General features: G+C 42.2%; 9 protein-coding genes, 2 long non-coding RNA genes and 1 pseudogene across 48 annotated transcripts in view; 5 read left to right on the forward strand and 7 right to left on the reverse strand.

Moving 5' to 3' along the window:
- The first annotated feature begins 8,484 nt into the window (after nucleotides 1-8,484).
- On the forward strand, nucleotides 8,485-16,075 carry ZNF835 (zinc finger protein 835). The gene is given in 4 exon segments (XM_059904452.1): nucleotides 8,485-8,702; nucleotides 9,792-9,883; nucleotides 11,850-13,368; nucleotides 13,371-16,075. Coding segments are annotated over 2 exon segments (1,566 nt in total). The 5' UTR covers nucleotides 8,485-8,702; nucleotides 9,792-9,883; nucleotides 11,850-11,883; the 3' UTR covers nucleotides 13,452-16,075.
- A 3,983-nt stretch (nucleotides 16,076-20,058) lies between these two features.
- LOC132353319 (zinc finger protein 470) lies at nucleotides 20,059-101,768 on the forward strand. Of its 16 annotated transcripts, XR_009498996.1 has the most exons (10): nucleotides 43,947-44,338; nucleotides 46,278-46,369; nucleotides 51,279-51,405; nucleotides 51,582-51,677; nucleotides 54,062-54,225; nucleotides 69,976-70,044; nucleotides 75,869-75,995; nucleotides 82,701-84,165; nucleotides 88,018-88,165; nucleotides 88,407-89,145. XR_009498996.1 is itself a non-coding variant. In XM_059904431.1 (9 exons), exons 2-8 carry the CDS (start codon nucleotides 46,337-46,339, stop codon nucleotides 84,134-84,136), a joined length of 2,052 nt encoding a protein of 683 aa, XP_059760414.1. In that variant the 5' UTR covers nucleotides 43,947-44,338; nucleotides 46,278-46,336; the 3' UTR covers nucleotides 84,137-84,165; nucleotides 101,710-101,768. The 16 variants fall into 16 exon arrangements, 12 of the variants coding, with proteins under 12 accessions (XP_059760404.1, XP_059760405.1, XP_059760409.1 ...); XM_059904431.1 differs by lacking the exons at nucleotides 88,018-88,165; nucleotides 88,407-89,145 and adding an exon at nucleotides 101,710-101,768; XM_059904430.1 differs by having other exon boundaries at nucleotides 88,018-89,145.
- Nucleotides 88,839-95,976, reverse strand: LOC132353331 (zinc finger protein 189-like). Of its 2 annotated transcripts, none has more exons than XM_059904460.1 (4): nucleotides 95,715-95,976; nucleotides 92,257-92,346; nucleotides 91,719-91,842; nucleotides 88,839-91,351 (listed from the first exon to the last, which is right to left on the reverse strand). In XM_059904460.1, exons 2-4 carry the CDS (start codon nucleotides 92,287-92,289, stop codon nucleotides 91,116-91,118), a joined length of 393 nt encoding a protein of 130 aa, XP_059760443.1. In that variant the 5' UTR covers nucleotides 92,290-92,346; nucleotides 95,715-95,976; the 3' UTR covers nucleotides 88,839-91,115. The 2 variants fall into 2 exon arrangements, with proteins under 2 accessions (XP_059760443.1, XP_059760442.1); XM_059904459.1 differs by having other exon boundaries at nucleotides 95,369-95,976.
- LOC132353893 (zinc finger protein 329-like) lies at nucleotides 89,751-90,557 on the reverse strand. Its single transcript, XM_059905385.1, has 4 exons — nucleotides 90,549-90,557; nucleotides 90,383-90,504; nucleotides 90,095-90,333; nucleotides 89,751-90,040 (listed from the first exon to the last, which is right to left on the reverse strand). Exons 1-4 carry the CDS (start codon nucleotides 90,555-90,557, stop codon nucleotides 89,751-89,753), a joined length of 660 nt encoding a protein of 219 aa, XP_059761368.1.
- An 11,699-nt stretch (nucleotides 101,769-113,467) lies between the features above and the next one.
- On the forward strand, nucleotides 113,468-170,927 carry SMIM17 (small integral membrane protein 17). 5 transcript variants are annotated; one of them, XM_059904465.1, is made up of 3 exons: nucleotides 113,468-113,621; nucleotides 116,073-116,149; nucleotides 170,820-170,927. In XM_059904465.1, exons 1-3 carry the CDS (start codon nucleotides 113,486-113,488, stop codon nucleotides 170,838-170,840), a joined length of 234 nt encoding a protein of 77 aa, XP_059760448.1. In that variant the 5' UTR covers nucleotides 113,468-113,485; the 3' UTR covers nucleotides 170,841-170,927. The 5 variants fall into 5 exon arrangements, with proteins under 5 accessions (XP_059760448.1, XP_059760447.1, XP_059760444.1 ...); XM_059904464.1 differs by lacking the exon at nucleotides 170,820-170,927 and adding an exon at nucleotides 153,680-153,750; XM_059904461.1 differs by lacking the exon at nucleotides 170,820-170,927 and adding an exon at nucleotides 127,621-127,822.
- ZNF471 (zinc finger protein 471) lies at nucleotides 140,798-159,747 on the reverse strand. 5 transcript variants are annotated; one of them, XM_059904434.1, is made up of 5 exons: nucleotides 159,722-159,747; nucleotides 157,673-157,764; nucleotides 149,908-150,034; nucleotides 147,712-147,807; nucleotides 140,798-144,802 (listed from the first exon to the last, which is right to left on the reverse strand). In XM_059904434.1, the coding sequence occupies exons 2-5, from the start codon at nucleotides 157,703-157,705 to the stop codon at nucleotides 142,782-142,784; spliced, it is 2,277 nt and encodes a 758-aa protein (XP_059760417.1). In that variant the 5' UTR covers nucleotides 157,706-157,764; nucleotides 159,722-159,747; the 3' UTR covers nucleotides 140,798-142,781. The 5 variants fall into 5 exon arrangements, with proteins under 5 accessions (XP_059760417.1, XP_059760418.1, XP_059760420.1 ...); XM_059904435.1 differs by lacking the exon at nucleotides 159,722-159,747 and adding an exon at nucleotides 158,360-158,376; XM_059904437.1 differs by lacking the exons at nucleotides 149,908-150,034; nucleotides 159,722-159,747 and having other exon boundaries at nucleotides 157,673-157,759.
- LOC132353894 (zinc finger protein 420-like) lies at nucleotides 170,862-223,537 on the reverse strand. The gene is given in 10 exon segments (XM_059905386.1): nucleotides 170,862-171,151; nucleotides 171,153-171,686; nucleotides 185,886-186,135; nucleotides 199,556-199,591; nucleotides 199,593-200,430; nucleotides 210,510-211,697; nucleotides 219,652-219,747; nucleotides 219,999-220,125; nucleotides 221,791-221,879; nucleotides 223,173-223,537. Coding segments are annotated over 10 exon segments (3,411 nt in total). The 5' UTR covers nucleotides 223,186-223,537; the 3' UTR covers nucleotides 170,862-170,911.
- On the reverse strand, nucleotides 180,459-185,738 carry LOC132353335 (uncharacterized). Its single transcript, XR_009499004.1, has 3 exons — nucleotides 185,593-185,738; nucleotides 183,457-183,539; nucleotides 180,459-182,698 (listed from the first exon to the last, which is right to left on the reverse strand). It is a non-coding gene; the product is annotated as an uncharacterized LOC132353335 (long non-coding RNA).
- Nucleotides 211,870-213,180, forward strand: LOC132353836 (solute carrier family 25 member 36-like; annotated as a pseudogene).
- Nucleotides 223,538-235,001: 11,464 nt separating the features above from the next.
- On the forward strand, nucleotides 235,002-258,211 carry ZNF583 (zinc finger protein 583). Of its 5 annotated transcripts, XM_059904451.1 has the most exons (6): nucleotides 235,002-235,365; nucleotides 237,259-237,351; nucleotides 237,542-237,690; nucleotides 248,262-248,388; nucleotides 248,683-248,781; nucleotides 254,920-258,211. In XM_059904451.1, the coding sequence occupies exons 4-6, from the start codon at nucleotides 248,355-248,357 to the stop codon at nucleotides 256,395-256,397; spliced, it is 1,611 nt and encodes a 536-aa protein (XP_059760434.1). In that variant the 5' UTR covers nucleotides 235,002-235,365; nucleotides 237,259-237,351; nucleotides 237,542-237,690; nucleotides 248,262-248,354; the 3' UTR covers nucleotides 256,398-258,211. The 5 variants fall into 5 exon arrangements, with proteins under 5 accessions (XP_059760434.1, XP_059760431.1, XP_059760430.1 ...); XM_059904448.1 differs by lacking the exon at nucleotides 237,542-237,690 and having other exon boundaries at nucleotides 235,002-235,379; XM_059904447.1 differs by lacking the exon at nucleotides 237,542-237,690.
- On the reverse strand, nucleotides 241,688-272,613 carry LOC132353334 (uncharacterized). Of its 4 annotated transcripts, XR_009499002.1 has the most exons (8): nucleotides 272,493-272,613; nucleotides 270,755-271,032; nucleotides 270,557-270,604; nucleotides 265,011-265,243; nucleotides 258,762-258,857; nucleotides 257,414-257,500; nucleotides 254,720-254,873; nucleotides 241,688-247,247 (listed from the first exon to the last, which is right to left on the reverse strand). It is a non-coding gene; the product is annotated as an uncharacterized LOC132353334 (long non-coding RNA). The 4 variants fall into 4 exon arrangements; XR_009499000.1 differs by lacking the exon at nucleotides 270,755-271,032; XR_009499001.1 differs by lacking the exons at nucleotides 254,720-254,873; nucleotides 270,755-271,032.
- Nucleotides 272,614-274,910: 2,297 nt separating this feature from the next.
- Nucleotides 274,911-288,358, reverse strand: part of ZNF667 (zinc finger protein 667) — a 24,433-nt gene continuing 10,985 nt past the window's right edge. For all 7 annotated transcript variants that reach the window (XM_059904444.1, XM_059904445.1, XM_059904442.1 and 4 more), the window contains 4 exons: nucleotides 287,836-287,927; nucleotides 286,191-286,317; nucleotides 284,793-284,885; nucleotides 274,911-277,145 (listed from right to left, as the gene is read on the reverse strand). In XM_059904444.1, the coding sequence (XP_059760427.1) occupies nucleotides 275,566-277,145; nucleotides 284,793-284,885; nucleotides 286,191-286,317; nucleotides 287,836-287,868 (1,833 nt within the window). In that variant the 5' untranslated portion in view covers nucleotides 287,869-287,927 and the 3' untranslated portion in view covers nucleotides 274,911-275,565. The remainder of the gene's footprint in view (nucleotides 277,146-284,792; nucleotides 284,886-286,190; nucleotides 286,318-287,835; nucleotides 287,928-288,358) is intronic.

A 288,358-nucleotide genomic window follows, 5' to 3' on the forward strand; every position in this document is an offset into this window, starting at 1 on the left:
TATCTCCTCCCACTTGCGTCTCCTTCCCACCCTCCCTATCCCACCCCTCTAGGTGGTCACAAAGCACCGAGCTGATCTCCCTGTGCTATGCAGCTGCTTCCCACTAGCTATCTATTTTACATTTGATAGTGTATATATGTCCATGCCACTCTCTCACTTCGTCCCAGCTTACCCTTCCCCCTCCCCGTGTCCTCAAGTCCATTCTCTATGCCTGCGTCTTTATTCCTGTCCTGCCCCTAGGTTCTTCATAACCATTTTTTTCTTTTTAGATTCCATATATATATGTTAGCATACAGTATTTGTTTTTCTCTTTCTGACTTACTTCACTATGCATGACAGACTCTAGGTCCATCCACCTCACTACAAAGAAACTCAATTTCATTTCTTTTTATGGCTTAGTAATATTCCATTGTATATATGTGCCACATCTTCTTTATCCATTCATCTGTCGATGGACACTTGGGTTGCTTCCATGTCCTGGCTATTGTAAATAGAGCTGCAATGAACATTGTGGTATATGACTCTTTTTGAATTACGGTTTTCTCATGGTATATGCCCAGTAGTGGGATTGCTGGGTCGTATGGTAGTTCTATTTTTAGTTTTTTAAGGAACCTCCATACTGTTCTCCATAGTGGCTGTATCAATTTACATTCCCACCAACAGTGCAAGAGGATTCCCTTTTCTCCACACCCTCTCCAGCATTTATTGTTTGTAGATTTTTTGATGATGGCCATTCTGACCGGTGTGAGGTGACACCTCATTTTAGTTTTGATTTGCATTTCTCTAATGATTAGTGATGTTGCACATCCTTTCATGTATTTGTTGGCAATCTTTATATCTTCTTTGGAGAAATGTCTATTTAGGTCTTCTGCCCATTTTTGTATTGAGTTGTTTGTTTTTTTGATATTGAGCTGCATGAGCTGCTTGTATATTTTGGAGGTTAATCCTTTGTCAGTTGCTTCATTTACAAATATTTTCTACCATTCTGAGGGTTGTCTTTTCATCTTGTTAATGGTTTCCTTTGCTGTGCAAAAGCTTTTAAGTTTCATTAGGTCCCATTTGTTTATTTTTGTTTTTATTTCCATTTCTCTAGGAGGTGGGTCAAAAAGGATGTTGCTGTGATTTATGTCATAGAGTGTTCTGCCTATGTTTTCCTCTAAGAGTTTGATAGTGTCTGGCCTTACATTTAGGTCTTTAAACCATTTTGAGTTTACTTTTGTGTATGGTGTTAGGGAGTGTTCTAATTTCATTCTTTTACATGTAGCTGTCCAGTTTTCCCAGCACCACTTATTGAAGAGGCTGTCTTTTCTCCATTGTATATTCTTGCCTCCTTTATCAAAAATAAGGTGACATATGTGCATAGGTTTATCTCTGGGCTTTCTATCCTGTTCCATTGATCTCTGTTTCTGTTTTTGTGCCAGTACCATACTTTCTTGATTACTGTAGCTTTGTAGTATAGTCTGAAGTCCAGGAGCCTTATTCCTCCAGCTCCATTTTTCGTTCTCAAGATTGCTTTGGCTATTCGGGGTCTTTTGTGTTTCCATACAAATTGTGAAATTTTTTGTTCTAGTTCTGTGAAAAATGCCAGTGGTTGTTTGATAGGGATTGCACTGAATCTGTAGATTGCTTTGGGTAGTATAGTCATTTTCACAATGTTGATTCTTCCAGTCCAAGAACATGGTAAAACTCTCCATCTGTTTATATCATCTTTAATTTCTTTCATCAGTGTCTTATAGTTTTCTGCATACAGGTCTTTTGTCTCCTTAGGTAGGTTTATTCCTAGGTATTTTATTCTTTTTGTTACAGTGGTAAATGAGAGTGTTTCCTTTATTTCTCTTTCAGATTTTTCATCATTAGTGTATAGGAATGCAAGAGATTTCTGTGAATTAATTTTGTATCGTGCTACTTTACCAAATTCGTTGTTTAGCTCTAGTAGTTTTCTGGTAGCATCTTTAGGATTCTCTATGTATAGTATCATGTCATCTGCAAACAGTGACATCTTTACTTCTTCCTTTCCAATTTGGATTCCTTTTATTTCTTTTTCTTCTCTGATTGCTGTGGCTAAAACTTCCAAAACTATGTTGGATAATAGTGGTGAGAGTGGACAACCTTGTCTTGTTCCTGATCTTAGTGGAAATGGTTTCAGTTTTTCACCATTGAGAACAATGTTGGCTGTGGGTTTGTCATATATGGCCTTTATTATGCTGAGGTAACTTCCCTCTATGCCTACTTTCTAGAGGGTTTTTTATCATAAATGGGTGTTGAATTTTGTTGAAAGCTTTTTCTGCATCTATTGAGATGATCATATGGTTTTTATTCCTTAATTTGTTAATATGGTGTATCACATTGATTTGCATATATTGAAGAATTCTTGCATTCCTGGGATAAACTCCACTTGATCATGGTGTATGATCCTTTTAATGTGCTCTTGGATTCTGTTTGCTAGTATTTTGTTGAGGATTTTTGTATCTATGTTCATCAGTGATATTAGCCTGTAATATTCTTTCTTTGTGATATCTTTTTCTGGTTTTGGTATCAGGGTGATAGTGGCCTTGTAGAATGAGTTTGGGAGTGTTCCTCCCTCTGCTATATTTTGGAAGAGTTTGAGAAGGATAGGTGTTAGCTCTTCTCTAAATGTTTGATAGAATTCGCCTGTGAAGCCATCTAGTCCTGGGCTTTTTTTGCTGGAAGATTTTTAATGACAGTCTCAATTTCAGTGCTTGTGATTGATCTGTTTATATTTTTTATTTCTTCCTGGTTGAGTCTCGGAAGGTTGTGCTTTTCTAAGAATTTGTCCATTTCTTCCAGGTTGTCCATTTTATTGGCTTATAGTTGCTTGTAGTAATCTCTCATGATCCTTTGTATTTCTGCAGTGTCAGTTGTTACTTCTCCTTTTTCAGTTCTAATTCTGTTGATTTGAGTCTTCTCCCTTTTCTCTTGATGAATCTGGCTAATGGTTTATCAATTTTGTTTATCTTCTCAAAGAACCAGCCTTTAGTTTTATTGATCTTTACTATTGTTTTCTTCATTTCTTATTCATTTATTTCTGATCTGATCTTTATGATTTCTTTCCTTCTGCTAACTTTGGGGGTTTTTTGTTCTTCTTTCTCTAATTGCTTTAGGTGTAAGGTTAGGTTGTTTATTTGAGATGTTTCTTGTTTCTTGAGGTAGGATTATATTGCTATAAACTTCCCTATTAGAACTGCTTTTGCTGCATCCCATAGTATCACCTATTTTTAAAACTGAGAAAAACCAGATGTTGACAGCAACATCCTTCATCCCAGAGAGAATGTGGAAATCACATAAATGGTCTTCAGTTGAGGATTCGCTAAATAAATGTAAGGTGTAATTTAGGTACTTGCCAACTTTGGACTTCTTTAACCAATAAGGGATAGAGAGTTTCAAGCCATACCTGGGAATACATTTTAGCATGGTAATAATTATGCGTGAACGGGGTTGACCCTGAAAGAAGAGGTCTGGAAACAACGTCACTTGAGGAGTAGTTGAAAGATCTTTGCATCTATTTTTTATAGAGGAGGTGTGTGTGCAATTCCACTAGTGTGTGTGACCCCAGACTATATCCGATTCCTTATATTTATGTGTGTGTGTAATAGATTACCCAAAAAGTGAAGCTAATTTTCCACCCTTTCTTGCATCCACCTGTCTTGCAACATTTCCATTTTCCCACTCCTTGAATCTGGACTGTACCTGTAGTTTGCTTTGGCCAATAGAACGCTGTGAACATGGAAATGCATCCACGTGGAGCCTGGGACTCAAGTGGTTTTGCAGATTCTGCTCACACTCTTGGAACCCCACCCAGCTGCCATGTGGACAGGCTTGGGCTAGCCTGTTGGAGCAGAAACGAGCTGTCGCAGGTGAGGCCACCTCAAATGAGCCAGTCCCCAGTCAGCCCGCGGCTGACCAGTGATGCATGAGTGGGCCCAGAAAGACCAGAAGAACTGCTCAGCTGAACCCAGCCCATGGCTAACGAACTAAACCACAGCTGTTGTTTATAGCCTCTGTATTAGTTGCTAGGGCTGCCGTAACAAAGTACCATGGACCAGGGGGGCTTAGGAAAGAGAAATGTATTGCCTCAGAGTTTTGGAGGCTGGAATTCTGAAACCAAGATATCAGCAATGTTGGTTCTTTCTGAGGGTCTTGAAGGAAGATCAGTTCCAGGCTTCTCTCCTTCCCTTGTGGATGGCCTGTGTCGCTTTACATCATCTTCCTTCTATGCCTGCCTGGCTCTGTATCCAAATTTCACCTTTTTATAAGGACACCAGTCCTATGGGATTAGGACCCACCCTAATGACCTAATTTTAACTTGATTTCCTCTGTAAAGCCCCTACCCCCAAATAACATTCTGAGATACTGAGGGTTAGGACTTCAAAATATCATTGGCGGTAGGGGATGGGAGGGAGACACAATTCAGCTCATAACAGGTAAATATAACTTTATAAAGAAAACTATTTTAAAACTCACATTTATCACTTATATGTGGAATCTTTAAAAAAAAAAAATGACACAAATGGGAATTTCCCAGCGGTCCAGTGGTTAGGACTCAGCACTTTCACTGCTGGGGCCCAGGTTCAATCCCTGGTCGGGGGACTAAGATCCCACAAGCCGCATGGTGGCACGGCCAAAAAAACCCCAAAAAACAAAAACCACAAATGAACTTATTTACAAAACAGAAACAGACTCACAGACATAGAAAACAAACTTATGGTTACCAAAGGGGAAAGGGGAGGAAGGGATAAATTAGGAATTTGGGATTAGCAGATACAAACTACTATGTATAAAATAGACATACAATAAGGTCCTACTGTATGGCACAGGGAACTATATTCAATACATTGTAATAAACTATAATGGAAAAGAATCTGAAAAAGAATATATATATTCAGTTTTATATATACATATGCAAATATATTTATATATAAATATATGTATATATAACTGAATCACACCAGAGACTAACACAAACTTGTAAATCAACTATACTTCAATAAAAAATAAAAACAAAAATATTTAAAGGAAAAGAACTTTGAGCTGTTTCCATTGTCCATTCTTTGAGAAGAATGTCCCCTCTCATGATTTCAGCAAAGGGCGGACAAGTATCCATAAACCCTTAAGAGTGAAGATGATATTGGGTTGGCCAAAAAGTTGGTTCGGTTTTAAGTATAAATAAGACACATTTTTCATTTTTCCCAGGAACTTTACTGAAAAAAATATTCATTAACTGAACAAACTTTTTGGCCAACCCAATTTATATCACTGTAGTAAAATCACCACTATTTTTCATTCAAGAAAAAATATTTTTTCTTGGTATAAATTGAACTATTTCTGCTTTTCTTTGGCAAAATCATACTTGGTGTTGTTGTCTCTCCAAAATGAGGCTAATTTTAGTTAAAAACCACCATGGACTTCTGCTTCTGGCCAAGTTGGAGTAACAGGGACCAGATTTTCCCTCCCTTATGAAACAACCATAAAAGGGGCAAAACATAGAACATAGTGCTTTTTAGGACAGTGCACATCAGGCTACGAAGGACAGTGGGACATGGGAAATGAATGAAGGGAGCCCTACAATTTCCCTGGCTTACTGTCTTAAGAGCATTTCTAGGTCACGGTGCAGGGGGAGGAATCCAGGCAGAGCCCTGGGGACCCCCTGAGTTGAAGAGATGGAGCTGAGAATCCAGGAAAACCAACATGGCCTGGGTTCCTAGGAAAGGGTACTGAAGCGAATAGGGCCGCCCAGAGAACCCAGAGATCTGCAGAGGGTCCCCCTTGAGCGCTTAGCAGAACCATGGTCCAAGGCCAGGGAAAGAACTTCCCAAAAGGGTTAAGGAAACAGTGTTCAGTACTCACACCAGGCAGGCACACGTAGTATCATAAATGCAGACTATTCCAGCTTTCTTTTTTTTTTTTGCCGCGCTGCATGGCATGCGGGATCTTAGTCCCACCACCAAGGATCAAACCCCGGGGCCCCAGCAGTGAAAGCGCTGAGTCCTAACCACTGGACCACCGGAAATTCCCTCTTCCAGCTTTAAAAGATAAAAAGTGCAGCAGTGATTGCCTCGCATATTCAGGAAGTGTTCTTAGCACGGCCCACAAGAACCTGAATTACCCGGCCTACACTTCAGCCTCATATCTGGACCCTGCCTCTGTCTCAGTCAGTTTATTGCCAATAAACTGCTATGTAACAAATCGCCCCTCCACTCAGTGGCTTGCTCCTGGCTTACTCCTGTTGAAGCTTGGAACCACTGTATGAGAAGTTCTACTACTCTGGGTCCACTGTGCTGTGAGGAGGCCCAAGCGAGCCACATGGAGGTGTCTGGCCAGTCCCAACACCCACTGCATGGAGAAGAGCCAGGCCCCAGATGTATGGACCAACTGAGCCATCCCAGCCATCCCCAGCTCGTCACGCCACCCCGATAAAGTCCCACTGTGGGGCAGAGATGGAGCCCTCCCTCTGTGCCCTGCTTGAACTGCTACTAATAGAACGTTTTTTCCTAATAACCACAGAATAATGAAATGAGCATAATAAAATGTTTTTCTTCATAATACTTCCATATCATATACTTGAATAGAAAGGTCCTTTCCTGTATTTGAGTAATCCCTGCCTTTTTTTTAACAGGGGGAAAAAAAAAAAAGCTTTTTAGTAAAAAAAAAAAAAAAAAAAAAAAAAAACCTTCAGCCTTCTGAGCTCCCTACATGGTTTATGAGGAAAGTGTAAGAGGTGTTTTTTATTTTTATTTATTTTAATTAATTAATTAATTAATTAAGTTTTGGCTGCGCTGGGTCTTCGTTGCTGTGCGCAGGCTTTCTCTAGTTGTGGTGAGTGGGGACTGCTCTTCATTGCAGTGCATGGGCTTCATTGCGGTGGCTTCTCTTGTTGCACAGCCTGGACTCTAGGCGTGTGGGCTTCAGTAGTTATGGCACGTGGGCTCAGTAGTTGTGGCTCACGGGCTCTAGAGCACAGGCTCAGTAGTTGTGACGCATGGGCTTAGTTGCTCCATGGCATGTGGGATCTTCCCAGACCAGGGCTTGAACCTGTGTCCACTGCATTGGCAGGCGGATTCTTAACCACTGCGCCACCAGGGAAGTTCCCTGATGTTTTTTAGATATTCAAATGTAAAACTAAACCAGAAAAAAAATTAAAAACCTTGGTGGCTTAAAACAACAATCCTTTCTTCTCATGCTTACAGGTCTGTGGATTGGCTGGGAGGCTCTGCTCCATGAGTCCCAGGCTTGGAGGGGCAATGGGCGTGTTCTTACCATGCAAGGCCAGAAGCTTCCAGAAGGATGAGGGGAAACCCACAATGCCTCTGGACATCTACACATAAAACAAAAACTTGAAAGGTAAAGAAAGCATGTGTCCAGTGGAGTGAGGGAAAGGGGGAGGGGTAAAATAGGGGTATAGGATTAAGAGATACAAGTTACTATGTATAAAATAAATAAGCTACAAAGACATATTTTACAACATAGGGAATATAACCAGTATTTTATAATAACTATAAATGGAGTATAACCTTTAAAAATTTGAATCACTATGCTGTACACCTGAAACTCATATAATATTGTACATCAACTATACCTCAATTAGAAACAATAGCTGGGTGAGGGGCGGGAAAAAAAAAAAACAATAAAAAGCAGGTGTCATGGTTTAACGGGCAGCCTTGGGAGTACATAAAATAATATGGTGTCTCACAATCTGTAGCATGTTGATTCTGGTGACATACATACCTCTTCCGATTGTATATTCATTCACACGTTTCTCTGCTTTCCCAACTGTCTAAAAATGAGCTTGTGCCCATTTCTCTAATGGCCGAAGGAATGATTTATGAAGGCTAATCCTATGAAGGGAATAATTTAGGAAGCCTAACTCTATGCAGAAGCACTTTACAAAAACATAAGGCCAGTAGTGACTCTTATGTCGAGTTCTGTACTATAATCATTTGCCCACATCAATGGATTTGTCACCTTTTTTGCTCTGGTCTAGAATTACAACACATCTCTGAGACAAATGACTTCCATGGCTTAAGGGTGAACTGTGGGTTGCAAACTCCAGCTCAAGCCCTTTCTGTGCTGTGTGGCCTGGGGTGACTCACTTAGCCTCTCTGATCCTAAGGGTCTTTTTTACCCTCACTTGTGGACTCCGCCCCCTCCTTGAGGAAGAAGAGTCCCGCCCCCAAATTACTGACCCCGCCCACCAGGGCGCTGAGGTCGTGGTGAGCGGAGCTCGGGTAGACACGCCCAAGCCCCGCCCCCAGCCGCCCTGCCCTCCTCGGGCTCCCGGAGCCGCTGAGATTCGTTGTCCCACTGTGTGCCGACGCACGGCCTTCTGGGAGTTGTAGTTTCCGTGACACCGGCGCTGCGGGCCCGAGTCGCTGTGCAGGCGCAGCGCGGCGCCTTCCGGGAGTTGTAGTTCTTGAGGGACCCGAGCGAGCCGCAACTCTCCCAGTGCGCACGCGCAGTCCGGGCCGGCCTGGAGCTTGGGCCAGTTTGTGGCGGCTGCTACCTTGACCTGTGTGGCGCGCACGTCCGCGCCACCGCGGGACGAGGGGGTCACCGGGGCTCCGCGTGGGCCGTATAGGGCCAGAGACCGTGAAGAAACTGACCCAAACCCGCCAGACTCGGCGGGAGCCGCCCAAGGCCTTCAGAGCTGGTCCCAGAGGCGAGGGCGCCGCGGTGCGCATGCTCGAGTGCGTGTACGCTTGTTCCCTGAGTGTCTGTGGGTGCCGGTACGATCCCGACTCCAGCGGCGTGTTCCTGTGCGTGTGAGGCCTGCCCTGCGTGCCACTCCAGAACTTTGTGCCGGTGCGGGCGTGTAGCTGTGTGTGTCACTGTGCGTGTAGGCCCGCCTGTCCCATCTGTGCATGAGACTTCATGTGAGTCCGTCCCGAAGTGTCACCATATGTTTGCACGTGCCTGACCCTAGCGGCCTGTGCCCGTGAATTTGAGCATTTCGGGACCTCTGCCTATCTGTGAGTTTGGGCATGTGTGGAACTTGTTCTCCTAGGTGGGTGTGAGGTGTATAATTCCACAATTCCTGGCTGTGCAACTGCGTAGGGTGGCTGGGTGGGTGTGCCTGCCAGCATGGAGCTGGATGGTCAGGGTGTGCCTGAGTGGAGGGCTGTGCACAGGATGTTGATGAGAGACACTGCAAGGGTGGGGGTGCTGCGTGTGTGTGTGTGTGTGTGTGCGCGCGTGTGCATCTGCGCGTGGGGGAGACCCTGCAAACCTGCGGCTCTGGACACGTGCGGAGCTCTGACCACCGCATGACTCTGCGTGTGACTAGGGGTGCCACTGTGGGTGGTGTCCCAGGCCAGGCCTGCCCGTTGAGCAGGGCGGCATGTGTGACTTTGTTGTGTGTGTACCCACGTGTGCATGGACAGGCGTGACCGCAGACGCGCTTGGAGTTGTGTGGGTGTGTGAGACTGCCTGCCTCCTTGTGTATGGGAAGGACTGTGCCACAGCATACGGGTGACTGTGTAAGGGCATCTGAGGGCCAAGGCAAGGGGTGGTATAACTGCCCCCCCCAAGTGTGGTTGCATGCAATTCCGTGTGTGTGTCTGTGTGTGATGTGACACGTGTGTCTGCTTCTGAGCATGTCTCTGTCTCCCTTTTGGTTGCTTGCTTGTGTACCTGACTGGCCCAGGTGTACCCCGCCCTGAATCCACTTACCTTCCCCACGTGCACACAGAGGAAACACCCTGCGTTCTTGCTCCACCCACCCACCTGCGCCTGCCCCAGCATCTTCCTTCAGGGGTCCTTGTTTCTTTCTCTCACAGATGCCGACTGGACCCACTGAGGCATGTGTGGCCACGGCAGGGGCCACAGCCTGAGTGACATGGACAGGACCCGATGCTCCCAAACCTACGAGGTGGGTACCACTGCCTGCTCTGGGGATCCAGTCAGGCCCCACTCAAGCCTGAGGGCTGCCTGTGGGGGTGGCACCAGAACTGAGACTGGCCCCATTTGGCTCCCACCGGCAAAGTTCTCACCTCTGTACAAAGACCCTGCATGATCTGGCCCTCACCCTGCCATATCTAATCTCCCCTGCTCTCCGCCTAAGTCACTCTTCTCCAGCACCCCCCAACCCTGCCCAGCCACTTAACTGTTCCTCCATCATCTCCATCATGGTCCTGCCTTAGGACCTTTGCACTTGCTGGGCTCATGGCCCGGAATGCTCGTTCTGTAACTTCCTCCAAGTCTCGGCTCGTTGATCCCTGCACTGGGGGACAAGCCTTCCAGGCAGATGGAACGGCCAGTGCAAAGGCCCTGTGGCAGGAGCATGCCTGGAGTGTTTGTGGAACAGGGAGGACGCCTCTGGCTGGAGCAGGGCAAGCCCAGAGCAGGTAGAGGGTGTTGTAGAGGCTGAGGTGTGGGAGATGCTGTGCAGGCCATGGAGAGGAGTGTGGCATTGACGGAGCCATTAGTGATTTTTTAAAAAGTATTTATTTATTTGGCTGCACAGGGTCTTAGTTGCGACGTGCGGGATCTTTAGTTGCGGCATGTGGGATCTTAGTTCCCCAACCAGGGATCGAACCCGGGCCCCCTGCATTGGGATCTCGGTGTCTTAACCACTGGACCACCAGGGACGTCCTGCCATTAGTGATTTTAATTGGGAGAGAGAGGAAGAGGAAAAGCTCTGGAGCTGGGCAGCCCAGGTGTGGGTCCTGCCTGGTATTGCCACTTCTGGGAGCCTCACTGAAGAATAAAAGAGCTTAAAGGGTGCTGGGCATATAAGTCTGTGTTCAACGGGTGCTGGTTATTTTGGCCACTATAATAATACACCCGAGTTGGCTTCAGAGTGGCCGGGACCAGCGCCTCTTAGATGTTCCTGTGCCCACAAACCACCCGCGGCTCTTATCAGACGGCAGATTCCAAGTTACCAGGCCTTGTGGGGGGCGGCCTGAGCTCTGCGCTTGTCCTGGGCAATGCTGATGCTGCTGGGCCTTGGGCCAGGGTGGAGCAGTGTTGATTTCAGAGTGGAAATCAGGATCTCTGTGTTGACGTCTGTCGCACTCTGTGTGCTAGTTAAGATGAAATGTCTCCTCCTGGTCCGGACGTGCGGCCCGCCCGCCCGTGAAAACTTTCACTGGCTTCCTGTACCTGCTGTGCGTGTTCCGTGCGCCACACATACCTGCGCGTCGCCACCTCCAGCTCGTCTCTGCTGGGGTTGGGGTGGGGAGTACCAGGGGGATGAGGGGAGCTCAGAGCTGAGAGAGGCTCAGGCTCAGCCTGCGAGTGTGACTTTGCACACAGCAGGGAGCAAGCTGGAAGCTGGTTGCTGCCGGTGGGAGACAGACACAGGGCCTTCTGGACCCACGTGAGCAGGGTCTTTCAGGGAGGGGTGTGCTGCTGGTGATACCAGGAGAAACTCATCACCCCTAGGATGGCCCCCACTTGGCCCACCCACCCCAGGGGGCTGGACCCAAAGCAAGTCACTGACTGCTCTCCACACGTGCACATGGTCACAGGCACCAGGGATTAGGACTTCAGTACATCTTTTGCATGGACGCAACTGAACCCATAACAGCAGGGTTTAGAAACATTTTTGGTTGTCACACCTGGGGGCATCTGGTGAGCAGAGGCCAGGGACGCTGCTCAACATCCTGCAATGCACAGGATGGTCCCGCAACAAAGCATGATCTGACCCAGACTGTCGGTAGAAAGACGCTGCTCTGATCCTTTTCCAGCCCGGGACAGGGGCCAAACCTGTTTGGCTTTTTGTTGTCTTTCTTTCTTTTTTTCTTTCTTTCCTTCTTTCCTCCTCTTCCTTCCCTCCCTTCCCTCCTTCCCTCTTTCCCTCCCTCCCTCTCTTTCTTTCTCATCCGGTAACGAAGATGTGAAATCAAGGCAGCAGCTCGCAAAGCCGGGATGGAAGGACTCTTGACGGTTGCCGTCCAGCAAGACTCTGAGTTGGGAGAAACCCCGAAACATGAAGGTCATTTCAAGGATGGCCGGAAGAACCAGGAAAGTTGTTTGAAGCAGGAGGTCCACAAGGAAGACCCCACTGAGGACTGCGTCCCCGAGCATGATGAATGCACCAGAATCCCCAGGACCAGATCGAGTCCCCTAACTACCCAGGCTGACCGCAGGCCCCAGAGGCGCGGCGCACCAAGAAAGAGCCCGAACCAGAAGAACACAGACGCCAGCGTGGAGGAGGAGGAGGAACGAGGTGGTGGCACCAGAAAGCCGTGGAAGTGTCAGGACTGCGGAAAGGCCTTCAGCTACTGCTCGGCCTTCAGCCTGCACCAAAGAACCCACACGGGGGAGAAGCCATTCTCCTGCCCCGACTGCGGCAAGGCCTTCAGCCAGAGCGTGCATCTGATGCTGCACCGGCGGATGCACACGGGCGAGCGGCCCTACGCGTGCGGCGAGTGCGGCAAGGCCTTCAGCCAGGGCTCCTACCTGGCGGCGCACCGGCGCACGCACATGGGCCAGCGGCCACACAGCTGTGTGGACTGCGGCAAGGCTTTCGTGCGCCCCACGCACCTGGCGCAGCACCGGCGTGTGCACACGGGTGAGCGGCCCTTCACGTGTGGCCAGTGCACCAAGGCCTTTCGCAACCGCTCCTCCCTGCTGGAGCACCAGCGCATCCACACGGGTGAGAAGCCGTTCGTGTGTGCACAGTGCAACAAGGCCTTCCGCTTCTCCTCGGCACTCATCCGCCACCAGCGCACGCACACTGCCGAGCGGCCCTACACCTGTGGCCAGTGCGCCAAGACCTTCACGCAGATCACACACCTGGCGCAGCACCGTCGCGTGCACACGGGCGAGAAGCCCTACACGTGCCCCGAGTGTGGCGCGCTCTTCAGCCAGAGCGCCTCGCTGGCCGAGCACCGGCGCATCCACACGGGCGAGAAGCCGTACGCATGCACGCAGTGCGGCAAGGCCTTCACGCAGGTGTCTCACCTGAGCCAGCACCGGCGCGTGCACACTGGCGAGCGGCCCTACACCTGCCGGGACTGTGGCCGCGCCTTCAGCAATCGCTCGCACCTGGTGCAGCACCACCTCGTGCACACGGGGGCGCGGCCCTACAAGTGCCTGGAGTGCGGCACCGCCTTCAGCCACGTGTCCTCCCTAATCGAGCACCAGAAGGTCCACACCAGAGAGAAGCCCTACCGGTGCGGGGACTGTGGCCGCGCCTTCAGCCAGGGCTCGTCGCTGACGCTGCACCGGCGCACGCATACCGGCGAGCGGCCCTACGCATGCCCCGAGTGCGGCAAGGCCTTCAGCAACCGCTCCTACCTGATCCAGCACCACATCGTGCACACCGGGGAGAAGCCGTACGAGTGCAGTGGCTGCGGCAAGGCCTTCGGCTTCTCCTCCGCCCTCATTCGACACCAGAGGATGCACGCCAACGAGAAGGTGGGGGACACCTTTGCCCAGCTGCTGCACCTGACTCAACACCTGAGCTCCGACCGGGAGAAGGAGCCTGTTGACGGTGGTCCTGCAGAAACCGTGGTGGACCAGCCCAAGAATGAGGGCTGAGGGCTGCCAGGGCCTCCTATAGGCAGACACCCCGCTGAGCCTTTTATACCTCATGCTCGGGCTCTCAGCACTAGTGGGTAGATACCGTACCATCCCCATGTTGCCAATGAGGAAACCAAGGCTCTGGGAGGCTCCCTGGGGTGCCCGAGATCACACAGGAAGGATGTCACAGGGTCAGGACTGGACCGCGCATCTACCAGACTCACCTCCACCACCTCCCTGGTTCAAAATTATAATTGTGACCCATGGAAGTAGACCCGAAGATATATCTGTGGGTCTCTGGCTGGCCTTTTGATTGTTCATTTTATGACTGAGTAGACATTTGGTCCACACATTTAAATAAATAAAAGGTTCAGTTCCTTTGGTGCAGTTGGCATGGTAACATGGAGCAGGGTCTTAAGAATAAATGTGGGGACTTCCCTGGTGGTGCAGTGGTTAAGAATCCGCCTGCCAATGTAGGGGACATGGGTTCGAGCCCTGGTCCAGGAAGACCCCACATGCCGCAGAGCAACTAAGCCCATGCACCACAGCTACTAAGCCTGCGCTCTAGAGCCCGCGTGCCACAACTACTGAAGCCTGTGCACCTAGAGCCTGTGCTCCGCAACAAGAGAAGCCACCCCAACGAGAAGCCCGTGCACCACAACGAAGAGTAGCCCCTGCTCGCCACAACTAGAGAAAGCCCGCACACAGCAATGAAGACCCCACACAGCCATAGGTAAATAAATAAATAAATTTATAAAAGAATAAATGTGGATCCCTAGGACTGAAACAGTGCTTCCAAATTAGAGAAAAATGAGCAGAGAACTCCAGGGCAGGGAAAGTTGTTTTAGAAGGAAGCACCTCTCCCATGACAGACCTGTGGAGGGTAAATTTTAGAGTGGACCCCAGTCTTTTTTTCAGTACGAGGAAACACCTCCCCTTTACAGATGTTTTCCCCCAACTCAAAGTCCTGACTTTCATGGTTGTGTCTGTTAGCTCTTGCCAAGTAACAAATCACCCAGAATGTCCGTTTAGTGTTTCCCATGCAGGGTGGTTCTGGAGGTCTGGACCAGGTTCATTCGATGTTGGGAAGGGGAGGGCCTGCCATACCAGCCTCTTTCTCGGACCTCTGGGAGTGTGGGAGCGCGTAAGCACCAGCGATTGGCCACAGAGTGGAGGCGGGACTGAAATCAGAGCTGATCCCCAGCGGCTGTCCACTCCTTGGATTTACGTTACTGCCACCGCCTTTGTAAACTCAGTGCCTGCAGGACAGCCAAGTGGACTGCAGGTATTTCCACAGTTGGGATAGTCTGGCCTTAGCAGCTGTGTGGCTGGCCTGGAGTCTGGGCTGCTTCCACTGCAGTCCTGATACCTGACTTTAGTGGATCAGTGGCTACAAATCTGTGCTTGTAGTTTTGTGAACACAGCACCTGAGGGACATCTGGGCTGATATCTTGCCTTCCCACAGTGGAGGTAGGGCCGAGGGCAGTGCCAACAACAGTGTACTTTGTGAGCCCACATGACAGGTGACAAGTGACACCACCGCGCGCTGCCTGATGGGCAGCTCCAATTGAGGAATACTCACGGACTCCTCTCCCATCCCACCCACCTCACACCACAGCTTAGAAATGGGTCTGGGGGCCTCTACTCCAACAACTAGGGAGCATGCCCTTAACCCCAACAGGGCAGTGAAAACCACAGAGCAAAGAGGAGGCCCCACTCACTATCCAGGGCAGGCTCTGGTCACCGCAACATCAGTCACACCCCCTATCAAGCAGATAATGGCCAGCACACACTGAGGAAAGACGCAGTAGGCATCCATACTAAAAGCAGCCCTCGCACCAAAAGTGTTAAAACCAAGCAGGCTAAACAGGGACATTCCATATAAAAATAGCCCTCAGGAGTTCCCTGGTGGTCTAGTGGTTAGGATTTGGTGCTTTCATTGCCATGGCCCAGGTTCAGTCCCTGGTCAGAGAACTGAAATCCCACAAGACACACAGCGTGTTTAGCCAACATAAAAAAAGCCCTCTAAGACCACAGTAGATAACTGTTTCTCCTAAACCCATAGGGTAAGAGAAATATAAGTAAAATGAAGAAGCAGAGGCATCACTCCCAAATAAAAGATCAAGAGAATTCCCCTGAAAGAACAAACAATGAAACAGACCTCCTCAGTCTAATAGACACTGAATTTAAAAAAGGAGATAATGAAAATACTGAAGGAATTAAGAAGAGCTATTGATAGAAATGCAGATTACTGTAAAAAGAAACTAGAAGCTATAAAAGGAACCAAGAAAAATTTTAAAACTCATTTGGTGAGATGAAAGCTGAGCTAAAGACAATAAATAGCAGATTGAATATGTAAAAGAATAAGTGATCTGGAAGATAGAATAATGGAAATCTCCCAATCCGAACAGCAGACAGAAAGCCAAATGAAGAAAAAAAAGAAGAAAGCTATATGAGACCTATGGGATAATATAAAGCATGCCAATATATGTAAAATAGGGATACTGGAAGGAGAAGAAAGAGAAAAGGGGATTGAAAATGTATTTGAAGAAATTATGGCTGAAATTTTCCCAAACCTAAAGAAGGAAACAGATATCCAGGTACAGGAAGCACAGAGGGTCCCAAACAAGATGAACCCAAACAGACCTACACCAAGACATATTATAATTAAAATGGCAAAAGTTAAAGAGGGGATTCTAAAGGCAGCAACAGAAAAACAAAGTTAATTACAAGGGAACCCCCATAAGGCTATCAGGTAATTTCTCTACAGAAATGTTGCAGGTTAGAAGGGGTTGGCAAGATACATTCAAAGTTCTGAAAGGGAAAAATCTGCAACCTAGGATACTCTACCCAGCAAGATTATTTAGAAGAAGAATAGAATAGAAGAAGAGATAAAGAAATTCTCAGACAAGCAAAATGTAAAAGAATACAGCAATACTAAGCCCAAAGGAAATATTGAAAGGCCTTCTCTAAATAGAAAAGCAGCAAGACTCTATAGGAAAGAGAAAATCACAACTGGAAAGTAAATCACTTAAATAAGCCAGTGCACAGATTTTTTAAAAATCAAAAAAACTTCTGCAAAATTTTCTGTGAAAGCGCTGATAACCACAATGAATGGCAGAAGGATAAACATGAAGATGTAAAAGAGGACATCAAAATCATAAAATGCGGGGGAGGAGAGTAAGAAAATGTAGTGGGGTTTTTTTTCAGAATGTGTTTCAGCTTATATGACTACCATTCCAAGCAAGTAGATAAAGGAAGGGGTTAACATACTTGACAAACAGGGTGACCACAAATCAAAAAACATACAATAGATTCACAAAAACCAAAAAGAAGAGAACACAAGCATAATACAAAAGAAAATCATCAAACCACAAAAGGGAAAACAAAAATAAAGGAACAAGAAGAAATACAAAATCAATGGGAAAACAAGGTTTAAAATGGCAATAAGTACATGTGTATCAATAATTACCTTAAATGGCAGTGGACTAAATGCTCCAATCAAAATACATGGAGTGGCAGGTTGGATTAAAAAAAAAAAAGCCTACAATATACTGCCTACAAGAGACCCACTTTGGGGCAAAGGACACACATAGACTGAAAGTGAGGGGATGGAAAAAGATATTTCATGCAAATGGAAATGACAAGAAAGCAGGGGTCACAATACTCATATCAAACAAAACAGAGGCTATAAACAGAGGAAAGATAAAGAAGGACACTATATAATGATAAAAGAAGAGGATATCACACTCGTCAACGTATATGCACCGATATAGGAGCACCCAAATGCATAAAATAAATACTAACAGACATAAAGGGGGAAATCAGTCGGACTACAACACCCCACTCACATCAATGGACAGATCTTCCAGACAGAAAATCAGTAAGGCAACAGAGATCCTAAATGATACAATAGAAGAGTTAGACTTAATTGATATTTTCAGGACATTACATCCCCCCCCAAAAAAACCAGATTACACATTCTTTTCAAGTGCACATGGAAAATTCTCTATGATTGATTACATACTAGGGCATAAAACAAGCCTCAACAAATTTAAGAGTATAGAAATTATTTCAAGCATCTTTTCTGACCACAAGAGCATGAAACTAGAAATCAACCAAAGGAAAAAAAAAATGAGAAAAAAAACAATTACGTGGAGAATAAACAACATGCTACTAAAAAACCAATGGGTCAAGGAGGAGATCAAAGAGGAAATTAAAAAACACCTTGAGACAAATGACAATGAAAACACAATCATACAAAATCTATGGGAAGCGGCAAAAGCAGTTCTTAGAGGGAAGTTCATAGCGATACAGGCCTTCTTCAAGAAATGAGAAAAATCTCAAACAACCTAACCTACCACCTAACAGAATTAGAAAAAGAAGAATAAACAAAATCTAAAGTCAGCAGAAGGAATGAAATAATAAAGATCAGAGAGGAAATAAAATAGAGATTTTTAAAAGCAATAGAAAAAAATCAATAAAACAAAGAGCTGGTTCTTTGAAAGGGTAAACAAAATTGACAAACCTTTGGCCAGGCTCACCAAGAAGAAAAGAGAGAGGACCCAAATAAACAAAACAAGAAATGAAAGAGGAGAAATAGCAACTGATAACACAGAAATGCAATTTAAAAAATGAGAATACTATGAACAATTATATGCCAACAAATTGGACAACCTAGAAGAAATGGACAAGTTTTTAGAAACATACAGTGCACCAAAACTGAATCAAAAAGAAATAGATAATTTGAACAGACCAATCACTAGAAATAAAATAGAATCTGTAATTAAAAAAAAAAAAAGACTTCCTACAAACAAAAGTTCAGGACCAGATGGCTTCACAGGTGAATTCTACCAAACATACAAAGAAGAACTTATATACCAATCCTTCTCAAACTCTTCCAAAAGATTGAAGAGGAGGGAACACTCCCAAAGACATTCTATGAAGCCACGATCACCCTGATACCAAAACCAGACAAAGACACCACCAAAAAAGAAAATTACAGTCCAATATCTTTGATGAATGTAGATGGGAAAATTCTCAACAAAATATTAGCAAACCAAATCCAACAACACATAAAAAAGACTGTACACCACAACCAAGTTGGATTCATCCCAGGTTCACAAGGATGGTTCAACATACACAAATCAATGTGATACACCACATCAACAAAAGAAAAGAAAAAAACCACATGATCATCTCGATAGATGCAGAAAAGGTATTTGATAAAATTCAACATCCAGTCATGATAAAAACTCTTATGAAAGTGGGTATAGAGGGAACATATCTCAACGTAATAAAAGCTGTTTATGACAAACCCACAGGCAAGATAATCTCAATGATGAAAAGCTGAAAGCCTTCCTACTAAAATCTGGAATCTAACACAACATTGTAAATCAAGTATACTTCAATAAAATAAATTAAAAAAAAAAAAAAAAAAAAGCTCTGAACGACTCTGATAAGACCAGCCCTAAACATGTAAATGAATAAAAGCATCAGCTAACTCAGATAATGATGAACGTTATGGAGGGGATTTTAAAAGGTATGGGGAAGTCATTCTGCATTTTACATGAGTTAATTTGAATTTTATGCTAACTAAAATAGCTTGTTTGTGGCCTGTCAAACATGCATTGTACATCTGCTTTAATTATTAAAGAAAAGGGCACACTGACCAGAAGTAAAGAACGTCTGTGTTAAAAAGAAAGGTTAAATGCCTCCCTTCCTGGGATGCCAATGCTGGTCCTCCCTCAGTAAGACTCCCTTCCCAGGTGCCAAGGCCATACTGACTCTGTATACTCGCTGTATATGTGCTAGTCTGTTTTTGTTTGGTTTGGTTTTGGTTTTGAAACCTTGAAGAAATGTACCTCTGACTTATTTAATGTTCTTTGTTCTGACAGTATATAACACTGTGCTGAAAACCATGCTTCTCTGGAGAAATTTCTCAGAATAATCTGGGAGGCTGTCTTCTGGACTGTAGTCCTCAGTTGGCTCAAATAAAACTCTTTCCTATTTTTATTATATATTTATTGATTATTTTCATTGACAAGGGGTTGGTGGCACTTGTGGGGCTGGGCAGCTCTCTCCCAGGAGATGAGAGGCTAATGACAAAACGGAGCCAGCCCAGGGGAAAGTTTGGGGGAAGACTGCTCATTCCTGCTGGTCCCTGAAGCCTGGCATTTGGAGGATGGGTGTGGGAGGTGGGGGAGGCCCCTGTATCAGCAGAGGGGACCCACCTGAGGTGAAAGGTGGGATGCAGACCGGACACACGAAGGCACGCTGTGCTCACACATACCCCATCACAATCACATTCTGGACCCTGCCCTTTCCCCACCGCACATCCCCCAGTTCTGTTGGCTGACACCCGGGAGAAACGAACTCCAAGGACCACACTACCTGCCCCGCCCAGAGACATCATCAACATCCCCCGCGGTCCCGCCCCTCGCCATAAGCCCCGCCCCGGCTTGCAACTGCTCCTGCGCGCTCCAAGCCGGGAGCGACTCCCAGAAGCCCTTGGGGCGCTGTTCTGTCTAGCGGCGCGGCCTGTACTTCCGGCCAGACTCGGTTCCTGTGTGGACAACCACCTGGGCAGCCGCGGTCCGGAAGGGCCAGGAGCCGCTGACTTGGGGCCGAGTCGACGGACGCTGTGTAGGCCCAAACGGGCCCTCTCCTCCCCGCCCGCGCTCCTCTTGGCGCCGCCGGGACGCCGGCCGGGACTCCGTTTCCCAGAGGGCGCCGCGGCTGACGGACACGCCCACTTCCGGCGGCGGCCCGCCACCTGGGTTCCAGCTGGCCAGGCAGGGTGGCGGGCTCGGCGGCCGGCCGGGCGGGGCCCGCTGGGTGCCCGGCGTGCCCGGGCGGGCTGGGTGTGTTTGCGCGACCCCGGGGGCGTGTGCGCGCACGGTGGTGACATGCGGGGGGCGGCGAGCGCGCGGGCCCGCGGCCTGGGATCGCCGCCGCGGCAAGGCGTCCCCCGCACAAAGCCCGGAGCGGGCCGCGGCCGGAGCGCGGGGACCCCGGTCGCTTTCCCTTGCCCTGTCCGGGGAAGGCCGCGCGCAAGGAGTGGCCTCACATCCAGGGGCCAGCGGGGAGCGGCGACCACGGGGCCTGAGAACAGAGGTGAGTGTGACAGGTGGCCCGGCGGGTGGACGGGGACGAATTCATCCTCTCAGGGTGAGGGGAGGGTGGGGTCTGGGACAGGAGGCCTCTCGGGGCCCAAGTGCTGGTGAATGGCGTCCCTGGGCTCCGGGGCTGTCGGACAGGGGCATCCAAAGGCTTGGAAATTCACCGCGAGAGCATCAGTCCGCGGTACAGGATCACTGTAACCGGACACCTCCCTGTTTCAGGGCTCCCAGAGGGAAGAAACGCCCCCTCCCTATCCGTGACAGCCTCTAGTAGAGTAGCGACCACATCCCAGGTGACCCTTCAAAACTGGTCCCATCCTACACATGCTCGAGCATTTGACGCTCCACTTGTTGAATCCGTTTCTGATTTACAGCTGTCGTTTAAGACTCAGTAGGAAGGGAGCGCGGTGTAGATCTGGCCTGTAGCTACTTCTCTCTCTTCCCCCAGCTCTGCCTTCCGGGGACACGGCCTTCGTGCAGGTGAGGAGACACAAGCAGGAGGCGGCAGGGACAGGAATTGAACGGCAAGCCACCTCCCAGGTGAGTTGGCATTTCCTCTCTCCTCTCTGAAATACAAGCTTGCTTTTCAGGACTTAATGTTTCTTTTAAAAGTTTTCAATCTAAGAGACCTGTCAGGGGAGCTGGTTCCCATTTCCTCACATTCTGGTGAGTGAGGGGCGACAGGGACAGCCCAGGGCCTCCCTCCCTGCTTCCTCTTCATCCCACTCAGAGTTCGTTCTTCACTGAAGAAACGATTCAGCCCCTCCTTGTGCAGCTTTTCTCAGAGGAACTCTGACGGAGCAGAAAGGTACTCTTTAGCGCAAACAGGACAGCCCCTTGTGTTGTACCTGGTGTGTTTGGTATTCTCTTTGTGCCAGCCCCTGGAGAGACAGATGGCTAAGCCCCAGGCCCTGCTCCCAAGGAGCTCACAGCCTGTGGGTGGAAAGTCATGGAAGCATACAAGGTTCTGAGTGTGAGTTTTAGGACCAGGTACTGTGAGAGCAGGCGGGAGGAACTCTTGGCTCGTAGCTGCCTGTCGGGGAAGAGTAAGGAGGTGATTTCTGAGCCCCATGTTTTGAAGGGAGAGGAGAGGTTTGGCAGACAGAAGAGGAAAGGGCAGCCCTGGTGCAATATGGAAGGCTGTCTTTTCCTCACTTGATTGCGTTGCTTCTTAGAATGCTAATAAATTTTTTGTTTCTGTCAGCTGTGTCTCCTAAATATGTGATCGCCAGCTCATAAACGTATGAGCTGGATTTCAGTTGCCCAGACTGCATAGATTACCAGTGATCTCCATCCGCATTACCAAAGGCAGTGCTCAGTTCTTCGTCCTCCTTGATTATCTTTGGCACTTGATGACCGTTGGCATTTGAAATAGTTCAGGGGTTGACAGGCTTTCACTGTAAAGGGCCAGGTAGTAAATATTTTAGGCTTTGCAGGCTGTGAGGTCTCTGCTGCAGCTACTTCCCTCTGCCTTCTAGAGCTAAAGCAGCCACAGACAATATGTGATTGGGTGGGGTTGCGTTCCAATAAAATTTTACTTACAAAAACAGGTAACTGCCACCCCCTGAAAGAGCTCGCCCTGGCCCGCCCACCTTCCTGACTTATCAGCTTTCACTGCTGGTTCCTCCTCATCCTCCTGACCTACAGCTGTCGCTGTGCCTCTGGGCTCTGTACTTGGCTCTCTCCTCTTGTCTGTCTGCAGCACTTCCCTTGGGGAGGTCAGCCCGTTGTTGTCTGCACAGACCAGCCAAGCACTGGCTTCTCCCAATCCGCCTTTCCAGCCCAAAGCTCTCCTCTGAGCTCCAGGCCTCTGTGTCCAACTGGACTCCTCTGCGTGAATGTCGAATAGGTAACGCAAACCTAACACGTCCAGACCCAGGTTCCTGGGGTTCCTCCCGACAGTTGTCTCTGTCTCTGTGGCAGTTTCATGCTCTGAGTTACTCAGGCCAAAAGCTCTGCTGTCATTCTTGTCTCCTCTCTTGCCCTAACCTCCCACGTTTGGTCCATTTGCAAATCCTGTCAGCACTGTTTTCATGTTGTGCCCAGAATCTGACGGTTATCACCACTGCCGCCACCGCCTCAGTCCTCGTTATCTTACCATTGGCCCCTTCTACTCATGCTCCCCGTGGTCGCTTCCCAGGGCAGCAGCCAGAGGAGTCTCTTCTGTCACTGTCTGCTCAGACGCCCCGACGGCTTTCCCAAGTGAAGGCCAGATCCTTAATGTGACTGACAGGGCCCCGGGTGACCCGGCCCCCGGACCTCTGACACGTGCTACCACACTCCCCCATCACTCACTCTGCTTTCTCAGAAGTTGCCTTCTCGTTTTCCTGATCACTGTGTCTAAAATTCCAGAGCCTCCCACCCAAATTCCTCACACCCCTCTTCCTTGCTTTACTTTTTAAGACTCTTAGCACTTTTCAACATACTATATACTTAGTTTATCTGGTTTTCTCTTGTCTGATTCTCTTGTACCACAAAGTACATTTGACACAGGCAGGGATTTTGGATACTTTTGCCCCAACGCCTGATACGGAAAATATGGGGTGGATGAATGTGTGAATGTAGTCTTAAAGTTCTCTTGGAGCCAATGTTTCACTATTTCATATAGCATTACAATGATACTTTTTATACCTGAAAATGTGCATTATCTCTGATTACTTTCTATGAGTATATTCCCAGAAGTTTTTCTTTCCTTGTGGATTAAAGTTTACCAAACTTACATGAAAACAAAATACTTTAAAAATTATATGTGGATGGAACAGCAGTAGGGCCTCAAAAGCTAGAATTCTAGATTTTACTTTTTTACTTTAAAAAAAAGTAAACTTTACCCCCCTCAAAAAAAATTATTACAGACTTTTCATTTGTGTATTTTAAAAATTAACTGAATTGAATTGAACCAAAAAAAACCCCTTTGATGCATTTTTTTTTTTGAACTGTAGTTTGTTTGTTTTAATTTTTATTCATTTGTTTGACTGCACCGGGTCTTAGTTGCAGTGTGTGTGATCTTTAGTTGCGGCACGTGGGATCTAGTTCTCCAACCAGGGATCGAACCCAGGCCCCCTGCTTTGGGAGCATGGAGTCCTAACCGCTGGACCACCAGAGAAGTCCCTCCTGTAAAATACTTTTTACTCGTTTTTTCCTGTAAAATGTTAACACAAAGTATTTTTCTGTAAGGATAAGGTTGCTTTTTGGTTTTTATTTGTTTTTAAAGTTTATCTCGTCTTTATTATGATTGAGAGTTAAAGCACCAGATCAATTTCATATTATCAGTACAGATTCTGTACCTGTATGTTTCCTCTGTGGTGTAGTATGACCCTGTGAAACCCACTTGAAAGTCTACACGCCTGAATGATGGCAACAGGAATAAGACCAGGACCTGCACATTCTCGCTGTGTCCTCACATGGTGGAAGGGGCTGGGGAGGTCTCTGGGGCCTCATCTGTAAGGACACTAATCCCATTCATGAGGGTGGGCCTCCCAGAGGCCCCCACCTCCAAATACCATCGCACAGGGCATTAGGATGTCAACATAGGAAGTTTAGGGGGACACAAACATTCAGACAAAGAGCTAACAAAAGTCATTGATTCTGTATATAAGGAGCAATCTGTATAAACTGGGAAAATGTCTTAAAAGGATATGCACATACTGTTACTTTGGGGTCCCTCTGGAACATGGGATTGGAGAGATGGGGAAGGGGATGTTTCTTATTAAGAAGAAAAATCAAACCCAAGAAAACCCAGTTGCCAAGTATAAGAAAATATTTGAACTTGTATTCTTCTCTTTAAGGGCCCCCAAATTCCAGTTTTACCAATAACAAAGTAGTAACAAATGCTAGAAATATAGGCAACATTTTCTCTGACTCCAACAGACTTATAAAGTTACTGTAAAGATCCTGTGAAGATATTTTAAAAGATAGTGTAATTTGTATACAATTTATATACTACATGTACTGTATATATTTTGTTTCATTTAGTAAGGAATATCTGAAAGCTATTTAAATATCTGAAAAAAATAAGTGCAAGACTTCCCAGCCAAGGAGCAGGCAGTTAGAATTATAAGATTGGAATCTGCAAAAACCCATCATTCATTCATTCATTCATTCATGCTGTGCCAGGTCTCAGTTGTCGCACGTGGGATCTTTGTTGCGGCATGCGAACTCTTAGTTGTGGCATGCATGTGGAATTGAACCCGGGCCCCTGTGTTGGGAGCACGGAGTCTTACCCACTGGATCACCAGGGAAGTCCCCAAAACCCATCTTTTAGAATTGGGTCAGAAAAGTAGCCTCTGTCTCAGCACCTATGTCTTTGAATGCAATTGAGAATGTTTGCCAAAAAAAAAAAAAAAATCTGCATTGAAATGTTTTGTTTGTTTTTAAACCACTTTGTTGAGGCAAGATTGACACATAGAAAGCTGCACATTTTTAATATGTACAACTCGCTGAGTTTGAGGATAAATATATACTCATGAAACCAGCACCCCCATCAAGACCATAGACTTATCTATCAGTCCCCAAAGTTTCCTCCCTTCCCTCTTTAGTATTCTTACTTTTTTGGCAGTGAAAGCACTTAGCATAAGACCTACCTTCTTGTCCGACTTTAAGAATGCAGTGCAGGGAATTCCCTGCCGGTCCAGTGGTTAGGACTCCGCGCTTTCACTGCTGAGGGCCTGGGTTCAATCCCTGGTTGGGGAAGTAAGATCCCACAAGCCATGGGGTGTGGCCAAAAAAGAAAAGAATACAGTGCAGTTTTTTTAGCTATAGGCACCGTGCTGTACATTAGAACTCCAGAACTTACTCATCCTGCATTACTGAAACTTTGTACTCTTTGATCATCACCTCCCCATTTCCCCCTCCACTGGCCCCTGGAAGCCACCATTCTACTCTCTATTTCTAAGAGTTGGGACTATTTTAGATTCCACATATAGGTGAGATGGATCATGCAGTGTTTGTCCTTCTCTCCGGCTTATGTCACTTAGCATATGCTTCGAAATGTTTGGGTTTTCATATACCTGAAGATTTCCACTGCTGAGTCTTGCGCAATTTTCAAAACTTGAAGGCATTTAAGGAACCGCTGGTGCAAAATGCAGGTCAATAACAGATCAGGGTGAACAACCTAGGGAACAAGAGCCGAGCCTGCTTAGCGAGGTAAGCGCCCCTGCCAGTCACTCAGCCAGCAAATCCGTTCCTCTGCCTTCGAGGCTGGGTGCGCTCACTTGAGGACTTGCTGCTGCGAGCCGGCCTGCATTTGAGTCTTTGCTCAAGGCTGACTAAGCAGTTCCCGGCTGTTTCCCGCAAGTATTACCAGGTGTTTTCCGTGTTTTATGGGGCCTTGGCGTCTCCCGCTTAGGAGAGCCCTGCGTCGGGACTTCACCATCTCCACACAAAGCAAAATACCACTCACAGAACCCTTTACACAGTTCAGTTAAAAATCTTCAAGGTTGGTGCAAGTTTAAAGAACGTGTGATAGTATTATATATTATTCAACAGATACCAAATCTCCAAGGGGCTTTTGTTGCTGGTAGAATTTAAATGGAAAGGTTGAGCCGTGGGTCAGCGTCAGCACAGCGAACGTTCATTTGGCGTTTACAAGGCACCTCACATTCTGAGCGCCGTCCTTGTGCCATCCTTTTTAACCCACGTCACGGTCTGTGAGGTTGGTTTTGTTGATGTTTCCCTTTTAAACATGGGCAACTGAGACATAGAGGGGTTAAGTAACTAGCCGAGGTTTCAGAGCCGGTGAGTGGACGGAGTCCTGAATTCAGCCTTCGGGGTAGTTGGACTTTTTTGCTTCCTGATTTGAGTCTATGCTTTGAAAATCCCAAGGCTGCCAGATATTTAAATATACCTTCTGTTAGCCTCAGATTCTGGGGGTCAGAGTTTGAATTGAATAAATGTTCAAAATACATTAGGTTGTATCAGCATTGTACACTGAAATCCTAAAAATATGCTACATAAAATTCCACCAGCAGTGCATGAGCAGCAGACCCAGTCGTAAGCGGGCTTGCAACGCCTCCTCGATATTTGCCCGCTTCTCTGAGATGGCACCTTGATTCTCTTTTTGTAATTGTGGTGTAGTTGACAACATAGTGATTCACAATTTTTAAAGGTTATACTCTACTTATAACTATTGTAAAATGTTGGCTGTATTCCCTGTGGTGTACAATACACCTTGATTCTCAAAGGCATCTTATTAATGAAAAGCCTTATCATAGTTTTCATTCGAATTATACACTCATCTTCATTTCAGAAAAAAAGAATTCGGTTAGTTTGTTTTAAGTGAACATTCAACATGTAGTGAACACTAAAAGCAAATAGAAATCCTTAGAACACACTTTGGGGTTTAGTCATGTGATGTTCACCTCCAGGTTTATTTCCCCATTCTTTTTGTTTTTTTTTCCCTGGGAGAAAGAAGGATTTATCATGACTTGCAGGAAGTGATGCGAACACTGGGGATCCTTCCCAAAGCAGTGTCTCCTATTTCCCCATTCTTGTGCTGAGCCAGGGCACTTGACTATCCTCGTGGTAAAAAATGCTCTGGTACCTATTGTGCGTGGAACAGTTTAGCCTCCGTTATTTATTGTTTCTAATTGATGTCACATATTTCTCTTGTGTGTACCTCCTGTCACCGGCACAAAATTGCCAGTTCTCCAAGGGTAGAGGCTCTCTATTTTTCTCTTTTCTCTGAAGTTTACGATGTAATGAGGCCCGCTGTCCAGTAATTAACTAGATTTCCACATCACTGGGTATTTTCCCTTACATATAATCTCCTACCTAAAATGAAGAGGGGGTAACCCTTAGACCCCTATATTAACTTGCAAGGACTGCCATAAGGAGAACACCACAGGCTGGGCAGCTAAAACAACAAACAGTATACCGTTCTGGAGGACAGAAGTTTAAGACCAAGGGGTGAGTGGAGTTGGTTTCCCCTGAGGCCTCTCTCGTTGACTTGCAGACAGTCGCCCTCTCGCTCTGTTGTCACATGGTCCTCCCTCTGCGCTCACCCATCCCTGATTTCTTCCTCCTCTTACAGGAATACCAGTCAGATCGGATCAGGGCCCAACCGTGTGACTTCATTGAACTTTTAGTCACCTCTTTGAAGGCCCCGTCTCCAAAAACATTCACCTTCTGGGTACGGGGGGTTAGGACTTCGACGTGTGCATTTGGGGGGCAGGGCCTGAGCACTGGTCCAGCAAGAATGTGGTTTTGTCGTTGCAGAGCTTGGTGACATTTGGGGATGTGGCTGTAGAGTTCTCCCCGGAAGAGTGGGCGTGGCTGGACTCTGCTCAGAGGAGTCTGTACCGGAGTGTGATGCTGGAAAACTACAGGAGCCTGGTCTCGCTGGGTAAAGGCCCCTCCCTCCCTCCTCATCACCACGCCCTGCGCCGTCCTCTTCCTTCAAGCCAAGGACAGACCCACAGCATGACCACGTCCCGTTTCTTCTTACATATTTAGGACTTTGTGTTTCTAAGCCCAAAATGATCTCCTCATTGGAACAGAGGAAGGAGCCCTGGGCGGCGAAGAGAACGTTGACAAGAGGTGGGTGTCCAGGTGAGCGTGGGAGACCCAGGTGGGGTGAGGCCGTGGCGGTCGCAGCTCCGCGCCCTCAGACACCTGGGATCATCAGTGGACTTGAGCCTCTGGCCTGGAGGGAAAATCAAGGCCTGGGCTTTGCAAATTCTCCTTCTCTCCATCTCTTCTCTCCACCTCTGCTTCCCCCCCACCAAGTGTAACTTTTTTGTTTGTTTGTTTGTTTTTATGGCCACGCCACGCAGCCTCTGGGATCTTAGTTCCCCAACCAGGGATCGAACCCGCGCCCCCCTGCAGTGGAAGGCAGGGTCCTAACCCCTGGACCACCAGGGAAGTCGTGTTACAACTCTTGTAACTCTTGTCCTCTCCTCTGGATCTCATGTTTTCCCAGCACCCGTCTTACCCTTTTGCCTTTCACACTTACACAGTCGTCCCTTTCTTTAAAAATCTTCGGCTGATTCTGATGTAGTTTTTACTATTTTATTTCTCTTTGATGAAATGACTTTCATTTATAGACTTCTTTTAACTGATTGTTACTGCGCATCAGCTTTCAGTGAGCCCACCAGGTGGTGGCTGGGAAGATGAGCCTAAGCCATTAGAAAACTAACCATCCCGTAGGGACGATAAGACATTTCTTTACACATAAGTGCAGTAGAAAGTGCTGTCCTACATATGATTAGTGTAAATAGGTACCTAAGAGGAAGAAAAAAGTCATTCCCGGTTTCAAGCCAGGGAAACAAGGCACAAGAGTAGAGCCTTGAGCAGAAAGGTGAGAACAAGAAGAAAGAGATTGGTAGTTCAGGAGAGGATTTGTTTTGGGCCGTGATCTGCCTGGGGTCCAGGCGGACTTCCCCCGTGCAAACAGGCTGCACACAGGTGGACGATTGGCTCTCAGAAGGAAAGGACGCTGATTCTGATTTGATGGAATGTTCTTGCAGATGTTGTGATGCAGATATCATCATATTTATACCACTTGGGCGTACAGAGATTTCAACCACAACACTATTTCTGGAATAGCAAGTTAACCAAGTAAGACAAAGAATCAGAATTACAGATTTCTTTTGGAGGTTCCTGTAATAGGAAATGACTACCGTTTCTAAAGAATTGAGAATCTTGTAAGACCTCTTTGTTCAAACCGTACTTCGGCAGAAAAGTTTGTGTCAACAGGACAGTTTACAAACTGTGACAACTCACGTGGGTCATCGTATGACCCAGGAGAACTGGAATGGCGTTCTGGGGGAAAGTTTGCCATTTATCATGGTACTAAATCACATTCTCTGAGCTAGTTTTCTGAGACAGAACTGTTTTTTCCCCTTCTGTTGACCCTTCCTCTCTTGCTGAGACTGTAGTTGATTTTGAAGACTTGTACTTTTAAGGCCAGGATCTGAACATTGGTTAGTTAGCATTGTAATCAAAAAAAAAAAAAAAAAAAGAGCTAGAGAAGAAATTTTTGCTAAATAAAATGGAGAAAGAGTCAAAGTGAGACTTCCATAATAGCACTGAGATAAGGATCACATAGCGTTTCCTTCAATAGGCTCTGCGCCCTCTTTGTCTAGTTTGGCCACATTTTATCTTAGATTTAAATCTCTATGAGCTCTCTCACCTCCTGCACTTCGATCTCTTTCTCCAGTCTCCTGCTAAAACTATAACATGCACTACTTGGTCAACATTTAGGTGTGAAAACTCACATTGTGTCCTTTAGGATTAAAGCTACGCAAATTTGTGAATGGAATGCCAATTGGTCATATAAAACAGCTTTCGAAACAGTATACTTTTTTGAGGATTTTTTCCTGTCTGATTACATTTTGGAAGATTTCTTCATACTAGTATGTAATCGAAGAGATATTTACCTTCTTAAAAATATCTTTTAGACTCACGGGCTCTGCCAGAGACCAAGGAGTTATCTTCAAAGAAGAACTTCTGTGAAGAAAAGTCATCCCAGGCGGTGCTAATGGAGAGGCCCACAACCTGCAGTCTGGAGTGCTCCGTTCTAGGGGAAGACTGGGGTTACAGTGCTGTGTTGGAGAGGCATCTGGTGAGTCAGGGTGTAAATGGAGGGGGAGACATGCTTACAGATAAGTTGCACGAGGTAGACTTGGCGAGATTCCTAGTAAGGCACTTACAGAGGCAACGCTGATGACTCCCAGGAGCTTCCTTGTGTCCTTCACAAAGAAACCCTTCCTTAGGAAAGCGATCTTGTCTGCAGGAAGTGTGGGAGAAGTTTCCATTGGAATCCAGGGCTGCTTACCGACAGTGTCCCCCCAGAAGAGAGAGTACCTGCAGTCTTGATACACACAAGGGGGGACACTGGGTCACAGCAAGTCGTAAACAAGTCTGTTTAAATCAGAAATGTTCGACTTGTAATGGATGTGAGAAAACTTTGAATAGGATCTCAACCCTTCCTTTTCATCAGAGATTTCGTACGAGAGAAAAACCCTCTGCAGACTTAATTGAACAACGTGTGTTGAATGTCAGGAAGCCTCCAGTGAACTTGAGAAAATCCATACCCTCTGTACCTTCATTCTCCTCCAAGAAATTATAGATTCTCCATGGCACAGTTTCCCCTATTTTTCTTTTCTTTCCCCCTAAATATATACGACATAACTAACTCAGTCAGCATGTGACCGGGATCACTCAGAACCTAGTGAGAATTCTTGGTACACAGTGCCTCTCACAGCATGTGGATGCAGCCCACCCCGCAGAGCCATCGTGGGTTCACAAGCACGGTTTGATGAAAAACGTGTTTGTACCATTTCAGGGCTTGGTGACCATCACGAACATGGCTGTAGACGTCTCCCAGCAGCCAGGCCCAACTCGGAAGAGTTTCCGTAAGAACGTCGTGTGGGAGGACCACAGTATGGGGGCAGTAGGTAAGGACGTTCCTCTCCCAAGTCTGAATCTTCAGGAGCCCCCATTTTCGTTCCTCAGTTTTGAATTGTGTGTGTGTTTGGGAGGGAGTGGTGTGGCGGGGTTGTCTTCCAAAGCATTGGGTTGAATTTTTACTCGCAATTCTTAAGAGTGTGACGTTTGTAGAGTTGAAAGTTAATATCTTTGTCATACTTGAAGCATCATCTTCAATATCCTTAAAATACTCTTCACTTTTTTCCTGGTCCTTCCTGTAATTAAGCACTCTTCTTCAAAGCCAAGGAATTGGTTGTCCATTTAAGAATGCCAAGGGTGTGACCGAAACCCCTGTCTTTTCCCATGTGCAGGACGTTGTGTGTCTGAGCCAGACTTGGTCTCTTTGCTGGACCTTGGGAAGGAACCCTGGGTGGTGAAAGGAGAGCTGGCAAGAGGCCCGTCCCCAGGTGAGCGCGGGAGGCCTGAGGTGGAAACGCCACTGCAGGCCAGAGTGTGGTTCTCACCAAAGAGGCCAGGTGCTCCCTAACATACAGAGAAAACCCACCACGTCCTCGGGTCTGGAAAGAAGATTGAGATCCGAGCTTTCAAAATTACACTGTTCTCTCCTCCTCCTCCCCTCCCCCTCCTCCCCCTCTTCTCCCCCTCCTCCGCCTTCCTCCCCTCCTCCTTGCCCCCCACCCCACCTTCTCTTGGTGGATAACTCCTCCCTGTAGCTCTGCTCCTGTCCTTGGCCACTCAGACATGGATCAACCACTTGGTTCCTTAAATGATCTCTTCCAGACCCCGAGGGTTTCTGGAGCTGTCTTCCAAAGGTCTGATGTTCGTGGTCAGATGGCCACTCACTTCGTGATGCATCCATTCCTGTAAGAACCACAAATTGAAGGAGGGAGCCACTCGGCTTGACATTGGCAGGCGATTGGAGAACGAGGGAATTTACACCTCTGTCCTCAGCCATCAAATATTTACTCCCATGGAGGGGATGACATGTGCATGGATGACTTGCATAAACCAGAGCTTGTGAAGTTCCCATCATGGCCTTACAGAGGCAAAGGAGAGGGTTCCCCCCAGAGAATCCTTGTCTGGGTTGGAGAGGGTGGGCAGACGGATTGCAAGAAGACGTGGGCGGAGGGCCATTTCTTCGATACACAAGGAAGGAAAAGAAACTTCTTTTGAAAATAATGGTTTTCAGAAAGTGTAATCCTGTCACCTGTCTGGGAAAGGAATAGAAAATCATAACCCTTAATCACAATATGTTAACAAGACAACTTTAGGCCCTTCAAGCCCTGATGAACACATATGTTGTTTTACGTGGTAGAAATAGAGTTTGCATTCCGTCCTGCGTACTGATGTTTTCACGTGAGTTCCATGTTCTGTGTGCCACTGCTCAATTAGGTTGCATCACATTTCTTGGTGTTAAAAATATACTTATAATAGGCACCTTTATGTTAGTGAAGGCTGTACATTTTGGGGATGCCTGTATCCCTGGAAGTGAAAATCTGCTGGGCTCTGAGAATTTTCTGTTCTAGTGACTAGCAATGAACAGATGACTAGATGTATGGGTTTAATTGCATCATCATAGCATTGGGTAGTTTGGTGAAAATGTTTAGCTTATTATTTGGTGAAAGATTATAGCCTAAAGTTATTTTTATATTATGAAAATGAGTTGAATACTTTCCCCAAATTTTGTTATTGTCTTTATCCTTTTGTAAAATGTCCCTCATTTATATCCATTTCTCTATTTGTGTCTTAAATTTTTTTTGTTTTTGATTTTTTTTTTTTTAATATTTGGCTGTGTCCGGTCTTAGTTGTGGCATGCAGGATCTTTCATTGCGGCGTGCAGGCTTCTCTCTAGTTGTGGCGTCTGGGTTTTCTCTCTCTAACTGTGGTGCACGGGCTCCAGAGCGTGTGGGCTCTGCAGTTTGCAGCACACAGGCTCTCTAGTTGAGGTGCACAGGCCCAGTAGTTACGACCATGCAGCATGTGGGATCTTAGTTCCCTGACCAGGGTTCAAACCCACATGCCCTGCATTGGAAGGCAGATTCTTTACTACTGGACCACCAGGGAAGTCCCTATTTTTTTGTTTTTCGGGTTTTTTTTTTTTTTTTTTTTTTTTTTTGGCTGTGCTGCACAGCATGTGGCATCTTAGTTCCCAAACCAGGGATCAAACCTGTGCCCCCTGCAGTGGAAGTGCAGAGTGTTAACCACTGCACTGCCAGTCCAGTCCCAGTGGGTTTTTTCTTAATGTAAACATTAATTTTTTAATGTATTATCTCAAACTATCTTTCACATATGGTAATTATTTTTCTTTTCACTAGAATTTTTTAAATTGTACATAAAATTTAAAAAAGAATTTTATAGTCTAATATATTACTACTTTTATGATTTCTGCTTCTATTTGTATCCTTAGAAAGTAGACAGAAACTTCATCTAAGTGGCTGTCTAGTATTACAATATATGGAAATACCATAATTTACTTAACTAATTTACTGTTGAGGATATTTGAACCTTTAGGTTTTTTCCGGTTTTCCCCTGTAATAAACGGTGGTCCAGTTTGTTCATATCTCTTTGCATGATCAAAGTATACATGTTTTTTAAGTTTCATGAACATAATAACAGGCTATAATACCATTGGTAAACAATATATGAGAATACCTGTTTCCATACATCTTCACTAATAGTATTTCAGGTTTTTTTTTATATTTTCCAAGCTGTGGGGTGAAAATTGAGTTTTGTTTAATTTTTATTTTGCAGACTACTTGTGAAGTTGGGAATACATGTGTTTAAATCCATTCAGGGTTTATACTCTGTTAGTGATGTCTTCATGCCCATTGCCCACATTTCTGCTGGGTCATATTTCCTTGCCTGTATATAGCATGAATGTAAATCCTGTTTTATAAATGTGATATTTTTTCCCCCAATTTCCTGTGGCTTGAAAGGTTGCATGTGGTGTTTCTTGCTATCCAGTATTTTAGATTGTGTGGTAGCTTCATTTATAGAAGCTTTAGCTTTGATTTTTGTTTCATTCATGGTTTTTTGTTTTTGTTAATAGATATATTACTCCCATTTGTACTGTATGACAAATTTGGTCTCGTTTCTGTTGCTTATTTAATTCTTCCTTGTTTCTCTCCATGAATACATTATTAAGTCTTCCTGTCCATGAACACAGGATGTCTTTCCATTTATCTAGCTCTTAATTTTATTAAGCAATGTTTGTAGTTTTCAGTGTACAGTCTTGCACCCTTTAAGGTAACCTTATTCCTCAATAATTTATTCCTTCACTGCTATTTTTCATGGAATTATTTTCATAATTTCCTTTTTAGATTGTTCATTCCTAGTGTATGGAAATACAGCTGATTTTTGTGTGTTGATCTTGTATACTGCAGTTTTGATGACTTGATGTATTAGCTCTAATACCTTTCTTGTGGATTGTTTAGGGTTTTCTATATATGGGATGATATCATCAGCAAGTACAGTTTTTTTGTTCCTTTCTAATTTGGATGCCTTTTATTTCTATTTCTAATTGCTCTGGCTGGAACTTCCCAGGTATCTTTGTCTTGTTATTGACCTAAGAAGGAAAGCTTTCAGTGTTTAGATGCCATTTAAAAAAAAATACTTTATTTTCCTTTTTTAAAGATCATCTTTTCCCAAACATCTGACTCTCTGCATCATCTCTCTCCCCAACACCACTTTCATCTCTGTACATTTATTGTGATATAGCTCTACTTGCACAAGTTTTTGGTACATGCTAAGTGATTTAGCAAAGGGATTTCAGACGTAATCATTCCTCCCTGCAAGCTTGTAGTCTGAGGTAAGCTATACACCTGATCAGTGGTTGTATGATGTAATTAAATATAATATCAGCACTCACTATTTTTACAAAAACAGTCTCTCCAGAATGAGAAATTCCATTACTAAATGGCCAGAGAAGAAGTGAGGATTTTGTCAGGCTTGCAGAAGCAAGCAGGTCAGTGTAAAAATGATTTCTATGTGACCGCTGAACTTTAGCCATCAGTTGGCGCCATAGGTTCTGTTGAAATCAGTCAAATAAGATACGGTTGACAGAAACACCGTTTCTGGTTGTAGGGGAGTGATTGGGCTTTCAGGCCTCTTAATGAACGTTATAGAATACACTGTCCTTTTGTGTTTGGTGTGCTTCTTGGAACAACTTTGGTGACATGATGACTGCCCTGGCATCAAAGCTGCATAGCCAGGGGTGAGAAAGGGTGAAGAGAATGAGTGTCATAGACTGTATTTTTAGGTGATGTGATTGCAGAACATTTTTCCGACTCCTGACGCTTCTGATGAGTGACTGATTCCACATACATTTAACTTTTTTTCTATTCACCTCTCTTGGGTTCCCATATGAACCCAGTCTGGGGTCGTCTTACATACATTGTAGACTGCATTTTCACATGTTTTAGAGGTGCACAATTTATGTGGTTTAATTAGGGTTTAATTCACCAATTAGTGAGTTTCTTCACAGTTTTCCTTTTAGTAGATTCCTTTTTTCCCAGCCTATAATAAAAGAAATGTTTGTTTCTTGTTTATTTTCTTGATATCTTTCAGGCCAGCAGTCTATACATGAAACCCAGGAGTTATTTCCAAAGCAGGATTCATTTGCTGAAGTGGTAATGGACAGAACTTCAAACAGTAACCTAGAGAGTTCCACTTTCAGAGGAAGCTGGGATTCTGAGGGTCTGTTTGAAAGGAAGCTGGCAGGTCAGAAAACACAATTCAGGCAGGAGGCAGTCACTCACAACAAAACCCTCTCTAAGGAAAGAGAGTGTCCATGTAACAAATCTGGAAGATGGTTCCACTTGGACATTTCAGAAGAGAGAGTTCACCGCTGTGATTCAGTTAAGAAAACTTTCCCCCCAAGTTCAGTGGTAATAAAACATGCAGGAATCTATGCAGGAAAAAAACGTTTCAAATGTAATGAATGTAAGAAAACCTTTACCCAGAGCTCATCCCTCACTGTGCATCAGAGAATTCATACTGGAGAGAAGCCCTATAAATGTAGGGAATGTGGAAAGGCCTTCAGTGACGGCTCATCCTTTGCCCGACATCAGAGATGTCACACCGGCAAGAAGCCCTACGAATGTATGGAATGTGGGAAAGCCTTCATACAGAACACATCCCTTATCCGTCACTGGAGGTATTATCACACTGGGGAGAAACCCTTTGACTGCATCGACTGTGGGAAAGCCTTCAGTGATCACATCGGACTCAATCAGCACAGGAGAATTCATACTGGAGAGAAGCCCTACAAATGTGATGTGTGTGACAAAGCCTTTAGGTACGGCTCATCCCTGACTGTCCATCAGAGAATTCACACAGGAGAGAAACCATACGAATGTGACGTGTGTAGAAAAGCCTTTAGCCATCATGCCTCGCTCACTCAGCACCAAAGGGTGCATTCTGGAGAGAAGCCTTTTAAATGTAAAGAATGTGGGAAAGCCTTTAGGCAGAATATACACCTTGCTAGCCATCTGAGGATTCATACTGGCGAGAAGCCCTTCGAATGTGGGGAATGTGGTAAGTCCTTCAGCATCAGTTCCCAGCTGGCCACCCATCAGAGGATTCATACCGGAGAGAAGCCATACGCTTGTAAGGTCTGCAGCAAAGCTTTCACCCAGAAGGCTCACCTGGCGCAGCATCAGAAAACTCACACAGGAGAGAAACCCTACGAGTGTAAGGAATGTGGGAAGGCCTTCAGCCAGACTACACACCTTATTCAACACCAGCGAGTTCACACAGGAGAGAAACCCTATAAGTGCATGGAATGTGGGAAGGCCTTTGGCGACAACTCCTCCTGCACTCAGCACCAGAGGCTTCACACTGGCCAAAGGCCCTATGAATGTATTGAATGTGGGAAGGCCTTCAAGACAAAGTCGTCCCTCATCTGTCATCGCAGAAGTCACACTGGGGAGAAACCTTATGAATGTAGCGCGTGTGGCAAAGCCTTCAGCCATCGGCAGTCCCTTAGTGTCCATCAGAGGATTCACTCTGGAAAGAAACCGTATGAATGCAAGGAATGCAGGAAAACCTTCATCCAAATCGGACACCTCAATCAGCACAAAAGAGTGCACACGGGAGAGAGACCCCACAACCATAAGAGAAGCAGAAAGGTCTTCAGGCAGAGCACACACTTTGCACATCAGAGAATCCACACTGGAGAGTCACCTGCACGCCCCTCTTTACCTGCTACATCAAATCCTGTGGATCTGTTACCCAAGTTTCTCTGGAATCCATCCTCACTCCCATCACTCTAGTCCGGAGACATTGTGACTCAGATAGACCTCTCCAGCAGTTTAAAACCTGTTCTCTCTCTTCTTTCTGTCTATTCTGTTCTTGTCCTGTACACGTTTGTTTTTCATGTTGTTGCAGTTAGAACGTGAAGATTTTTGTTTTAAGTGAAAATAGAATTCATTTACTCCTCATGTAAACACTTATGTTGAGATCCTTCATATTGGTTAATGCATAAGATGTGTGTAGCACAATGGCTGGTCCATACTAAGCGTTCAGTAATGTTAGCTCTTTTAAAAACATTGTTTTCAGACATTGAAAAGTTACCATAGGCAACTCTGACTGAAAATGATGCATAGAGTGAAGCTAAGAGAAGCCGGATATTAGATCAGGAACAGGCGTTTCAAGATAATCAGTGAGGCTTTGCCTGTTCTGGTGTAAAACTTGATTCCATAATGTTGAGTTAGTATTATGGCTTCTCATTTATCTGCATAAAGTGTAAGGTGCTGTGACCTTGGTGAGAAAATTACATCTGACAACAGTCTTAGAAAGTGTGTAGAGAACATGGGTGAGGAGGCCACCTGGAAGGAAAGAACTGAAACAATCAGAGGAAAAGACAAGGTTCACCTGCATACAGTTAAACCTTCTGACATGTTACTCAAGAATTAGAAAATTTGGCAAGATTTGATCATTTAAAGTCACCTGGGCTTATGCGTGAATTCCATTAAACTTTCAAAGAACCACTAACCTTGAGGCAGACTGAACTTGACTATGACTCATGGCCAGAGCCTCACTGACTGTTTTGTATGGCCCATGATCTGATTTTTAAAAATTAATTTAGGGCTTCCCTTGTGGCGCAGTGGTTGAGAGTCAGCCTGCCAATGCAGGGGACACGGGTTCGAGCCCTGGTCTGGGAAGATCCCACATGCCGCGGAGCAACTAGGCCCGTGAGCCACAATTACTGAGCCTGCGCGTCTGGAGCCTGTGCTCCACAGCAAGAGAGGCTGCGATAGTGAGAGGCCCGCGCACGCGATGAAGAGTGGCCCCCACTTGCCGCAACTAGAGAAAGCCCTCGCACAGAAACGAAGACCCAACACAGCCATAAATAAATAAATTCATTAAAATAAAATTATTTTAATGGAGGAACAAGTGAAAAGAGTAATAGCTTAAGACAACATGAAAACTATATGAAATTTAAATTTCGGTGTCCATAAATAAAGTCTTATTGGCTCACAGCCATGCTCATTTGTTTACATACTGCCTAGGGCTGCTTTCACTCTACAATAGCAGACCTGAGTAGCTGCAGCAGAGACAGTATTGCCTGCAAAACTTCAAATATTTACTATCTCTCCTTGTGCAGAGAAAGCTTGCTGACTCCTGCTCCAGTGCAGAGAAAAATACATAAAAGTTTCTAATTATTTCTATGAGGATAATACAACTCTTCCATCAAAAACAAGAAAAACTATAAAGCAACTTATGAATAGAAGTGAAAGAATGTTATTAAACTGTTGAACAATAGGAAATGTCAATAAAAAGAGAAATACTATGTTTTTCTAGATGAAGTAATACTGTTAAAATGTTTGTAAATTGTCACTCCCAACAGAGTCCCCAGTAGGATGTGTTTGCTCTGACAGTTTTAGTTGAAAACCACACAAGGAAGGATGATTTGTCAAACATAGCAGGACATTTAAAAAATGTTTTGGTGGGACTTTCCTGGCGGTCCAGTGGTTAGGATTCTGTGCTTCCACTGCAGGGGGTGTGGGTTCGATCCCTGGTGGGGGAGCTAACATCCCCCATGCTGCGTGGTGAGGCGAAAAAAAAAAAAAAAGAATCGTTGAAAAAATGTTTTGGTATGTAATAAGATTAGTGTTTCATTATTGGGGAAATGATGTTGTAACAATTGATTATCCACTCTCCAAAAAGCGAAGCATACCTAGACCTTACAGAGAAATATAATACAGTTGTATTTATTGGCTCTAATTATGAAATAATATGTTAGAGGCAAACACAGAAAGGAGGAAGGCTTTACTGAGTAGGACATGGAGCCCTGGAAGACATGAAGAGAGTAAGCTGGCCTGTACAAAGATTTAAATAAACTTCGATATGGTGAAAGGTGTCAAAAAAGATGTAAGAGACAACTGGCAGAAAATACACAACACATATGAAAAAATATGTCGTTTAAGAACAGAGTGCAATGACACAAAGCAGTCGGGGAACTAGGCAGTGCTTACCAACAGGGGTGTCACAGTGGAAGAACTCGAATAAAGAAAATTTGTTAGGTTCTTAACCTCGTTGCTCAGAAAATTACAGATTTAAAACGACTCTTCTTGACTCGCAGATGGATTAAAATCTAAACTGCAGTTAATTTCCCATACTAGTTATCATTGTGGGAAAACAGGAGGTTGTTCATCATTACCAGTGTAGATTTGTCTCCTCCTGTTTGGGGTGGCAATATGGCATGACCTCTCCACACTATAAATATGCATTCCTTTTGAAACAGTAATTCTAGATCTAGGAGTTTCATCCCAATGGAATAAATATATAGATATAAATAATGTTTATTGCAAAGTCTTTTTAATTACAACAAATAGGATTTCAGTATCCTGCCAAGCAGATTGATTAAATTGTGATTATTCAATACAGTATTGTTCAGTTAGCAGAGATTAAGTTCTACATATGCTCCTATGGAGTATTGTCTGTCCACAATATATTAAATGCAATATGTGATTTGCAGAACTTTATGTGTAAAATAATCTTGTAGTCATAGAGTCAAAATTAATATTGAATATATATGTGTGCGTGTATATGTGTGTGTGTATATATATATTTTTTTCAGTATATATGTTGAAATCTGTTTTTGTCTTTAACACAGGCGTTTCCTAGCTCTTTGTTGGCACTTTGCCTTCATTCTGTATTGTTCTGTTGGACTGCCAGTCACACATGGCACTAATTAAGCCAGTCACGTTTTTCATTCTTTGTATTTTGACCGGAGACACGGGGCAAATATTAGGCTTTATATATGGGCCATAAGGGATGTTTTCTTTTAGTCAGTATTCATTTTGATTGGTTGGGCCACTTGTTGTAACAGCTATTATAAAGATACGGAACATCACTCCTGGACCGCAAATAGGTGGAATTGAGTCAACCTTTGGCAGCAACCTAAAGATTTCTGCATCTCTACCTGTTTGATCCATTAAAATGATTCCTGCATCCTCACATCCTAGTTTTGTTTGGTTCTTTAAATCTTCAAGGTATCTGGTATCCTTTCAATATTTAACTTCTAAGTTGGAGTCATCTTTTATTCTCATATAGAAATTGGTACTAGAGGATGATTCTCAGACTACAGAGAAGCAGAATATTAAGGGCTGATTGAAAGAGATAGGTTAAAAGAGAAACTTGTAATCCTGTGTTGTGTTAGGAAAGGATACTCATGATGCAGCAGGGTCCAGCCCACTGCACACGAGGGGCTGGATAGCTCTTACCAAAAACTAAAGGCAGCAATGCTAGCTCCAAAAGTAAGTGTGATGCTTGTTTACAATGAAATTAGATAATTAAAAGTGAAAGGCCACTTGAAATTCTGACCTTAAGAAAGGCATTGAAGTCAGATCTTTCTATGATTGTGTTGGGATTCTACTTAGCTGCTTCTAACCGCGGGGCTGGCAAATCCTGAAAGCCAAGTGCAACAGTAGATCCAGGTGTTTGCTGAGCTACGATACTTACTGAATTCCCAACCTCGCCACTTCTCTTAAATGAAAGTGAAGTGTTGGGAAAGATTTGAATCCATGTAACTGGAATGTGGCTATCACGAAGGATTCAAGCATCTTAGAAAACTTTGACTTTCTCAAACCTTAAGAAACCTCCCTGCTCATTCTCTTTGCCATAAATCTGTGACAAAACTCTTGAGTCTGCTTTTCTAGTCCCACCATTATTGCTTTCTTGGATTTAAAATGACCTATAGTTTGAAATGCAGACAGGGAGGAGATTCACGTCATCCAGAAATATTTAATATCCTTTATTATACTATCAAAAATCTAGGACACATTTTTGGAAATGTCATTTTGAGGGTTAGAATTTACATTGCATAATATGTAAGGACTTGAAAGAATTCAAGAGTTTATAGTGCTGGAGTGGATCATTTATGTCCCTACCCCCGACTTATCTTTTGCAAGTTCCCCTGTCAGAGTCCAGTAGCTTTTCTATGTTCTTTTGACATGAAGTACCAGCATATTAAAAATCTGTCTCCTTTAGGTACTGGGATTTCTCATGACAGTGATTACATTTGGAAAGTGTACTGAACTAGGGCATGTGCAGTAGCTGGAGTATAGGGCAACGGTTAATCATGAGAATAAAATGAAATGGTCACAACACAGAAATCCTAAGAATGTTCTGATATCTGATACTTTTACCTTATTTCATCATTGATCCCAAGGGTTGAAACTGCACTAGGGTTTTATTTTAGTTAGAAGCACTCCATGGCATGGCATCCAAGTCCCACATCGACTTGAGTCAACAGAAAGGAGACTGAGTACCCTTGAAAGATTGTAATCTAAGTCTCTATGAATATTTCCACTGGAATTCCTGAATGACGTATTTGTGCAGAGTGAGGGCTCCTGGGGGGATTCTTATCTAGTGTAGCTTGTAGCAGGTACAATGACCACAAACCCATATGGTTATTTTCCAAGGTCCTGGGTATGTAGCATTTGTTAATGATACCTATGATATGATTAGACAACTGCCCAAAGTTTGTGCTTCCCTTTCTGTTGCCTGAAAATGGATTCCAGAATGTGACTGCCGAGGCACATCCTGCATTACTCAGCCACTATTGCTTCCAGTTCTGGCTGTGGTTTGAATAGGAAAAATGTGTGTCACTCAGGGCTCGGTTATTAAGAAGAGGATGTACCACCCAGCTGGAAGAAGAAGAATCTCAATTGTATGGAATGGCAAAACTGCAAGATGGAAGAACTCTGGGCCCCTAAACCGCTATTTGGAAGAAAGCCATCAGTCACTCAGGAGCAACAGCAGTGGATTATTATGTTGAGTGAAAAACAAACATATGTGCAGGTAATGACACTTGGGTTTTAATTGTGATAGCAGCTGCTGTAGTTCTATCAATGTGGTATCTTTGACTACTGATAGAATCCCTATTTTAACTCACTGAATCACAGAGTAAGGGCTGTGATAGTATGTTCATTAGCTGTTGTGTAACAAACTACGCTAAAGCTTAGTGGCTTAAAACAAACATACATTTGTCATCTTACAACCTCTTTGGGTAAGGAATCCAGGCATGGCTCAGCTGGGTGCCTCTGGCTCCTGGGGTCTTTCAACAAGACAGCAGTCATCTGAAGGCTTTATGGGAGGAGAATCATCTTCCAAACTCACTCATTAAAACTGTTGGCTGGCCTCGGGTCCTTGCTGGCCTTTGGCTGGACACATCAATTCCTTTCCACATGGGCAGCTCACAACATGGCAGCTGGCTTCCTTGTAAGTGAGCAGGCAAGAGAAGGGTACCCAAGGTGGAAGCCGAAGCCTTTATGTAACCTAATATTACAAGTGGCATCCTCTCACCTTTGTACTTGGTTAATTAAAAGTGGGTCACTAGGTCCAGCTCACTTCCAAGGGGAGAGGATTACATGAGGTTATGAATAGCAGGAGGCGGGGATCATTTGGGAGCCACCTTAATGGATGCCTACCACAGTCTGCCCTCCGGCCCCTGGTGATTCATTTCCCTTCGGCATACAAAACAATCACCGACTTCCAAGGCCCCCTCCCCAAATCGCATCTCATTATAGCATCAGCTCAAAGTCAAGAATCTTGTCATGTAAATTAAGTCCAGATGCTGATGAGGCTCATAAGACGTCGTTTCTTAAGTACAGTTCCTCTTGATCTGTAGACCTTTGGAAATAAATTATCTACCTCCCCTAGACCCCAGCGCGCGCGCGCGCACACACACACACACACACACACACACACACACACACACCCGCAACTGCACAAAGCACCAGGCAAAATCCAAATCTCCGCTCTTCTATCCCGAAGGCTCCGCCCCTAGACCCGCCTCTCCTAAGCTCCGCTCACTTCCCTGGCTTTTCCCCTTGCTCAAGGCGCCTGCGCGCTCCACGTTCTTGCGACCCCGCCCACCTTCGGCGGAGGCGCGGGTGAGCGGCTACTCGGGTCTCGGCTTTCAGTGCCTGACAGCTGCGCCTGCGTACTCCGAGCCCGGCGAAGGCTCCCAGAAGTCCCCGGGACTCGGCTCATTTCATGGAGGCCGCCAATACTTCTCGGACCCAGAAGCTAAAAGGCTTCTAGGTAGCTCTATTCCGGACCAGGAGGCACCAATAGGGGACAGAGGGCAGTGATCACCAGGCCGGGGAGAGGAACCCTGCCTAGCAGCCTAGTCCTCAGATTTTAGAAAGCCGCCGCCACCCCTGTCTGCACTACGTTTCCCAAAGGCCCTTGCGCTGGGAGGACACGCCCACTTCCGACGAGGACTTGAAACCCGGACGTGAGCGAGTCTGGCCGGTTCTGAGGAGAAAGTCTGAGTGGGGTGGCGGCGGCGGCAGCGGCTGAGCCGGGCGCGGGGAGGCGCCGAGAGGGCAGCGTCCCGGCCTGCATGCGGGGGCGGGGGGGTCGTGAGCGTGCGCGCGTGACTTGGCTACTGTGACCGTCAGCGCGTGGTGTGTGTGTGTGACCGGGAGGAGGAGGCAGGTACGTGTGTGAATGGGGGGGAGAGTGTGTGCGGGTGTGAGATGTGACTGGTGGGGCGCAGAGGAGGCAAGTGTGTGACTGGGGCCCGTGTTTCTGCGCGTGTCTTTTGTGCACCTGGCACGTCCCAGCAGCATGTGAGCGACGGCGTGTATTGGGACGAATGAAGGATTTTACGTGGCTGAGAGCTGGAAACGCCTACGGAGGAGACCACCCCCCGACACACACCCCAGCCCCCCACACACCCTGACTCCACCACCAAAAACCCAGTGTGGCCCAAAGCCCTGGAGGCCTGGGAAGGCGCCTGGTTGGGCCGGTGCGGCTGAAGCATTTCTTGCCTGCCCCTCCTGGAGGGTGTGGAAATCGGGACACTACACACGTCCACGGGACTAAGTATGGAGGTAAGAGTGGCAGACGGCCTCGGTACGGCTGCAAGAGTGAAAATTAAGGTTTGGGGTGCTGTTCCTGGGCCCAAGTGCTGGAAGAGGATGTCCCTGGCCGCAGAGTCTGGTGGACCCAGAAGTCCAAAGACTTGGACGGTCACCTCGGGCCGGAGGGTGGAGCTGAATTCAGGGAGGGGTCTTGACTTGCCCAGAGTCTCCTAATCAGACACTCCCCTTCCAGGTCTGTCTGCGTATCTCCAAGGACCCAGGGGAGAGAGCATTCCCCATTAGAACATTACCTCTGAGTGCTGTGCTGCTCTTCAAGGAGGACCTCAGTATTTAACATTTTTATTTTTTAATCTGTTAAGAGTCCTGTCCCATATTATCACTGTGGGATGCGACTTGGGAGGAAGGCGAGATTCACAGCTTCATCTGGAAGTGCTGAGGGATCCCAGCCTTTCCATGGCTTAGTCACCTTTTAGTAGATGAACAGAAATACTCCCCCATTTCTATCTCACACTTCTCTGTCTCCCGCTACCCCCCCGCCCCGCCCCTAGCCAGAGTGAGTAAAGAGAGAGAGAGAGGGGAAAGAAGCACTGCTCATAGCCTTATTGTTCTTTGCTTGTTTTACTGCGTGCAGTAACAATAGGTAATGTTTACTGAGCGCTTACTGTGGCCCAGACATGGTTCTAAGATCTTTTGGGGATGGTAACACCAAACCTCACAACATTATGAGGTGGAAACTATCTTATCTCCTTTTTATAGATGAGGACACTGACGCGTAGAGAGGACAAGTAATCACTAGTAAGTGGAGGAGCCAGGATTCACATCCAGGACAGGCTGACTCCAGAGTCCCCTTCTGTACTGGCCCTCATGTAATCCCCTCAACAACTGCTTGAGGTGGGTATTCTTAACCACTTTTGACAGTTGAAGAAGCTGACCCTAAGAGTTCAGATCCCAAGACCTCAACTGAGCAAGTTTTTTTTCTTAAACTTTCTGACCCAGTTTCTGTTATGTAAAATGAAGATGATATTCTGTACCTCATAGGACTGTTACGAGGATTAAGTGAGCTCATACCTGTAAAGCACTTCGTGTAGTCTCTGTCACATAGTAACTAGTGCTCCGTAAGCGTTCATTCTTACATTCATCATTATAATAATGCTTTGAAAAAGCAGTGGAGTTTAGTGGAAAGAAACCAGAATTAAGTCAGATATTTTTATCCTCTTCCTGATTGAATAAGCTTGGCTGGAGGCCTGGGGGTGGGGTGAGGTGGCCAGGGACTTCTTCAGAACTATAGTTTGTCAGAAAGCAAAAGGAGAACTTGGGTCTCCTGACAGTTTTTTGGTCCAGCTATTTGTAAGCCACATGGACTCTATTGTAACAAAGGTAATACCTCTTTCTGGGGAAGATGGCTTTTTTCAAGTCTCGTAGACTATAAGTCCTGAGTAGTTAGTTGCACATGGGGTGTTTTTTTTTGTTATATTCTGGCGTCTGCTTGAGCATATAGCTTGGGTGGTAGAGTCACGCAGACCTAGGTTGATGAGTGGGCTCCATTATTTACAGGCTGTGTGACTTGTGCAAAAGACTTCACCTCCCAGAGCTTTCACATGTGAAACAGTGACAGTATTCCCTATTTTCATTGAAGGTCGTGAAGGTCACATCAGAGTGTGAATATATGCAGCACGCCTAATACATCTCTGTTGTTAATGAATGGGTGGCTTTGAGCAAGAGAGAGATTGTCCTCAGCCTGAAAATCCAGAGCAGAGCAGAACCCCAGCTGTAAATTATAGGTTTCCCAGGGAGTGCCTGGGCTGTGAGAGGAGGGTGGAGTAGGAATAGGGGAGTGAGAACAGAGGGAGCTGAAGGGAAAAGTTTCTAGGTTTTGATTATTTGAGCTACTCACCGTTCTTAGAGTCTCTCACTAGAGTCTGTCACCGTTCTTTTCTCTTCCTCCCAGCTGTGCCCTCTCAGGGTGAAGCCCTTCTCCATGTGAGGAGCCAGGAAAAGGAGAAGGTGATGGGAATTGAACTTCTTAAAGCCATGTCCCTGGTTAGTATTCCCTTGCTTTTCAGGATTTGGTATTGTTTGTTTCCTTCTGAAAATTTTCCCACTTTGAGGCCTGGCTCCTATTTCCTCTCTTTCTGACGAGTAATGGGGCTATAGGTAGCTTCAAACAGCCCAATACACTCTTACAGAGCTTCCACTTTTTCCTGTTCAGTGTTTATTCTTCACTCAAGAAATGACCCACTGTGAGCCCTTCCCTTGTACTCATTTTTTTCATAAGTATCTGACAATACAGAAATACAGTCCTTAGAGGAGATTCGAGAGCCACGATCTGCCTAGTCCCTAAATCCCTATCCTTGCTCTCAGAGAGCTTACTATCTGTTGGAGAAATGAAAAGGTAACAAACATTTATTTTTACAGTGTGATCAGTGCTGCAGGTGGAGAGTGGACTTCCTGTGGAGTGGAGGGGAAGGGCCATTAATAGCCCGAATGAGTGCCTTTGGGTGAATTACAAGAAGGTGCCCCTTCATCTGTACTGATGAAGCTCTGTGATAGGCCACAATCTGGCAGGAGGAAATCTGCTTATTTTAGCTCCTTTTTGCCACCTTGGTGAGAAATCCTGCACAATCTTACTCACTGTTGGAAGGAGGAGGCATTGGGAGGGCTTGAGTCACAGAGGAAGGGATTTCTGAGTTGCATATTGAAGGAAGTGGAGGAGATCTGCAGGCGCAGGTGAGATGGGTGACGTTTTTGCCACAGTAAACAAAGATTTCCCCTCCCTACTTGACTGGAGCCATAAGTGTCTTAAAATGCCAGGGAATGTACTACATCCTTTTTTCTTTCTAGGATGAATACCATAATCTATTTAATCAGCCCTTTGTTGTTCCATAGTTAAATTGTTGCCAATATTTTACTATTTAATAGAGAGCGTTGCAGTTATCATCTTTGTATTTGAATTTTTGCCCTCATCTCTGATTTCTTTGGACTAAATTCCTAATTTTTCATTTCTTGCAGATGAGAGTTTCTCACACTTACTCTACTCCAGAATGTTTTTAATATTAATACCTTATTGACCAATAATAGAACCTTAAGAACTATAACTCATGTTCTGATTAAACTGCTGAACAAGTGTCACCAGCAAATTAATTATTATAAAACTATAAAAATTGGTACATAAATTTTAAAATCTAATCAAATCAAAACAACTTAGAATATTAAAAGTGTTTTATTTTACATCAAAGACACAATAAGCAACTTAAAGCAAAATACCTTTTTTAAAAAAAAAAAAACAGATTTAATGCCACAGAACATGTACTACCAATGGAACTTGTTTCTTAGAGCATATATACATTTTAAACAAAAGCATTATTGTTATTTGTCAGAAGAAAATATTTTAAGAGTGCCAGAGTATGGTATAAAGGTTAGTAACAAGGACTCTGGAACCAAACTGCCTGGGTACAAATTCTAGCTCCACCATATACTAGATATATCACCTTAATTTCAGTTCCCTCAACCGTAAAATGGGAATAATAATAGTACCTAATTTATAGGACTGTTGTGAGTATTAATGAGTCAATATATTTTAAGTGTTTAGAAAAGTACTTGGCACATAATAAACACTAGCTATATGTGCTACTGAAGAACTACAATATGATGTTTAATGCACAAGAAGCCCTGAACATCTGGAGTGTTTATATTTCCAATGGAATATTAGTTTTAAAAATAATAACATTTTGCACTGAATTTGGGAGAGTCCTGGTTCTGGGTAATGGACTAAGCAAGCTCCACCTGTCTTTCCCACTGAAAGCTGGGATGCATGCATGCATGAAGCATGCATGCTCCAGAATGCATGAAGAAGCAATTTGAAGTCTCTAAAAAGTACATAACAGGCAGATTGGGAAAGAAGCCCAAAATGTGAAGTCCCACCAAACCTGCAGTGTGATTACCTTTTTTTTTTCCTCCCAATATCTCTTAACATGGATTCAACAAGCACAGAACTCAGAAGTAGGCATTGGCATGGATAGAAAGAACTGCAGGAGAAACTTTCTAGTTTAGACTCAAGAAGTGGCAAAGGGATCTAATGCTCAGAATGAGGGGGAGGGGAGCAGAAATCCCCCTTTTAAAGTGGTAAGTGCACAATGGAATGGAATAAATAAGGCCCAGTTATCTGGCCAGAGAACGAAAAAGGGGAGCCCCCTGGGAAACAAAGTACTGGAGAGATCCCAGAGAGGGAGAAAGTCACCCACATCAAGTTGTTTATGATCTCATCAGCAGCTCACTCTGAGCTGCTCATGTATGTATCTGACCCTGAAGAGCATACCATAGTCTATGAGCATGAACTAAGGTCTCAGGCTGGCCTTAGACCAGGCTGACCACTGACTGGTGCATAAGTAGGACAAAGGTGAATATCACTGCACAGAGTTGAAAATGGAACTGCTGTTGAAACCACCACCCACAGAAAGCTGGTTAGAACTTGCAGCCTGAACAAAATATCAGCCAACATTCTCCATAGAATTTAAACAAGACGTAGAGTCTCATAATATCCAGAATGTCAGGAATATAATCCAAAATTACTCAGCTAATGAAAAGCTAGGAAAATTTCAATTCGTAGGGAAAAAGGCCACCACTGGATACTAATGTTGATGTGACACCGATGTTGGAATTATCTGATAAAGACTTTAAAGCAGCTGTTATAAAAGTGCTCCAACAAGTAAAGTTGAACATTCTTGAAATGAGTGGAAAGATAGCCTCAGCAAAGAAATAGAAAATATGAACAAGAAATGAAAAATACAGTAACCAAAATAAGCTCCCTGGATGGACTAGTGGCACAATGGAGATGACAGAGGAGAGAGTTAGTGAACTTGAGGATAAACAGAAACTATCTAATCTGAATAACAGCGAGAAAAAAGATTGAACAAAGCCTCAGGGTCCTATAAGACAATACCAAAATGTTTAACATTTCTATCATTGAAGTCCCCCAAAAAGGAGGAGAAAGTGAAGTGTAGAAAAATTTGAAGAAATAATGGCTGAAAAATTACCAACTTTAGTGAAAGACATAAACATGTGCATCTGTAAAGCTCATCAAACTCCAATATGATGAACCCAGAGAAATCCCTACCCAGAAATGTCATAATCAGACTGCTGAAACTAAAGACAAGGGGAAAAAAACTTCAAAAGCAGCCAGAGAAAAACTGTGCTTAACATACAGGACAACAGTGATATGGATAACTGTGGGTTTCTCATCAGAAACCATGGAAGTCAGAAAAGTAGAACAACTTTTTTAAAGTGCTCGAAGAAAAGAATTGTCAACCCAGAATTCTATGTCCAGTAAAAATAGCCTTCAAGAAGGTGAAATAGTTTCTCATGTGAATGAACATTAAGAAAATTCATAGACAGATTTTTAAAAGAATTGTAAAAGGAAGTTCTTCCAGTAGATATTATATCAGAAGGGAATTTGGAACATTAGGAATGAAGGAAGTGCAACAAAAATGGTGAATATTTTTATGTAAATGCAATAGACTGTTCTTTTGAAGTATTTAAAATATCTTCAACAGTTGAAACCAAAACTAATAGCTTAGGTTTGCTGAGCAGGACAGGATTTGAACATAGGTGATCTGGCTTCAGAGACCATGTTCTTAACTACTATAGCATACTGAAATTACTAAAATAAAATATAGGTAAAACGTTTATTGAAATACTAAACCAAATGTTTCACCTCTTCCTGGCCTCCTGCTCTTCTTTCTTTCCCATCTCTCCTTCATAATTATCATAGGTAAAAATTCTTGAGTACTTAGCCAGGTACTGTGCCTGTTACTTCATTTAATTCTCACAGTGCTGCCATGAGGTAGGTACTAAAATTATTACCATTTTTTTAGGAAGGAAATCTTGAAGCACACAGAAGTTAATTGGCTTGGCAAAGATCACCCAGCTAGAAAGTGACAGAGTCTGAATTCTTTGGAATAATAATCTAACCTTTTTCTCTGATTTTATTTAAAACTCATTCTTAGATGTTGGTATAAGTGAAATCACAAAAAAAAAAAAAAGAAAGAAATGAAAAATCTGCCATCAACCATAGAACTGGCCTCACTTCCTGGTTGGTTAGAAATTCAGCCCATGTAACAAAACACAGGTTACCTGTCATGTGCTTACCTCATATCATCTCTTGATACTTCTCTGCAGATTATCAAAAAATAACTTGCCAAATGAGTTCTTTCCTAATCTAAATATATTTGTTTTTCAAAACAAAATAATAGTGCTGGGCATTTTTTTCTTTCATTCTTTTTAGGCATACCCCTTAGTATCTCGAGAACACTAAGATTTCTTAGAATATATTGTGGAGATTGAAGTCATACTGATCAGGTCAGCATCATTCCTTGAAACTTTCTGTTGCAGTCCCAGAGCTCTTTAGTTTTTCCATGTAGAAAGTGAGCTAACTCCTAACATAGATAAAATAATTTAGTGCTTGATGCTCTTCTGTTTTGAATGCAGTCAACACTTTTTTATTTGAGAATGTCTTCTCACACCATAAAATGCTTCAAGAACAGAGAGTTATCACTCATATTTTTTCTTTTTCTTAATATATATAAATATAGCTCTTTAGTTTTTCCATGTAGAAAGTGAGCTAACTCCTAACATAGATAAAATAATTTAGTGCTTGATGCTTTTCTGTTTTGAATGCAGTCAACACTTTTTTATTTGAGAACGTCTTCTCACACCATAAAATGCTTCAAGAACAGAGAGTTATCGCTCATATTTTTTCTTTTTCTTAATATATATAAATATAGGCAGAAAAGTTTTTCAGTAAATAACTACATGACCTTGATCATTTAGATCCCCCCAGGGCAGTTACTCACAGTTTTTTTTTCCCAAATGTGAACAACATAACTTTACCCTAAGGCCAGCTAAGTCAGGGCATGAACACTGATTGAGCAAGATTATATTTGTGTTGTTTCAGGATTCAGTGTCTTTCACGGATATAGCCATAGACTTCTCCCAAGATGAGTGGGAATGGCTGAATCTTGCTCAAAGGACTTTGTATAAGAAGGTGATGTTAGAGAACTATAGGAACCTGGCTTCATTGGGTAAGAGTATATTCCTCCTTCCACCTCCCCCTAGGAGTCTTTCCACTTCAGTAGTCTTTCATGACTTTATCAGCATTTTCCTACAATGTTTCTCTTCTCTCAGTACCATTTAGACTGTGTCATAGCTCTGGAATATCCACAGCATAGCTAATTTTCTTATTTCCTCTTATATGCAGGTCTTTGCATTTCTAAACCAGATGTGATCTCCTTATTGGAGCAGGATAAAGAGCCCTGGATGATGAAAGGAGAGATAACAAGAGGCCTGCACCCAGGTAAATGCAGGATAACTAGAGCTGGGAAAACTATCCCAAAGGTGTTTCTTCCCTCTGATATTTGCTGGAAAATACCTCTCAAAGTCCCTCCCAAATTGAAACTTCTTGTTCTAACACTATTTTTTTTAAAGATTTTATTTATCATTTATTTATTTATTTATTTAGGGCTGCATCAGGTCTTAGTTGCAGCACGCAGGATCTTTGTTGAGGCATGCAGGATATTTCCTCGTGGCTCACGGGCTTCTGTCTAGTTGTGGCGTGCGGGTTTTCTCTCTCTAGTTGTAGCACGCAGGCTCCAGGGCACGTGGGCTCTGCAGTTTGCGGCACGCAGGCTCTTCTAGCACGTGGGATCTTCGTTGAGGCATGCAGGATCTTTTGTTTTGGCATGCGGGCTTCTCTCTAGTTGTGTGTGGGTTTTCTCTCTCTAGTTGTGGCGCGCAGGCTCCAGGGTGCGTGGCCTCTGTAGTTGTGGCGCACAGGCTCCAGAGCATATGGGCTCTGTAGTTTGTGGCACGCAGGCTCTCTAGTTGAGGTGCATGAGCTCAGTAGTTGTGGCGTGTGGGCTTCGTTGCCCTGTGGCATGTGGGATCTTAGTTCCCTGACCAGGGATCGAACCCGCGTCCCCTGCATTGTAAGGCGGATTCTTTAACACTGGACCACGACGGAAGTCCCTCTAACACTATTTTTTAAGTGTATCTTTTCTTCCCCACTGGTGTGACATACACCTTTACCTTTAGTGATTTCCTATAAATACCACAGTCTGTTTCTGAACTCTGTTATGTTCCATTGCTGTTTACCTAGTTCTGCTCAAGTACTGTATTGTTGTAATCATCCCTGACTTTCAACATTTCTGGGTTCTTCAGACAGATTTGTGTTTAGTTTTTCAAACTTGTTTAAGTATTTTCCTTTCTTTAAAATGTGACTTATCAAGTTAACAAGTATTATAGCTATGTTCTTCTCTCTGCTTTTAATTATTTTTCTCTTTGGTGTTTCTTTTTTATTGTTGTTGTTTCTTTTTGTTTTGTTGTTTATGTCTTTTTTCCCCCTTCAGTTGGAAAGGTTTTAGTTCTACAGTTTGTTAACTTTATGACTTCATCTATTTTTAAATTTGTACTTTAAAATTCATCCACTTGAGATTCAAAACATTGTCTTTTGATACCGATATGAAAGATGAAGAAATTAGCCCACTAATGTTACCTCCTCTCTCTTTGTCCATCATCTTCCCACTTTTACTGTACCTATTGGGATTTTTGACTCAGGTTATTTTCTTCAGTTTATTAATTTTTTTCCCTGTCATGCTTGAAAGCTGTTTTTCTGGTTTAGAAAGCCAGATAATAGCCTATAGACATATATTGCAGGGAAATGATCTTCAAGTGAGGAGGTTAGTTTATTCTGTGGCCTGTAGTGTGGCCTTTTACTGCTTTCAGTTCTCAAAGTTTTAAGAAGTGGATGTTGGTATGTCACTTATAGCCCTAATGATGTACATTAATAAATAATAAAAAAAATGAATTAAGCATCCAATTCAAGATATTAGAAAAAGAACAAAATGAATCTCAGGGAGACTGAAATAAGTTATATATAGTGATTTATATTGCTAGAGATAAAAATAGGTATAAATGAATCAGAAAACAGTAGATCTAATGAAAATAAATCCAACATAGGCTTCTTTAGAAAACCAATAAAATATATAAAGTATCCAGACAAATGAAAGAAAATACAAGAAAAGAAATAATGGTAAATGACCACTGATGCCTGAGTACGTAAGAGAATTATATGGATCTATTTTTGGAATGCAAGTCTCTGCAAATAATTTGAAAACCTGGATGAAATGGATGATACTTTACGAAAATATAATAACCACAACTGACACCAGAGATAGAAAATTTAAACAGACTGGTTACCATTGAAGAAATGTTGAAAGTCATCTAAGAACTGCCTCCCCCAAGAAAATAAGCCACAACCCCAAATTGTTTTACAAATAAATTCTATAAAGCCTGTAAGGAACACTATCAACATTGTTTTAAGTGTTCTATGACAGAGAATAAAAAGGAGAACTATAAAAAATGTGTTTATGAAGACAGCATAACATTTGCTACCAAAATATTACCAAAACAGCACCCAAAAAAAGGAAATTACAGACAAAATCAATTATGAATATTGGTGCAATATCTTAAATAAAAAGTCATGTTGAAATAATATACCAGAGCCAAGGAGGGTTTATTTGAGAAACGCAAGGGTGGTCACAGTGCCTAACTTTAAGAACTGTCAAAAACGTTTACCTTTGTGGGCTTCAGCAACTGTTTTGATTCACATGGTTTCATTTGGAAGTTTCCGTTGTTTTGGCATTAAATAAAGGAGACGTTTGCTTTCTTAATATCTTTCAGACTTGGAGTTTGTGTGGATGAGAAAGGAATTATCTCCAAACCAGGACATCTATGAGGAAAAATTGTCCCAGGCAATGATAATGGAAAGACTTACAAGCTGTGACCTCGAATGTTCCACATTAAGGGAAAACTGGAAATGTGAAGACCTGTTTGAGAGGGAGCTGGTAAGTCAGAAGACACATTTTAGGCAAGGGACAATCAGTCATATAGGTACCCTTATTGAGAAAGGAGACCACTCTAACAAATCTGGGACAGTTTTTTATCTGAATACATTATCTTATATAAAACAGGTATTTCCTATCGAAGAGAGAATATATAATTTTGACACAGATAAGAAAAGCTTAAAAGCACATTCCTTTGTGAAAAAACGCAAGCAAGTCTATGGAGAAAAGAAACTTTTGCAATGTAATGACTGTGAGAAAACTTTCAGCAAAATCTCAACTCTTACTCTTCATCAAAGAATTCATACTGGAGAGAAACCCTATGAATGTATCGAATGTGGAAAGGCCTTTAGCCAGAGTGCCCACCTTGCTCAACATCAGAGAATCCACACAGGAGAAAAACCCTTTGAATGTACTGAATGTGGGAAAGCCTTCAGCCAGAATGCTCATCTCATTCAACATCAGAGAGTTCATACTGGAGAGAAACCTTATCAATGTAAGCAGTGTCATAAAGCCTTCAGCCAGCTTGCACATCTTGCTCAACACCAGAGGGTTCATACTGGAGAGAAACCCTATGAATGTATCGAATGTGGGAAAGCTTTTAGTGATTGTTCATCTCTAGCTCATCATCGAAGGATTCACACTGGGAAAAGACCCTATGAATGCATTGACTGTGGGAAAGCTTTCAGGCAGAACGCTTCTCTTATACGTCATCGGAGGTATTGTCACACTGGAGAGAAACCCTTTGATTGTATTGATTGTGGGAAGGCTTTCACTGATCATATAGGACTTATTCAGCATAAGAGAATTCATACTGGAGAGAGACCTTACAAATGTAACGTGTGTGGGAAGGCTTTTAGCCATGGCTCATCCCTGACTGTCCATCAGAGAATTCACACAGGAGAGAAACCCTATGAATGTAATATCTGTGAGAAAGCCTTTAGCCATCGTGGCTCACTCACTCTTCATCAAAGAGTTCATACTGGAGAGAAACCCTATGAATGTAAGGAATGTGGGAAAGCTTTTCGGCAGAGCACCCACCTCGCCCATCATCAGAGAATTCATACTGGGGAGAAACCTTATGAATGTAAGGAGTGCAGCAAAGCCTTCAGCCAGAATGCACACCTTGCACAACATCAGAAAGTACATACTGGAGAGAAACCATACGAATGTAAGGAATGCGGGAAGGCCTTCAGTCAAATTGCACACCTTATTCAACACCAGCGAGTTCATACTGGCGAGAAGCCTTATGAATGTATTGAATGTGGGAAGGCCTTTAGTGATGGCTCCTATCTTGTTCAACATCAGAGGCTCCATTCTGGCAAAAGACCGTATGCATGTCTTGAATGTGGGAAGGCATTCAGACAGAGGGCATCCCTGATCTGTCACCAAAGGTGTCATACAGGTGAGAAACCTTACGAATGTAACGTCTGTGGGAAAGCCTTTAGCCATCGTAAATCCCTTACTCTGCATCAGAGAATTCACACAGGAGAGAAACCGTATGAGTGTAAGGAATGCAGCAAAGCCTTCAGCCAGATTGCCCATCTGACGCTGCATAGGAGAATTCATACTGGAGAAAGGCCCTATGAATGTAAAGAATGTGGAAAAGCCTTTAGGCAGAGTGTACACCTTGCTCACCATCAGCGAATTCATACCGGAGAGTCATCCTCAATTATTCCCTCGTCTTCACCTGCATACCACCAGGTCCTCTAGCTTCAATATTCTAAATCTATCTATCCACTTCTTTCCAACTCATGCCATTATCATGGTCAAAGATGCAACCATCTCGTTTGGATTTCTGCATAGCGTTGCAACCATTTTCCTTCTTGCTTCCCTCAAGTGCATTTTTAGCATTGTAGCCAGCTTAATCTTTTAAAAATAAAGAACTATATTCATGTTACTTTTCCATTTGAAACACTTGTTTTGAATAATATGTTAGATAATCCACTTAAAGGGTTTACCATGCCTTCCTGGGCTTATAATTAATGCCATTAAGGTAGAGTTTTCCTTACAGTTATGTTTAGCTGCAAGTGTAATGAACCAGTAGGTCAAGACTAAGAAGCCTACAAATTTTAGAGTAGGCGGAGAACTCTTTACTCTCCTAGTAGGTAGGAAAAATGAACACATTCAGAATTGAAAGATTGTATGATATACAGGGTAACATGGTGGCTTGCACCCCCCTCTATGAATAAATATAATGACGTCTAGCATTGTTGATGAGAGAGTCTCACCTCACCTGGCACTTACAAGTGATAATAGGCCAATTAGAACAAAAGGTAGAATGTAGGACTAACTAGGGGGTAGTATTAAAAATGAACTAAAATGAACAAGCTAGAAAACTTGAATAGGTTAATAGCCATGAAATAAACTACAAAAGGTAGTTCAACACTTTCACCTGTGGAAAAGCATCACAAACAAGCCCTGTGATGTTTAATTGTTCTAGAGCATAAAATAAATACAGTAAAGCTTCCCATCTTGTTCTGTGAGACTGACAAGACTAATACCAAAACAGGAAAACATATATATTGCAGTTGGCTTGTGAATGTGAATGTTAAAAGTTAAATATTTTTAAATATTAAAAAACAGAGTAAATGAAAAGCTAGACATGTCTCTGTATAGACAGACTCAGTCTGGCAAAGATATTTCTCCCCAAGTTAAATACGTAAATTCATTGATAGTCCAAAAAAAGTCCCTATGTGTTTTTAAGTTGACAAGCTCATTTTGACCATCTAGAGAGTACTGTGATATAGCAAAGAGTGTAGTACTGTAGTAATCATTAAATTAACATTAATGGAGCATTTACTAATGTTCCAGGCATTGTTTTAGGTGCTGGGGATACAGCGAGGTGCAAAATGTGCAAAAACGTTTTTCTTCACAGATCTGGTGGGAGAAGACAAACTAAAAATTGAAATACTATATAGTAAGTATGTGACATGTACATACTTGTACATGATGAGAAATGATCTAAAAAGGGAGCCAGGGAGTGCTGGGAGGGGGTGCTTTATTCCCCCAGAACATATGGGCATTAGAACCAAGGGACTAGGGAAGAACTAGAAAAAACTCAGCCCCAAAGGGCATGATGAGAATAATCATGACAGTCTCAAAGCAGATAATTATGATGCTGTGAGTATTGCAGGAAGGGAGAATTGATGGCTTAACAAGGTTCATGAGAGTTCTGTTCACTCTTTGTCAATCGTGATTTAGAGGCTGGTAGAGGGTTTTGTTTTGGGTTTTGTTTTGTTTTGGTAGCGGTCTTATTGAGATATAATTCACGTACCATACAATTTGCCCACTTAAAGTATATGATTCAGGGAATTCCCTGGTGGTCCAGTGGTTAGGACTCGGCACTTTCATTGCCATGGCCTGGGTTCAGTCCCTGGTCAGGGAACTAAGATCCCGCAAGCCGTGTGGCACAGCCAAAAAAAAAAAAAAATGTATATGATTCAATGACTTTAGTATGTTCAGAGTTGTGCAACCATCACCACAGTTAATTTTAGAACATTTTCATCACCCAAAACGAGATCCCCTGCCCTTTAGTAGATACTCTTACACCTAGAGGAGAATACTTACCTGGAGCACCTCCTACACCTGAAGGTACCTGGAGTACCCAGAGCTCTCGGGTTTCCTCTTGGTTGCTGCCTGTGGCCATGTGAGGGGAGCTCTTATCCAGAGGACACTGGAAAATGGAGCTTTGGGGCTTCCTCTTTACTTCGGCATCAAGGCTAGGAGATGGACGGTCTTATCCAGAGCATGTAGAGGGTTTTGAGTGCCCTTATATATGATAAAAAGGATTTTTCATTTCAGTGGGGCAAAGACGGATTGATCAGATGGCCTTGGGACAGTTAGCTCTCTGGAAAGACATAGATCTATACTTTGCACACTGACTGATGAAGTCCTGATGGATTAGAGATCTAAAGGTACAATATTAAAGTACAAGAAAAATTTAGAATATTTCTATAACCTTGGCTTGAGGCAGACCTTCTTAAGCATTACACATAACCCAGGAACTGACATTAAACTGAGTAACACTTCTGTGTGGAAAACATCAAAGTTAACAGATAAATGAGAGACTGAAAGAAAATGTTTGCAACAAATATGATAAAGGGAAATAATCCCTGATATTTAAAGCACTCTTACAAATCAGTAATAGTAACATCTGCAACTCAGAAAAATGGACAGAGCTAACAGCTTCTTTAAAGAAGATGAAATAAAAACAGCTAAGGAAAATTACCCACTATCATTAGTAATCAAGGCAATGCAAAGTAAAGTGATGATATATTGACTTTTTCCCCCAATAGATTGAGTTTAAATCACAGAAGAGTGATAATATCCAGTTTTGGTGAATGTGTGAAAAACAAGACAGTTCCATTGTTTGTTATATAAATTGCTGTATGTATAGACCATTCGAATCAATATTCCTCAGAAACCAAAGTGTACACAGGTAGGTAAATGTATAATGGGAAACATTTTTAATGATAAACTCTTAGTAACTTAGGGTAAGGGGAAAATGGGTAAGTTAATTATGTTGTATTCTTTCAACAGAATTATATGCAGCTGTTGAAAAACTGTAAATGTGTATATAGCCATAGAAGATAGTTGTGCTATATTAAATGAAAAGAATTTTTTCAGACCTGTATTCTAGTATAAATTCATAATCATAATATCAAAAATAAAACCAAAAATACATGTTTTTCTGTTTTCCTCTGCCCAGATTTCCTTGCCTTCTTCTTCTTTTTTTTTTTTTTTTTTTTCCTTCTTTTTTTAAAAATTTTATTTATTTCTGGCTGTTTTGGGTCTTAGTTGCTGCGCTCGGGCTTTCTCTAGTTGCGGCGAATGGGGGCAACTCATTGTGGTGCCCGGGCTTCTCATTGCGGTGGCTTCTCTTGGTGCGGAGCGTGGGCTCTCGGTGCGCGAGCTTCAGTAGTTGTAGCATGCAAGCTCAGTAGTTGTGGCTTGTAGGCTTTAGAGCACAGGCTCAGTAGTTGTGGCGCACGGGCTTAGTTGCTCCGCGGCACGTGGGATCTTCCCGGACCAGGGCTCGAACGCGTGTCCCCTGCATTGGCAGGTGGATTCTTAACCACTGTGTCACCAGAGAAGCCCTTGCCTCCTTCTTTTGACTACACTCTCTCTTTTCCTTTGAGTAACTGGCCATACGCTGTCTTACAGTTCCGAGGGACCTAGTCAATCAGATTCTCTCTGGAGCTTGAAAGGGAGAAGGATCTGTTCCCTAAAGGGATGATGCTGGTGTCCTTGTGGTTGTGATCTTTGGAGCCGCCCTAGTTTTTGTGCTTTCCAAGGCTGCAATTCCTTAAACGACTCACCATCCTCTCAATACTTCATTTTCTGCTTGTTTGCTTGCAATTAAAGAAACTTAACCAAGTCAGGGTTTGGTATGAAGATTATGTAATAGACAATAGAATCTTTGGAATATTGGAGGTGTTAGGGATTGGTGTTTGGGTGAGATGGGGCAAGTGAGACTCCTGTTTCTTTCCTAGCCTAGGAAAGTAACAACTCGTGGTGTGCACTGGGCAAACACCCAAGTGAATTATTATTAGTTGTAGTCGCCTGAGGTGAATAGAGGTCTAGAGTCCTGAATAATGACAGTTTCAAGAGGAAGAGGAATGCCAAGTCCAAAGAGTGTCTATGATGCCGGTAGCTAACTGTTTTGGGTAATTTAAAACTCAAATCTTGAACTTTCTGAACTACTAGCAACTAAGGGTCTTTGTATGATATTGTTGAAAGATGTCTTATACTGTTTGAAGTCATAGGGTTCAGATTGCTTAAAACCAAATTGAGAGACTCCTTTTATGGGTTGCTAAGGTGGGATGCTGGTTAAATTCTGTATTTTGTTGTAGAGTGGTTGTAAGGTCTGAATTGTATCCCTCCCACCCCCAAATTCACATATTGAAGCCCTAAACCCCAGTGTGACTGTATGTGGAGAGAGACGGCTTTGGGGGAGGGAATTACGCTTAAATGAAGTGATACGGGTGGGGCCCTAATCTGATAGAACTGGTAACCTTATAAGAAGAGGGAGAGACATCAGAGGTACTAGAGAGAAGTTACGGTGACAATTGAGAAAAGTTTCTGGCAATTTACCCCAAGAAGAACTGACCTTGACCTTTATAGGAAGTTGGTCTGGAGATGACAAGGAGCCACGTGGTAAGTTGAGGGAATCAACATTTCTGGATTACAGCAGGAAAAATTCCCACCGCTCGCTCCAGGTATGGCCTTCACGGGAAGTGTTTGTGCTCCTTGTATCCAAGGAGCCTAGGACTCAGAGTCCATGTACCTCATAGATCATTCTGGAACATTCCTCATAAGACCAGTGAGTGGTCATCTGTGGGCCGCAGTTGTTGTTACTAAACATTTTGAATACGGTTCCCAAAAGGAGACAGTCTGATTTACAGACGATCCAGAGTAACTCAAATTGGGACTAGCACTGCTGAGGATTTCTTCTAGCCAGTATTCCTGAGATTCTAATACCATTGTTGTCATTTTAAGATACAGTGTTTTCAGAGGAAGTGAGAGACTTTAATCAAATTCTGAATAATTTTAAAGGGAAGGTGATCAAAGGGAGAAGATGTGCCTCGGCAAGTAGGCATAAGTGGCTTAAAACGAATGTGAACATCAAAGAGTCGGAATAATTTAGAAAGCACATCTTGTTTTGAAAACGCATAATACAGATGTAGGGCTTTTGGGGGGGGTCCATAAAAATCAATCAATTATGTAAACTTACCCATTGAAACTTTTTTTTTTTTTAATCTGTTGAGTATTTCCTTCTTTGGGGAACTAAAATTTAGATATCCTGAAAATGTCACCTCAATAAGTCTAACAAGAAGAACAAGGGTCTGGAGACCAAGACTCTTTGGGAGACAGTTTGGCAGCTTCTTACAAGGCTAAACACTGTCCAGCAACCATACTTCTAGGTATTAGCTCAAATGAATTGAAAACATGTCCACACAGAAAGCTGCATGTGGGTGCTTACAGCAGTTTTATGAAAGCGGCCGAGATGTCCTTCAGTAGGCGAATGGATAAACATACTGTGGCACAACCAATAGATTATTATTTAGTGATAAAAAGAAATGAGCCAGGGGCTTCCCTGGTGGTGCAGTGGTTAAGAATCCGCTTGCCAATGCAGCGGACACGGGTTCGAGCCCTGGTCCCGGAAGATTCCACATGCTGCAGAGCATCTAAACTAAGCCTGTGCGCCACAACTACCGAGCCTCTGCTCTAGAGCCCGTGAGCCACAACTACTGAAGCCCACGTGCCACAACTACTGAAGCCTGCGCACCTAGAGCCCATGCTCCACAACAAGAGAAGCCACCACAATGAGAGGCCCGCGCACCGCAAAGAAGAGTAGCCCCTGCTCGCTGCAACTAGAGAAAGCCCGCGTGTAGCAACGAAGACCCAATGCAGCCAAAAATAAAATAAAAATAAATTAATTTTTTTAAAAAAGAAATGAGCTAAAAAAATGGAGAACTTTAAGTTCATATTAAATGCTAAGTGAAAGAAGCCATTCTGAAAAAGGCTATGTATTGTCTGATTCCAACTCTGTGACATTCTGGAAAAGACAAAACTATGCAGATAGAAAAAATACCGGGTTCATGAAGATGGAGGAGGACGAACAGGTGCAGCACAGGACATTTTTAGGGCACTGAAATACATGCTACTGTAATGGTGGATACATATTATTATGCATTTGCCAAAACCCACAGAAGTGTACAACACAAAGAGCAACCTTAATGTAAACTATGGGGTTTTGTTAGTAATAATGTATCAATATCGGTTCATTAATTGTAACAAATGTTCCACATTAATGCAAGCGTTTACTAATAGGGGAAATTGGGTGCAGGGAGGTGGGTGTATGAGAACTCTGTACTATCTGCTCAATTTTTCTGTAAACCTAAAACTGTTCTAAAAAGTAAAGTCATTAGTAAAAACAAAAACAAAACAAAACAAGAAACCCATAATGAGATATCACTACACGCTTATCAGAATGGCTAAAATAAAATATGTATATGTATAATGGCAACATCCAATATCGGCAAGGATTTGGAGAAACTGGATATCTCATAAATTGCTGGTAGGAATATAAATGGTACGGCCACTCTGAAAAACAGTTTGGCAGTTTGTTGAAAAAAAAAAAAAACTAAACTAAAAATGCAAATACTGTATGACCTAGAAATGCACTCCTGGGCATTTATCCCAGAGAAATGAAGATTTAGGTTCATACGAAACCCTGTAATAAGGGACAATTAATAGTAGAAGGGCAACCTATGAAATGGGAGAAAATATTTGCAAACCAAATATCTGATAAGGGGTTAATATCCAAAATATGTAAGGAACCCCTGCAACTCAATAGCAAAAGATAAAATAATTTAAAATGGGCAAAGGACTTGAATAGAATAGACATTTCTCCAAAAAGACATACAAATGGCCAGCAGTTACATAAAAAGGTAAAGAGCATCACTAATCATCAGAGAGATGCAAATCTAAACCACACTGAGATATCACCACACACCTATTAGAATGAATATTATTTTTAAAAAAAATTGAAGAGGATGTGGAGAAATCAGAACTTTTGTACCCCACTGATGGGAATGTAAAATGGTGCAGCCACTATGGAAAACAGTATGGAGTTTACTCCAAAAAAAAATTAGAAATACCTAATGATCTCACTTCTCACTTCTGGGTATTCGAAAGTCAGGATCTCAAGTAGATGATTTGCACTCCATTGTTCACTGCAGCATTATTCACAATAGCTGAGATGTGGAAGCAACCTAAATGTCCATCAGTGAATCAACGGATAAAGAAAATGTGGTATACACATAAAATGTAATATCCTTTAACCTTAAAAAAGAAGGAAATCCTGCCATATGCCACAACATGGGTGAAGCTTGAGGACATTGTGCTGAGATAAGCCAGACGCAGAAGGACAAATACTGCGTTTATATGAGGTATCTAAAATAGACACATGGAAGCAGAGAGTAGAATGGTGGTTGCCAGGGTCTTGAGGGAAGGGGAAATGGGGAGTTACTGGTCAACAGGTATAAAGTTTCATTTAGGCAAGGTGATTAAGTTCTAGTGTTCTGTACATCGTGCCTCTAGTTAACAATACTGTATTGTACACTTAGAATTTTGTTATGAGGGTAGATTTTATGTTAAGTGTTCCTACCGAAATGAAAAGAAAACTGTAACTGGAATAGCCCCAAACTGGAAACATCCCAGATGTGGTAGCCAAACTGTGGTAAATCCCTACCATGGATTACCACTCAGTAGTAAAGTAATGAACTATTGATACAAATAACAACTTGCATAAATCTCCAGAGAATTATGCTGAATGAAAAAAAATGCCTATTGATATAACATTTTTGAAATGACAAAATTATGGAGAAAAAATTAGCGATAGTCAAGGGTTAAGGAAGGATGGGGTATGGAGGAAAGTGGGTGTGGCTATGAAAGGGCAACCTGAGGGATCCTAGTGGTGATGGAAACGTTCTGTATCTTGACAATATTCATGTCTGTACCGTATTTGTGACTTTGCAAGTGAAACCGTGCCCTATAGGGTTAACAGAAACTGGTGACTAACAAATTCTTTTTTTTTTTAATAAATTTATTTTATTTATTTATTTTTGGCTGCGTTGTGTCTTCGTTGCTGTGCATGGGCTTTCTCTAGTTGCGGCGCACGGGCTTCTCATTGCCATGGCTTCTCTCGTTGCGGAGCACGGGCTCTAGGCGCGTGGGCTTCAGTAGTTATGGCACGTGGGCTCAGTAGTTGTGGCTCGCGGGCTCTAGAGTAGAAGCTCAGTAGCTGTAGCGCACAGGCTTGTTGCTCCGTGGCATGTGGGATCTTCCCGGGCCAGGGATCAAACCCATGTCCCCTGCATTGCCAGGCGGATTCTCAACAACTGCGCCACCAGGGAAGCCCCTAACAGAAATTCTTGACCTTGTCTTACAGCTCGTTAAAACCACCTCCACTTGTAACCAGCCTTCACTGATCAAGCTAACTATAATTTTTGCTACAGAAGATTTGCATGTGCTCCAAGCCACACGTAGCCTATACAGTAAGATGTTTGACCAAGTTGTTTTCCAGGAACTTGGACTGAGCTGTGCCCAGTTCAAGCTCAAGCCAGTTAAGAGTGGTTGGGACCACTGACCCTACACCTGGGCCTTTACAAAGTCCTGATGTGTCTGATGAACAAACTTTTGACATCAGAGGGCCAAAAACTCCTCCCTCAGATCATACTAAGCGCCTCCATTTTGGGACATGCATCCCATGAGGAAGCATGTAACTCAGATTTGCCTGCACAGAACACAGATTACCTCACCTTTTCCCTACCGCCAATACCTTTTCCCATGCCTAAGATCACCTTGCTTCTTTAACCCATAAATACCTCACCCCCCTCGCCTCAGGGAGGTGGATCTGAGATGTTTTCCCATCTCCTCGCAGGGCTGCCTCTGAATAAACCTTTTCTTTGTTGCAAACCTTGGCTTTTTGCTGTGCCTTGGGCAAATGAACCTGGTTTGGTAACACAAGACTTCACCCTTGGGGGAACCAGATAAAGGGTACACTGGATCTCTCTCGGTGGTTTCTGTATTTTTTACAACTGCAGGTGAACCTACATTTGTCTCAAATAAAATATTTAAAGTCATTAATCACCCCTTAAGACTAGCCTCTGTTTCACTACTATATATAAAATATATAACTAGCAAGGACCTACTGTATAGCACACGGAACTCTACTCAATAGTCTGTAATAACCTGTATGGGAAAAGAATCTAAATGAAGAGTGGATATAGGTATATGTATAACTGATTCACTTTGCTGTACACCTGAAACTAACACAACATTGTAAATCAACTATACTGCAATTAAAAAAAAAAAAAAAAAGACTAGCCGCTGTTTACATTTCTGTGGCCACTGAGACATTCAGCAAATGCTTTCAGACTTGGCTTTGTGGTTTATGGTGTAACAGGCCCAGCCAGGAGCCCTGGTTCCTACCCCAGCTCCCCCACTGTCCCCTTGTGCCACCTCTTTTGTCAGCACCACTGTCCTCACCTGGAAAGTAGCATGGTTGTGAGAATTAGATATGTTCGTAAGTCATAAAACGCCCAAAACAGGAGCTGGCACGTAAGAAACTCAAAATAAGTGAATACTTTTTTTTCTTATTATTTTCTGGTTTGTATCTCTGTATGCCTTACAAATTTTCTACAATTCAGCATGATTATCACGCTCAACAAAATTGCCCAGGATCCTCCCTCAGTCCAGCCCAGAAGTCTGCAGAAGGGTGGGCCACAGCCTCCTTTCTCCAACTCCACCCACGCCCCCTTCCTTTCTGGAATTCTCCCTCCTCCCTCCCCCACCGGCCTCCCTAAGCAATCCCCCCTCCCCTCCTACCTCTCCCCCATCTCTCTCTTCTCCCCCTTCCCTTTCCCCCCATCTCCTCTCTCCCTCCACTCTTCCTCCTCCCCTCCCATCCCTCAATACCACTCCCCCAGCACCCCCATCCCCTTCGGCCGCGGTTCCGGTGCCGCGGGGGCCTCTGGGAGCTGGAGGGGCGCGGTCGGGTCTCGGGTAGGTTCGGGTCCGCTCGGCTCCATTCGGCTCCGCGGGCGGGAAGGCCTGAGCGGAGGCGGAGGCGCGCGGGCTTCTGGGAAGTGTAGTCCGCCCGTCTGCGCAGGCGCAGTGCGGCCTGGAGGCCGTAGGGCGCCGGTCATTGTACAGACCGACCCGCGCTGGTGAGTCCGGCCGCGGGAAGGGCAGGGCAGGGCAGGGCAGGGCAGGGCGGGGCGGGGCGGGGCGGGGGCGGGCTCGGGAGGGGCATGCTGACTGAGGAGAGGGGTCGTGAGGTCACAGGCGAGGGGCCTGAGGGCTGAGGGGAGGGTGTGCGGGCCCAGGCGAGGGGCGTGAGGGAGGAAGGGAGGGTGTGCGCGCCGGAAGAGGGCGTGTGGACTGAGGGGAAGGTGTGGGCACTGAAGGCAGAGGGTGTTCGGGCCCAGGCGAGGGGCGTGAGGGAGGAGGGGAGGGTGTGGGCGCCGGGAGAGGGCGTGTGGACTGAGGGGAAGGTGGGCCCTGGAGGGAGAAGGTGTGAGGGCCCAGGTGAGGGGCGTGAGGGCTGAGGGGAGGGTGTGCGGGCCGGGAGAGGGCGTGTGGACTGAGGGGAAGGTGTGGGCACTGAAGGGAGAGGGTGTGCGGGCCCAGGCGAGGGGCGTGAGGGAGGAGGGGAGGGTGTGCGCGCCGGGAGAGGGCGTGTGGACTGAGGGGAAGGTGGGCCCTGGAGGGAGAAGGTGTGAGGGCCCAGGTGAGGGGATTGCCGGCTCAGAGAGAGGGCTGGGGAGAGGAGTGGAGGAAGGAGGCTGGTACTGACCTAAAGTGATGCGATGGGGAAGGAGGCGAATCTGTGTGTGTGTGCATCAGTGTAAGTCGGGGCGGGGGTGCGCACGCGCTCATGCGCCTACCGGTCTTGGTCTCTGTGGGGGTCTCCTGTGTGTAGTCTTTGCCTTCCCTGTTGGGGTGGGGGCAGTGTATCTCTGGGTGACCGCCACGTCCACATCCTTGGTTGTGTGTGTGTCTGCCTTTATTTCTGCCCACGGTGTCTCTGTGTGAGGGTGTCATCCAGGTGTCCACCTGTGCCTCGTCTTTCACTCTGTAGCTGTGTCCCTGGGTGTGAGTGTGTCTGTGAGCATGGGGTGTGTCTCTCCCGAAGTCGGCCCGTCAGTGTCTCTACCTCTCTCTGTGTGTGTGTTCACCTGTGTGTCTCTGTCTTTGGGCCTTTCTGGGTGTTTGTATGCGAGTGCATCTGGGTGCGACCCTCCTAAAAGCACGTGTGAAAGACTGTGAACGCTTGGACAGGCCTAGCAGAGCTACCTCCCTTCTCGTCCTGCAGGTCTCCTGGCCTGGGGCCCCCAGACTCCCCAGCTCCTTCCTGCCCCTCAGAGCCTTATCTGGCTCGTAGAAGGCTCTGGAGGGTTGGGGGGGCAGGAAGTGTGTGGGTGACAGGATGTGGGGCTAAGGCTTCTTCTCTTGCCTTCCACAGGACCTTCTTAAAGGAGGGTCACAGTCCCCTACCTCCTCCTGACCCGGGGTTGATTTGTTCAGGGGATGTGTATTGGGCCCTCAAAGTGCTGTTCTGGGCACTTTGCTGGGACTACTTCATTTATAAGCCTCCCAGTAACTCCAAGGTAGGGACCTCATCATCCCCATTTTATACATGGGGAAACCGAGGCTCAGAGACTTAAGTGAGTGACCCAACTCTATATCCAGGTATCTGGGTTCCAGAGACCCCACACTTAATGACCAGACAAATGGGAAATCCTTTCTTCCTTTCGGCTCATCTGACACAGAGTTGCAGGATTTTTTCCCCCATGGGAATCTTACCCTTAGAAACAATGGAAGGAAGGAAATGCCAGAAGACTCAAGGAAGGAGAGGAGGGAAGTAGCCACCAGCTTTGTAGCCACATAGATATCAGGCCACATGGGTTCAACAGTCACCAGCCCAGAGCATGTCACTTCCAGGGCCTCTGTGCCTTTGTCGCCTTCATGGGCTCCTTTTTTCATGAAAAAAAAAAAAATTATAGTTTGTGATTACACTGATATGAAGACAAATATAATCCAGGCTGGATTAGAGTCACCTTTTTTTTTTTTGAATGATCTTAAATTAAGACATTCTCGTGGGCCCCTACAGGTATCAGGGGCCTTGGGCTCGCTGTGCCTCCTGGGTAAGTCGGCTCTGGTCATGTCCACGTCCGGCCAAAGCCAGTGTTGTTGACCTCACAGTGTAGGGATGGGAGTCACATGGAGATTGCCAGTCTAGAAAGAATACTCTTTAAAAAATTAAATTCTGTTTAAAAAATTATGACATTAATATGAAGTCACTCACCCAGGGAAACAAAGGAATATAAAGAAAAAAAATGAATAACTTCCCCTTCCCATTCCCCCTCCAACCCCACGAGGCACCATCTGGTGTCCATCATTCCATGGCCTTCCCCAGGCCTTTCCCAGGCTCAGAAACACCTACAGAAACACACACCCACATGTGCTGGTTCATTTTTATACAGAGGGGTTAAAGTTAGGTATAAAACCAAGTAACTTGCTTTTCTCATTATGACATCACAAATATATATGTCAGCAGATGCAGAACCCACTCCTGTTTTCTAAGGAGACCTGATACTTCACACAATGGATGCCCCGCCATTTATTCAACATTTGTTTGCTGATGGATACTTATATTTTGTTTCTGTTTTTTTGTGTGTTTGTTGGTTTGATTGGATTCTAGGAACAGTGCTATAATAAACATCTTTTTTCCGTATGTAACATTTTACATGGAGTTTTTGTTGCTATGGGCAGAGTCCCGGGAACAAGGCTGCTGGGTTATGGGGTTCCTGTTTTGCCAGCTCACTCTCCAGAAATGTTGAGTGACTCCCGTTCCTTCAGCTGTGTGTGGGAGGCCCATTTCTTTGCATCTTTGCCAGTGATAGAAGTTGGCTTATTCATTCACTCAGCTCTATGTTTGGGTACCTCTGGCTGTTACCCTAGATGCTGGAAACACAATCCAAAAATGATCATCTCTGCTCCCCGGGGGCTTGCATTCTTGTGAAGGGAAGACAGATGATGAACTTGAAAACTTTTTAAAGAGACAGTTGTCAACAATGATGTGGGCTATAAGAAGATGGCAGGGGTGGGCGTTGGTTGCTACTTGAGCTCAGGGCCGTGGGAGTGGGAGACTTCTCCATGGAGGTGACATTTGAGCTGCCAGTGAGAAGGAGCCAGCCAGGGGAAGAGCATTTCTGGCAGAGGAAGCGGCAGATTCGAAGGCCAGTGTACCTGGGGCCAAGTGTTTGAGAGGGGAGTGGAGTGGGAGGGGGAAGGCCCTCGGGACAGACTGTAAGGGCCATGTGGGCAGCGGTGAAGACTGGGGATGATTTCTAAGGCTGTGGGAAGCCACCGGAGAGTTTTAAGCTGGAGGAGGTTTTGCGGAGGGGTTGCTGCGGGCCGGGCACACTGCTGTGGGGTTTGCAGACGTGAAGTGATGGGGACACAAGCCCATACCTTTGTGACCCTTTGTGATGTACAGCAGGGCTTCTTTTTTTAAATAATTATATTGATTTTTAATTTGAAATTTCACTGTTTAAAGTTTATAGGGACCAACGTTTAATTTGACAATACTCTTTTTTTATTGAAATATAGTTGATTTACAATGTTGTGTTAATTTCTGCTGTACAGCGAAGCAATTTAGTTATACATATATGTATTCTTTTTCATATTCTTTTCTATTATGGTTTATTACAGGATATTGAATATAGTTCCCTGTGCTATACAGGAGGACCTTGTTGTTTATCCATTCTATATATAATAGTTTGCATCTGCTAATCCCAAACTCCCACTCCTTCCCTCCCCCAACCCCCTCTCCCTTGGCAACAGCAAGTCTGTTCTCTATGTCTGTGAGTCTGTTTCTGTTTCATAGATAAGCTCATTTGTGTTGTATTTTAGATTCCACATATAAGTGAAACTATATGGTGAAATGGGGTCGGTGGAAACAGTGCCCACCTTGCAGGGGTGTTAGGAGGATTAAGTGAGAGGCGTTGGTCTAGGGCTTTGCAGGCGGTAAGCACCCTGAATGTTCGCTGTTAACGTGTGTGCGTGTCCCTGTCTCCTGCCCCTCTGTGGGCATGTGTGTGTCTGTCCTGTGTGCATTGTGAGGTGGGCCTAGGCCTGGGCTCTCACCGTGCCTCCCTCTTTTTACCCCCTGACCAGAGCCCGCCATTCGCGGTCACCGTGGGCAGTGGAGGGATGGCCGCCCAGCTGCTGACTGATGAGGCCCTGGTGAGTCATGTTGCCTCCCTCTCCTTTCCAGAGGGATGACCCTCTGACCCCCAGCCCCGTCCAGGGCCCACGTCCCCACCTCCTGGGGGTTCTGTCCACCCTGAGGAAGGACAGCAGTGCTCAGGGGTGACGCTCCTGTCCCCTCTGCCCCTTCCAGGCCCAGGAGCCTCTCTCTTGCCTGTCCCTGACATTGGCTTTGGTCAACCAAGGAGGACAGGGCAGCTGGGGAGTGACTGGTTCTGCCCAGGGGGCCCTCAGGAGACGCAGGAGGGCACCCGGAAAGTGATGGTTTAAATGTGTACAAGGCTCGCTGGAACAAGGCCCACACATTTCAGACAGCAGTTACCTCGGGGGAGGGAGGGCGCCCATGGGGAGGGCACACGGCTGGCGTCCCCGGCTCTCACTGTAATGTGTTATGATGTTTTAACGGCTGGTACGTATATAGCTGTGTATTGAATTTTTCTTTAAGCTTGCTTTTATGCCAGAAATATTTCATAATAATAAATATATAAATGTTCTTTATAGAAAATAGGGAAAATCCAGTAACCTGTAGGTAAGACAATATAATTCACCCATAGTGCCTCTACCCAGAGATAACCCTGTGGATTATTTGTGTATTCATTTATTGGCTTCCTTCTCTGATGATTATTTTTAAAAATTGACCCAGTATTGGCTCTGCCATTTTTATCTTGGAAGATTTTTTTTTCCATCACACTTTAATCAATAGGGTTTCCCCAGCCTTTGAAAACTACAGACATCACTTGTTTTGGCTGCATAATCAGTGTATCTAAATGTCCATCTGGTATTGGTGAGTTTGACTTTTTAAAAACTCATTTTTCAATGCTGTAAATAATCTATTGTAAATGTAAAAGAAAATTCCTGATAACTAAGGAAATGCCATGATCATTACAAAAAGCTTAGAAAATCCAGAAGAGCATAGTGAAAAGGATCAGAATGACCCTTGATCTCATCCTAGAAATAACCACCCTCGAATGTTGTGTGTCCTTCTCTCCCTGGCTACATGTTTTTTTGCAAAAATAAGAATCACCCCAGCTGAGCAATTTTTATATCCTGCTTTTTCATCGAAGATTTCATCCTGAGCATTTCTCTGTATTGTTAAAAACTCCTTGGTAACATCCATTTTAATGACTCCATAGAAATTTTATCTTGGGGCCATACCTGGCTTACTTAATGGTTCCCCTAAGTTTTTTGTCTTTTTTTTTTTTCTGTTTTATTTATTTATTTATTTTTGGCTGTGTTGGGTCTTCGTTTCTGTGCGAGCGCTTTCTCTAGTTGTGGCAAGCGGGGGCCACTCTTCATCGCAGTGCGCGGGCCTCTCACTATCGCGGCCTCTCTTGTTGCGGAGCACAGGCTCCAGTAGCGCAGGCTCAGTAGTTGTGGCTCACGGGCCTAGTTGCTCCACGGCATGTGGGATCCTCCCAGACCAGGGCTCGAACCCGTGTCCCCTGCATTGGCAGGCAGATTCTCAACCACTGCGCCACCAGGGAAGCCCCCTCCCCTATTGTTTGATATTTATTTGTCCCTAGTTATTTATGGCTCTCGGGTATTTATTGTGCAAGTTGGATATAAATGATAAATGGATATATGACAAATGGTATAAACTTTGAGCATGATAGGTGACAAATGGTGTCACAAAATCTTTTCCGAGTAGCACTGTATGTATATTAGTGAGGTTTGATTTTTAGAAAATGTTTATTAGCCTTTTCTGCGGGGGGTTAAATGATCTATCTTGTGCTTTACCAGTCTCCAGGAATCTTAGTATTCTTGAAGATTTTAAAGAAGTGTGTGTGTATGGAAATATTTGTGGCAAATATACTTCCCAGCTTTGCTTTTCGTTTCTTATTTTATATTTAAGTCCAAAAGCATTTCATATTTTTACAATCGAGTCTGTCTCTCCTCCTCTGGTGTCTTCCATTGTCTTTAAACTATAAAAGGGTTTCTCCATCCACAGGTCACACATCACCTGTTTTTCTTCCTTTTTTTCGGTTTTATCATTTGGATGTTAACGGTGAACTTCTGAATCCACCTAGACTTTATTTTGATGTCTAAATGTGTCATTTCACTTACCTGTGAGTTTTGGTTTGTCATGCCTTTATTTATTTAACACCTGTATTAAGATATACCCCCCATACCACAGAGTGTACGATTCATTGGCTTATGATATATTCAGAGTTGTGCAACCGTCACCACAGTCAATTTTAGAACATTTTCATCATCCCAAATGGAAGTGTGTACCCAACGGCACTCACTCCCATTTCCTCTCTTGACCCCCAACCACTGGCAACCACTCATTTACTTTTTGTCTCCGGATTTGCCTATTCTGGACATTTCATATAAATGAAATCATATGATATATGGTCTTTTGTATCTGGGTTCTTTTAGCATAATTTTTCTGAGATTCATCCATGTTTTAGCATGTGTCAGTGCTTCATTCCTTTTCATGACTGAATAATATTCCACTGTGTGGTTAGACCACATGTTATTTATCCATTCATTGGTTGATGGACATTTGGGCTGTTTCCACTTTTTGGTTATTAGGAATGCTGCAGTTTAAACATTAGTTTGAACATGTGTTCTCAGTTCTCTTGGGTGTATACTTAGGAGTGGAATTGCTGGGTCCTAATATAACTCTGTTTAACTGTCTAAGGAACTGTCGGACTATTTTCCAAAGCAACTGCACCACGATGTCTTCATTTTTAACTTGTCTGTGACTATCGTCTTGATTTCTTCTTTTTCCTACTTAATTTAGAAGGACTTGTTGATTATTTTTATTTTGGTATGGTTGGGATTTTTTATTTAAGTGCTTTCTTCTTAATTACATCTAGCGCAAATATATTCTGATTTTCAAAAAATAGAGCCTATCTGATTTCAGCTCTTTGGAATTTGGGGAGGTTTTCCTTGTGGCGAACTGGTTTGTGCCATTAGACAGGAAACCAAAACAGATGATGCACGAGAATGAGTGGCCTCAGACATGCACACACAAAGCACTCAGGTTCGGTGCATTTGGGGCTAAACCATACTTCTGGGGAAGTCTTCCCAACCCTCCAGAGGAGGGCGGCCCCTGCTGTCTGCCCTCCAGCATCCTTTGCTGTAAGGTGTCAGCTCTGAGACTTCCAGGACTGTCCATTTTGTTTTTAGTGCACCCCTCCCAGCCCAGCCCCAGAGCAGTGCATGGAGCCTACTCAGTAAATATGTTATTTATTGAGTGAGTTCACTGATGTGGGGCATACTTAGAGAAGACTCTCTGAAGGAACTACTAGGTTTTTAAAAATTAAAATAAATAAAAAGATAGAGGGGGCAGCAGGAAACTTTTGGAGGTGATGGATAGCTTATGGCCTCGATTGTGGTGATGTTTCATGGGTGCATACTTTCCAAACTTAATCAAGTGGTATTAATTAAATATGTACAGCTTTTATATGTCAATCATACCTCAATAAGGTGGCTTTTTTTTTAAAAAAAGGAATTATTAGCAGGACTGGCCAAAGGATGTATGGGCCAAAGAATCACATAATAATATCATATAATAATAATAACCACTACTGGGGAACTAGATCCCACACGCATGCCGCAACTAAGAGTCTGCATGCCACAACTAAAGATCCTGCATGCCTCAACTAAACATGCTGCAGCGAAGATCCTGCATGCCATGACTAGGACCCGGTCTGGCCAAAATAAATAAATAAATAAATACTAAACAATAATAATAACTACGACTACTAATAAGTATATATATAAGATGCATATGAAATGTCAAAATCAATCGAATGTAATAGTTGACATTCATCGAGAACTTACTCCAGCCGTACCAGACACTGTGCTGGAACCATATATGCATTACCCCATTCAACCCCCATGACATCTACAGAGGGGGACATTGTTATTATGAACAAATGAAGTTCAGAGAGGTTAAGGCACTTGCCCAAGGAAAAGACAGCCATTGAGGGTAGGGCCAGGATTTCATTGCAGGCTTCCAGGCTCCTGAGCCCACACTCTCAACCACTGCCTTGTACTGCTTCCTCATCAAACAGTAGTGACCCACGAGGTAGAGGAGGCCAGCTTGAGCCCAAAGCCCCTGGGCGGGCACATGGGGACCATGATAGGACTGGCCAGGAGGTGAGGCCTCCTCTCAGGGAGGGTGAGCCAGGGTTCACGGTTCTCGTGTCGGGGGCTCAGAGCACTGGGGAGAGCCAAGGACCTGTGGATGTGGGTGGCAGTAACAGTAGCTGATGGTAATTAAGCACCTACTGTATGCTGTGCACTGTTCTGAGTGTCAAACATGGATAACTCATTTAATCCTCACACCATCCTTACTGACCCATTTATTCATTCAAGAACTATTCATTGAGTGCCTACTATATGCCAGGCATTGTACTAAACACTGGGGAAATAGTAGAGAGCAAGACGGATGTATTGGTTTGCTAGGGCTGCCATAACAAAGTACCACAGACAGGCTTAAACAGCAGAAATATATTTTCTCACAGTTCTGGAGGCTGGAAGTCAAAAATCAAGGTGTTGGCTGGGCCATGTTCCTTCTGAAGGGTCTAGAGAAAATCAATTTCAAGCCTTTCTCTCAGCTCCCATTAGTTCTTGGCTTGTTTTCACATGGTATTTTCCATGTGTGCATTTCTCTGTGTCCAAATTTCCTCCACTTATAAGGACACCAGTCATATTGGATTAGGGCCCACCTACTCCAGTATGACTTCATCTTAACCAGTGGCCCTATTTCCAAATAAGGTCCCATTCTGAGGTGCTGGGAGTAGGACTTCAACACATGGATTTGGAGGAGAGGAAGCATAATTCAACCTATAACAAATCCTTAGAATAGTACCTGGTACATAGCAACTGCCTATGAAGGGATAGGTGTTGTGACCTACAATTGACAACATAATTGTCATCACCATCATCGTCACCACCACCACCATCACCATCACCACCATCACCATCACCATCACCACTGTCATCACCGTCATCACCGTCATCATCACCACAACCATCGTCACCACCACCACCACCACCACCACCATCACCATCATCATCATCATCTCCCTGCTAAGCCACATTCATTTCATCCCCAGGGCTTGCAGCATCAGCTGGAAAGGCTCTTATGCTTCCACCACATGAACTTCTCACGATTCCTCAATGGTCTAATCTGCCTTTTAAGCCTCATATCTTGACCCAAGCTCTTCCTCCCTCCGGAATCTCCCCCCAAGGACCTGACCACTGATCCTTCCCCCAGCCTACACTCAGTGTCACCTTTCTGAAGTCCTCCCGGACGCCCCCTAAAGCTGCCGTTGCTCAGGCGCCTGGAGAATTTTGTTCATACCTTCATGACAGTATTGACCAGATTGTGGGTCAGTTACCGGTGTTTTCGTCTGCCCCTCCTTTGAGGAACTAGTTCTTAAACCTTCTGTGTCTGTATCCCAGCACCTTGCTCAGTGCCTGCAGCTTTGTAGGGGCTCAGGAATCTGGTGAACTACTGGGTTCCATCTGGGTTTCTGCCTTTGCTGGGCTTCTAATTAATGTGTTGATTCACTGGGTTATGATCATTTTGCCTTTGATTCCTTCTCTGTCTCTCAAATCTGTGACTTTCTGCTCTAAACAGCCTCATATTTGTTTTATTTCTCTGTCAGAGGACCATCCCCAAATAATGAGGCACCAAGATAACTGAGTGGCTGGTCCTTGTTGAAATCACTTCAGATACATCCTGTGTGCCTTCCCTAAATCCTCTTGGCTTTTCTGGTCATTCTTCCAGACCTCTGTAAGGAGGGCCCTGCAGTGAGTGGTTGTGGGTTTCCTCTTACAGGAGTCAGTGACGTTCAGGGATGTGACTGTGGACTTCACCCAGGAGGAGTGGCAGCAGCTGGAACCTGCCCAGAAGGACCTGTACAGAGATGTGATGCTAGAGAACCTCCAGAACCTGGTCTCGCTGGGTAAGGGGCAGCTTCGCTGAGTTACGTACCATCAGCCTGTCACGTGAGGACTACAGAGAGATAAGAAAAAAGATTGACAGATTTGACTACGTAGAAAGTTTAAATCACTCAAAGCTAAAACTAAAGTTGACAGATGATGAAATGGGGAATAATATTTACCACATGGATAACAGTCAAAGGATTATAATTATGTAAAGAGCTCCTAGGAATAAATAAGAAAAAGAGTGAATGATGGCCAGACTTAATAGCTGGCAGTTCATAAATGTGGAAATACATGGAATCACGCTTTATAAAAGATTTTTAAATCTTACTAATAGTCAAAGAAATACAGAGTCAAAGAAATACAGTTTTTGCTCATGAGGTACACAGAAATGAAAAAGAATAATAGCCTGTATTATGAAGGTATAGGGAAGGGGACTCTGTCCTTTTAGGAGTATAATGTTGGGACAACTCTTTTGGAGGACAGTTTGGCATTATCAGCCAAATTTTGAACAATTCCATTTTTAGGGACCTATCCTTTAGAAATCTTTCTATAAGTGTACAAAGTTTTCCATAGGAAGAAAAATAGAAATGACCTAAATGCCCACCTGTACAAGACTGACTGACATATCAAGGTGTAGCCATATGATGGAAACCATGCTTTTCAAAGATGAGCACTCTTTGTAGGCACTGACATGGAATGATGTCCCTTGATGTGTTGTTGAAACACTAACTTTCAGAACTAGAGTATGGTCCCATTTCTTCAACAGCTTTTGTGGAAGTATAATTGACCTGTAATTAACTGCATATATTTAAAGAATAATTCAATGTATTTCAACATCTGTACACATCCAGGAAACCATCACCATGATCCAGATAATGAACATATCCATTACCCCGAAGAGTTTCTTAGGCCCCTTGGCAATATCTCCCTCCCCTACCCGTACCCACCCTCCATCCCCAGGCAACCACTGGTCTGCCTTATGTCACTGTGGTTTAATTTGCATATTCTAGAATTTTATATACATGGAATCATACAGCATGTAGTCTCTTTTTGGTCTGACTTCTTTCACTCGGCATGATGATTTTGAGGTTCACCCATGTTGTTGTATGTATCAATAGTTCACATCTTTTTATTGCTGAATACCATTCTGCCTATGGATAGACCACAATTTGTTTATCCATTCACTTGTTGATGAACATTTGGGTTGTTTCCAATTCTGGACTATTACAAATAAAGCTGCTGTGAGCGTGCGTGTACAAGTTTTTCTGTAGGTATATGCTTTCCTTTCTCTTGAGTAAACACCGGTGAGTAGAATGGTTGGATCAGATATGAGGTGTATATCTAACTTTTTAAGAAACTCCAGACTTTTTTCCAAAGCAGTTGTAACATTTGACATTTCCACCAGCAGTGAGTGGGAGTTTCAGCTGCTCCATGTGCTTGCCAAATCTCAGTATGCTCAGTCTTTTTCATTTCAGCCATTCTCGTTGGTGTGTAGTCTTATCATATCGTAGTTTTCATTTGATAGTGAGAATCTTTCCATGTGCTTTTCTGCCACATGTATATTCTCTTCAGTGAAATATCTATTCAAGTCTTTTGCCTGTTTTATTTAGTTGGGTTGTTCGTTTCCTTATTATTGAGTTTTGAGAGTTCTTTATATGTTTATTATTATTATTATTGACATAAGTCCTTTATCAGGTAGATGCTTTGCAAATATTTTGTCTCATTCTGTGGGTAGACTTTTCTCTTTTTTGATGGCATCATTTGAAACACAAACATTTTTAATTTTGATGTGTTCAGTTTATTTATTTTGTTGTTGTTGCTTGTGCTTTTGGTTTCGTATCTCAGAAACCATTGCCCAGCCAAGGCCATGAAAATTTCCTCCTGTGTTTTCTTGTAAGAGTTTAACAGTTGTAGCTCTTCATGTACATCTTTGGTTCACTTTGAGTTAATTTTTGTGAATGATGTTAAAAAGGGGTCTAATGTCACTCCTTTGAATGTGGCTATCCAGGTTCCCCAGCACCATTTGTTTGAAGAGAAGTTTTTAATTTGAAGTCCAATTGATAAATTATTTTCCTTAGGAATCATGCTTTTGGTGTCAGATTTTAGAAATCTTTGCCTATCTCAAGGCCACAAAGGTTTTCTTCTGTATGTTGTATAGTTTTAGGTTTCATATTTTGTTCTATGATCCCCTTAGAGTTAATTTTTCTAATGACGCAAAATGTTAATTTGAGTTCACTTTTTTTTGTCAAATAGATGTCCTGTTGTTCCTCCATGTGTTGAAAAGACTGAATTTTTCCACTGAAAAATTTCCACTCAATTTTCTCCACTGAATTGCCTTTGCACTTTTGTCAAAAATCAGCTGTCCATGTATGTGTGGGTCTAATTCTGGACTCTGTTCTGTTTCATCCATCTATTTGTCTGTCTTGACACCAACACCACGTCATTTGACCTGCTTTCATTTTTGCCTTTGTGGCTTGTGTTCAGTCTAGGACGACTTAATCTCCACAAGACCCTTCTGAGTGTTCTACCCAACGCCCCATGAATTATATGGTGCGAGTTACACGGCTGGTGTGAGGAGGCACTGTTCCCAGCCCTGCTTCGGCTCTGGGTACTGTTTTCAATTCCTCTCGGGTGGTTTTTCTCCAGCCTTGGGTAGTTTCTGTATAGGAGTGTTCTGATCAGTAACCCAAGTCCTGGAGGGAGGACCTTGCCTGTCTCCAGAGCCCACTCTCCACACTTTACTGTCCAGTGCTCTGTCAAGTGCACCTGCCTCCATCTCTCAATTCCATCTCCTCAACTCAAGGAGTCTGCCAGGCTTCGCCTCAGTTTCCCCTCCTGTGCTGTGGCCTGCAAACTTTCCTGTAAGTTGGGTGGTCGTAGGGCCTGCCTCTTTTGAGTCCTATGTCTCAGGAGTCACTGCAGTTTGTTCCTGATGTCCAGTGTCTTGAAAACCTTTGCTTTATATATTTTGTCCTCTCTTCCTCCCATTGCTTTAGGCTGTAGGCTGGAGGGAAATCTTATCTTTGTTACTCTATCTTGGCCACATTTTAGAAAAACAACAACAACAGTGTGTGTTCATATGTGTGTGTGCATACAGGGTGTGTTGTGCGTATTTTTCTTAAAGTATGCCCTGAGAAAAAATTCTTAAAATATACATCAAACTGTTAGATGGTGAGATTGCAGGAGACTTCCATTTTATGTTATTTTTTGATGTTTGATGTTTTAATAACAAGTGTGAATTACTTTGTGATCAGAAGCAATTGTGGAAATACATAATATGGGAAAAGAAACTATAAAGGACAAGAAATCTAGTACCATGAAAAAAAAATCCACATTTAGACCAAAAGGAATGAATAACATTTTGGATGTTTGTAGCTTGTTGCCAAAATGGCCTCTGCAGACATTGTTCTGTTAACATTTCCCTTGACCGTGGGCAAGAAGGCCCATGTCCACACACTGTCACCAGCCACACATCATCAAATGCTTTGCTCCTTGCCGATCTGATTGGTGAAAAGCCATATGGCAGGGTCCTTTTAATTTGGCTGATGTTGAGCTGTGTTTGCATAGCTTTTCACGAGTAAGAGCTGATGTTTGCTTTTTTGCAAATTATCTCTCCTGAAGCGTGTTTGTGTTTTTTTTTTAATTGAAGTAGAGTTGATTTACAATAGTGTGTTAGTTTCAGGTGTACAGCAAAGTGATTCAGTTATATATACATGTATACATTTTTATTTTCTATTATAGGTTATTACAAGGTATTGAATGTAGTTCCCTGTGCTATATAATATATCCTTGTTGCTTATCTAGTTTATGTATAGTAGTGTGTATCTGTTAATCCCAATCTCCTGATTTATCCCTCCCCACCTTTCCCCTTTGGTAACCGTATGTTTGTTTTCTGTGTCTGTCTGTTTTGTACAGATTCATTCGTATTATTTTTTAGATTCCATATGTAAGTGATTTCATATAATATTTGTCCTTCTCTGTCTTACTTCACTAAATATGATATTCTCTAGGTCCATCCACGTTGCCACACCTCCTGAAGGGTTTTAATCCCTGAAAGGGAGGCCGCCCCCTTTCAACTGCCCTTTAACTCTGAGATTTTGCTGGCATGCTCCCTCCAGCTCTCATATTCATTCCAGAAGACTTCCAACTGTATTCATAACCAAGACTCCGCTGCCTCCCATCTCTGCAGGCTCAGGCCAGTGTATGTCCCCAGCACGTCTCAGACCCCATGCACCCCAAACCAAACCCACCATCAGCCTTCCTTTCCTCTTCCTACTGAGAAGTTACCCCCACCCATGCCACGGGGCTTTCATGCCCCATGCCGCCATCTGCCCTAACATCTGGGCGTCACGCCACACCCCAGGGTCACTAAGCCAGGATCACTCTCAAGTATTTCTCAAATCCTTTGCTCTGGCATGGGAAAGCATAAAAACACAGCAAAACAGTGACTGACCAGGGCCCGTGGCTCTGTGGTCATAGGCTTCAATCTCAGCTCTGCCTCTAGTATGCTGTGTGACCTTGAGTATGTGACTTCATTCTCAGAGCTTCAGTTTCCTTGTCTGTAAAATGGGTATAATCTCAAACATAACTACATGGTCTTGGGGACCACACAAAATGATCTGTGCCGATGGCTCAGCCCCGTACCGGGCACATTGCAGGTGTGCAGTGCATGTTTACCTGCTACCTTCTGTGTGCCAGGTACTGTAACTAACCAGGCACAGGCCAGGGTCTTGCCCTCCTGGAGCTCACTTTCCACTGGGGGGCAGAGGCTGGTAGTAAACAGATCAAGGGACAAAGACAAGTTGCCACGGGCCATAACAAACGCTCACTAGGAAGCAGGCAAGAGGAGAGCAAGAGAGATCTTCCTTTCCACCGTAGGATGAAGGATAAATGCTAACTGAGGCCTGAGGATGAGCTCGCAAGGAGTATCAAGGAGCCAGCAGGTGCAAAGGCCCAAGGCAGGAAGAGCTCAGCACAGACAAGAGGGTAAAAGGGGAGCTGCAGGGCAAGTGTGCCTGAGGAAAAGGAAGGTGAGTCAGTCGGGCGTGGTCGGCAGGATCTAGGCTGGCTCTGTCTGTCCAAGGGCCCAGGAGGGAAGGTCTTGGCCCTGATTCTCAGTGCGCTGGGGAGATGCTGGAGGGCTTGGCCTGCCTGAGAAGATCCCCACCACTGAGTGGACTGCGCCTTGTAGAGGGCAGAGGGTGTAGGCAGGAAATCCGCGGTGCCTGACTCAATGGTTGGCTGTGTTGGTGGACAGATTTGGTCTGGCTCAAGCTGCTTTGCCCATCCAGTGGCACTCAACAGCCTGGATGATGGGAGGGAAGGGGCGAATCAAGAATGACTGCTAAATCTTTTTTATTTTTAAAACACTTTTTAAAATTATGGTAAAATACATATAACACAAAATTTACCATTTTAGCCCTTTTTTAGGTGTACAGTTCAGTGGTATTGAGTTCATATTGTTGTGCAACCATCACCACCATCCATCTCCAGAGTCCTTTTCATCTTCCCCAACCTGGTCCCCAGTAAACACTCCCCGTTCCCTCCTCCCCCAGCCCCTGGGACCCACCATCTACTTTCTGTCTCTGTGAATTTGACTCCTCTGGGGACCTCATATGAGTGTCCTTCTGTGTCTGACTATGTTGCTACGTCTCTTTGATGAGCCTTTCTTTCTTTTTTTATCATTTGGGGTGGGGGTGACGGTTCCAAAATCACAAGTTTCCCATTAAATGGGTTTGCCATACCCAAGAGGGACCCAGGAGGCTTCTGAATAGTCCTCAGCAGAACTCAGCAGGTCTGGGTGGGGGGCATACATTTGGGAGGCATCACTATATAGAAGATACTGAAGTCCAGACTCCCTTGGCGGGGCCATGAAGGCATGACATGACTGAGGGGAGGGGATCTCAAACTCAAGTGTCGGTGGGGCCACGTGGGGTTTCAATGAGGGGTCGGGAACAGCTGCTGCTCCGCTCCTGCGTTTTATCGCCTCACAGGAGTAAAGGCTTTGTGTGGTCATATCGTCACACTTTTCGTGACATTTTTGTGTAAGATCTCACAACTTTTAAGTGTTGGGAATGAAGCCATTAGGTCCACGATAGAGTCCGGAACTCAGACCGTAAATAGAAATGAACAGGATACACGTGGGAGGGGATTGGAGACTCCGCTTGATGACCAGGGAGGGATGGATGTGCAAAGAGGAGAGGTCTGGAGCCAGCCCCACGGGGACACCTGCGCTCCACGACTGGGCAGTGGAGGAGGGGAGTGAGGCCTACGGGGCAGGGGAGGGCGGGATGGAGCTGGGCAGTGGGCCGGTTAGACGGGGTAACCTGCACACGCCATAAACATCAGCTGTATTTGTATCATTTCTAATACAAAACCGATGCTCTGAGAAGCATGACTGGTTGGGGATATTCAGGATGGACCCTGGAGGGGAGGAATCCATTGCAGAAACTCCTCAGGTTTGCGAGAGCCTTTCTGACCCGCCCCCTCCCAGCCCAACTTGTGTGTCTCCTCCGAGCTCCGAAAGGGACATTTCTAGTTCTCTGCTCACCTCCTAGGTTGGTTCTGCCTTCTTAAACCACGTGTGTTGTCAGCGCATTGCTTTGCTCTTAGCTTCTCAATCCGTGCCCTGTCGTTTACCCATCCCCGCTTGGGAAATTACTTCCACCCAGCATTAACCGCGTGCATTTCTTCTCCTTCTCCTCCTCCTCCTCCCCCGCCAGACTTGGAAATGAGACCTGAAATGAAAGAACCGGACCTGAAGGAGGAGATTTCGGAAGACAGACCATCTGGGGCCTGGGGTTCGGCCGTGGACGGAGCGCGGACGCAGGGTGGCAGGGTGGAGTCGCGGCGGGGAAGCGCTAGCACCTGCCCGGGGCGGCTGGAAATCTCCCGGGAGTCGGCCCCCGAATGTCGTGAATTGCAGGCGTTCGTTAACCAGAGCCCCACCCCGGCGCCACCCAGGTCGGGGGGTCCGAGAGAAGCAGGGATCCACCCGTTTGCCATGCGGGGCAAGAACCTCGCAGGTAACTCGGACCTTGGTAAACCCTCCAGGCCGGACGTGGAGAAGAAATCCTACGACTGCAGCGAGTGTGGCAAGGCTTTCGGCCGCAGCTCGTCGCTGGTGAAACACCAGCGCATTCACACCGGGGAGAAGCCCTTCCAGTGTGACGTGTGTGGGAAGCACTTTCTGGAACGGTCGTCGCTGACCATCCACCAGCGGGTCCACACGGGCGAGAAGCCGTACGCGTGCGGGGACTGCGGCCGCGCCTTCAGCCAGAGCATGAACCTCGTCGTGCACCAGCGCACGCACACCGGCGAGAAGCCGTACGCGTGCGGCGTGTGCGGGAAAGCCTTCCGGAAGACCTCCTCCCTCGCCCAGCACGAGCGGGTCCACACGGGCGAGAAGCCGTACGCGTGCGGCGAGTGCGGCAAGGCCTTCCGCCAGAACATGCACCTGATCGTGCACCAGCGCACGCACACGGGCGAGAAGCCGTACGTGTGCGGCGAGTGCGGGCGCGCCTTCAGCCAGAACATGCACCTGACGGAGCACCAGCGCACGCACACGGGCGAGAGGCCGTACGCATGCGGGGACTGCGGCCGCGCCTTCAACAAGAGCTCGTCGCTGACGCTGCACCGGCGCAACCACACGGGCGAGAAGCCGTACGCGTGCGGCGAGTGCGGCAAGGCCTTCAGCCAGAGCGCCTACCTGATCCAGCACCAGAGGCTGCACATCGGCGTGAAGCCTTTCGAGTGCGGCCAGTGCGGCAAGGCCTTTAGCAAGAACTCCGCGCTGACGCAGCACCAGCGCATCCACACCGGCGAGAAGCCGTACGCCTGCTACATCTGCAAGAAGCACTTCACGGGCCGCTCGTCCCTGCTGGTGCACCAGATGGGCCACACCGGCGAGAAGCCCTACGCGTGCGGCGAGTGCGGGAAGGCCTTCAGCCAGAGCGCCTACCTCATCGAGCACCAGCGCATCCACACGGGCGAGAAGCCGTACCGGTGCGCGCAGTGCGGCAAGGCCTTCATCAAGAACTCCTCGCTCACGGTGCACCAGAGGATCCACACCGGGGAGAAGCCCTACAGGTGCGGCGAGTGCGGGAAAACCTTCAGCCGGAACACCAACCTCACGCGGCACCTGAGGATCCACACCTAAGACGCTTGAGGCGCCCCAGTCTACACCAGGTGGGCGGGGTCCTTAGCACGGGCCGTCGGCTCCGGGAGTTCTCATAGTGGGGACCCAGGGTGGCGCAGCCCCGCGGTTCTTAGGAATTGTGGGGGTCTTGGTTCCCACGCGCTCCTTCCCGGCCAGGCGTCCACACCACCGAGCCGGAAGGCTCGTGCCCAGTGTACTTGGGAACGTTGCAAGGTTGGCTGCGGCTGGTAACTCACGGGAGTTCCAGGAACGGAACGCGTCAGGGTTGCAGACCAAGTGCTCAGTAAATTGTAAGAGCTGAGATGGAGCGTTAGAGCCTCCGGTCGGTCTCCGTTCCGATAGTAAAGTTGGGGAGAGGCGTGCAGGACTTGATAAGAGCGTGGGGACGTTTCTCGCCTTGTCACACACACACACCCTCGGTCTAGTCCAGACGTAGGTTGTCTGTGAGTTTCCTCTATGGGGAAGAGCTAGAGGGGGACCCTCCGTCGTCCTTCCGCATCCCAGTCCCCCTGCAGTCTCCCTAAACCGTACTGGAAGCCCCCTCGCCCCAGGCTAATAAGCGGTAGAAGTTGGCAAGTTCGTGAGAGGAAAAAAATTTTTTTTCAGAGTTAGCAATAAGAGTAACCGCTTTGGATACCAAAGTTTCTCATAGTGGTCTGTTAAATTTTTTTTTTTTAATAAAACTTTTCATGAAGGGAGACCAATGTCATCTTAAACAGCCATCAGATGAAAAAGATACAGGTACCAGGTGTGCTGTCAAAGTCGGTTTCAGTGCTTGTGGGAGAGGGCAGGGGAGCGGGTAACAACAGGCTTGATATTCAGGTTTAAATACTTAACCGGATTCAATAAGTTGCGCATCTGAGTCTCTTTACATAGTTATTTTTTGCAGTTAAACTTGAAGGAGTCTCCTAAGGCTGATCTGAAGCTTTGTGTACACATAGAGTTCCCCCAGTCTCCCCTCTCTGGGACCTTTTCCACCACCCTTTTTATTTTAATGTTCTTTGCTACTGGTCGCAAATGTCCTGGCGTGTCTGAATGTCCCACACTTCCTGACGCCGGGGTACACAAAGAATAAATAATTCATTTTAAGCAACCACTTATATCAGTAAGCACACTTCGTGTTGCAGGTAGGAAAAGCAGCCATGTAGAAACATGGACAGTTTTTGAATGTCTGGCAGGGTGCAGGCATCAGGGTGGGCTTGATCCAGACGCACGGCGCGTCAGAACCACAGCTCTGCCTCCCCGTGGTCTGCTGGCTCTCCCTTCATGCACTGGCCTCGTCTTCAGGCTGGCTTCCCTTGTGGTTTCATGGTGGTTTCCAGCAGCTCCTCTTGACACATTTCCTCAGTCTCGTCCAGATGGAGAGAGACCTCTTCCAGTCATTGGCAAAAAAGCCCTATGCTTCATTCCGCTGGACTCACCAAGGGCTGATTGTTCTGACCAGAGAAATGCCATGTGCTGATTGGCTTAGATCTGGGTCTCGCCCTCATCCTTGAAATAGTAGCTGTGGAAGGGGAATGAATGGGAGTGACTGCCCAGATCGGCCTGAAACCACTGTCCGCCCTTGACGTGGGCATGGGGTCCATTCGGCCCAGGTCACGGTCGGGGAGAAGTGGGATGACACGGAGAAGCCGGCCCCAGCGTCATCGGATGGCCTCTCTGGCTTTTGTTGTGACAGTGAGGTCCTGCTGCGTGTGACTTTTTCTTTAGGGAGCCTTCTCATTGCCTCGGTCACCACGAGGGCCCCCGGTCCTGGCTGTCCTCTGTGCTCTCTTGACCACGGGATGGGGGCAGGGCCCAGAGAGACTGAGAGGCTCCGGGTCACATCTGTTTGCACCAGCTTTCGTCGCCATGCCCCCATTCCCGTCGGCAAGAACAGATGTCATGTGACCAGGTTTCCTGCTTGGTGGGGGGGCAGGGGTGGCCGGGTGAGTGACTGTGACCCACAGGGCAAGTGTGAGCCTTGGATGGATCGAAGGTGAGCCGCAGCTGTGAGCGAGTGAGTTCCTTCTAACCCTCTGTGCTGCGGTTCCCTCTGCTTTAAAAAGGGGGTAGTGGGCATCTCCGAAGTCGATTGTTAGGATAGTCGGGGGCAGGCTAAGCTGCAGGTCCTGGGAACACAGAGCCTCAGACAACAGAGCCCCCAGCCTCTCTGTCTCTCTCCTGCTCCCTCACTTCCCTCTCAGTCTCAGACCAAAAAATTCACCCAGTCCCACTCCTTGTGGTCACTGAGGACCTACATTCTGTCCACCCCTGGGGACACAGGGCTGGTCAGAGCTGGCTGCCAGCTACCGTGAGCGTTCCAGCGGCAGGTCAGGGGAGGCAGCCTGGAGGAGGTAAGTCTGACCCACGCCTTAGCACCGGACCGGACGGGGCCCAGTGTCTCCCGCTCACATGCCACGCCTTTGACAGCTGCCTCCCCTCAGACCTACGTGGAGGCTGGGAGGTGTCGTCCAGGGGTGTTTCCAGGACGAAGTGGAGACAACCACCCCTCAGGCTGCACCCTGAGGACCTGTCCAGGCAGATCGTGCGGTCAGGCAGGGGCATGAGACACGGTCTTTCAATAAAACGAGCACAGGGAGCTTGGCAACCTTCTAGGCCCCCCAGTAGGAGCTAAGAGTCGGGGTCTCTGACGGTTTGGCCTAGCAGCCACGTCGCCACCCTCCTCCTGTGCTTCCCCCCATCACCTCGTACTCATGAGCTGGGCCACTCAGCCTCTCCCCGCTAGACCTTTCCACACCCGGCCCAGTCCTCTCATAACATGGGAAAGGACGGGGAGGAGGGGTGTGGGAGCACCCTCTTCTCTCGGCGCCACCCGGTCCCTGGTAGGTCAGGACGGGATGCAGGTAACTGAGACCTTGGACAGAGACAAGCCCTGGGGAGTTATCAGAGGCCCGTGGTCACCGTCCAGCATTATTCACGGAGGGCCTGGACACAGATTCAGAAGCTGGTGATGGCCAGGAATCTCCTGGAAGTTTTGGAATTTCAGGAGAGGTGCAAACCATCCTCTCTCAAATCACAGATTTATGAGCCCCCGACACACTGGATGGGATTCTTGTGAACATAAAGTGCTTTGAGTCAAGCAGGCTTATTGTCTAATATATGCCTCATTCACAGCCTTAATAATATCTTATTATTTTACTATTGATAATAGTGCTCTATTGTTATTATCATTAATTAATAGTAAATAATAAATACAGTGCTCTATTATCAACAGTCAAATAAAGTATTAATAAGTACTATCTAGAATGCTATTATTATCCTGGTTTTTCAGCTGAGGAAACTGAGGCTCAGAGTACTAATGCTTTGCTCAAGATCTTGGAGCTGAAAGCTTTTATGTGCAATGTTTCCATTTCCTAAACAGCACCAAATTCCCATATTTAAGAAATGCTACTTGGGCCAGGCCCGAGCAGGCCACATCAGCGACATCTGGGGCAAGAAACAGATTGGACCCCTGGTCTGCAGCCCCTGCAGAGTGGAGGAGTGATCAAGTGGGCTCTGGGGTCAGGGGATCCTGGGCTCAACCACTGGTACTGCCAGTCACCCAGTGGTGAACCTGAGCTTGCTCAGTGCCTCCTTGTCTGTTCAATGGAGGTGATGCGTGACCTCCCACACAGGGTGGAGGTGATGGTGAGGTCACAGAGCTGGGTCAGCATGGACGAAATGCAGCAACAAACCCCAACGACCTGGGACCTAATTCCTTGCGGCCGATCGTAGGATGATCTCCACAGGGTGACTCGGGGGTCCAAACTCCCTCTACCACCTTCAGCTCACCGCTTCTGGAAACACCCTGGGGTCGGCATCCAGGGGGCGGATGGGGGAAGGGCAGGTGACAAAGGCCCAGCCTTTTCTGGACACATCCCTCTCCTCACCTTCCACAGAGAGGAGTGGTCCATGCCCTCTCCTGGATGCAAGTGGGAAATGCGGTCTCTGGCAGGACAGCTGCGTCCCAGGACTAACTGCACCAGGAAGGAAGGAAAATGAGGAGTGTGGGGGGTCGCTGTCTCCCCCTGCCACCCAAAGTGCAAGGTGGGTGCTCATGCTTTCCAGTAACATGTAGACAGCAGCTACAGTTGCAGAAGGCTAAGTTTCTAGCCATTTAAGGATGTTATAGATTGCATGTGTCCTCCCCAAATTCATATGTTGAAATCGTAACACCCAGTAACTTCAAAATGTGACTGCATTTGGAGATAGGGCCTTTAAAGGGATAATTAGGGTTCTGTGAGGTCATATGAGTGGGCCCTAATCCAATGACTGGTGTCCTTCTAAGAAGAGGGAGAGAGATGCCAGGCCGCACACGGGCAGAGGGACAGCCACGTGAAGAGGCCACAAGAGGGCCGCCATCTGCAAGCCAAGGAGAGAGGCCTCAGGAGAAACCAACCCTGCTCACACCCTGATCCCGGACGGTGAGAAAATAGATTTCTGCCATTCAAGCCCATTGCCTGTGGTCTTTTGCCATGGCAGCCGGAGCAAACGAATACAGTGAGTGAGCTACAACAAGCTCCCACTGGACAAACCTTTCTGGCAGAGATGCCAGATCCTGCAGTGAATAAGCAGCCATTTAACAGAGAATCACGTTTATTCCCGGTAAAGTGCCAGGTACGCAGGTGATGTTAAACACCAAGGACAGCAGCTGGTCTGAGCCACAGTAAGGGCTTCCCTGGTGGCTCAGTGGTTAAGAATCCGCCTGCCAATGCAGGGGACACAGGTTCGAGCCCTGGTCTGGGAATATCCCACATGCCGCAGAGCAACTAAGCCCATGCGCCACAACTACTGAGCCTGCACTCTAGAGCCCGTGAGCCACAACTACTGAGCCCACGTGCCACAACTACTGAAGCCCGTGCGCCTAGAGCCCGTGCTCTGCAACAAGAGAAGTCACCACAATGAGAAGCCCGTGCACCACAACGAAGTGTAGCCACCCCTCACTGCAACTAGAGAAAGCCCACGTGCAGTAACAAAGACCCAATGCAGCCAAAAATAAATAAATAAATATATATATTTTTTAAAAAGGCCTAGAGGGAAATGAAAGAACAGAGCCGGCCAGTCTCCTCCACTTAGTCCCAGGAGCCCACCTGAGGGAACCACCAAGAGGGACCATGAGACCAAACGGGTTTTGCCAGCCTGTGTTGAGGAAGGGTGTGGAATTCCCACAAGTAACTGTTGGTTGATGGCAGGGGTTGGCCAACCTTTTCCGCAAAAGGCCAGAGACTATGTAGTCTTTGCAAGCCACAAAAGCTCTCTCTGTGTCATATTCTTTTCGCTTTATTTTACAACCCTTCACTTTATTTTACAGTGTGAAAGCCATTCTTACCTCGGGGGCCATGTGAAAGCAGGTCTGGCCCTGGGGCTGCGGTTTGCCAACCCCTGCCTGATCTAATCTCTCCCCTGGGAATGGGGATAATTTTTGGAGCCTGGTGCAAAACGAAAATATGGGGCCCTCTGTCCAGAGATTATTCAGCATTTCAAAACGGTGACTGCAGAGCGTGAGACCGAGCGTGGGCCGGGCCCTGTGTGGTTGCACAGGTCGCACACTGCTGAAGTAGGGTGGCTGTCGCCTGTCCTGAGGGAATTCTCAGGAATGTGTCACAAGCCCCAAGGGCATCTCTTGACGTCCCTAAGTTGATTCTAAAGTGATGACGGGAGGCTGAAACTTGGCCGCCATCTCAGGCCTGACCTGTGACAGGTTATCTGGGAGGGTAGGCAGAAGGTTGGGCTCCCTGGCGGGCCCCCCCGCGGCAGCATGGGTCTTCTGGTGGCAGGTGAGGTTCCTGATGCGCCTGAAGGCCTTGCCGCACACCTTGCACTCATAGGGCCACTCCCCGGTGGGGATCCTCCGGTGCGCCGTCAGCGTGGGCTGCTGCGGGAAGTCTTTCCCACACTGCCCGCACTGGTAGGGCTTCTCCCCTGTGTGGATTCAGCCGTGCTGGATCAGGGTGGGCTTCCGCACGAAGGCCTTGCTGCACACGCCGCACTGGATGGGCCTCTCGTCGCTGTCGATGGCCTGATGCTGGAGCAGGAAGGACACCTTCCGGAAGCGTCTCCCGCAATCGCCGCAGCGGTAGGGCTTCTCAGCCGTGTGGACCTGCAGGTGAATGCAGAGGTGCGCCTTCTGGCTGAAGGTCTTGCTGCATTCCGTGCACTCAAAGGGTCTCTCTACGGTGTGGGTCCGCCGGTGCACGGTGAGGTAGCCCTTCTGGCTGTAGGATCTCCCGCAGGCGCCGCCATGGAAAGGCTTCTCGCCCGTACACCACGAGCTGCGCCTTCTGGCTGAAGGCCTTGCCGCACTCGGTGCAGCGGAGGGGCCGCTCGCCGTCGTGGAGCCTCTCGTGCAGGATCAGCGCGGAGGACTTGGTGAAGCACTTGCCGCCCTGGCGGCACTGGTAGGCCTTCTCCCCGGTGTGCGGTGCTCCACCAAGGTCATGCTCTGCGCGAAGGCCTTGCCGCACTCGTAGCACTTGAACGGCCGCCCGCCCGTGTGCGTGCGGTGGTGGTTGACCAGCTAGAATTTCTTGTGGAAGGCCTTCCCGCACACCCTGCACGGGTGGGGCTTCTCGCCACGGGGGGCCCACTGGTACCCGAGGAGGGAGGAGCGCTTGGTGAAGCGCTTACCGCACAGGTCACACACGAAGGGCTTCTCCCCGGTGTGGATGCGCTGGTGGTCCACCAGGTTGGTGATGAGGGCGAAGGCCTTGCCACACTCGCCGCACTTGTAGGGCCGCTCGCCGGTGTGCGTGCGCCGGTGCACCGTGAGGTTGGCACGCTGGCAGAAGGCCTTGCCGCCCTCGGCGCACGTGAACGGCTTCTCGCCGGTGTGGACGCGCCGGTGCACCGTGAGCGTGGCTTTCCTGCGGGAGCGTCTCCCACACTCGCCGCACGCGAAGGCTTTGTCCAGGGCGTGCGCGCGCGCGCGCGCTGGTGCTGCGCCAGGTCGGTGCAGTGCGCAAAGGCCTCCCCGCACTCCTGGCACACACAGGGCTTCTCAGTGACGGCAGGGGCTCTCCCAGTCGGGATTCCGCGGGCCGCACTTGTGGGGGCCCCTCCCTCCTGGAATTCCTGGCTGATGCCCGGAAGGGGCCCTTCCTGAAGCTGTCCCGGCCTCTCCTGATGCACAGCCCCAGGGGCAACCCCCTCCCAGCTCTTCCAGGTCCAGCTCGGGGGATACTCCTGCAGGGACGGCTTCCACTGGGCCGTTCCTCTCCGGCCTAGACTCCATTTCTGAAAGAGACGGAAAACACGAATGTCAGCCATGTCACCTACTCTCAGAGCTGGAAGGCGTGAGGGCTGGGGGCTGGGAAAGCAAAGAGACTCCTCGTCAAGTACTTGCCAAGGGCTCTAGAATGAGGCCTAGTGTGTGCGTGCAATGGACAGAATATATGTGCCCCCCCCCCCAAATTCATATGTGGAAATCCTAATCCCCAGGTGATGGCGTTAGGTGGTTGGGAGGTGATTAGGTCATAAAGGCAGAGTACTCACAAACGGGATTAGTGAGATCTCTCTCACTCCTTCCTCCTTGTGAGGACACAGCGAGAAGGGGCCACCTATGAACCAGGAATAGGGCCCTCCCCAGAACCCCCCGTTTTACCCAGGGAGCTCAAGTTCTGGAAGTTCTCAAGCATCACATCCTTGTACAGGTCCCTCTGAGCCAGCTCCAGCTGCTGCCACTCCTGTGTGAAGTTCACGGCCACATCTTTGAATGTCACCAACTCCTGTGACAGCAAAGATGTCTGGTTCAACCAGGCCGGCAGGGCTGGAGGAGCCAGGGAGGTGGGGCAAGGCCCTGGCCTCAGTGGGTCCTCCCAGGGAATATCCCCCTCCCCCAGCACAGAATGGCACTGGCACACAGTAGGTGCTCAAGAAACGTCAGCTGTCATTAGGATGACATCATTATTACAGGGCTGGGACTGGATTTGGTTTGGGGCTTCAGGGCTGTGTGGCGGTCCCCAAGGCCATCCCAAAGTTTGATGATTCTCTATGAGGACTTGTGGGACTCGGCATAAAGTTGTATTCGTGGCCACCCCGCCCCAGGTGACAGGGCACAGGCCCCGGAGGGGGGCTCCAGCAGGGCCTCATTTGACTCTGGCCGCCCACAAGGAGAAGGGCAAGGAGCTGACACTACTCACCAGGGCCTTGTCAGCCGGCAGCTGGGTAGCCATCCCTCCACTGCCCACAGTGACCAGGGGATGGGTGGTGGGGTCTGGGGGCTGATGGAACTGTGGTGGAGGGAGAGAAAGAGAGGGGGGCAGTGAGAGACCAGGCCTAGCCCTGCCCCCTGGATTCACACACACACACACACACACACACACACCCAGCTCTTCTCATCCAGAGAAACAGAGACACAGCACACACCTCCCATGGGCTCACGCTACCCAGACACCCCCACAGTGTGGTGGCTGGGGAAGTGGGGAGTGGGGATGTCTCTCCCAGGTGGGATCAGACCCAGGGCCACTATGCCTAGACACCCCCATCAGGACCTGGACTTGAGATCCACCCTTAGGGCCAAGCGGCTGAGCCCCCACCACTGCCCCAGGCCCCGGCTTACACTTGGGGTCCAGCTCTGCTACCAGATGAAAAAGCCCCCAGGAACAAAGGCCCAGGGACAGAGAAATCAGTCCCCAGCTGCAGAGTGTTCACCACGCCCTCGACTGCTCCGTACTGCATCGGCTTCCTCTGGCCACCATCCCTGACCCAGCTCGTGGGGCTCTGGAGAGAACCAGGGCCTCTCACCTAGGCGCTGACCCAGGCCTTGCCTGCCACTCTCCTTTGACACTTGTTGCCTGGGCTGGTGAACTGTGAGGCCGCAGGAGCCAGATACCTGGGTTTCAATTCTGGCTCTGCCACTTACCTGCTGTGTAGCTTTGGGCAGGTTACTCAACCTCTCTGTGCCTCAGTTTCCTCATCTAGAAATGGGCATAAGGTCCCCATCTCATGGGGTCATTATGACGTTTCAACAAGTTAGTGTAAGTAACTCGCTATGAACAGTGCTTGCCATATGGTAAGGGATATATGTTTTATTGTTGTTGTTATTTTATTATCGCCATCTATATACTCAACATTCTTCCTACTAAACTGGGCTTCCCTTTATTATCTTTTATTCCAGTACCCTGCAAAGGATTTGGCCCACAACTAGCCGCCCCCCACCCCCTCCTTTTTTATTATAGTTCCAAAACATTTTCATCACCCCCAAAAGGAAACCTCGCACCCATGAAGCAGTCCCTCCCCATTCCCTCCTCACCGCAGGCCCTGGCAACCACCAATCTGCTTTCTGTTTCCATGGATTTGCCTGTTCTGGACATTTCATACACATGGAATCCTACACTATGTGGCCCTTCGTGTCTGGCTTGTTTCACTAAGCTGGGTGTATTTGAGGTTCACCCATGTGGTAGCATGTATCAGGGCCTCATTCCTTTTCATGGCTGAATAATATTCCATTGTGTGACCATACCACCTGTTGTTATCCATTCCTCTGCTAATGGACATTAGGGTTGTTTTCACATTTTGGCTGTTGTAATGCTGCCATGAATATGCATGGTCAGGTGCAAACATACCTTGGAGATGTTGTGGGTTAGGTTTCCAACCACCACAATAAGGCAAATATCGCAATAAGGAGAGTCACACAAATTTTTTGGTTTCCCAGGGCATATAAAGTTATGTCTGTATTATACTGTAATCTGTTAAGTGTGCAGTAGCATGATGTCTAAAAAAAAGTACATATCTTAATTTAAAAATCCTTTATTGCTAAACAGTGCTGACCATCATCTGAGCCTTAGTGAGTGGTAGTTTTTTTGCAATAGTAACATCAAAGATCACTGATCACAGATCACCATAACAAATAATTTTTAAAAGTTTGAAGTATTTCCAGAATTGCCAAAATGTGACACAGAGACAAGAAGTCAGCAAATGCTGTTGGAAAAATGGCACCAATAGACTTGATCAATGCAGGGTTGCCACAAGCCTTCAATTTGTAAAAAATGCAGTATCTGTGAAACACAGTAAAACGAGATATATCTATATTTGAGCACATAAGGTGCACACACATTCTAAATACCGTATCTATGTGCATATGAGATGTAACCACACACTAAATACCATATGTACATGCATATAAGATATATAGAAACTGATATACATGACATGTGTATAAGATATATACACAAAATATCACATATACATGTATATGGTTCAATCACACACTAAATGCCACATATAGATGTATATAAGATATATGTGATCTTATATCTGTGTGCTATGGTACTAAATACCATTTATACCTGTATAAATGTGTAATGTGTAATCATGCACACTAAATACTACATATGCACGTGTGTAAGATATATGTAAACTGATTATATATATACTACAGTTCTGAATACCATATACATGGGCATATAAACTATTTACACAGAACAAATACCATATATACATATATATAAGGTAAATAAACTCTAAATACCATATTCCCTTGTAAATAAGGTGTATATATAAAGATATACTAAATGCTGTACATGTATATAATAAGGTCTATTAATACATGCTCACATGAAATACCATAATTACATTAATACACGTAACTACACCAAATACCGTATATATGTATATACATGTACTCTAGTAAAAACTGTATTTCACTTACTCCAAGAGACCATAGGTTAAAAGAAAACATGATTTTATCTCACTAAGGAAAAAAAAGAATCTGCCAATTAAACCACAACATACCGTCAGTGGTAAGACACATCCTAATTTCGGAGATATTAAACTATGAAAAAAAACGGATCTTCGAATTAAGGAGTAAGGTTGAATCACTATATGTTCGGACTGAAACGACGCAGGAACACAAGCTCTAACATTCTCTGGCTGCACCCCACTGCATGGCCTGGCAGACGCCCCACCCTGGAGAGCACTGTTCTGACAGAGGCCAGACCCTGGATCCAGACTGCCTGGGTTCCAATCTCGGCTCTGCCACATCCTAGTTGTGTGTTCCTGGGCAGGTCACTTAACCTCTGTTTCCTCCTCTGTAAGGTGAGGGACATAATACCCCTACTTTATAGGGTTGTTGTGAGAATTAAGTGAGTCAATACAGATAAAGACCCCTAGAATGGTGCCGGACACGGAGCTTCCTAAGTGTGGTTATTAAGTCGCACTTAATAACCCCCTGGTGGTGATGGTGCGGGGGGGGGGTGGGTGGGGAGTCTTTTCTTTTCGGTGCCTCAGTTATGGGGAAGTCACAGTGCGTACCGGCTGAGGCTACTGCAAGGGTTTAACGAGCTGAAAGGGCGTCTCTCTCACTTCATCAGCATCAGCATCACCGGGAGAGCTTAGGAGGCCACGGCCCCGGGGGACACACCCAGGGAATCTGGGCCGGTCTTCCCGGGAGAGGCGGCCCGAGGATCTGCATCTCTGACGACCTCCGGGCGGGCAACGCTGGCACTGCTGGAGCGGGGCACCCTCTGCGGGGCGCGGAGTGAGTATTCAGCTAAGCACTCAGCTTAGCTGACTAAGCACTGAGCACTCAGCTCAACGCCCGGCACTGAGCAAATCAACGCTCCGTGACTGCCAGCGGCGGCGGGGCCGTTACTATTACCTAAACAGTAGCGAGAACGGAGCAGATCCGGTGGATGGAGCCCCGCGGAGCACCTCGGCTACAGGTGCGGTCCTCGCACCCACTGTCCAGGCGGGGAAACTGAGGCACGCAGGGGCGGGGCAGGGATTCAGAGCCCCCTCCGGGGTCCCTCCCGCGATCCAGGGTGCATGGTCCTCCCCCTCGACGAAAACCCGGCGGACCAGTGAACCCGGCGGGGCGGGCTGCGCGGACTCACCGGCGGCCGCGGGGCCGGGGTGGGGCTCTGACCGCGATATGGCCAGCGAGAGCGCGGTCTGCGCCTGCGCGGCTCCGCTGCTTCCGCCCCGCCCCCGCGCCGCGCGAGGCCACACCCACCCCGCGCTCCCAGACTCCTCCGCGCGCCGACCGGGGTAGGGGGGGATTGAGAGGTGGGAGAAGAAGAGGGATTACTGGGGAGGAGGGGGATGGAGAGGGCCTTGGAGAGAGTGGGAGGGGAGGGGAAATGGAAGGAGGGAGGAGGAGCTAGGGGAGGGTGGAGGGTGGCGGGGGAGATGGAGAGGGGCGGGGAGGAGAGTGGTACTCCTAGTGGAGAAGGGGAGGGGAAGCAGGAGGGAGAAATGGGGAGGGGGGAAGACAAAAAGAGGGGCAGGAGGGGAGGAGTTTGAGAGAAGAGGGAGGCGAGGGGGGAAAGGAAGGAGAGGGAAGAGAAGAAGGAAGGGAGGGGGTTGCGAAGGAGAGCGGGGAGGGGAGGAGGATGCAGGAATGAAGAAGGGAAGAAAGGAATTGCTTCAACAATACTGAAAATAACAAGAATTCATTAGGACTGGTTGGGAGACAGGTCTGCCCGGTTCAAATCCCAGCTCTGTGTCTTTGGATCCGTGTCCTAATGTTCTAAGCCTCGGTTTCCTCGTCTGTAAAGAGGTTGCAGTCAGGAAACCTGCACTACAGATGGGGTTGTTGTGTGGATGACGTGAGTTAATTGGCATAAAGTCCTTTCAAAAGGAGCTGGGGCCCGCAAAACAGCGCTGTCCGACCCAACTTTATGCACAGATGCAGAAGTTCTGTGTCCGCGATGTTCAGTATGGTGGCCACTGACCACGTGTGGCTCTTGAGCACTTGGCATGTGGCTAGTGTGGCCATGGAACTGAATTCTCAGTTGTACTTAATTTGATAAATTAAAGTTTTCGTAGTCGCTATGGCTACTGGCTACTGCGTTGGACGCTGTAGTTCTAAAGCCTTAGCTGTTTTCGTGACATATACTAAGCTTCTCTTGTGTTTTATAACAGTTTGATGGGGCCTCTTAAAAAACCCACAGCAACCACAATAGCAACGGCACTTTGTGGGTCTTTTTTTAAGTGCCAGGGATTGTCTTAAGGACTTGACGTGGATTAACCATTTGAATCTTCTCATAGTCATGAGATGTTGCCTCTCACTGGGTATAACAAGTCTTACTACTATTATCATTTGACTGTGTACTCTGCCCTCCGGCCCCCCCCCCCCCGAAACTCTTGACACACATATCATGTCATTTAACTGCAGGAGGAGAGGCTTAGGTATAATATATTTGGGAAAGGCCACAGGACAGGGTCAGCAAGATGGGAGTAGCACGTGGTTGCGTTTTGTCTGTATTTGGATCTGCGCTAGAAGATCCTGAAGCTTGCAGAGATGGAGCAGGCAGAGCAGAATCTGCCTGCCCTGAAGCTGCGACCACCGTCGCAGGGCACGTGTGTGGTCCTAGGACTGGGGCCCTCAAGCTACCTCTTCCCATAAGCTTTTTTTTTTTTTTAATTGCTTCTCTTCCCCCCCCCCCATTTCCTTTTTCCATTAAAAATTTTCTCTGGGAATCCCCTGGCAGTCCAGTGGTTAAGATTCTGCGCTTCCACTGCCAGGGTCCTGGGTTCGATCCCTGGTCAGGGAACTAAGACCAGGAACTAAGATCCCACAAACCAGGTGATGCAACCAAAACACAAACATACAAATATATAAATAAATAAATACATTCTCATTTTCGATATTAAAAATGGCCGTGATTTTTTGCAGCTTCTGCTCTCAGGAGCTGGACTCTGTCTTCCCATTCCCTGAACATGTGCCGTCTTTGAGGGTTGCTTTGACCAATACGATATGGCAGAAGTGATGCTGTAGGATTTTGGAGGTTAGACCTTCTGATTCTGGCACCAGTTCCAATGTGTGTGTGTTTTTCCCAAAACCACCAAGCAGTTCTCTGACACCAGCTGGGAGTTGGAGACATTATCTACCTGGAGATAGCATCAGTTAGCGATACCAATACACCTTCCCAGAATGATTTCCCTACTGGCACTCTCCCTGCCAATGTATAAGAATGTCTGTCTTAATTACTGCCTGGCCCATTATGTGGGGTGGCTGGGCTGTGCGTTCCTGAGTTTTTGGATCTTAACTACATGGAAGAAAGCCAAGGTTGGGGGTGAGCGGGTAGAGACTGCTCAATGTCCCACAAAACTTGTCTCTACTATTGTGCCAGAACCCCTAAGCTTCAGCTGCATTTCCCAGTCTCGCTTGTAGCTGGATGTGGCCGGGTAACTAGGTTCTGACCAACGAGGTGCAAATGACAGCATCAGGTTACAGCTTCCGGGGTGGACTGCTGCATTCAGATTCTGGCTTTGTTGTTCCCCTGTTAAGGAATGTTGGGAAAGTGACTTAATTTCTCTGCACCTCAGTTGCCTCATCTGTACAATGGGGATAAGGATAGTATCTACCTTATAGTGTTGTAATGAAGAGCAAATGAAGTAATACAGTGAAGCAATTAGAACAGTTCTTGGCAGAAAAGATTCTATTATGTGTCATAATTATCATTATAATAATTTTATTATCACTTCGTAAGGTTGATGTGAGGTTCAAGTGCAACCATGCTCCATGCCTATTATCAGAACAAATTTCCCTGGAGTTTATTGGTCTCCCATGAGCAGGGAGAAATATTAGGAGGGAATTAAATCCATCCATCTCCCCACCCACTCACCTCCACCGGCATCATCACCCTCGGAGGCTCCATAGATTTTCCATTTCCTTCATCATAGATACTCATTTACCCAACCAATATTCTCCAATGCATGAAAATTCATAGAGGGAATTTTCCTTTTGCCCAAGTTTCTTTAAAGAGCTGCCTACAGGGAATGTGGGTGTTTATTTACAAGTGACCACCTGCTTTACGGAGAGAGGTAGGTGTGAAGTTGCCATTTTTCACTGCTGAATTCAATGTATCACAGGGAGGTTGGTGTGAGCAGAAGTGTGTGGAAAGGGGGAGGAGAGAATTAGGTCAAGGAGCCTGAGGTTTTTTTCCTTTCTTTCCCCCTTAGTGGTGGAGGAGAGGCGGTTTTAAGTATGTGCATATGTAGAATTTCTGCATCTTCTGATAATCAGGAATCTCAAGAGACAGGAGGCTTCAGGGTGAGTGGAGAGTCATTCATTCAGCGAATACCTGAGCAGCTCCTCTGTGCCAGGCACTGTTCTAAGGGCTGGGAATCCAGCAGTGAGCAAACCAAAGCCCTTTGTCATATGGAGCCAGGAGCACTCATTTCTGAGCATGATCAGAGGTAATTATGTGGAGGATGAAGGGGACGGCTACTTCAGCTTGGGCAGTCGGGGAGGCCTCTCTAAGGAGGGGATATCTGAGCAGAGCCCCAGTTAGCAAAGACCGCTGTGTGCATATCTGGAGGAAGGATAGCCTCCTGTCACCCCAAGGTTCACTGGAACCTTGCTCAGAAGACAGGAAAATTGGGCAGCACCCAAGAATCTGTCCTTAGAAAGTTGGCTAAGTAGCTTAGGATTCGTCTAGGTAAGAAATGGTGAGGAAGACTTGAATATACTGATACGGAAGGAGCTCTGGTTACAGTATTAAATGAAAAAACAAATGAACAATTGACCACAGTGTATCTCGTGTATTCTCATTTATGTTTTTAAAAAGTATATATATACACTATATATATAGTGCATATATATACTGTACATATATAACTATGTAACTATATATAAAGTATATATACTTATGTTTATATAACTATATAACTATACAGCCTTATATATATATATATAGAGAGAGAGAGAGAGAGAGAGAGAGCGAAGTATCGATAGAAGAAACGCTACTACTTCTGTACAGGTTGTTAATCTATTGAGATGCTTCTCTGGAAGTTGGTAAATAGCTGCTGACTGAAGGCCTCTGACCCCGCTGCCTTGTCCTGTCCTACAGATCACCCAAAGGGTGCCAGCTGTTGGTGATTAAAATTCTCAGACTGACTCCTACTTCTTTACAGGTTGCTAATTTATTGAAACGCCTCAGTGAGAGAGACAGGGCAGAGTGTACTTACTGTACCTCACCTGAAACTGGGACCCTCCTGTTGCCCTTCAAAAAGTAATGATGAAAAAAAAAAAAAAAGTAATGATGAAATCCTACAAGCCTATGGGACAGTATAGAGAATAAGACAACTTACCTCCCATGTCTTTCTTTATTGATATATAGTTGATTTACAGTGTTTTGTTAGTTTCTGCTGTACAGCAAAATGATTCAGATATACATATGTATGCATTCTTTTTATGTTCTTTTCCATTATGGTGTATCCCAGGATATTGAATATAGCTCCCTGTGCTCTACAGGAGGACCTTGTTGTCTATCCATTCTCTATATAATAGTTTGCATCTGCTGACCCCAAACCCCCACTCCATCCCTCCCCCATTACCTCCCATGTGTCTGCCACTCAGAACTATTTGATTTTTTTTAAGTATGTGGGTACATAACTTTGATTTCAGGAAGAAGTTTTTTTTTTTAAGTAATTTAATATTTTATTTATTCATTTATTTTTGGCTGCGTTGGGTCTTCGTTGCTGTGCGTCGGCTTTTCTCTAGTTGCGGTGAGCGGGGGCTAGTCTTCGTTGCAGTGTGCGGGCTTCTCATTGCAGTGGCTTCTCTTGTGGAGCATGGGCTCTAGGTGCACAGGCTTCAGTAGTTGTGGCACGCGGGCTCAGTAGTGGTGGCTCGCGGGCTCAGTAGTTGTGGTTCATGGGCTCTAGAGTGCAGGCTCAGTAGTTGTGGTGCACGGGCTTAGTTGCTCCGCGACACGTGGGATCTTCCTGGACCAGGGCTCGAACCCATGTCCCCTGCATTGGCAGGCGGATTCTTAACCACTGTGCCACCAGGGAAGTCCCAGAAAGAAGTTTTAAATCACTGTACATCTCATGTCAACATTGTATCCCAATTCTTTTTTCATTTTATCCTAATGTTTTAAAAACATACATATTTTTCCACCTTATGCCTTTATTATTTATTTAAGAGCTTATTTGATACAACACTCAAAAGGGACAGAGAATATAAGACAAAAAACAACGTTCTCCTCATCTTCCAACACCGGATTCTCTTCTGGTAACCACAATTACCAGTGTCTTTAGAAACCTTCAAGGGATGCTGTACACACACATACACACACACAGCCCTCATCTTATCCTATCAGGCCCAACAAACCAGGGAATCAAAAGGTAGGACTGTCTTTCCCATCGCTGGTGGTCTGGATCTTTGGGAGGACGATGTGGGTTTCCATGGCAATCAACCGTCTCCCAGGGATGGAAAGAAAAACAGGTTGGCTGCCCAAGGATGGATCCAGGATCCTCTCTGGGAGGAGAGGAGGACTCTTGTGGAGAACTGACCGCCATCCCCCAGCCCCCTCCCTGGCGAATTTACAAACCCTATTTTGGGGTGAGGCTGGGAAGGGGAGGGCTGTCTCCTGTGGTGTTGAAAAGCCTTCTGAAGTAGGCTGTCTGTGGGGCGGAGTAGGTTTTAGAGCCTGTGAGTTTCGGGTCTGAATCACAACTCTGCTACTTACTGGCTGTATGAGCCAGGTGATCTGGTTTAATAGGGACCAGAAGGGTGACTGCTGTGTGCTAGACAGTGGGAATTAGGGGTGAGCAAGACCATTCATAGTTCACCTCTCAGAGAGGGACTTACCTTCTCCAAATCTCTCTTTTAAACTTATTATTTTATTTTTCTTTCTTGACAGTCAACAAGTGCACACATTTTCTCTGTCAAAGATCAAGATTTCCTGCTGCTCTCACTTCAGCAACCCCAGTCTCTGCTCTAGAGGTGAGTGACTGCTGTGGATTTGGGGTGCACTGGGAGTGTGATTTTACTTTTCATTTACATACACCTCTGTGCCTACAGAAGGAAATGGGATTTGTGTGTGCATATCTGCAAATGCATTCATACTGGCCTGACTTTCCTTATCTTGGCTAATATTACCCATCCCATAATAACAATGCCAAATGCATATCAGCCTCTTACTATGATATACGCACTGTTGTTATTGACTAAGTTGTCATAATTAAATCGATATGTCATATTTCATTGATGTTAAGGTGCACTTTTACTTTTTTTTTTTTTTATAAATTTATTTTAATTTTTACACTTTATTTATTTATTTTTTTGGCTGTGTTGGGTCTTTGTCTCTGCGCAAGGGCTTTCTCCAGCTGCGGCGAGTGGGGGCCACTCTTCATCGCGGTGCGCGGGCCTCTCACTATCGCGGCCTCTCTTGTTGCGGAGCACAGGCTCCAGACGCGCAGGCTCAGTAGTTGTGGCTCACGGGCCTAGTTGCTCCGCGGCATGTGGGATCCTCCCAGACCAGGGCTCGAACCCGTGTCCTCTGCACTGGCAGGCAGACTCTCAACCACTGCGCCACCAGGGAAGCCCCTACTTTTTTTTATTGCTAACATCTCTGACATTGAAATACAATGGTCAATGTTTGGATTTTAGGATTTTTAACTTCTTATTTGGTAAGCAGTACGCGTGGGAGCAAAACTGTCACATTCACGGCATGCCATAGTCCAGGAAGAAAAATTAGTTTACACCCTGAGATTAACCTAATATAACAGGGTCATCCTATTTAGTCCTGATCCCCAAAAAACAAAAAACTTCCTGTAAACCTGCAATTTAAGCAAAATCAACTTTATCCGTGAGTTTTGCCATGCTGAAATTTGAGGGTCTGTCATGAACTTTCTGACTGTGATAATCGTTTAACAAAATCAGTGGTTTTTTGGGGGAAATTCACTGGCAGTTCAGCGACTCGAGTCCTTCAGTGAAAGAACTCGGCGCTTTCACTCCCGGGGGCCCAGATCAATTCCTGGTTGGGAAACTAAGATTCTGCAAGATGTGCAGTGTGGCAAAAAAAAAAAAAAAAAAAAAAAAAAATTAGTGCGTTTTCATCATGAACAAACAAATGTAACCTTGATAAACTCGGTAATGTCTTGTGAGCTTTTTCTTTTAAATACGTTTTTTGTTTTAAATTTGGCAAGCCTTTACATACACATCTATGCATCCATAGAAAATATCTGACATTGTTTTACGTGTTGTTGGTTTTTTCATGTAAGGGATGTCAGACTCCATCTGTGGCTTTGCAATGTGCTTTTTTCCCATACAATGATGTGTCTTTGAGACCTTTCCATATCGGCCCACAAAGATCTATTTTGTTCTGTAAAATGAGGATAATAACATCACCCTATGGATAGCATCTTGTTGAGGACACGATAAGCTATCAATAAATGTTACTTGATTTATAAAGATTCTGTCTTTAGAATGTGAACCCCATCAGTCAGACCACAGAAAAGCTCTGTGGGCACGTATTTCTCTAAGCAGACGTGGCAACTCTCTGTCATTTTATATTTCACCCTAGACACCCCAAGTGACTGTATGCTTTAAGGTTTTTGGCAACTAGGTGAGTTTTTCTCACATCAATCATTCTACTTTTTGCCTGCAGAGTAAACTGAAGAATCTTCAGTAGTTGTGAAACAAGAAGGTCTTTGGCAACAGATTGCCCTGGGTTAAATCATGGCTGTGTGGTTTACAAGTTGAATTTGGGTCTCTCTCAAGGAGTCTGAGGCTTTCAAATGATTACTGTTTGGAAATAGCCTAAGTGTCTGCTAGTTGGGGGAAGGGCCATGGTAAATAGATGCAACCACACAATGTGATTAATTTTCCCTGAAATTGTTAAAAGGGATAAAGTAAGTTCTTATCCTTGTGGGGTGATCCTTACTGACCAGATTCCATGCTTGGTGGCACACAACCCTGCCTTCTGGGCCACCACTGACGGACTGGAGGAGGGAACATCACTTCACCTGGCCATGACGTGGTCCCATGGCAGAGTCTTGCTCAGTAGGGATTCCATGACCTTGGAGGACTCAACCGGGCAAATCTTGGGCTGCATCCAGCCAACTGATGTGCTTAGTTCAGTTCATTCATTTTCTTTTTAATTTAGTGAGTTACCAACTTTAAGATATTGGGATATCTTGTGTTTACAAACATCACCTTTCATTCATTTAACCCTTCGAAAAATTCATAGACCATCTAGAAGAAGTGTTCTAGATGCTGGAGGCTTGGGGATGAAATAGAAACAGATAGTCCCTACCATCATGGAGCCTAAATTCTAGAAGTTGAGACAGACAGTAGGCAAGAAAAATATATAATAATGAGCTACAGCTTCTTTAGAGAATTTGGAATATCAAAACCCACTGGGCTGACAATGCCATGAGAGGACAGAAAAGTATGTAAGAGCCAGATTTCAGTGTCTCTACCTGATCAACGAGCTCAAGTCAAAGCCGCAAATCTTCCTCCCCCTTGAAGAGGTGTGGAAATCATCCACTTAGGAAAAGGGGAAATGCCTCAGGCATCCTGGGTGTCCCCTGCAAAATCCATCACATAGTGGGTGCTTTGTGAATGTCTGTCTCTTCATAGTGGTGGGAAAAGCTGTGGCTTCCCTGGTGACCAGATCTTTGGGAATGACAAACGTGTTCATTCATTCATCAATCCCAGAATGGTTGGATTTTACCCCAGGGACTCATTTTTTAAGATCTTACACAATTCAAAACCTACATAATTCAAGACTAATCCTAACAAAAGATGACCGGCATGTTTATTCACCAGCTAAGATGGTACGAAAATAACAAACACTGTTTACACAATTGAACATATTCGCAAGTATGGATTTTTGAGGAATTTTTTTCTAAATTTTAAAAACATATATATGTTTTATTTATTTATTTATTTATTTATTTATTTATTTATTTATTTATTTATTTATTATTTGGTTGTGCTGGGTCTTAGTTGCGGCAGGCAGGATCCTTAGTTGCAGCATGCGAACTCTTAGTTGTGGCATGCATGTGGGATCTAGTTTCCCCAGGGATCGAACCCGGGGCCCCCTGCATTGGAGGCATGGAGTCTTAACCACTGCACCATCTGGGAAGTCCCGAGGAATTTTTAAATCACAAGGCTTCTTGTCATTTCAAAAAGTGCCACCCAAAGCTCATGATTTCAGATGTTTGCAGTTCAGGTTGGCATGAAATATAGCCGTGATGTATTTATGTAAATCTACAATAATTTCCTTCTTGTAGCCCCCACGTCACAACATAGAAACGAAGGGCTTGTCACTCCCCATCTCATTTCTCTGCCTCCCCCAATCCAACGTAACCAACAGCCTGAGTTCTGGCACATCTTTCCCTTGTTTTCCTATATTCAGAGATGTTTTGGAAACTTCGTGTTAATAATTCCAGTAAGATGTAGCCAGGTCCTGCAGTCCTAAGAGCCAAAGCTGCCTCTTAAAAATGACTGCAGATTTTTTTTTCCCTCATTTGCTTTCATTCCAGAGAGCTTTGTTTCCAGGCAACAGCGGGGCCTTTCCCAGGAGGGTGGGTACTTTGAAAAAGTGACAGAGAGAGACGGAGGGAAGGAGGGAGGGAGGGAGAGAGAGGGAGAGAGAGTCTCCAGCTCTTGTGCCTAGAGGTTTAGTACCACGGACAGCTCAGGAGCGGCCTGTTCAGCACCACGGACAGATCCGCCTGAAGTGTTTCAGAACCGCGGACGGTACCGGGAGCCTACTTTTGCCACTGCCCCTGCTAGATGCATGTGCTCTTTGAGCAGATTTCTGAGCCCACTCCCAACCCTCAGCCCCAGAGTCTTCGAATGCTATCTGAGTAATCCAGGCTCTCCTGGTGCTGACCTCAGAAACTCGGGCATCGAACACTTAACATGCCCCAAAGGGAGTTTTGGATTTTCTCCACACACACAGAAACGTAACCCTACTTAATGCACTGCAAGACACTCAGCTGGTCAGGTTCATAGCCCAAAAGTCGTGCTTGATTCCTCCCTTCCTCTCACTCTTCCCATTCCGACCATCCGTGAGGGCTCTCAGCTCCACCTCCAAAGTATTCCCTGAATCTGTCCACTGCTTTCCACACGCACTGCCACCACCAAATGCAACTGTTTCTCACCTGGTGTACAACAACCTCCTAACTGATCCTCTGTACCTATAGCCCCTTCCGTATCATTCCTTACATAATAGTTTCAGTGATGCCTTGAAAATCTAAATCAGATTATATCACACCTTTCCTCTACCCTTCCATCGCTTCCCAACGCACCTACAATAACATTCAAAGATGTTACTGTGGGGGACTTCCCTTGTGGTCCAGTGGTTAAGACTCCACGCTTCCACTGCAGGGGCAACGGGTTCAATCCCTGGTTGGGGAACTAAGATCCCACATGCCATGCGGCATGGCCAAAAAAAAAAAAAATGATGTTACTGTGGCTTTCAAGACCCTGGATGCCTCTCTGACCCTATCCCCCATCACTCTCTCCTTTACCTGACCGCTCTGGCCACACTGGCCTCCTTGTTGTCCCCCTGGACCTTTGCACATGCTGTTCTCCCTGCCACAGATTCTTGCATAACTGGCTCCTTTCCACCTTTCAGGATTTAGCTCAAAATGCCACCTCTTCAAAAAGACCACCTCCCATCTAAAGTGGCCTCACCATTACTATCACATAGTTCTACGTCATGTACCTCATAGAACTAGCACAAACTATATTTTATTTTATATTTTTGGGTTTATTTGTCCGTTGTCTGTTTTCATCACTAGCAGGTAAACTTCATCAAGTCATTTATCTTGATTGTCCTAGTCACCCAAGACAGCATCTTCCATGTAGCAGCTGTTTCATAAGTCTTTGTTGAATGAATGACTGAATGAATGAATTGTCAGCTACTCATGGAGCCCCAAAGAGATGTCAACAGCACTCAACTTCTGGTAGAATGGTGGTCATCTGTGCTGGCCCAAGGTTTGAGAGCCATGTTGCCAGTCCCCAAGATGACCCCCAAGTTTGGTGATTCACTAGGAGAACTCACTGAACTCATCATGGCTGTGGTTTATCCCAGAGAAAGGATACAAAGCTCAATCAGCAAAGGGACAAGGCTCATGGAGATAATACATCTTTACCCTTTACCATAGCCTCACGGTAATCAGAGTTTACTTCTCCACACCCTGGCTTGCCGTGAGGCTACAGCAAGAGGAAAATGTGTTATGCTACAGCAGGAAGATGACAAACGTGGGCCAGTAGTTCAATTAACCACACCAAGCAGCAGCTTCTAACTATGATTTATTAATCTTGATTTTATTTCCTTTTTTTTTTTTTTTTTTGTAATGGCACACGAAACTGGCTTTCGGTTTATAAGGCTGCTCTAAAGTTTCCTTTGTAAAGGTCCTTTTGAAAGGGTTTTAAAAAACGAGATCATTTACAATAAAAATATCAGATAAATGATTATTTACTTATATTCAGATGTTATGTGGAAATGGAAACAGTCATAAGGTGGTATCCATTAATGCAGAGACATGGCAAACGTTGATAAAGGGATATATGAATGATGGAAGTTTGAGAAAAATGAGAGTAAGACATAGAATGAGATTCTAGACACTGTCTCCTCACTGCCTTCTCCTCTTTCGGGAAGAAATCTTCACCCAAGAAGTCATTCAGCAGTCTTCCCCAGCTCCCCAGGGCCTTGAGGGAGCTCCTCAAACTTGAGTCTATTTTAAGAACAACCTTTAATTATCTGAACTATCAGGACCACTTGTGGAATTTTCCCCGTGTTGAGAACCTGGTGCTCAGTAATAATGATAACATGATGACATTTCTTGAGCAGTCAATATATGTGAAGCATGTGTATTATTCACTTGATGTTCACCATAGCCTGTGAGGTAGGAACTTCATTGTCCCCATTCTACAGATAAGGAAACTGAGACTGAGTTCATTCACTTCCCAAAGTTGCACAGCTGGTTTGTGGTAGATCTGGGTCAGGAGGCCGAGCTCTCAACCCCCTGAAGGCTCCCCGACCTGGTCTCCTGCACTAAATGACTGGTTATTATAGGAAGTAGTGAGCGGTCAGGAATCCATGGTGGTCCAGTGGTTAGGACTTGGCTCTCTCACTGCCACGGGTTTGATCTCTGGTCTGGGAACTAAAATCCTGTAAGCCACTCGGTGCGGCAAACAAACAAACAAGGAAGGAAATAGTGAGGGGTGAATTAAGAGTCTTACTCTAAAATCTGTCTCTCCCCTCTTCACACTGACCTATCCTTGGAATGCCTGGAAACCCACCTCATAAACAGTTAAACAAAGGAAGTTTCCCCTTCTAATTATGTGACATAGATGGATACTCGTAAGAAAACCAATCTCAATTCTTTCATAGTCTTGTCATGCATCCTCTGGACAAATCATTTAATTCCTTTACACCTAGTTCCCTTCTCTGGAAAAAAAGAAAAAACAAAAACAAACAAAAAAACAAGGCTAATAATACCTACCACTTGGGGCTGCTGGGATTAATAAGATAATTTACATACGATGCATTTGCTCATCCTATCTGTTGGATAAATTAGTTATTTGGGCTGTTTTTCTGAGTAACCAGGATTATTCAGTTGTCTCTCCATTGGGAAAAGAAAGTTAAATCCTTACCTCACGTCATTCAAAAAAATTTCAGAAGGTTCAAGCAACTAAACATCTAAAACAAGACTGTAAAGTATGAGATCTTATAGGAAAGTGTGTTTATGAGATAAAGGTGAGGAAAAGCATTTAAAAATTGATTTCTTGGACTTTATCAAAATCCAAGACTTCAGGCACTGTGTAAGCAAAGTGAAGAGAAAAGGGACAGGCCAGGAGAAAATATCTGACACAGACAGAGTAACAGGCAAAGGGTCAATATCCAGAATAAAGAATTCCTGTAAATCAATAAGTAAAAGCTAAAAAAAGAAACAAATAGAATAACGCAGGGAGGGTACAAATGGGCACTTCACAGAAGGGAAGATAAATCTGGCCAACAAACATGTACATTTCCTCCGTCTCCCTAGGAAATGAAATAAGACTCTAAAGGGAGGCTATTTTCCCCCCATCTATGGTTTTGTCAAAAGTTTAAAATTTGGGGGCTTCCCTGGTGGCACAGTGGTTAAGAATCCGCCTGCCAATGCAGAGGACACGGGTTTGAGCCTTGGTCCGGGAAGATCCCACATGCCGTGGAGCAGCTAAGCCCGTGTGCCACAACTACTGAGCCTGTGCTCTAGAGCCCGCAAGCCACAACTACTGAGCCCACGTGCCTAGAGCCCGTGCTCCGCAACAAGAGAAGCCACGACAATGAGAAGCCTGCACACCGCAACGAAGAGGAGCCCCCGCTCGCCACAACTAGAGAAAGCCCGTGCTCAGCAACGAAGACCCAACACAGCCAAAAAAAAAGTTTAAAATTTTGATGTAACCTTCAGGAGAGGCGGTGGTCATTGCATTGTAAAGGTGAATAAACAATAATAGCAGGTAATAGCTATTAAGCAGTGTATATGCGTTACTTACTTTTTACCTTCAAAGCAATCCTGGCTGCTGTGTTTAATCCTCTCTGCTCAGTTGTCTTTCTCCTCCAGGAGATTGTGACCTTGCTCAACTGATCTTCAGATTCTCAATGCTCAGCACAGGCCTGGCACAAAGTTCCGGCTGAGAAATGGTTTGAAAAAAGTCATTTCCATTCGAGCACTTTATGGGTGGCAAATATTCACGGGGTCTCCCGGGGTGGTGATGTGTCAGCTCAGCTTTGGAGTACAGGCAGGATGTCTAGAAGCCCACACAGAAGGGCAAGGGCGAGCCAGGAAGAGGAAAAAACCTTTTTGTTCCTTCATTCATTAGGTACTCACTGTGTATGAAAGCTCACAATGACTGTAGGAGGAAGTTGCTGTTATCATCACCACCCTCGTTTTATTTTATTTTATTTTATTTTTTAATAAATTTATGTATTTATTTATTTAATTTTGGCTGCGTTGGGTCTTTGTTGCCATGCGCGGGCTTCTCATTGCGGTGGCTTCTCTTGTTGCAGAGCACGGGCTGTAGGTGCGCAGACTTCAGTAGTTGTGGCACACGGGCTCAGTAGTTGTGGTGCACGGGCTTAGTTGCTCCATGGCATGTGGGATCTTCCCAGCCCAGGGCTCGAACCCGTGTCCACTGCATTTGACAGGCGGATTCTTAACCACTGCGCCACCAGGGAAGTCCCACCCTCCTTTTATTTTATGTTTTTACTTATTTATTTATTTATTTATTTATCATTTTTGGCCTCACCGCTGAGCTTGTGGAATCTCAGTTCCCCGACCAGGGATCGAACCTGTGCCCCCTGCAGTGAAAGCACAGAGTCCTAACCACTGGACCACCAGGGAATTCCCAGCACCCTCATTTTGCAGCTGAGCACACTGAAGCTCAGAGAGGTTAAAGTGACCTGTCAAAGTCACACAGCTAATGCGTGGCAGAGCGGAAATTCACGCCATGCACTCGCACCCACACCTTGCTCTTAACCACTCTGCTGTGATGGCTGCAATTAGCATCTTATTAACACCAGCCCTTCTTTCCCCACCTTCGAGATTACTCTCTCATTCTAGCACCCCAACTAGGATTTACCCCTCTTTTTCCTTTAAATTACCTCCCTTCTTTTCTAGCAATAATGTCCTTGAGGACCCTCTGCTAAGTGAAATAAATCGGTCACAAAAATACTGTGTGATTCTAGTTATACAAGGTGCCTACGGTAGGCAAATTCAGAGAGTCAGAAAGTAGTCTGGGGAGTTCCCTGTTAGTCCGGTGGTTAGAGCTCCGCGCTCTCCCTGCCGAGGGCCTGGGTACAATCCCTGGTTGGGGAACTAAGATCCCATAAGTATGGTGGTGGCCAGGGGTTGGGGGAGGGGGAGGGGGAGAGGGGGATTCTGCATTTAATGGGGACAGAGTGTGATACACAGAGTTCTAGAGATGGATGGTGGTGATGAGTGCACAACAATGTGAATGTACACTTTAAAATTGTTAAGATGGTAAAATTTCTTGTTATGTGTATTTTACTCTTTTTTTTTTTGGCCGTGCGGCATGTGGGATGTTAGTTCACTGACCAAGGATTGAACCCGTGTGCCCTGAAGTGGAAGTGCAGCGTCTTAACCACTGGGCCGCCAGGGAATTCCCTACTCATTTTTTTTTTTTAAGATTTTTTGACGTGGCCCACTTTTAAAATCTTTATTGAATTTATTACAATATTGCTTCTGTTTTATGTGTTGAGTTTTTGGCCCCAAGGCATGTGGGATCTTAGCTCCCCCACCAGGGATCAAACCCACAACCCCTGCATTGGAAGGCAAAGTCTTAACCATTGGACCACCAGGGACGTCCCTACTCAACTTTTTAAAAAAGAAATTTAAAAGGGTGCTGAAGAGGGGGACTTCTCTCCCTGGGATTCAGTGTTCTGTAGTCCTGGGTGTGTTAAACCTGCCTCCTGGGCTGACCTGATAATGGGCGAGTGCAGGGACTGTGGTGGTGGAGGGTTAGAGACCAAGAAAGGAAGCTGGCCTCTGCCCCGCATGGGATGCCTTGAAAGCGTCTTGACCAGCAAAAGTCTTGTGCAGGGTGAAGCTGGGGGGATAGACTGGGGATTGGGGTTAGGGGACAGGATCGGGGTGGGGGGTCAGGTGTGGAGTGGACCACAGGGGACAGAGAAGGGACAGAGCAGGTGGACTCAGGGATTGATCAATTGGATGTGAGGGTGAGGAAGGGATCGAGTTGCCAATGAAGCCTGCAGAGACTGATGGGGAAGATGGTGGAGCCGGAGTCCCAGGGGACAGGGAGTGCTGGGGGGAGAGGACAGAGGTGTCTGGGGAACATGTTTGAATTTGGGTTTCAGGGGCCTGTGAGCCAGCCCTCTCTGTAAGGAAGACCTACATGATGATTGGCGAGGTAGAAGAAAAGAAGATATTCTGCATATTTGTAATTTATATGTTAAGTTCTACTATGAAAAAGCTTCATATCTACTCATGGGTACAAGGACAGCACTGCCTGCCACTGTCTCTCCATTCTTGGGCTCAACAATCATCATTTGCATGTTTGCTCTGATCCCCCTTTGTCTCTTTATCTCTTTACAGAAGAATTTTAAAGCAAATCTCAGCCATCCCGTCAATACACCCCTGCATACTACAAAAACATCTCTAAGAAATAATAAGACGGACATTTTCTTACCTAGTCATAAGGCCACTTCCACACTCAACAAAACCCTTGAGAAATCCTTGATATTATCGAACACCCAGTCCATAATCAAATTTCCTTGAGTGTCTAAAAAATAATTTTTTTCTTCACAGCAGGTTTCCTTGAATCTGACTCCAAACATGGTCCCCACATACATTTGATTGTTGAGTCTCTAACTTCCCTTTGAATCTAGAGTATGTACTCTGTGGTTTTAAAATCTGATAAAACACTTTCTGTTTGCATAAACCTAAGCAAGGAAGACCACACTTACAAAAGCTTTTTCATTCACACCAGGAGAACGTACTCCTTAAAAAAAAAATACTATTCACGAGGACAGTCAGTGGGTTATATCATGCAACATGGGTAATACATACAATGTCCTAGAACAGGAACATGAAACCAGCTTTAGAGTCTCAAGGTAAATGGTTATACGTCAAGTTATTTTAGTTCAGGAAGATAGCTTCCTGCAAACAGCCTCCTGAATTTCAAGTTGACAAGATATAGAATGAGAATATTAAAGAATATTTAATTTAATTTAATTTTTTAAAAATAAATTTATTTATTTATTTATTTTTGGCTGCGTTGTGTCTTCATTACTGCACACAGGCTTTCTCTGGTTGCGGCGAGTGGGGACTACTCTTCGTTGCAGTGCGCGGGCTTCTCATTGCGGTGGCTTCTCTTGATGCAGAGCACGGGCTTTAGGCGCACTGGTTTCGGTAGTTGTGGCACGCGGGCTCAGTAGTTGTGGCGCACGGACTTAGTTTCTTTACGGCACGTGGGATCTTCCCGGATAAGGGCTCGAACTCGTATCCCCTGCACTGACAGGCGGATTCTTAACCACTGTGCCACCAGGGAAGCCCTAAAGAATATTTAATTTTAAATTGGATTTTTTAACCCTCATATGGCAAATCCTCTCCTCCTCCTTCTTCTTCTTCTTAATGACAGCAGAAGAGAAAGTCATGCTATAGGGGGCTGGAGGGAAGAGTAGGGTCCTTCTCTCTGCAGCTACAGGGATTATGGGGGTAACTCTCTTTTCCTAAAAACTTCTAGCTCTGTGCTTTGGGTTGTGGAATGCTTGTGTGTGTGTGTGTGTGTGTGTGTGTGTGTGTGCATGCACGCACGCACGTTTGCCTTTACCACTCTCTGACCCTCACCTCAAAACTCATTATTCCCTTTCTTGCTTTGTCTCTAGAGCACTTATCATTTGGCATGCTGTCTGTCTCTCTCCCCCCACTAGAATGTAAGCCCCAAGAGGGAAAGGAGCTTTGCTTCCCTCACTGCTGTATGTCTGGCACCTAGGAATCATGCCTGGCACAGGGCTGGCACTCTGTATTTGTTGAGTGACTAAATGTATGTCTGTCCTCAGGTTCTGAATCCTGTTCCCTGGGAAACCCAACAGAACCCTGGACTGGGGAGAGGAGAAGAAGCCTGCCTTTAAAGTTGAGCCTCCTGGAGAGATGCAGAGTATCAGGCCTGAGAAGATGCAGGGGCTGCTGTCTCGGGAGAGCAGGGCCTGGGAGAAGCGTGCTGCCCTCACCAAGGACTGGGTGGCTGTGGAGCTTGGGGCCTCCGACTGTGGCAGTGACAAGAAAGGTGAGGGGCAGGGGTCCTGTGTTGGGGGGGAGGTCGTGGCAGAGCCTAGGGAAAGACACGACTTCATTCCTTTGCTCCTTTCAACACAGTTTTATGGAGCCTTGTGTCAGTCAGCTTTTGCTGTGTAACAAGTCAGCCCCAAACTGAGTGGCTTAAAGCAACAGTCATTTAGCTGCTAACGATTCTGTGGGTTGGCAATGTATGTGGCCACAGGGGACAGTTCTGTTGCCCTTGCCTGTGTTGGCTCCCGCAATGCAGCTGCAGTGAGCTGAAGGGCAGCTGGTTCATCTAAGATGGCCTTACTGGTGTGTCTAGCTGGTTTGATGGTGCTGACTTAAAGCCATGTGTCTCCAGCAGGCTAGCCCAGGCTTATTCTCACGGGGGTGGTTGCAGAGTTCTTGGGACCAGCAAGCGAGGGAAAACCCCAGGTCACAAGCACTTTTTTTAGCCTCTACTGGCAACCCAGCTGCTCACGGGCCATTGGTCAAAATAAGCCATATGGTCAAGCTCAGAATCAGTGGGGCAGAGTGGGGAGGGCAGCCCAAGGGTGTGGATGCAGGGAACAGTGAACAAGCTGGAGGCCACTGGGGGCAAAAATCTATCACAAGCACCTACTATGTGCCAGGCATTAGGGTCTTGCAGTGAACAAGATGGCCTATGTAGAGCTCCAATTCTTTTTCTTCTTTTAATATTTATTTATTTATTTCCGGCTGCATTCGGTCCTAGTTGCATCATGCGCGATCTTTCATTGCAGCTCGCAGGCTCTCCTATGGCATGCGGGCTTCTCTCTAGTTGTGGCACGGGGGCTCAGTAGTTGCGGCATGTGGGCTTAGTTGCCCCGCAGCATGTGGGATCTTAGTTCCTGGACCGGGGATCGAACCTGCATCCCCTGCATTGGAAGGTGGATTCTTAACCACTGGACCACCAGGGAAGTCCCAAGCTCCAATTCTAGAGGAGAAAACAGGGACTAAAGAAAGAAGTTACAAAATAAAGAGAAAGGTCATGCCTGACGAGACCTATGGAGACAGTAAAACAGGATGATTGGTGGGGTGTGACAGTGTGATTGGGGAAGGTGGGAGAAGCACGAGAAGGATCAGTTGTTCCAAGGATGGGGGAACAGCTTCAAGGGCAGCCAGAGCTGCACGTGCAAGGACCCCACATTGGCAGCAAGTTTGCTGTGTTCAAGGAGACCACGGGGAACAGAGCAGGGAGATGGGAGGGAAAAATGATAGAGATCAGCTGGGACCAGTGATGGGGCATCTTGTCGACCTTGGCAAGGAGTTTGCATGTTACTTGAGTATTGGGAGACCACTGGAAGGTTTTGAAGAGGAGAAAACAGGATCTCATTTGTATTTCAAAAGATTCTTCTAAATCAGTAGTTCTCAACTGGGGGCAATGTTACACCCCCCTCTCCTCCCCAGGCAACATAAGAGATCTTGAATTATCAGAACTGGGGAAATGCTGCTGCCATCTAGTGGGTGGAGGCCAGCAACGCTGCTTAGTGTCCTACAGTGCACAGGACAGACCCCCCCCCCACCCCACCACAAGGATTTCACAGCCTGAAATACCAGCAGTGGCCAGGTTGAGAAACTCTGCGTCCAGCTGCGTGTGAGAATGAACCGTAGGATTAGGAGGTCAAGAGTAGAAGCTGGGAGGCCAGCTGGGAGATTCCTGCAACTGTCCAGGAATGGACAGGGGAGGAACAAAGAGATATCAAGGGTGACCCCTGGGATTTTGGCCCAAACATCTGGCAAAGAGTGGTGCCATTTGCTGAGATGGGGACACCTGAAAGGCACCCCCACAGGAGAATGGGGGCTGGACCTTCTACTAGGAAAGGGTCCTTCCTTCCACGGGAGATGAGCAGATCTGGGACAGAAGTTGTGGGAAATAGAAATGTCAGTTCTGGCAGTGAGGAGGAGGTTTGGGGCTCCCGGCAGGACCTGGGTGCAGAAAGAGTGGAAAATGGCCATCTCTGGTCCAACCCCCAGTTCTATCCAGTTGAGGAGTGAGAAGGATGTTGAGGTTCGAATATGGGGAGATTTCTTCCCCGGAGGCTGGGGAAGCCTTGTTCCTCCTGGTTTAACTCTGTGGCTTTTTCTTCTGCTTTCTCACTCAGTTTTTGCCAGAGGCCTATAGAGAAGGAACTATTGTATCCATTTGACAGGTGAGGGAATAGAAGCTCAGGTGGTGAATCACATCAGGTGACTCGTTTTAAGTCTCCCAGGTAGTTAGTGACAGAAATGGGATCAGGATTCAGGTCTCTCCTTCTCTCGACCCCACCTGAACCACATGGGCAGTGTGTGTGTGTGTGTGTGTGTGTGTGTGTGTGTGTGTGTGTGTGTTAGGATATCAGCAGAAGAGGGATGGCAGGTGGGAAGAAAGCAGAACCCATCCAGCTGGCCTGGTCACTCACTCATGACTCCTTTCTCCTCCATTCCCCCCCTCACCCAGACCTACCTTCTCCCGAGACTGGGCATCCCCAGGAGTGGATCTCGGTGGAGGAAGACGATGAGTCAGAGGACTCCCAGGTAAGCTGGCGATTCCTTCCTCTTTTGATGATGCCCCACTCTGCAGATGTCAGTGGGTTGTCACACTCCCTTCCTCAGCCTGGGATTTCCCTGCCCCACAAAAGTCTGTTTGGGGATGTGAGCCCCAAGAGGTCTCCCATGGGAAACAGGACATATTCCATAGTAGTCAGACATGGAGTGGAGGGTCTCAGGTGGTGGGGATAACTCCACCCATGTGTACCCTCCAACCCTTCACTCATAAATCCTTCATAAATTAACCATTCATTCATCTGTCCTCTCATTTATTCACCCAAGCATTCATCTGTCTACTCACCCATATACCCATCCATCCATCATCCATCCATCCATCCATCCATCCATCCATCCATCCATCCATCCATGTGAGGTCATCTGTCTATTGACTTATTCATCCATCCATCGACCCTCCCAACTACTCGCCCTTCTACCTATCCATTCATCCATCTACCCATTGAATATCCACCACCCATTCATCTGTCCTCTGATTCACCCACCCAACCTTTCATTTGCCTACTCATCCACACACCCATTCCATCCATCCATATATCCAGTTATCTATATACCCAATCATCTGCCCATTCATCCATATGCAACCACTCCATCCATTCAACCCACCCACTCATCCATCCATCTATCCACTCATCTATCTACCCACGTATTCATCTATCTACTACCTGTTGGCTGTTGGAAGGATGTGGCTACTATTCATCCACCCATATGCCTACTCATCCATCCATCCATCCTACCAACCATCCATCTATCCACTAACTACCTACTGGGTTTTAATCCAAGTACTGCGAATAAAACCAAAAAGAGTTATCAAGCACATTCCTTTCACTGAAATACCTAGTGTTTTCTGTGGGGGGCATAAGACATCAACATGTGAAATAATAACAGTGGTTCTTTTATTTACATATTTATCTTATACATTAGGAAAAAACCACATAACCACTCTTGGCAACACATGAGGGTCCCATCTGCCAATCGTATATCAGAAATCCAACTTGGACTGGCTCAAGCCAGGAAAAGGTTTATTGACACAAGGTGGGGAGAGGCAAGCTGAACAACCAACCATGATAGTGTAGAAGTAAGTGCTGGCTGCACGTGAGATGGCTCAATGGAAGAAGAAAGTAACTCTGTGGGCCAGGAGGTTTATTCTTGAATACCCAAGAGACACCACACCTGGGATTTTAGGGATGAGTAATTTCCCAGGCAGAGCAGGGGAGGAAACAGCATGTGCAAAGACGGAGGCATGATGTAACAAGGCACATTTGGGGAACACTGGAGTTAGGGGCATAGCAGGGACTGGGATGAGATCATTCATTCAGTCCACAACTATTTGTTGTGCACCTACTATGTGCCAGGCAGTGTCCAAGGCAATGAGGGTGCAGCAGTGAATGGGAGAGCGATGGCTCCTGTTTTCATGGGCTCACAGTCACCGAGGTAGACAGACAATTGGCAAAATGAGTAGCTAACCTATACTTCATGCTGGATGGTAATAAGTGCTATGGAGAAAAATTAAGCAGAGTTATGGGCGTACGAGGTGAGGGTAAAGGTTGCTATTTTAAGAAGATTGTTAAGGGAGTCCCCCTGAGAGGGAGCTATTGGAGTACAGACCTGAAGGAGGTGGTGAGTGAGACTGGCAGATATATCTGGTGGGAAGAGGTTCTGGGCAGAGAGGGTACAACAAGTGCAAAGGCCCTGAGGTAGGAGTGCGCCTGGCATGCGTGAGGAACAGCGGGGCTGGGGGGTGTTGGTTGGCTGGAGAAGAGTGGGAGGCAATAGTAGGATATGAGGTCATGGTGGTGATGGGGGTGTATGACGTAGGGTATTGTCAACCATGCTAAAATGTTGGCTTTCACTCTGAGTTGGGTGGCTACTGTAGGGCAGAGAAGGTTCCAGCTTATGTTTCACAGGACCCTCTCGCTGCTGAGTTCCATGCCAAGGAGGTTGGGTGTATCTTTTTTTTTTTTTTTAATTTTAAAGAAGGGTTTTTATTTTTATGTATTTATTTATTTGGCCGCGCAGCACGTGGGATCTTAGTTCCCCAACCAGGGATGGAACCCTCACACCCTGCAGTGGAAGCGCAGAGTCTTAACCACTGGACCGCCAGGGAAGTCCCCGGGTGTATCTCGTTGGCAGTGGGGAGCCTCTGGGGATTTGGGGATCTACAGAAATCACTCTGTTGGCCTCTGTGGAAGGAAGGGAGATTGGTTGAGGCAGAGGGAGAGGCAGAGGTGTAGGAACCAATCAGGAACCTCCAGCTGGTTGGAAGTGATCCAGGTAAGACACGCACTGATGTCGCACGTATTATGGGACTGACATGATTCTAAGTGGTTCTTGTTATTTTATTTTACCTTTTTAAAAAAAATTTTTATTGGAGTAGAGTTGATTTACAATGTTGTGTTAGTTTCAGGTGTACAGCAGAGTGGATCAATTATACATGTACATATTTTCATTCTTTTTTAGATTATTTTCCCATATAGGTTATTACAGAATATTGAGTTCCCTGTGCTAGACAGTAGGTCTTTATTAGTTATCTATTTTGTATACAGTATAGTGTGTATGTTAATCCCCAACTCCTAATTTATCCCTCCCCTCCCCTTTCCCCTTTGGTAACCATAAGTTTGTTTTCTACATCTGTGACTCTATTTCTGTTTTGCAAATAAGTTTATTTGCATCATTTTTTTAGATTCCACATATAAGCTATATCATATGATATTTGACTTTCTCTGTCTGACTTACTTCACTTAGTATGATCATCTCTAGATCCATCCATGTTGCTGCAAATGGCATTATTTCATTCTTTTTTATGGCTGAGTAATATTCCATTGTGTATACGTACCACATCTTCTTTATCCATTCCTCTGTCGATGGACATTTAGGTTGCTTCCATGTCTTGGGTGGTTCTTGTTGTTAACTCGACACTCACTAGCTCTTATTATTAATTCACGAACCCTGTGAAGTAGTTAGTATGATTTCCCTCCCTTTAAGATGAAGCTAGGGTTGGGGAGGTGACCAGAGACCTCTGTGACATCATTCATTCATCACTCATTCATTCCGTCATGGCTCATTCAACCAGCACTGATGGAGCACAGGCTGGGGCCCGGCAGGGGTGGGCGGTGGGCCCTGACCCAGCTGAGATTTCTGCATGGACTCAGCCTCCTTCCTGTAGGTGGCCCCCTTCCAAAAAAAAAAAAAAGAGAGAAGATCAGGCCATAGGGAACCAGAGACCTTTAATATCAATAAGAGGCAGGCTCCACAGCCCTCACCATGGAGCTAACTCAATTTATTTGATTCTCTTAATAGTTCTTGATGTGGGATCCGTTACGATTGTATTTTACAGATGGGGAAACTAAGTTACAGAGAGGTCAAGTAAACTTTCCCCGGAGCACTCAGCTTGTAAGTGGGGGGGGTGGGATTTGAATCCAGTGCCTTTCTTAACCACTGAAGTATCCTGTCTGTCTGGGGACTTTATCCTCCCCCAAGAGAGGACTGGGGATAAGGGGTGAGGGCTTCTCCCCGTCCCACTACTCAGTTATGTCCCTCCACCCCTCAGGCGGGGAGGAGTGAGTGAAGGAATGGAGGGGAGGAAAGGAGTTACTTTCCTGATATTTCTTTTTCTTTTAATTTATTTTACTTATTTTATTTTTGGCTGCATTGGGTCTTCGTTGCTGTGCGTGGGCTTTCTCTAGTTGCGGCGAGCGGGGGCTACTCTTCTTCGTGGTGCGCGGGCTTCTCATTGCGGTGGCTTCTCTTCTTGTGGAGCACGGGCTCTAGGCACACGGGCTTCTGTAGTTGTGGCACGTGGGCTCTAGAGTGCAGGCTCAGTAGTTGTGGCGCACAGGCTCAGTAGTTGTGGCGCATGGACTTAGTTGCTCCACGGCATGTGGGATCTTCCCGGAACAGGGCTCGAACCCATGTCCCCTGTATTGGCAGACAGATTCCCAACCACTGCACCACCCAGGGAAGCCCCCTGATATTTCTTTTTTTTTTTTTAAGATTTTTTTTTTTTTTGATGTGGACCATTTTTAAAGTCTCTATTGAATTTGTTACAGTACTGCCTTTGTTCTATGCCTTGACTTCCTGGCCGCAAACCATGTGGTATCCCAGGTCCCCGACCAGGGATAGAACCCGCACCCCCTGCATTGGAAGGTGAAGTCCTAACCACTGGACTGCCAGGGAAGTCCCCTGACATTTCTAAGACGCAGAAATTCCCACTCTATGGCCCCGGACGTAGGAAAGCAGGGAGGAAAAAATAGTCCCATCACTCCCATACCATAAAATACAAGCATGTGTCACAAATGCAAACCTTCTAAGTATGAGGTAAGGAAAGAAATAGACTTGGTAAAAGTTGCTATAAAAGCAAAACTCATCTACAACATTAGACATCCAGATACTGATTCCCTTCGAGGTGGGGTAAATGAGGGAGGAAGGGAGCATGAGAGGGGGACATTTTGGGGTGGTGATAATGATCTGCTTCTTCTTCTGGGTGCCAGTTACACGATTCACCTTCCGGAGATTCATCACGCTTGTAGGATACATGCAATTTTCTCTTTGCATATTATACTTCAACAGAATGTTTTTAGAAGGTTGTCCTGTTTCCTTGCAGGCATTTTTTTCCTGGAAGTTGAGACTGAACTAGGATTCTTGTGCAAGGGATTTATTGAGGAAGTGTGTTCTCGGGTGGAACCCGTAAGGGGTGAGGGAGGCTGGGAAGGAGGAGAGGGAGTGAGGCAAATATTATATGGGTTTAACGGAGGTCCAGCTTCAGTCTGATCCCACAGGGAGCTCTGTAGTGTGAATAGTACCAGTCCTTCTCTGAGCCAGTGGGGAGGCTTTTATCTCCCATCGCTGGTTGTGGACAGCTGTCTGGGGTGAGTGTAACCTTCTAGGTAACTCTCTAGAGAGGTGGCTCCTCTTAGCAAAGGACATTTCTCAGGAGAAAGGGGGCAACCATAAATATAAACCATAAACCATCAAGTTAGCAGCCAACACTCGCAGCAGCTGGAGGAGAAACAAAGAGGAACTAAGTGAGGCACTGATGGGTCCATTACATGTGGTGTCGTGTGCGTGTGTGTATGTGTAAAATTTTTGGATTTCAGATGAGCCATATTCACTACATTTTCTTCTTTTTTAAAGCTTTTTTTTTTTTTTACATTTTCCTGAATTTATACTCTGCTTTTTAAAAATGGAGGCATACCTGGGACTTCCTTGGTGGTCCAGTGTTTAAGACTGTGTGCTTCCACTGCAGGGGGCACGGGTTAGATCCCTGGTCGGGGAAATAAGATCCCACATGCCGCGCAGCACAACCAAAAAAAAAAATTGAGGCATAAGTATTTCCAATAAAATGCACTTATCAGTAAGTGTCGACACACATATATGCTTGTGTAACCAACCTGCCATCATCCTAGAAAATGCCTTCGTCTTCCTTTCCAGTCTGACTCACTCCCTCATCCCAGTTCTGATTTCTGGTTGCATAGATTCGTTTTGCCTTCATATAAATAGAGTCCTACGGTAAATGACATATATTTCTTAACCCCCGAAAAAGGAAATTATACCAAGATTGTTATTCTGCCATTTGGTGTTTTCACAACAATATCGTCTGGATCACTTTCCATCCTTTTTAAAAATTACGTTTTACAGCTGCCAAATATTCTATACTGCAGTTGTGTCATGCCCATTTCCTCAACAGATAAATTGTTAGGTTATCCTTGTTTTTGTTGCCACAGGAGAATGAATGTTTATCCAGTTGGCTTCATTTTCTGTAGCGTGGATTATTAGGGACTTCATAAGATCTCTGAATGTAGATCCACTGAATCAGAAATTCCCAGGGTGGAACCCAAAATATGTGAAAAACTCCCCCAAGAGGTTTCTGATGCTCTGCCAGGTTTGGGAACTGCTGACGTGGGTTATTCTCTCCAGGTTGTAAAAGGAAGGTTTGAAATGAGGTGGCATCCAATGGGGGAGAGCAAGCTAGAGGGAGGAATTGGTCCTTTACCGAAGATTAGAGATGTGAATCCCATTAATGGTTTATAACATGCTTTAACATCTCATAGTAGTGTCCCCTTCATTCCTCTCCTTTTACAGAATTTTTTTAATGTTCACCACTGCCTACCTTTCCAGATAACTCATTCATGCCCATTCCCAAAACTTCCCAGATATTTTAATAGCAATTGCATTTAACTCATCGTTATTTTGCAGAATTGTCACCGTTTTAAACATTTTGTCTTCCCATCCTTCGTTGTGGTATGTCTTTTTTTTTTTTTTTTCTTGGCCGTGCCACGCAGCATGCGGGATCTTAGTCCAGGGATCAAACCCGTGCCCCCTGCAGTGGAAGCACAGAGTCCTAACCACTGGGCCGCCAGGGAACTCCCTGTCTTTCCATTCATTCACTCATTTGAGAAATACTTATAAACTTGGACTCTGGGTCAGGCACTGGAGATACAGCCACGAGCAAACTAAAATCTCTGCCCTCTCTGGACACGGAAGAAAGAGACCTGGGGAGGGGAGATGGGTGGTCTACCGTGGGGAGGTATTGGGGGATGCTGTTCTATACAGAGTGGTGTGGGAGGGGGTTTCTAAAGATGTGGTGGAAAATGTGGAGCTGGAGGATGTGGCGGAGATATCCAGGCAGGAGAAAGCATAACTGCAAAGGCTTGGAGGTGAGAGTGGCTGGGGCAGAGTGACTTTAGCTTTGGAGGGATCGCTCTGGCTGATGCATACAGAAGAAATTAGGGGTGAGGGGAGTGTCAGGATAAGAAACAAGAGTGCCCAGTTTTTAACCCAATTGTTTGGAGTTGGGTTTTTTTTTTGGTATTGAGTTGCATGAGTTCTTCATATGTTTTGGATATTAACCTTTCGTCAGATGTATGATTTACAAATATTTTCTCCCATTCAATGGTTTGCCCTTTTGTTGATAGTTTCCTTTGCTGTGCAGAAGCATTTTTGTTTGAGGTAGTCCCACTTGTTTATTTTTGTTTTTGTTGCTTGTGCTTCTGTTGTCATACAAAAAAAAAAAATCATTGCCAAGACCAGTATGAAGGAACCGTTGCCTTATGTTTCTTCCATGAGTTTTGTGATTTTAAGTTTTACATTCAAGTCTTTAGTCCATGTTGAGTTAATATGGTGGTATGGTGTAAGATGGTGGTACAGTTTCCCATAAAATAAACTCAGAAATTGAATTAAAACAAAGAAAGAAACAAGAGTGATGGTGACTTTGACCGGTGTGATGGTACTGGGGGGAGTGGATGGAAGTGGTCAGCGTCTGGATGTATTTGGAAGGTGAAGCCAACAGCATTGGCTGGCGGGTTGGAGGTGGGTATTGAGAGACAGGAGTCAAGGGTGCCACAGTTGGATGCCTGGAGGGACCTGAGAGGTAGACTGGGGGAAAACTGCAAGAGGAGCTTTTTGGGGGCCAGTGGGGAGGGATATTAGGATATTTGGGACATGTAAAGGTTAATGTGCCCATGAGATATTCAAGCGGAGGTGGCAGGTATACAGTGAGATTTATGTCAGGAATTTAAGAGAGGGGTTGGGTCAAGAAAAACACACACACGTACATGTGAAGGTCATTAGCGTACAGGTGGTATTTGAAACTGTGAGAATTTATATATCATTTTGAAATTTTCACCACATGTATCATCATTCTGATATTTCCTCTGCTAGGACATAGGTATAGTACTTAGTTTTGTATATTTATATCTGGTCACTTTGTTGTATACTTTTTAATTTGTTTTTATTGAGGTATAGTTAATTTACAATGTTGTGTTAGTTTCAAGTGTACAGCGAAGTGATTAGTTATACATATACATAAATATTCTTTTTCAGATTCTTTTCCATTATAGGTTATTACGAGATATTGAGGATAGTTCCCTGTGCTATAGTTTGTAGTTTTTAATTCAATCAGCTTTACAGCTGATACACTGTCTCATTCCCAATCCTGTAATCCCATTTTCTTGCACATGACAATGGTGGCTCCCCCTCTGATATTTATACTTTTTCTTTTTGTGTGTGTGTGTGTGTGTGTGTGTTTCAGGGCTTTGTGGAGTGGTCAAAAGCTCCGCAACAAATGACCATAGTCTTGGTAGTGTGTGTGCTTTTTTTGTTCCTGGTTTTAACAGGGATGCCTATGATGTTTCACATTTAACTATAAAAGTGGCTATTGTTTAGAAATAGATGCCCTGTGTCATGTTAAGGAAGAGCCCTGATTAAAAATCAGGAATAGGTCTTGAATATTATCAAATGCCCTTTAAACATCAATTGAGATGATTTTTCTTTTGTATTTAACCTTTTTGTGTGATGTTTTGAATTACTGTATTTCACTGACCTTAAGACATCATCGATTGTAAAACACGCATTATTTTGCATACCCCTGAGAAAGAAAAAAAATGCTACTTAAATGTAAGATGCCACCAAGTGGAAGATGCATCCTGACTTCAGAGAAGGTGAACACGTGCAACTTAGGAGTGATGAAATCTGGTAGATTTCTTTTTTTTTTTTTTTAATGACTATATTTCCATTGTGTTGTACAATATATTCTCATTGCTTATTTTATACATAGCAGTTGTATCTCTTTTTTTTTTTTTTTTTATAAATGTGATCATATTGTCTATGGCGCTTCTTTTTTTTTTAAAGATTTATTTTTTTATTGATTAATTGATTGATTGATTGCTATGTTGGGTCTTCGTTTCTGTGCTAGGGCTTTCTCTAGTTGTGGCAAGCGGGGGCCACTCTTCATCACGGTGTGCGGTGGTAGATTTCTTAATTACAGATCATCTTTGCATTCTTAGGATGGTGGTACAGCAGTCTTTTCAGATACTGAATTCTATTTCTTCATATTTTCTGTAGAATTCTTGCCTCTATCTTCTTATGTAAGACTGGCGCTATCTTTGTTAAGTTTTGGTATCGTGGCTAAGCTTGCATCATAGAAGGACTTGAGTAAAGTTTAACCTTTTGTTGTGCTTTCGAATACTTTCTGTAGCTTGAGAAGTATCAATTCCTTGACATTTTGAAAGAATTCACCAGTAAAGTAATCAGGTCCTAGAGCTATGGAGGGGAAGTTTCAGTGAGTTCTTGGATGGCTTTCTCCATTTCTTCTCATGTTATCAGCTTATGAATACTTTTTACTCCATTATTTTTATGATTTACAGTGTTTTTTTATCCCCTAGGCTATGCTTCATTCCACCGAGCTTTTTCCCCCCAGATGATTAGCTTATTTGTGCATAGTATTTTATAATTAAACAAAATCTTCTCTTTATTTTGTTCTGTCCCCTTTCTGCCTTTCAACTTCTGTTTGTGGTTATTAGATTTGTCAAAGTTTTATCTAGTTTATTATTAATTTTCTGAAGAACCATCATTAGGATTTATTTATGTCCATTATTTCTCTAGTTTATAATTTGTTTTCCTTTAACATGTATTGGGTTTATTTTTTATTGTTTCTATTTCTTGTCTCAATTTTTAAGTTGAGTACTTAAGTTCGTTTATATTCTTTTTACAAAGTTATTTACTGTAATAGTGTTCTTAATAGTATAAATGTACTTCTGGTTATAGCCTTGGCCACATCTTAAAGTCTGATAATTCAGGTTTTGTTTATGTTGTTAAGTATTATATTGCAGTGTTTCTAAAGAGTGCTTTGAAACTCAGTGATTGGGTTTATTTAAAAAGAGTTTGGTTTTCTTGATTTACTGCACTGTGAACAGAGAATGTGGCCTATAATATATCTGCTTTCAAACCTTTTTTTTTTTTTTTTTAACTTTTGGGTTTATTTATTTTTATTTATTTATTTATTTATGGTTGTGTTGGGTCTTCGTTTCTGTGCGAGGGCTTTCTCTAGTTGTGGCAAGCGGGGGCCACTCTTCATCGCGGTGCGCGGGCCTCTCACTATCGCGGCCTCTCTTGTTGCGGAGCACAGGCTCCAGACGCGCAGGCTCAGTAATTGTGGCTCATGGGCCTAGTTGCTCCGCGGCATGTGGGATCCTCCCAGACCAGGGCTCGAACCCGTGTCCCCTGCATTGGCAGGCAGATTCTCAACCACTGCGCCACCAGGGAAGCCCCACTGCGCCACCAGGGAAGCCCCTCAAACCTTTTAAAAAGCTTTTATCATGGCCTAGAACATATCCAGTGTTTGTATATGTTTCATGGACAGTTAAGATCAATATATATTTTCTGTCTGTAGAATTCAAAACTTTACATGTCAGTTAATTAACTCAGTCTTATCAATTACGTTGCTCAGAATCATGTGCTGTTTAATTTTGGCCGACCCTATATGTCAAAAACCAATAAGGTCATGTGAAAATCTGTTAGTATAATTACATTTGTCAATCTGTTTTTATAATCTGTACTTTATGTATTCAGCAACTGTGTAATTTGGTGCATATAATACATACAGCATTGTTATGTCTTTGCCAATTAAATAATATATGTAAAATACCAAGCACAGTGCCAGGCATATAGTAGGCACTCAATAAGTGTTGGTTAAAATCTGATTCTGAATCCTTTATCAAATATAAAATGATTGTCTTTAACCAATTTAATCCATTGCTTTAAATTTTACCTTGTCTAATAGTGGTTGATATTACCATCCTGCTCTTTTAAACTTCCTGTGTATATGTGTGCATATTTAGACTTTTTGAGTCATTTTGTTTTAATAGGAGTTTCAGTGGCCTCCCCTGAGTTTGCTAGAGAAATCAGGGCAGAAGTATGGGCTTCTCTCTCTCTCCATTCCTCTCTCTGGATGATTGCACCCAACAAGCCAACAACTGACCCTTAAAAGAAAGAAACACAAGCCTCAGCTGTTTCATTCATTAGTGTTTTATTGGTTGCAAATAGGAGAGTCTCAATTCAAATGAACTCAAGCAAAGAGATTCATTATAGGTTCACTTACACCAAAGTTCAGGATGAAATTGGCTTCATTTAGAGCTGGAATGAACTGTTGTGATGACTGAATATGTAAATGAGGATATGTAGGCTGTGTTAAAGATGTTATTTGTAAAAGGCATTGACCAGTGCAGAAAATAATTTAAAATAAAATATCTCTTTTCAGGAATGATATTCTTGGAAATGTTGGGAAAAGATTCCTGGGTCTTGGAAGATAATTACTAGAAATATGCAGGGGAAGTAGTATATCTTTTTTTTTTTTTAATGTATTAAGTATTCCTGGAACAAAAGCAGTGAGTTGGAAGGGGAGGATTGTCCAAGTAAAGAATGGATTTATAAGGAACAAAATTTAGAGCTGGTTCTCCAGGTCTAAAAATATTGCTGAGGACTTTCCTCTCCGCTGACCTCCTAGTTACCTTCCTTTTGGGGGTGACCTCCTTCTCCTTCTCCACGTGGCTGGGAGGATAGCTACCACCCCCATCACCTCTTCCACTTGGCAAGGCGGGGAGGCGGGGGTGGTTTCAGGGCAGATTCTCATCACACACACCCCACCTCCCATCGCTGCTTGGCTGCAGGGACCAGAGTCTTGCAATAAAGGATGCAGAGGCCCGAGGCAGGAACAAGCTGTCGGAGGAGCCGGCGAAGAACGATGCACAGCTGGGCAGAAGTGAATGGCGATGCCTGTGGAGACCATCACTGATGTCCAGGCCAAGGGACTGAGATTAGCTCAGACGAAGCCGGTAGTCTTAATCACAGTTGTGAGATATTGAAAATTATCACGCTAGTAATATAAATCATATTAGCAGTGGTTATTTATTTGGGCTCTGCCACGTGCCAGGAACTTCATTTCATGGATGATTAAAGTCTCCACCAGCACTGCTGATGCTCTGTTCTCCACCCAACAGCCAGGCAGATCCCATTAAACCATAATTAAGACCACATATAATGCACCCACCTCAGCAAGTAAAAGCTAAAGTCCTCACAATGGCCGTCCAGCCCCACGCAAACCCACCTGCGCCCCCATCTCTGCTTTTTGCTCCCTCCGCTGCTCCAGCTGCACTGGCCTCTTTGCTGTTCCAAAAAACACATCGTGCACCAGCCTCAGGACCTTTGCACCAGCTCTGGAATGGACCTCTGCCTGGAATGCTCTTCCCCCAGAAGCCCACAAGGCTCCCTCAGTCCTACAGGTCTCTGCTCCAACGTTCGCCTCCTTAGAGAGGATTCCCTTGACCACCCCCTCCGCAGGTCACTCTCTGATCATCCTCATAGCCTGTATCACCACCTGACAGTTACGGATTAATGCGGCTCTTTTCTGGCGTCCTCCTACTCAGGTGGCTTTCTCCAGAGAAACTTGGTCTTGGGAAGGTTGAATTGGAGGGGGCTGCGGAGATCAGGCTGTGTCTCCCAGGAACCCTCCCTACACCCACACCACCTTGTGGGGCCCCAGCCTCTCGGACCCACTCCCCCAAATGCTTGAAGCTGCTCTGTCCCCTCCTGGAATGGAGATGTTGGACCCAGGGTAGTATCTGCATATAGTATGTGGGGGACGTGGTGGAGGGGGAAATAGGTCAAATAAGTTGGCAAATATGGCAAATTTAAAATCATAGGGAAATAGGTGGGATGCCCAGCCGCTGGTCCATAGCTTGTAATTCTCATCATGAGACTGCCTACTCTGAGGATGGGCAATTCCGGTTGTGAGAGTGGTTTGGGGGTCGGTGGGCTTGCTGCAAGCTGCCACCAGGGAGCGGCTTCAGCATCCAGCACCGTGGTGTTCATGGACTGTCCACTTCTCTTCCTCTTGACCTTATCTGTAATCCCTACATTTCAAAAGCTCCGAAACAAACATTTTCAATGACTCCTGCTCCAGGGGCTCAGCTCCTTTCGCAGCTGTGGACACTCAGACTCTGACCTCGCGGGGGCTCCATTCTTTCTGCAGCAGGAGGGTCTACAAACTCCTGCTTCCTCTGGGGGCTGCCGACTGCAGCAGGAGGGACTCAGGGCAGACTCGCCACACACATCCCTACAGCCCATCCCTGCTCCTGGGCAGGGACAGGAGGTCACAGCCGGCCAACCAGCCTACACGCGAGGCCGGAGCAGCACAGTCGCCCACGAAGTCAAAATCAGCTTGGGAGCCCTTCACCCAGCGAATACAGGCTGGTGCCTGCGGACTCAAGGGGCGCCCGAGCCCTCTGCGCCTGCGCACTCGGACCAGGTAGGCTCTCCCTGAAGTCTTGGTGGGAGGGCTCAGTGGACAGTCCTGTGGCCCCGCCCACGGCCCTGTAGCCCCACCCCCGTCCAAGACGGGGCTGACCCGCAGCTCTTCAGCTGCTGAGGGCCTGTTTCTTCTGTTCTCTCGGGTCATTGAACTCAGCACCATGTCTGTAAACTAGGTTCCATTTCACTCATTCACCCATTTCGCCTGGCATTTACTGAACACCTACTGTGTGCATCGGCCTGAACTGGGCAAAGGTCAGAGGGAGGAGCCAGACTGTGTGGTCCATGACCCTGAATGGCTCTAGGGCTGGGGCTGGGCATTTCGACTATCCGTTCAGTCACTCAGTATTTATTGAGGACCTACTGTGTGCTATGGCTTGGGTGATGTCTGGGGCACGCAGAGGAACCAACTCTGTTGTCCCTGATTCTGAATGACTCCAGGGCTGATGCTGGGATGTATAAACTACTCATTCAGTCACCTGGCACTTCTTGGAGACCTACTATGTGCTGAGCCCTGGGCTGGGCAAAGTTTGGATCACAGGAATGGACCAGAATTGCATGGTCTCTGACAGTGAACGCCTGCAGGGGTGGTGCTGAGGATGTTCGCCTACTCATTCATTTACCTGACCTATTAATTCATGTCTGCTGAGGACCTACTGTGTGCTAAGGCCTGGATTGCATGATATCTGGGGCACAGGGAGTACCAACTCTGTGGTCCCTGACTCTGAATGACTCCAAGTGCTGGTGCTGGGGATATACAACTGTTCATTCAGTCACCTGGCACTTCATCAGGACCTACTGTGTGCTGTGGCCTGGGTGATACCTAGAACACAGGGAAGACTCAGACACTGTGGTTCCTGACCCTACAGGACACCAGGGCCAGGTCAGGGGTTTTTCTCTTATTTATTCATTCACCTGATGTTTCTTCAGAACCTACTGTGTGCCAAGGCCTGTGCAGACAATGCCAGGACAGAAGTAAAAAAGGCAGACAGATTCTCTCCTCCCAGGCCCCTCACCAGCTTCTTTTGTGGGGCTGGGAGCTGAGGGAGCTGGTGGACTGGGAGGCAGATGTGTCCCCATTTGTTATATGTCTGCATCTCTCCCTTCCTGGCTTAGCTGAAGATCACTTGTGCTTGAGTTATTTTCGAGGCTTGACGTATCAGTTTCTGATAAATTACAACAAATTTTCAACCTTTCTTGGGGGGCCAAGGAAATCTAAATATGGACTGGTCACTGGCTGATATTAAGAAATTATTTATTTCATTATGTGATAATAATATTGTGGTTGCAAAGATTTTCTTTTTTTCTTAGAGATGCAAGCTTAGGTATTTACCAGTGAAGTGAGATCATGTCTGTAATTTACTTTAAAATAGACCTGAATAGATAGCTAGTGGGAAGCAGCCGCATAGCACAGGGAGATCAGCTTGGTGCTTTGTGACCACCTAGAGGGGTGGAATAGGGAGGGTGGGAGGGAGGGAGATGCAAGAGGGAAAAGATATGGGAATATATGTATATGTATAACTGATACACTTTGTTATAAAGCAGAAACTAACACACCATTGTAAAGCAATTATACTCCAATAAAGATGTTAAAAAAAAAAAAAACTAGACCTGGAAAATATACATATAGACATATTTTCATGACCTATTTTTAAAGCAAATATATGTTATAAAATACGGTAAATTTCATTATTTTAAAAATTTTAAGTATTATATTTTTGTTACCAAAATTATTTTTTTAAATACATCTTTGTTGGAGTATAATTGCTTCACAATACTGTGTTAGTTTCTGTTGTACAACAAAATGAATCAGCCATATGCATAAATATATCCCCGTATCCCCTCCCTCTTGAGCCTCCCTCCCACCCTCCCTATCCCACCCCTCTAGGTGGTCACAAAGCACTGAGCTGATCTCCCTGTGCTATGCTGCTGCTTCCCACCAGCCAACTATTTTACATTTGGTAGTGTATATATGTCGATGCTACTCTCACTTCTCCCCAGCTTCGCCCTCCCCTCCCCCATGTCCTCAAGTCCATTCTCTATGTCTACATCTTTATTCCTGCCCTGCCACTAGGTTCATCAGTACCATTTTTTTTTAGATTCCATATACATGTGTTAACATACGGTATTTGTTTTTCTCTTTCTGACTTACTTCACTCTGTATGACAGACCCTAGGTCCATCCACCTCATTACAAATAACTCAATTTCGTTTCTTTTTATGGCTGAGTAATATTCCATTGTATATATATGCCACATCTTTATCCAGTCATCTGTCAATGGACACTTAGGTTGCTTCCATGTCCTGGCTATTGTAAATAGAGCCACAATGAACATTGTGGTACATGACTCATTTTGAATTATGGTTTTCTCAGGGTATATGCCCAGTAGTGGGATTGCTGGGTCATATGGTAGTTCTATTTTTAGTTTTTTAAGGAACCTCCATACTGTTTTCCATACTGGCTGTATCAATTTACATTCCCACCAACAGGGCAGGAGGGTTCCCTTTTTACCACATCCTTTCCAGCATTTATTGTTTCTAGATTTTTTTTTTAATTTATTGGCTACGTTGGGTCTTCGTTGCTGTGCGCGGTCTTTCTCTAGTTGCGGCGAGCGGGAGGCTACTCTTCGTTGCAGTGCGCAGGCTTCTTATTGCGGTGGCTTCTCTTGTTGCAGAGCATGGGCTCTAGGTGCGCAGGCTTCAGTAGCTGTAGCATGCAGGCCCAGTAGTTGTGGCTCACAGGCTCTAGAGCGCAGGCTCAGTAGTTGTGGCGCATGGGCTTAGTTGCTCCACGGCATGTGGGATCTTCCCGGACCAGGGCTCAAACCCATGTCCCTGCATTGGCAGATGGATTCTTAACCACTGTGCCACCAGGGAAGTCCCTGTTTCTAGATTTTTTGATAATGGCCATTCTGACTGGCGTGAGGTGATACCTCATTGTAGTTTTGATTTGCATTTCTCTAATAATTAGTGATGTTGAGCATCTTTGCATGTGCCTCTTAGCCATCTGTATGTCTTCCTTGGTGAAATGTCTATTTAGGTCTTCTGCCCATTTGTTAATTGGGTTGGTTTTTTTTTTTTTTTTGATATTGAGCTCCGTGAGCTGTTTTTATATTTTGGAGATTAATCCTTTGTCCATTGTTTCACTTGCAAATATTTTCTCCCATTCTGAGGGTTGTCTTTGTGTCTTGTTTATGGTTTCCTTTGCTGTGCAAGAGCTTTGAAGTTTAATTAGGTCCCATTTGTTTATTTTTGTTTTTATATTCATTACTCCCGGAGGTGGGTCAAAAAAGATCTTGTGGTGGTTTATGTCAAACAGTGTTTTTCCTATGTTTTCCTCTAAGAGTTTTATAGTGTCTGGTCTTACATTTAGGTCTTTAATCCATTTGGAGTTTATTTTTGTGTATGGTGTTAAGTAGTGTTCTAATTTCATTCTTTTACATGTAGCTGTCCAGTTTTCCCAGCACCACTTATTGAAGAGGCTGTCTTTCCTCCATTGTATGTTCTTGCCTCCCTTGTCATAAATTAGGTGACTATATGTATGTGGGTTTATCTCTGAGCTTTCTATCCTGTACCATTGATCTATATTTCTGTTTTTGTGCCAGTACCATACTGTCTTGATTACTGTAGCTTTGTGGTATAGTTTGAAGTTGGGGAACCTGATTCCTCCAGCTCTGTTTTTCTTTCTCAAGATTGCTTTGGCTATTCGGGGTTTTTTGTGTTTCCATACAGATTGTAAAATTTTTTGTTCTAATTCTGTGAAGAATGCCATTGGTAGTTTGATAGGGATTGCATTGAATCTGTAGATTGCTTTGGGTCATATAGTCATTTTCACAATATTGATTCTTCCAATCCAAGAACGTGGTATATTTTTCCATCTGTTTATGTCATCTTTGATTTCTTTCATCAGTGTTTTATAGTTTTCTGAATACAAGTCTTTCGCCTCCTTAGGCAGGTTTATTCCTAGGTATTTCATTCTTTTTGTTGCAGTGGTAAATGGGAGTGTTTCCTTAATTTCACTTTCTGATTTTTTGTTGTTGGGGTATAGGAATACCAGAGATTTCTGTGCATTAATTTTGTATCCTGCAACCTTACTAAATTCACTGATTAGTTCTAGTAGTTTTCTGGTGGCATCTTTAGGATTTTCTATGTATAGTATCATGTCATCTGCAAACAGTGACAGTTTTACTTCTTCTTTTCCAATTTGTATTTTTTTACTTCTTTTTTCTTCTCTGATTGCTGTGGCTAGGACTTCCGAAACTATGTTGAATAAGAGTGGCGAGAATGGACATCCTTGTCTTGTCCCTGATCTTAGTGGAAATGCTTTCAGTTTTTCACCATTGAGTATGATGCTTGCTGTGGGTTTGTCATATATGGCCTTAATTATGTTGAGGTAGGTTCCCTCTATGCCCATTTTCTGGAGAGTTTTTATCATAAATAGGTGTTGAATTTTGTCAAAAGCTTTTTCTGCATCTATTGAGATGATCATAATGGTTTTTATTCCTTAATTTTTTAATGTTCTGTATCACATTGATTGATTTGCATATATTGAAGAATCCTTGCATCCCTGGGATAAATTCCACTTGATCATGGTGTATGATCCTTTTAATATGTTGTTGGATTCTGTTTGCTAGTATTTTGTTCAGGACTTTTGCATCTATGTTCATCAGTGATATTGGTCTATAATTTTCTTTTTTGTGATATCTTTTTTGGTTTTGGTATCAGGGTGATGTTGGCTTCATAGAATGAACTCGGGAGTGTTCCTCCCTCTGCAATTTTTGGAAGAGTTTGAGAAGGATTGGTGTTAACTGTTCTCTAAATGTTTGATAGAATTCGCCTGTGAAGCCATCTGCTCCTGGATTTTTGTTTGCTGGAAGGTTTTTAATTACAGTTTCAATTTCATTACTTGTGATAGGCCTGTTTATATTTTCTAATTCTTCCTGGTTCAGTCTTGGAAAATTGTACCTTTCCAAGAATGTGTCCATTCCTTCGTAGTTGTCCATTTTATTGGCATAAGTTGTTTGTAGTAGTCTCATAATCCTTTGTATTTCTGCAGTGTCAGTTGTGATTTCTCCCTTTTCATTTCTAATTTTATTGATTTGCGTCCTCTCCCTTTTTTTCTTGATGAGTCTAGTAAGGATTTATCAATTTTGTTTATCTTCTCAAAGAACCAGCTTTTAGTTTTATTGATTTTGCTATTGTTTTCTTCATTTCTATTTATTTCTGCTCTGATCTTTATTTCTTTCCTTCTACTGACTTTGGGTTTTCTTTGTTCTTCTTTCTCTAGTTGCTTTAGGTGTAGGGTTAGATTGTTTATTTGAGATTTTTCTTGTTTCTTGAGGTGAGATTGAATTGCTATAAACTTCCTTCTTAGAACTGCTTTTGCTGCATCCCATAGGTTTTGGGTCGTCATGTTTTCATTGTCATTTGTTTCTATGTATTTTTTTATTTCTTCTTTGATTTCTTCAGTGATCTCTTGGTTGTTTAGTAGCGCACTGTTTAGCCTCCATGTATTTGTGTTTTTTACAGTCTTTTTCCTGTAATTGAATTCCAATCTCATACCATTGTGGTCAGAAAAGATGCTTGATACGATTTCAATTTTCTTAAATTTTCCGAGGCTTGATTTGTGACCCAAGATGTGATCTATCCTGGAGAATGTTCCATGTGCACTTGAGAAGAAAGTGTGTTCTGACACTCTTAGTTGGAATGTTCTATAAATATCAATTAAATCTATCTAGTCTATTGTGTCATTTAAAGCTTGTGTTTCCTTATTTATTTTCTGTTTGGATGATCTGTCCATTGGTGTAAGTGGGGTATTAAAGTCCCCTACTATTATTGTGTTACTGTCGATTTCCCCTTTTAAAAGCAAATATATGTTATAAAATATGGTAAATTTCATTATTTAAAAATTTTTAGGTATTATATTTTTATGTTACCAAAATTATTTTTAAAGGTATTGAATATGGGCATTTATTGTATTTTATACCTTTCTGTGTAATTGAAAATCTCATAACAAAAATTTTTTTTAAAACGTGGAAGTTCTTTTTTATGCAGAGGGGTCCTATGCTGCCCTACAACACAGGACAATTCATTGGTCACACTCGGACGAAAAGCATTCTTCATTCATAACTGAAAAATATTTTTCAGCGATTTTTCTGGAGCCGAACAAATCACAGTGAGATCAAAACAATCATAAGGAATTCTTTTAATAAATCTTATGCCCAAACTCTGTGAAATGATAACATCCATCCCCCTTGTCTAAGGACACAAGGGGTCTCAGATGACAATGGATAAAAGCAAGATGGAAAACTGTTCCACATGCTACCATTTGTGTAGAAAGGTGTACTATACAACTTTTTGGAATATTTATGTATATAAAAAATCCACATAAATATTTGCTTTTATATGCATAGAATGTTCTGGAAAGATACCAGGAAACTGTTCAGGGTGGTTGCCTCCAGGGAGAGGAACTTGCTGGCTGTGGGGGAGGGGGAGGATGGGGTAAGATTCTTATTTTTCTTTTACTTTATAAATTGGGGACCATATGGATTACATAAAATAATTTTTTATTTATTTATTTATTTATTTATTTATTTATTTTTGGCTGTGTTGGGTCTTCATTGCTGCGTTTGGGCTTTCTCTAGTCGCAGTGAGTGGGGGCTACTCTTCATTGTGGTGCGCAGGCTTCTCACTGCCGTGGCTTCTCGTTTCGGAGCACGGGCTCTAGGTGCGCAGGCTTCAGTAGTTGTGGCACGTGGGCTCAGTAGTTGTGGCACGTGGGCTCAGTAGTTGTGGCTCATGGGCTCTAGAGGGCAGGCTCAGTAGTTGTGGCACACGGGCTTAGTTGCTCCATGGCATGTGGAATCCTCCCAGACCAGGGCTTGAACCCGTGTCCCCTGCATTGGCAGGCGGATTCTTAACCACTGCACCACCAGGGAAGTCCCATAAAATAATTTTGTAGAGGTCATGCTGTGTGATTGGAACTTGTATTCCACCGAAACAGCAGGTGGATTGCATTAGTGATTACCATGTTTCACTCTTCCCTGTAGCCACACCATTGGGTAGGCCCTTCCTAGGCTACCCCTGGCTTGGCCATGGGGCCTGCTTTGGCCGGTGGGATTAGAAACAAACTTGAAGCTGTGCCTGTGTGTCCCCACTCTCATAAATCCCTGCTCTGTCCATGAGAGCACACCCAGGCAAGATGTGAGTCAGCTTAGCCCTTCTGGACCAGCCAGCCCCCATCCAACCCACAGCTGACCACAGATGCATAACTGAGCCCTTCATGCGTTACAATGGGGTTTCAATGGCCGTGCACCTGCTGTGAGCACATCAAGAGTGAGGGTGCCATGGCGCCCCCCCCTTCACATGCCCCTTAACAGTGGTGCTTCGCCCCTGTGGTGGGCTTGGGCTTCTTCCCCATACACCCCTGGTTGCACGCCTCTTGGGCTGGGAAGTGCAGCTTGGTAGCACAGACCCTCTGTGTCATTCTCTCTCTGTTCTGCCTGCTGCCAACCAGCTGCTGTGCTCTCCTCCGAGCTTCTGAGGCTCCCTTTCTGTCCCAGCTGAAAGGGCTTTGAAGGGACTTCACAGGGTGCAGGAACCTTTCCTCTTTCACAGCTCTCTCCTAGGGGCACAGGTCCTGTCCTGCTTCTTCCGGTTTTTTTTTTTTTTCTTTCTTTCGTCCTACCCTGCTACGTGGTGATATTTCCTGCACTTCTGGTGTCTGAGTTCTTCTGCCAGCATTCAGTAAGTTATGCTATGAGAACTGTTCCACGTGGAGATGTACCTTTGATGTATTTGTGGGAGGAGGTGAGCTCCACGTCCTTCTATTCTCTTCTATCCTGCTATCTTGATTCACCTGCCTCCAGAGCTTTCTTTATCACAGGAGCTGAGAACACTGTTGGCTCAGTGAATGACCTCACAAACAACAGCCAGGCATAATGCTATTATTACAGTCATCATCAAAAATTCTAAGGGCTACATGCTGTGTGATTCCACTTATGTGACACCCTATAATGTTACATAAGACAGGAAACAAAGCAGTGGTAGCCAGAGGCTGGGGGTAGGAGGAGGAGACTGACTACAAAAGACGTAAGGGAACTCTCGGGTCCTCTATATCTTGGTTGTAGAGGTTACATGCCTGTATGAGTTTGTCAAAGTTAGAATTCTATACCCAAAATGAGTGCGTTTTACTGTACGAACTTTAAAAAAAATTTTTTTTATTGTAGTATAGTTGCTTTACAATGTTGTGTTCATTTCTGCTATACAGCAAAGTGAGTCAGTTATACATTTACGTATATCCCCTCTTTTTTAGATTCTTTTCCCATATAGGTCATTACAGAGTATCGAGTAGAGTTCCCTGTGCTATACAGTACGTCCTTATTATCTGTTTTATATATAGTAGTGTGTATATGTCAATCCCAGTCTCCCAATTTATCCCCCTCTTTCCCCCGGTAACCATAAGTTTGTTTTCTACATCTGTAACTCTATTTCTGTTTTGTAGATAACTTCATTTGTACCCCTTTTTTAGATTCCACATATAAGTGATATCATATGATATTTGTCTTTCTCTGTCTGACCTTACTTCACTCACTATGACAATCTCTAGGTCCATCCATGTTGCTGCAAATAGCATTATTTCATTTCTTTTTTATGGCTGAGTAATATTGCATTGTATATAGTACCACGTCTTCTTTCCTCTGTTGATGGACATTTAGGTTGCTTCCATGTCTTGGCTATTGTCAGTAGTGCTGCTATGAACATTGGGATGCATGTATCGTTTTAAATTATAATTTTTTTCTGGATATGTGCTCAGGAGTGGGTTGCTGGATCATATGGTAACTCTATTTTTAGTTTTTTGAGGAACCTCCATACTGTTCTCCTTAGTGGCTGCACCAGTTTACATTCCCACCAACAGTGTAGAGTCCTTTCTCTCCACACCCTCTCCAGCATTTGTTATTTGTAGATTTTAAAATGATCGCCCCTGAATTGACTTCTTGCACCTGGCAAGTTGCTGCTATCTGGAGCTCAGCTTTCCTGGGCTCCTTCATTTACGGGAAGTCAGAAGCAGCCCCCACCCCAGTAAGCCCAGCATCTTAAGAATGGCCATAGGGCTTCCCTGGTGGTGCAGTGGTTAAGAATCCACCTGCCAATGCAGGGGACATGGGTTCGAGCCCTGGTCCGGGAAGATACCACATGCCACGGAGCAACTAAGCCTGTGCGGCACAACTACTGAGCCTGCGCTCTACAGCCCACAAGCCACAACTACTAAAGCCCGTGTGCCTAGAGCCTGTGCTCCACAACAAGAGAAGCCACTGCAACGAGGAGCCCATGCACCACAACAAAGAGTAGGCCCCGCTCACCACAACTAGAGAAAGCCCACGCGCAACAACGAAGACCCAACGCAGCCAAAAATAAATAAATAAAATAAATTTTTAAAAAAATACTTAAAAAAAAAAAGGAATGGCCATAAAGCACTTTCTACATATAGTGATGCTTTCCCCATGGCACGGATTCAAGGAAAGGCATTTGGCCCTGTCTCACGGAGCCTAATGATAGAGTAAGAGAGAAACTCAGTAATAAGAAAGCAAATTCAGCATCCCCAAGTTTTTCCAGGTCCTTCCTGTGTATCAGGCAAGATCACTTCTGGTCGTTCAATGTCATTTAGTCATGAGTTAGGACTTAATAGATTGCATTTGTCTACCCAGAAAACTATTGGAAAAGCAATAAGCTGCACAAATTAGCACATTGAATATGTAATTCCTGATGTGTATACCTATAAATAAATTCAACCCAGCTCAAAATTTTATTCCAACTTCTGAGGCCAAGCACTATTAAAACCCATTCCTGAGGCCATTTTCTAGATTCTGATATGAATGTTGATAAATACTTTGGGGAGTCCTTCATCCATTTCCTAATCTCTTTTCTTATATCAACCTCTAGACCACTTCAGAATCAGACCTCTCTTTCTGTCTTTTCTTTCTTCCCTTCCTTCCTCCCCCCCTTCTTCCTTTCTTGTTTTTAAATCAGTGAAGCCATAATATTGGTAAGCTAAAAGGGAAATTGGTTAACCTTCATCTATGGCTATCTCAGGCAAATGTGAATTAGTTGGTATGTTTTTTGTTTTAAGGTTTCTTAGCGGCTTAGAGTTTCAAAATCTCAAAATTCTCCCACAAGTCCTCATTCCAATAACCAGGATACCAACTGTTCCTAATTAATATCAAACATTCTACTTAAGGGACCTGCCAAAATTGTGAATTAACCTGGCACTGTAGCTCATTCTTTGATATTTAGCAAGCACAGCCTGATAGCTACAAGCAAGTCTTTCAACTATGTTACAGAAATGGCTTGTGTTCTACTCCATGCCTTAAAGCAAAAATTTTAAGAAATAAGCCCTTTTTTCTTCTTGCTTTATACTATTCAGTTCCACTGTGAACAAGCATCATACATATTTCTTGGACTGGCACTTCTTGTCCTCTTTGAATTCGTCCAAAGCAAAAGCCATCTAGACCGCAGCTGATTAGGTGTTTTACAGTTGCTATGAAGGCATATTACTTCCATGGCACAAAATATGATTAGGAGCCTTACACTGCTTTACTCAATTTCATCCAATAACCTTACTTTAATAATAATTCCACATTTTCTAAGGATCTTTTGCCTAAAACCCACTCAAGGCTACCAATTTCTATACTGGTAGGTTTCCTTGGTTGACAGCAAAAGAACTTAATCTAATTTTAAAATTAAAACAAGGGACTTCCCTGGTGGCACAGTGGTTAAGAATTCGCCTGCCAATGCAGGGGACATGGGTTTGATCCTTGGTCTGGGGAGATCCCACATGCCGCGGAGCAACTAAGCCCATGTGCTACAACTACTGAGCCTGCACTCTACAGCCCACGAGCCACAACTACTGAGCCCATGCACCACAACTACTGAAGCCCGCATGCCCTAGAGTCCATGCACCACAACTACTGAGCCCATGCGCTGCCACTACTGAAGCCCTTGTGCCTAGAGCCTTTGCTCTGCAACAAGAGAAGCCACCACAACGAGAAGCCAGCGCACCACAACAAAGACTAGCCCCCGCTCGCTGCAACTAGAGAAAGCCCGTGCACAGCAACAAAGACCCAACACAGCCAAAAATAAATTAAATACATAAATAAATAAATAAATACATACATACATACATAAATAAATAAATAAAATGAAAACAAAATGCTGGTGGGAAACAACCTAGAAAGAACATGAAACAGGTCAGCTCTAGCAAGCAGAGCAGCAGGAACTCAGGAGCCATCTTAAAATTGTGGCCAAAGGATGACTCATATTCAGCTTCCTCCTGAGTCCCAAAGAGAGAGTATATGATTGGATTAAAGTGAACTGTGTACAGCTGGCAACACAAACAAAACCTCAGTGAATGACATCAGAACAGCCCAACCAACACAGCTGGGGGAAGGAGTCTGTATTTGTGTATGGATGGTTTCTATTTGTATTGTAGACAAAAACAACACATTTCATAATTTTAACTTTAAAAAGTTTATGTGCTTATAACTATGCCATCATATTACATAGTTATGAAAATTACATTCTCAATAAACTACAAAGCATTGTTTTGTGAGCATAGAGATCCACCTCATCCTTTCCAGTGACTGCTTAATAATCTACTGAAGTGATTTTCCACAATTAAGTAACCAATTTACTACTGCTGGACATTTAAACCGTTCCAAGTTTTTCACAATTCTGTACTGAATGTGCTTATGCACCTATATTTCTGCACCTGTGCTTTTCGAGAAGATAAATTCCTAGATGTAGAATTGCAGCAGTGATTAATTACATTTTAAATACTGACAGGTCACACCATATTGCCTTCTAAAATGGCTTTCCACCTATTTACCCTCCCAATGTAATATAATAATATGGTTTCTCACATCTGCAACAGTACTGGATATTATCCATAAAATGTGTCCTGGTTTATGTTGGTGGTGAGGACTTTTAAAATTTCCATTTATCTGATCATTAGTGCAATTGAGATCCTCCTTTATTTAACTGTTTTAATTTCTTCATTTAAGAGTTGCTGTTATACTGTGTATCTCATCTTATCAGACTTTGTCAGACTGTGTATCTTACCTTATCCTTGCTGCTTTCCAACAGCCCTTTTTTAAGGGCTATATGCTTCGTAATATATGGTTAAAATATATCTCAGTCTGTCATGTGCCTTTTAACTTTGAATACAGTGTCTTATACCGTGGAAAAGTTTAAATTTTTTACATGGTCCTATCACTCTGTCTCTTTTCATGACTTCTGGACTCTGTGTCCTGCTTACCAAAGCCTTCCTGAACTCAAAGGGATAGAAATATTCTACATTCTCTTCTAGAATCTTAATATTGTTTCCTATTACATCTTTAATCATATTGAATGAACTTCTCTGTAAGGGGTGAAATGTGGATCTGACCTTATTTCCAGTTGGATAACTGTCAAGCATCATTTAAGTAATCCATCTCTCCCCCTGACACATCAAAAATAATTACTTTTGCAATAAACTAAATTCATGGGTATACGATCTTTTTCAAAAATTTCCTTGTGATGCTTTCCTATTTACCATTCGACATGATTTTCAGAACAAAACTGTCAATGTAAAGATACCCTATAGGGATTGTGACCGGAATTGACTGTACAAACATGTTCACAATATTGAAACTTCCATCTAGAAACACAGATCTCCATTTATTCAGAACCTCTATTCTCCTTAACAGAGGTTAATAATTTCCTTCCTATATATAAAACCGTGAGTAAATTCATCTATAATTTTTTTTCTTCTGGGTTTGATATTAGGGTTGAATTAGCCTCATGAAAGAAGTATTCCAAATACTGCAAAATAATCCATTTCAATTATTTTTTCTACACTCTAGAACAGCTTAATTATGATTCCTTGAAGGTTTAGAATTAACCTGTTAACCCAGGTGTCTTAGAAGAGGGCTACACTATTCAAGTTCTCTGTTTCTTCCATTTTAAATATTAGGAATTCTTACTTTTTGCCTTGAAAAAATATAGTCTTACATTCTTCCCAGTAAATTCTAGTTCTTTTGTTCCAGTCTTATCCAGAGTCCTAGACATTTCCTAAAACATATTCTATGTATCAGGTCACACTGAATTTCCTCACCAACAAAGGAACACAGCCTTATTTTGTGGTGATCTCAAGCTTTAAACATACTACTCATGCTAATCCTCATCATCCACATTGTTTCACTTCCAAAATTGTTATGATCTCCAAGTACATATACTGCCTTCCAGAGTTCATTGTTTAAAAATAACTTTCAAGCAGACTCTGAAGGATACTGAGCTAATATTATGGAGCACTTAGTCTGGATCAGGCACTGTGCTGAGCACTTTGTATGCATCAAGTAGTTCAAAATTTCATAGCAAGGGTTTTAAGGGAGTCATAAAATTACATTTACATTTTGAAAAGACCACTGTGGCAGTAGTGTGAAGAATGAACTTGAAGGGGACAAAAGAGGATGCAAGGAGACCAGTTATTAGACAATTGGAATAGTCCAGGTGAAATGACAGTGTTTTGGACTAGGGCAACGAGAATGGAAAGATGTGGATGAATTCCAAAAATATTCAGCAGACATATCGACAGGACTTGGTGACACAGAGGGTGAGGAAGAGCTGGGGGCCCGAGATGTCTCTACAGCATGAATTTTCTGATGATGAGTAAGGTGCGCATTTTGTCTGAAGACCTTTCTGCATTCCTTACATTCGTAAGATCTCTCTCCAGTGTGGATTCTTCTATGTAGATTAAGGTGTCCAATCTGGCTGAAGGTTTTCCTACATTCCTTACACTGATACGGTTTTTCTCCAGAGTGAATTCTCTGATGAACGGTAAGGGATTGCCGATGGCTAAAGGCTTTACCGCACACGCTACATTCATAAGGTTTCTCCCCCGTATGACATCTTTGATGACAAATGAGCGACGATTTTGTTCTGAATGCCTTCTCACAGTCAACACATTCGTAGGGCCTTTGGCCAGTGTGAAGTCTCCGATGCTGAGAGCGGGATGAGCTATCACTAAAGGCCTTCCCACATTCAGTACATTTATAGGGTTTCTCTCCCGTGTGAACTCTCTGATGTTGAATAAGGCGGGTAGTCTGGCTGAAGGCTTTCCCACATTCAGAACATTCATAAGGTTTCTCTCCGGTATGAATTTTATGATGCTGTGCGAGGTGTGCTCTCTGGTTGAAAGCTTTGCCACATTCCTTACATTCATAAGGTTTCTCTCCAGTATGAATTCTCTGATGAGTAGCCAGCTGTGAACTGATGCTAAAAGCTTTTCCACATTCTTTACATTCATAGGGTTTTTCGCCAGTATGAATCCTCAGGTGACTAGCAAGGTGTATGCTCTGCCTAAAGGCTTTCCCACATTCCCTGCATTCGTAAGGCTTCTCTCCAGAATGCACCCTTTGGTGCTGAGTGAGTGAGGCATGATGGCTAAAGGCTTTCCCACAGATATCACATTCATACGGTTTCTCTCCTGTGTGAATTCTCTGATGGACAGTCAGGGATGAGCCATAGCTGAAGGTTTTTCCACACACATTACATTTGTAGGGTTTCTCTCCAGTATGAATTCTCCTATGCTGAATAAGTCCTATGTGATCACTGAAGGCTTTCCCACAGTCGATGCAGTCAAAGGGTTTCTCCCCAGTGTGATAATACCTCCAGTGACGGATAAGGGATGTGTTCTGCCTAAAGGCTTTCCCACATTCAATACATACATAGGGTCTTTTGCCAGTGTGACATCTCTGATGTCGTGCAAAGGATGAGCCATCACTGAAGGCCTTTCCACATTCCTTACATTTATAGGGCTTCTCTCCAGTATGAATTCTCTGATGCTGAGCAAGGTGTGCAGGCTGGCTGAAGGCTTTTCTACACTCCTTACATTTATATGGTTTTTCTCCAGTATGAATTCTTTGATGTTGAATAAGGTGAACATTTTGGCTGAAGGCTTTCCTACATTCCTTACATTCAAACAGTTTCTCTCCAGTATGTATTCTGTGGTGCTGCGCAAGGTGTTGACTCTGGTTGAAGGCTTTCCCACATTCCTTACACTCATACGGTTTCTCTCCAGTATGAATTCTCTGATGAACAGTAAGGGATGAGCTCTGGGTGAAGGTCTTCTCACATTCATTACATTTAAAAAGTTTCTTTCCTGCATAGACTTTCTTGTGTTTTATTACCATGGAATTTTTGGAAAAGCTTTTTTTATCTGACTTGTGATTATAAATATTCTCTTCTATATTGTCTAGTGGGACAAATTTCCCAGATTTGTTATATTTGTGGTCTATTTCCACTGTAAGGGTTTCTTTATGAGTGATTGGTTCTTGCCTGATAAATGTCTCTTGGCTTAACAACTGCCTCTCAAAAAGATCTTCACCTTTCCAGTCTTCTCCAAAAGTGGGACACTCAAGTCCATAGCTTATAATTCTCTCCATTAATACATCATCACACACAAACTGCTTCAGAGGTAATTCTTGTGTCTCACATACAGATTCCCAATCTGAAAGATTCAAAAAAGCAAATGTTTCCTTTATCATGGGCTATAACAAAGGAAACATTTAACACGGAAAAGGTGAATTGAAAATAATGAATCCCACAAAATGTATGATACACAGGCATGTCAACTGAACAAATATGCAAGCAGACCCCAGAGAATGAGACCTCATAGAGGAACATGGAAAAGGTGATTTAGAAAATTAAATGTAGGATAACAAAGTCCTGAAGTAGTAATGCAACGGTAATAATATGTTATGCCTATATGAACATAACAGGCTATAAATGAAACTCTTCCTCTATTCTTTCCCACTTCTGGGAGACTTGCATGTATAGCTAGGCTAACTTTGTTTAAAAACCAATATCATCACATACCTACTACCGCTCAAAAATCTCTGTAGATTCCCAGAAATCACAAATACCTTGTGCTTTGTGACTTCCCTTGGGATTTAGGTAAAATCCTAGAGTCATCTCTTCATAATCAGAAAATAGTGTCCCTATGAACCATTTCCATGTGCCTTAATACAGTAAACTCTCTTCACTTCTCATAGATCCCTGAACTTCAGGCTGCATATTAAGGGATTTTTCCATTCACCTTCTCACTTTCACCAGGAAAAGTGGAAAGTAGGAAAAGTGTCACATCTTAATAGGGTTTTGCCATGTGTCTTTTTATAGAAACTAGTCTTACAGCGATATGTGGGTTGGTATCACTATTATTAATCACGTTCTTATTTCCTGCCACATAAGTACCTGTCTTGCCTTGTGAGCTAGAATATAAGCTTTGGGGAAGGACTAGATGAGCCTTACACACTACTACTAAGTCACTTAACATGCATCACAGAAACTCAGGCATATATAAGAAATTCTCGATAAATCTATAAAGAAGAAATTTGTATTGAAGAGGTGACACTAAGAGAAAACTTTAGGGGAGAGGTGATATCAAGAAAGGGCAAAGGAGAAAGTGCTTTCCTTTCCCATCTTGTCCAGAGCAAATTATGGACTAATCCAATGCTCCCTAAATAGTTTTCTATTACGTGTCAAGCATTAGGAACACTAGAGTGATTAGACAGTTATTCTTGAGAAGTACAGAAAGTGATTAGGAAGACAAGGCCAACAAAGGAAGTAATCTGAGAAGAAGAAAATATGGAATATCAAATGCGAACCCATGTGGTAAAAAAGTAAAATTGGTATAAAAGTTCAGAGATGGGAAGGATCAAATCTACCAGAGAAGTTAAGAAAGACTCTGAGGTGTTAACAAGCTTCCTACCCCAGGTCATCTGTGGTATCAGGAACACCCAAGCTTCAAGAATTCTAGAACTGAGGCCATAAGAGTTCAGTGAACCAATCACCTATAGTTTTTCTTACATAGATGGGCTGAGGGGAGTAATACTAGAAAGAGAAAAACAAACCTGACGGCATCATCTACTCCTCCCTCAAATTCTTTCTTGTCTGTGAAGGCTGCATTCATCTCCAGCCTCGCATGGAGAGTCGTAGTTGTCCATTATCTTTTTGGCTTTTCTCAACACAGATGCTGTGATATCTTAGTCACTGAATTATACTTACATCTATACTGTGACTCAACATCCCAGCAGATTTACAGGCTTTATCCCCTTTCCCTCATCCTCCATCTATTCTTCACATGGCCAATTATTTCCTCTTATCAGGAAAGTTCCTCTTTCTCTTTTCCTATTTAAGGCAGATGGCAGCTTCCTACATAACCAAAGTATAAAGAGTGTCTAAGCACAGCTTATTTCCCTCCTAATATTTGGGTATTTGGAGGATCCTGGAAGTCTAGGGTCCAAATCATCTCCAACTGTAAAGATCAAATACTGTTATAGAAGTGAAAAGAGAATTTCATAAAGGCATAATTATCACGTGTGATCCCAATATTCCCTTGTGTTTGTGAACTTTCGGTTCATTGGGGGAGGCAGAAAATAAGCATGTACACCAGAAAAAAGTTAATTATAGGCTCTCCTAAGTGTTACAAAGAAAATAAACAGTGGCTTAGTAGAGAGTAATTGGGTTGGAAAAGGGAAAAGTTCACTATACAATGTGGTTAGGGACGGCCTCCAGTGAGATGATTTTTGAGCTCTGGCCTGATAGCCAAGCATGGACAGAGAGCTGACAGAGGAGTCTTCTAGGCAGAGAAAATAGGAAATTCAAAAGCCTGAGTCAGTAAAGAGCTTGGTGAGTTCAGAAAAGGTGACCACTGGGCTAGAGCAGTGCTTTTCAACTGCATGTCAGGCACTCATTGATAATGACATTTGTAAGACACATGGCACTGCTTATGATCCAGAGGCAACCAGACTTGGAACTCAGACTGCTGCTAGCCCCATGTGGTCTTCCAAGCTTAGAGACTCAGGATCTTGGCATACCTGTAACAAACTTGGAACATACCTGTATACCTTGCATAGTTTAGAAAACTCTGGGCTAAAGTATAGTGAAAAAACTAAAAAGTGATAGAAGATAGGGTTGGAGAAGTAGGAAGGAGCTGGTTACATAGGGGCTGGTGGGGTTTGGATTTTTCCTATTTGCAACAGGAAAGCAAAAAAAGATTTAAGCAGCAGGGTATGTTATGATTTTAGGTAGCATCTAATTTTAGAGTTAAGCAAAGATGTAAGAAGGAGAGAAGCTTATATAAGTCTGTATGGCAAAAGAAAAGAGGATGGGAAGGAGCTGGATAAAGATTTTTGCAGAATGAGTTATTAGAGAGAAGAGAGTCAAGTAGAAGAGAAGATATTTGGGGAGCCCATGCTAAGTAGTCAAGTTTCAGTTTTCTCCCAGGCTTGAGTCAAGGCGGCGTGACTCAAGGCTTGAGAAGTTTCTAACAGCATAAGAAAGTAGGAAGTATCACCTTGGAAAATGGCTGAGCCATTACCTAGAAAGAATTCCCCTATCTGGTTCTTCCACACTCACCTGGGAATGGGGTTCTTCTCATCTCACTCTTCATCTCCCAAGGCTCTTTCCCTTGCTCCAATAAGGAGATGACATATGGCTTAGAGATACAAAGTCCTGCATACAAAAATTGATATGAAAATTGGCCATGTTTTGGGCATTTCAGCTGGTTCCTTAATTCTGATGGAATGACATTACAGGAATGAATAGATCAAGGGGTGACAGACTATATAAAGCTTTTGGCATAGCTTAGTGGGACTGCCAACAGTCAATTCTATAAAAGTTAAACCATTTTCTAAGGGGCCGGGGCAGAAATTCAGCCCAGCATTTTCGGAGGATCATCAGACAGCAGTTAAGTGAGGTAATACAAAGGGCCCCCAGAGGACAGGGGGTTCGACCCCTGGTCAGGGAACTAAGATCCCACATGCTGCGGGGCAACTAAGCCCGCTCGCCACAACTACTGAGCTTGTAAGCCTCAACTAGAGAGGCTGCATGCCACAAACTACAGAGCCCATGCGCTCTGGAACCCACATGCCACAACTACAGAGCCCACACACCCTGGAGCCTGCGTGCCACAACTAGAGAGAGAAAACCCACACGCCACAACTAGAGTGAAGCCTGTGCGCCGCAATGAAGAGCCCACACGCCTCAACGAAGATCCCACGTGCCACAACTAAGACCTTACGCAGCCAAAATAAAATAAATAAATAATAAATCTTTTTTTTAAAAAAAGGGGGCCCCTAGAGACAGTTTGGAGTTTGAGTCAGGTTAACTGCCTGATTTAAAAAAAAAAAAAAAAGAATATTCTTCAGAAGAATATAACAGAATCCAGAGTTTCTACAATGCATTATTTACAGTGTCCAGGATAAAATCCAAAATTACTACATAAAAGGAAGAAAAAAAGAATCAGACTCAGAAAAAAAGACAATTAATGGAGACCTAACCTGTGATAACACAGGACTGATAACACAGAATCAGTAGACTAGGATTTTAAAACAGTTAAAATATCTATATTCAAGAATGTAAAGGAAAATATGCTTGTAATTTCTCAGCAGCGAAACAGAAATTATAAAAAAGAACCAAGTAAAAAGTCTAGAATTGAAAAATACAGTATCTGAAATACAAAAATTCTCTAGATGGGCTTAACAAGACATTGAAGAAGACATGGAAGGAATCAGTGAACTTGAAGAAACAACAATAGAAATTATCTAATAAATCAATAGAAAAAATTAGTTGAAGAAATAATGGCCAAAAATTTCTCAAATTTGGTGAAAGACATATTTAGTTTCAAGAAGTTCAGTGAACCACAAGCAGGTTAAAAGGGGCCTCTAGGCTGAAGCCCACGCGCCTAGAGCCCGTGCTCTGCAACAAGAGAAGCTGCCGCAGTGAGAAGACCAGGCACCGCAACGAAGAGTAGCCCCCGCTCGCCGCAGCTAGAGAAAGCCCAAGCACAGCAACAAAGATCCAATGCCACCAAAGATAACAAACAAATAAATAAATAAATGTAAAAAAAAGGGGGGCCTCTAGGAACTTTGCTGGTGGTCCAGTGGTTAAGACTCCACCCTTCCAATGCAGGGGGTGTGGCTTCAATCCCCAGCTGGGGAACTAGGATCCCTCATGCCATGCAGCACAGCCAAAAAAATAGTAATATAAATAAAGATAAAACACCCTCCTAGGGGAAAATGAGGGAAAAAAGGGGGGGTGGCCTCTAGACAACAGAAAGCTAATCTAGCCAATGGTGGGCCCCAGGGCTGAGAAGGGTCCATTTTAGTTTCCCTAAGAACATCTGAAGCAATTTTCATAGTTTGTGTCTCGCTAGTTCATTTATTGCAAGTTAATAAAAATATACAGATTTTAAAGCAATAGTCTGAATTTTTAACAATCCAGCTATACTCTTTGTGAACTTTGTTACGGTGGTAACAATACCATAGGACAGAGGAAACAAGGCAGCACAGGAGACCAGTGAGAGTCACATCACATCCTGTTCCCAACTGACTAAAGGGCACACTCATGAAGTATCTGATACACACCAAATTCACTTATTAAATCTGAAATTTTCATCAGTTCCTGAATATCCTCTTTGTTTCCCAGATTCAATTCTGACATACACACAGTAAAAAAAAAAAAAAGTTTCAATAATTAAAAAAAAAACAAAAAAAAAAACGTAAAGAGCCCCTAAGGGTAATTCTGAACTATGAGAGGGGAAAAAATCCTCACCCACTGATACCAGGCTCTGATAGTTCTCCAACATCATACTCCTGTATAAACTCCTCTGAGCAGGGTTCAGCCATTCCCATTCCTCCTGGGAAAAGTCTATTGCTACATCCTTGAATGTCAACAAGTCCTGAAATGACACAAAGACATTCTTGATCAACCAATGCTCATGTCCACACATGACTTCGAGTTGAAGTGTTAAGCTGTCCCTACTTTATGTGAGAAATAGCCCTTAGAGAAAAAAAAAAAAAACTTAAACATATAATATTAAATGCTAACCTAAAATAGTACTTATTGAACTAAAATGCTAACCTAAAATGCTAAACTGCATTGTATATGATGGTGCTAATCCATTTCTCAGCATGGGGAAATATGGACAGGTGGCCACAGGGCAGTAAACAAGGGCTTCAAGTAAGGACGTATACCTGTGGTTGAACCTTCAAAAACAGCAAAAAAAGAATATCTAAGTTGATATTTTGTAAATGGTACTCTATGGGATCCTAGTGTTTCAGGGGAAAGAGGCATTGAACTGACATGGCTGGGGTTTTTTTCTTATGTAATAAAAAAATATATTTATAATGCAATTTTTTTGTGCTGTACCATTAAGAATTAATTAGCATGCCAGGCCATACCAGAGTGACCTGGATAGCAATGTGAGAAATCACCCAGCATAAGACTACAACACATCCAACTTGTGTGCTGAATTTGAGTATAACAAACCAATATATACTGAGACAATATCAAAATGAAATAATTATAATTTTTACTTTCATAAAGACTTAATGTCCAGTTACCATCACCATCAGGTTGAGACAAATTTTTTTTCTTTTTTTTTTTAATTGAGGTATAGATGATTTACAATAAGTTTCAGGTGTACAACATAGTGATTCACAATTTTTAAAGGTTATACTCCATTTGTAGTTATTACAAAATACTGGCTATATTTCCCTGTGTTGTACAATATATCCTTGTGGCTTATTTATTTTATACATAGTAGTTTGTATCTCTTAATTCCATACCCCTATCTTGCCCCTCCCCCCAGTAACCACTAGTTTGTTCTCTATATCTGTGAGGGTTGTGACAAATTTTTTTAAGTATTACGGGCATTTCATCTTCACATTTATTTCCACTGAAAATAAAAATCTTTGTAATGCTCAGTGTTGTCATTTGCAGCAACATGGATGGAACTAGAGGGTATTATGCTAAGTGAAATAAGTCAGACAAAGAAAGACAAATACTGTATGATCTCACTTATACATGGAATCTAAGAAACAAAACAGAAACAGACTTTGTATAGATACAGAGAGCAAACTGGTAGTTGCCAGAGAAGAGGGGAGTACAGTATGGAAAAGTGGAACAAAAAAGAGTAAACTTACAGTGCAGAAACCTGACAAATACTACCTCAACCAGGTAATCAAGGTATAGTAATAAGTCATGTTGATAGTATGAACTCTTGATATATGATGAAAATGGAACTCTGTGATCTTCCTTCTAAAAACACATTACTCCAGTCTAACCAGGAAAAAAACATCAGGTTTGAGAGATGTTCTGCAAAATACCAGAGAACCTCTCAAAACTGACAAGGTCATCAAAAAGAAGGAAGGTATGAGAAACTGTCACAGACAAGGAGACAGAACTACCTAGAAGATAGAACTACTAAATGTATTGTGGTATCCTGGGTAGGATCCTGGAACAGAAAAAGGATATTAAGTAAAAACTAAGGAAATCTGAACAAAGAATGGACTTTACTTAATAATAATGTATCACTATTGGTTCATTAATTTTAACAAATGTCCCATACTAATGTAAGATGTTAGAAACAGGGGAAGCTGAGTGTGATGCATATGGATGCTCCCTGCTATCAGCAAATTTTCTATTATTAAAAAAAAGTTTAATTTTAAAAATCTATTTTAAAAAAGTAAATCCTGTAGGGACTTCCCTGCTTGCCTAATGATTAGGATTCCAGGCTTTCACTGCATGGCCTGGGTTCAATCGCTGGTGGAGGAACTGAGATCCCGCAAGCCACATAGCGCAGCCAAAAAAAAAGTAAACCCTATCAAAAGGAAGACATCAAAGCTTTAAATTATCTCTAAGATTTTTAAATATACAAAGTCCAGCACTTAACTCAAAATAATGAGGCACATAAGACAAAATCAAGAGGAAAAAAATCAGAAAATAAAAACTCACAGAGGGGGCTTCCCTGGTGGTGCAGTGGTTGAGAATCTGCCTGCCAATGCAGGGGACACGGGTTTCGAGCCCTGGTCTGGGAGGATCCCACATGCCGCGGAGCAACTGGGCCCGTGAGCCACAATTACTGAGCCTGCGCGTCTGGAGCCTGTGCTCCGCAACAAGAGAGGCCGCGACAGTGAGAGGCCCGCGCACCGCGATGAAGAGTGGCCCCCGCTTGCCACAACTAGAGAAAGCCCTAGCACAGAAACGAAGACCCAACACAGCCATAAATAAATAAATAAATAAAAAAGGATAAGCCCAACTTTATTAAAAAAAAAAAACAAAAAAAAAAACTCACAGAGGGACTTCCCTGGTGGTGCAGTGGTTAAGAGTCTGCCTGCCAATGCAGGGGACACGGGTTCAAGCCCTGGTCTGGGAAGATCCCACACGCCGTGACGCAACTAAGCCCGTGCGCCACAACTACTGAGCCTGCGCTCTAGAGCCCGTGAGCCACAACTACTGAAGCCCGCGCGCCTAGAGCCCGTGCTCCGCAACAAAGAGAAGCCACCGCAATGAGAAGCCCGCGCACCGCAAGGAAGAGTAGCCCCCGCTCGCGGCAACTAGAGAAGGCCCCCGCGCAGCAACGAAGACCCAGCACAGCCAAAAATAAATTAATTAATTAATTAAAAAAAAAAAGAAATACAAATAAAATTGAATGTAGTCTAGCAACAGAATCAAATATATACAGGAATTTAGTGTGAGATAAAGGTGGCATTCCAAATCAATGTGAAAGAGATGAATTATTCAATAAATTGGTCAAGTGGACAGGCAACTGGGGAAAAAAAATGAACCTCTGCCTCACTTATCATGATAGGTTAAACATTTAATGTAACAATTTAATGTAAAAGTTTAATTTGAGCCTTACCCTCATAGAAAAATCATAAAAATCAAGTCTAAACTTATCAGAGTCTTAACTGTGAAGGGTAAAACAAATCTTTTAGAAGAAAAATAGGAGAATATCTATATGCCCTAGGGGTAGATAAAGATCTCCTACACAGGACACACAAACAAAGCACTAGCTATGACGGGAAAAAAAGTGTCTGTGTATGCATAGAAACAGAATGTCCCTGAATGAAATAACAGAAGCTGAGAATAGTTATTGTCTCCTCTTTTTTTTTTTTCCGGGATCTTAGTTCCCCGACCAGGGATGGAACCCGGGCCCCTGCAGTGAAAGCGCTGAGTCCTAACCACTGGACCGCCAGGGAATTCGCAGTTACTGTCTCTTAACAGAAGAATTGGGAGGCAAGAGAGAGGTTTTACATCTTGAATTTTGTACTATGTACATATATCACCAGTTAAAATTTTTTTTAATTTGCAAAAATTAAATAGGATAAGATTTTTTAGGTGAACAAATGAGGCTGGGAATTCGTACATAAAAAATAAAGGAAAATGTTTAAGAATTTAAGGATATAATCAGAAATTTGGACAAAATTCAGCTAGAGGGATGATTCCTGATGCATTCTAAGGACAGGAGAGGGCTATCCGATGCACATTTAATTTGGAACCCAACTCACTGATACTGAGACACCTTTATTCCATATAACAGAAACCAAATCTTTTCACAAGTGTCAACACTGAATTTAAAATGAAGTGGGGAGATTAACCAAGATGGCGGAGTAGAAGGACGTGCTCTCACTCCCTCTTGCGAGAGCACCAGAATCACAACTGGCTGCTGGACAAGCATTGACAGGAAGACCCTGGACTTCACCAAGGAGGATACCCCACGTCCAAGGACAGAGGAGAAGCCACAGTGAGACGGTAGGAGGGGCGCAATCAGAGTAAAATCAAATCCCATAACTGCTAGGTGGGTGGCTCACAGACTGGCGAACACTTATACCACAGAAGTCCACCCACTGGAGTGAAGGTTCTGAGCCCCACGTCAGGCTTCCCAACCTGGGGGTCCGGCTACGGGAAGAGGAATTCCTAGAGAATCAGACTTTGAAGCCTAGTGGGAATTGATTGCAGGACTTTGACAGGACTGGGGAAAACAGAGACCCCACTCTTGGAGGGCACACACAAAGTAATGTGTGCATCGGGACCCAGGGGAAGGAGCAGTGACCCTGGGGGAGACTGAACCAGACCTACCTGCTGGTGTTGGGGGGTCCCCTGCAGAGGCGAGTGGTGGCTCTGTTTCACCGTGGGGATAAGGACACTGGCAGCAGAGGTTCTGGGAAGTGCTCCTTGGCATGAGCCCTCCCAGAGTCTGCCATTAACCCCACCAAAGAGCACAGGTAGGCTCCAGTGTTGGGTTGCCTCAGGCAAAACAACCAACAGGGAGGGAACCCAGCCCCACCCATCAACAGTCAAGTGGATTAAGGTTTTACTGAGCTCTGACCGCCACAGCAACAGGGAGGGAACCCAGCCCCACCCATCAACAGTCAAGTGGATTAAGGTTTTACTGAGCTCTGACCGCCACAGCAACAGTCAGCTCTACCCACCACCAGAGCCTCCCATCAAGCTTCTTAGATAGCCTCAACCACCAGAGGGCAGACAACAGAAGCAAGAAAAACTACAATCCTGCAGCCTGTGGACCAAAAACCACAGTTACAGAAAGATAGAGAAGATGAAAAGGCAGAGGGCTATGTACCAGATGAAGGAACAAGAAAAAACCCCAGAAAAACAACTAAATGAAGCGGAGATAGGCAACCTTCCAGAAAAAGAATTCAGAATAATGATAGTGAAGATGATCCAGGACCTCAGAATAAGAATGGAGGCAAAGATTGAGAAGATGCAAGAAATGATTAACAAAGACCTAGAAGAATTAAAGAACAAACAAACAGAGATGACCAATACAATAACTGAAATGAAAACTACACTAGAAGGAATCAATAGCAGAATAACTGAGGCAGAAGAACGGATAAGTGACCTGGAAGACAGAATGGTGGAATTCACTGCTGCGGAACAGACTAAAAAAAAAAGAATGAAAAGAAATGAAGACAGCCTAAGAGACCTCTGGGACAACATTAAACGCAACAACATTCGCATTATAGGGGTCCCGGAAGGAGAAGAGAGAGAGAAAGGACCAGAGAAAATATTTGAAGAGATTATAGTCGAAAACTTCCCTAACATGGGAAAGGAAATAGCCACCCAAGTCCAGGAAGCGCAGAGAGTCCCATACAGAATAAACCCAAGGAGAAACACGCCGAGACACATAGTAATCAAAGTGGCAAAAATTAAAGACAAAGAAAAATTATTGAAAGCAGCAAGGGAAAAACGACAAATAACATACAAGGGAACTCCCATAAGGTTAACAGCTGATTTCTCAGCAGAAACTCTGCAAGCCAGAAGGGAGTGGCATGATATACTTAAAGTGATGAAAGGGAAGAACCTACAACCAAGATTACTCTACCCGGCAAGGATCTCATTTAGATTTGATGGAGAAATCAAAAGCTTTACAGACAAGCAAAAGCTAAGAGAATTCAGCACCACCAAACCAGCTCTACAACAAATGCTAAAGGAACTTCTCTAAGTGGGAAACACAAGAGAAGAAAAGGACCTACAAAAACAAACCCAAAACAATTAAGAAAATGGTCATAGGAACATACATATCGATAATTACCTTAAACGTGAATGGATTAAATGCCCCAACCAAAAGACATAGACTGGTTGAATGGATACAACAACAAGACCCATATATATGCTGTCTACAAGAGACCCACTTTAGACCTAGGGACACACACAGACTGAAAGTGAGGGGATGGAAAAACATATTCCATGCAAATGGAAATCAAAAGAAAGCTGGAGTAGCTATACTCATATCAGATAAAATAGACTTTAAAATAAAGAATGTTACAAGAGACAAGGAAGGACACTACATAATGATCCAGGGATCAATCCAAGAAGAAGATATAACAATTATAAATATATATGCACCCAACATAGGAGCACCTCAATACATAAGGCAACTGCTAACAGCTATAAAAGAGGAAATCGACAGTAACACAATAATAGTGGGGGACTTTAACACTTCACTTACACCAATGGACAGATCATCCAAAATGAAAATAAATAAGGAAACAGAAGCTTTAAATGACACAATAGACCAGTCAGATTTAATTGATATTTGTAGGACATTCCATCCAAAAACAGCAGATTACACGTTCTTCTCAAGTGCGCACGGAACATTCTCCAGGATAGATCACATCTTGGGTCACAAATCAAGCCTCAGTAAATTTAAGAAAATTGAAATCATATCAAGCATCTTTTCTGACCACAACGCTATGAGATTACAAATGAATTACAGGGAAAAAAACGTAAAAAAGACAAACACATGGAGGCTAAACAATACGTTACTAAATAACCAAGAGATCACTGAAGAAATCAAACAGGAAATAAAAAAATACCTAGAGACAAATGACAATGAAAACACGACGACCCAAAACCTATGGGATGCAGCAAAAGCAGTTCTAAGAGGGAAGTTTATAGCTATACAAGCCTACCTAAAGAAACAAGAAAAAGCTCAAGTAAACAATCTAACCTTACACCTAAAGAAACTAGAGAAAGAAGAACAAACAAAACCCAAAGTTAGCAGAAGGAAAGAAATCATAAAGATCAGAGCAGAAATAAATGAAATAGAAACAAAGAAAACAATAGCAAAGATCAATAAAACTAAAAGTTGATTCTTTGAGAAGATAAACAAAATTGATAAGCCATTAGCCAGACTCATCAAGAAAAAGAGGGAGAGGACTCAAATCAATAAAATCAGAAATGAAAAAGAAGAAGTTACAACAGACACCGCAGAAATACAAAGCATCCTAAGAGACTACTACAAGCAACTTTATGCCAATAAAATGGACAACCTGGAAGAAATGGACAAATTCTTAGAAAGGTATAACCTTCCAAGACTGAATCAGGAAGAAACAGAAAATATGAACAGACCAATCACAAGTAATGAAATTGAAACTGTGATTAAAAATCTTCCAACAAAAAAAAAAAAAAAAAAAAAATGAAGTGGGGGGGGCTTCCCTGGTGGCGCAATGGTTAAGAATCCGCCTGCCAATGCAGGGGACACGGGTTTGAGCCCTGGTCCGGGAAGATCCCACATGCCACGGAGCAACTAAGCCCGTGCACCACGACTACTGAGCCTGTGCTCTAGAGCCCGCAAGCCACAACTACTAAACCCACGTGCCACAACTACTGAAGCCTGCACACCTAGAGCCCATGCTCTGCAACAAGAGAAGCCACCGCAATGAGAAGCCCACGCACTGCAACAAAGAGTAGCCCCTGCTCGCCGCAACTAGAGAAAGCCTGCGCACAGCAACGAAGACCCAATGCAGCCAAAAATAAATAAACTAAATAAATAAATTTTAATAAATAAATAAATAAAATGAAGTGGGAAGAAGAGGGGGCTCTATGCCTCATCACACTCAGTTTTATTTACCCATTAGGCAGTCTGAGTTAAGGACAGTGCTCTCTGGGAGAAGTGGGAACCAGGCCCTTAGATAAGACTGTTAATCAGGGAATTTTCAAGAGGAAAGCAGCTTTACAAAGTCCTAAACAGTAAGACTGCCTTTCAAGAAGGAGAAATGAAATAACTAACCTGAGGTATGGCTTTCACTAGTTCAACTGTCATTTTTGCCTTCTTTTCCTGGCTTTTCTCTTGGAGAACAGCACTGTCCTGGAAGGGTAAGGCTGGAGGGAGAAAAAGGAGAGTGAAAAGATGAGGCCTTTGCACTCCCAGAATCACCAGCCTAAAAACTCTATCTTCTCCTTCTTCCTGCCAGCCTTCTTTGCTTCCACTGCCCACATAACTGGGAGATTATGGGCAACCGATGGCAGTTGAGGGGTATAACTTATAACTCTGTTTCTCTTATGCTCAAGGTCCTAAATTTAATCTTTTTTCTAAAAGTTGCTTTCCCATTCTTTGGTCTTATTATGAATAAAAATAATGAGATGTGCTAGGTACTCTGCATAGATTATCTTCTCTCACTTTATTTTAAAAATGATCCCATGAAATAGCTGCTTCCTCTATTTTATATTTTGTAGGTAAAGGTGGACTCTTTCCCTTCCTGTGTCCCTGCTTCATGCTTTGATACAGTCTTCAGTTTGAAAATCTGACTCCTAAATGCCACCAGAGGCCAGGGTGATCCACCTTCTCCTGCCAAACCCCCAGGGGCTTTGCTTTCCTCTCACCCTGGGACAGTGGATCCTTTAGCACCCAATTCTGCCACCTTCACTCTCATCTCTGTCTTCAAGCCCTCGGTTTCCCCTCCCTCCTTTTTGTCACCCAGAACTGAGGGTGTCTCCTGCTTCAGGCAGGAGCTCCAGTCACCCCGCCTCTTGCTTCTCACTGGAGCTCTTGGACTGGGAGCAGGGAATTCTACTCCAGGATCCTTATCCTGGCAACACACAATTCCATAAAGCAACACACACAAAGAAGCCAAAGCTATCAACCTTCCAAGTAGTTTCCCCACACACACCACAGTCACACAGGGCCAGTTACAACCATACAGGGTAACACACAGACACTGGCCCAAGACCTCACATACCTCCTGATCACACAGAGGACACAATCACAAGCACCCAACGGAAGGCACATCATATGCAGTCACATATATCACAGTCTCAGAGAGGCCATGGGTACAAACACACATGGTGATACACACACATCACACATATACCCCCAATCTTATTCTCTCACACACACCCATGGCTCACTGCCCCTCATCTCTGTCTCACTCACACCCACACTCTCCGCAACCTCACAGAAGCTATATGTGCAAGCCTTGTGGTGACAATCCATGGTTCACAGTCTCTCTCCTACTCACTTTGGTGTCACACCAACACATCACTAGTTTTCCTCTCTCTCTCTCTCTCACACACACATTCTTAATGGTCTCTGTTTCAGAGACACATGGATTTCTCACACACATAGATACACAAACACTGCAATTGCTACCTCTCTCACACACACACAATACACACCGGGGTCTCTGTCACACTCGGACACACACGGACTGTCATACAACCTCACACGCCGGACACACACACTCCAGTCTCACACGCTCACACAAACATGCTCTCGGTCTCTCTCACACACACCCGCCCCCACGACCTCTCCCTCTCAGCTTCTCCTGGGGCCCCACACACTTGCTGACCTCTCACACTCGGGCACAGCCGTTTCCCTCACACACACCAACATGCTCTCGGTCTCTCACACTCACAGTCAGGTCTCTCTCTCGCACACACACCCGCCCTCACGATCTCTCCCTCTCAGTCTCTCCCGGGGCCCCACACCTGCTGACCTCTTACACACAGGCACACCCGTTTCTCTCAAACCCACACCAACACACTCCGCTCGCACTCTCTTTGGACTTTTCACAGTCCAGTCTTGTCTCTCACACACACGCCGCTCCAGCCGCCCCACAGCCCCGAACCCGGTTCGAGCCGCGGCCTCGGCGCACCCGCGCGGGCCTCTGGGAAATGTAGTCGGTCCGGGAGCGACGGCGCAGCGGCGCCCAGGCCGGGGCTTCACTGCCGGGTCCGAGCCTCCGGCCTCGCCTGCCCTGCCCCGCCCCGCCCTCGGGCTTGGACACCAGACCACCCAAAACAACCCACAGGCCTCCCCCCGGAAGCCAGCCGCACTCACCCGAAGGACTTAGGAGCCGACGCCCGGGAACCGAGTGCGCAGGCGCCGAATCTCCCAGGTGGGCGGAATAAGGGGTGGGTTAGACTCGAGGGGCGTGGGACGGGGCGTGGTTTAACGGAGAGGGGCGTGTTCTTAGGCTGTTGAGAATGGGAGGCGGAACTTTAGCGTCAGAGCGGGAGTGCCTAAGCAGGTATGTGACTACGCTCGAGGGGCTTGGCCCAGGGTTTCAGCGAAGAGATTGCGATCTGGGGTCGCGGCCCAGGATTTCAGGGGCGTGGCGTGACTGGGTGCGAGTGTGCGCAGGCCCGTAGAATGCGCACTCGCCCCTCCCTCGCCTGGAGACCAGAAGCGTCCCTAGTTACGGGGTCTAAGCGAGGTGCGGCGGAGCCGCTGGTGTACTCCTGTGTGTACCTGTGATTTGACGCTGTCTGTGTCCGTGTGACCGCCGTGTCGCTCCGAGTGCGGCCGTCTGAGCCTGTCTGTGGGAACGTGATTTTCTTTCTGTGCTAAGTTTTATGGCAGCAAGATCAGCGAGGGAACACCGAATGGGCTCTATTACCTCTGTGATAACAACAAATTAGTACACTTCTCACCGGCAAAATGGGAATGTCGTTATTATCACTGTTCAGAAGCAGTGAATGAGACGCACGTCTTTGGACCAAATCACTGGGATTGAACCCCATTCTGCCCCTGACCAGAGTGTAAATGGTCCGTGGTATGGAAGACTAAGAAAACGGTAAATTAGTAGCTGCCTTGGAAGTTGAAGTAAATAAGGAAAAGCCATTCAGGGGGATATAGCAGAGGAAAAAAACCCCACAAAGTCCCCTGACCTCTCAGATCTTACTTTCAAGTGAATGGAAACAGACCACCAAAGAATGAGTAAAATAAATAGTATATAGAATGTTGAAAAGGCTGTGGAGAAAACAGGGAAGAGGAATAGAGAGTAGAGGAAATTAGAATATTTATTGTCAAAAAATGAGTAGGGGCTTCCCTGGTGGCGCAGTGGTTGAGAATCTGCCTGCCAGTGCAGGGGACACGGGTTCGAGCCCTGGTCTGGGAAGATCCCACGCGCCGCGGAGCAACTAGGCCCGTGAGCCACAATTACTGAGCCTGCGCGTCTGGAGCCTGTGCTCCGCAACAAGAGAGGCCGCGATAGTGAGAGGCCCGCGCACCGCGATGAAGAGTGGCCCCCGCTTGCCACAACTAGAGAAAGCCCTCGCACAGAAACGAAGACCCAACACATACAAAAATAAATAAATAAATAAATAAATAAAAAAAAAAAAAAAAAAAATGAGTAGTCAGGGCACTGCAACCTTTAACCATCATTCAAACTTTCATCCTGAATTTCAACATCGGCTCATTTGGGGAAGGCGGCGGAGGGAGATTCTTTACGTTGAATCTACTGTTATATTCTACCATTTCGTATTCACTTTGTTTGCAGTAACACTTTTATGTAGTCTTTCGGTTTGCATTTTCTCATTTTTCTATTTGAACTCAGAGACGCCTTAAGTATTACCCTCCACCAGTTCTGCCGTGGATATCCAAAATATTCTAAGACCATTTACTGAATAAATAGTCTTATTTTCCTGCTGATTTGAAATGTCCAATTCTGTTGTATACTAAATCTCTATATGTGAATCCAATCCATCTATTTCTGGACTCGGTATCTGTTTCATCCCTCACAACCCGCTCTCCTCTACGGAACAACTATCACACTGTTTTAATAGTGGGAACTTTATACTTCTGTGTTTGATAGTGGGTACCACATTTCCTACGTAAGGGTTCACCATTTGCAAGGTTGTGGTATTTATTCTCGTGGATTCCTCCTTTGTGTGGATTTTAAAATTGTCTTGGAAAATCTCCTAATAAATACTATTGGTACGTGGATTGGAATTTTAGTGAATTTATAGATTAATTGGTGGGGGAACAGACATCTTTGAAATTAAGAATTTTTCCTTTCAGGAATATAACGTTCCATTTACCATGTTGTTTTCATTCTCCTTTATTAATATTTTATAGGTATATATTTCATTCCAGTCTAGTATTTTTTTCATACTAAATCTATTCCTAAGGGTTATATTGGCTTCATCACCATTGGGGAGGATTTTTTTTTTTTCTGATTACATTTTTAACTGGTTACTTGGGTAAGATTGCTTCTTCCTCTGTTCTAGATCAGACCGGATTTTTAATCCGCTTGTCAGTTCCCTTATTTTGTTGGTTGAATCTCTTGAATGTCTAAGCTGTACAACAATATAACAATTTTTTTTTCTTTTTCTATCCAACATTTACCTCTTATTTCTAGATTTAGTGTGTTGGCAAGTTTCTCTGATATAATACTTAATTGTCATGGTAATTATGGGTCTCTTTGTATTGTTCCTGTCTTGACCAGAAATACTATCAATATTTACCATTAAAAATAATATTGTTAGGCTTTTGAATCAAACTAAGAGATTTTATTCCATTTTGAAATTGCAGACAGTTTTCTCTGGTTTGGATGAAATTTATTTGTTGGAACCTACGGAGATGATCATTTCCTCTTTAACCTATCCATTTTCTGAGCTGTGTTAATAACGTGAGCAATCATTTATTCCTGGGTTGTGCCTTTTTTAGTTATGGTGGGTTACTCTTCAATGAAATTGCTGGATTAAATTTGTTAACACTGCATTTGGAAGTTCTGCATCTATATTGATAAATAATATTGGTCTATAGTTTTCTTATTCGATGCCATCCCTGTTGGGTTTTTATGAGTACATATATGTATGTATGTGATGATATTTACAAAAGTGTCTGGAATCATTCAGACCCAAGTTATTTTTAGTTACTTCTTGGGAAGAATCTTCAAATGGTAAAGACTTATCCAAGGGAAATTTTGCTCCATTTATTGTATATTAGTATATTATTATATAGCATATTATAGTTCTCCACTGGGGCGATATCATCCCCAAGGGGGCAAAAATTGATTTTTTTAAAAAATTGATTCTTGGTGGGGGGAAAAACATTCCTTTATTCTTTAAAAGAAACAGACATACATAAACATATACAGTACTTCTGTGGTATTAAAATTTCATGGAGATGGGAATGATTAGAAAAAGAAAAGTCTAAAAAAAGGCTTCTTGGGAGGACAATACTGAAAAACAGTTTGAGAAGACACTGATCTATATATATATTTTTTGTTCTTTCATAAAGTAATATGTTCTTGTTTTATTTGAATCACTAGAAAATTAAAATTATTGAGTAAGAAAATATCAAAATTAAACTAACCCTCTGGTCAGGTGATTCAGATTTACAGCCATGTTTGGAATTCACTGTCATCAGAGATGCATAAGACTCCTGGATCTAGGATTGGCAGGTTGTTGGGAAAACAGGCAGAAACATAAAAGGCATTGTAGTTCTTTGATATAATACTTTGGGTGTGAGGCCCTTAGGAGAACTCTGGTAGAACTATGATTATCTTAGAGAAGGAAACCAGTGATGAGATACACAGGCGAGAGTAGGATTTTTCCACCCAACACTGTGTTTGGTGGACTCAGAATTTAGAATATCCACGTTGTTGACGTCATCAAAGTGAGCCTTGGCAGTTGGGAGACAGAGGTTCCTAAAGGAAAAAAAAAAAAAGAACGCATCAGTTTAAAAAAAAAAAAAAAAAAAAAAAAATCACCGTGGGAAACGCTGTCTGTTTCGCAGTACGGCAGCGCCACCTTCCGGACAGAGGCCCCAGGTGCAACGGCTCTATGTCCTGGAAGCTGAGATTTCTCTTTTGGAGGCCTCGTGAGTCTCCCCCTGATATCCGCAGGCCTGAGCAAGTCGACGAATGAATAGCAAGCAAGGGACCCCACCGGCTTCGCTGGCCAAATGAACATAGTATATTCAGGGGTGTAGCCGACCCGGCCCTGGCGTCATCTCAGTTTTACACGAAGGGGTGACAGTCACCCTTTCTGGGAAATTCTATCCCTATCTCTGTCTCCTAAAGATGCACTAGCTCTAGGGGCCTTTTGTCACAGAGGTTCCTCTGAAACTCCTGGACCCGATTTGTTGATATTTCGGCCAAGAAGAAGGCTAATGGTACCTGCTGATGGTGGCAGCTCTCCGGACCGATGACAACCTCAAAGAGGGAGAATAAAGGTCAGGTAGCAGAACAGGCCAAATGAAAAGCCATCAGCCTGCCTTAGACAACACTCTAAGGACCAGGCCTCACAAAACACTAAGAATCTAGAGGAGCAACGGCCTACTTTCTACCCAAACAGGTGAGAGAAGAAAGGGCAACTGATTTTATTAGTAATTGTTACATACTTTACTTTTTAAATTATTTTTTTGGAGTATAGTTGATTTACAATGTTGCATTAGTTTCTGGTGTACAGCAAAGTGATTCAGATATGTATATATATTATGTATATATGTATTCTTTTTCATATCCTTTTACATTATGGTTTATTACAGGATATTGAATATAGTTCCCTGTGCTATACAGTAGGACCTTGTTGTAATTTTTACATACTTTAAAAATCACAGCAGTTGGCTAAGACAGGGAGAAATAGGTCACACTAGTTGTCTCACATTTTAAGAGATACGATATGCAAATTGATGCAAAACAAAGCTTACGACTGTTAAAATAATCCTGGGATCTTAGATAAGGACTTTCCCCTCCCTAAGAACCAGAAAATATATTTCATGTAAAACAATAGTTCCTGGGGACCTCCCTGGTGGCACAGTGGATAAGACTCCACGCTCCCAATACCGGGGGCCCTGGTTCGATCCCAGGTCAGGAAAATAGATCCCACATGCATGCTGCAACTAAGAGTTCACATGCTGCAACTAAGGAGCCAGCGTGCCGCAACTAAGACCCGGTGCAACCTAATAAATAAATAAACGTTTTTTAAAAATTATCATCATTTATTTAAAAAAACAATACTTCCTATAAAATCTCTACTGAGATTGTGTCCAGTGCAGATGGGGGTCCCACTTAATACTCCAGGAAGATGAGATATTCATGGTTTTATTTTATTATTTTTTTTAAAGATTTTTTTTGATTTGGACCATTTTTAAAGTCTTTATTGAATTTGTTATAATATTGCTTCTGTTTTATGTTTTAGTTTTTTGGCCGCAAGGCATGTGGGATCTTAGCTCCCCAACCAGGGATCGAACCCGCACCCCCTGCATTGGAAGGCTAAATCTTAACCACTGGACCACCAGGGAAGTCCTTCATGGTTTTAAAATACTGTCAGTTTAACTCTAGTCAACAAATATTCTCTAGGCACATGTTGGATCCTGAGAGTTTAGAAACCAATAAAATAGAGTGTCAGCCCATAAGGAGTTCATGGTCAAGCTAGAAACACAGATAGGCAGTCACTTTGTATTAGTCAGGTTTTTCTCCAGAGAAACAGAGTCAATAGGATGTATACAGACATAGAGATGTGTTGTAAGGAATTGGTTCACTTGATTACAGAGGTTGACTAATCCAAACTCTGCAGGGTGGGCTGGCAGGCTTGAGACCCAGGAACACTGATGTTTCAGCTCCAGCCTGAAGGCCATCTGCTGTAGAGCCAGGAAGAGCTGATGTTTCGGAGGAAGTCCAAAGGCCACCGTGAGAGAATTCTCTCTTGCTCAGGGGAGGCTGGTCTTCTTGTTGTATTCAGGCCTTATTATGGAGGATGATCTGCTTACTCAAAGTCCACCAATTTTAAAGCATGATTTTTTTTTAACATAAATTTATTTATTTATTATTTATTTATTTTTGGCTGCGTCGGGTCTTCCTTGCTGCGCGCAGGATTTCTCTGGTTGCGGCGAGCGGGGGCTACTCTTCGTTGCAGTGCACGGGCTTCTCATGGCGGTGACTTCTCTTGTTGTGGAGCACGGGCTCTAGGCACGCGGGCTTCAGTAGTTGTGGCATGAAGGCTCAGTAGTCGTGGCTCGTGGTCTCTAGAGCACAGGCTCAGTAGTTGTGGCACACAGGCTTAATTGCTCTGAGGCATGTGGGATCTTCCAGGACCAGGGCTTGAACACGTGTCCCCTGCATTGGCAGGCTGATTTTTAACCACTGCGCCACCAGGGAAGTCCTTCCACCAATTTTAATGTTAATCCCACGGGACTTCCCTGGCGGTCCAGTGGTTGAGATTCCACACTTCCACTGCAGGGGGATGGGTTTGATCCCTGGTTGGGGAACTAAGATCCCGCATGCTGTGCAGCACAGCCAAAGAAAAAATTTTTTTAATTTTCTAAAATGTTAATCCCATCCAAAAACACCCTCACAGAAACACCCAGAATAATGTTTGACCAAATATCTGGGCCCCACCTCGTGGCCAGTTTTGCACATTACACATTCATACATATAGACAATGTGAAAGAGAGGTGTGGGTGTAAAAATGTATCTAAGTTTTGCATCAAAATATGAAAAGTAGCTCTCTTTCAGTTATGAGATCACAGATGGCCTTTGTTTCCCTCCTGTCATGTACTTGCACCATCAAAGTTCTCAACGATAGCCATATAGCACTTTAAAATATGAGAATTGAAATTGGGACATGGAAGCTCTTTTCTCTTTTCTAGAACAAAAAACAGTGGAGGCTCCTCTTCTTACCCTTGGTAATGAGGCTTAATCTCAGATATTTAAGAAATCTTCAGTATGAATGAGTGCACTACTTTTTTTTTTGGCCATGCTGCGCGGCTGGTGGGATCTTAGTTCCCCAACCAGGAATTGAACCCGCGCCCTTGGCAGTGAAAGCTCAGAGTGCTAACCACTGGACGGCCAGGGAATTCCCAGTGCACTACTTTTTATAAATGTTTATTTTAGTGTACACACCAAAACAAGGTAGAAATCGTAAGTAAACGGTTTGATGAATTTTCACAAGTCAACCTGCCCATGTAGGCAGCACCCTGAATAACAAAAAGAACATTACCAGCACCTTTGAATCCTCTGTTGTCCCTTCCAAACATCGTCACCTCCCCAAGTGTAACCACTGTCCCACTGGTTCTCCCAACTGGGGTGATTTTGCCCCCTCTCAGGGGACATCTGGCAACGTCTGGAGACATTTTTGGTTGTCAACTTGGGGAAGAAGGGCTCCTAGCACCTAGTGATTAGAGACCTGGGATGCTGCTAAACATCCTACAGTGCACAGGGCAGCCCCCTTCCCAAAACACCGATAAAACGTATCCGGCTCAAAATGACAATAGTGCCAAGTGACAATAGTGCCAAGGTCGAGAAACTTCAGTGTTTCAGCGTCATTATTTTGTGTTCACAGAAAGTTATATACAAGAATGTTCATAGGAGCTTTACTCATAATTCAAACATCCAGAAGCAACCCAGATATGTGTCAACAGGAGAATGGATAAACAATACATTATGGTTTATTAACACCATGGAATACTACTCAGCAGAGAATAAACTACTGAAAGATACATCGGTGAATCTCAAAAAGATTATATTGAGTGCGGGAAGCCAGATACACCAAAACAAACAAACCAAAAATTTATGCAGCCTGATTCCATTATTGGAAGAAGTGAGGGGAAAGGAAGAAAAAGAAGTCTAAACAACAAAGTGGTTTCCTCTGAGGGCGATGAAAATGTATCTTGATTTGGGTCTTGGTTACAAGGGTGTATGTAGTCAATTGCCAGCCTGCATCAAACTTGAGTAGTGCAGAGAAGTAATCTCTACCCAAAGAGGGTATCTGAGATCGGAGATCTCTTTTCAAAAAGTTCCGCTTTGCAAGAAAGAGCTTTTTAAAGAATCTGGTGTTGCTTCGTGCAAAGGTCCACAGAAGTTCTGCTGGGTCATCCACTCTGGCACTGCAGTTTACCCAATACTTTCAGGTCCTGTACAAATGGATTTCTGTCATGAAGATGTCATTTAATATCCTATAGATTATTGAGTACAGGTCTACGCCAGTCACTCCAGAAATTGTAATAACCTCTCCTGATTTAATCCACATCAATACATTTTGCTAAAGCAGAATTTTGATCTACTTTGTTTGGATAAGTACCTCCAAAAATCCATATCCACAAGCATTTCCTTGACTAGGTTGAGAAATCTTAGTGAATGCTTTGAATGATTCCTGAGTGTCTTTCATATCTTCCTATTATCCTTCCACGATTCAAACTCTGGGCAGTATTATAATCAGATTCTGGTTACCAGTCAGGCAAGCAGTGGATGGGCTAGGAGAGGCAGGGTTCCTCCAGATAAAGACCAGTTAAACATTGTAGTTGAAAACTCTCTAGATCCTGAATCCTGACAGACGTCCTTATTCCAATAACAATCTCAGTCTTTTTCATTTAATGCCCTCTGTATCACACAAGCCACCCAGAAAGGGTATACATTTAATTATCAGTGTAGCTAGGCAAACCATGGGACCACTGTCTGATTTTGGGTTACAGCCATCACAGCCCTAAGGCTTATGAGATTCCTTCAGCAGAACTGCATTAAGATCCCGAGTTCAAGTCAATGAATTAATAAGGCCCTCCCTGCATTCACTGATTTACTGATAAATATCTATTAATGACCTACAACATCTAAGGCACCTTTCTAGGGACTGGAGAAAATTCTTTCCCTCATGGAGATTACATTCTGACACTGGAAAGATGCACATTAAAAAAATAAATATGGGGAATTCCCTGGCGGTCCAGTGGTTAAGACTCTGTGCTTTCACCGTTGAGGGCCTGGGTTTGATCCCTGGTGGGGGAACTAAGATCCCACAAGCCACATGGCGCAGCCAAAAAAAAAAAAAGTAGTATAATAAATTAGCAAACTAAGGGCCATAGAGAAAAGTGAAGCAGAGATGGTGGGGCAAGGCACATGGCTTGACAGGATTAAATTTAACCTACAATTTCTGGGGGAGCTAAACTCAGTTATCTTGATTTTCTTGAGTTTGCAGTCCTTTCCCCTTGACTTGAATGTACTTATTCAACTTGCCTCTGAAAACTCCTGTTTATTTTTCAAAGCCTAGCGCTGAAACATTTCTCTGAGAACTTTTCTGAATCTCAAAATCATTCAGTAGTGAATCCTTTCCCTTCTTAGACATGGTTCATTTTCTTGTACCACTCAGTACATTGTACTCTGGAGTTGTATGTGCAATTTAAACTCTGTGAAACCCAATTCTCTGCCCTTTGCACAAAATTTAAATTACATGACTGCTTGCTATTTGGATGAGTCTTGTCATCAAGAGAAAGTAAGGCAGCATCATGATATTGAAATCACAAGGTTGGGGGTGTATGTGGTAACTTATTTATCTATCTTAATGGCACCTAAAGCAACACCTGAGAAGTATCTGAGGACAAGGAAAGTTTGCACCAAACCACAAAATGTGAGTGTTGGGTCTCACCAAGGCCTCCTTTACTGTCATCTGAAGCCACGTGGATTTGTTAGAATGCATCCAGCTCTAGGAACTGTTTCCATTGCAGAAATCTTGCTACGGATTAATATAACTCACAGAGTGGTACAAGGACCTGGAAAACTTCTTAGTGAATGTGTGCAGAATCTGGAAGTCCACAGCTAGACCTCTCCCCTGGAGAAAGTCTTGTAAATGGGCCAGAAGCCATGGAGGAGATTCTCTGTGGACTTTTTGCAACGGCAAAAACTTAGAAACCACCCATGCAAAAGTGTTCATCAACCAAGGGATGGAGAGACAAGTGCTGGTGTGTTTGTACGGTGTGGTTATACTGTGGTAAAGGGGAACCTCATTTAACGTGTACATGAATCTCAAGGTCAGTTTCAGTTGCAGGAAGAATTCAGTGTAATTCCCTTTATTTAAAGTTCAAAACCAGGAGAAAATAGACATTTCATTTAGGATTACATCCACAGGGGATAAAACAATAATGAAAAGCCAAAGAACTGTAACATGACTTTGTAAACTGCTATCCTGAGGCACTGAGGGTGAGAAAGAAATTGCGTTTCAAGAACACGCCATGGATTCGAAGGTGCTGGTAATATCCTCCATCTTGGCTTGACTGGTCAGTATGTGGGTATTTGTTTTTCTTCTCTAACTGGCGCATGCATTTTGTCAATGCTTTTATATATGCGTTGAAGAGAAAAATCAAGAAAAAAGTCCTATGTGCTCAAGTTTAGGAATATCCCCTAACATCTATCGACGATACCCCTTATATCCTAGTGCTGCTCCTTTGTGTCAGTCTCTTGATTCTTGTTCAAAGGTGATAAACGCAGTGATGAGATCTTTAAAATACAACAGTTGTAGGAAGTGTGGAAGAAAACTCAGGAAAGGACGCTGGTTGGCTAATTCAAAGCTAAACATGGGACCAAACCTGGGTGCCATTTTTAGGATGCAAAGCATTAAGTCGTGGCTGCTTGTTTTTTCACACTGTGCATCATCCAAGCCGCATCCCCCCGCCCCGCCATTTGAGGGGAGTTCTCCATTGCGTTTGAACTTGGTAGCATATGTCTCTCTTATCAGAACAGAAGCAAAAGCCAAGAGGTGATCTCTTTGCCTCGTCTTTGGCCGTCAGGACACCTGCATTTTAAACTTGGCTTCAGGGCGTTAAACGTGAGGTGACAGAGACTGAGGGCCAGTAAAGTTTCATTTGTGCAGCAGTGCTGTTCATTAGTGATGGCAGCAGTGTAGGATCTGTGTAGGAGTGGGAGGCCAGAGCTCTCCAGATCACAGGATAATGGTTTCACGGTCTGTTCTTAACTTGCCTTGCTTCCTCTCCCTTTTCAGAAGTGGGTTCGTTGCTATCCCATTCATTCAATTAGCGCTTTTTTAAAATTTATTTTTTACTTAAGTATAGTTGATTTACAATGTTGTGTTAGTTTCAGTGATTCACTTATACATATATATACATATATGTATATGTATGTGTGTGTATATATATATATATATATATATATATATATATATATATATATATATATATATATTCTTTTTCTGATTCTTTTCCCTTATAGATTATTACAAAATATTGAGTACAGTTCCTGGTGCTATACAGTAGGTCCTTGTGGGTTATCTATTTTTCAATGAGCTCTTGAGACCTTGAGAATAAACTGCTTTAGAGAGTCAGAGTCAATTGAGGCTGCTTGTTCCCAAGACCTGGAATGATGCTTAAATAACTGGAATAGTAACATTTTCAAGTCCCGTTGGCTTTTGTCAATGTTCTCCCGTAGGAATTCGCTGATGTCGAGTAAGGTGTGATGTGCAGCTGAAGGACGTCCCACAGTCGTGGCAACCAAAGGGCTTTTCCCCGGTATGAATTCTCTTATGCTGACAGAGTCGAGGAGGTGTTAAAGACCTTCCCACACGTGTGGCGTCCAGAGGTGTTAAAGGCCTTCCCACACGTGTGGCGTCCAGAAGGCTTCACTCCACTGTGAGTCCTGTCGTGCTCAACCAGTGAAGAGTGGCTACAGAAGGTCTTCCCACACACGTGACATTCGTAGGGTGTCTCTCCCATGTGACTGCTCCTGTGAAGGACGGAAGGGGACCTCCAGGTAAAGGCCCTGTGCACAGTCCTCACACGGATAGGGCTTTTCTCCGGTGTGAATTCTCTGATGCTCCATCAGGGAAGACGGACGGACGAAGGATTTCGTACACTTGCTGCATCCGTAGGGCTTTTCTCCGAAGTGACTCTTCCGGTGCCTGATGAGCTGGGCGCTCGGGGTGAAGGCTCTGCCGCAGGCCTTCCACTCGTAGGGCTTTTCCCCGCTGTGGATTCTCTGCTGGTCGACCAGGGCCAAGGGGCGCCTGAAGGCCTTCCCGCACTCGCCGCCTCTGCCGTGGGTGCTCTGATGCTGAGACAGGTGGGTCATCTGGCTGAAGGCCCGTCTGCCCTGTCCGCAGGCGTAGGGCTTCTCGCCCGTGTGGAAGCACTGGTGCTGGGTGAGGTGGGTCCTCTGGTGGAAGGTTTTGCTGCACTCGCCGCACTGATAGGGTCCCTCTCCCGTGTGGATCCTCGGATGCTGGACGCCCGTCGAGCATCGGCGGAAGGATTTCCCACGCTCGTGGCGCCGGCAGCGTTTCTCTTCCCTAAGGATTTTCTGACAGACGATGAGGTGCGTCACGGTGCGGGAGGTTTTTCTGTATTTTCTACACCGCTGCTTGTTTTTTACGTCGCTGTTTCATGTTGGTATGTTTCTTCTTTTATTCTCTTCCGTAAAGACAATTCCTTGCTCTCCCGTGTTGACTCGCTCTCTGAAAACGAATATATAAATATATTAATATAAATAAATGTATATATTCCCACTGCTGGGAATCTATCCTTAGAAAAAGGCTCTAGTACTTAAGGATATATGTACAAGGACATTCATTGTCATACTCTACTCACAGAAAAAGCTGGAAACAAATACCCATTTATTCTTATTCTTATTTTTATCTTTTTTGTAATTAAAAATTGTTTTATTGTGGAAAAATACACAAAACATAAAATTTACCATGTTAACCAATTTTAAGTGTACAATTCAGTGGTATTAAGTACATTCTAATGTTGTGCAACCATCACCACCATATATTATTATTATTTTTAATTTGAAATGCATTTTATATTTTAACTTTTAAATTTTAAAAACTGAAGAATAGTTGATTAATAAATATCCAGTTAAAGTAGCTATTTAAGTTGATCTCTCATGAATGGGATTAGTGTCCTCATAAAAGGGACCCCTTCCACCGCCTGAGGGTACAGTGAGAAGATGGTCATCTGTGAACCAGGAAGTGGGCCCTCACAAGACACCAAATCTGGCAGCACCTTCATTTTGCACTTCCCAGCCTCCAGACCTGTGAATGTAAAGGTTTGTTGTTTAAGCCACCTGGTCTGTGGTATTTCCATTATAGCAGCTCGAGCAGACTAAGATAGACATCAAGAGTTCACGTGGCCCAAACTGCCCATGCAAGCTGGGTACTGTCCACACCACCAGCTCTCAGGTGGGGTGGGCCCAGCAGCAATCTTCCATGAGATGCGAGAGGTGCACCCAGGACTGGGCTTGAACAGATCTACACAGTATGAGTGAGCCGCACACACAGGTGGCCAGACCCCTGCACCATCCACCCTGGACGTGTTGATCCTTTGCTGCTCTGGTGTGTGTGCAGTGGTCACCCTGTTTGAAATTCTCCAATCATGGATCCTAATTTGCCAAGGGTATCTAAGAACATCTCTCTCTTTTTTTTTAAATTGAAGTATTGTTGATTTACAATATTGTGTGAGTTTCAGGTATGCAACAAAGTGATTCAGTTATACATATATATGTATATATCTGTATTCTTTTAAAACATTATTTTCCATTACAGGTATTACAAGATATTGAATATAGTTCCCTATGCTATAAAGTAAGGACCTTGTTGTTTATCTATTTTATATATGGTAGTGTGTATCTGTTGAACCCAAACTCCTAATTTATCCCTCATGCCGTGCCCCCCCACCCCCCCCCACCACTTTCCTCGTTGGTTACCATAGTTTGTTTTTTATGTCTGTGAGTGTATTTCTGTTTTGTAAATAAGTTCATTTGTACTACTTTGCAGATTCCACATATGTCATAATATAATATTTGTCTTTGTCTGATTTACTTCACTTAGTATGATAATCTGTAGGTCCATCTATGTTGCTGCAAATGGCATTATTTCATTCTTTTTTATGCCTGAGTAGTATTCCATTGTACATATATACCACATCTTCTTTATCCATTCATCTGTCAGTGGACATTTAGGTTGCTTCCATGTCTTGGCTACTGTAAATAGTGCTGCTGTGAACATAGGGGTACATGTACCTTTTCGAATTATAGTTTTCTCTGGATATATGCCCAGGAGTGGGATTGCTGGATCATATGGTAACTCTGTTTTTAGTTTTTTAAGGAACTTCCATACCGTTCTCCTTAGTGGCTGCATCAATTTACATTCCCACCAACAGTGTAGGAGGGTTCCCTTTTCTCCACACCCTCTCCAGCATTTGTTATTTGTAGACTTTTGATGATGGCCATTCTGACCGGTGTGAGGTGATACCTCATTGTAGTTTTAATCTGCATCACTCTAGTGATTAGCAATGTTGAGCATCTTTTCATGTGCCTGTTCTAAGAACATCTCTTAATTCACCTTGTTAAACAGTAAACTCCATGATGGGTTCTATTCTCTTAGAAAACCCCCATTCTTGGCCAGAATTAGAGATTGAATATGTTTGTTAATGAAATAGCTATTGAAAAAAAAAAAAAAGAAATAGCTCTTGGATGGATATATTTATTCAATTAATTGGAGGACAGAGTAAGAACTTTCTGGAAGATAAAGAGAACAGAAACTTTGAGGAATGTTTTTGAGAAAACAGCCTTATGAAATGAATGAAGGATGAGGTGGTGAAAACAATCCAGAGAGTAAAGATGGAGAGCTGATCATAAACGGGTGTGTGGGGGGAGGGTCGGCAGGACACAATCACATTTGGAGGCTGGAGGTAATTATTTTAAAAGATATGAAAAAAAAAAGATATGAGAGTAGGTTTACCACTGAGGATGAAAGTTGGATCTACTGGGGAGCTCAAACCAAAGACCCTCTGAAGGGAGATGTCCAAACACCTTAAAACTGCAGTCACCTCAGGGAGCAGCTGGCTTTTTGCATGTACGTCCTTCCCTCTGCTTGGTTCCCTACTCTCCTGCCTGTGGAGATCCTGCCTCCTCGGCCCTCATCACCCAGGGCTGGCTGTGTGCCTTGCTCCAAGAGGAAAGCTACTTCGGGCTCAGAAATGGAAATGCCTTTGGATAGAGAAAGAAATGGCAGTTGGCCATGCCATCATTATCCAAGAATTCAGCCACTACCACAGGAATCAGGATAAAAGTCCTTGTAAGAATGGCCAGGGACTTCCCTGGCAGTCCAGTGGTTAGGGCTCCGCGCTTCCACTGCAGAAGGCGTGGATTCGATTCCTGGTGGGGGAACTAAGATCCTACAAGCTGTGCAGCGCAGCCCCAAAAAACCCTAGAAAACAAAAAACCAAACAAAACAAACAACAAAGAATGGCCAAAGTTTAAAGGTTTCTGAAGGATGGGAAAGAGGAAGTTGTCCATTTCTAACTGTACTCTTCATGGAACATGGAACAAAAAAATGAAGTAAAGGCCACTATAGTCCCCCAGAGATTTCCAACAGAAGGAGGAAGATACAGCAGAAAACAGATGCCGAATTAAGGGCTGGACGCACTTACTCAGCCAGACCAGGTTCTGGTAAGTCTCTGACATCACAGCTGTGTACAGTTCTCTCTTTAGCGGGGTTCAGGAATCCCCACTCTTCTTGGGAGAAGTCTATGGCTACATCTCGGAATGTCACTGATCGCTAAAATGGCAAACACTTTCTTACTCACAAGGCCTGAGGGAGAAGGGCAAAGTTCTTGGCTGAAAAAAAGGAGGTACTACATAGGTACTGTGGTGTGTACTGTAGGATCCAGGTTTGTTTTTTGGTTTTTTGTGTTTTGCCAAATACATGTACATACGTGTAGACAGTGAAAACCAACTCTTTGGGTAAAAGAAGAATTATCCTATATTATCAACCAAATTGTTAAAACTGGCTGCGGGCCCTGTTGGAGGAAAGCATTTCAGGAACTTGTTTGGAAAACAAGGATTTTTGAGGAAAGCATGAACCATTCTGCCTCTAGACTGCGTTTCCAGCCTGCAGTTCTAATCGACAGATCCTGGCCCCGAGTTGCAATATCCAGCTGGATTTCCAGCCTCCAGCCAGCCCTGCTCAATTCAGTCTGGCCCCCACATGCAAAGTGGTAGAAGCCAATTCCTTAATCTATGTTGTTGCTACTGTTTCTCCTGAAAAACAGGGATCTTGTACAATTCAGTGGTTTTTGTGGACTGACAAAGACTCCTTAGTTTGTCTGAAGTCTGAAGACAAGGGGAGACTGTCAGCAACCCAGGACCTCAGTTCAATCCTGAATGGATTCCAACACACAGCTTTACATATGTCTTCCTGTCTGTATAGTGTTTACTTGGGCCGTTAAATGTGTAAATGTATATAGACAGAATTTTACCACCTTCTGGATTCTCTAATTGTTTAATATGTTCTATAATGTCTAACACATCACATCTTTAAAAGCCAGCTGTCCATTTATCTTTACATTTCAAAAAAATCTGAATATAAGGTCAGCATATACTTATGCTCAGTATTTAATGGTGAAATTTAAATGTAAGTACAATGAAATGTGAAAACTGTATACCCCCCCCAAAAAAACTGGATTAAAAAAAAACTGGATTATGGATTTCTCTTTTTGTAAGTGCATTTCATAATTTACTAGAATACAGGAAAACATATTTGTTTAAATTTGTGTGCATGTGAAACAGAAGCTGTTCTCCAACTAGTAAGGAAAAAAGAAAAATCACTTCTTTTAAAATTTGTCCTTGGACGTGGGATTAAAAGCTCGGGGCACTTGATAATCTGAAGTATTCATGAGGATCTCCGTTTTACTAGATGACTTTATTCTTTAGGGTTAGAGTTAACCTTTATTCTCTAGGGTCTCATTGCAGAAAAAAAAAATCATAACTGACGTGTGATATGCCTTCCAGAAGTCCACTGGTCATGCTCCCCTTCATGGGGCTTCTCTTTTGAAGAACCTGTGAATGCAGTGCTGAGAAGGAACTATATATATATATATATATTTTTTAAAAAGCCTCAAATCGGTGTCATTGCCTTGAATCTACCCACCCTGTAAAACATCAAAACAGAGCAGTGCCCAATCACACCTTTTTATGAGCACTATTGGTTCTCCAAGTTGTGAGGGATCCTACTGCGATGTCTCCACATCTGTTCCTCAAAATGGTCATTGATAATAATGACGATCATAACAACAATTACTGTTCTGAGTGCTTTACATGTATTACCTTCATGCTCCATCAGGGCTGAGGCAGCCCTTCCTCTCTGTCCAATATCTCTCCCTGAAAGGGCAGAATCCTGAGATGCAGAGTTGCGGAAGGAGAAAGGTGTGATAAGAGAGACTGGGTCTACTTTGCAGCTCCTGGCATCACTAGTTTAGAAATTCCTCCCTCCACAATATTTAAATAATGTTCAAAAGACTTCAGCATAGCTAATAAGCATGGGAAGAGGTGCTTGACATGATTTCTCATCAGCAAAATGGGATTTAATAGGACAATGAAAACAAAAGAAGAATCCAGTCAAGTAGCAAGATGAAAAATTAATACAGAGAAATAAACACCTGATGTAAACACAAATAATTAAGAGAGGACATAATGGTAGGGGAAAAAAACCCATTTCCAGTGACAACAAAGAAGATACAATACTTAGGAATAAATTTAACAAAAAATGTGCAAAGCCTATATGACATAATCTTCCGAAAACTCTTGAAAGACGCAAAGTAGACTTAAACAAACACAAAGATACCCCTTTTTCTAAGATAGGAAGACCAAGCCATCACAGTGATGTCAACTTCCTAAGATGATGTGAACACTGTATTTGGTCTGTATACCCTCAGCTAAAGACAAAAAGAAGGCTCCCCATATTCCCCAAATAAGGATAGGTGTGTGTTAGCAATTCTGATGCTCTGTGCATTCTAGGACTAAGCAAGTAAGTAAATATATTGTATCAGTGGAAGACATGTTTCCTCCTATCACAGAACAGAGTTTGAATACAGAAAAGTGGAAATCTAGAATGAACTTTGCAGTGGTGTACTGGAATTGAAGATATTTGTGATTGCACTTTTTTTAATATAGATCTTTATTGGAGTATAATTACTTCACAATACTGTGTTTCTGTTGCACAACAAAGTGAATCAGCCATATGCATACACATGTCCCCATATCCCCTCCCTCTTGAGCCTCCCTCCCATCCTCCTTTTCCTACCCCTCTATGTGGTCACAAAGCACCGAGCCGATCTCCCTGTGCTATCCTGTTGCTTCCCACCAGCCAACTATTTTACATGTGGTAGTGTATGTATGTCAATGCTACTCTCACTTAGCTCCAGCTTCACCCTCTCATCCCATGTCCTCAAGTCCTTTTTCTATATCTATCTCTTTATTCCTGCCCTGCAACTAGATTCATCAGTACCTTTTTTTTTTTTAGATTCCACATATATGTGTTAGCATACGGTATTTGTTTTTCTCTGACTTACTTCACTCTGTATGACAGACTCTAGGTCCATCCACCTCACTACAAATAACTCAGTTTCGTTTCTTTTTATGGCGGAGTAATATTCCACTGTATATATGTGCCACATCTTCTTTATCCATTCATCTGTCAATGGACATTTAGGTTGGTTCCATGTCTTGGCTATTGTAAATAGTGCTGCAGTGAATGTTGTGGTACATGTGTCTATTTGAATTATGGTTTTCTCAGGGTATATGCCCAGTAGTGGGATTGCTGGGTCATATGGTAGTTCTATTTTTAGTTTTTTAAGGAACCGCCATACTGTTTTCCATAGTGGCTGTATCAATTTACATTCCCACCAACAGTGCAGGGGGGTTCCCTTTTCACCACACCCTTTCCAGCATTTATTGTTTCTACATTTTTTGATAATGGCCATTCTGACCGGCGTGAGATGATACCTCATTGTAGTTTTGATTTGCATCTCTCTAATAATTAGTGATGTTGAGTATCTTTTCATGTGCCTCTTGGCCATCTGTATGTCTTCCTTGGTGAAATGTCTATTTAGGTCTTCCGCCCATTTTTTAACTGGATTGTTTGGGGTTTTTTGATACTGAGCTCCATTAGCTGTTTGTATATTTTGGAGATTAATCCTTTGTTTCATTTACAAATATTTTCTCCCATTCTGAGGGTTGTCTTTTTGTCTTGTTTATGGTTTCTTTTGCTCTGCAAAAGCTTTTAAGTTTAATCAAATCCCATTTGTTTATTTTTGTTTTTATTTCCGTTACTCTAGGAGGTGGGTCTGAAAAGATCTTGCTGTGGTTTATGTCAAAGAGTGTTTTTCCTACGTTTTCCTCTAAGAGTTCTATAGTGTCTGGACTTACATTTCAGTCTTTAATCCATTTGGAGTTTATTTTTGCGTATGGTGTTAGGTAGTAATTTCATTCTTTTACATGTAGCTCTACAGTTTTCCCAGCACTTATTGAAGAGGCTGTCTTTTCTCCATTGTATATTCTTGCCTCCTTTGTCATAAATTAGGTGCCCACATGTGCGTGGGTTTATCTCTGGGCTTTCTATCCTGTACCATTGATCTATATTTGTTTTTGTGCCAGTACCATACTGTCTTGATTACTGTAGCTTTGTGGTATAGTTTGAAGTTGGGGAACCTGATTCCTCCAGCTCCGTTTTTCTTTCTCTAGATTGCTTTGGCTATTCAGGGTCTTTTGTGTTTCCATACGAATTGTAAAATTTTTTGTTCTAATTCTGTGAAGAATGCCATTGGTAGTGTGATGGGGATTGCAATGAATCTGTAGATTGCTTTGGGTAGTATAGTCATTTTCACAATATTGATTCTTCCAATCCAAGAACATGGTATATTTCTCCATCTGTTTATGTCATTCTTTATTTCTTTCATCAGTGTTTTATACTATTCTGAGTACAAATCTTTCACCTCCTTATGCAGGTTTATTCCTAGGTATTTTATTCTTTTTGTTGCAATGGTAAATGGGAGTGTTTCCTTAATTTCTCTTTCTGATTTTTCGTTGTTGGGGTATAGAAATACCAGAGATTCTGTGCATTAATTTTGTATCCTGCAGCCTTACCAAATTCATTGATTAGTTCTAGCAGTTTTCTGGTGGCATCTTTAGGATTTTCTATGTATAGAAAATTTTCTATGTATAGTATCATGTCATCTGCAAACAGTGGCAGTTTTACTTCTTTTCCAATTTGTATTCCTTTTCTTTTTCTTCTCTGATTGCTTTGGCTAGGACTTCCAAAACTATGTTGACTAAGAGTGGCGAGAGTGGACATCCTTGTCTTGTTCCTGATCTTAGTGGAAATTCATTCAGTTTTTCACCATTGAGTATGATGCTTGCTGTGGGTTTGTCATATATGGCCTTTATTATGTTGAGGTAGGTTCCCTCTATGCCCATTTTCTGGAGAGTTTTTATCATAAATAGGTGTTGAATTTTGTCAAAAGGTTTTTCTGCATCTATTGAGATGATCATATGGTTTTTATTCCTTAATTTGTTAATGTGGTGTATCACATTGATTGATTTGCATATATTGAAGAATCCTTGCATCCCTGGGATGAATCCCACTTGATCATGGTGTATGATCCTTTTAATATGTTTTTGGATTCTGTTTGCTAGTATTTTCTTCAGGATTTTTGCATCTATGTTCATCAGTGATATTGGTCTATAATTTTCTTTTTTTGTGATATCCTTTCCCAGTTTTGGTATCAGGGTGATGGTGGCTTTGTAGAATGAATTTGGGAGTGTTCCTCCCTCTGCAATTTTTTGGAAGAGTTTGAGAAGGATCTGTGTTAGCTCTTCTCTAAATGTTTGAGAAGTCCATCTCATCCTGGAATTTTGTTTGTTGGAAGATTTTTAATTACAGTTTCAATTTCATTACTTGTGATAGGTCTGTTTATATTTTCTAATTCTTCCTGGTTCAGTCTTGGAAAATTGTACCTTTCCAAGAATTTGTCCATTTCTTCGTGGTTGTCCATTTTATTGGCATATAGTTGTTTGTAGTTGTCTCTTGTAATCCTTTGTATTTCTGCAGTGTCAGTTGTGATTTCTCCTTTTTAATTTCTAATTTTATTGATTTGCGTCCTCTCCCTTTTTTTCTTGGTGAGTCTGGCTAAGGGTTTATCAGTTTTGTTTATCTTCCCAAAGAACCAGCTTTTAGTTTTATTGATTTTTCTATTGTTTTCTTCATTTCTATTTCATTTATTTCTGCTCTGATCTTTATGATTTCTTTCCTTCTACTGACTTTGGGTTTTCTTTGTTCTTCTTTCTCTAGTTGTTTTAAGTGTAGGGTTAGATTGTTTGAGATTTTTCTTGTTTCTTTAGGTGAGATTGTATTGCTATAAACTTCCCTCTTAGAACTGCTTTTGCTGCATCCCATAGGTTTTGGATCGTTGTGTTTTCATTGTCATTTGTTTCTATGTATTTTTTTATTTCTTCTTTGATTTCTTCAGTGATCTCTTGGTTATTTAGTAGCGCACTGTTTAGCGTCCAGGCATTTGTGTTTTTTACAGTCTTTTTCCTATAATTGAATTCCAATCTCATAGCATTGTGGTCAGAAAAGATGCTTGATACCATTTCAATTTTCTTAAATTTTCCGAGGTTTGATTTGTGACCCAAGATGTGAGCTATCCTGGAGAATGTTCCATGAGTACTTGAGAAGAAAGTGTATTCTGCCACTTCTGGGTGGAATGTTCTATAAATATCAATTAGATCTATCTGGTCTATTGTGTCATTTAAAGCTTGTGTTTCCTTATTTATTTTCTGTTTGGATAATCTGTCCATGGGTATAAGTGGGGTGTTAAAATCCCTTACTATTATTGTGTTACTGTCGATTTTTCCTTTCATGGCTGTTAGCATTTGCCTTATGTATTGAGGTGCTCCTATGTTGGGTGCATAAACATTTTAATTGTTATATCTTCTTCTTGGATTGATCCTTTGATCATTATGGAGTGTCCCTCCTTATCTTTTGTAACAGTCTTTATTTTAAAGTCTATTTTATCTGATACAAGTATTGCTACTCCAGCTTTCTTTTGATTTCCATTTGCATGGAATATCTTTTTCCATCCCTTCACTTTCAGTCTGTATGTGTCCCTAGGTCTGAAATGGGTCTCTTGCAGACAGCATATATATGGGTCTTGTTTTTGTATCCACTCAGCCAGTCTGTGTCTTTTGGTGGGGGCATTTAATCCATTTATATTCAAGGTTATTATCAATATGTATGCTCCTATTACCATTTTCTTAATTGTTTTGGGTTTGTTTTTGTGGGTCTTTTTCTTCTCTTGTGTTTCCCACTTAGAAAAGTTTCTTTAGCATTTGTTGTAAATCTGGTTTGGTGGTGCTGAATTCTCTTAGCTTTTGCTTGTCTGAAAAGCTTTTGACTTATCCATCTAACCTGAATGAGATCCTTGCTGGGTAGAGTAATCTTGGTTGTAGGTTTTTCCCTGTCATCACTTTAAATATATCCTGCCACTCCCTTCTGGCCTGCAGAGTTTCCACTGAAAAATCAGCTGATAACCTTATGAGGATTCCTTTGTATGTTATTTTTTGTTTTTCCCTTGCTGCTTTTAATATTTTTTCTTTGAACTTAATTTTTGTTAGTCGGATTAATATGTGTCTTGGTGTGTTTTTCCTGGGGTTTATCCTGTATGGGACTCTCTGTGCTTCCTGGCCTTGGGTGACTATTTTCTTTCCCGTGTTAGGGATGTTTTCAACTATAATCTCTTCAAATATTTTCTCAGACCCTTTCTTTTTCTCTTCTTCTTCTGGGGCCCCTATAATTCAAATGTTGGTGCGTTTATTGTTGTCCCAGAGGTCTCTGAGATTGTTTTCAATTCTTTTCATTCTTTTCTCTTTATTCTGCTCCTCGGCAGTTATTTCCGCCATTTTGTCTTCCAGCTCACGTATTTGTTCTTCTGCCTCAGTTATCCTGTTATTGATTCCTTCTAGTGTATTTTTCATTTCAGTTATTACATTGTTCATCTGTGTTTGTTCTTTAGTTCTTCTTGGTCTTTGTTAAACATTTCTTGTATTTTCTCAATCTGCGCCTCCATTCTATTTCTGAGATTCTGGATCATCTTTACTATCATTACTCTCAATTCTTTTTCAGGTAGATTACCTATTTCCTCTTCATTTATTTGGTCTTGTAGGTTTTTACCTTGCTCCTTCATCTATGACATATTTTTTTGCCGTCTCTCTTTTTTTTTTTTTTTTATGAGTGGGATTGTGTTCCTGTCTTACTGGTTGTTTGGCCTGAGGTTTCCAACTCTGGGGTTTGTAGGCTATTGGGTAAAGCTGGGTCTTGGTGCTGAGATGAGGAACTCCATGAGACGTCACTCCGATGAATATTCCCTGTGGTCTGAGGTTCTCTGTTAGTCCAGTGGTTTGGACTCAGAGTTCCCACTGCAGGAGCTTTGGCCCGACCCTGGGCTCGTGAACCAAGATCCCGCAAGCTGCCAGGACTGGCAAACAAACAAAAAACAACAATAACAGTAAAAAATAAAATTAGACTAGGAAACTAACAGATATGTTAGGAAGAATATAAAAATAAAAACATAGATGAACCAACAATCGGAAGGTACAACAGTACCACAATAGTAAAAAAGAGGAGGGAAAAAAAAGTGTGGGGGGGGAAGGCTTTGGCTATGGAGGGTGGGGCCTAAGCAAGGGTGGGGTTTGGGCAGTGGGTGGGGCCAATGCTCAGGACCCACAGGGCTGGAAAAGGCCCTGGGGGCTGTGGGGAGTGGGGCTTAGGCTCAAGAAACAGAAGGGGCCCAGGCGTGCCCCCCACCCCTGGTCTCAGAAGGCAGGGGACCTCACCTGGGAGCCCAGCAGGCTTCCTGGGCTCGGTGGGCAGGGCAAACGCCCTCCTCTCGTCTCCTGCTCCTCCGGTCTGGGAGGGCCCCTCCTGCCTGCCTCTCCTGATCTCCCGGCCTCCCTCCTATGCCCCCAGGACCCACACGGGCTGGATGGGGCTTTGAAGGGGGGGTATCGGCCTGGGAGCTCAGCAGGCTCCCTGGCCTGAGTGGACCAGGTGATCACCCTCCACTCCCCTCCCGTTCTTCCTGGAGAGTCCCTCCCACCTGCCTCTCCTGATCTCCCCGGCCTCAGGGGCGCCGATCCCGTCTGGCCTCCACTTCTCCTCCCCCCTCAGTCCCCCTACGTCCTACTGGTTCACTTTGGGGTTCCTCCCGTCTCCTTGGGCGTCAGAGTCCCTTACCAGCAGCCGGCAGGCGCCCTAGTTGTGGGGAGACACTAACTCCACGTCTTTCCACACCGCCATCTTGACTCCGCCTCTTTGCACTGGTTTTAATATATGTAATCAAGATATAAAAACACAGCTGTATGTGAGTATGAATATATACATTAGGATAGGATAGTCTATCTGTCCCCTAATAAGGCCTAGAAACAATAACACTGAAGCAGTATTGAGCACACCCAGCTGCCACATCTTGGTTTCTAAGTACCATTCTGTAAAACGAAACAAACCCAGGACTCCATGGAGAAATAGAGACTCTAGGGCTGGGTCAGGGAAAGTACAATATATACCTGGACATCTTGTGATAGAAAGTAAGGAAGTGCTCATAAAATAACAGGGCATGTCAAAACCACACAGGAGCCAAGTTGACAATGCTCCCAATGGCTAAACCAGGGACAACTTGGGCAAAACAAATAATTATAGTATTGGCTTATAACCCACAGAATAAAATAATTAGCCACGAGCCCGTTCTGATATAAACAACTGAGTAGATAAGTAGAGAAGAGACAGCTTTTCTTTACAGTGCACCAATTAATAAACATATAAGGAGTAAGAGAAAGAAAAATTCAATATTAGGTAAGCATAACAGTAATCACTGTTGCAGGTGAGAATGGATGATGAAATTAATGGGCAAAAATATGTTGAGAAACAGGATATTTGCTGCAGTCTCAGAGTACCTCCTCTCAGGATACTTACTAATTACAAGGACTAAAATAATTTTACAATGGAGAAACTTGTCAGACATCACCTCAACCGTGTTATCAAAGTAATAGCCCCCAGCTGACATGGTGTAGTCTGTGATAAGATGCACTTAGGAGGGCACATCACTTCTGTGGTCTTCATTTCCAAACTGAAAACTTCAATATAATCATGAAAAAACATCAACCATACCCAAGTTGAAGGTCATTCTATAAAATAAGTGGCCTAGGATCCTCAAAAAGTTTCAAGGTCTTGAAACACAAAGAATAACTAAGGCATTGTCATAAAATTGGGGGAAACTAAGAAAACCTGACAATATAATAAATGCAATGTGGATTGGATCCTGAAACAAAAAAAAGTACATGAGTGGGAAAGCTGGTCAAATTAGAAAAAGGCCAGTTGACGAGTTAATAGTATCTTGATTTTTTTTAATTAAAGTATACTTGATTTACAATATCGTGTTAGTTTTGTAATAGCAGTGGGTCAGGCAAAAGCTATAGCAGCCCCGCTCAGCCATTGGTCAGTGCAGCAGTGGGCCCCTCCCCCAAGCAAGCGACTGTTAGCAACTGTCAACCACTGACCTGTTAGTGGTCCTGCTCAGCCATTGGTTGGTGCCACAGTGGGCCCTTCCCCCCTTCTGTATAAAAGAAGTCTGAATTCGGACTGAGGGAAGATGGGTTTTTTTTGAGGCGCTAGTCTGCTATCTTCTCAGTCTGCTAGCTTTCCGATTAAAATCATTCCCTGTTCTAACAACTCCTCTCCCGATTTATTGGCCTGTCGGGCAGTGAGCAGAACGAAGCTGGGCTCAGTAACAGTTTCAGGTATACAGCACAGTGATTCAGTTTTATTTATATATACATTTTCAAATTCTTTTCCCTTATAGGTTATTACAAAATATAACTCTTGCTTGACTGCTTTTCCTTTGTTTCTGCATTCCCTCCGTTCTCTAATAAGTAACTGTGCCTGCTCCTTGGGATTCTGGGAAGGCCTAGGAAACTAAAGCCTTTATTTCTACAAACAAGAAATGGGGTACAGGGAGGGGCTTTTGTACCAGGTAAGGCCCCACAGGGTCCTGCTGGATTTCAACCTCAGCCAGTGTCTCTGCATCAGGCAAACAAACCTGGTTTGGTAACACCATTTTACACATGAGCAAACCGAAACTCTGAAAAATTAAACGATTAGCAAAAAGTCACACAGCCTTTCTAGAGCTCAGAAAAGTCAACAAAACACTCCCAGAGTTGCGTGAGGCAAATCCCATAACCGCAGGGAGAAACAACTTTGCAGGAGAAGTCCACCAGACATATCCATGATGACACACCGACCCACGTGTCTCCAGCGACCACTCCCACCCGGCACTCTCAGAAGGCCCCTCCCCCTCCACCGCCCAGGAAGCCTTACCAGGTAACGCAAAACGCTTCCGCCGCTCCAGAAATCCCCACCAACTACTCTATGCGCCTGCGCAGCCTTCCCTCATCCGGCCCCCGCGGGCACAAAGCCACGCCCCCAGGGACGACGGCGCGCATGCATGTCTGTCACTCGCGGATGCCTTCACTCTTCCAGAGACCTAGTGCGCTGAGGCCCAGAAATTCCGCCCCCTAGGGGGCAGGATCCCACTGCATTCTTGTCTCCTGGAGCACGGAGGTGAGACTGCGCATGCGCACACGGAGGCTTCGCCCACTCCCAGGAGTCACCGCGGCGCGCGGGCGGCGTCGGGAGGCGGGCACCTCCGGTCGCTCAGGCATCTGGGGCGCTTCGGTTGCGTTCGTGGAAACTCCTTCGTTCGTGGAAGCTCCTCCATTCTTGGACTGTTTTCCTCTTGCTACACAGGCCAGCGGGGCGGTCTCAGGGTAGGGTCGCATGGGGCGGGGCGGCCGCGGCTCGGAACTGCTCCGGGGAGGGGTGGCCCGGGAGCTGGGCGCCGGGCGGACCGGGCGTCCGGGTCTGTGGGTTGGGAGGCCGCCCGAGTGGGAGAGTCGAAAGTAGTGCGTGCGGGCGTTATCAGTATGTTGGTGTTTATGAAAAAAACTGTGTGTGTGTGTATATATGCATGCGTACGGAGAGTATTGTTAAAGTCATTATCGTTATTTGTATTAACTTTTATTAATTCCATCCCCAAGTAGGCGACTGAGGCATTATTGAAAAAGGCTCGTTACATACTTGGGAACCCGCACTGCTCACTAAACAAAGTTGTATTTTGACAGTGAGATCTTTCTTGGAGTTCAAAAATGGGTAGAAGTAGGTTCGAGATTCTGGTCTCTTTAAGTTTACTTTCTCCTCAGCTCAGCATTCCCAGTCTTGCGGGAGAGGGAAGGAAATGTCACGTCCTGGGACCCGCAGGAGTTCTTGGTTCTTAGGCCTGACCACCAAGTGAGGATCCTTGGCTTCCTGCAGGAAAGAATAAACAGTGAGCCAAAGAAAAGGGAACGTGAGATTATTCAGAGATTTACACACTGGGAAGGCAGAATGCTTACCATCTGGGAAAGTGAGAGCGGGCCCCAGGGCATGGGGTTGTTGTTTTTTATGGACTGAATAATTTTACATGCTGATGAGTGGGAGGAATAGTCTTGTTATTTTGGGGGAAAGTGGGGATTTCCCAGGAATTGGGCCACTGCCCACTGTTTGGCCTTTTATAGTCTGCCTTGGAACTGTCATGGCATTAGGGGGAGTGATTTTTCAGTAGTATAACGAAGGTATAATGGGCTAGTGGTTAATGACAGGACTGTTGTGGAACCACCTTGGTTTCAGCCGGTTCCAGCTGGTTTTTATCTGTCCTAGCAGCTGCACCACTTCTTCATTTATCTAGCGGCTGTGTCCTGCCCCTTTCCCTGCTGTCTCACCAGGACTCTGTGCTTCCTCTGAGAGAGACCCACCAACGTGGACATTAGAAGTAAGGTTTTGTTTTATCTCAGTTAACAGCAACATCATGTTTCTTAAGTTCTGGAAACATCTAGCCTCTCCTGTTATAAAACAAAATTCAACCTAGTAAGTTTTTTTAAACATCTTTATCGGAGTATAATTGCTTTACAATGGTGTGTTAGTTTCTGCTTTATAACAAAGTGAATCAGTTATACATATATCCCCATATCTTTTCCCTCTTGTGTCTCCCTCCCTCCCACCCGACCTAGTAAGTTTTAATTGGCTTTATTCAACAATTCATGAATCGGGCTGCATCCCATCAAACAACTAGAAGGGCACGCTAGGGAGTGGTATAAAATGGAATGCTTTTAGAGAAAGGAGGGTGGGGCAAGGAAGTCGTTAGCCAAGAAAGAGAGAGAGAGAGAGAGAAACAAAGAAGAAAGAAGGATTGATTGATTGATTGATTGTTTGTTTTGGGCCAAGATCTTTTGGTGGGGAAGGAAATGCAAATGTTTTACCATGCAGATTGCTTTTTCTGTCGGGGAGGAACCTGTGTGACATTACCTCATTGTTGATGACCAGAAAATTCCAAACTGGTTGATTAAGATTACGTTTTTGCGGGGACTTCCCTGGCAGTCCGCTGGTTAAGAATCCGCCTTCCAATGCACGGGATGTGGGTTCAGTCCCTCGTCAGGGAACTAAAGATTCCACATGCTGCGGGACAATTAAGCCCGAGCGCCCGCATGCTGCAATGAAAGATCCCATGTGCCCCAACTAAGACCCGATGCAGCCAAAAAAGAAAAAGAAAGATTACGTTTTTTTGGGGAAAGACTGAAACTAATTAAGTTAGGTATTAGGTCTAGGTTAGGTATTTTGGGCTTTAGCACAAGTGATGCCATTTTGGGCCTGTGGTGTTTCTTTTTAACGGGCCTCGTGAAACTTGCTTGGGCAATAGAGGCTGACACAGGGGCAAGGTCCAGGCCCTTTCATTCCATCAGGAGATGAGACTCTAGGTGTCCTCTTTCTCAGTGTCCCTTTCCTCTACTTTAAATGTTCATTTTTCATTCAGTGAATTAGTCTGAATGTCTACTGTGACCAGTCTTCTTCTAAACACCTTTGGGGTCAAAAATATGTTTCCTGGAGACTCTTCATCTTCTTGAAGTAGAAGTGAATTCTCAGTCGTCTTTGACCTTCTTCTCAGCCTTGGGATTGAGAGGAAGTAAGGTAGAAAATACTTTTGGTTGTTTCAGTCCTGGTAATGGCATAGCCTGCCTTTGGAAAATTTAGGGAATAGGAATGTGATTGGTGTCTTGAGCACGGAGGTCCACTTTTTCAGGATGAGGACATTTACTACGGCACTATAAAAGATGAAGTGTGGGATCGTGGGATCCTGTTTGAGGTTGATAGCTTAAGCAGGAGACAGGCTTCATCTTGTGGAAATACCTCACCAGCTTTGTGTAAATGAGGAGCAAGACAATAAGCCCCAAAGAAGATTGGTGAGCTAGCTCTGTTTCCTGGAGGAGGGCTCTGTGCAAGGTGGTTTCATGTGCTCTGAATTTCTATGTGGTACAAGCAGGTTTGATTCTTTCCCCTCTGAATGTTGATAGCAAGCCATTTTTATTTTGTAAAACAGATTTTTTTCTTTTCAAAGAGGAAACTCCTATTTCCTTTCTTTTAGGAAAAGAAGCAGTATTTTCTCTACATGTGCTATTGAGTCATATTATTCATGAAGTTACTAAATTGTATTTAAAGAGAAAACTATAAAAATATTTCAACAGTCTTTTATATATATGTATATACATACATATACACACATACCATACAGAAAAAAATTTTTTTTACCATTTTATTCTTGTTTCTTTCTGCGTTTTATTTTAACCACGTGAAATATTTATGCCTAAGGCTTTTTTAACCAATACACCTTATCCCTTTCATTCCATGCTATTCTTAACTCTCTTGATATTTTTGTATGTTATTGTTGTAATCGAAATACAACTTACAAATAATAAAACACAGGTATTAACTGCAGTTTCCCTATTGAGTATAGCCCTGTAACCACCACTAAAATCAAGACAGATTTCCATCACTTCTGAAAGTTCCTTCATGCCTGTTTTCCTACCCTCACTCTCAGAGGAAATCGCTTTCTTGTTTTTATGGCAATAGATTTGTTTGCCCCCCCCCGCCCTTTTTTTTCTTTCTTTTAACTTCATATAAATGGAACCAAGCAGTGTGTATGTTTGGTGTGTCTGGCTTCATTCATTCAGCATATGTTTTTTGAGATACCTTGATGATGTCTATTAGTTTAGTTTTTACTGAGTAGTATTCTGTTGTGTTAATATACTACAATCTGTTTATGTGTATTCCTGTTGATAAACATTTGGAATGTTTCTGGATTTGGGGGCTATTATGAATAAAACTATGAATATTCTTATACATGCCTTTTGTGATACTTCAGAAGATGTAGTAGTTATGGAAAAAATACTGGGATCTGAAGAGTATCAAGAAAAGTTGTTCATTAAAATAGTATAGTTTGTCTAATCGATGGTGATAGGACTCAGGATAGTGAGAGGTGCTAGTGTCTAGAAGGGGGATACAAGGAAACTTGGAGGTACTGGTACTGCTCTATTTCTTGATCAGGGTTCTCCTTACGTGGGTGTATTGTGAAAACTCACATACACTTAATGTTTTGTGACCCTTTGGTGTACATTTACATTAAACAAAAATCTCTAAAAATAGGGCACTCACTCACTCACTCATAATGAAGATTTCTTAAACCCCACATTTAAATGAGAAAAGAAAAACTGTTTATTCTTTTCTACTGGGATAATAAGTGCATCCATAGCACACTTTTAATTGTCATTTTTTAAAAAAGTGTTGTGTGGTTATTGTTGAGGGTTAGGAAATAAGTGTCATCTGTAATTATACAACTCAGAACCACTTTTCATATTTCATAAAAAATGAAAATATTTGATGTTTTTATATTCACAGTTCTCTTTTACATTGTCTCTTTGTATGTGTAAGTTTGTGAACTGCTGTTCTTTACATAGATGCATAGGTTTTTGATGACAAAGTGGTTTAACAATAATTTAATGGTTGCAAACTCAAAAATTTACTAAAAACCATGGATTTATATACTTTAAAATGAGTTTTCTGGTTTTCACAGTATACCCCAGTGAAGCTATTAAAAATAAATAACATTTGGTAAAAGGTAAAAGTGTTAATGTATTTCTGCTACCATGGGGGTACCTTGGTGTTCATCAAGTTAACACAACAGAAGAAAGCAGTTTATGTGTTGCAGCTAAACTTTGCTTATCACTGCGGTGCAGAGATCATTCCATGTTCAACAATAACTTTCAGTGGCCTTATGTACTGTTGGTACAAACATGGTGCAGACAAGGTGTATGTGGAAAGGACAGACAGACACAGCACAGGGAAATCATAGTGGTTGAAATCACCGTGAATCATAGTTGTGTTAGGATTCAGTGAAGTCTCGGGTTATTGGAAAGGGAAACTAGCCATGAGCTAGGCAACCTCAGTCCATCCCCTCACTCATTTCCCATAAGTAGCTAAGATGAAACCTGACTAATTGCACCTGTTGCAGGCCCTGATGGAGGCGGGCAGGGTGAAGTAATAACACATCTGCTGAAGATTTCAGAGGCAGGTTGTTTCTAACTTTTATTGCTACATAACAAACGACCTAAAAGGCAGTAGCTAGAACAAGAACCATTTTGTTATTTCCCATGATTCTGTGGATGAGGAATTTGAACTCGGTAGGATGGGAATGATTTGTTTCTGTTCCCAGTAATGCCTGCTGGGGCTGGAACACCTAAGATGGCCTCTTCATTCACATGTGTGATACTTAACCCCAGAATAGCTGGGATCCTTTGTCTCAGGCTCTATTTTTGCTGCCAGCTGGGTTCCTTGGCTTTATTCCATGTGGTCTCAGAACCTGTCCCTCTTCCCTTGGCCTTTTCAGATGGCCTTTCCAGTGTGATGACCGGACTTCTTGCCCTGGGCTTCCACGAGGGCAAATCAGAAGATGCCAAGTCTTCTTACACTTTTGGCCTGGAGCTGGCACAGTGTCACTTCTGTCATATTCTGTTGATTAAAGCCTCCAACCCAGATTCAAGGAAGAGGGACTGTATTTCATTTTCGTAAAAAAGTCTATTATCCTGATATTCATCCTGAAGGTCCACTAAAAGGAATCTACTTTAGGTTAAAGTAGAGTTGATCATGAGTGACTTCCAGCAAAGTCAGGGTGTGCTCATGTGATGCATATGTAGGATTCTAGAAACAACTGTGATAAGCATTGGATTCTTTTTATTCATCCTGTTTATCTTGAACTTTTTCCTTATCATTAAGTATTTTTCTACACCAAATTTTTAAGAAACAGGTAGTATTTCACAGTATTGCTTTAGCTAAGCTGCTGTTGAGACACAGAGTCCTGAATTAGTTCCTTTACATGCCTCCCAGCTTCCAATCCATTACCTGGGCTCTTTTAAGAAATTGTCATTTCAGGGATCAGAGACATTCAAAGATGTGGCCATTGGCTTCTCCAAGGAAGAATGGGGATTCCTGAATCCTGCACTGAGAGCTTTGTGCATAACTCTGGTGCTGGAGAATTATCAGAATTTGGTCTGGCTGGGAAGTACATCCAGCCCTTAATTCAGCATGTGATCGTGGGTGCGTCTTCTGTTTCTATTGAGAATCTTTGGTGAGGCTCTGAATTTCCATGAATTGTGCAAATTGGAATGAGCAGCTTCCTTTATCCCATCTGCCAAATATTCTTCTAAACTTTTTTTGTTGTTTAATCAGGCCTCTATTCTGATTACAGTGTGGCCATGTCAAAATACTTGAGCAACCACAACATGGCCACTTCTTTATGCTTATTTTCACAGGCCTTTCTATTTCTAAGTCTGATATAATTTCACTATTGGAGCATGGGAAATTGCCCTGGATAATAGGGAAGGAAGAGATAAGACTCCCATTGCCAGGTGGCTAAGAGGAGCCAAGTATGGGTAAGCCATGCATATCATAGGCCATCTGGTTCTAGAGGGCATAGCACCTTTAAGATGTGAAAGATGCTCCCTTCAAATGTTTCAGACACATGTAGAAATTGAGGCTTCTCTAATTTGACTTCCTGTCGGGACACTGATCATCTGCTGTGATCACCCAGCATTTACATTGACTTGTATAAATGCCTGCAGCCTCAGACACACCTGTAGGTTTGTCTTTCCTCCTTATCTGTGGCAAGGTTCTTTCAAATTCTTGATCCCGATTCTCACCAGCACATCCTTCTTTTTACATTTGGTCTTATATAAGACTCTGTGGTTTTACAAAACACTATTCTTGGATACTGCTGTTTCTTTCTTGTAAAATGACCTATCTATTTGATTGTGTGAATGGATGTATTTGTTGAGCATTTATTCACTAACTTTTTTTTAAAGAAATTTATTGAAGTATAGTCGATTTACAAAGTTGTGTTAATTTCTGCTGTAGAGCAAAGTGATACAGTGATATATATATATATATATATATATATATATATACATACATACATATATATACATACTCTTTTTCATATTCCTTTTCCTTATGGTTTATCCCAGGATATTGAATATGTTTCCTGTGCTATATGTAGGCTCTTGTAGTTTATCCATTCTCTAGATAATAGTTTGCATCTGCTAATCCCAAACTCCCAATCCTTCCCTCCCCAACTCCCCCTCAGCAACTACAAGTCTGTTCTCTATGTCTGTGAGTCTGTTTCTGTTTCATAGATAAGTTCATTTGTGTCATATTTTAGATTCCACATATAAGTGATATCATATGGTATTTATCTTTCTCTTTCTGACTTACTTCACTTAGTATGGTCATCTCTAGGTCCATCCATGTTGCTGCAAATGGCATTATTTCATTCTTTTTATGGCTAAGTAGTATTCCATTGTATATATGTACCACATCTTCTTTATCCATTCATCTGTTGATGGACATTTGGGTTGTTTCCATGTCTTGGCTTTTGTAAATAGCTAACTTTTCTTTTTTTTTTAAACTGGCCATGTGTTTTCGGCCCCCAAGATCACCCTGCCTAATGATCCACTAGGCATAGTCACAGGACTTTGCATATAGTTGTATTCATGGCTGTGAAGTTAGGGAATAGTCAATAAAAACACCCACATTTCTGTTACCAGTTGCATATTTAGGGGTCCCCAGGATCACCTTCAGGTTTGATACTTCACTAGAAGGACTCACAGAACTTACTAAAAGCTTTTATACTCATGGTTACAGTTTATTAGAGTGAAAGGATACATATTAAAATCAGCCAAGGGAAGAGACCCATGAGGCAGAGTCCAAGACGGTTCTAGATGCAGAGCTTCTATTTGTTCTCTGACAGTGCAGTCATGGACAGTGTAAACTCCTCCCAGCAATGATGTATAACAGTATTCTCAGAGTATGGCCAGCCAAGGAAGCCCTCCTAACCCTAGTTGTCCATTCTTTATTGGGGCTCTGTCACACAGTCATGGTGGGTTGCTTATGTGGCCCACCTCACTCTCTAGTCCCTCTGGAGATCACACTGATACTGTGATACAGATCCCCACCATAAGTCACATTGTTTGACTGTCTGGTGTGGTCCATGTTCCCTACAGTAAATAGATACTTTTATCAGGCAGGACATTCCAAAGTGTCAGAGATTACCTCCCAGGAGCCGAGGGCAAAGGCTAGATCTCTCTTTGGGAAACATTAAATTCCTTAGGACACTACAGCTAAGATTTATTTTAGCAAAATGATATAAAGCAAAATCAGCAAAGGGAAAAGGCTCATGGGGCAAAGTCTGGAGGAAACCGTGTGCAAGCTTCCAAGAGTCCTCTCCCAGTGGAGTCACACAGGATGTGCTTAATTCTTCTAGCCGAAATTGGTGACTAGTGTGAGATGTTTTCTCCTGGACAACATTAGAGACTCCGTGTCTAGGGATTTCACTGGAGGCTGGTCGCGAGGTACCCTCTGCGTAGTACATGCTAGAATTCCAGACTTTTGGAAGACGGCGTTCAGCATAAGCTACATTGTTTGCACAAATAATTTAGGCACAGTAAGCCACTCATATTAGTTCTAAGAATGGCAGGAATCCTCCCGAAATCCAAGTTCCTAGAGACCAGTCAGGGCCCACCTTGCAAGCAGGCCTTTCTAAGGACAGCATTCTCAGGTCTGCCTATGCTAATTATTTTCTGAGTTTGTTTAAAAGTTTAGAAATTTGGAATTATTTTACATTTGAATTGGTGGAGGGGGGATTAAGACTTGTTTCCATAAACCTTGTGCAAAGTAGGAACTATAATTAGAAGGATCAAAATTGATGTGTGAGAGTGAATATAGTTTTAGTTTCAAAATTTGGTGATCTTTAAGTTGATAGAAAGTGAGGAAATGGAGCACATTTGTGATGTATTTATTGAGGAATCACTGGGATTGAAGTATAGCTTGAACTGTAAGTTGGAAATGTATAACTGGGTCTTAGTAGATGAAACTCAAGATCAGAGATGTATGTGTATAAATGCACATCTCTGATCTTGAGTTTCATCTACTAAAGGTCTTTGTTGTGGTGACAGAGCCTTAGGAGTGGAAGAAATGGATTCTCTATGGATAGCAGAGAAGGATTGATTAGTTGGTAGTAGAGAAACGAGAAAGTCCTGTGTTATAGTTCCAAGGCCTGCTATGGGAAGAGATGAATTTAGACACCTAGCTCACCTGATACCAGATCTGCTGGCACCTTGATCTTGGACTTCCCAGACTCCAGAACTATGAGAAATAAATGTAAGCCACCCAGTAATGGTATTTTGTTTTAGTGAGTCCAGCTGACTAAGACATCTATCTACAAAAAACCTACAGCAGACATCATATTTATGGATGCTTTTCTTCTAAGATCAAGAAAAAGACAAGGAAGTCTGTTCTCACTGTTTGTATTAAACATTGTCCTGGAGGTTTTAACCAGTGCAATAAGGCAAGAAAAAGAAACAAAAGGCAGACTAGAAAGAAAGCAGTAAAACTGTATTTGTGGGTTACATGATTACATAGAAAGTCCTATGGATTATACAAACAATTGCTTTAAAAATAAATGTTGGGGCTTCCCTGGTGACGCAGTGGTTGAGAATCTGCCCGCTAATGCAGGGGACACGGGTTCGAGCCCTGGTCTGGGAAGATCCCACATGCCGCAGAGCAACTGGGCCTGTGAGCCACAACTACTGAGCCTGCGCGTCTGGAGCCTGTGCCCCGCAACGGGAGGGGCCGCGATAGTGAAAGGCCCGTGCACCGCGATGAAGAGTGGCCCCTGCACCGTGATGAAGAGTGGCCCCCGCTTACCGCAACTAGAGAAAGCCCTCGCACGTAATGAAGACCCAACACAGCCAAAACAAACAAATAAATAAATAGCTATTAAAAAAAAAATAAAAAAAATAAATGTTTATCAAGGTTGCAAAATATAAGATCAATATATAAAAACCAATTACATTTCTTTATACTAGCATTAAAAATCAGAAATTGAAATTAAAATACTTATTAAAATAGCACCAAAAATGAAATACTTAAAAGACCTGTACACTAAAGACTACAAAACACACTTGAGAGAAATGTTGAAGAAATACAGAGATATATTTATGCATTGGAAATGCCAATATTGTTAAAACATCAGTTCTCCCAGAATTCATTTGTAGATTCAACAACATCTCAATCAAAATCCCTGTAGCCTTTTTAATAGAAATCAACAATCTGATTCTACCATTCATATGGAAATGCAAAAGTTGAATAGTCAAAGCAGTTTTTAAGTGTTTGTTTTTTTTTAATTTATTTTCTGGCTGCGTTGGGTCTTCATTGCTGCGCGTGGGCTTTCTCTAGTTGCAGCGAGCAGGGGCTACTCTTTGTTGCGGTGCGCGGGCTTCTCATTGTGGTGGCTTTTCTTGTTGTGGCACACGGGCTTCAGTAGTTGCAGTGCGTGGTCTCAGTAATTGTGGCATGGAAGCTCTAGGGTCCACAGGCTTCAGTAGTTGTGGCACACAGGCTTAGTTGCTCTGTGGCATGTGGGATCTTCCCAGATCAGGGATCAAACCTGTGTCTCCTGCATTGGCAGGCAGATTCTTAACCACTGCACCACCAGGGAAGTCCCAAAGCAATTTTGAAAAAGAGTCAAGTTGGAGGGCTTACATTACCTGACTTCAGGACTCATAAAGCTACAGTCATCAAGAGAGTATTGGCATAAAGACAGAAAAAGGTTAATGGAACAAACTAGAGTCCAGAAATAAACCTGTACATATATGGCCAATTGATTTTTTTTGAAAAAGAAGCAAAGGCAATCCAGTGGAGAATGGAAAGTGTTTTATCAATTGACGCTGGAACAACTGGATATCTATATGCAAAAAAAAAAAACAACCAACTTTGATCCATCTCTTGCAGCGTATACAAAAATTGACTCAAAAATATGATAGCGCTAAATGTAAAACCTAAAACTACAAAACTTTTAGGAGAAAATATTTGTGGCTTTAGGTTAGGGAAAGATTTCTTTTGATATGACACCAAAAACACAATTCATAAAAGATAAAAATGATAAATAATGACCTCATCAAAAATTAAGAATTTCTACTCCTCAGAACATACTCCTAAGATGAGACGATAACAGCCTAGAAAAAATTTGCATTTCACAAATGTGAAAAGGGATTTGATCTGGAATATATAAAGAGCACTCAAAGCTCAAAAGCAAGCAAACAAACCAACTTTAAATGGGCCACAGATTTGAACAGATATTTCATTAAAGATTAACTGATGGCAAATAAATACATGAAAACATGTTCAGTGTTAGTCATTAGGGAAATGCAGATTAAAACCACAGTGAGATACCACCATGCATATTAGCATACATAAAATAAAAGGAATGTCCATATACCAACATTATGATATGGAATAAATGTTGGAAAGGCTATTGTTTGTAGGCATGTCAAGGTATATGTTAATATAAAAATATACTTGGAATAATCTCAGTGTATTAGAAATATCTTTCACATAATTATACAAGATTATATATGCAATCGACTGATTTTATTATAGCCACTTAAACATTCTGTTGGTATAGTGAAGAACAGTTGTCACAGATCAAGAATAACTGAAACAGTAATAACCGATTGCTGTAATGACTTCATTCTGATCTTGTCAATTATTTATCCTAAAACCTAACAAAAGTTGGAAATAGAGAATATTGCTTTCTCTCTGTTTAGAAATTTTCACAGAATATATATGGTTGGAAGACTAAAGCAAAAAGAAGAAAAATTATGTTGATGTCATTCACAATGTAACAGAGGAATTTAAGAAGCATATATTTCAAGGACTATTAACATAATTTCCTACAAAACAAAAACAAAATAATACATTTTAGGACTGCAAGCAGTTCTTTCAAGCTTCATGCTTAAAGATTTCAGAGATGCTTAAATACAAACTTTAAAAATAAAGCAAAACACTGATATTATGAAATTTTCCTTTTTATACTTGACTGAAGGAAACCTCAAAAGTAATGTTGTCATTTGGATATAGAGGAAGACATAGTTAGAACTGGTCTTCTTGAGACATAGGTTAAACTTGCTTAGCTAAAGTTTTGTTCAGTTCTCTTCCAAGGACAGGCTTTACAAACATTGGTATAAGTTATGTAAAAATTCACAAATGTAGCTTTCTACTCATTTTTTTAAATTTCCATTTTAAAGAAAGCTGAGTAAAAGAAGACATTCCACATTTTCTAAAGAAAATGCATATGTTCAGGTGATTCTAAGTTCTTATTTTTTGTGGTTAATAATTATTTTTAAGTATCACATTCTGATTCTACCTATGTCATCATACCATTCTTCAATGCAAGGATCAAGTAATTTTTAAATATTTTCCTTTTAGTTAATCTGTGTAAACTATGGAAGAATAATCAAACTTGGAAATAGATATGTTCTTCTAAATTCCGGAAAAATAATCTTCTAGTTTAAAAAATACTAATGAATATACTACTGGTTTAAAAATATTTCCATTTTAAAGAGAAAAAACTAAGATGTATTAATATGCTAGTTCTTAAGACATTTTAAATTTAAATTCACAATTAACATGTAGAAAAGTACCTGGCTCTCATAGGTACTCAACATTTTTTTGTAATTTGGGAGGTTGAGGACATCTGCAAATCTTGGTTTCTGTTTATATATTGAAATTATGCAAGATTCAGAAAAGGAGCTGACGAATCTGCATGTTTTCAAACTTGGAAATTTGTATCATAGATATTTTCTATACACTTATAGTTTGGTAAATCTTTGCTCTTAACTGATAATATTACAGTTAAAAAAAAACACTTAAGTGGATTCCCTATAAAATCTGTCCTTTTCTAATATTCAGTCAACTCTGGAAAACTTAGTTTTTTCTTTATAGGAAGTGAAGTATATATAAATTTGAAATTTATTGGTATCAAAAATGTAAAGCATTCAACCTTATTTTTGAATACTCTTTATGTGTGTTATTACATCCTCGTTTTTTAACAATACTGTAGCATACTTTTACGAAATTTATAAGTGCTTATATTTTCTTTTTAAAGAAAAGGCTTCAAGGTTAATAAAACCTACTTCTCTGTTTAAATTTCAATTAATTTTTTTTCTTAATTCTGTCTGTTGGTGAGTTATGTTCATTTTCTACCTTTTCGAGGTCTCTGGTTCACTTATTATTTACATTGTTTATAGTTTTCTTATCTATAAATGCATTTAAAGTAACTTTGAGTATAGATATGGTCACATCCCACGGGTTTTGTTTTATACTGCTCATTCACTTCATTGTGCTCTCATTGTTTCACTGAAGGAGAAAATAGGTAGTATGTAACATAAATATTTTGTTAATGTCTAATTTATTACATTTTTACCTGAGCTATAGCCCTATATGATTTGTTACAAACTTCTCCACACCTTCCTCAACTTGATAGTTAAATGTTTAACTGTTGTTTTTAAATGTGTGGTGTTTTATTCACTGTGTATTTTCTGATGCACAATAAATGATGAATGGGGATTTTTTAAAAACTTACATTCTTCAAATATGAATTTTCTGATTAAAAGAGACTTATGGCTAAAGAACTTCCCACATACCTGACATTCACAGGATTACTTTCTCTTTTGTTTTCTTTTATGTAAGTTAGAATTAGCTTAAACTAAAGGGTTTCCAAAATTTCTCTACTTTGATGGTTGCTAGCCAGCATGAATTTTCCAATTACTAATAATTGATAGGTAGTGTTGGGAAGCTTCGCTACATTATCATATTAATATGGTCTTTAATGTTGAATGTGATGGTGATGAATCTGCTGATGAATGTAACATGAATTGAACCAAAAAGCGTTTCCACATTTCACAAGGTTGTACATAATTAGCTGATGTTCCTTGAGGGATGAGACCAGTGAAGTCTTTGCTTCACTTATTTATACGGATTTTCCATAGCATGAATTCCTTAAAGTTGAGGAAGATGAGAGTGCCCGAAGGCCTTCCCACATTTCTTACATACATTAGGAATGAATTTTCTTATGTCGAGTAAGTTGTGAGCACTGACTAAAGGCTTTCCCACATTCCTTGCATTCATAAGGCTTCTCACCGGTGTGAATTATCTGGTGTTGTTTAAGCTGTGAGCCCTGCCTAAAGTCCTTCCCACATTCATTACATTTATAGGGTTTCTCACCAGTATGAATTCTTTGGTGGTGGTTAAGCTGTGAGCCCTGCCTAAAGGCTTTCCCACAAACCTTACATTTGTAAGGTTTCTTACCAGTATGGATCCTCTGATGTTGAGGAAGATATGAACGATGGCCAAAGGCCTTTCCACATTCATTACATTTATATGGCTTCTCACCAGTATGGATTCTTTGATGCTCATTAAGTTGTGTGATACCTCTAAAGGCCTTTCCACATTCCTTACAGACATAGGGCTTTTCTCCAGTATGAATTCTCTGATGTTTAATAATCAGTGATAAGTAACTGAAAGCTTTTCCACATTCAGTACATTGATAGGGTTTTTCACCAGTATGAGTTCTGTGATGCACGTTAAGTTGTGAGAGCCGAACAAAGGTTTTTCCACAATCCTTACACTCATGGGGTTTCTCACCAGTATGAATTCTCTGATGTCTGGTAAAGAGTGAAACAGAACCAAAGGCCTTTCCACATTCTGTACATTCATAGGGTCTTTCCCCACTATGAGTTCTCTGATGTTGAGGAAGATAGGAACGGCGATGGAAAGCCTTCCCACATTGCTGACATTGATAAGATTTCTCACCAGTATGAATTTTCTGATGACTAAGAAGACATTTCTTCTGCCAAAAACCTTTTCTACATTCATTACACACATAGGGTCTACTTCCAGGTGGAACGTTATGAAGCAGGTTATGGGATGTTTGCTGTCTCAAAGCAGGTATTTCTTCATGAGTGATTATGACTTGACTGGAACTTCCTTCCTCATTTCTGTGATATGTTTCAAATGTGCCTTCACATTCCCAGTCATCTTGGAAACTGGGGTTCTCAGGATCTTTGTTTATAAATTTTTCCATTTTCTCCCATTGGGATACCCAATCTGAAAAATCATGAAAAAGCAGAGATGCTTTAGTTCCTGGTGTCAGTTAGAACTTCTTTAGTAGAAATAGTTTTAAACTGAAAATAATGCTTATGAAAAAAGTTAAGTGTTCCATACAGCTCCCAAATGTGACTAAGCAGTTCCTGTTCTCCAAAATCCCCAGAGTTCCTGCTTTAGCAGGAAGGATGCAGCCAATCAGCAATGCATGCCTGAAACATTGATGGGATACTAGGTGGGCTCTGACCTGAAAGAGCTGCCCCCATGGCTGCAAGGATCAGACACAACCTCATCAGAGCAGCACGCAGGATGAGGTTGGGTGCCCTTGGCCAAGGAGCAGTGCACAAGCCCAAACCGGGAGCAAGAACAAGATAACAGCATATATTGAGAGAGGACATAAGTATGGCTTAAAATGCATCAAGAGATCAAGGAAGAAACAAAAAATCTTAACTGCTGAAAGGAAAACAAACCAAGCAAAGGACACTGACAAAGAACTAAATATAAATTCTAGCAATTGAAAGTACAGTGACTGTAGTTAGTTTTGTCAACTGGCATTCAGTATCCATTCCCACCTCTTAGTTGGCCTTCCTCTACTTAGGCTGGGAAAGTAATTTTCCAGCTCCTGGCACTGAGGACTCTGAAGGGAACTAAGTTTCCACCCTTTAGGTGCACTTGTGTGAAATTCAGATGACAGAAGCAACATTTTCTGCTACTTTGGCTATCAAAAGGTGGTTGCTGGCCTCTTCACTCCAGTTTCGAAGTATGTGTAGCAGCAGTGGTGGTGGTTTCATCGCCTTACTTTCTGATCCCAGATCATAGCTAAGGCAGTGTGCACTTGAAGGTGGTGGTCCTAGTGGCAGCTCCTGCGTCTCTACATCTTGGCTGTGGCTGAGGTAGCACATCTTCCGAAGATTCAGTGTTGCCACGTTCTGGAGGGCATTTCTGGAGAGCCAGCTCCTGTAACCCTTCTAACAGTTTTTAAGCACCCATTTCCCATATTTTATACCTTTAAATACATTCCTAATTTAAAAAAGACATACACATACACAGTCTTAATACTGATCTTAAGAAATTAGGAAAAAAACAAACCAGGATTTCAGGAGAAGATAAGCCAGAGCAACCCTTCCACTAAAAACACATTTAAAAAATAAAACTTACACCAAAAAATCTTTATCAAAGATCTGAAAAAAATAGCCCAGAATTATCAGGCAAAAATCTAAGGAAACTTGAGCTACCAACTCAAAGAGTACTGAAGCTGGTTTGCCCTGAGTACCAATCCTAATTTTAGTTGTCTTAGTCCATTTGGGCTGCTGTAACAAAATACCACAGACTGGGTAAGTTATAAACAACAGAAAATTTTTTCTCACAGTTCTGGAAGCTGGGAAGAATGAGCTCAAGTTGCTGGCACTCAGTGTCTAGGAAATAAATTCTTATGTTGAGCCACCATATTTTGGAGTCAAGCTAAGTTTGCAGCTTAGCTTGAGCCATAAGACAAAAGTAAAGTCAGTTTAAGATGGCATGCGAAAGGAGCCTCATTTTCTCTGTAAACCTTTGAGAAAAGAGTTTAGAAGGAAAACCTCTGAAAGCCAAACAGGTGAGTTTTTTTTTTTTTTTTTCTCCCCCTACAATGGCTTACCCCTTCTTCACTCAGCTACTAGGCCGCTGTCTCTTCACCACCAACAGCTATTCCCTTGTTCCAACGATCGATCACACTTGGCTTAGAATTGCTAAACTTTCAACATAAGAAAATGAGTCGGACCTGGTCATGCTATTGCTATCCAAATGCCCAGTCCCTTGAGGGGACATGGATACAGCAAAGTAAAGAGAATGGCTTGAAAAATCAGGAAGGTGAAGTTTCAGAAGTAACTCAGACCTATTTCCAGCTTTACAAATCTCAAACTGTTGCTTCCAAAATGCAGTCAAACACTTTAGCACTTCCCTGGAGGGTCAAGAGGGAGGAATCATGATGCTCAGGTGATAGTGAATTATGAGAGGACGGTCTTAACCAACAGCTGAGACTCCTGTCGTTCTCCAGTTTGTACACATCCCTCTGAGTGGCTATGTGTGGGAGGAGAGGGAGGGAATTAGCCACCCACACAGACTCTACTCAAGTGGAGTTGATGGCCACATCTTTGTGGCTATCCTGATAAGAAAAACTAACATTTTTAGACTTCGAGAGCTGAGTGACCACATGACCCTGAGAGGAGGGGCAAATTTACCTCAGAAAGGGAAAGAGAGCACTATAAAAAAATTTTCTCAGATAGCCTTAATGTATTGAGTCCAATACTAGTTAAATAAATCACCTAACAAACACCCATGGATTTACTCATTTAAAAAAGTATTTGAATGTAATCTGCAAATTTATTTCTGACAATGCAATTTAAATACAATTATTTTTTGAGAACACATACATCATTGTGAATGTTTAACATTACCACAGACATTTTCCCTTGTTCTGAAAAATTCTTCAAACATAATTTTTATTAACTGTAGAGTAATCCACCACATGAATGGACATGAGATTCACGTGTAAGTCTATGACTTGCCCAGTCATTCTTGATTGTAGGGCACTCCTTTTAGATAAGACCTTAAGGTCTTTCCCAGAATCTGCTTCTAGACCAGTGGTTCCAAGTTTCTGAGAGGTGGTATACATATATTGAGTCTAAACAGGGTGAGACTGCTGGGGTTGGAAGGGCAGCTGCACCAGTATCCTTAACTTCTCCATGCCTCAGTTCTCTAATCTTTAAACGGGATAGGTGACATTATGTACCTCAAAGTGTTGCTGTGAGGACTGAATTATGTGCTTACTATATTATAGTGCTTGCTACATAGTGATTAGCAAATATATATATGTGTATATATAAATCTGTATGTATATATACACACACATCTATACCTACAGATCTTTCTTCCTCAGTTTACTATGGGGTTATGGCCTGATAACCCCATGGTAAGTTGAAAATATTCTAAATCGAAAATGCAATTAATACACCTAACCTACTGAACATCATAGCTTAGCCTCGCCTACCTTAAACGTACTCAGACCACTTATATATGAGCCTACAGTTGGGCAAAATCGTCTAACACAAAGCCTATTTTATAATAAAGGGTTGAACATCTCAGGTAACTTATTGACCACTGTACTGAAAGTGAAAAATAGACTGGTTGTAAGTGTATCCGTTGTTTACCCTCAGAACCTCCTGGCTGCCTGGGAGCTGCAACTTGCTGCTGCCCAGCATCATGAGAGCATCATAGAGCATAGCACTAGACCAGGAAAGGGTCAAAATTAAAAATTCAAAGTAGAGTTTCTACTGAATGCATATCGCTTTCACGCCATTGCTAAGTGAAAGAATCCTAAACTGAACCATCGTAAGTTGGGGACCATATGTATATATAGATATCTATATCGACATGTATCAGATCTATTTATCAATGGATATCAGTCAGTCTCTATCTTTCTCTAAACACACACACTCTCTCTTCCTGAACTAACTCTAGTCAGGCTCCTCTAGGCCCCAGTCTTGGGCTCTGTCCTTTAGTCCAGTTTTAGGAAGAATTCCCCTAGGTCAGTTTATCAAGAACACCACCACCCGCCCCCCATCCTTAACATCTCATCACTCTCGCCAGCCCTCAGCAAGAATCCTATCAAGTCTTTTTAGCCAGATTCTCCCTCTTACCCTTGATGGTTCGTTTTAGTAACCGTATATCCAGTGACACCGCCCCCCTTCACTATAAATCCCCACTTGTTCTTGTATTTGGAATGGAGCCCAGTTATGGACAAAGGTCTCTCACCCTACGGCAATAATTCCTGAATAAAGTTTGCCTTGAGAAGCTTTCGATTCTGTCCGGCTCTGGTATTTTTTGACAATATACTGGGGAAGGCTCAGATAACTTTGGGAATCCATACAACTATAGTCCTCTTCCTAAGAGAAAAAAAAAAAAAAAAAAAGGCAAAACTGCCCCAAACCTTAGGTGGTTTGTGGGGTCTACAAATCCCAGATTAAGAATCTTTAAGAAGGAAAAGACGCTGGGATCCATTTGTGGCTGGACACATTCCCTGCCGCCATGGTCTCTGAGAAACGTAGTCCAGAAGCAGGATAGCCAGAACTTGGTCATCCCATAACCATCCCCGAACCCCCAAAATACCTTCCCTGCCACCTATAAAGAGCTCGGCCTCGGCCCCGGCCCCGGGCGGAGCGGAACGTCGACCCGCTCTAACGCGGAAACAATCGCCCGGAAGCAAAACGCGCGAAGGCGCCGCAGACGAACCCGCTTCTAAACTCCAGGGAGCTTGGGCTCCTCAGCTGGAGAACACGGAGGCATCCGAGAGCGGCCCCACCGCAGTGCCTCCTGGGAAATGTAGTCCAGAGCCGGAGGGCCGGTCGCCCGAAGAATGCTGGGAAGACAAACCCGGACCGTGATTGGGCCCCGGCTGCAGTTGGCTTTTGGGAGTGCAGTTCGGCGTGTCGCCCTGGTCAAGCTGGAGCCCGGTCTTCCATCTCCTCAACCTTGGCCCTGTCTGACCGCCCAGAACCGAATCTTCCTCCGTGAGTTCTGCCTGTGGGCCATGACCTGTCCTGCGTACTGCTCCGGGTATGAGCTGTGGGGCAGCCTGTGTGTGACAGAGGGGAGGCTGTGGGTCTGTGACGTGAGACGGTTTGGTCCAAGACGGTGCCAGTGACTGAGGGTGGGGAGAGGCAGGTGAGTGGATACACCTGCTTCTGTGTGGGTGGCGGATGGGATTCTGCGACCGTGGCGGAGCGTGACCGTGCGAGGAGGGCTTTGTATGTGACGTGTCTTTCTGTGTGACCGCAGGTCTTAGAATGTGTGGCCTTGGTTATGTGTGAAAAGTTGGTGTGACTCTCAACCTTCCTTCAGTCTATCAGTGTGACCGGAGTTGTTCAGAAACTGTGTAGGTTTAAGATAATAACATGAATGTGGGTTTCTGTTCGGTTGCCTGTGGGATTGTGATAACTACTTACAGGTTTGCTTTCCCCATTTACAACTAGAGTAATAACTCCAAATTTCTTATTACCCTGAAGTTCTGCAGCAAAGCACAAACATAAAACATGATAAAAACATGACTTTTACATTAAATAAACTCAAAATTATTATAGAGAAAAATTCAAAAGCAGCCTAAAATGTTAAAACATGAAGATGGGTTTCAAAACAATTTCTTATCAATAGTATGGTACGGCCTGTCTTGGCTCTGCCCCAAACACCACAGTTAGTCATTTCCTTTTGCTGATTGGAATGTACCTGCAGAAATTCAGGAAGCCTTGGACTGCAGAATTAGCGTTACCCATCCTGAAGTGCTCATCTAGAATATACATGGCCTGGTCTGCCCACTCTCTGAGGAAGGACGCTTTCCCTCAGAAGGTCTCGAAGCTTGCCCAAAGCAGCAGTTTCTCCCTGAGCCAGACCCAGAACTCAGTTTCTATCCCTTAATATAGTTTTGTTTTCATCTGGCCTCATGGCTTCTGTGATGTCATGAAGCAAATGTCTGCTATCTCTGATACTGCTTTCTCTAAGGAGTTTACCACCTTGATTCCACCCATATGGGGCTGGAATAAATAGAGGAACATTTCCCTGTAGGCCTTGTATTTCATGGAAGGAAATTTTAGAGTCACAGAGATCTGACTGTAAATACCAACTCAACCACTCACATTCTACAAGTAACTTGTAGTTTGTGGTTTTCAGCAAGTCACTTTTCTACATCTGTCTTATTTTTTCTCCTACAAAGAAAATCTGACTGCAAGCTTATTTTGAGGAATTACTATTACTGATATTAAAAGTGATAAGTTAGCATAAAGAGGTTGAATCTCACACTTTAGTTGTTACTGCATCCCTTTTACATCTTCAAGTTTTTGAATCATGAGGATATACTGCTTATTCAAAATATTAAAGATTTTTAAGCAGAAATAAAAGAGAACAATTGAGAAGTACTAAACAGTATTTAGAAGAAAATTATCTTGGGCTAAAAAAAAGACATGAGATATTTAAACATATCCTGCTAAGTTCCTGAATTCTAAGGATAGAAAGAAACTCTTGCCAGATGCTGGGATGGAAGCAGTTACTGTGGTAGGCAGAATTATGGCCCTCCAAAGATGTCTACATCCTAATCCTAGGAACCTGTGGGTATGTTCTTACATGGCAAGAGGGAATTAAGTAGCAAATAGAATTAAGGTTGTTAATCAACTGACCTTAGGACAAGATTATCCTGGGTTGTCCAGATGAGCCCAATATAATCACAAGGGTCCTTAAAGGTGAAAGAAGGAGGCAGAAGAGTCAGTGTCAGAATGATGCAATGTGTGAAAGACTCAGCTGGCTACTGCTGGCTATGAAGATGGAAAGGGGCCACACCAAGGAAGGTGGGTAGCCTCCAGAAGCTGAAAAGGCTAGGAAATAGATTCTCCCATAGAGCCTCTAGAAGAGAACACAGCCCTGTCAAGACCTTGATTTTGGCCCACTGAGACCTGTTTCAGACTCTGACCTCCAGATAATAAATGTGTGTTGTTTTAAGCTGCTAAGTTTTGATAATTTGTTACAGCAGCAACAGGAAATGAATACATCCCCATAAGCTAAAAGAAACAGACTAGCATTGGGTTCCTCTTCTAGAAGATCAGAAGCCAGAATTCAGTGAAGTGACATCTCTGGATTACTGAGAAAAAAACTATAATCCAAGAACATTCGACTAACCAAAAATATAATTTGTGAAGGTCCAAGAAACTCTTTTGGACATATAAGGATTCGGAGAATACCAACTATATAACATTTATTGAGATAAATATAAATACTCAATAAAATAGTCTAACCAAATTGCATTTGAAATAAATCTGTTACCTCAAGACAGGGGAAAACAGTAAAAAAACAGTGGCCAGCAATGAATGTTACTCTGAATACTATATTTAAGTTTAAATGGAAACCATGAAAGGGTCTGACAGTAAGTAATATAAGCATCAAATACAGTAAGTCCCCTACATACGAACCTTCAAGTTGCAAACTTTCAAAGATGCAAACATGCTTTTGCATATCCAATCACGTAAGTTAGTTTCATGTGTCTGGCGTACATTGTCATGTGTATGCATCCTCTCCAAGTGGTTGTGCTTTTGTGTACTTTACTATGCAGTACTGTGTAGAGTACAGTAGTACAGTATCTTTATTTTAAGCCCAGGATGTCTGGAAGCAAGCGTAAAAGCAGCGGTGATGAAACTGGTAAGAAGCGCCAGCTGTTGTACTGTACTACAATACTTTTCAAGGTACTGGAAGATAAAAACTTTTATTTTTGTGTTTGTTTTTTATGTATTATTTGTGTGAAAAGTATTATAAACCTATTACAGTACGGTACTATATAGCCGATTGTGTTAGTTGGGTACCTAGGCTAACTTTGTTGGACTTACGAACAAATTGGGCTTACGAACATGCTCTCGGAACGGAACTCGTTCGTATGTAGGGGACTTACTGTAAATAAGAGTAAAACTAAAAGCTTTGGACTATGAGTTTTCATTAGGTTAGTAAAATGGAGGAAATGTTAAAGAACAGGCTGTGAAGGAAGGGAAAGAGAAAGCAAGGATGGTCTCTTCTCAGAGGAGAGTAGCGAAAACTAATGATGAGTTAGAAAGTATAACAGTGCTCTCATTCTTCCCAATAATGATTAAGAATGGGGAGATAACCACTACCCTAAGCACAGTGGGAAGTTCCAATTTAGCAAGAGAAAAGGAACATAAGGAAAAGACCAAGAAAACATAAATAGTACAAAGTAAAATGAAAGGAATAAGGTGGAGTTATTACACTAAATAAAAATGTGAATTTCCCTACAGAAAAAGAAATTTGTATTTTGAGTTATTAAAAAATTAGCTATGTTTTTTTATAAGAAATAACTAAAATGACAGGGGTTGAAAATAAATGGATGGGCAAAAACATACCAAGTAAACAAGGATAAATCATTATTATTAGTGTTACACAGTATGGAAATAAAATACCAAAAGGATTATACTAGGCCAAGGTTGGCAAACTTCTTATCTAGAGGGCCAGATAAGAAATAAATAGGCATTGTGGCCATAGTCCTTGTTGCAACCACTCAGCTCTACTGTTGTAGACAATATGTAAATAAATGAACATGACTGTGTTCCAATAAAACTTTATTTATAAAACAGGCAGCAGGCCAGATTTGGTTTGTTGACCCCTACACTTGGCAGAGTAGGATATTGTTAAGTGATAAAAGTATGATTCTTAAATAGGGGTTAAGTTATATGTCTTTATAGGTCCAACAACATAAAGTAAAAAATCTCTAGATATTCAAGATTGTGGTTAAAAAATTCAATTTTAGGAAATTCTGATCCAGTATACCAAATTATGTAAGAATGTGGAGAATTTTATCATTATAATCTACTGGCTTAAATAGAACCTTGTATCCAAAAAAGAATATACATTATTTTTCAATGTTATGGAACATATACAAAAATCAATCCTGTACTTAGCCACAAAGAAAAATGTTAAATACAAAAAAGTAGATACTTTCAGGCCACATTTACCAATCATAATAAAATAAAATTTGAAGTTACATCATTTAGGATGCTTTCAGCTGCAAGTTTACAAAATATCCAACTAAAAGTAACTTCAGCAATAAAGGTTTATTTTTCTTAGATAACAAGGCATCTAAGAGACAGTTCCAAATTGGCCTCATAGCTCAGTGTTAGGGTGCTGGGTCAGCTTCTTTGAGGTCCTCTCTTTTCTGCTCTTGGTTCCAAGATGGCTGCAGCAGCTCCAGGCATCAAGTTCTCACAGGAAAATGTTTAAAAGCAAGAAATGAAAGAGGAGGGAGTCTTCCTAATGTATCTGTCTCTTCTGAATGAGGAAGATTTTTCCCAGAAGGCCCTGTAGATCCCTAGAACATACTGGCCATACACTGGAGCATCTGGGCCATCTTGAGCTGCAAAGCGGGCTGAAAATTAGCATGTGACATCTGCAGCTTCTAAGACGACACAGATGCTGCCAATAGGAATGGGAATTGGGTATGGCTGCTAGGTAGGCAACCAACCCCTTCTGTCTGTGATAAGTTATAAAAGATAATATAAAACAACCTGGAAACTAAGAAACAGTCTCCTAAATTTAGTTTACTCTTGGATCAGAGAGAAATAAAAAATGAGATTATTGTAGGATAACCACTTCCTATTTCATCATTTTCTGTTTTTGTTTTCTGTTAATTTATTCATCATCAGGGTGTTTGGTATTCTCTTTTCTGGCTTCTTAAATAGTACATTTAGTATATTTGAGTACTGTCTTTCAGGTTTTCATGTTTTGCATATAATTAAAGGCCGTAAAAGTTCCTCTGAGTAACTTCAGCCACATCACACATTTCTTGACATGTAAAAACTCTCATTGTCATTCTGTTCATTACCACTGATGGTAACTGCATGACTTAGTTTCTTGTTAACCCAAGAGTAATTTGGCTGTTTTTTTTTTTTTTCTTTTTAATTGCCAATAAAATTCACACTTGGCTATTGTTAAAATTATTACACTGTGGTGAGAAAATGTGATTCTGGTGTGTGTTAGAGACAAAATTTTTTCCAACCTTTTCATCTTTGACAATCATGGTCTAAAAAATTTGCATCCATATAATTTTTCTTCAATATGAATTTTATTACTCAGGATAAAGGACAACTCTGAATAAAGGAATTCTCACTTGCATTACATTCTTCAAGTCTTTCTCCAAGATATAAAGAGTAAGTTGTGATTAGCCTAAGCTAATGGACTCTTCCCATTATTTCCATTCATATGGTTGCTTGCTAACATAAATTCTCTGATGATTAATAAGGGATAAGTGCTGATGGAAGGTTTTTCTACATTTATTAAATTCACTTGTGTTTCTCTATTATGTATTCTCTGATGTTGAATGGTAGTTGAGTCATGATTTAAAGTCCTCCCACATTCCTTATATTCATAGGGCTTTTCCTCAGTATGAATTACCTGATGTTGAATCAGTTGTGAGCAATGGCTGAAGGCTTTCCCACATTCCTTACATTCATATGGTTTCTCACCCGTATGAATTCTATAATGTACAGTAAGATGTGAGACCCGTTTGAAAGCCCTACCACATACCTTACATTGGTAGGGTTTCTCTCCTGTGTGAATTCTCTGATGTTGCTTAAGTTGTGAGTTCACCCTAAAGGCCTTCCCACATGCCTTACATTCATAGGGTTTTTCACCAGTATGAATTCTCTGATGTCGAATAAGAGTTGAGCCTTGATTAAAGGCCTTCCCACATTCTTTACATTCATAGAGTTTCTTGCCAGTGTGAATAGTGTGATGTTGAATCAACTGAGAACGATGACTAAAGGTCTTCCCACATTCCTTGCATGCATAGGGTTTTTCACCAGTATGAATTCTATAATGTACTTTAAGATGTGAGATCCGATTGAAGGCCTTGCCACATTCCTTACACTGATAGGGTTTCTCACCAGTATGAATTCGTTGATGTTCAATCAACTGTGAGCTTCGACTAAAGGCCTTTGCACAATCCTTACATTCATAAGGTTTCTCACCAGTATGAACTCGCTGATGTTGTATGAAATTTGAACCAGAATTGAAGGCCTTTCCACATTCCTTACATTCATACGGTTTCTTGCCAGAATGAATATTCTCGTGTTGAATTAGTCGTGAGCCATATTTAAAGGCCTTCCCACATTCCTTACATTTGTAGGGTTTCTCATTAGTATGAATCCCTTGATGATTAATAAGGAAGTCCTCTTGCCAGAAGTCTTTTCTACATTCATTATATCCATAGGGTTTTTCTCCAATATGAATTTTCTGATAAAAAGTAAGAGATGCTCGCTGGTCAAAAGTGGACATTTCTTCATTATCGATTATCATTTGACTCAAATGTCCATCTGGATTTCCCTCTTGCCTGTCAAACTGACTTCTGCATTCCCAATCATCTTGGAAACTTGAGCACTCAAAACCATAACTTGTAAGGCTTTCCATTATCTGCCACCGGGGTGATTGTACTTCATAACTGTGCTGCTTTGGAGATAATACCTTAGTATCATACCTGGACTCCAGTACTGAAAAAGAACAAAACAAGTATGTATTTGTTTTTTCCTTTTCCAGAAAAAGTAACTTCTATAGTAAAAACTGGAAAGTTCAGACTCAGGATAATATCTGTAAGCTCTTGAATGTGACTAAGAAATTAGAAAATGGAGTAGAACAGAGAAAGAGGAAATAGCATAAATTGAGATGAATGAGGTAATCAGAGAGATTTTAAGAGTAGTTCTAAAATGTTAGTGTGGCTCAGAATCACCACTGAACCATGGTTTTAAAAAATGAATATTTCTATGAAACCCTAGAAAAGACACATATGAGTAACAGAAAGCAAATCATTTGTTGCCAGGGGCTGGGGGGTATGAGTAATTTTGTGGGAAAGAGCATAAGGGAACTTTTCAGGGTGATAAATATGTTCTCTGTCTTTTCTGTGGTGGTGGTCATGTAAGTGTATACATTTGTTAGTAGCCACTAAAATATTGTACTTAAGATGCATGCATTTAATTTAATATAAATTATACCTCAATAAAGTAGACTTTTAAAAATGATGGAGAGGGGTGACTGGATACTTCTCTGGCCAGAGGAACATGATGGTGCATCTGCTTGACAGGGTATGTGGTGGTATAGGAGGGCTATTTTCACATGTCCACTGGAAGGTGTAATATAACACAGCTGTGGTCTTCTGCTGTGATGCTTTCTGTCTCTGAAGTTTAGCTGAACACCGTGGCTAGAGCTAATGTCAGCTGGACCAGTCTCTCCTGGACTTTTCCACTGCCTAAAAGTGACCTTGGAAAAAGGAGGGCCTTGTTCCTTGTTTAGAAGATTAGGCCCAAATTTAATGGGGGTGGCCTCTTCCAGAGCAATATTCTTTGCTGGTTATTCAAACTGCAAGGAAAGGCTGAATGGTTTATTTGGTCTTGATTCTACCTGGTACATGATTTCCATACAGTGGCCCGTTTTACTGCAATCACAGAAATCAGTCCCATTTAGTTAACAAAGAATTGGTTGCAGCTTCATGCAAGGAACTATGGGCAAAAGTGAATGGGTGCTTTTGAATGTGTTCATAAGTTACAGACAGAAGGCCAAAGGGGACTTTATAGGGGCATGTCTGCTTCCTGTGGTAGCATATCAGAGACCACTATTGGTTTTTTTGTGAAATTATTAAGCAAAAACTACTGAAATAAAAGATTACTTTGACAATGCAAGATGATGAAAAGTCTGTGAAAGAAGTATCAATTTTCTGGGAATGATGCTGCTGTCACCTCAGAAATTTGCACCACGTGAAGTTGTAAGAACAAAAAGAATGAAAAGAGCAAAAAGTAGAGGTATTGTGTGAAAAGAGCAAAAGTAGAGGTATTTTTTCAGACACCATGTTTGGTTGTTGAAGAGGGAAGCTCTCTTTACGGGTCTCTTTACTGTGCTCTAACAACTGTGCTAAGACAGATTCCAAACACATCCATTATAATGGCCACCTATGAACTGGTGGTCCATCTACTCAATGGTTAGCAATATCTGGCTGCCATCCTACAAAGAAGGGACCAAAAGATTGCAGTGGACCATGGAATATTAAAGCCAGCCTGGTGGACAGAAGAAAATTAGTTTGGGAATGTAACTATGCCCTAATGGAAATCTGGTTTTAGGAATTAAAGTGATAACACATTACTTGGTCTTTTTGGCAATGTGAAAAAAACTGCTGCCTCTAAGGACATGCCATTAAAAGCACTCCTCTCTCCAAACTGCCATATTTTCTGTCACAGACATCAGACACAGTTGAGTTTTGCTGATTTATGGCGGTCAGAGTACAGTGTTTATTCCATGAGCACTTTGCACTCATCTGAATTAAGCCATCTCTAATCATATACTGTGCTATAACTATACAAAGATAGTACTAATTTTCTAATTTCTGGCTTCTGTTCTACTGCTTGTAAAGCTGCAAAATAGCAACAATAATAATGAGGTCCTCTGTATTATTTTTATATTTTCCTGATAGGATCTGGTGCAGTTTTTAGAAGTTGATTATTTAGCATTAGTAGTTACTGTTTTTAACAACCAATGAAATAATGTCTAAAAATCTTATGTATAGTCTTAGCATTAAAATGTTTGGGTTTCCTCATATGGAAACTCAAAGGATCCCAAATGGCCTAAACAATCTTGAAAAGGAAGAACAAAGTTGGAGGCCTCTCTCACTTCCTTATTTCAAAGCATATAAAGAGCTACAGTAATCAAAACAGTGTGGTACTGGCATAAAAGAAAACATAAAGACCAGTGAAACAGAACAGAGAGCGCAGAAGTAAACCCATATACATATTGTCAAATGACCTTCAACAAGGATGCCAAGACCACACAATGAGGAAAGGACAGGCTCTTCAACAAATGGGGCTGAGGAAATTGGATATCCACGTGCAAAAGAAAGAAGCAGGACCCTTACTTTATACCACATTTTTTAAAATAACTCAAAATGGATTAAAGACCTAAACCTAAGACCTAAAACTATAAACTAGAAAACATAGGGGAAAAGCTTCATGACACTGCATCTGGCAATGGTTTCTTGGATATGGTACCAAAAGCACAGGCACCAAAAGCAAAAATAGACAAATGGGACTATATCAAACTTAAAAACTTCTGTGCATCAAAGGAAAAAAATCAACACAGTGAAAAGGCAACCTACAGAATGGGAGAAAATATCTGCAAACCATATAACTGGTAAGAGGTTAATAGACAATATAAAGAACTCCTAAAACTCAACAAAAAACCCAAATAACCTGATTTTAAAATGGGCAAAGGACTTGAGTAGACATTTCTCCAAAGAAGACATATAGATGGCCAACAGGCGTATGAAAAGATGCTTAACATCACTAATCATTTGAGAAATGCAAATCAAAACTATAATGAGATACTGCCCCACAGCCATTAGGATGGCCACTATTAAAAAAAAAAAAAAAGTGTTGATAGGGTGTGGAGAAACTGGAGCACTTGTGCACTGTTGGTGGGAATGGAAAATGGTGCCATCACTATGGAAAATAGTATAGAGGCTCTTAAAAAAAGTTAAAAACAGAATTACCATATGATCCAGAAATTCTACTTTTGGGTATATATCCAAAAGAATTGAAAGCAGAATCTGAAAGAGATACCTGCACACCCATGTTCACTGCAACTTTATTCACAATAGCCAAGAGGTAGAAGCAACCCAAATGTCCATTGACAGATGAATGGATTAAAAAATTGTGGCATATACATACAGCCTTAAAATGGAAGGAAATCCTGTCACATGCTACGTTATGGGTGAACCTGAAGGACATCAAGCCAAGTGAAAGAAACCAGACACAAAAGGCCACATATTGTATGATTTATGCGAAATATCCACAATAAGCAAATCCATAGAGACAGAAAGCAGATTAGTGGTTGCCAAGCACTGGGGGGAAGGGGGAATGAGGAATGACTGCTTAATGGGTATGGGTTTTTTCTGGGGTATGTCTAGGAAAAACACACTTGTCAACACCATTCTACTCTCCATACTTCACTTCTGACACTTCTGGTCACCAAATGTGTGTGGGTTTTTCGCTTACACCAAGCAGCCCTCCATCTCTCTGGTAGATACTGATTGGGCAACCTACAAATTCATTTCTGACACTATCTTTCTGCAGATCTCACAGATTAAGGGCTCAGTCTCACAAGACTGCCCCTACCAGTGCCCCACCCCCCACAAATGGAAGTTCCCACAACCCCTTCCATGGGTTTTAATCATTTGCTAGAATGGCTTGCAGAATTTAGGAAAACAGTTTACTTACTATATTACCAGTTTATTACAAAGGATGTAACTTACGACCAGGTAAATAGAAGAGATGCATCGGGCAAGATGTGGGGAAAGGCTGTGGAGCTTCCATACCACATCTGGGCACACCACCCTCCCAGCACCTCCATGTGTTCGGCAAACTGGAAGCTCTCTGAACCCCATACTTCAGGGACTTTTATGGAAACCTCACTATGTAGGCATGATTGATCAAATCATTGGCCATCAGTGACTAACTCAACCTCGAGCACCCCCTTCCCTGGAGCTGAGAGTTCCAACCCTTTAATCACATAATTGGTTCCCCTCTCAACCAGCCCCCATCCTGAAGCTATCCAGGAGACCCGAGCCACCAGGCATCTAATTAGCATATAAGAAGACACTTATGACTTCGGAGATTCCAAGGGTTTTAAGACTTGTGTGCCAAAAAACAGGGATGAAGAACAAATATATATTTCTTATTATAAATCACAATATCACAGGGTGATAAAAATATTCTGAAACTAGATAATGGTGAATGTACTAAATGCCAATGAACTATACACTTTAATAAGTTGAATTTTGTTATGTATATTTTACCATAACTTTAAAAAAATTAGAAAACATTTTCCATAAAAACTATAAATGACCACAACTGGCTCAAGAAATGCAACACTTGAATGTTAGATTCAGTATTCAGTATCAGGAGTTCAGTATTAGGAAACCTATTCATATAATGCAGATTTTGTAGATGGAAAGAAAAAAAACTTAATAAAATATGAAAAGGTGGATCTTCTTTAACCTAAGAAAATATCCCTATCTCATTCCTATGGCTGATATTATGCTTAATGAAAGACACTAAAAATATTCCTATTAAGGTCAAGAACAAGATTAGTACGTAAAACCCCTCTTAACAGTGTTCTGTGGGTACTACATAATCAGCATCCTAATCAGGCAAGAGAAAAAAACCTGCAAGGTATAAAAATGTAAAAACATTATCACCATTTGCAGATGATATAATCGAATACTTGGAAAGCTCAAGAGAGTTACATAAAAAACTGTCATAAACAATGAGAAAATTCAGTAAGTTGGGTTTGCTACAAAATTCATCTGAAGATGTGAATGGCTTCTGTCATATATAAAAAAATAACCAGTTGGAGTATAAAATGGATGAATGCCATATTAGATTATGCCAGTAACAGCAATAAATATAAACTACCTAGGAATAAATGTAATAAGACACATACAAGATCTATATAAAGAAAATGTTAAAACCTTAATCAGGGATGGACATAAATGAAAGGAAAAGCCTGTCATGTTCTTCAATAGAAGACACCGCATAATAAAATCAGTTTTCTCCTAAATTAATCTATAAATTTACAGTGATCGCAGTAAGAAAAATTGCATGATTTTATTTTTTTTGAAAGCAAATATTCTGATTCTAGGGTTTGGATAGAAAAGTAAATGAGACTAGCCAGGAAAACTCTGAAAAATAAGAATGAAGAGGGACTAATTCTACCAGATATTTAAAACATTTAAACTCTTAATAAATTAAAACCATAATGGTATAGACACATGGTTAGAGAAATTAATGGGCTAGAACAGAAAGTCCAAAAATAGATCCAAATACAGAGGTGATAAAGCAGACGACAAAGGTGGCTTTATACATTAGTGGTGAAGAGATAAATGCTGTTTCAATAAGTGGATAATAATCTGGAAAATAACATGAAATCACATCTTACACTGGGAAAAATTCCATATGGGTCATAAATTTCATCATAAATAAGCTAGAAAAATATCACAGGAAACTCATAACCTCAGAGGGTGAAGTTCTCTTTAAATGTGACACAAATCCACATATCTAAGGAGTAAACAAATGAGCACCTCAAACAAACAAACACATGCTGTCAAAACTCAAACGACAAAAGCAAAAAAATCTGTCCTGTGACATTTCAGGTGTGGTAGGCAGAATCATGGCCTCCCAGAGATGCCCATGTCTTAATTCTCGGAACCACAAATATGTTAGGTTACACGGCAGCACACAGCTTCTCTCCCCATGTTCACTCCACCCCTGATCTCACTCACTCCAAGGGGCCAACCACCATTTCAACGTGGATGAATCTACGACATCAGTAACGCTTAGTTCTTAGCTTCCAATTTGAAATTCTCTTGAATGCTGCAGAAACTGTTTGGACATGATTTTGGTCTCGTGTCACACTGTAACTTTGGGTCTGATCAGGGAAGATTTTGCCCCCCCCCCCCCAGGGGACACTTGGCAACGTCTGGAGACATTTTTGGCTTCACAAGTAAAGGGAGGCCAGGGAAGCTGCTAAACATCCTGCAATGCACAGAATGACCCCCCCTCCACCCTGGCCCCAACAAAGAATTATCCCACTCAAAACGTCAACACCACTGAGGCTGAGAAATCCCCCGTCCAGAACAGGAGGACCCCAGGCAGAAGGGACAGCAAGGGAAGAGGCCTCGAAACAGGAATACGCTTGACGTTTCAAAGCCAGGATGCATACACTTGTATTGTCTGCTTTCGTGCTCCCATGGCAGAGCTGAGTACTTGCGACAGAGACCGCAGAGCGGGCAAAGCCTGAAATACTTACTGTCTGGACCTTTAAACAAGACATTTGCCAACCTCTATGTTAATGGAACAGCAAAGAGGCTCGTGTGGCTGTAACCGAGGCAGCAACATGGAGGGTGGTAGGAAATGAGATCAGAGTGGAGGCTGCAGGGCAGATTCTGTAGAGCAACTTAGTCGAACACAAGTTTCCGTGCTACTGAAAATGTTCTATTCTGCACCGTCCAGTAGGGCAGCCACTAGCTACACAGGGCTACTCAGCATTGGCACTGCGGCTAGGGCAACTGTGAAATGGAGTTCTACGTTTCATTTTAGTTAACATTTAAAGAGCACGTGTGGCTGATGGCTACGGTACAGACACAGAGCCTTCTGGGCCATGGTATGGGTTTTGGGTTTTCTCTTGAGTGATGGGAAGCTGTGGGCAGGTTTTGAGCAGAAATGTGATACACCCTCACTGAAGTCTTGAGACGGTCCGGCTGCTGTGTGGAGAAGGCACCGCAGCGGACAACAGTGCAGGCAGAGGCACGGGGAGGAGGCTACTGCAGTAGTCCAAGTGGTGCTGGGGGTGTGGGTGGTAGCAGTGTTGTTTGTTGGTGAGAAGTGGTTAAATTCTGGTTATATTTCAAGGCAGAGTGAACAGGATTTCCTGACAGACTGAATACATGTGTGAGACAGAAAAGTCAAGGGTGCTTCAGCAGTTTTTGACTTGAGCAATCAGAATAGAGTCCCCTGTTACTGAAATGCAGAAGAAACGGGGAAGAGTATACTTGTTAGGAAGGATCAAGGACTCCCTTTTGGACTTAAGCTCAAAGTGTCTGGTGAACATCCAAGTGGAGTTGATAAGAAGGCTGTAGGATATAGGTATCTGGAGTTTTAAGGGAGAAGCTGAACGTGAAGGTAATAATTTGTGTTGTCCAAAAGAACTTTCTCCAGTGATAGAAATATTCTGTATCTGCATTGTCCAATACTGTAGCCACAAGCCACAAAATAGCTACGGAACATTTGAAACGTGGCAAGTGCAACTGAGGTACTGAATTTTAAAGTGTATTTAATTGTAGGGAGTTCCCTGGCGGTCCAGTACTTAGGACTCCATGCTCTCACTGCCAAGGGCCCAGGTTTGATCCCTGGTCCGGGAACTAAGATCCCACAAGCCACGCGCCATGCCCCCCCCAAAAGTATTTAATTGTAATGAATGTAAATTTCAATGGCCACATGTGGCCAGTGGCTCCATACTAGACAGCACAGGTGTGAGTGTGTATAGCATGGTCATGGAGAAGGTCCTGGGGAACGGAAATAAACAGAAGAGGCCTAAGTCTGAGCCCTGGGGTGCTCCAGCTTTTACAGAAGCTGAGAAGATCCACCAAAGGAGGTTGAGGATGGTTAATGAGGTAGGTGAGAACAAGAGGTAGTGATGACCCAGATACACATAAATGTTTCAGGAAGGAAGGAACAACCACTTTTGTCAAATGCTGCTGATAAGCTAAGGAAGACGATGACCGAGACCAGACCTCTGAGTTTGGCAACTTGGAAGGAAAATTTTCTAACCCAAAAGGGCTGCCTCCTCGCCAGCCAGCCGGACACTTATCTGCAGTGGGTTCTCTCTCCCCACACATGCCTCACTCACCTGGGCACTGGCCTCCTGTCGCTACTTTCTCCACCATCCAGGGCTCTCTGCCTTGTTCCAGGAAGGAGATCACATCAGGTTTGGAAATGGCAAAACCTGGATGTGAGAAAAAAACATGCCACGCAGTTACGGTGTGGGGCCCCAGAATTCAGACCCAGGGCCTGGTTATCGAGCAGGAGGGGCAGTTGCAGGACGGGCCAGGGGAACATGTGAGTCACCTGAAGGCTGGGGAAGATGTAGCTTCAGGCCATAGAGCTACCCTTTAACCAATCAAAAGACACCCCAGAATTGACAAGAAGGAACAGATGTGCCCAGGGGTAACCTCCAAACTGACCACATCGCCTTACCCAGTGAGACCAGGTTGCTATAGATCTCCAACATCACATCTCTGTACAAATCCCTCTGAGCAGGCGCCAGCTGTTCCCATTCTTCTTGGGAGAAGACTACGGCCACATCCCTGAACAAGTCTGAACCCTGGAACAACAGGCAGGTATGTTATATGTGTATTTCAAGGAAATGTTTTTCGCTGGGATGAGAGGAGATGGAGGAGGTCTCTGCAAGAATGGGGTGTTCTGGTGAAAAAGAAGGCTGGGGCTGGAGGCCTTAGATGCGAACAAGTGACAGGAAAAGATGCGCACAGCTAAAAGAGAGGTTCAAATATTCTTGAACTTCCCTTTTTAATACAAACCAAAGCTCTTGTACTCAGTTCTGGGATGAAAATTAAAATCCAGCCAAATGGAGTTGCTCAGTTGTGACAGTATAATCAAGCACACTGCCTATTCTGTCCTCGGTATATGATAAATTCTCAATGTGAAACCTATCATTTGTACTTTTATGGAGTAACAACAACAAAACCCAACAATTTTTGGTAGACTTTCCCCAAAATGTTTTATTAAAAAATATTTTCTATCTTAGAAAACAGAACTTTCATTTAAGTCAAGAATTGCTTCAAGATGTAGGCTCATTATGTGAAAGCGTATCACAAACATTTTTCCTTATGAGAAAAATCTTCAATGAAGATTACTTTATTAGCTGTACAATTTTCTATCAAGTGAAATAACTGACTCAACCATTCTCTTCCTTTGGATGCAGAGGTCTCCAAGGTCAGATCTCTTAAGGCTGGTTCAAAACTATGACTATCCAGATTCTGAACAATTTATCCATCTATCTGATGGATAGATGGATAGATCTATCTGAACATCTATCCATCTATCTATCTTTCAATCCTCAGCTCTGCACTTTGCTTGCTTTTAAGCTCAAGAAGCAGATGGAGAATGACCAAGATTCCAATGCTCTGTTCAACCCCAAACTGGACCTTAATTCTGGCATCTTAATCTCTCCTAGATTCCCAGCTAAACTTCAGTTACACACCCAGTTGTCAATACAGGAGATGTCACCCCCCCACACACTGAAATTGAGACCAACCAATACCAGCTTCCCTGCTTTTTTGTGTGTGATCCCTCATCAGTAGCCATCACCATTTCATCAAACCTCAGTTCCTATAAGGGATGCTCTCATTTTGTGTAAGGAAATGGATTTCTTCTCCTTCTGGCCTCCCAGCAAAATACCAAGCCAACAGAAGATATGGAATGCTATATAGAATGAATCCGTGTGGGCATTGATCAGAGTGGATGGGGCCATGGGAGAGGATACTAGCTGCCTGGTCTTTTTTTTTTTAAATTTTTTAATTTTTTATTTTTGGCTGTGTTGGGTCTTTGTTGCTGTGCGTGGGCTTTCTCTAGTTGTGGCGAGTGGGGGCTACTCTTCATTGTGGTGCGTGGGCTTCTCATTGCAGTGGCTTCTCTGGTTGAGGAGCACAGGCTCTAGGTGCACGGGCTTCAGTAGTTGTGGCACGTGGGCTCAGTAGTTGTGGCTAGCGGGCTCTAGAGTGCGGGCTCAGTAGTTGTGGTGCACGGGCTTAGCTGCTCCACGGCATGTGGGATCTTTCCGGAGACCAGGGCTCGAACCCGTTCCCCTGCATTGGCAGGCGGATTCTTAACCACTGCACCACCAGGGAAGCCCTGCCTGGTCTTTTTATTCCCTAAAATGGGAACCTCTGAGAACCAGATTCTTGGATGGAACCCAGGTGGGAAGCTTCAGGATAAGGAAAGCAAATATTTACATGATTTTAAAACTCACAAGGGACATGACTGTCAAAATTTCATGGGTTGATGGATCCTCCTCCTGGTTTCTCTCTTGGGGAAGGGCAGAGTCCTGAGATGGCAGAGCTGAGGGAGGAAAGAGCAAACATGAGAGGCTAGGCTTGCTTCACAGCTCCCAGAATGCCACGGTGACAAATGCCCACCTCCTTTACTCCCCACCCCCCAAAATTAGAGGGAGCTGGGACAAACTGTGGCCTTTTCCCAGCTCCACCCTGTTAACTGATGCAAATCTGAGGTGGGGATGCTCAGACCTGGTCCAGTGACTGAGGATGGTGTCCCAAGGACAAGGAAGGCCGTCCTTAGGCCAGGGAGCAAAGCCTGCCTGATCTGCATCAGCCCAGCCCACAATGAAACCCTCCCAGAACCAAAGCATTTAACTGTCTCATTCCCACAATGTAACACCTTGGGAAGTCTCCCTGGCTCTTACCCTAACTTCCTAACTCACAAAGAACCTTACAGCCATACGTAAGGCCGGGCAGACACCATTTGGTGGACCTTGCCTGAGTCAACAAATGTTTGCAGTGGGCAAATTAGATGGAGCAGGCCCCGTACTCCATTATCATCACATAAACGTGCCCCTGCACAGAGATATAACAGTGAGCAAAACTGTGTGCACAATATTTGCTGAAAAAACAGAACCAAAGATTAGTACCTAACAGTTCACAAATAGGCAAGTGGTTGAATCATTTTTGGCACAGCCGTATGATGGATGCCAAGCAACTATCAAAAATGATGTGGAACAACATCAACTGACAAATATATTCACAACTGGACCCTTTGTACAACAAGAGAACATTCAGCAAAAGAAGTCAGACCCACCCACCTACTGACACACAGGCTAACCCCCCCCCCAAAAGAAACCAAAACTGGAATGGAAGACCACCAAGTGTTAACAGTGATGCCATTTAACCACTTCCTGAGTTCATCAGTAAAACCGCAGTATTTTATAAAAGAGCTTAGGACAGTTCCTGGCATGTTACAAATATTTAATTCTAAGTAATGTGTAAATGAAATAATGATAAGTGTTCCTTAATATCCTGTAGTAGAACTTTTTCCATATGACCACTTTTTTTTAAAGCATATTTGTATTATCTATAAATAGTCTATTACAGCGGTGGCCCGTGATTTACTCAACCATTTCCCCACGGTTGGACAAATTTTCAACAAGATCCTCTAAATTGTCTCCAAGTTGCTCCTTCTAAACTAGTGGTTCCAAATCTTCTGGGGTCTTGCAACTCGTTGACAATCTCATGAAATAAGACTTCGCCCCAGATCTTTTAAAAAGCACGCGTAAGAATAAACGCAAAACATCCCTAAGTATTTTCTGGAGGTGGGGACCCCCCCAACAGACACACCCACCTAAGGGGTCCATGGACCCGGGCTATGAGCCCTGACGCCGACAGGGGGCGCAAGCAGGGCGCGCGCCGCGGGGGACGATGGGAAGTGTAGTCCAGAGCCGGGAAAGCCGCACACCGACGATGAAGCGAGACGTTCGTGTTCTTCCCAGGCCCGCGACCCGCCCGGCCGCGGCGCCCAGTCCTGCGTGGACTCCGGAGCGCTTGGCAAGCTCCGAAGCCCCTCACCTGCCGCCTCCTCGGGTCCAGTTGCCCCCGTGGTCGCGCCCCGCGCAGCCCCAGGTGCGCTTCCCCCTCCGTACCGGCGGACTCGGGAGCCGGAAGACAGCGCAGACGCACAAAGCCCCTCGGCTGATGTGTCGCGATTGGGCCAGCGCCGCAGTCTCTTCTAGGAAACGTAGTCTCCAGGCTTAAAGGCCGGAACCAAACCGCAAGGCCGCGTCTCGCGATGCTTCGGGTGGGCGGGGTGCTTGCGTGCGTGGGAGACCGTCGGGGTTACGGCAGAGCGTGTTGGGTTCCCTGAGTCGCAGGGCGAGGGTCGGTCCGTTGGGCCCGTTGTCTGCGTGTGACTGTCTCGCTGATTGCAGGTGAGTGTGTGTGAGTGTGACTGGGCGCGCCGTGTTCGGGTCTCACCCGGTCGTTGAGTGTGTGACTGGGACCGTTAAACGCCAGGTACACGTTTGTGTGTGGCTGTGTGGAAGTGGTATATGACAGAATTTTTCTCGTCTATTGTTAAATCACCGTTGCCGTGGAACAGCTATTTTATTGAAAGATTTGGAGGGAGGAAAAAGCCCGAGAGTTCATTTGGTAACTAATTTTAAAACACTATGTCGAAATACTTGTAGATTATGAAGGAGAATGCAGAATCAGCAAAAATGTTTTAAAGGAGTTGTCAAGGAGTTTCCTGTTATGAGATGACATTTTTCGGCTAAGGCCTCTAGTGCTACAACTTTGGTTTGTGAAAGCATGAGAAGCTCTGAACTTCACCCATCCCGGGACAGCGTGTTCCAGTATGGTCGGAAGTCCAATGTCCTGGTTGCCGGTCAGGCCCTGTTATACCTGGTCTGTGAATGAGGAAGGCATCCCTATCCAAGGTGGTACATTTGTCCTTGACCCAGGCCCACAGTCCAGAGACCTTGTCTCTTGATTTCTCGTAGAACATGTACTCTTGTGTCTCACTTCTTGAAACATTTTTTTGAGATCTGTGCACATGCATGTTGCTGCATGTCTGAAGGATGTCTTTTTCTCTAAATTAATTTAGAAATGTAATTTAAACCCAGTAAGAATACCAGTACTGTTTTTCCATTGGAAATAGACAAGTTGATGCTAAAGTTCAAATGAAAAAATAAACATGCAAAAATAGCTAAGAATACTCTGAGAAAAGAAAGCTATGGTGTATGCTAACCTGATCAGATATTAAAGCATTCTAAAAACTTCTATAATTATACCTGCTGTGTGGTATTGGCTCATGAATTGTCAGGTGGAAGAGACTAGAAAGTCCAGAAATATCAAATATAGAGAGAAATCTACTCTGTAGTAAAGGTGGCAAATCATTGGGATAAAAATGAACTTTTTAATAAATAACCTTGTGGAATAATTGGACAGTCAGTTGGAAAAAGATAAAATTGTATTTTATACAACTATTATAATAATAATTATTATAATTATAATATTTATAAAATACTGTTGTTGTATTATTGTATAATTATTATACAATTACTATACAATTTTATACATACCTCACATCATGCAAAAGAATAAACTCCAAATTGATCAGAGTTCTAAATTAAACCATGCAAATAGCAGACATGTACAGAGGTGAATTCTATTATAACCTGGATATGTGGAAAGACTTTCTAATTTTGACTTAAAAATCCAGACTTAATAAAAGACTGCTGCACTTGGAACATAAAACTAAAGCACTTATGTAAGGCAAAATACACCACGAACAAAGGCAAACGACAGATGGCAAAATCTTTACAACTTTATAAATCTCAAATAAGGAGCTAATATTCCTAATATATAAAGACAGAAAGCCAGAAAATGCAAGCAATCTCTGAACTCAACTTAGTAGATTGTTTTTCCTAATAGCTTTGGTGTAGTGATTTCGAAACTGTTTTATGTGCATCATAGGATTAAGCAAATGAATAAATTTATAGATTTGTTGGGAGCCAGTGTTTTACTGTGGGAAAAGAGAGATATAAATAAAGGATAATGGAAGGTAAGGAAGAACCCTGTAATGTTGGGTTGGTGTGAACTCATGATTAAAAGTGTGTCTGTGTACCTCACCCAGATCAGTGTTAACACCCATAGTGAGGGCATGCTGATATCATTTAGTTTTGTTAAGATGTGGTGGAAATGACAGTTTACCTCTATGGTCTTCCTCCCCAAAATGCATATCCCCAGTTTGATGACAGAACATCAGACAAATGCCAGTTCAGGGACATTAGACAAAATATCTGACCCAAACTCCTCAAAACTGTGAAGGTCATTGAAAACGAGGAAAGTCTGAGAAACCGTCACAACTAAAAGAAGCCTAAGGGGACACAACTACACTAGAAATAATGTATCCTGAATGAGATCCTGGAACAGAAAACGGACATTAGATAAAAACTAAGAAAAAATAAAGTGTGGACTTTAGTTAATAATAATGTATCAATGTTGGTTCATTGTTAAACAAAAAATAGACTAATGATAGGGGAAACTGGGTGCAGAGTATGTGGGAACCCTCTGTACTATCTTTGCAGTTTTTCTGTAAATCAAAAACTTCTAAAATAAAGTTTTTTAAAATTAATTAGTCTTACTATTACTTTAAGAAAAAGCATTTATGTGCTTATGTATTTTCTACTTTTCTATTTGGTGAATGGGCCTGGAAGCAATGATGCCTCAGTAGCAATAAGCAGACCTTGGTCTTTAAATACAATTCTCTAATAAAAGGAGCCAAAGCTTCTTGGGGTAATGTCTGATTCCAGGACGATGGCAGGGAAAGTACAAGATGAGTATGGAGTATCTTCTTGTGCCAAAAAGTAGGGAGATGCTCAAAAAATACCACAGAGGATTCCCTGCTCACATCTGTGATGGTGTGATAGTACTAAACTAGGTAACATGTAGGAAACAAGTCTTTTCAGATATTGGACAACTGGTAGTGCAAGACTTTGGTCCCCAAGAGAGGGAAGAATAAATGAGTTCCTACAGCTGCAATGGTTTTCTCCCTGGAGGCATATTCCAGACAATGCAGGAAGGAGGAACGTAAGCAGAGCACAACAGATTTACTAAAGTGAGACAAACAACAGAACTTGGGGAAACTGAAGTAACTGGAATTTGCCGAGCAGAGTGTGGAAGAGGAAGGAAGAGGAAGGAGGGAAATACTCTGAGAAAGAGCTCCAGAAGTATGCATAGGAGTCTCCCTGAGTTTTTGGCTGAAAACTAAGCTGCACATAGATCTGTTTAAAGTGAAATTCTAGAACACACAAAACTGTAGGGACAGAAAGTAGATCAGTGGTTGCTTTGGTCCAGGGGTCCAGGGAAAGTCAGAAAAGGAATAGAAGGGGAATTTTGGGGATGATGGAAACCTTCCATTTCTTTATTGAGGTGATGATTACATGGATGTATATGTTTGTCAAAGCTCTTTGAAGTATATTCTTCAGGATTCAGCTTGAAGAGGGCTTCTGTGGGCAAAACTGGGGCAATTTAAGCATCAGTATAATTAGAGTTGCAGTATTGCTCAAAATATTTCATATGTCCATACTAAAATAAATGATGAATGAATGAGATGAGAAAGAACTTACAGAATTCCAACTAGTAAATGTAGAAGGAATGATAGAGTTAGAAAATATCTTTCAACCATCATGGTAGTAATTGATTCAGGCAGAAATCTCATTGATTAGAAATCCATTGCTAAAGATTGATGATGAACAGGATATCTTTGTAGTCTCAAATTATCTCCCCACAGATAACTTGCTACAAAAACAAAAATACTTTAGCGTGATCACAGTTAATCAAATGATTTGAATTTGCAACTGTCTTCTGGACTGTAGGTTCTCGAGGTGTGAAATTCAAACTTGCTGTGCTCAGTCACTTCTTGCTTTAATATAGTAACCAGATCTTGTCTCTAAGATGTTGATGTTTTGTTTGTCATGAACTTTTTACATTGAGCTTTATTTTAAAAAATATTTCATTGATCTATCATGTTTTTTGATTTCTGGGTGTTTTTTTTTTTTTTGGTGCCCCATTAAACGTTGTGCTTGAAGGAGTGCTTCACTCACTCTAGTTGTGGCCTTGGCTTAAGCATGTTTGGGGGGGTGGTGAGGAAAGGAAGGATGGAAGAACAGATGCGCTGTGGCATCTAAACTCTACCCTATTCTCAGGTTCCTGTCCCTTCTGTTCTTCGAGATAAGTTGTTTTCTTCTCACCTCTTTGAAAGACTCCTTGGCCTTTGAAAAGCTGTCTGATTCCAACAGTCCCAAACTAATCATTCTAAAAGCTGCGCTTTGTGCTTCACATATACTGACAGTGTAAAACAGATACTATTTTCCTCATTTTGACTATGAAGTAAAGGGAGATGGACAAAGGTTAAATGACTTGCTAAAGGACACAGAGCTGGTGGAGTGGAGGAGTTGGTATTTCCACAAAACCAGACCTTAGTACCTGTGGGTGGGGGAGATGCTGCCTCTGCCTTCTGAGTGATGAGTGAGCCAGTGTGGTGGAACCTTGGAGAAAGCATCTTCAGAGACAGAAGACATTTGCTTCATGATGTCACAGAAGCCATGAGGCCTCTTGGAAACAGAACCAAAGAGACTGGAGCCCTGGACTCTGGGCTGGGACCTGAGGGAGACAGAGTGTGAAGGTGCCCAGAGGAGAAAGTCACTGGGCCATTCAGGCTTGTGCTGATTATTCTAAGAAATAACCACAAAAGATAGGTTTCATATCAGGGCTTCTGGTCAGTCCTGTAGGGTAGGTCAGCTGGGATTCCTGAGGCTGTGAGTGTCAGGCAGCTGGATGACCCAACTGGGAACAAATTTGAATGGAACCACAAAGCCATAACAAGGCTGAAGGTGAGGAGCCCCAGGCACCCAAGTGGGGACAGGTTGTGGCCGGCCAGTATAACAGACCAGAGTCTTAACCTCTGTGGAGGTAAGATTGGGCGTTTGGTTTGGAATGTGATAGTTTGAAATATCTGTTAGGTATATAAGTAGAAATATTGACCATGACTTCAGGAGAGATGTCTGGACTGAAATCTTAAATTGAGAAATATTTTTATCGGGTAGCTATTTTGTATTCTGTTACATACTGAGGCATATCAGTTTTTCCCTTTCTACCTTTTATTTTGCTCAAAAGTTGTTTTCCTACTCCTAAATTATAAATGTCCATCTTTATTTTTCTGTAGAACTTTATAGGAATATTTACAATGCATTTATTTCCATCTGTTTGGAATTTGTTATGCTGTAAAGTGTGATGAATCAAATGCTATCTGTAAAATCTGTACTTTGAAGATTTATTAAAGTTTTCTTCATGAGTAATTATCAACGATTAATTGTAAATATTACATGGTTATTTTAAAAGAATGACTAAAATTTTTCTTATAGTTCTTCTTTATCTCTTTTTCTTAATTTTAATACTCCTGTTATATTTTGGGTCATTTGGATTTATGTTTTATTCTCTGATGTGGTCTTTCATAGTTTTAATTTATTTGATTTCTGTATTAGTTACCTATTGTTGTATGTCAAATTACCCCAGAACTTAATGGCTTAAACAACAGTCAACATTTATAATCTCCCACAGTGTCTGTGAGTCAGGAATTTGGGAGCAGCTTAGCTGGCTGTAGTCAGGATGTCATTTAGAGCTTCAGTCAACTAAAGGCTGAACTGGGACCAGAATATCTGCTTCCAGGTGTCTCACTCATGTGGCTAGTAAGTTGGTGCTGGCTTTGGGCAAAAGGCCCTAGTTCCGGGAATTGCCTGGCAGTCCAGTGGTTAGGACTCCACACTTTCACTGCCAAGGATGCAGGTTCAATCCCTTGTCAAAAAAAGGCCCCAGTTCTACTCCATGTGGGTCTCTCCATAGCGCTAAGTGTCTTTATGACATGGTGGCTAGATCACCCCTAGAATGAGTGATCCAGGAGCTGCAATGACTTTTATGACCAAGTGTTGACGAAAAAATTAACGGTTGATCTAAGAAAGAAATGGAAAATTTTATTCAAGCCAACCTGAGGATTATAACTGGGGAGACACTCTTTCAGAAAGCTCTGAGGACTGTTCCACCCGTTAGAGGTCAAAGCACAGTTACATAATTTTTTTGAGACAAAAGGTTATATGTATTATATGTGTCATTTTATCAAATGACATTGACTGCTTACACAATCCAGATCTACACGTACAAAGCAAGTCATCAGTCATGGGTCATCATGCCCCTTATAAGACTGAGAAGGAAGGCTCTCTCCTAAGGAGTTGTGACCCTTTATGAGATAAGAAGGAAGGTTATCTCCTAAGGAGGTCTGGTTAATGCAGATGCACAATTCACAATAAAGGGGAGGGAGGAAGCCCAAATGGGCAAAGGAAAATTTTGTTTTTAAATTTTTCTTGGCTTGCCATGAAACGTGAATTTTTATTTCATCGGAAGTCACACACCACCATACTTTGTTGGTCACGTAGACCAGTTCTGACTGAGTCAGTATGGGCAGAGACTACACAAGGGTATGAATACTAGGAGGCAGGTATCATTGAGGGCCATTTGGGAGGCTGACTACCACAGTTTCTTTCAAGTGTTGACCTAAAAATGTACAACATGAGAGTTGTGAGTTTAAGTTTTATTCAGTTTTAACTGAAGTGGATAGCCCGAGAGACACTCAGTAGCTCTGAGTGAACTCAGAGCTCCCAAGAGGTGTAGAGGAGGAGCCCCGGTATATGTATGACTTTGAGGGGCTAGGATATACATGCAGTCAAGTATACATCCTGGTAAAAGATTACTGCTAATCACGAAGAACAGATATCTCACGTAAATGATTTCAGTGCTTTTCTATGTATGGGAAGATGCAAGAGTCTGGGGTCATTGAAATGCTTCCTGAGATATGCATCTTAACTGTCTTAAGGGCCTGTTTTGCTAAAGCACCGAGTGTCTCATACTGGTTTTTCATCCTCATTTCTCCTCGGGGTGCACTGTTGGTGGGTGACTGCAATGGGTTGAGACTTAACCCTTGTGTAACTGGATGATGAGCGATACTCTTTGTTCCTTTTTTGTTCACACAAGAGTACATGAATGTCTTAATGCCTCTCCATTCTATCAGATCCACAGCTGCCTTGTCAACCACTTCCCAAGAGATCACCCTGTACACTCTCTTGTGCCAAAATACATGCATAGTAACTCTAGCTCTCCTCTTCTATAAACCCTCAGCTACATTCGTGGTTTTGCTATATTCTTTCTCTCCATGATGGGACCTGCCATTATCACATGAATGAAATCAGCTGTGGGGAGGCCATGTCTTGCAGGGAATGTTTCTGGAACAAGGAATGGAAGAAACAACAGAGTGGATTCTAACCCTATCTTAGCTACTCCCTCCCTGTATGACCATGACCATGGACACCTCCCATAACTTTTCTGACATACAATCTCTATAAAGAAGGAAACAAAACTGTGTGGGGTTTTTGGTTTGTATACTTTTGTTGTGTTTTTCTTTTTCATTAATAGCAGTTACTCAGAATTAACCCTGTGTTTTGCTGTTATTACTGACAACACTATATACGGTTCTTAGATTGCATCTCTCTCGCTGGTAGAAAATTCAAACATAGTTTCAGTATTTCAGTATTTTAATATTTTAAATATATATTTATTTGTAAAGAAAGTTTTATGGGTAATACAAATTTGAGTCCTCTAATTATTTGAGAAGGTCTTTAATTTCCTTCAAATTTTCAAGTATTTTACCTGATCTTTTTTCATCTTTGGCTATTGTCTTCATAGCTTCTGTTGTTATCTTTACATATAAGTCTATTCAGTCTATGATTATATGACCTTATTTCACAGGACTGTGTTTGTGTTTAAACCAGACTTACGGAGTTGTGCAACTAAACCACCTGGCACCTCTGTCCACTTATACTAGAAACCTAGGTGGTATCCTTGACTCTTACCTCTCATTACCCTCTCTTCATCCAATCAGATGCCAAAGCCTACTGAGTCTACCTTCTAGATAAATATAGTGTTTTTTTTCCCTAGTGAGTAGATTTTATTTGCTCAGTCCTATAGATTGAATGCCCCCCCCACCCCTGCCCAAATTCAAAAGTTGAAAGCCAGTCCTCAATATTATGGTATTTGGAGGTGGGGCCTTTGGGAGGTGATTAGGTAACGAGGGTGGAACCCTCATGAATGTGATTAGTGCCCTTAAAAAGGAGGCCCCTAAAGCTCCCTCACCCCTTCCATCATGTGAGGTTACTGTGAGAAGATGGCCGTCTATGAACCAGGAAGCTGGCCCTTACCACCTACCCAATGAGCCTCTCCCAGCTGGATGTTCATCTGTACCCTTTATCATACCCTTTTATAATAAATGGGTAAACGGTAAGTAAACTGTTTTCCTGAGTTCTGTGAGCCACTGTAGGAAATTAATCAAACTTGAGGAGAAGAGTCATGGAACCTCCAATTTATAGCTGATTGGTCAGAAACACAGGTGACAACTGGGGTTTGTGATTGGCAGTCTCATGGGACTGAACCCTTAATCTCTGGGGTTTGATGCTATCTCCAGGTAGATAGGGTCGGAATTGAGTTAAGTTTCTAGGACACCCAGCTGGTGTTGCAGAATTGCTTGGTGTGTGTGTGTGTGGGGGGGTGCACCCTCACACATCTGTTGTCAGAAGTGTAGTGGAGTGTTCTTAGAAGAAAGACACACAGGAGTGTAGGTTTTCTTTTCAACAACCTAACAAAACATGTAAGATGTATTTAAAGCAGGGCTAAGAGGGAAATTTGGAGCACTAAATGCTTACATTAGAAATAAGGAAAGGTCTTAATATTCTAAGTTCCTACATCAAGAAACTAGAAGAGCAAAAATAAACCCAAACCAAGCAGAAAGAAAGAAAAGAAAGGTTTTTTTTTTGTAGATATATGATAAACTTTTCCTAAAACTTACATGGAAAGGCACAGGCTCTAAAATAGCTAAACAATCTTGACAAAGAATAGTGGGAGAACTCAACCCAATATCAGTGCTTAACTGTATTGCTACAGTAATCAATACACACATAGGTCAATGGAACAGAATAGAGAAACCAGAAGTAAACCCTCACTGTACGCTGAACTTATTTTAACAATTTTATTGAAAATATAATTCACATACCATGAAGTTCACCTATTCAAAGTATACAATTCAATGGTATTTCAGTATATTCACAGGGTTATGTAACTATCACAATTAAATTTAAAACATTTTCATCACCACAAAAAAGAAACCCTCTACCTATCAGTGCTCATTCTTCATCTCCTCCCATCAGCCCAAAGCAACCACTAATTTACTTTCTGTCTCTGAAATTTGCCTATTCTGGATATTTCAGATAAACAGACTCATACAATATGTAGTCTTTTGTGACTGGCTTCTTTCACATAGTGTGATGTTCAAGGTTCATCCACGTAATGTGTGTATCAGTACTTCATTACTTTTATTACTTTCGATGGCTGAATAATATGGGCATTTGGGTTGTTTCCACTCTGGCTATTATGAATAGTGCTTCTATGAACAATTTGTGTACTAGTTTTTGCATGCATGTATGTTTTCATTTTTCTTAGGTATACACCTAGGACTGAAATTGCTGGTTCATATAGTAACTCTATATCTTTACCTTTTTAAGGAACTTCTGGAATGTTTTTCCAAGGCAGCTGCTTCATTTTAAATTCCCATTAACAATGTATGAGGGGTTCAATTTCTCCACATCCTCACCAACACTTGTTATCTGACTTTTTGATTCTAGCTATCTTAATGGGTGTGAAGTGGTAAGTCATTTTGGTTTTGATTTGCATTTCCCCAAGGACTGATGATGCTGAGCATCTTTTTATGTGCTTTTGGACCTTTTGTTTATCTTCTTTGGAGAAATGTCTATTCAAATCCTTTGCCCATTTTTAAATTGTGTTAATTGTATTTTTATTAGTTACTTGTTAAGTATTCTTTACATATTCTGGATACAAGTCCTTGTCAGAACTGAATTTTTGATAAAGCTGCAAAAGCAATTTAATGGAGGAAGAACAGCATTTTCAACAAATAACGCCGGAGCCATTAGACATCCATAGCCACATAAGAAAAAAGAGAACTTTGACCTCACACCTCTTACAAACCTTAAAATACAGACTTAAATTTGCTCCAGTACTAACCCATGAAAAAATGTATCTTCATTGTTACAGTGAGGGAAAAATAAATGGTTCCTTCTGTCTCAGATTCCATATTCTATCTCTAATACTCAAGATTATGTACTTAGATTATTACATTAAATTTAGATATGCTAGGCAGACATCTGCTTGCTAATTATCGACTTGAAAATGATAAAAGTGTTTTTTATGCAAGTCACAGTAGATTTTGATACAAGCTTTGTAGAGGGTTCTGTCAACAGAAGGAGCTTAAAAGGTAATGGTTGAAAACGAAAAATGTTATCACCTATCTTCTTCAGGCTAAAGATGCCCAATTTCTTCATACATTTGTGAAATGTGGAAAAGGCTGCAAAAACCTGGACGTTTACTGATATGTCTTAACTTGCATAATGTTTGCACGGTTTCAGAAAGCAAGAGGTAAGGTATCAGTCATAATTTCAATACTAAAACACAAAACCATCTAGTTTTTGTGGATTGTGTACCTTTTACTTTTTTATACATAGGAACAGTTTTCCAATTTTGCAATCTTAGTGTAATTGTAACAGCTCTGTTCCTCCTCAAAACAAAACTTAACCTAAGAAATATTTCTACAGGTTGCTTCATAATCACACGATTATTTTTATGTTGTATAGTTTCAAACAGATGTAGTTATTTATTTACTTCTCTATTTTTAGCCATACTGTTTATATTCAACATTTTATTACTATGTACAGTGTTTCAGTAGCTTTGTGAATATAACATTTGCATTTTTACATTTCCTCAATATAAAAATTACCAGCTTATTTAATGCTTTTTGTCATTGGTTACTTTGGTGAGACAAGTTACATTGAAGCTCTGCATCTTATAACGCAATTTCTAAAGAGGTGAGGCATCAATGTGGGTTAGGACTAGAGATGGGAGTTTATGAAGTATTTTCAGACATAGGTTGAATAGGAACCAGAGGGTGTAACAAAGAACTAAGAACTGAAAGAATGATCTTTATACTCTGTTTTGCTTTTCTTTATAACGTGTATCAATTCCCAGTATATATTAGTACGTTTTTTTCCTATTAAATTTCTCCCATAATAGAATGTCAGCTCCACGGGTGGGGATTTTTGCACGTTCACAGTTGCGTCCCCAGCACCTACAACAGTGCTTGGCACACAGTAGGCGCTCAATAAGTGGCGAATGAAAAGATAGGGAGGACAGAAGAAACAGAAAAAGAGCAAAGAAAGAAATCCCGAGCACCTTATCTCTTAACTACGCCCGCATCCTCCCGGGATCCGCCCCCCCTCCGGCGGGCCCCAGCCCTCACACCCAGCCCCGCCAGCTGCGTTTTTCCAGCACCGGGCCAGGAGCCCCACCTGCTGCGCCCAGGCGCGGGCCCGACCACCGCGCATGCGCATCACAGCCGCGTCCGCTACTCCCGGCCGACGCGTGCACCGAGTCTGGACGCCTCCGCGACGTGAGCAAGCTGCACTTGCGCATTTCGAGCCGGCCGATCCAGGTCCGGGCTGGATTCGGTGGCGGGGGCGGTGGGTCCGATGGCCTGAGAGGGCTGGGCGGGTGCGAGTTCTGGGTCGCAAGGACGGGGGATTAAGGAGCGTGGCAGAGACGACGCGAAAGGGACGAGGCAGGAAGCAGCCGTCGGCCCGGCGCCCGCGGCGAGTAGTCCCAGGATGCTCCGCGCCGCACCGCGCCTGGCCCCGGACTCCGTTTCCCAGCAGCCACTGCGGCTGGCGCCGACAGCCTGCCTGAGCGCTTTGGCCCCTTTGTGAGTCCGCCCGTCGGGCCAGAGATCGAGTCCACGCCCCGGCCGCAGGGCGCTCGGCTCCCCGTCTCCGCGAACGGTGCGGAACGAAGTGCCGACTCTCGGGGAGAAGGCGGTGAGGAGCCCGGGGTGGGTGCGCGCGCCTGGGCAGGCCTGCCGGGCGGGAGCGGGCGTGTGAGGGGGCCTGTGACGGTGGGAGCCTGGGTCCGCTGTGTGTGACGGTGTTTGAACAGAGTGAAACCGTGTGTGACAGTGTGTGAGGCTGTGTGGGACCGAGGGAGAATGTGTGACAGTGTTTGAGAATGTGACAGTGAAACCTGTGTGAACAGTGTGACTGTGTATGGGACCGTGTGTGACAGTGTCACTGTGTGTGTGACCTTGTGTATGGGGCGCTGTGCGACGGTGTGTGAACAGAATTTGAGAATGTGTGTGACAATTTTTGTAACAGTGAACGTGCAACTGTGTGTTCACGTGAGACTGCTTGAGATTGTGTGACCCTAGGGGTGTGTGACAGTATATGGCACCATGTGTCATCATGTCAGTGACTGTGTGACTCACTGCGAGGGGTGGGCAAGCTACAGCTCGGGAGCATGTCCACAGGCTGCCAGGGGAGCTGCCAGCATGAGGGATTGTGTGGTTTGTGTGGTGGCTGGGAGGCTGTGTGGATGCTTTGGGAGGCCAGTGTGCTCCAGGATTTGGGAGACTGTTGTAGCGGGAAGACCGAGATTGAGATGAAGGGGAAGAGATGGAGTTTACGGAGAGGAGAGAGGGAGAGGGGAAGAGAGCTGGAGAGGAGGAGAAAGCCTTGGGCCTGGACAGCAGAAGACTGAGCTGCTGGACCTTAGTCCTCTCTGGCACAGAAGGTCTTTCCGTCCCTCTCCTAGTGAGGAATCGAAGAGAAAAAAGGACGGGGAGACCTACTGTGTGCTACTTACGAAAGTAAATGATTTAATGATATTTATTGCACACAAAGGATGTCCAGGTACTGTGCTAAATGCTTGATGTGGATCATCTCATGACCCTCCCAACCATTGATAGAGAGTAGGTACCACTCTGCTGATGAGGAGATTGAAGTTTGGAATAGAGGCTGCAGAGCCAGTTGAGTGGTGGATCAGATGTTCAAGCATTCTGATCCACAAACCTAGTTGTTCTTACCACTAGGTTATGCTGCTTCTGAGATAATTTCTTTACTCTCCAAGGCAGTGAAGTTTAGTGGAAAATAATTAATGATTAAGGGGTTGTAGTGATTGTTTCTGCATATCCCTCCCCCCAGCCCCTTCTGAGGAAATTTCTTAGAAAAGTTGAGAGATTGGTTTTCAGGTGCATTTTGTTATAAGCCAGGACCAGAAGCAGGATGTCTTTTTTGGTCCAGTGTCCTCCAGACCACATGATCCCTCTAATGCCTACTCTGTGTAAAGATGCTTTCTCTGAAGCATTCACTTTGTAGTTTTATCTCATCTTTGTAGAAAGGGTGGGAACACATTTCCTTTCAACGTCATCATCTGGTGTAAACACTAATGAGTCAGACCTGGATTCCAGTTGGGCTCAATTACTTAATTACCATGAAGCATTGGATAATTTCACTGATGAATAGCCTTCATGTGTGAAGGGGGAAATTATCCTTATTTGGCAGTGCCATTCTGAAGGATAAATACTGTTACTTCTTATAAATATAAATGAGGTATCTTACGCACAGAAAGTTTATGTTGCATATTGAGATCTAAAGCACGTGGGAGATTTAAGTGGAGTATAATCTATAAAAATATTGAATCACTATGTTGAACACCTGAAACTAATATAACACTATAAATCAACTATACTTCAAAAAATAAAGCACACAGGTGAAAGAATTATAAATTTAGATAGGAATGACCAATGCAGTGACACCTCGTATCTACTTCCGTGGTTGGGGAGAAGGGCACAAAGAAGGAAAGGAGAGTATCTAGGCTGGTGATGCTGGGAGCTGAGGGCAGGCCCAGCATTTCACGTTTTCTTTCTCCCTCTCCAGCTCTGTTTTCGCTGGACACTGCCCTTCTCCCAAAGAGAAGCCGGAAGGAGGAGGACAGAAGGGCTGTCCTAAATTCTTAAAGCCATGTCCGAGGTAAGGAAGCTTTTCTTCTCTCTTCTCTGAAATGCCTTGTTTTTCAGATTTTATATGAACATTTTACTTTTCTTCTGAAATTTCCCATTCTAAAATTCCATTCATTCAGTGACCTGGTCCTCATGTTCTCCAGTCTAGTAAAAGGAGGTCCCCCAAAGCCCACTGAGCTTCCTTTTTTTTTTTTTCTCAGCCAGAATTTTCATCTTCATTCAAGAAACAGTTTAGCACTTCCCGTGGGTTAGGTGTTCTGTTGGGAGGTCTCAAGAGGCAAAAATACACTCCGTGGTGGAATCTGAAAGTCTTCCCTGTAGGGAAGTGAAGTGATTCACTGAGGTCAAGGTGGGTGTTCAGATGTGACCAACAGTTTAGAGCTTTTCCACAGACCTGGGTTTGAAAAGTAGACAAGGACTACTTGGGGAAGTCTTAGTTGTAGTATTGATACATGACAGGGTCGCTTGCTCAAGGTGATTTTGAGGAGTGGGACTTGTTGGGTCTTGAGTATTAAAGTGTGGGTCAGCTAGGGCAGGAGTGTTTTTCAGGCATTCTGCGGGCACTGAAGAGTAGGATTCCATGGGCATAATGAGGTCCTGTTCTAGGGATATCCTGAGTTAGTAGCTGGTTACAGCTAGAATATTCTAGATCATGCAGTAAAGATTAGAGGAGTTAATATGGAAAAATAGCAGGGAATTTTTTGAAAAAGGAGAATAATAGGAGGGAGTATTGAATCTACATTAAAAAATGGCTATATACATCTGTAATAACAAATCGTAAATAACAAAAACAGTAAGTAGTATAGAATGAGAGCCAGAAGAAATAAATGAAGAAATCAGCATATAATGGCCAGAAACAAATGCAAATATAAATAAGAATAGAAAATATTTATTCATTCACTGAACATATAGTTAAGACTTACTGTATATTAAGTGCTGGCAATACTGTGGTGAAAAAAATACTGTCTGTCTTCATGGAATTTAGTGTCTACTAGTTTGTTTATTACATAATAACGTAATGATGTTATTTTAAATCAGTGGAGAAGGACTGGAGTATTCATTTAGAAAAAAATTTTCTTCCTCATACTTTGAGGTTAAATACATTTTGTAGGTTAAATATAAAAAATGAAACCATACAAACTGCTACATCTTTTTATTTTCTTACATCTTAAGAAGATGACTCAGAAGCAGAAATCACCTAGAGAAGCACTGTGATGATTGATGATAAAAGTGCTCTATGTTTGCACTGCCCAATACAGTAGCAGCTAGCCACATGTGGCTGTGGAGCACTTGTCTGTAGTAGTGTGACTGAAGAACTGCATTTTTTTTTTTTTATTTTTAAATGTTAATTGATTTAGATTTAAATAACCACATGTGGCTAGTAGCTAGTATATTAGACAGCAAAGATGTAGGTTCATAAAATGATAAAGCCAGGAAGAAAATTATGGTGGATCTTGTCTAAGACACTTGTTTTACAAACGAGGAAAAAGCCAAGGAAGGAAAGTGATGTATACACATCACTAGTTAGTGACTGTCAGATGTAGGAAGTTGTACTGTATATTGAGGGTCAGTAACACAGATGACGGTTAGAGATTTAAAGAGGGTGGTAGAAAATAATGAAGGACTCTAGGGAGCAGTGTGCTCAGTGTGATGGAGCACATCATTCACTCCTTTGCCCAGAAACTTTGTTCGCTTCCCATTTTACTTGGAATGAAATTCAGTTTCCTTACCTGGGCCTATAAGGTCCTACACGATCCAGCTCCTGGCTACCCTAGACCTCATTTTCTACAAGTCTTTACTGCTCTCTGTTCTAGTCACACTGGTCAACTTGCTGTTCCCCAAATGTTCCAAGCTACTTTCTATTTCTGAACCTTTGCATTTGCTCTTCCCTCTTCTGTAATTCTCCCCTAGATTATGACATGGCTGGCTCTCCCACTTTATGTATTGATAGATTTTTGTTCAAAAATCACCTCTTTGTTAAGATTTACATTACTTTTTTTTTTTTAATAAATTTATTTTTATTTATATATTTTTGGCTGTGTTGAGTCTTCGTTGCTGCGCGCGGGCTTTCTCTAGTTGTGGCGAGCGGGGGCTACTCTTCATTGCGGTGCACGGGCTTCTCATTGCAGTGGCTTCTCTTGTTGCGGAGCATGGGCTCTAGGCGCACGGGCTTCAGTAGTTGTAGCATGCAGGCTCAGCAGTTGTGGCGTGCGGGCTCTAGAGCGCAGGCTGAGTAGTTGTGGCACACAGGCTGAGTTGCTCCATGGCATGTGGGATCTCCCCGAACCAGGGCTCAAACCCATGTCCCCTGCATTGGCAGGCGGATTCTTAACCACTGCGCCACCAGGGAAGCCCTACGTTACTTTATCTTACTTACTTTATCTTACACAAACGCTCCTGTAACTTTCAGTTACCTTACCTTGTTTTTTGTCATAGTATTTAATAGTACATGACACTGTATGACCATATGGGCTTTTTTGTTTTTTTTTTAATTGGGGTATAGTTGCTTTACAGTGTTGTGTTTCTCCTATACAGCAAAGTGAATCAGCTATATGTATACATATATCCCCTCTCTTTTGGATTTCCTTCCCATTTAGGTAGCCACAGAGCACTGAGTAGAGGTCCCTGTGCTATACAGCAGGTTCTCATTAGTTATCTATTTTATACATATTAGTGTATATATGTGTATGACCTTATGTTTAGTGTCTTTCTCCTCTGTTAGAATATTAACTCCACAAAGGGAGGGGCTATATTCTGTTCACCTTTGTATTCCCAACTCTTAGAACAAAATAGGTAGTAGGCATTAAGTAAATATTTGCCAAATTAATATATGAATCAACAAAGGAATGAATTTGTGAGACCAGGGCAGCAAGAGCCAGCAGGCAACCTCTTCTCTCCTGCCACTGAATTGGTAATGGAAGAAGGAGAAGGTAGAGGATATGATGTGTAGAACAGACAAAGCCCATCAGCCCAAATGCTCTTTCTGGGATGCCACCCCAGACCTCCTTAATCACAGTCTCTTGTGGTGCTCTAAAGATTATATTTAAAGTATGCCTCTTATAAACAGTATATAGTCTTTGTTTTTCCTCCCCTGTGCTCACAGCCAGGCACTCGGCCCAGTGTGCCTCCCAATCCCCTATGCCTCCCATGATCCCTTGTGCCTCCCCCCAAAAAAGGTTGGCTGGTTTTTAAAAATCCAGTCTGATAATCTTGGTCTTTTTAAATAAGTGTTTAGTACATTTTCATTTAATGTATTATTAATATATTTGTGTTTAAGTATACCATGCAATTTATTTTCTACTTATCCCATCTGTTCTTTCTTCATTTCTTTTTTGCCTTCTTTTGGATAAATCAGGTTTTTTCCTAGTTATCGTGTTAATTACACATTATTTTTATTATTCTTTTAGTGGCCACTCTACCATTGCTTGTTATGTAATGATCTTCTTTCTTCTTTCTGTAATCTTCCTTCTATAATTGGTATTCTTGCCACTTTCTGAATAAGGTAAGTCCCCTATTATTAGTAGATATAATAATATCTTGGAACTAAACACACTATGGGGGACTTACCTTATTCAGTTTATAGTTAGTTTTGGGGCTCTTAATTTCTTCCTGTGTTTTAACGCTTCCATTTTCCTTTTATTTCCATTTCCTTCCATTTTCTTTCTATGTGAAGAACCTTTATTAGTATTTCTTTGACTACCAGTCAACACTTTACTCCCAGCCTGAATTATTTTTTCATTAGGTCCTATTCTGACTGGGTCAAAATAGTGTAATTTAAACTGTTTTCTGATGTTAAGTAAGTTTGGGAAATCCTAGTCTCAATGGAGAAAAAAACTTGTAGGAATATATTTTGAGAAAATAATTAGAGACCTTTGTAGCATCATAGTGAGAAATTAAGATTCATATAACTGAAAATAAGCAAGGGGATAGTAAATAAGATATGGCATGTTTACATCATGTAATATTATCCATCTAACAAGTGATGTTATAAGAAAATGAATATGTATAGATAATCACAGACATGTCTGTATAAGGAAACATTTGAACAAATATATACTAACTAAATTTTGATTGCTTCTAGGGCGGGTGCCATGGTAGGTAGGTGCTGAGGGTTGAGGACTTCCAGTTTTTTACCTTAGAAAGGGAAAAAAATTCACTGAGGGTAGAAATACCAGACTTTTCTGTTTTTGTTCTTTCAAGCCATCACCATATTTTATAAATGTTATTTATTTATTATTTTTTATTGACATTGATTTACAATGTTGTGTTAATTATTGCTGTACAGCAGAGTGATTATTTATACATACATTCTTTTTTTATCTTCTTTTCCATTATGGTTTATCATAGGATATTGAGTATAATTCTCTGTGCTATACAGTAAGACTTTGTTGTTTATCCATTCTATATACAAAGGCTTACATTTGCTAACCCCAACCTCCCACTCCATCCCTCCCCCAACTGCCTCCCCCTTGGTAACCCTCAGTCTGTTCTCTATGTCTGTGATTCTGTTTCTGTTTCATAGGTAGGTTCATTTGTGTCATATTTTAGATTCCACATATAAGTGATATCATATGGTATTTGTCTTTTTCTGAGTTACTTAGTATGATAATCTCTACTTGCATCCATGTTGCTGCAAATGGCATTATTTCATTCTTTTTTATGGCTGAGTAGTATTTCAGTGTATATATGTACCACATCTTTATCCATTCATCTGTCGATGGACATTTAGGTTGTTTCCATGTCTTGGCTATTGTGAATACTGCTGCTATGAACATAGGGGTGCATGTATCTTTTTGAATAATAGTTTTGTCCAGATATATGCCCAGTAGTGGGACTGCTGGATCATATGGTAATTCTATTTTTAGTTTTCTGAGGAACCTCCATACTGTTCTCCATAGTGGCTGCACCAACTTACATTCCCACCAACAGTGTAGGAGGGTTCCCTTTTCTCCACACCCTCTCCAGCATTTGTTTTGTAGACATTTTAATGATGGCCATTCTGACTGGTGTGAGGTGATACCTCATTGTAGTTTTGATTTGCATTTCTCTAATAATTAGCGATGTTAAGCATCTTTTCATGTGCCTATTAGCCATCTGTATTTCTTCTTTGGAGAAATGTCTAGGTCTTCTGCCCATTTTTCTGTTGGGTTGTTTGTTTTTTTGGGTTGTATGAGCTGTTTGTATAATTTGGAAATCAAGCCCTTGTTGGTCACATCATTTGCAAATATTTTCTCCCATTCTGTAGGTTGTCTTTCCATTTTGTTTATGGTTTCCTTTGCTGTGTAAAAGCATGTAGGTTTGATTAGATCCCATTTGTTTATTTTTGTTTTTACTTCTATTGCCATGGGACACTGACCTAAGAAAACAATGGTACAATTTATGTCAGAGATTGTTTTGCCTGTGTTCTCTTCTAAGAGTTTTATGGTGTCATGTCTTATGTTTAAGTCTTTAAGCCATTTTGAGTTTATTTTTGTGTGTGATGGGAGGGTGTGTTCTAACTTCATTGATTTACATGCAGCTGTCCAGATTTCCCAACACCACTTGTTGAAGAGAATGCCTTTTCCCCATTGTATATTCTTGCCTCCTCTGACAAAGATTAATTGACCATAGGTGTGTGGGTTTATTTCTGGGCTCTCTTCCGTTCCATTCATCCATATGTCTGTTTTAGTGCCAGTACCACACTGTTTTGATTACTCTAGCGTTCTAATATTGTCTGAACTCTGGAAGGGTTATGCCTTCTACTTTGTTCTTTTTCTTCAGGATTGCTGTGGCAATTCTGGGTCTTTTATGGATCCACCTGAATTTTAGGGTTATTTTTTCTAGTTCTGTGAAAAATATCATGGGTAATTTGATAGGGATCACATTAAACCTGTAGATTGCTTTGGGTAGTATGACCATTTTAACAACATTAATTCTTCCAATCCAAAAGCATGGGATATCTTTCCATTTCTTTGAATCATCTCAGTTTCCTTTATCAGTGTTTTATAGTTCTCAGTGTATAAGTCTTTCATCTGCTTGGTGAGGTTTATTCCAAAGTAATTTATGTTTTGGGTTGCAATTTTAAAAGATTTTTTTTTTACATTCCCTTTCTCATATTTCACTGTTGGTGTAAAGAAATGCAGCCGATTTCTGTATGTTACTGTTGTATCCTGCTACCTTGCCGAATTCGTTTATCTGTTCTAGTAGTTTATGTGTGGACCATTTAGGGTTTTCTATATGTAGTATCATATCATCTGCATATAATGACAATTTTACCTCTTCCCTACCAATCTGGATATCTTTTTTTTTTTTAATTTTTTAAATTTATTTTTATTTTTGGCTGCACTGGGTCTTCGTTGCTGCACGCGGGCTTTCTCTAGTTGCGGCGAGCGGTGGCTTCGTTGTGTTGCGCGGGCTTCTCATTGTGGGGGCTTCTCTTGTTGTGGAGCACAGGCTCTAGGTGTGCGGGCTTCGGTATTTGTAGCACGCAGGCTCAGTAGTCATGGCTGGCAGGCTCTAGAGTGCAGGCTCAGTAGTTGTGGCGCACAGGCTTAGCTGCTCTACAGCATGTGGGATCTTCCCGGACCAGGGCTCGAACCCATGTCCCCTGCATTGGCAGGCGGATTCTTAACCACTGTGCCACCAGTGAAGCCCTAATCTGGATATCTTTTATCTCTTTTTCTTATCTGATTGCTGCGGCTAGGACTTCCAATACTGTGTTGAATAGAAGAGGTGAGAGTGGGCATCCTTGTCTTGTTCCAGATTTTAGCAGGAATGCTTTCAGCTTTTCACTGTTGAGTATTATATTGGCTGTGGATTTGTCATAAATAGCTTTTTTTATCTTGAGGTATGTTCCCTCTGTACCCATTTTGGTAAGAGTTTTTATCATGAGTGGATGTTGAATTTGTCAATGCCTTTTCTGCATCTATTCAGAAGATCATGTGGGTTTTAGCTTTTCTAATTGTTCATAGTATTCCCTTATGGTTTTTTGTATTTCTATGGTGTCAGCTGTTATGTTTCCTTTTTCACTTCTTATTTTGTTTAATAAAATAAGTTCTCTCTTTCTCCTTGAAGAGCTTGGCAAGAGGTTTGTCAATGTTGTTTATCCTTTCAGAGCACCAGCTCTTAGTTTTATTGATTTTTTTCTATTTTTTTAAATGTCTTTTATTTATTTCCTCTCTGATCTTTATTATTTCATTCCTTCTGCTGACTTTAGGTTTTGTTTGTTCTTCTTTTTCTAATTCTTTGTGGTAGGTTAGGTTGTTTGAGATTTTTCTTGTTTTTTGAGGAAAGCCTGTATTGCTATGAACTTCTAAGAACTGCTTTTGTTGCATTCTGTAGATTTTGTATGGTTGTGTTTTCATTGTCATTTGTCTCAAGGTATTTTTAAATCTCCTCTTTGATTTCCTCATTGACCCATTGGATTTTTAGTACCATGTTGTTTAGTCTCCATGTAATCATTTTTTTCTCATTTATTTTCTGTGGTTAATTTCTAGTTTCATGCCGTTGTGGTCAGAAAAGATGCTTGAGATAATTGCTATACTCTTAAATTTGTTGAGGCTTGTTTTATGCCCTGGTATGTGGTCAGTTCTAGAGAATTCCATGTGCACTTGAAAAGAATGTGTATTCTGTTTTTTTTGGATGTAACGTACTGAAAATATCAATTAAGTCTAACTGTTCTGTTGTATCATTTAGTATCTCTGTTGTCTTATTGATTCTTTGTCTGGAAGATCTGTCCACTGATGTGAGCGGGGTGTTAAAATCTCCTATTATTATTGTAGTCTTGTCAATTTCTGCCTTTATTTCTTTTTCTTTTTTATAAATTTATTTATTTATGTATTAGCTTCATTGTGTCTTCGTTGCTGCACACGGGCTTTCTCTAGTTGCAGCGAGTAGGAACAGGGGCTACTCTTTGTTGCTGTGCGTGGGCTTCTCATTTCTCATTGCAGTGGCTTCTCATTGCGGAGCATGGGCTCTAGGCATGCAGGCTCAGTAGTTGTGGTGCATGGGCTTAGTTGCTCCACAGCATGTGGGATCTTCCTGGACCAGGGCTCAAACCCATGTCCCCTGCATTGGCAGGTGGATTCTTAACCACTGCACCATCAGGGAAGTCCCTCTCCCTGTGTTTCTGTTAGTATTTGTTTTACGTACATGGGTGTTCTATATTAGGTGCATATATGTTGATGTAAAACCCTCTTGTATTGATCCTTTTTTCATTGTATAGTATCCTCCTTTATCTTTCTTTACGGCTTTTGTCTTAAAGTCTATTTTGTCTGATGTGAGTATTGCAACCCCACTTTCTTGTCATTTCCTTTTGCATGAAATATCTTTCTCCATCCCCTCACTTTCAATCTCTATGTGTCCTTTGCCCTAAAGTGGGTCTCTTGTAGGCAGCATATTGTAGGCTCTTGGTTTTTTTTCCAATCTGCCACTCTGTGTCTTTTGATTGGAGGATTTAGTCTATTGACAGTTAAGGTAATTACTGATAGATACGTATTTATTGCCATTTTAAACCTTGTTTTCCTGTTGATTTTATATTTCTTCTTTGTCCCTTATTTTTCCTTTTGTGGTTTCATGATTTTCTTTGGTATTATACTTATGTTCTCTTCTTTTTGGTTTCTGTGACTCTATGTTTTTGACTTGTGGTTACCCTATTTTTCAAGAATGTTAACCCCTTCCTATATCTACTTGCCTTAGACTGGTAGTCATATAGGCTGAAACACATTCATTCTAGGAAAGAAAAAGAATCTACACTTTTTTACTCTCCTCCCCCACATTTTATGATTTTGTTGTCCTGTTCTACATCTTGTCCATCCTTTTGCTGTTCATTGTGGTTACCATCATTTTCACACAGATTTTTGGATTTTTTTCTTTAGTCTGTGTCCTGGCTTATTTAAGTAATTTACTTTCCAATTGTGATTTTTTTTTTCTTTCCTATAGATTCTTACTTCTTTTCTATTTAGAGAAGACCTTTCAATATTTCCTTTAGGATAGATTTAGTATTTTAGTTTTTGTGTGTCTGAGAAATTATTTCTCTTTTTATTCTAAATGATAATCTTGCTAGGTAGAGTATCCTAGGTTGCATATTTTTCCCTTTCAGGACTTTGAATATATCTTGCCACTCCCTTCTGGCCTGCAGCGTTTCTGTAGAGAAATCACCTGATAGCCTTATGGGGGTTTCCTTGTAATGAACTCTTTGTTTTCCTCTTGCTGCCTTTAGAATTCTCTCTTTAACTTTTGCTATTTTTATTGTAATATGTCTTGGTGTAGGTCTGTTTTGGTTTATATTGTTTGGGACCCTCTGTGCTTCCTGTACCTGGATATGTGTTTCCTTCTTTAGGTTTGGGAATTTTTCAGACATAATTTTTTCAAATACATTTTCGATCCCCTTTTCTCTTTCTTCCCCTTCTAGAATCCCTATTATGTATAGATTGGCATGGTTTATATTATCCCATAGGTCTCTCACATTGCTTTCATTTTTTTTCATTTGGCTTTCTGTCTGCTGTCCTTGTTGGGTGATTTCCATTATTCTGTGTTCCAGGTCACTTATTCATTCTTCTGCATTATTCATTCTGCTATTCATTGCCCTTAGCTTTCATCTCTGCAGATGAGTTTTCTAATTTTTCGTGGTTCCTCTTTATAGTTTCTAGTTCCCTTTTACAGTACTCTGCATTTCTGTCAATAGTTTTTCTTACTCCTCCAGTATTTTCATTATCTCCTTTTTGAAATCAGTGTCTATTAGAATGAAGAGGTCTGTTTCACTGTTTGTTCTTTCAGGGGAATGCCTTTGGTCTTTTAACTGGGAGTGGTTCCTCTGCTGTTTACCAACCAGTGTGGAAGGATTTCAGTATTTGACAAGTCAGTTCAGCTGTTTAGGGCACCTGCATATCAGCTCAGCTTTAGATTTTGCTCTGTGACATGCCAAACCTGTGAAGCATATACCAAATCAGACAGCAAGCCTTGATAAGTCTGAAGCAGATTTACCACATTAGGAAGAATGCCCATTTTCAATTTCTAGGGAGGAGACTAGGGCATCTTCCATGCTATAAAGATCCTTAATGTAACATACAGTGGTATTTGAGAGCTATGTTTTAACATTTAAAAAACTCTTGCTCATTAGATGTGCACAATTCAGTATGTTCCTCTAGTGAGAGTTGTAGGTATTTTTTGATGCACTTCATTATCACATTTGAAATGTTCACTCTTTAACTTAATTAGTAGTGCTTAAAATTACTATTATTTTGTCTTTTAGGTAGCATAAGTTACCAGCTGTCTTTGAAACTTAGTGATGTTGTCAGAGCTGTTATGTAATCTTTTGTTGTCCCTGATTGTTCTCCGTAATGGCATATATTGTTTAAGTTATATTTTTGCAAAATCACCATAAAACTTTACTGTTTTTATTATATTTGTATTTAATTTTTGAAAACCAGTTATAAGCATCAAATATATTTTAATATATACCTTATTGATATAGCTGGAACACTGACCATTCCATTGTAGAATTTGGGAAAATGCTGGTTTAGACCATGTACGTCCTGTAAGGCATAACTCATGTTTCTGCCTCCTCTTTGAAGCCTTTTTCACTGCCCCAGTCTATCCTTATTTTCCATATTGAGAAATGCTCTTCTAGCATTTAGTATAAATAACATTTTACACTTGATTGTTTACAGTGTTCTGTTATTGCCAATTTTCGTGTGTATCTTTTCTCCATCAGTAGAGACTCTGAAATTGTATACTTTCCATGACAGAATATCAACACTAAGCACAGAGAAGTTGTCTAGCAATTACTTGACATGTGTTGCTCAGAACCCAAGATACTGACAGAAAATTTCACTACCTGTAGTATTTCTCTCCAGAAGTATAGACAATTTAACTTTTTAAACTATGCTCATGCGACGGTACGAACACTAGTTGAGCAAGAATATGTTTATGTCATTTCAGGATTTGGTGACATTTGGGGATGTGGCTGTAGATTTCTCTCAAGAGGAGTGGGAATGGCTGAACCCTGCTCAGAGGAATTTGTACAGGAAAGTGATGTTGCAGAACTATAGGAGCCTGGTATCACTGGGTAAGGAGGTCTCCCTGTAATTCAGAATCTGCACGTAGGGCTGCTTTCCAATGTAATGTTTGGGAAACCTCTGATAAAGTTCGCTAAATTTCTGATTTTTGTGCTCCCCCAAATAAATTTAGTTTTGTAGAATTGGCAGCTTCATTAGACTGTCCGTGCAACTTCATCTTCCCCATTCTTCAGAATACTTCACCTCTTCCTCAGCTCCCTTCTATAGTGGCCTCACCTTCCTGATGACCAAGCAACTTGATCTGATTTATGGGCCTGGCTAATTCCCCTTTTATTTCTTGTAAGCAGGAGTTTCAGTTTCTAAGCCAGATGTGATCTCATTATTGGAGCAAGGAAAAGAGCCCTGGATGGTGAAGAAGGAGGGGACAAGAGGAGCATGCCCTGGTGAGTGAGAGAGAACTAGGGAGGCAGAGGCCATTGCAAGGAAAAGCTCAGCTATTCTGGAAAGTTCCAGCTCATAATTGATGTTTCCTGGGTAGCCCGAAAAGGCTCAAGGCCTGGGAAGAAACACTGAGGTGTGTCTAGTGTGAGTTCCCCAACCTAACTCTCCTCACACATTATGTGTGTATATTTTCTCTCACACTTAACTGTCTTCTCTGATAACCTTTTCTTATTCTCTGGATGCAGATGTCACAGTTATCTCCATACTATGTTTAAAAATCCAGACACAGCAGTGCATATTTTTTCCTTTTTGGTCACTCATTCCTTTTAGATTGAAGGATTGATTCATTTACTTATTCACTTAATCTTGATTCACTGAATTTCTACTTTCATAAAATCATTTTGCTCAATTTTTAGGATTATTCAGAGGTTTATAAACCATCAAAGAAAAAATAAAGCATTTCCAGTTGTATTTTCAAGTCTGGGTAACTGGAAAGTGATAGCATTTAATAGAAACAAGTCAGAAGAAAGAACAGGTTGGTAGAGGAAAAGATGAATTTGGCTTGGGACAATAAGAGACTTATTTTTAAGAGATGGGGAGATTTCCAAGGGAAGATATGCAACGTATGATTGGAGGGAGATGGAGGCTAAGAAAAACAAGTCTGATTTAGAGATGTTAGTGTGAAGGAATAAGGTCATAGTCTTAGAGTTTGAGAGAAAAATCCTGGTACTGGGGCCTTTGTGAGGAAGTGGACCTTTGACAACTTCCTCAGTGTCCTCTCTGGTAAATAACCTCCCTATAGTTTCTTCCTTGGGTTAAATTATATAAATTTTAATTTTTCTAGTTAGTTACCCTTTTCATTTAGGTGACAGATTTATTTCTATGAACCTGAGCATAATAATCGCTTATAATTTTCTTTTATATTTAGTAATTTCCAATTTTAATTTATTTTACATAGCTGTTCTTTTTTAAAAAATTATTTGCTACTCATTAATCAATTTTGTTTTTATTTACTTTTAAAATCCAGCTTTTGGACATATCTGTTAAATATAAAATATAGTGTCATCATTCTTCTCTTTTCTAATTCTCTATTTTCTGCTTTTCTCTTTACTAATTCTTTCCTTCTAATTTCCTTAGGTTTATTTTGTTTTCCATTTTGCTGAAAAGAACAATTAATTTCATTTTCTCATTCACTAATGAAATTATTAGTTTTAATTTTCCTCTGAATATAGCTTTAGGTGACTTCCATAGATTCTGATATGTAGTTGTTTTTCTTATTTCCATTTCCTAGACGACCTATTTTTTTAAAAAAATTCCCTTTTACACAAGAGTTGTTTAAAAGAAAATTTTCTGGTTTTATTGTATCTTGATCAAATTGTTTTATCATATTTGATCAGGATAGTAATTAGTACTAATTCTACTCTCTAACGATTTGAGGATTTTATATGTCCTAATAATAGCGTTAGTTTTTTTAACCGTTCATAGGTTCCAAGGTATAGTCTCTATTTTCAGTGTAAAGCGCTTATTACATGAGTTTTACTTTTTTTACTATGTTACGAAAGTCTGTCTTCACTTAATCTTTCTTGATTCCATCTATAATTTTTTCTTTCTTATTTATTTATTTATTTTTGGCTGCATCGGGTCTCAGTTGTGGCACATGGGATCTTTCGTTATTGCGCACAGGCTCTTCATTGTGGTGCTTGGGTTTCTCTCTAGTTGTGGGATGCAGGCTCCAGAGCATACAGGCTCTCTAGTTGTGGCACGTGGGCTCCAGAGTGTGTGAGCTCAGTAGTTGTGGCATGCAGGCTCCAGACTGCATGGGCTCTGTAGTTGTGGCACACAGGCTTAGTTGTGGCACGCAGGCTCAGTAGCCCTGTGGCATGTGGGATCTTAGTTCCCCAACCAGGAACTAAGAAGGAGGATTCTTTACCACTGGACCACCAGGGAAGTCCCTATAATTTTTTTCTTAATAACTTTAATTATTTTCATACAGTAAATTGCATTCATATAAATTACACAATGTGATGAGTTCTGACAGTTGTATACGTCCATGAAACCATCACCACAATCAAGACATAAAACATTTCCGTCACCCTGAAAGGTAGCTTGTACCTCTTTGCAGTTCATTCTTCTTCACTCCTGGCTCCAAACACTAATCTGATATTTGTCTTTTTAGATTACTTTGCATTTAAACTAAATGGAATCATACTGTTATGTGTGGCTTATTTTGTCATCAAAATTATTTTGAAAATCATATTGTTTCATATATAAATAATTTACTCCTTTTGTTTCTGAGTAGCAGTCTATTGTATAGATGTTCCACACTTTTTCCATTCACCTGTTGATGCACATTTGGGTTGTTTGCAGTTTTGGGCTATATGTAGTGGTCACATACAGGACTTTGTGTGGACATACGTTTTCATTTCTCTTAGGTTAATATCTAAAAGTGGAAAAACTGAGTCATATGACAGGAATATGTTTAACTTTTTAAGAAACTGCCAGATAGTTTTCCAAAGAGATTGTATCATTTTCATTCCCACCAGCACTGTAGAAGAGTTCCAGTTGCTCTACATCCTCACCATATCTTGGTGAGGTGTTTTTCCTTTTTTAAATAATTTTATTGAAGTATAGTTGATTTACAATGTGTTAATTTTTGCTGTGCAGCATAGTGATTCAGTTACATATATATATTCTTTTCCATTATGGTTTATCACAGGATATTGAATATAGTTTCCTGTGCTACACAGTAGGACCTTGTTATTTATCCATCCTATATACTGATATAATAGTTTGCATCTGCTAATCCCAAAATCCCAATCCTTCTCTCCCCCACCCCTCCTCCCCCTTGGCAAACACAGGTCTGTTCTCTAGATGAGTCTGTTTCTGTTTTGCAAATATATTCTCATTTGTATTGTATTTTAGATTCCACATATAAGTGATATCATATGGTATTTGTCTTTCTCTTTCTGACTTACTTGGCTTAGTATGATGATCTCTAGGTCCATCCATGTGCTGCAGATGGCATTATTTCGTTCTTTTTTTATAGATGAGTAATATTCCATTGTGTGTGTATGTACGTATATGTGTGTGTGTGTGTATATATATACACACACATATGTACCACATGTCCTTTATGCATTCATCTGTTGATGGACATTTAGGTTGTTTCCATGTCTTGGCTATTGTACATAGTGCTGCTGTGAACATAGTGGTGCATGTATCTTTTTGAATTATAGTTATGTCTGGATATATGCCCAGGAGTGGGATTTCTGGATCATATGGCAAGTCTAGTGTTTTGAGGAACCTCCATACTGTTTTCCATAGAGGCTGCATCAATTTACATTCCCACCAACAATGTAGGAGGGTTCCCTTTTTGGTGAGCTATTTTTAGTTTTATCCATTCTAATGACTGCGTTATGGTATCTCATAGTTTTAGTATGCATTTATCTGATGATTAATAATGTTGAGGATCTTTTCATGTGCTTATTGGCCATTCATATATATATTGTGAAGTATTTGTTCAAATCTTTTGCCCATGTTTTATTAGGTTGTTTTATTATTATTGTAAAAGTTCTTAATACTGGCATACTTCATTTTATTGTGCTTCACTTTATTGTACTTCGCAGATATTGCACTTTTTACAAATTGAAGTTTTGTGGTGACCCTGCGTTGTCAGATGATGGTTAGTATTTTTTAGCAATAAAGTGCTTTTTAATTAAGGTATGTAAATTGATTTTTTTTTAAGACTTAATGCTATTGCACACTTAATAGACTGCAGTATAGTGTAAACATAACTCTTATATGCACTAGGAAACCAAAAAATTCGTGTGACTTGCTTTATTGCAACATTCATTTTTATTGGGGTGGTCTTGAACTGAACCCATGATACCTCTGAGGTATGCCTGTATAGTCCTGATACAAATTCTTTGTCATTTATGTGCATTGAGATATACGTACCAATTGTGACTTGTATTTTTATTTTCCTACTACTGTCTTTTGAACATCCAAAGTTTTCAATATTTGTGAAGTCCAAATTATTGCCTTGGTTTGTCCTTTTTGTGTCATATCTAAGAAAGTCTTGCTACCCGCAGATCACAGACATTTTCTTGTGTTTTCGCCTAGGAATTTTATCATTTTGGCTTTATATGTTCCATTGAGCTAATTTTTGTGTCTTGTGTGAGGTAAAGGTTGAAGTTTTTTGTTTTTTTTTTTTCCAATTTGGATGTACAGTTTCTCCAGTACCCTTTCTTTTAAAGACTTTCCCCTCCCCATTATATTGTCTTGTTGGTACCTTCATTGAAAATCGTTTGACTGTATATGCATGCATTAAGTTCTAAACTCTGTCCTTTCACCAGTACCACAGTCTTGATTACTGTAGCTTTATAGTAAACTTTGATATCAGTTCAATTTGTAAAATCACTTTGACTATTTTAATAGATCATTTGCATTTCCATATAAATTCTAGGATGAAGTTGAGAATTTCTACCCAAAAATCCTGCTGGGGTTTTGTTTGGGATTGTGTTGAATCCATGTATCAGTTTGGAGAGAACTGACGTCCTAATATCATTTTTTTCAATTCCTGAGTATTGTTTATTTAGCCATTTTTTACAGTCTTAATTTCTCTTAGCAGTGTTTTGTCATATCCAGTGTAGTGGTCTTATATTTATAAGTATTATATTTATATATCTATATATATAAAAATATACTTATATACTTATATCTAAATTTTTTTTCCTGAGAGTCTTTCATGTTTTTTTGGTGCTCTTATATTAAAAAGACCATTTTCCAATTGTTTGCTGCTAGTATGTAAAAATGTAAATTGATTTTTTTAATTTATTTTTTTAATTGAAGTATAGTTCATTTACATTGTTGTTAGTTTTATATTAACTTTACATCTTTTGACCTTGCTGGATTGATTTAGCAGTTGTTCTAGTAGTTGTTTTATAGGTTTCTGAGGATTTTCTGCATGAACAGTCATTTTTTCTGCAAATACAGTTTTATTTCTTCCTTTCTGATCTTAATGTGCCTTCTTTTTCTTGACTTATTGTAATAGCTAGGACCTCCTGTAAAATGTTGAATAGAATTGGTAAGAGCATATATACTTGCATTGTTATAAGGGGAAATGTATTCACTCTTTCACTGTTAAGTTGATGTTTGTTAGTTACAGATTTTTCATAGATGCCCTTTATCAGCTTGAGGAATTTCCTTTCTGTTCCTGGTTTGCTGAGAATTTTTATAATAAACAGGTGTTGAATTTAGTAAACTACTTTTATATCTATTGAAATGATATGATTTTCCTTTTTTTTAATCTGTTAATGTGGTGAATTACATTGATTTTCATATATTAAACCAGCCTTGCATTCGTGGGGCAAACTCCACTTGGTTATGATTATGCTTTCATATTTTCCTGGATTTTATTTGCCATAATATTATATAGGTTTTACATTTATGTTCATGTGCTACATTGCTTTTGTAAATCATAATAGGAATTTTGGTTTTACTATAAATAAGGTGAGAAACCATTGGAAAGTCTTGAACAGAATAATAGGTGATTTGATTTGGGAATGAAAAGGGTAAGACAAATTAAGGCCAATGGCAGGTTAATAAAACGAAGAAATTTGATACAAAATTACTTCTATATGAAGGCATCTTAGCTTGAGTATCAATTGAAAACTTACATTTGGTTGGAACATATCACATAGAAAATGATACTCAGGAAGACCGTTTTCAGGCTGCAAAAGTTTAACCATAGAGTTTTATGTACAGCCTATGGCAATTAATGGTACTGGGAGTTTTTTAGCCACACTGACATGAAATTGGTTTTTTAAAGGTAATGAACTTAACTTGAATGCAGGATAACTAGCAGCAAGAGAGGAAGGGTGTTTGCAGACTGTTATATTAATATATATATAAAAGGATTATTATGATTTTGATAGTTACCTTAATAGTTATGCATGATACTTATTTTCTTAATAAATTTTCCTTCATTCTCATTCTCTGTAATCTCATTATTAGACTGCATTTAACAGCTGTTAAATCCTTGAACTTCTTATGTAGTTCATTCACCAATTTGTGCTTTAGAAGTTCTTCTTTTCTAATGCATAAATACAAAAGACATTTGTTTTCTTGGTATCTTTTAGATTGGGAGTATGCATTTAAAAACAATGAATTTTCATCAAAGCAAGTTATTTATGAGGAATCATCCAAAGTAAGGACAATGGGAAGAAGCCATCTTAGTTATAACCTTGACTGCTCCAGTTTGAGAGAAGACTCTAAAAATGAGGACTGGTTTAAGAACCACTTGGGAAGTCAGGAGATACATTCTAGTCAATTGATCATCACTCATAAAGAAATCCTGAGTAAAGATCAAAGTAATGAATATACTAAATCTTGGCAAACTTTCCATCAGGATGCAATCTTTGATATAAAGCAGAGTTTTCCCACCAAAGAAAGAATACGTAAGCATGAGCCAAGAAAGAGAAGCTACCGGAAAAAATCTGTTGAAATGAAACGTAAGAAAGTCTATGTAGAAAAGAAACTTTTGAAATGTAATGAATGTGAGAAGGTTTTCAACCAGAGCTCATCTCTCACTCTTCATCAGAGAATTCACACTGGAGAGAAACCATATGCATGTGTTGAATGTGGGAAAACCTTCAGCCAGAGTGCAAACCTAGCTCAACATAAGAGAATACATACTGGAGAGAAACCCTATGAATGTAAAGAATGTAGGAAAGCCTTCAGCCAGAATGCCCATCTTGCTCAACATCAGAGAGTTCATACTGGAGAGAAACCTTATCAGTGTAAAGAATGTAAAAAAGCCTTCAGCCAGATTGCACACCTGACTCAACATCAGAGGGTTCATACTGGGGAAAGACCTTTTGAATGTATTGAATGTGGAAAGGCCTTTAGTAATGGCTCATTTCTTGCTCAGCATCAGAGAATTCACACAGGAGAGAAGCCTTATGTATGTAACGTGTGTGGGAAGGCCTTTAGCCATCGGGGATACCTAATTGTACATCAGAGAATTCATACCGGAGAGAGACCCTATGAATGTAAGGAATGTAGGAAAACCTTCAGCCAGTATGCACACCTGGCTCAACATCAGAGAGTTCATACTGGAGAGAAACCTTATGAGTGTAAAGTATGTAGGAAAGCCTTCAGCCAGATTGCATACCTTGATCAACATCAGAGGGTTCATACTGGAGAGAAACCCTATGAATGTATCGAATGTGGGAAGGCCTTTAGCAATAGTTCGTCACTTGCACAACATCAGAGAAGTCATACCGGAGAGAAACCTTACATGTGTAAGGAATGCAGGAAAACATTTAGCCAGAATGCAGGCCTTGCTCAACATCAGCGAATTCACACTGGAGAGAAACCTTACGAATGTAACATTTGTGGGAAAGCCTTTAGCTATAGTGGATCTCTTACTCTACATCAAAGAATTCATACTGGGGAAAGACCCTATGAATGTAAGGATTGCAGGAAATCTTTCAGGCAGCGAGCACACCTTGCTCATCATGAGAGAATTCATACGATGGAGTCATTCTTGACTCTTTCCTCTCCCTCACCCTCCGTGTCCAGTCAGTTGCCAAGACCTGTAGGTTCTATCTCCTAAATATGCCTTGAATCTGACTCTAATTAATTTCCATTCTGTCATCTTTGTCCAGTACACTACAATCTATTTGACATGGACTATGGAAATAACTTTCTAATTGATCTCCCTGTGTTTACCATTTCCTGCTAGTAGTGCATATTGCAGTCAAACTTGTGTTTAAAAAGTTTAATCATATCACTTCTCCTTCATTAAAACCCTTCATTGGCATCCCATAGGTCTTAGGGCAAGGCACACATTACTCAAAATAGCCTAAAAGACCCCCAAACCCCCAATACCTTGTTCCAGTCTACATTTCAGAGTCCCATCTCATGTCAATATCCATCTCATTCTTTGGCTACTTATCAACATTAAGAATTTATAGTGCAGCATCAAATCGATCTGGGTTCCAATTCTTACTCTTCCATTTTCTAGCTCTCTAGTTTTGGAGAAACATTTTGTCCCTTGTAAGCTTCAGTTTTTTTATTTATATTATGGAAATAATAATGGTACTACCTCAAGTTAATGGGAGGATTAAATGAGATAATGCATGTGAACTGCTCAGCAGAGTGCCTAGCATAAAGTAATCAGTAAACACTAATGTAAAATAAAAAGGTACTATGATAAAAAGATCATCTCAGCAATGATTATCTGCAAAATAACAAAGCAACCCAAAAGACTGTAAAGGTTTTTGATTAGGAACAGCAGTCATTGTTCTAAAGGTGGGTGATAGTATCCAGCACAGCAGAGTTAATGTTGGAGCCCATGATGACAGAGTAAGATGGGGGCTTCTGTTTCAACATGAATACACAGAGATATGATTTTGTTGATAAGAAAAACTAACTTCATTAAGAAAAACTAACTTCATTATATAGTCAACAGTTTTAAGAAGCCAGGTGTTAAAAATCACTTGTAATAAGTAAAATTTACTGAGATGTATTCATCATTTGCATTTAAACAAAGGCAATATAGTTTTTAAAAGAGAGAAAACTTTAAAAGATCAATAACCAAAGAAGAATAGAAAGTAAAATTTAACTCACCTCTCCTAATTCCAGGTAGATGAATTGTATTAAACCCATGTTGTTTAAATAGAAAAGTTGTTAAGCTTCTAAGCTGTAACTCCAAAACTAGAGGGAAAAGAAACCAAAACTATAGGTCAAAACTCATCAACATGGATATGCATCAAGTTTCAAATGAATATGAATACCTTTAGATGGGCATGTGTTTTCCAGTTCTCCACAATTCAAACCACTACCTGTTCCCTTACATCTGACTTGTTTTACACTTTATATTACTTCCTGAATCCTGAAGGCTTTGAGCATGCAATCAATGCAGTAACCAGTTCTCTTGTGAACATAAGTACAAAGAAAATGACCAAAGTTTAATGGAGGATTAAAAGAATAGACATTTTATCCTTCTGTAGGGGAAGACTCAGTATTCTACAGATGTTAGTAGGCCCCAAATTAATAGATTCTTTGTACCTGACAAAATAAGACTTTTTTAAGGCTTGAAACATTGTGTTTGTCAACATACACCCATACACATTGACAACATACACACATAAAGGAAATATATAATAAAGGTGATATTTCATGTCAGTGGCTTAACAGTATTGGTAAATGAGATTCTGCTCAAAAAAACTATTTCTGTAAAAAACAATCGCCTCATTCTTTTATCCAGATGCAAAACAGACTCATTAGAGGACACCGTAACATGCTTTATAATCATGGAGAACAATCTTCCTAAATACGACATGAGATCCAGAAGCCACACACACAAAGATTCTAGGTGTGACTATATAAGAACTTTAATAAACTTTTATATAGTCAAAGATAGTACAAACGAAAGGTTTTTAAACATTAGAATTGGAAAAAAATCATTAAAATATGTTTAACCTATGAAGTTCGTATCCTTAACATAAAAGTGCTCCTACGAGTCATTTAGAAAAATGACACCTCCTCCCCTCATGGGCAAAATGGTATAAAGGCAACAGGTGACTGATGAAAGTGGTAAGTACTGAATCTCACAAGGATCAGAACACAAGTTAAACAAATGAACTACCATCTTTCAATATCAAATTGATAAAATTTGCATTGCAAAAGCATAGGAGAGGAGGTACTTCTGTGTACTGATGTAAGGGTGTATGAATTTGTACAGTATTTCTGAAAGGTAACTTGTCAGCATCAAAATTTTCATTGGGAAAATCAAGGTTTTCTTTTGCAGTTAAACACAAGTTTATCTTTCCTCCATATCCTATTAAACAGATAAAACAATTTAAAAGGTATCAAAAAAGAGCAGAAGTCATCAGTGGATGAAAGAATCAAATTTTATAAAAGACAAAAGGGAAAAGAGTGCTTATTCATGAAATGTTGCAGAAGAAGCTGTTACCTGAAATGTTGGCATGACAGGGATTTCAGTAATGGGAGTCAGTCTGTCCAAAGGGTCCCTAGAGAAGTTCATGCTTTGAGTTGGCTTGTGTAGAGGCTGGGTAATAAGGAGACACGATGACAAGACAGTTAATGATTTTTTATGTGAAAGTTATGTTAGTACCCCTGCCAACAGCTTTCCCACTCTACCCTCTCTTCTATAAGTAAATTGAAATGGATCCTTCCTTCACACCATTCACAAAAATTAGTTCCAGTTAAATAAAATCCTGAATGTTAAAGTAAATAGTAAAGTATTAGAAGAAAGTATAGTACCATATGCTTATGACTTTGCTGTTGGACACATCTTCCTAAATTAGACAAAAATTAAAGCCATAATGAAATTCATTATACCAAAAGTTAGAATGCTTTTAAAAAGACAAAGATAAGAAACAGAATGGGAAAAAATTGTAATATAATACAAAGGGAAAGATGTAAGAGTACCTATAAATAGGTAAAGGACAACCAAGCAAGAATAAAAATGAACAAAGGATTAAGAATGCGCAAGTCAGAAGAAATACACATGGACCATAAATATGAGTCCCTGCTTAACCTTGCTAGTATTGAGAGATGCAAATTTACATAATCTACAATAATAAAAAAAAAACTTGGTAGTTGTGTAGAGAAATAAATACTCTCATCAGTGCTAATTTGCAGGCACTGAAGTTTTAAAAATGCTCACTATAACCCCTTTGGAGGGCAGCACAGTACATAAAACTGGGAACAATCTAAATTTCCATCAATAGAGGCATGACTAGAAATACTAGCACCAGTTTAAAAGAATGGACTGGTAATATTGGTATAGATTTGACTAAAAGACACTGATTGAAAATGGAAAATTTCCAGAATAATAGAGTATTATATATTTAAAATATATTTCTAATACATTTATATAAGTATGCAAATACTTAGAAAAAGTCCTGAACAGACACATCCAACTGATAAAGTGTTTCTTTGGGGGAGGGAACTAGAATTGGACATTCTGGTCAAGAGGGTAGATTTACCATTATCTGTAATGTTTGAAGTTTTAAATAAGAATGTTAAAATTTAAAAAAAACTATGAAAAAATTCAACAAACTCACGGAGAACTAGAGCAGCTAGAGTGAGAGTTGGCAGCCTAAGTTGAAACCGTTTTTGGAATTTGGAGAATTTCTCATCAACTCACCAGCCCTTCCCATGCAGGCAGAGATCCCAGTAAACCTTTTCATTCAGGGAAACATCTACAATGAGAATAACCAAAGAACCTCCTGCTATCTACGTAAGATAATCAAACCATATCATTCTTAAATGTGAACAGACAGCTAAGGATCATCACAGATGAAGAAAAGTATCAGCATAAGGACCAAGAGAGAGACTAAAGGGAAAGTTATATAATGAGAAGAAAACTAAAAATTTATGTTAGTCTGAGATTTGAACAGATGTTGCACTTTTAAAGCAAATATGGGAAGCTACCAAAAAGAATAAGACAGAACTCCTAAGAATGAAAAAACATTATTGCTGTAATAATAGAAGGTTTGAAAGAAAATTGTGGAAACTCTTCAATTTCATAAATTGAAAAGTTAAATGAGAAACAAAAGGGACTTGGAAGTTTAGAAGGTCTAACATCTAATTAATATGAGTTCCAGAAAAAAAATTAATAAGAGAAAATATAATTGGAATGTATCAAATAAATGATTAAGAATCTTTCTAAACTGAAGAAAATTATGAGCACTCAGCTAGAAATAGCTCACTCAATGTTGGGCAGGCTTAAGTGGCAAAAAGCACAATTACAATAGAAAAAAATGACACCCAGAAATACGCTCGTGAAATTTCATAATACTAAAGATGAGGCCATCCTAAAAGCTTTAAAAAATGGAAATTTCTCCTGATAAAGAATAATGATCAAGATAGCATTAGCCTTCCCTCTGATGAGCAATATTAGATTGTAGAATACAGAACAGCACCTTCCAACTTATGAGTTAAAACTGCTTTGAATCTAGAACTTTATACCCAAACAGTAATTAAACATGAGGCCAAGTACTGATATTTTGTATTACCAGTTTACTTCAGTTTACTCCCACTGTCTTTTAATAGGGTATTGAATGATTAGCTTCAGCAAAATTTGGATGGAAAAGGAAAAAAACAGGAAAGGCTTTAAACAGTGTATCTAACCTAGTAAAGTGGTGTTGACGATGAATAGGATGATCACCCTGCAAGAATCAGACCAAATTACTGGTAGGTTAGATATCCAGGGAGTCAGTGAAGAGGAACTTAAGGAAGAATGAAAGGGGTGGGTTACATTAAATAGAATTAATACAAAGTTTGAGGATTTTAGTAATATGGTGAAGACAAAAGTTCGTCACAAGAAAAGAAAATTACTGGCTCTGGGAAAAAAAAAAAGGAGAAGCCATACCAGATATTATGGTCCTAATATAAAGCAAGCCCCCATAAAATGTGACATGACTTTGGAAAATAACTAGAATATGAAAAAAAAAATCCATATGACTGATACAAGGAATAGATTCCTTTAAGTGGGTACTGGGATCATAACATTGGACTTGCAGAGCAGAAAATGTAATCGTCACATGTTGCTTGGCTCTGACTCTTCAGAGAATAATATTTACGTGGTGATAACGATCTAATGCTATTTTATTTCCAACTTTAAAACAGACAAATCACTGAAGTCTCTATGTGTATATATATCTGTCTACATATCTAATATCTACTTAATAATGTAAAGGCAAAATATAGCTGATATAGACTGGATGGTGGGAGGTTGACAGGGAAATAAGGGCCTGAAGCAAGGATAAGGGGAAATATGCTCATTGTATATAGAGGGGATTCAGGAGATGTCTAAAGTCGATAGAATAAGAAATGTAGGTTAGCTGTATTTCAAGTTAAAACACATCAGAGGAGCTAATATAACTCACTTAGTGGGATGAAGTAAATCCTTACCTTTCATAAGAAAGGCTCAGTGTATAAAGTTGATAAATTTACAAATAAAATTACAACAACTGTAATCAGGATTATGACAGAAACCCAATTCAAATCAGCTTAGGAAAAAGGTATTTATTAGTTCTTATAACTCAAAGATGTAGAGCATGTATGTTACAGTCTCAGGTAGGCTGCATGTAAGTGTTCAGACTCATCAGAGATTAGTAGCTCACAGCTCTGTGTTCAGTTGTTTCATTCTCTGGCAGGTTCTGTCTCTTGGTAGGAAGAAAATGGCATCTGATGATATTATACTTTAAAAATTCTTAGAGCTTTTAATCTCAAAAGCAAGGTGACCTTCTCTTTCTGAGCCTCCACGTCAATCCCTGGGAGGAAAATATAATTTGTTCCAGTTTATGCTATGTCCCCACTCTGGACCAATCACCAGATCCAGGGTAGGGGGTACTCTGGCCAAGCTGGGTCAAGTTCGCATGCCAGGGGAATTGGATCATTGGATGGCCAGTTAACAAAATTCCCATGGGATGGGGGTAGGGTGGAGGGCAGTTGAGAATCAGTTCCCATAAAGAAAACAACAGACCTGAACTAACAGGTTCAGGTGCCCTGATATAAGGGCATCACTGATTCACTAAGTGTGTAGATATACCTATCTTTTGCTGCAGAGATACTGTGTGTAATTACAGGGAGCTCCCTCAGCCCCTGTAGCAAGGGTAAGTTAAATTTCCAGGGGTCAACTGGACTCAGTACACAGTTGCTAGTAATTAAGCTATCTTGCCAGACTCCTGAGATGGCTGCACGTTGGACAAGGTAACTCCAACAGCAAAAGACTAGGGCTTGGGTGACAAGTGGCTGAGCCTCACCTGCACCATTCATGCCAGGAGACATCAGGGGAGCTCCCTTTAAAGACCTCCAAAGAAGGCTTTCTGCACAGAGGATGTCAGAGACAGCCAACAAAAAGTGAAGCTGTTTACAGAAAGGATAGCAGATCTGCTCTACAAAGGGGATTGCCTTCCAGTTTAGAAAAACTCCATTTTCCCCCTCCCTTTTCATGGTCTCTATGGAAGAGTAGCAGACTGGTGCATTCCCATAAGGAGGCAAATTCAAATGTAAGTATGAGGAGCTTTTAAAAATACTAACTTTGAATTTAAAATGGTGGGACCAAGATATCTCTATCCATTTCTCCTTTCTGAAACCAAGTGAAAGCAACAAGAAGAATAAGAAACAGAAGGAAACTCCAGCCTCGATGAAGTAAAGAAACATCTATAATTCTGAGTCTCAAAATCCACAAGGAAATGCTGCTAAATGTGGTGAAAATCCTGGGAGAGGAAACTGATGATGCATTGATGAGCACAAAATACCTCCAAAGCAGTGGCATATCTGGAAGGGCAAAAGAAAAGGCACCTCAACTGAAGCCACAGTATTACTCTGAAAAGTCTGGCTTTAGAAGTCTCCATAAATTCTGTTTACAATTGCAAAAGAGTGGCAGGGGTGAGGAGCTGGAGTGTTCAAGGAGGAAACACATGGGTTTTGAAGAGGTGATTTATCATCTGACAGAGGAGAGGGAAGCTGCGAATGATGTGCAGGACTGCAAGGTAAATGCTAAATCCTTGCTACTCAACATGTGGGGCATGGATGAGCAGCATCAGCCTCACCTCGTAATTTCTTAGGATTCCAGAATCTTGGGCCTTAATCCAGAGCTAGTAATTCAGAATCTGCATCTTACAAGATGCCCAGGTGATCTGAATACACAGAAATAAATGAGAATCACTAGGCTAAAACAAGTTTCCTACTAGTCTAGAACACAGGCCTTTGATAAACAGCCAGATCAGGAAGAGCTCTACTCATTCAAAAATGTAGTCTAGTCTTTCAGAGACCCTATGGACTGATAGTAGACTCAGATTTAGAAATTCCTCTTACTAAAATTGAACAAAGTGAGGGAAAAAAAACAATATACTAGCATCGTTGAAAGAGGAAAGTGATACCACCTTATATCACACACTATGAAAAGTAGAATACAGAATTAACAGAGCCACATTAAAAGAACATGCCAATATCTTTGGCACTGTCTGTCCTCTGGAAAAGTGGCATAATGGAGAAAAAGTAGGCAGAAGAAATTCTGAAAAACTTTACTAATATATCTCAAGATGGGCAAGATGTAGGCAGCACTGGACAAAGGTACATAACATTCCTCTAAGTAACCTTCATTCTAGATAAATACTAGTTTGAATAGGAAAGGCAAGTTGGCAGTATCTATCAAAATATGCCTATCTTTTGATCCAGCAATTTAATTCTCCAAAAATATTGGTAAAAAATTGCAAAAGCATATGTGAAAGACTGTTAATTGCAACCCTGTTTTTAAAAATAAATCCTAGTTCCACAGTGAGGCCTACCCTAACTAAATGCTTATTTGAGATCTGCACTGCTGGTGAAGATGGAATTATAGAGAATTGTTTACCCTCCCATCTGAAACAATAAAACGCTGGACAAAACATGAAACCTTGGCATTCAAGACATTGGATAACAGGCAATGAAACAGAGATCCCTGAAAAATGGGAAACAAATGAGTACTATGATTTCCCCAGATAACTGCATGGAAACTTTCCAGGCTGTGGCCTCCCAAAGTTGAGGAAATTAAGCTAAAAGTCATGGAGACTGAGGTGACTGGAGTTCACAGGATGAAGTGCCTGAAAGCTCTTAGAGGAAAAAACCCTAGACATCTGCAGAATTTTTAGCTGAATTTTACCTGAATACTCATCAGAACATGCATGTGAAGAAATTACCTGAAGCTGGGGGAAAAAACTGATAGAACTACAAAAATAAATAGACAAATCCAAATCTTTAAAGTAAAGACTGTTACAAGAAACAAAGAAGGACACTACATAATGATCAAGGGATCAATCCAAGAAGATATAACAATTGTAAATACATATGTACCCAACATAGGAGCACCTCAATATATAAGGCAAGTATTGACAGATATAAAAGGAGAAATCCACAGTAATACAATAATAGTAGGGGACTTTTAACACTCCACTTAAATCAATGGATATAAATAACACACACTTAAATAACACAGTAGAGCAAATGGACTTAATTGACACCTACAGAGCAGCAGTCCCCAACCTTTTTGGCACCAGGGACTGGTTTCATGGAAGACAATTTTTCCACGGACTGGGGTTGGTGAGACAGATGGTTTCGGGATGATTCAAGCACATTTCATTTGTTGTGCACTTTACTTCTATTATTATTACATTGTAATATATAATGAAATAATTATACAACTCACCATAATGCTGACAGGAGGCAGAGTTCAGGTGGTAATGCGAGCGATGGGGAGTGGCTGTAAATACAGATGAAGCTTCGCTCGCTCGCCTGCCGCTCACCTCCTGCCACACGGCCTGGTTCCTAACAGGCCACGGACCGGTTGGGGAGCCCTGCTATAGAGCATACTATCCAAAAGCAGCAGAATACACATTCTTTTCTCGTGCACATGGAATATTCTCCAGGATAGATCACATGCTAGGTGGCAAAACAGCTTCAGTAAATTTAAGAAAATTGAAATCATATCATCTTTTCTGACCACAATGCTATAAGGCTAGAAGTCAACTACGAGAAAAACTGCAAAAAACAGACACGTGTAGGCTGAATAAAATGCTGCTAAACAACAAATGGATCACTGAAGAAATCAAAGAGGAAATCAAAAAATACCTAGAGATGAAAACATGACAATCCCAAACCTATGGGACACCACAAAAGCAGTTCTAAGAAGGAAGTCTACAGTGATACAATCTTGACTCAGAAAACAAGGAAGAGCTCAAATAAACAACCTAACCTTACATGTAAAGGAACTAGAGAAAGAAGAACAAACAAAACCTAAAGTTAGTAGAAGGAAAAAAATCATAAAGATTCAGGCAGAAACAAATGAAATAGAGACTAAAAAAAATAGAAAAGATAAATGGAACTAAAAGCTGGTTCTTTGAAGAGATAAATAAAATTGATAAACCTTTAGCCAGATACATCAAAAAAAAAAGGGAGAGGGCCCATTTCAATAAAATCAGAAATGAAAAAGGAGAAGTTACAACCGAAAACAGAAATGAAAAGGATCATAAGAGACTACTATGAGCAATTATAGGCCAATAAAATGGACAACCTAGAAGAAATGGACAAATTCTTACAAAGGTACAATCACCCAAGACTGAGCCAGGAAGAAATAGAAAATATGAACAGACCAATTACCAGTACTGAAATTGAATCAGTAATTTAAAAACTCCCAACAAACAAAAGTCCAGGACAAGACGGCTTCACAGATGAATTCTACCAAACATTTAGAGAAGTTAACAACTATCCTTCTGAAATGATTCCAAAAAACTGCAGAGGAAGGAACACTTCCAAACTCATTCTGTGCAGCCACCAACCATCACCCTGATACCAAAATCTGACAGAGAATTCCCTGGTGGTCCAGTGGTTAGGACTCCGTGCTTCCACTGCAGGGGGGCCCAGGATCAATCCATGGTCAGGGAGCTAAGACCCCACAAGCCGTGTGGCGTGGCCAAAAACAAAAAAACAAAAAACAAACAAAAAACTCAGACAAAGATATCACAAAAAAAGAACAATTACAGGTCAATATCACTGGTGAACATAGATGCAAAAATCCTCAACAAAATACTAGCAAACCAAATAATACATTAAAAGGATCACACAACCAATATCAAGTGGGGTTTATCCCAGGGAGGCAAGGATTTTTCAATATCTACAAATCAGTCAATGTGAGGATACACCACATTAAAAAAACCAGAAAATGAAAACCATACGATCATTTCCATAGATGCAGAAGTAGCTTTTGGTAATATTCAACATCCATTTATAAAAACTCTCCAGAAAGTGGGCATAGAGGGAACATACCTCAACATAATGAAGACCATATATGATAAAGCTAACATCATAATCAATGGTGAAAAGCTGAATGCATTCTCTCTAGGAACAAGACAAGGATGCTCATTCTCGCCACTTTTATTCAACATACTTTTGGAAGTCCTAGCCACAGCAATCCAAGAAGAAAAACATGAAAAGAAAACCAAATTGGAAAAGAAGAAGTACAACTGTCACTGTTTGCAGATGACATGATACTATACATAGAAAATCATAAAGGCACTACCAGAATACTAGAGTTCATCAATAAATTCAATAAAGTTGCAGGATAAAAAATTAATATACAGAAATCTGTTGAATTTCTATACACTAACTACAAAATATCAGAAAGAAAAATTAAGGAAACAATTCCATTTACCACTGCATTAAAAAGAATAAAATTCTGAGAAATAAACCTATCCAAGAGGGCAAAAGACCTGTGTAAGACTGATAAAAGAAACTGAAGACAATACAAACAGATGGAAAGATATACAGTGTTCTTGGATTGGAAGAATCAATATTGTTAAAATGACCATACTACTGAAGGCAATCTACAGATTCATTGCAATTCCTATCAAATTACCAATGGCATTTTTCACAGAACTAGAATAAAAAAACTTTTAATTTGTATGGAAACACAAAAGACTCCTAGTAGCAAAAGCAATCTTAAGAAAGAATGGAGCTGGAGGAATCACACTCCCTGACTTCAGACTATAATACAAAGCGACAGTAATCAAAACCAGTACAGTACTGGCACAAAAACAGACAGATCAATGGAACAGGACAGAAAGCCCAGAAATAAACCCACACACTTATGGTCAATTAATCTATGACAAAGGAGGCAAGAATATAAAATGGAGGGCTTCCCTGGTGGCGCAGTGGTTAAGAATCCACCTGCCAATGCAGGGGACATGGGTTCAAGCCCTGGTCCGGGAAGATCCCACATGCCGCGGAGCAACTAAGCCCGTGCGCCACAACTACTGAGCCTACGCTCTAGAGCCCACGAGCCACAACTACTGAGCCCACGTGCCACAACTACTGAAGCCTGCATGCCTAGAGCCCTGCTCCGCAACAAGACAAGCCACCACAGTGAGAAGCCTGCATACTACAACAAAGAGTAGGCCCCGCTTGTCACGACTAGAGAAAACCCGTGCGCAACAACAAAGACCCAAAAAATAAATAAAATAAATTAAAAAAAAAAAAAAGAATATAAAATGGAGAAAAGACAGTATCTTCAATAATAAGTGCTGGGAAAACTAGACAGCTACATGTAAAAGAATGAAATTAGAACATCTATAACACCATATACAAAAATCAACTCAAAATGGATTAAATGGGGCTTCCCTGGTGGCGCAGTGGTTGAGAATCTGCCTGCCAATGCAGGGGACACGGGTTCGAGCCCTGGTCTGGGAAGATCCCACATGTCGCGGAGCAACTAGGCCCGTGAGCCACAATTACTGAGCCTGCGCGTCTGGAGCCTGTGCTCCGCAACAAGAGAGGCCACAATAATGAAAGGCCCGCGCACCGCGATGAAGAGTGGCCCCCACTTGCCGCAACTAGAGAAAGCCCTCGCACAGAAACGAAGACCCAACACAGCCATAAATAAATAAATAAAAATTGTATAACTTAAAAAAAAAAAAAGATTTATAAAAAAAAAAAAAATGGATTAAATACCTAAACGTAAGACTGGATACTATAAAGCTCCTAGAGGAAAACATAAGCAGAACACTCTTTGACATAAATTGTAGCAATATTTTTTTGGATCCTTCTCCTAAAGAAACGGAAATAAAAGCAAAAATAAACAAATGGGACCTAATTAAGCTTAAAAATTTCTGAACGGCAAAAGAAACCATGAACAAAAGACAACCTAGGGAATGGGAGAAAATATTTGCAAATGATGCAACCACAAGGGATTAATTTCCAAAATATACAAACAGCTCATACAGCTCAGAATCAAAAAACAAACAACCCAATCAAAAAAAAAAAAAAAGACGGAAGACCTAAACAGACATTTCTCCAAAAAAGACATACGGATAGCCAACAGGCACATGAAAAGATGCTTCACATTGCTAATCAGTAGAGAAATGCAAATCAAAACTACAATAAGGTATCACCTCACACCAGTCAGAATGGCCATCATCAAAAAGTCCACAAATAATAAATGCTGGAGAGGGTGTGGGAAAAAGGGAACCCTCCTACACTGTTGGTGGGAATGTAAATTGGTACAGCCACTATGGAGAACAGTAAGGAGGTTCCTTAAAAAACTAAACATAGAGTTATCATATGATCCTGCAATCCAACTCCTGGGCATATATCCAGAGAAAACTATAATTTGAAATGATACATGCACCACAATGTTCACTGCAGCACTATTTACAATAGCTAAGACATGGAAACAACTTAAATGTCCATCAACAGATGAATGGATAAAAAAGATGTGGTATATATGTACAATGGAATACTACTCGGCCATAAAAAAAATAAAATAATACCATTTGCAGCAACATGGATGGACCCAGAGATTATCATATTAAGTGAAGTCAGACAGAGAAAGACAAATATCATATGATATCGCTTATATGTGGAATCTAAAAAAAATGATACAAATGAACTTATTTACAAAACAGCAATAGACTTACAGATACAGAAAACAAACTATGGTTACAAAAGGGGAAAGGTGGAGGGAGGGAATAAATTAGGAGTTTGGGATTAAGAGATACACACTATTATATATAAAATAGATAAACAACAATGACCTACTGTATAGCACAGGGAATTATATTCAATATCTTGTAATAACCTATAATGGAAAAGAATCTGAAAAACATATATATATATATAAATATATATATAAAACTAAATCACTCCGCTGTACATCTGAAACTAACACGACATTGTAAATCAACTATACTTCAATTTAAAAAAATAAATAGACAAACTACAATTATAATAGATTTTGACATGCATCTCCCAAAGAACAAGTTGACTGAAAATCAGTAAGGGCACTGAAGACTTGAACAACACTATCAGCCAACTTGACCTAACTGACATTTAAAAAACACTCCACCCAAGAACAGCAGAATATGCATTCTTTTTAAATGCACCCAGAACATTTACCAAGATAGACAATATTCCAAGCCTTAAAACACATCTCAATAAATTTAAAAGGATTCAATTCATACAAAATGTTTTCTAACTAGAATGGATTAAGTTAGAAATAATAGAAAGATAATTGGAAAATCCCCCAAATATTTGGATCTAAATAGCACAATTTTTAGTAACCCATGGGTTAAAAGAGAAATCAAAAGGCAAAACAGAAAGTATTTTTAATTGAATGAAACTTGTAACAGCATATCAAAATATGTGGAATGCAGCTAACACATTACTTAAAAGGAAACATAATATTACTGTCTAAGTTGTAAAATAAAACTCTCAAATCAATGACTTCAATTTCCACCTTAACAAATTAGAAAATGAAGAGCAATGAAACCCAAAGTTACCATAAGAATGGAAATAAAGAAATCAGTAGGAAACAGAAAAGACAAAAGCAGGTCAATAAAACCAATAAATCTTCACTCAGACAATATGAAAAAAAAGATAACATACAAGTTACCAATATCTGAAATGGCAGAGATGACATCACTACAGTTATTAAACGGATAAGGGAATATTGGGAACTTTATGTAAATAAATTTAACCACTTAGATAAAATGGAAAAATTTTCTTGAAAGAACAAAACTGCCAACCTTACTCAAGAATAAATAGATAATTCTTCAACTTATTCCTGGTTTATCCTTTGTCAGGTGCTTTTTATAAAGGAATAAACGTTTGACTTCTTGATATATCTGCCACAATTAGTAACAGACCCAGTTTCCCACAGCAAATTTTATAACCTTCATGAAATAAACACAAAGTTAAACTCACCTTTTGGGATCTTAAATAATGAAGCAGGCGAGGTAGATGGGCTTTTGTCTGTCAACAAAAAGAAGATCATTAACTTTAAATTCATAGTCAAGAAATGTCAAAAGCAGAATTAATGACCATGGAACATAAACTGAAAAACTTGTATCTTGCAAACGAATTTGAGGAAATATACAAAATAGGATTGAGTGTACAGTCTACCTTGGCTTTTTCCAAATAGCTCCTTGTTCTCTTCTAAATGACTCAAAGTTCATTCCATTTTTCGGCAACGTGGCAGGAGTACTGGGAATCAAACATACTGGGGCAGTAAGAAATGACCGAGGCGAACTCAGCACAAGGTCATCAAGCAGATACCCACAGGATGTAGGTTCTGTGTCATGTGGTGCCAGCGGTGGAGGAAAAGGTGGGCTTGCTCCTCGAGGTGGCGGGGCCCGAGGTGGGTGGCCCGAGATGCAGCCAGAGCAGTGGAGGGGTCTGCACTTTAAGAAGTTAAATTACATGTCAAGTTCTTGACTTTAAAATCAGGTGGGAAATTGGGGGCTTTCTCATTTCTAACCTGTTACATCTGCCTGAATTGCCTGAATTTCTGCATATGTATCTGAGAAAGAAGAAACTGCTGAAGAAAAACCCACACGTTTGAAGATTAAATTACTTGATGCTTATTAGCCAATTTCTGAATTCTTATGTATTTCCAGGAGTGTGTGACATATCAGAAAACGGCACAGAAAGTATCACATAATGGTTCTTTCCCATCATGATTTAAATCCCAGCATTTTCAGTTACTTCTGTGATTCCTCTGTACTCATTACAGTTGACCCCGAATCACTTGGGTCTGAACTGCATGGGTCCACTTATTCAATAGTAAATTTAATTCTGTATCTATTAAAAAAGTGGAATTTGTAATTTAAACCTTCCAAATATTTTCAGATACCATGCTGTTATTGCCAGTTTAGTTCTGTATGAACAGGGAATATACTTTATATATAACTAAATTTTAAAAATTTATTAAGATTTGTTTTACAGTCTCTCTTGGTGAAATGTTCCATGTGTACTTGGAAAGAAAGTATTCTACTCTTGTGGAGTGGAATATTTTATAAATGTCAACTCATTAATTTGGTTGATCATGTTGTTCAGTTCTATATTCTTACAGATTTTCTACTTGTTCTATCAGTGACTGAGAGAGAAGTGGTGAAGTTTCTAATGATTATTGTAGACTATTTACACTTTTTTTTTTCCTTTGTGAAATTTGCACCTCTGTAGTTTGATGCATATACGTTTAGGATTGTTATGTTTACCTGGAAAATTTATTGTTACGTAGTGTTTGTCTTCTTCCCTGATTATATTCCTTACTCTGAAGTCTACTTCATGATATTAAAAGTGAATTCAGCTTCCTTTTTACCAGTGCTTGCATGATCTATCTCTCCCCACTACTTAACTTTTACCTATGCCTTTAAAGTGACTTTCTGCTAGACAGCATATAGCTGTGTCCTGCTTTTTCATTCAATCTTATAATCTGTCTTTTAACTGGTGTGTTTTGACCATTTATATTTGATGCAATTTTTTATATATTTGGATTAAAACCCATCCATCCTCTTAACTATTTTCTAATTGTTCTGCCTATTCTTTGGTTTTTGTTCTCTTTCTGCCTTCTATTGGGTTAACTGAGGATTTTTAATTATTCCATTTTATTCTATTAACTGCTTACATCTCTTTAAAATGTTTTAGAGGTTACTGTAAGGTTACAATATGTCTTTAATTAACCAGAATATATCTCAAGTAATGTAACATTAACAAGTAAAGATATTACACAATGTATTTCTTAATTTCTCCCTCACATCCTTTGTGCTTCTGTCATCTATTTACACTAATATATGCTATAGCATACTGTTTTAGACAGCTTTTAGGTATTTAGATGTTAAAAAAAAAAAAACTGTCTTACCTTTATTCCATTTCCAGATCTCTAAGTGCATCTCCTTCTGTTTAAAGAACTTCATTTAACAGTTCTTTTAGAGTAGGGTCTTCTGGCAATGTATTTTATGCTTTTTCCTTCTCTGAGAAAGTCTTCATTTCTCTATCAATTCTGAAAGACATTTTCATGAAAAATTTCATAAAGACAGTTTTTTCCCCCTTTTGTTCCTATGTAACGTCTTTTTAAAAAAATCTTTCCTTGTACTCTTTGAGCTTTATAGATTTTTGTTCTGGTGTCATTATCCATTGTTTATTCACATATTTCTTCTCACCCAATTTCTCTATTCCTTCCAGGAATCCAATTCTGCATGTGTTGGACCAACAGATCTTTTCCCACAGCTCTTGGATGATCTGTTCTTTTCTGTCACCCCTGCCCTCCTCTGTGTTTCAGTTTGGCTATTCTTATTGACTTACCTTCAAGTTCACTTATTCTTTCCTTGGCTATGTCAAGTATACCTATGAGCCTGTTGAAGGTATTGTTCCCATCTCTTTACTGTGTTCATTTCAGTATTTCCGTTTGATTCTCATAGTTTCATCTCTGATCAAATGACCCATCTAATTTGCCTGTTGTACACTTTTTTCATTAGAGCCTTTAACATATTATTTAAAATTCTGTGTGAGGTAGTCTGGGTCTAGTTCTTGACTGCTTTTTCTTTTGGTGGGTGGTGATTTTTCTTGTCTTGTAAATGTTTATTTTTTAGCCCAAACCCAGGTATCTTGTGTAGGACAGTAGAAATAGAGGTAAACAGATTTAAGCCCTAGAAACGGTCATGTCATTTCTTCTGTTATGCCTTTCATGTAGGAGGTTTTCATTAATATAGTTAAAAACTGGACTAGGTTTAAGGTTGCTCCTTGCTGTGGTTACCCTAAGTTCATCACAGCCTTCAAAATTCACTAGTGATTCCTTAGAGTGAGGGCATGTTTTCCACGGGTTAATCTCAATGTCTGGGTGACCTTCAAATTTCAGTGTTCTCTTTAGATTATGCCTTAGAGACAGGCCAGCTAAACTAAGATATTTTCATTCATTCATTCAATATTATTGAGTGCTTACCACTTCCTATGTGCCAGTCACTGTACTAAATGCTGGAACTTGTAACTCCAATACTCCACAACCCTCTGCCTTTAGTTTGTACCTCTGTACTTTCTCTCTTGCCTTCAATAGCCTCCCAACTTTTGTGTGCCTAGTAAATATCTATTCTCCCTTTAATACTATCACTGTCTCCAAAAGTGATCCATCACCATGGAGTTCATCATCCTCTATATTACCTGTGTACCTTATATGCTTCCATATTTAAATATCCTGTATTCCCTAAACTGTAAATGCCTGCAGACAAGAACAGTGTCTTATTAGTACATATTAGGTTTGTGACCATTGATTTGGAACCAACCTCTATGGCAGATAGACAGAGGACTTAACTAAGTAGAGGGGTGTGTGTATAGGATAGGGAGAAAAGACATGCCCCTCCATGAGCCTTCTCTATGCTGTTTGCTCATCCATTTGCTTGAAGTGTTGATTTTTTATGCTGATCTTGCAGACTGATATGACAAGTTTAAATGGAAAATTGTTCTATTATCCTACATGCATGCTCCCTTCACAAACCCAGTTGTTGTCTTCTCAGCTGTGGTCAAAGTTAGAGGGACCTAATCGATGTGGTCAAACATTTCACAAAGTTGTCTTAGATACAGGTGCTTTCAAAAGTAGCTTTTGCAATTGAAAAACGCACACAGAAGACTCCAACTGTATATAACCCAATTCCAAAAAAGAATTCTGATTTTATTTCTTACACATTTTGCACAAACTGGAAAGAAGCACTGAAAACTATTATATATATGGTGAACAGCTGACATGAAAGAGTCTGGCGCATAAATGCAGGGTTTTTCCCAAGTATTAGTCAGTTTAGGTTGCCATAACAAAATACCATAGACTGGGTAATGTAAACAAAATTTATTTCTCACAGTTTTGGAGGCTCAAAGTCTGAGATCAGGATGCCACAAGGTTGGATACTGGTGAGGGCTAGTTTCTCGGCTTGCAGATAGCCACCTTCTTGCTGTGTCCTCACATGGCAGAGGTCTCTGGTGTTTCTTCTTTAAAAACACTAATCCTATTATGAGGGCCCCACCCTCATGACCTCATCTAACCCTTATTATCTCCCAAAGGCCTCAATTCCAAATACAATCACATTGGGGGTTAGGGTTTTAACAAATGAAATTTTGGGAGGACACATTCAGTCCATGACTTCCCATTCTCCACCAATCATTTGTTGCACACCAGTGTTTTCACATGAAAATACCAATGTTTATTCATATAAATATAAATTCATTTTCAAACAAAACAGTAACAAATGATTTCTCCTTGTTCTGCAGTTCCTCATTCTTCAGTACATCCTGGTTTTCCCCCCCCCCCCCATTAGCTTGTCCCAGGCTTGTTAGATTTTTCACACCATTAAGATCACATGTCTTCATATCCATAGACACAGTATGGTAATGACTCTATTGCTCCACACAATTATGAGTGCTATCTTTACTCAATCTTCTTTATTCTCAACCAGAAGTTTCTGTCAGCTGAAAATGGCACCCTGGTTTGTGAGGAAATCCCGTCTGTGTGATACTTTTAGTTCTAAGGGACAAACTCAAACTCTTTCTTCACATGACCTTAAATCAGGCTCACAGCTCCATCCAGAAAAATGGATTTACAATTCACTTTGTTGTACCTAACCAATGAAATAGCTTTAAAATTACATTGGAAATAAAGTACCAGTTATTTTTATCAAATGAAGAATGTTCTTCATTAAAAATGACTGATCCAATCATCTGAGCTTGCTATTTTGAAACAAAGAACTATGATAAAGTCACTGCCTCAGTTGATTTCAAATCCTCAGGTCAAAATCACCAATGACTTTTGCTCTTTGGCTTTCAAAGTGGGACACATCATTAAACTGTCCCATTTTTACACAATTTATGTTACAGACAAATGCATTTTCCCATGCCTCTGTCTCTGCTACTCTGCTAGCCTCCCTCTTAGCTTTTACATATTTAAAACAATCTTAAGCCTTTTCCTCAGAATGTGTATTCTGATGTCGAATCAAGGATGAGCTCCGACTATATGCCTTCCCACATTTACTACACTCATAGGGTTTCTCTGAAGAATGACTTCTCTGATGCCGAATAAGATCTGAGCCACTGCTAAATGCCTTCCCACATTCATTACATTCATAGGGTTTCTCTCCAGTATGACTTCTTTCATGTAGAATAAGGGATGTGCGTTGGCTAAAGGCCTTCCCACACGTTTTGCATGTATATGGTTTCTCTCCAGTGTGAATTCTTTCATGTTGGGCTAGGTGTGCACTCTGACTGAAGGCCTTCCCACACTGATCACATTCATAGGGTCTATCTTCAGTATGAATTCTCTTATGTCGAGTAAGAGATATTCGGTGACTGAAGGCTTTCCCGCATTCCTCACACTGATAGGGTTTTTCTCCAGTATGGATTCTCTGATGTTCAATAAGAAATGATTGGCGGCCAAAAACTTTACTACATTTATTGCATTTGAAAGGTTTCTCTTCAGAATGAATGTTTTGATGTATTTTAAGGTTGGCAGTTCCAGAAAACATCTTCCCACATTCCTTACATTCAAACAGCTTCTTTTTCTTTGTATGAACTTTCTGATGTTGAATAAGGGACGAATGCCGGTTGCAGACCTTCTCACATTTATTACATCTGTATAGTTTCTCTCTATTATGAATTCTTAGATGTAGAGTAAGGGTTGAAAGCCGCGTGAAGATCTTCTCACATTTATCACATTTGTAGGGTTTCTTTGAAGCGTGAATTCTCTGATGAAGCATAATGGATGAAATCCTATTAAAGGATTTCCCACATTGTCTGCATTTATAAGGATTCTCTATACGGTGACTTCTCTGCTGTAAACTCTGACTTAAGGCCTTCTCACTTTCATGAGTCTTCTCTCCAGTATGAATTCTTTTATGTATAACAAGGACTGATTTCTTACCGAACCCTCTCCCACATTTATTGCATTTATGTATTTTCTTTCCATTGTGAATTTTCTTATGAAGTAAAAAAGATGACATTCGAATGAAGGCTTTCTCACATTTTCTGCACTGGTAGACATTTTGGACAAGGTGGATTTTCTGATGTATACTGAGAGATTGGCATTGACTCAAGGCCTTCCCACAGTCAAAGATTTCCTTTTCATCATGACTTTTCCCATGTAAAATAAGGGTTGTTCTTTGAATGAAGCTTTCCCCACATTTATCACATTCATAGCTTCTCCTTCCATTGTGAATTTTTTGATGAAGAATAAGGGATGAGATCTGTCTGAAAGCTTTTCTACAATTACTGCATTCATAAGGCTTCTCTCCAGTATGAGAGTTCTGATGAAGTTTAAGAGCTAAGCTTTGACTAAAGAATTTCCCACAGTAGTTACATTTTAGAGATTTCTTCTTTGAATGCACTTTCTTGGGTTTTATTAGGACTGAATTTTTCTTGCAGCCTCTCTTTCCTGTGGGAACTTTTTGTGGTGCAGAAACTGGTTTCTGATAGATGCTTTGCCCAGATTTGTTGCACTGATATGGAGATAACTTCTTGGTCTCACATTTAGACCCTAAGTCTGAAAGACATCAAGAAATTCAATTTGTTTTCCTGTGCTAGAAAAATAAAGCTATTTGCAATCATTATCATAATAACGATGATAATCAGAATAACTTTTTAGTGTCTTATTATGGTTTTAACACAGTAAGGGCTTTATAGAAACATTTAATAACTGAAATTCAGGGAAGCACAATTGGAAATTAATAAATAAAGGTTTTATTTAGAGAATAAATGTATACCATATACCACATTAAACTCCATAAATTGTTCAGTAGATGAATGTAGTTTTATTATAGGAAATGTCCAGAAAAGGCAGAAGGTAAAATACAGACAGAAGGTAAATTACTGGTTGCCTGTGGCTGAAAGTGGGAATGGGGATTATCTGTAAATGGGCATGAGGGATCTTACTGAGGTGACAAAACTGTTCTAAAACTGGTTTATGGCGATGGTGGTACAACTTGGTAAATTTAGCAAAAACTACTGAATTATACACTTAATATGGATGAATTTTACAGTATGTGGCTCAATAAAGTTGTAAATTTTTAAAATGTATTATTAAAATCGAATCTTAAAAAAAACCAAACTTGACTTCTGGTTTCTGGCTCCTCATGTAAAAGTTTGGAAGTCACCATTTTGTCCTACAACTCTCCTTAGATCCATTATAGAGGGGAGGGCACAGGGCGAACCACTTCCTCCAAGACTGGAGAGACAAACTGAAGCTTACTGGAGCAGAGACTCACAAGCACAACCACCACGGGAACCTGTGCTGGGGCAGGAAAACCTGAACTATAATTAATGAATTGTTGGAGGCTCAGTGCCAACAACTCTGAGAGTTAAAAACTCCAGGGGGACCTAGTCAAAGCAGCCCACACAATATGGCGAGATTTACCTTTAGGAGTTTGATCAGATTCTCACCTTAAATATAGGAGAAAAATTCTCTTGGGCTGCCTCCAAGGGGTGGGGAAAAGGAATCATTTTGAAATATGCCAGATCAGTCTGTTCCTCTTAACAAGGCCTGCCCTCAGGGGACACTAGGTAGGTAACCAGAGCCTACCAGGCTGAGGTATTATCAGAGCTTAATTGACCTGGGGAAGGAAAATATCCAACTCCACCTGGCTCTAGCCAGCTTGTCCCACCTAATGTGGGAGGGAAAAACAGAATCACTTGTGATGTTCACAATCCAGAGAAGTCTCACTAAAAGACTGAAAACCTAATCATAAGACTAAAGACTTCTCCCCTCCCCCACCTCACCATCACATCACTAAAGGCCTATTTAGAGCAGTTCCTTTTAAATGGTATATCATGGCTGACCATCAAGAAATAATTAGAAGACATACCAAAAGGCAAAAAACACAACTTGAAGAGACAAAGCAAGCATCAAAACCAGATTCAAATATGGCAGGGATGTTTGACTTATCAGGTCAGAAATTTTAAACAAGTATGTTTAATATGCTAAGGGCTCTAGTGGATAAAGTATACAGCATATTAGAAGAGATGGGCAATGTAAGCAGAAAGATGGAAATCCTAAGGAAGAACCAAAATGAAATGTCAAGAGATCAAAAACACTGCAGCAGAAATGAAGAATGCCTTTGATGGGCTTTTTGGTAGAACTGACACAGCTGAGGGAAGATTCTGCAAGTTAAAGAATTTATCAATAAAATCCTCAAAACCTGTAAAGCATAGAGAACAAAGACTGAAACAACAGAACAAAATATCCAAAGACTGGAACAATTACAAAAAAAATAACATATCTGTAATAGAAATACCAGAGGAGAAGAAAGAGAAAAAAGAACAATGACTGAAAACTTCCCCAAATTAATGTCAGACACTAAATTACATATCTAAGCTGCTCAAAGAACACAAAACAGGATAAATGTTAGGAAACCTATACCTAGGCATATCATTTTTAAACTGCAGAGTATCAAAGAAAAATTCCTGAAAGAAGCCAGAGGGAAAAAAGATCCCACCTACAGAGGAACAAAGATTAGATTTACATTCAACCTCTCAGAAACCATGCAAGCAAGAAGAGAGTGGCATGAAATATTTAAATTGCTGAGGAAAAAACCCCACCAATCTAGTAGTCTGTACCTTGTGAAAATTTCCTGCAAAAGTGAAAGAGAAAGACTTTCTCATATAAACAAATATTGTGAGAACTTGTTGCCAGTACACGTGCCTTGCAAGAAATGTTAAAGAGGTCCTTTGGAGAGAAGGAAAATAATGTAAGTCAGAAACTCAGATCTACATAGAGAAAGGAAGAGCACTGAAGAAGGAATAAATGAAGGCAAAAAAAAAACCCTTTTATTATTTTTGATTAGTCTAACAGATAACAGTTTATTCAAAATAATGATAGCAACAATGTATTTGATTACATACGCTTATGTATTTATCTTATGTGTGTGTGTATGCTAATGTATACTTATATATAAGTGAAGTAAATGACAGCAATGATAGAGGGGATGGGAGGAAGGAGTTAGCATTATGTTAAGGTACTCATGCTATCCATAAAGTGGTACAGTGTTATTTAAAAGTGGACATGGATTAACTGTAAATGTGTATTGTAAGCTCTAAGGCAACCACTAAAAAGAGTTTAAAAAGTAAAAAAAAAAAAGTATAAAAAAAGAAAGTATGCTAAGGATAGAAAATGGAATCATATGAAATGTTCATTTAAAATCACAAAAGGCAGAAAAGAGTGGAAGACAAAAACAGAACAAAAAATAAAGGTAACAAATAGAATACAGTAACAAAATGGTAGATATAAATTCAACTACATCAATAATCACTTTAAATGTCAATGGTCTAAATGCATCAATTAAAAGAGATTTTTCAGAGTGCATAAAAAACATGACCCACCTGTATGCTGTCTATAAGAAACCCACTTTAGATATGGAGACACATATGGATTAAGAGTAAATGAATGGAGAAAAGCAGACCAAGCTGACACTAATCAAAAGACAACAGGGCTTCCCTGGTGGCGCAGTGGTTGAGAATCTGCCTGCCAATGCAGGGGACACGGGTTCGAGCCCTGGTCTGGGAAGATCCCACATGCCGCGGAGCGACTAGGCCCATAAGCCACAACTGCTGAGCCTGCGCGTCTGGAGCCTGTGCTCCGCAACAAGAGAGGCCACGATAGTGAGAGGCCTGCGCACCGCGATGAAGAGTGGCCCCCACTTGCTGCAACTGGAGAAAGCCCTCGCACAGAAACGAAGACCCAACACAGCCATAAATAAATAAATAAATAAATAAAATAAAAGACAACAGAAGTAGCTATATTAATTCTAGACAGAGCAGGCTTAAAAACATGGAAAGTTATCATGGATAAAGAGGGGTATTACATAATGATAAAGGGGTCAATTCTTCAGGAAGACATAATAATTCTTAACATGTATATACCTAACAACAGAGCATCAAACTACATGAGACAAAAAGTGATAGAACCACAAGGAGAAACAGATGAATCCACTATCAGAGTTGGAGACTTCAACACCCTCCTCTCATAAATGGACATATCCAGCAGGCAGAAAATCAGTAAGGACATAATGGAACTCAACCACACCATCATTCAACTGGATATAATTGACACCTATAGAGTATTTCATCCAACAGCAGAATTAACATTATTCTCAAGCTCACATGGAACATGCACCAAGACAGACCATATTCTGGGTCATAAAACACACCTTAACAAGTTTAAAAGAATAGAAATCATACAGTGTCTGCTCTCAAACCACAATGGAATTAAATTGGAACTCACTAACAAAAAGATGACTCGAAAATCCCCAAATACGTGGAGATTATACAGCACACTTCTAAATAACACATGGGTCAAAGAAGAAATCTCAAGAGAAATTTTAAAATACTTTGCATTAAATGAAAATGGAAACACAACTTATCAAAATGTGTGGGATGCACTGAAAGTAGCGCTTAGAGGGAAATTTATAGCACTGGATGCATATAATAGAAAAGAACAAAAAACCTAAAGTCAAAAATGTAAGTTTCCCCCCTAGGAAACTAGAAAAAGAGCAAATTAAATCCAAAGTAAGAAGAAAAAAAAGAATTAGAGCAAATCATTGAAAATGAAAACAGGAAATTAATAGAGAAATACAATGAAATAAAAAGATGGTTCTTTGAAAACCAGTAAAATTGTTAAGTCTCTAGCTAGACTAACTAAGAAAGAGAGAGAAGACACAAATTAATATCAGAAATCAAAGAGGGGACATCACTACATATTCCATGGAAATTAAAAGTATAATAAAAGAAAACTGAACAATTCTATGCCCACAAATCTGATAATCTAGATGAAATTGATCAATTCCTTAAAAGACATAATTTGCCAAAACTCACACAAGAAAAAGATGATGTGAATAGGCATATATCTATTTAAAAAACTGAATCAGTAATTAATAAACTTCAAAACCAAAAAGTACCAGGCCCATTATGTGTTCACTAGTGAATCCTACCAAACATTTAAGGAAGAAATCATTCCGATTCTCCATAATCTCTTTCAGAGGACAGAAGCAGAGGGAATACTTACTAACTCATTGTATAAGGCCATCATTACCTTAACGCCAAAACCAGAGACATCACAACAAAGTAAAACTACAGACCAATATCCCTGGATAAATACTGATGCAAAAATCCTAAACAAAATACTAGCAAACCAGATTCAACAGCACATTAAAAGGATCATACACATGAGCCAGTGGGATTTATACCTGGAATGCAAGGATAGTTCAATATGGGAGAATAAATGTAGTCTATCACATTAACAAATTAAAGGACAAAAACCACATGATCACCTCAACTGATGCAGAAAAAGCTTTTGACAAAATTTAACATGATAAAAACACTCAAAAAAATAGGAATAGAAGGAACTACCTCAATTCCACACCAAAAACTGTTTGAACCAATCAATGAATTCAGTAAAGTGGCAGGATACAAAATCAACACCCGAAAATCAGTTGTGTTTCTATACACTAACCATGACCACTCCGTAAAGGAAACTGAGAAAACAATCCTATTTATTATAGCATCAAAAGAATAAAATATTTAGGAACAAGTTTAACTAAAGAGATGAAAGACTGGTACACTGAAAGCTACAAACATTGCTAAAAGAAATCAAAAGATACAAATAAATGGAAAGACATCCTGTGCTTCTGGATTGGAAGACTTAATATTGTAAAACTGTCCATACCACTCAAAGTTATCTACAGATTCAATGCAATCCCTATCAAAATCTCAATAACATTTTTTTGCAGAAATAGAAAAAAGTCCTAAAATTCATATGGAATCTCAAGGGACCCTGAACAGACAAAACAATCTTGCAAGAGAGGAATGAAGTAGGAGGGCTCAGACTTCCTGATAATTAAGATGGTGTGGTAGTAGCATAAAGATAGATATGTAGACCAATGGAAGAGAATAGAGAGCCCAGAAATAAACTCTTGCAAATCTGGTCAAATGATTTTCAACAAGGGTGCCAAGACTATACAATGGGGAAAGAACAGTTTCTTCCACAAATGGTGTTGGGAAAACTGGGTATCTACATGCAAAAAATGAACTTGGACCCCTACCATACACCATATACAAAAATTAACTCAAAATAGATTAAAGACCTAAGTGTAAGACCTAAAACTATTAAACTCCTAGAAGAAAACATAGGGGAAAAGTTTCAGGACATTGGATTTGGCAATGATTTCTTAGATATGGCATCAAAAGCACATGCTACAAAATGAAAAAACTGACAAATGAGACTACATCAAACTTAACTTTTGCATGTCAAAGAAAACAACAGGGAAAAGGCAACCTATGGGTATTGTAAATCATATATCTGATAAGGGATTAACATGCTAAATATATAAAGAACTCCTACAACTTAAAAACAAAGGACAAATAACCCTGTTAAAAAATGGGCAAAGGACTTGAACAGACATTTCTCCAAGACAGACAAATGGCCAATAAACACATAAAAAGTTCCTCAACATCACTAATCATTAGGGAAGTGCAAATTGAACCCACAATATCACCTCACACCATAAGGATAGCCACTATCAAAAAAAACCAGAGGACTTCCCTGGTAGTCCAGTGGTTAAAACACCATGCTCCCAATGCAGGGGGGCCCGATTCAATCCCTGGTCAGGGAACTAGATCCCACATGCCTTAACTAAGAGCCTGCATGCTGCAACTGAAGAACCCACATGCTGCAACTAAAAAGAACCCACATGCCACAAATAAGACCTGCGTGCTGCTACGAAGATCCCACAAACGGCAACAAAGATCCCGTGTGCCACAACTAAGACCTGGCGCAGACAAATAAATAAATATTAAAAAAATAAAAATAAATAACAAGTGCTAGTGAGGATGAGCAGAAGTTGGAATCCTTGTGTACTATTGGTGGAAATGAAAAATCGTGCAGCCACTGTGGAAAATGGTATGGAGGTTATTCAGAAAATTAAAAACATAACTACCATATGATCCAGCAATCCTACCTCTGGGTACATACCCAAAGGAATTGAAATCAGGATCTCGAAGAGATATCTGTACTCCCATGTTCATTGCAGCATGATTCACAATAGCTAAGAGGGGAAGCAACCCAAATGTCTATTGACAGATGAATGAATAAAGAAAATGTGGTATATACATACAATGGAATATTATATAGCCTTAAAAAGAAGAAAATCCTGTCACATACTACAACATGGATGAAACCTTGATGACATTATGCTAAGCAGAAAAAAGCCAGTCACAAAAAGTCAAATACTGCATGATTCCATTCATATGAAGTATCCATAGTAGTCAAAATCATACCAAGGGCTGAATGGAGAGGTAGGAAGAACTAGTATTTAGTGGGTACAGAGTTTCAGTATTGCAAATTAAAGTTCTAAATAACTCTTGGTCAACAATGTGAATATACTTAACAGAACATTTAAAAATGGTTAAGATGGTAAATTTAACGTTATGTGCTTTTTACCACAAAAAATAAACTCATAAATCTGTAAAAAAAAAAAAAAAAAAAAAAAAAAAAAAAAAAACCACAAAAAAATTTTAAAAACCCATAACTTGACCAACCAAAGAGGAATCTACGAGAAAAGGGAATGAGTTCTTGAAAAGCAGTCAAAATAAACAGTTATGGAAAAGATTTTTAATTTTTTTTTTTAAGGATTGAAGAAAATGATGCAAGTTTGATCATTTGAAATGCTATCATTAGAGAAATCAGAACACACTTTCTCTGAAGGGAAATATGAAAGCTGAGGCAGGGGACTGGATAGGTGGGGATGAGGCTATTAAAAGCTGAGCTTCTGGAACTGGAAGCTGGGGTTCAAACTCCAACTCTGCTGCCACTTCCTAGCTGGGTGACCTTGGGCAAGTCACCGAACCTCTCTGGCCCTCAGTTTCCTCATCTATAAAATAGGAATAATACTACTACCTACCTTACAGGGTTGTTGGGAGGAACCTGTACTTAAAAGAGTACCTAATAAGGAGCTTGTTAAATGTTGGTTATTCTCCCTCTTGGGGCTCATACTGAAGAGACTTGCGTTTTCTGCACAAGCCTGGGGCCTCTGAGGTGGAGAAAGTGTCTCTCAACTATTATCTTAAAGATGCTGCCCTCTCATGATGGAGGGCACCCTTACAGAGAATGCCAGCTTCTAAGCCTTGGTTCTCTGTCACTCACCCAAGCCTCCGCGTCTTTTCACTGGCTCCACCATCCAGGGTGCTTTCCCTTTTTCCAATAAGGTGATCACATTTGGCCTCCGAAAGGAAAGTCCTGCACACAGGAAAAACACTGGAACTGAGCATGATGTGGGCACCACAGCTGTTAGAGCCAAGCTTTGTGTCAACAAAAATGGGGTTTATTAGTGCAAGAGGAGCACAGAGGATGTAAAGGATAGGCGGAGAAGAAGAAGGATGAAAGTTCAGTCATAGCCAGCAGAGTTATACATTTCTAACTCTACAAAGCCAACTATTTTCCTGAAAAGTTGGACCAGAAACTCCTGAGGCTGGTTATTCAGCTACTGCCTTTCTGCTCCCAAGCCCACCGTTCTCTGATCTGCTGTAATCCACACTTCTGTGCCAGTTGCTCCGTGTCAGCATCCACCAATAGGGGTACTGGTGGTTTCAATTTATGCTTTTCTTTTTTTCCCTGCACTTCCAGAACTAGCCTCATCTTGCGCCCTCAGGAGGATAAACCAGGCAGCGCACCCCTCTCCTTCAGAAGTCTGAGTCCCTTCCTCAAAGTCCTAAAAACTCTAAACTCTTCCCTCTGTCCTCCCAGCCCTAGGATGGTGGCTGTGTCCTGCAGTTACCATGTGTGTCTAATATTCACCTTTTAATAGTACCTGTTAAGTCAATACTTTAAATTTTTTCTCTTAAAAAGAACCCAGGTGTCCTCAAAAGGTTACATATATAGTTACCATATGACCAGCATATACCACTCCTAGGTATATACCCAAGAGAAATGAACATATGCATCCACACAAAAATTTGTATGTGAACATTCATAGCAGCAGATTTGTAACAGCCATACAGTGGAAACAAGCCAAATGCCCACCAACTGGTGAATGGATAAACAAAATGTGGAATATTATTTCGCCATAAAAAGGAATGAGGTATTGATACACGCTACCATGTAGATGAACATCAAAAATATTACCTTAAGTGAATGAAGCCAGACACAAAGGACAACATATTTGATTCCATGTTTATGGAATGCCAAGAATAGGCAAATTCATAGAGACAGAAAGTGGATTAGTGTTTGCCTAATCTGGGGGGATTAGTGGGCAGAGGGAAATAAAAAGTGACTGATGATGGGTATAGGCTTTCCTTTGGGGATAATGAAAATGTTCTAAAATTGACTAGGGTAATGGATGCACAACTCTGTAAATACAGTAAAAAAATCACTGAATTGCATACTGCATATGGGTGAATTATATAATATATAAATTATACCTAAATAAAGCCATTAAAACAACAACAACAAAAAACTGGAGTGGCTTCTGTTTTCTTGACTAGACTGATTGATTCATGCCCCACGATGGGCCAGCTGTGGATTACGGGAGCAGGAGAGCCTTACCGAGAGAAACCAGGTTCTGGTAGTTTTCCAACATGACATCTTCATACAGATCCTTCTGAATGGGGCTCAGCCATTCCCACTCCTCCTGGGAGAAGTAGATGGCCAAATCCCCAAATGTGACTGGTGCCTGAAATGGAAAATCACATGTCCTTTCACTGTGGGCCTGTGCTTCCACATGACTGGAGGAAACGTTAGACTTCCAAACATGGGAGATACATGGTGCCAGGATTCTATTAAGGAAACATTTGCGGTTCTGAGATCAAAAGGGGCAGGTGTATTAAACAAAACACAATGCAACATGATAAAGATTTTGTTGCATAAAAAGCATGTCAACTTGGATTTACGGGGCATTGACAAAGACAAGGCATTTTTCTAAGTACTCTACATGTACTGGCTCATGTTAGCCAGTGACTGGGGACCACAGCAACGTTACAGATGAGGAAACTGAGGCCCAGAGACGTGAGGTGACTTACTGAAGATCTAAGAGCTTGTAAATGAAGGAGCTGGGGTTCAATTTGGGCAGTCTGGCTTCTGATTCATGTCCCCAAACACATGGGACTGCGTTATACATGGCAAAAGTTTATTTGCAGATGTAATCAAGGTTACTCATCAGTTGACCTTAAAATAGGGAGAGTAGCCTGGATTATCCAGGTGGACCCGATGTCATCACAGTAGCCCCTAAGAGCAAAGAATTTTCTCCAGCTGGTGGAAGAGGAGAGCAGAAAGGGAAGTCTGGGAGATGTGAAGGATGAATGGGATGTGACCTGTTGTTGCTGGTTTGAAGATGGGATGAAGGGAGCCACATGAAAAGCAGGAGGGGGAACTAATTTTGCCAATAACCGATGAGTTCAGAAGAGGACCCTGAGCTTCAGATGAGACCACAGCTGCTGACACCTTGATTTCACCCTTGTGAGACCCAAAGCAGAGGATCCAGCTAAGCCAAGCTGTGTCTGAACTCCAACCCACAAACTGTGTGATAATAAATGTGTGCTGTTTTGAATGGCCAAGTTTGTGGCAATAGGGAATGAATACACATAACTTAGAGGGCAAAAGTGTCTATTATGAGAAACTGCACTGAAGAGGCTTATTGTAGAAAATCACTTGATCATCTAAAGTCTTGAAACGTGCTTATTTCAGGAGGCTGGCTCACTGGCCTGGCTCCGACTAACTCAACCTGAACACAGGGTTATGAGGAGTCTCTTAGAGAGATGTCCTCCTGGTGAAAATGGGGGGTACATGTAAAGACAAAGCAACATCAAGAGATTAACTCTGGAGCACAGCATCCAATCCTCCTCTGCCCCAGCAGGTCCCACCTGGGCACTCATGTCCACCTCGAGAAACCATGGTGGCTCTGGTCTTCTCTCTGGGGAGAGTATTCCTCCCAGCACAGGCAGAGACCCTGGAGATGCTGAATGAATAGGTGAAAGGTCATGTGCACACTGAGAAAAAAGGAGAGGGGGCCGCTGAGTGGCTACCTGGGTCACTGGAGCCCTTCTCACGCTCCCACGCCCGGTGGTGGTGATGGAAGGAAACCAGGGACTATGTCTTGGTTGGGTCTCTGTGGGGTAGGATGTTCCCATGGGAGGAAATCAAATGGTTTCTTACAAGATGGAACTTTCCCAAAGGACGAGGAACCACTACTTACCTTGGACTTGGATTTCCCGCGTGCAGCAGGCATCCTTTCCTCCCCCTTGAGGGTTTCAATTTGGAGAGGGGCAGAGTGCTGAGAAGGTGGGGCTGGGAGAGAAGAGAAGTCATGAGTCGACTGGGCCTTCTGGGTGGTCCCAGGGTCTCTAGGATAAGAATCCCCTGGCCCCACACCCTGGTCACACACACGTGCACAGACATGCACACTGCGGGAGATCAGAACATCTTCTGAAGCATTCCTGCCCCTTCTCAGGATCAGGGAGGGACCACAGCCAACACTATCTGTTCTTAAGATCACAGGAGGCTCCAGATCAGGAGGCAAATGAGACAGGCAGACACCTGTTCTTCCATCTGACAAGGAATTGTGGAGTGCTCACCAGGTGCCAGGCACCGTCCCCGGTGCTGGGGAGAGAGCAGAGTTAGAGCAGAGAGGTACCAGCTCCCAGGTACCTTACATTCCAGCAGGGAAGACAAGTCCGTATAGAACACAGTGTTAAAACAACAACAACAAAAAAAAAAAA

This window comes from Balaenoptera ricei, chromosome 19, assembly GCF_028023285.1.
Source record: "Balaenoptera ricei isolate mBalRic1 chromosome 19, mBalRic1.hap2, whole genome shotgun sequence".
Lineage (NCBI taxonomy): Eukaryota > Metazoa > Chordata > Mammalia > Artiodactyla > Balaenopteridae > Balaenoptera > Balaenoptera ricei.

Excerpts from the sequence above, each read along its gene's own strand:
- SMIM17 (XM_059904462.1), top strand. The coding sequence starts at position 113,486 with ATGCAGAGTATCAGGCCTGAGAAGATGCAGGGGCTGCTGTCTCGGGAG. Across the intron at positions 113,622-116,072 it reads CTGTGGCAGTGACAAGAAAG|ACCTACCTTCTCCCGAGACT; the intron begins GTGAGGGGCAGG and ends CCCCTCACCCAG. Across the intron at positions 116,150-124,205 it reads ATGAGTCAGAGGACTCCCAG|GGCTTTGTGGAGTGGTCAAA; the intron begins GTAAGCTGGCGA and ends TGTGTGTTTCAG.
- ZNF471 (XM_059904434.1), bottom strand. The coding sequence starts at position 157,705 with ATGACAGTTGAACTAGTGAAAGCCATACCTCAG. Across the intron at positions 150,035-157,672 it reads TAGTGAAAGCCATACCTCAG|GACTTGTTGACATTCAAGGA; the intron begins GTTAGTTATTTC and ends GTGTCATTTCAG. Across the intron at positions 147,808-149,907 it reads TCAGAGCCTGGTATCAGTGG|GACTTTGTATCTCTAAGCCA; the intron begins GTGAGGATTTTT and ends TTTTGTATGCAG.
- LOC132353331 (XM_059904460.1), bottom strand. The coding sequence starts at position 92,289 with ATGGCTACCCAGCTGCCGGCTGACAAGGCCCTG. Across the intron at positions 91,843-92,256 it reads TGCCGGCTGACAAGGCCCTG|GAGTTGGTGACATTCAAAGA; the intron begins GTGAGTAGTGTC and ends TTGCTGTCACAG. Across the intron at positions 91,352-91,718 it reads CCAGAACTTGAGCTCCCTGG|AAATGGAGTCTAGGCCGGAG; the intron begins GTAAAACGGGGG and ends CGTCTCTTTCAG.
- LOC132353893 (XM_059905385.1), bottom strand. Across the intron at positions 90,334-90,382 it reads CAGAAGGCGCAGCTCGTGGT|CCAGAAGGGCTACCTCACCG; the intron begins GTACGGGCGAGA and ends GAGATCCTACAG. Across the intron at positions 90,041-90,094 it reads CATCCAGTGCGGCGTGTGCA|GGGAGAAGCCCTACCAGTGC; the intron begins GCAAGGCCTTCG and ends GAATCCACACAG.
- ZNF583 (XM_059904448.1), top strand. Across the intron at positions 248,389-248,682 it reads TAGGAGCCTGGTATCACTGG|CAGGAGTTTCAGTTTCTAAG; the intron begins GTAAGGAGGTCT and ends ATTTCTTGTAAG. Across the intron at positions 248,782-254,919 it reads GACAAGAGGAGCATGCCCTG|ATTGGGAGTATGCATTTAAA; the intron begins GTGAGTGAGAGA and ends GGTATCTTTTAG.
- LOC132353319 (XM_059904421.1), top strand. The coding sequence starts at position 20,391 with ATGCGGGGGGCGGCGAGCGCGCGGGCCCGCGGCCTGGGATCGCCGCCG. Across the intron at positions 30,163-30,885 it reads CTGTGTTGGAGAGGCATCTG|GGCTTGGTGACCATCACGAA; the intron begins GTGAGTCAGGGT and ends GTACCATTTCAG. Across the intron at positions 31,436-35,555 it reads GGCAAGAGGCCCGTCCCCAG|GCCAGCAGTCTATACATGAA; the intron begins GTGAGCGCGGGA and ends GATATCTTTCAG.